The following is a 288,358-nucleotide window of genomic DNA, read 5'->3' on the forward strand; positions in this document are numbered from 1 at the left end:
ATCGAATAACAGGGTTCCACACAATTGTGAACGTAAAGGCACCCCACACCGAGCAGAGGCGGCTATGGCTTTTTCATTTATCGCCCCAGCATCGCCAAAACTGGTTGCTAGAAACACAAAGAAAATGATACACCATTTCAAATTACACTGTCCCGCAATTCATTGTTTGCCTGAGTGTTATGCGCAGAGCTTTGCTGAGCTAAAGCTCATGAATGTTTGTGCTTCCGATCTCAATTGCAGACATGTTCAGTCACATGCAGAGCATGCACACTTCGACATTTTCACATTTAGGACACTGTTGCCTCGTGGTAAGCTATTGGGGGTGTCATAGTGATTATTTACTACATCCCTCCCATTTTACTTCCTTTACTCGCTAGGCTCTGTGTTCTGGCATTGCTGTCAACTCTGGCTTCAGTGTAGTGACCTTCTAGGACTATACTTCAGTGCAAGACGCCTATAAACAGCTTACAGCAGTTAGCTTGCAAAGCACAAGAGAGATGACACTATGGGCTGTGACAGTTTGTAGTGTGGTGAGGTGTAGTAAAAAGAGACTGGTGGATTATATATATATATTACGCATGTGAAGCAAAGTGTGGCGTTGTACACCGAAAAAGTATCCTCCAACGTTATGTGATCTCTGTGTTGTGGAGTCCGCTGAGAATTATGCTGTTGTGATGACTGTGTTTTTTAGCAAATAAGGAGTATATCATAGATCATCAAACATTTTTAAACATTAGCTGAAAAAGAAACACCCTTAGCACTGATATGAAGTTGTTTCAAGTGTGAATGAGCTAGAAATGAAAAGTTGTCCTTTCGTTCACTTTTAATGTCGCCACACTGCTGTGCTTCCTAACAAAGATTTCGCATCTGCACAAGGATTATAATAATAATAATAATAATAATCTTTATTTCTCTCTTTCCACAGAATACAGAATGAGAGCGGACGTAAGGGTAAAAGCCGCATGCAGCGGCTTGAGAGAACCCCATTACGCCCCACATGACAGTATGGCGAGGAAACAGCTTAGTTATGACAAACGCAGAGGAATACTGAAAACATTAGAATACATTCTGAATTTGCAAACGTACAAGGGCCGAAATACTTACAGTAGGGATCAGTAAGAAAATATATGTACAATATTGAGAACAGCCTTAGTGCGTTAACATTGTGTGATTTAACAAACAATAACGCAACATGCAAAAAAAAAAAGAAACACAGAATGAAACACCATCCATTAGTGCAGGAGCGGCAAAACACTAACTTATTTTTGGATAATTCTTCCAATGAGATGTTATTTCGTTCAAGTGTGTTGAGGTAACAGGGAAGTTTATAGGCGCTTGATTGAAATCGGTACACAGTCCGACAGAACGGTGTAGACCAAGCCGTGCAACGGCGTACATTGTACATGGGCCGATGGCTTTGAAGGTTGAATAGCGTCAACACATCTGCGTTGTTTGTTCTAATAGCATTCTTGTACATAAGAATTAACCTGAAGGCATAGAGATTAGGCACTTGAATTATGTTAAACTCGGAATAATAGTTTTCTGTGTGGGCATACCATGGTATGTTAGCAACCAACCTTATCGCACGTTTCTGAGTAACAAAAATCTTGGATAAATTTTGCTTCGTACTTGTGCCCCAAACAGTGTGGCAATAGTTAAGTATTGGAACTAAGAATGCGTTGTAGATTAACAGTTTAATTCTTGTTGATAGTACATACCGTTGACGACTTAGCACCCCATTCACTTTGTTCATTTTTGATCGTATGTTATTAATTTGGGCATCCCAATTAAGCGATTCCGAGAAGGTTACTCCCAGACATTTGATACTACGCACGATTTCAATATAGTTGTCCCCAAACCTAAGCATAATATCTTTTACAACTTTGTTTTTCGCTCGAAATACCATGGCTTTAGTTTTGCTTGTGTTCACCTTTAGGTAATTTTCTTGCGACCATTGATACATGTATTGCAAAAACTTATTACCTGTGGAGGATAAGTCATTTTCTCTTCTACCCGTAATGAGCACCGCAAGGTCATCAGCGTAGGCAGTAAGGTTCACCGGTAGCTTAGTGTAAAATATATCATTTAAGTAAACTAAAAACAGCAAAGGGCCTAAGGTGCCGCCTTGCGGCACGCCCGATTTTATATATTGGCCATCAGACAGAGCATCATTGTGTGCCACAATTTGTTTACGATGTTGAAGGTATGACCGTATCAATAAATTGGGAATCCCCCTTATACCATAGTGGCTTAGTTTATTTACTAGCAAGTCATGGTTGATTAAATCAAAGGCTTTGGAAAAGTCAATATAAATTCCGAGGACAAGGAGCTTGTCTTCAAATGCATTTATGATGAGTTCCTTTTGCTTGAGAAGTGCCAACTCAGTGGATCTTTGTGGTCTGAACCCGAACTGATCATTCGACAAAACGGAATGCTTATCTAAAAAATTAGTTATTCGCGTGTGAATTATTTTCTCTATACCTTTAGAAAGTACCGGTAGAATAGAAATTGGCCTATAATTTGAAAATTCAGAGGTATCGCCTCCTTTGTGTATCACAATAACTTTCGCAATCTGCATCTGCTTAGGAAATACTCCACTACTGAGACAAAGGTTGAATATGTATGTTAAGATTGGAGCTAACAAATCAATTACATATTTTAGAGGTTTTATTTGAAAACCGTTAATATCTAAAGTCCTACTGTTTTTAAGATTTCTGAATACAGAAATTATTTCATTTTCAGTTGTAGGGGACATGAACATCGACATCGAGACTCCTGGTGCTTGGTGAATTGACGTGTTGGTCGAATGAATGGGAGAGCAGAGTGTATTTGTGATATTCACAAAGAAATTGTTAAAGGCATTCGAGAGATCGCGCCCTGTCAGCACAGCACCATCGCTCATAATGCAGTTTGGACCACTGTTGTAGTGACGTCCAAGTAGTTTACCTAGTTGATGCCATCGATGCTGAGGGTTTGTGCTAGAATTATCTGAAAACGAATAGCTGAAGTATTTGTACTTGGCTTGACGTAGTTCTTTGTTCAAGTTATTGCGATATTTCTTATATTGAGACAATTTTACGGGATCCTTGGATTTAACGAATTGCGCATATAGTTTCGTTCTTTTTTCTATTTTTTTCAATAAGGCGTTCGTAATCCACGGTTTCCTCGATTTTCGTTTGCGACAGCATTTTAAAGGAAAGCAGTTTTGATATATGTGTTGTAACTCAGTCATTAGTGCATCGTATGCAACAACTGCATCAGACAGGGACAGTATATGGGAGAAGTCGGCTGTACATATTTCATTACGAAAGGTGTCGAGGGCTTTTGAATCAATGCAGCGATAATAATACGCCGGTGATTTAGATGCATGTTTAGGGTTGGTATTAGCAATAAAAACAAACACTGGAAAATGATCACTGACGTCAGTTATCAAAGTTCCGGAAGTTATAGTGCCCTTATCGTTGTTAGTGATAATTAAATCTAAAGTAGAGGAAGTGGAACAAGTTACGCGCGTTGGTACATTAATTACATTCACAAGAGCGTAAGAATCAAGTAAAGAAGCATATTCTGTCTGCTCTGGTGACACGGTTCGCATATCGATATTCATATCACCGGAAAGGTATAGCACATGCTCATTTATAGACACATAATCAAAAAGGACTTCTAACGATGAAAAAAAATTTTGAAGTTTTCCGTCTGGCGGGCGGTAGACAACACAAAATAGATTTTTGTCACTCTGAACGGTTAGCACTTCACAGTCCGGAGTGCAGAACGTGAAATTCTCAAGAATTGTTGCAGGAAGCGAATTCACAATTTGCAGGGATACACCACCACCTCTTCGAGTTTGCCTGTTATTAGCAAAGTGAGTATAATTGTCTAGTACAAAATATGTTGAATCATCGTGGTACCAGGTTTCAGTGAACATTATTGCATGGAACGAAAAATTAAGGGAAGTAAACAGGTCATGTATTTCGTCAGCCTTGTTGCACACAGAACGACAGTTCATATGAAAAAGAGCAATGCTATTCTCAGAGTAAACGCTATCTAGATCTGCGATAGAAGAAAGTTCGAGGCAGCTCATGGGCGTATCCATGTTTTTAGCTCATTTTACTCAAATCGTTCGAGCTAGTGATCCTTAGTCTGGCACTGTTTTCAGATTTGCGGGCATAAATGTGCCCATCACGTACCCAAACAAACTTCCAGTTTGTTTCACGTTTTTTGGCAATGGCCTGTGCAAGGAGGCGCTTCCTTTCAGGACACAGGTGCTCATTGACGTAAATTGGCACAGATTCAGAAAACCCAAGTTCACTAGCCGTTAGTCGCTTTCGTTTTCCTTTCTCCAGCACTGCATTTCGTTTCCTTCGGAGTGCAAACTGGACAATAATGTTCTTTCCAGTTTGGCTTCCTGGTACTGAAACCCGGTGGCACACGTCAATGTCAGACGGTGATATGGGTTCCCCAATACAGTCACCAAGCTTCACCACGATTTCCGTCAGTTTTTCATTAGCCTTCACTGGTATGCCTTTTATTTCTATATTGGCGTTTCGCGAATACTGTTCGCCGTCCACGATTCGTGACTCGTTCGATTTCATTTGACTTTCTATCTGATCACAACGTGACTTTAGGTTGTCATTTTCAGTGCGCAAGCGCTTATTTTCTTCTAGAACTGCTTTCAGGCTGGTAACCATATCATCAAATTTCTCATCAGTAAACTTGAGATTGGCTTTTATTTCTCTGAGTTCATTTCGAAAATCTCGTTGCAGAGAATCTTTAAAATTCTTGAGTTCGATCCTGATTTCTCTTTTCAGGTCCTCAAGGGCACTTACCAATTCTTTACTTATTTTTGCCATGATGACCAACAGTAAGTTACAAGAAAACACTTGTATGCTATCGTATGGCAGCAGTGGCGTGGCACAATTTCAAGTGTAGTAACGAAGTTACAAAAGGAGTAAACAGATTTCACCAACCTGCAGCAAAAAGATACTGCTGTCAATCCATGCGAATGATCCAGTGCTGTTCATGCCACTGCTGCCATTTGGTCGGTGTCCAACAAGGTCCCGGTATTTGTAGTCTTTTCGCTGATGACGTCAAGACGTTTCAGCAAACCAGCAGCTAGGAACAGTGCGCACGTTTCGTCTTGGGGGCAGCGCTTTGCTCGGGGTGGCGGCCGAAGGGCGAAAACTTGACCACACGTGGCAGGTAGGCCCAGGAAGTAGATAGGAAAAGACGGATGATCAGAATGAACTGATTACCGAGACCTGCAGCAAAAAGATACTGCTGTCAGTCCATGCGAATGATCCAGTGCTGTTCACGCCACTGCTGCCATTTGGTCGGTGTCCGACAACACAAAGAGAAGATTTATGCACATTTATTAACACAAGCATGCAATCACAGTGAACTGCGCATGCTGTCAAGAATATGACAGCATCTCCAGAACGTCTCCTTGGTCATGTAAGCGTCTTTTCCTGACTATGTTGTAGGAAGTAAGGAAATTAAATGTGTGTTGTTTCTCGCCAAATTTTGTTCAGAGCATTTGTTGAAGCACAAAGACAGCAGGGCACTTTTGGCACAAAATTTTGATTGTCTAACCTTTTTTCATTATCCACATTACTGATTCGATGACGAGACTGGTGGATTGCCATGCTAACTATTTACTGCGTAGAATAACATATATTATGCATGTGAAGCAAAGTGTGGCATTGTACACCGAAAAAGTATCCTCCAACGTTATGTGATCTCTGTGTTGTGGAGTCCGCTGAGAATTATGCTGTTGTGATGACTGTGTTTTTTAGCAAATAAGGAGTATATCATAGATCCTCAAACATTTTTAAACATTAGCTGAAAAAGAAACACCCTTAGCACTGATATGAAGTTGTTTCAAGTGTGAATGAGCACAAAGACAGCAGGGCACTTTTGGCACAAAGTTTTGATTGTCTAACCTTTTTTCATTATCCACATTACTGATTCGACGAAGAGACTGGTGGATTGTTGGTAATAATTATAACAGCTAACAGTAGTACAACTAAGTTGGCAGAGCCTCATGCATAATAGCTTTGACTGTTCTCGCTGCGTGTGCATGTCCGGGGATTATCAGTCTCCTTCATGTTAAGAATCGATTATCACTAGAGAGCAGTGAAAACAACAGAGAAACATTTTTAATGGCACTGAAAACAATTTTGACAGATTGCTCACACATAGCCAATTTCATGACAAATTACGCATTACTGAGCTAGTAAGAGCTATCTGTTGTAACAAGGAAAAGAAAGAATTGTCCAGAAACCATCGACAATGATAGTCAATATCAGCGTGTAGCTGAGCACTTCTGGAAAGCTATTCACTATATTTGCTGCAGTCAGGATATTTATGTAGCATGAATAGCCGAGCACTTCTAAAAGCTATTCACTATATTTGTTGCAGTCGGGATGTTTATGTAACATTTGTTGTTTCATTCTCTATGCAATGAAACAGGGGTTCCCAAATTTTCTGGCCTTGGAGAACCCCACCTGCTTCCCCAGAGTGCCGTGGACCCTCCCCCTCCTTTTCGGGTCGGATTCGTTTTGCACTACAGATGAGCTGGTGAACGGCTTTGTTCTCTATGCCAGGGGTTCCGATACTGTATTCCAGGAGTGCAGCCACTTTTTATCACGTGGTGACGTGTCCATTGCTTGCCTCAGCTGCCTCTGTGTTCACAATAGATGTGCACGATGCCGATGCGACGCAGCAAACCTCTGTTTCGGCGGATATCGCTGGCAATGACTAGGTGGATGACACGAAGCTTTTGCCACAGCTTCAGAGGACATGTAAGCGCTTTTAGAGCTCATTACACCTCGTCCAAACAGTATGAGCAGCATACACGGCGCTTGTACTAAAAGCGGGGCCAGAAATGTAGTCCAAGCTGTTGCAACTTTCCACTTCTGAATTAAATAAGAATCAGTGTCTTTTGCTCTTGATTTTTTATAAGCAGTGACTTGTCATGTTTCTGACTCAGTAACGTTCCTCTGCGTGGTCATTATCTGTTTATTTTCTGGCCAATCGCTCACGAGTGTGATCAGTTGCACTAGATTGGTTCTTGCCACGCACAATTAAGGCTTGGAACGTAGATGTTCTGTACTTTGTCATAGCTTTTAGTGAAGACTTATTATTGCTAGTCACTCGCTTACTCTTTGGACTGTCATGATATGCCAAGTTTCGAATATTTGTGTGCTGTTGGTGTAGTCGCCCATGCTTCAGCACATTCATTCTTGATACATGGGCGATTGAGGGGGCATAAGCTTTAGTGTGAGTCGGGGTAGATGTCTGTAGATAACGTCTGATAAACCTACTCTGCCAGGAAATGGCGCTACTCCCCTTATTTTTCAGCAAGAGTGACGAACAGCACTAACTCTTGCCGACATTCCGGGGTTGGAAGTCCTGTCTAGGAAGGTTAGCGATACAACATTGGCGGATGACTGAATTATTTTGCACCAACTACTGGCACAGGTCTTCCTTTTCCATTCCACATTTTGCAGCATGAATGGAGTACATTGCGTTAGTGATCACCTAGTTACATTTCTGACAGCTGATCGTAGAGTATCAGGGGGGAAGCGGTAATGGTTTTGCATTGGTGCGCTTTTGCATGCTTTCGCTTGAGGCAGTGTGTCGCGCCGGTAGCGCCATCTCATAGGCACCGGGCGCGGGATGAATTTGGACCGGTGGCGCCTTCATGCGGCGGCGCCGCGAATGTAATGGCATGTGGCGGCCGGGCCGCGCGCAGCAGGCGCTGCCGTAAAACCAAGTCTGATGAAACATGTTGCGCTTTTGGGTGCGCCAACAGTTACTGAAACATGACTGAAGCTAGTTAGGCCATTCAATTCAATCGTTGTTCATCGCGGCATCGCGTTTTTCAGGCGGAAAGTCTGGATATGTGCGGTCTGTAGGCAACAGCTAGCGCGTACAGACATGCTCAGCAATTGAAACGCGATACTCAGTGCAACAGTCTTCCTTTAATGTACATTTTCCTTCCTAGCAATTCCCAACTCTGGTTGCGTCCGGCACGCGACTGTGCTGTGCATCGACGGCGAACGCCAACGCAGTGGCGTGTTCATACTCGCCGCCGCCGACGGCTCCTGTCGCGCTAAGCTATATAAAATGGGCCGTGACTGAAGATTGGGCTAGTTTATAAGCAATTAAGAATGGGGAAGCATTGCAAAAATAAAAGAACTACAACGGACAGAGAACGGGAACTTACTGACACATGTGCGATCGGCGAAGCAGCTCAAGAAACAGAATAAGGAACACGTACTTCTCCTTTTTTTTTTTTTTCTGTCCATAATTTTTGTGTTATTCGCATATTTCCATGATTAAATACGCGGTAATGCTAAAGAGTAAAGCAAAATAACATCTGGAATATAACTGCTAGAGTTCCACGTCTTAGCTTGCCGCGGTGAGCTCCGTTCGCGTGGTGCATTTGCATCGCAATTTGCGCTCGTTTTCTGCTTTATATACTACCTGATGCCACGAATGTGATCTGACTCGTACAAGTGACGACCTTTCTCAAAAGCAGACACACGAAAATGCGTTTTCCGCTGCGTCAGCCGTTAAAACCCGCTGGGCCAAATCACTGGAAGCACCGAGCGCCTTCGTCCCGTCGTCTGCTTCACATGCCAGTGCTCTGACAGCTGCCGTTCGCGGCGCTGTTCGTCGGCATATCGCCGGCGCGCCGCTGGCGCCTTACGACGGCCGCCCGGTGCCTATTCCTCTGGAGGCTCTGGAGCAAAGTACTCCGCGAAAAACATATAAGCTCATTCATCTTATGTGTGTTGACTCAAGTGTCACGAGCGCCGGTGTGGAAGGCAACTAACTACATACCACGGTGGCTTTATGGCTATGGCATAGCGTTGCTAAGCACGAGGTCACGGAATCAAATCCTGGCCATGGTGGCTGCATTTCTATGGAGGCAAAATGCAAAAGCGCAGGTGTGCCATGCATTGGGGGCACATTAGAGAACCCCAGGTGGTCAAAATTAATATGGAGTCCCCCACTATGGTGTGCTCATCATTATCATTTTGGTTTTGTCACGTAAAACCCTGGAATTTAATTTTTATTTATTTTGTTTTCTTTAGTGGAAGAGAACTGCCATTGACTCCTCTACCGCTGCCTAAGCCCTCTACCCCAGCTGCCATTGGGGGAGAGGTCGGCAGGAGAAGAAGAGGGCTGCCCTTCCGTAGCACTGCATCATAGTAGAGTGGCTAGCCCCTATTCTAGCCACTGTAATCATAGCATCTAAACCTTCCGACGCCCCAACGCTCTCGCGCGACACCACGCGCATCCCAAAAAGCTATAATAGTCGGTTGAGCGAGAGCCTGTGCACTTAATTGTATCGGTAGTAAAAGTGCGATAAACGGTCAAAAGAGCAAAAAAAAAAAAAAAAAAAAGAGCTAGTGGCCTCAAGGATAATTGTGGCACGATCTGCTGGACTCTATCTCTGACGTAGAAAGCAACATCACATGATGCCGGCTGCGAAGCAACGTTTTTATGCATAAAAGTACTATCTATAAACATTGGTGCAAAGTGTCCGGCATCTGTAGCGGTTCCGGCACAATTAATTCCGAGAATTTGCATGTTTTAAGCATTGTATGTACAGCGTCTTGGCTACAAAACAACCCGAGTCTGCCTTTCGAACGACGTTTGAAAAGGTGGATGCAGCAGAGGGTGATACACGGATGCACAACAGGTGTTCCCTAGTACAACCATTGCACACGCGTCCATGGGTTCCTCCTTGTCCTCCCGGAAAGGAGCATGTAGGGTGCCGGCAGGATGCTGAAGATGGGCACTGGTGCATCGAGCAGTACGAGACAAACCTAGCCACCCTACAGCACGTGCGCTCTGTAAACTTTGTGTATTGTGATCGAGTCCATGAACTGTAAGAATGACACAACTTGTAGATTTGCCACTTTGTGCAAAAAAAAAAAAAAAACAATAATATAGGAATAAGCTTGCACATTGGCTTTCAAATCATATGGTTTCTGTGGCCCAGTCAAGTTCACGCTGCGTGTGACCAATGTGGCCTTTAATGTGAGCTTGAGGAAAAGACACACCTAAAAACATAAAGCTTCCCTTAGTTTGCTTTCAAATCATATGGTTTCTGTGGCCCAGTCAAGTTCACGCGGCGTGTGACCAATGTGACCTTCAAGGTGAGCTTTGAGGAAAAGAGACACCTAAAAACATAAAGCTTCCCTTAGTTTAGATGCCAATATTGCGTTGAGCCTGCATAATTTTATAGCAGAAGTGTAGCATGAAAACTACATTTTCTGAACCACGGATGCGATGCTTGTTGCAGGCAGCCAAATAGGTGGTCTTTTCTAGGGTATCGCGTGTCTGGCATCTTGGCTCCCTAGGCGTTTCTAACGTGTGGCACCACTTAGCAACTGTCGATGTTGTATGGTGACTACAGTAAAGCTTCGTTGCCGAGTTGGCAGCAAGGTGCAGTGCAACCGTGTGTCACGGAAGAAGGTAACCTTATCTTCCAAAAAGATTAAATTACCTGCATCACAGATAGTGCGTGTATTATAGCTGCACTGTAGTCTCCCGTCTACTAAAATTTCCCGCTTTCATTCCTCCACTTTCTGTTTTCTTTTGCGCAAGGACTCCAGCATACCTAAGCCTAAAGCACGTGGACGGGTGCATAGTGTGGAGGAGCTTTAGCTAGGCCTAACCTCCTGCTGGTGCTGATCTCTATATGCCGTGTACATGCTTCTTCAGCAGCGCAGGACCCCACTGGGACCATGTTCTCTGTGCCATCATGTCTGCTATTTTTGCTAGTACTGGCAGCAGCCAACCCGTTCTCTGCCTCTTAATGTGTTTACATTTTGTCGTTTGCTTCCACCCGTTCAATACGCACGATAACATACTCAACTTGCAGGGCATAGCCTCCGGACGGGATGTGGGCACACAATGCAGGTCACCAAGCACCCCCCCCCCCCCCTCTCGCCTCCCCCAAAATTTCTGTGTCAGGAATACCTGGCAGTGCTTTGTACACCATGACCTCGCATAAAACGACATGCAATCACACCTGCCTGCCCCAGGTCCCCTCACCCAGTCAAGTGCGTGATGCGCCTGAAAAAAAAATTCCTGGCTATGCCACTGACAGAAGCTAACATACTAAATTTGTGTCATCTGCTTCCTTAAAAACTTCAGTCAATCAAGGAGTGAGGTGAGATGGAGAAGCAGGTTGCTTAGTCCATCCACGGTAGTATAAGATCAGGCAGACCCCATGGGAATTAGGGCACCAACGGGGGAGATGCGTGTCTAGATAGTGGTGACTGGATGTATCCTGGACCCATTGTGGACAGGCGCAAATGAGGTAAACCAGTGCCACGATGTGGCCGGTTGGCTGCACATCCTGGAGGCAGGAGGTCCGTGATAAGACCCCTTAGCAGGCCGGTAGCCAGGGAAGGGGGGGGGGGGGGGGCTAGGGGGAGGGCCCCCGAGGCCCCTGGCTACGGGCCTGCCCCTTAGGTAGAAAGAGGTCGCCATGAAGATGCTGTCTGTCCGCAGCCGGTGGTGGCAGAAGCAAGTCTGATGCAAAGCGTGGCAGCCGAAAAAGAGGAGCGAAGAGCCGCACGAGTACTCACTATGAGATCCATTTATTCCATCCTCAAGTTTATGAGTTGCTCATACTCCCTTTGAGGGATTGGCCAAGAATCTGCTGGTGATATAAGAAAAAAAAATTACACGAGTCTAAAAATAGGCACTATTGAGAAATTTTGAATAGCTCAAAGAATGAAGTCAGATAAAATTTAAGAATTTAGGAAGGAAATCGTCCCGCTTTAATAATATACCACACAACAGCTGCACCAACATCCCTATGATAATGTACCAGAAAAAAAGCTTTCAAAGATAGAATATCGGGAATGGTTTGATTCAATCCAGCACCATAAAATTGCCATACTAAAGTATGCTTTCCTAAAATGAAAAATGACGACATGACAGGAAGAAGTGTTCTAGTGTCTCATCCTTACCATAGTATGAGCACAAGGAGGAAAGCGCCAGACCAGATTGGTCTGGCGATTGGTGTGGCGATTGGTCTGGGTTTAATGGAAGTATTCGACATCGGAATTTGGTAAACAGGACTTCAACTTTTCTAGTACGGCAGAAGTTTATGCTCCAAGGAAATAGGAGGTGTCAGTAATGAGTTAAATTTGTTAATGACAGGTTCCAAAAGTCTTGCATGTCGGCACGTCTTTTGAACCTAGCAGCAGTTATGAAAGCTGATACTGGAAGGCTCGAGCTGTCTGCTAATTCATTCATAACTAATCCTTTGTGACCAGGCACCCATACCAATCTAATTAGTGTTAAAGCTAGGCAATGAAATGTATGTGAAACATGTGAGCCACTACTTTTAAAGACAAAGAATCTAACTATAACAAATTCCGAGATGGATCAGTGGGTGATCAGTTCACTTTCCGTAAAGCCAATGCAACCGCCAGAAACTCAGCTAAAAAATACCAGTATGTAGACGGGAAGTGTTAAAGAGAACGATCAGTCAAAAGCAGAAATGAAAATTGCAATTTCAGATTTTTCTTTGGTTTGAAATGCATATGTTCCTATGACGGCATTCATTTTTAGCTCCAATAAGTGATTTTGTAATAGCCCATTTAATACACTGTACGAAAGATATTTCGCGTTGTTTGGATATATATCGTCAAATATAGCCAAAACAAAATATAACGAATTTTCTTTACTTCGGTTGACCCATCTATGCCGCTAGGTGGGACGTCGTACGCTAACTTCGCATTGCGGCCTCAATACACACTCAAGTCCATGCTCAAGTCCCTCGCAAAGTCGGAGCGCTGTCTCTTTTGAGAATCTGAATTGTCGCCTGAATTCCTCGTCTGTTAACTCAAAGGCGTCTTGTCGACGTCGAGGTCGTCGCTGTCAATCACGGAGGCTCGCTAAAAGCACGATAACAGGCGCCACAGGCACCGCACACGCCGTCATTTTGCTCCGAGTGCCGCGCATAATAGAGTTTCGCATTAGTGAGAAACTCTATGGTGCCGCGATCTCGCCCGTGCACACGGCACGCACAGGCTCTGCACACGGCACACCGCGCTCCGGATCAGACCGAAGCAGCGCGCGCGGCTTCGCTTCGTAGCAGACGACAAATTCGGTTTCCGCGTGATTGACATGCGCGTGACGTCATCAAAAAAAAAATGCGTTTGCGCCCTGAGGCGATGGCGTCACCCAGGCGGCGACCAATCACTGCACGCAAACCGAATTCTTCGAAAACCGAAGCGTTACAGAATACGGCTTCTGGTGAAGAGCTATTTCGTTCATACAGAATTTGTGCTTCTCCTCCTAGACTCAAGTTTAACGTGTTTACCCAACTAAATAGCGTGAATAGTTGTTATATTCTTGGACCTCAAACGGGGAAACAAACAGCTGACGGAAAGGCCAAGTACGTTACTTTCGCAAGTGACAGAGCTCTGCTGCGTTCAGAAATTTGTAACTGTCTATGATGCCACTGTGAATGTGGTCTTCAGTTTAAATGCGATGGTAAATATGCCGCAGTTGCAATGTAACGTGGCCGCAGAAGCAGACGACGCGCGCCGCCTGCGACAAACCCTAGGGTGCCTCGATGCCCAGCGGCGCTGGCATCGAGGCACCCTAACAAACCCCCGACCGCAGCGCCAATTTTGTTGTCATGATGCGGAGAAGCGCTGAACTAGTCTTCGTCAGCTAGCGACTTCCGGTTACTACTTGTGTTGCTTTATTCTATGGCATGTTCTATGGCCGTGTCTGCAGTTTCTGCTGAGCGATTTCCCGCTGTTCGCGAAGAAAACACGCTTCAGCAACGTGATTATGGTTGGCTGTTCGGCATTGGGGTGCACGAACTCTTCCGAGAAAGGAAAAAAAATGTTTCGTTTTCCATGGAATGAAGCGCACAAACGTAAATGGGCAATTGCCGTCAAACGAACGACCATGAACGGCGAGCTGTGGATACCGAACGTAGGAGCCAGACTATGTGAAGATCATTTCGTCACGGGCAAGTGTTTTGGCGAATAACTAACGTTCAAGTACAAATACCCCCTTTTTAACAATCAGTTAAATACACACAGGTGCACCCAGCAAGGATCCTCAGCACAATGATTATGTGCCGTCTTTATTCCGGTACAACGAAAAGACAACTGAGGCTGCACGAAACAGGGAGGAGAGGTAACGTCAAAATAATCCGTGCACTTTTCAGATAGCTAAATGAGTGCTTTCTCTCTGCAGTTATACACTACATGCGTCTCTTGAGAAAAAACGGGAGACTGCGAAGGCACTGCAGCCGACGACACGGCGCGCGCTGGGCACCGCTGCAGACAAAACAGCGGACGAAGCGATCGATTCACCAGGAGACGACTTTTGTGGCAATATTCATGATGAGGATATCGAAGTGCCATCCCAGATCATTGCTACAAGCAACACAAGGTTCGTGCAAAAGCCCGCGACTAGTTGCGATCGTGCAGTGCTGTGCCTTGGCTATATATAACGTGTGCGTTTCATCGGCAGATCGGCAGAAGTCCAGACGGAAGCTGACACGCCTGTGTGCAACTCCTGCCACCGTTTGGAAGAAGAAGTAAAGGGGTTGAAACTGGAAATCGAATTTTACACAGGTCAGGGTAATTGCCTTTCTTTGCTTGTAAATGTTCATATTGTGGCATGCTTGAAAAAGTTAATCCATGTCTCTCCTACAAATCTGAATGCTTTGTTTGCCTGTTTTTAGCAAAAATAATGCTGATTCAAGCGAGTGCTAGCTTGCTTTTTGCAGGTATCCCAAAAGATGTGTTTTTTGGCATTTTGTCAAGTATTGTGCCTGTCTTGCCAGTGGCTCGAAAGAAGTTTCCACATGAGATACAGCTCCTCACATTTTTGATGAAGCTGCGACTCAACGTTTCCTTTAGAGACCTGGCGTATCGGTTTAGCTAGATCCAAGGACAGTAAGCCAGAGCTTTTCGGACTGTGCTGAACAGTGTGGGGCATTTGTGCAAAGATCTGATTGTGTTCCCAAGCCGTGAAGTATGCGAGAGCTGGTTAACGGACAAGGAGCTGAAGCACTTTCCTAGGCTTCGGGCAATCATTGACTGCACTGAAGTACACGTGACAAGGCAAGTCTTGGAAACCCCCCCCCCCCCCTTTTTTTTCTAAGAATGCTTTTTAAAAAATTGATAATTAAAATTGCTTTTTAGGCCACTTAACCTGGATGAGCAGCAAGTGGTATGGAGTACCTACAAACAAAACACCACACTGAAATATCTTGTTGTTGTTAATCCACACGGTGCTGTAATGTTTATTTCAAAAACATCTGGAGGAAGAGTGTCTGACAAAGAACTGACATTGTCAAGTGGTGAGTTACATACAGAACCTCTTTGCATAGAACTTGCATGCGTTACATTTCTTCCACTACCTGCGCACATGTTCTTGTCCTGAACCTGCATGCATTACAGTTCTTCTACTAACCTGTGCATGTGTTCCTCTTAGCCTTGGTTCACAATATGCCCGTCACATAGCCTACATTGCTACATTGCAGTGGCGCACCGACGGGGGGAGGGGGGGTTCGGTGGTTGTAACCCCCCCCCCCCCCAGGCCGAGTTAAACCCCCCTTTTGTTTAACCCCTTTTCTTTCCTTACGCCTTTGAGCACTGCAACTAAGATGCAAGACCCCCAATCGTCTGCACACCTGCAAACTTGCGCAAAAAGCGATTTTTTTTACAATTTATCGTGAAGAAATTGAAATTAGTGTTGTTTAGATGGTATTGGCAAACCAAGGCAAACTGTCACCCCCCCTGGCAGAGATCCTGGGTGCGCTACTGCTACATATCACTGTCTGCAGTGGCCAAATGTACTCTCTGTCACAGGTGTCAAAAACAGTGCGGTATGCCTGGAAATATGTTGCTTACAAAAGCAATGTTATGTAGTATCACAATGAATGTATTTACCTACTGGCTTGCATCGGCAAACAACATACAATGCTATACACTTACACACTAATTTCAAAATTTTTTACAACTCTAAAGCAATTCAATGTCTATACAAGAGGTGTTGATGCAGCTGTGCATAATCATCTTGCGAATCTATTAATTGCACATCATTTGCAACATCACAGAAATTCCAACAGATATGCAAGAGCTCACTTGTCTTGCAAAGTAACATTGCACCAAGGTATTCAATGAATATGCAGGCTAGATGTCTTGATTATATAAAAGATGTACTGAACACTACCAAAAGTATAGATTATGTTATAAGATGAGTATCATTAAAAGCACACAAATGTAAACAGGAGATGTTAAACTGTACATGAGTATTTGGCAAATCCATTACTTGCACGTTTACAGAATCACAGATATCCTTATTCCAACAGATGTACAAGAGCTCACTTGTCCTACGATCAGCTAGCGCAAGACAGGGGTAATTGGAGACCGCAGGGGAAATAAATATAAGCTGATAATGATGATTCAGTCAATCTGTAGATATCTTGATTATAAATAAAAGATGTACTCAACACTACCCAAAGTAAAAGATTATGTAATAAATCTATTACATTTTTACGAAATCACAGATATCCTTATTCCAACAGCTATACAAGAGCTCACTTGTCCTGCGATCAGCTAGCGCAAGACAGGGGTAATTCGAGACTGCAGGGAGAGGCCTTCGTCCTGCAGGGGAAATAAATATAGGCTGATGATGATGATTCAGTCAATCTGTAGATATTTTGATTATAAATAAAAGATGCACTCAACACTACCAAAAGTATAAGGTTATGTAATAAAATGAGCATCACAAAACCACTCAAAATCTGGGTTTGACTAAACACACACAAATGTATTGCAGATTTCGGAAATCTATACTTCAGCTACTTTACCATGCCAAAAAACACAAGGCATGTGCAAGATTGTGGAACTCTTCTTAAAGGGGCTCTGCAACACTTTTAGAACATTAAAAATTATGCAGCATTGAAGATTCGTGTCAAAAACCGATAAAAATTTCTTGCTCTCTTCTTTGCAATGTTGTCGTCAACTGATGCACAGTAAGTGGGCCCAACATGTATTTGCTGATAACTTGACTGTGGGAACATTAGTAATAGTATTGCTAATATTAGTTAAGTGAATTAAATGATGTATCTGTGATAACTAAAAGGCAGAAAACAATTTCATATTTGCTGTTCCAGTCTCGATCGAGTTTTTTTGCTTACATGCATGCGAGGTAGCGTCCAGCATACTACATGCGTGCTATTTCAAACACTATGCGCCTGAGTTGGTCACTTGTCTTGTGCTGAGCCCACAAACACAACACTTGCCGATGCATATGGTCATTTCAAAAACACAGAGAGAAAGTACGTGTTGTGTGCGATAACTAATGCACTGGTGTTGGATTAGGTGTTGCAGGACCCCTTTAAAATATTTGCTGTAAAATTGTATATTGACGTAGTAGTTCAGCGGAAGCCCGCTAGGTGGAGAGAAGTAATTAAAAGGAAAATGAGGCATCCACCCAATCGTAGCAATTGCTACAAAGGAAACCCCAAACGGGTTCCATGAAAGAAAAGCCTCGCAGTCGAGTAAAAATTCGTCCTGGTCTGAGACTCGAACCCGGGACCACCGCCTTTCCGGGGCAGCCGCTCTACCATCTGAGCTAACCAGGCAGGCGGTTAGTAGATGGCAGGGCGAAGTCGAATTTGTCAACAACTCGAAGCAAAGGCAAGTGTTTGACGTAATAGTTCAGCAGAAGCCCGCTAGGTGGAGAGAAGTAATTAAAGGGAAAATGAGACATCCACCCAAATAAGAAACCAAAAAAAGGTTTTCTGTTTCTACAAAGAAAACGTTTTCTTTGTACGATTGGGTGGATGTCTCATTTTCCCTTAAATTACTTCTCTCCAACTAGCGGGCTTCCGCTGAACTATTACGTCAAACACTTGCCTTTGCTTCGAGTTGACCAATTCGGCTTCGCCGAATTGTCAGGACGAATTTTTACTCAACTGCGAGGCTTTTCTTTCATGGAACCCGCTTGGGTTTCCTTTGTAGCAAATGTTACGATTGGGTGGATGTCTCATTTTCCCTTTAAAATTATATATTAGAGAGAAATTCAGCACTACAAGGCTAAGAATTCTGTTATGGCAGTTAGAGACAAAATGCTAGACCGTGTTGCCAAGAATAATTCTTGGCATGACAATATCTGTGATAAAGCTATATAAACTCTCAATGTGAGCATCCTCGCCGTCACCGTGAGGTTCCGTATAAAGTCCAAGGGCGATAAAATTGTTGCCGCGTGCCGTATGTGCGAGTGAAAGCCGCAGTGGATGCGCGCTGTCACGGAGAGCGAACGCACGGCGGAAAGCAAACGCGACCGTCACGTGAAAGACCGTGGGGGTATGGGAGGGAGGGAGGTGAAGTGACGTTCTGCTGCAGCACCAAAGGCCTATCTTGCAACCGGGCACAAGGGGTACTGGCCACTCAATCTCCCACGCGAAAGCAAGAAAGCGGGAAGGCAGTGCTGGAGAGGGGGGGGGGGGGAGGCGCAGCTTCTACTCTGCTAACAACTGCGCTCGTACTTTGCGCGGTTGTGGCGGTCGCCCGCACCGTCTCTTATCTCCACACGGCTCTGACTTTTGTATGCGCTGCGCATTCGCCGCTCAGTTTCCGTTGAAGCGATAGACTGCACGAACCTTCGCCTGCTGCGGCGGCAGCGCTTGCTGCCAGCGTTTTGATAGTCATCTGCGGTCATTCAGTGTGATCTATTCATGTTTGCTTGTGCGCGCTGACACCACGCTTGTTAATTCATTTAGTAAGCGAATGTGTCCAAGTTTATGCAGCCGATAAAACTACTATCCCTACTCTGAATAGCTCTCTACTAATTTGCTATCGCAATTGATGCTTTGCCTTTCGGGCGAAACTGCGACATTTTTAGTTGTCCAGCAGGATCAAGGCAAAATTGCTTTTATTGTTGGCCCTCTGCTACTAAATCTTCGGGGCTACAGTCCTTAAAGCTGTACAAACACTTCACCTCAGCCAGCGCAGGTTCGTGACAATCCCACTTGAAAATTCCATCGGGACTGCAACCCAGAAGTGGGTACTTGAGGTTTATCATAAGCCCGCAGTCCTCTATACGTGCATTCACATGCTGCTGCCGCAAATGGGTAAGCAGCCTCTCTTTTGCAATGGGCTCATTAACAATGCCATATTGCACTGCAGGCACATTAATTAGCCGAGGACTAAAAATTCTGTTTAGTATGGTGCTACAGCGCACTTTCTTTGAGCGGCACACATCCTTAAATATTGATGCAGTCACCCTTCCCTTGAGGTGTAGAAACCACAGTGGGCTATCCCTTTGGTTCCGTGTGCCTATTTCTATAGCCCTGGCATCATCCTCTGTTATTGAGACCTTTTCGATTACCATCTGTGCGAGCTCATCGACGTTTTCATTCTGGAATCCCCTACGGGACAGGAATGTCAAGGTAAATGCAGATAGTGGACAATCTGCAGTGATTGCCAGAACCCCTGAAAAAATATTTTCAGGAATACTTCCATCTGGTGGCACTTCTTCAGCTGTTTCCTCCCTTGGCCTGCATGTAGTCAATGTGAAGAGCCTCGCGCAGGGAGCAACCTGTAATGAAAGTTGCCAAGGTTATAGTGTTTGAACTGCAGGAAAACCTTTGCTTGCACTCTAGAAGGCCGGCAGTATCAAGTATTCACCTCTCGCAGTTTCTGTATGAAGCTGTCCACATCTGGTTTGTCGCGTGGCTCAGTAGCCTTCTGCTTTTGTGGCACTGTTGGCAATGCACTGTAACGGTGCCTCTTGTACGAAATATCTTTTGAAAACTTTGGCTGGATCTGAAAAGTACCATTCAATTGTGCTTAATGGTCGAGACTCACTGCAAAATGCATGAAGTCATTTGCATGCCTAATAGCAAAATATATGGCACATTCTCTGAATGTGTGGTGAATTAACATGTTTTCCCACCTTTTTCAGGCGAGGCTTCACCCACTAGCTTGGCAAGTCAATTGGAGCAGCACTGCTAGTATTGACTTGCATCCAGAAATCAATGGCGAAGCACACTGCCACAACATGACTACAGGCCCGCCCCAACCTGGACCTGCAGGGAATATCATTAGAATCCACCATGAACCATTTTCCAGCTTTCGACTTGCTACTAGAGCGGCTCGTAACATAAATGAAAACAGAAGTGGCCAAACACAATTATAGGTTTCACTGCTTTCTGTGGTACAGACAAGCAAACAAAGCCAAGGAAAGCATAGCAGGTTTTTACTGAAGTGTATTAATTACGATGCAAAGAGAAATAAAAGTGGCTTCACACGACTGTGTTAACAAAAAGAAGCCAGTTGATTGATTCCCTTTCCTTCGGTCACTAGGTGTTATTTTGATTTACATACTCTAGTTAATCTATATTGTCACAAGCCATGGCAAAGACAAAGACGTTGTAGTGGGGCTGGGTCAGAGGCTCTTCTGTCAGACTGAAACCTGCTGGAACCTGTGCGCTTTGTGCAGTCTTGACTGGTAATTAAATACTCCCCGTAACAATATTGTGCATCCATTCATAGCCATCTTAACTATTGCATAACTTCCTGGGGTCAAACCTAGCACTCCCATCTTTCTTCCTTACAATATGTCCAAAATCAAGCAATCCGAATTATTACTAAGAGTATTCGCCGATCACATGTTACCAAACTGTGCTGCGATCTTGACATATTCTGCATTACTAATCTTGTGAAATTTGATGTTTACATACTTGTATATCGAACAATTACAGACCATCACCTTTTTAAACTTGTTTTCATGCAAGGACTTACCAATACAAATAATATACGTTTTCCATTTTTTAAATTGTGGAATTCCTTGCCTCATAATATTAAAAATCCTCTTTCTGTTTCATCCAAGGGGCCCACGATGCCGCGGCCAGGTACTCCCTGCCTGTCCCAACGTGGGAGCGGCCCGCAGGGGGGTCGGGGTAAAACCCGGCTCTCCTCCCTCGGTCTTTAATAAAGTTATTTATCTATCTATCTATTTCTGTTTCATCATTTAAACCTTTGCTTCATGATTTTATTTGTAACCAATAACACAAATAGACTAGTGAAATAACCTGACCTTTATCGTTATGTGCTGAATATTGACTACGTATTTATTTATATTGACTAGAATTGTTTAATCACTGAATTGATTGTACTTGTTTATTTGTTGTATTCATAGTTGTGTTACTGCTCGTATTTTATTGCAACAGGTTTTTGGTTATTATTTTTTCTGCTGTCTAGTAGTTTTACATTTCATGTAACATATTATAGGAGGTCCCCCTACATTGTTTTCACAATGGAACCTCCTTCTGCATGATATTATACCCACTACTCTACATGTATTTTACCACAATAAACTGCTAACTGTATGGTATGAGCAATAATCTGGAAGAGACATTACTCTGCCATGCATGTACACCTGGCGTCATGAATTTGGCCGTCTTCTGTGGTTTGGACCCAGCACTCGTACAGAGGTGCTTGCCTTTGTGAAGGGCTAATGTAGCCCTTTTAAGACGCACAGACCTTGCCGTGGCCTTACTGTCTTGATGTCATGCACTTTGCCTGCAAATGCAAGTATATTGCCATTGTAATAAGAAACGGCAACCAGTGTTGAGGAAACCTAATCAGTAAGGCATGAAAGCCCATCAAAAGCTGTTGTTTCTCTCTTGCCACTCACCTGACATTTAGCACTGTTAGCCTATTTGGTGACTAGGAAGCCATGCAAAACCGTGCTTCTCTGTTTATCTCCTCACAATATAATATTACAGCTGTGAAACACGCTGTCTACCGCTACTCGAGTCGCGCTTAATAATTTCTCATTTGTGCCTTCACACATTTTATTACTCTGCAGAATCGCGACACGCACACCTAAGTCTTTCCTCAAGACTATAATCCTGTTTATCTCAGTCAACCTATGGCAGGCCTCAAAGGATGAACAAACACTTCTTTCCACATGCTATGAAATTCACTCCCTGAGGTTTCATCCTGCAATGACCTCTCTAAATTTCACAACATGCTTGCACACCATCTTACCAGCAACAAAGTGACATCGCTGCATCATCAGTAACTTGAATCTTTATTATTTTTTCTACTTACTGCATTATTTATTCGTACTATTCCAAACTGTAAACACAGTAACCTGTTACTGTTATGGTAACTTGCTGCTAGCCAGTGTTACTACTGTGCTGATTATGTCAATGTGTTGTACTTTTTTATATCATATATCATCACCTACCTGCATTTATATATTCTCCCCTCCCCCCTCCTTTCTGCAATTTCTCCGGGTCACATGTAGAACGTATGAAATATAGTGTAGACCGCTTATAACGTAAGTCACCGGAGTCGCGAATATCCGCACTATAACCAAAGCAACAATTTTCAAGGCCCGCACATATGCAAAACATGTGCACCGAGCCGCCACGCGTATGTTACAGACGAGGAATGCGGCTAGAACGTTTGCATTCAAATTTACAGTCGAATCTCGTTAATTCGAACCAAATCATGCGGCGGCGCCTTCGACCGGCACTGCCATAGAGTAAAAGCTTAGGAGAGACGCCTCAATGTCGCGCGCAAAAAAAAAAAAAAAAACACGGCGGAAATTTCACCCTCTCTCAAATGGCAAGGTCGCCGATTCTGCGTTGCGCCGGAACATGCGTGTACGTGCCGACGTCACTGCCACGCTACCGTAGCCACGCGTAGAAAATGGCAGTGAACCCTTCTTTCTCCTTTATGCTTCCTCTACTTTCTAGTCACGTGTTGACCTTGCACGCTGCGGCTACGTCGCAGAGGGAAGCACCGGCGCTGTCCCAGGCCGGCCAACGAAACTGCCCACGCCGGCAAACGCCCGCTTCCCGATAACGGCAGAAAACGAAACTTCGGGGAGCTGGCGCCGGGCCGGCTGGAGCGGCGGCGGGCGCGCACGGTAACAGTCGAAAGTGAGGGAGCTAAGAGGGAGGGCGAGGGGAGCCATCGAAGCGGCGGAGTTGCCGAGGCGAAATCCGCTTCCCTGCCGCCCTCCTCCCTCACATTCCACGGTCTCCGCGTGCCGTGCCGGCGCCGCCCGCTCCCTGAAGTTTCGTTCACTGCCGTTTTCGTGAAGCGACAGTTGGATGGCGTTGGCAGTTTCGTGGCCCTCGCTCGCTATCCGCGCCGTGATATCTCACTCGCGCTCAAGATTCTGGTTTCAGCCTCACTGGCTGTTCGTTCGCACCACTAGCCCTTCTCCTCCACTTCGTCTCTCTTTCTTCTTCGAGCACTCCTTGGGGCGCCCGTTTGAGGGGAGCGTTCGCCGTCTCCGCTGACTGATACAGGCATCCGCTGATACAGGCAGCCGCACTGTAACCGGTATTTCGTTTCCCGTAACTGCACCATAAGCGATACATGTATACATGGAGTGCTGTAGGAAAATTAACGGGATCCTGAAAAGACCGCACTATATCCGGTCCTGCACTATAAGCGGTTACGTTATAAGTGGTCCATACTGTATACCACTGTTACAAATAAGTACAGGTGCAGTATCTCAATCATCAGGCCTCTAACTCCAAAGTTGGATGCTGCCTGCTGTCCGAACCATGCTTGACAAAGCCAATGAACATCGTACAACCCAACCCCACCACCTTTATTTTTCGCGCCTATCGCAGCGGCATTAAGGCACCATCCGAGTGTCGGAGGGCGCTACGCTATCATTCTACCACACTGCCCAGGTGCCTCCGAGTTCAACACATTTTATTAATTCAACCAGCAATCTGAAGAGTGATGTCAGCTCACTTGCTGTTTAGTGACACTGCAAGTAAATGTAGTGCTTTTTTGAGAGATGCACTCCACAATATATCTAAATACTTTGTTATGAAAGGCGGAGTTGGTCATGCTGTTTGTTTTAGCAACAATAGTGGAGTATACATACCTGACTTGACATACTGGTAGGCATCCAAGGCACGAAAAGCCTTCGCAGAGCTGCCCTTTCTGATAATCTAAATTCCTCATAGTGTCCAAGTTGAAGGCAGCTGGACACCTGGAACAGCCAGTAATAATGATGTGCATATGTTACATGCAACTAAACGCATGTGCTATACATCCAGTTGTCAGTACATGGATAAGTGAATACAATGAACATTTCTGCATTCTTCCCGGTGCAGTCATCATGACTTTGATCTAAGACCTTACTACGTGCTTACCAAAACTCGTTTACCTGTGTTATCCATTGATTACCCATTGATGTTCCTTAATGCTCTAACAAATAGTTAAACTTGTTTGTGTACATTTCCATAGTTAGCTTGCACATGTATCAATGCATCACTGGTATCTGTTCAGTTTTTTTCTAGTTTCTTGTTTGTACTGTTCCCTTGGGCTAGTTGGTTCGCGGTATATGAAAAAAAAAAAAAAAATAGCAATGAATATGGGAGGTTTTATTCACTAGTGCATTTATTTTTATTTTGCTTACACTGCTGACCGGTTTGTCTGTTATTCCGTGCATGTACAGACTACAGATATCAATTATATTTCTTTACATTGTTTATTTTAACTATGTTATGAATTTTTGTCATCTTTATTCACACCTGCTGTAGCTCCATTGTGGGTTGCAGTATGAGTAAATAAATTACACTGTGTACACAAGTGAATTAAAAATGATGAGGCAATATACCAAGTGGCTTAAGTTTACAAATAAGCTTTGCTATAGCAGTGCATGACTGTGCAATGTCCGACAAAACCAGAACCTCGACTAAGAACAGCAAAGCTGCACGTTTTTAGACCACTAAGTGTTAATATTTACTGGCCTTTCTGAAGGCTATGTTGAGAGCATATGTCTAAGTGGCTGGGCACAATGCAAGAAGACAGAAAGGAAAAATTTTACAGTTGGCAATGCGCACCACCAAGACGAGTAATCAAATTAGCAGTTTAAAAAAAATTACTATAAACCTTTACAGTGAACTGTCGTGGGTATTTCCAAACAACCCAATCATGGTGAACGAATAACAGTGCGAGAAGACAAGGATGTGAAAGCAACACACACACGTGTTGTCTCTATCTTCTCGGGCTGTTATTCGTTCACTATGAATCGGAACCAAATAGCCCACCAACAAGCCTCATCAAGGGTGAACATAAAGTTGCCTTAGCTACTGTTTACTGATCATCATTCATGGCCACAATTCTAGAGGTTGCTGTGTAGTTGTCAATAAAACTGGCACTAATATTGGTCATACTCTTGAAGGAAATCAAGCCTCCCGTTCCATAGGAAAAGGGTTTATTATGAATAAACCGTGAAATGACTCCGTGGGTTAGCTGCCGTTCCGCGTGGTCCCAAGCACGAGCTTCGTCCTCTTCTTTGTCGCGCTTGTTCCAACAACTGCCCCGCGCGCAGAAGTTCACAAAAAGTTTGATTCCAGCGGGTACAGGTGTTGAACTACCCTTTTAACGGTAGATCCGCCCGGTAGTCTCAAGGTACAGGTTCTTGTCTTGCCATCCCTTCCTTTATGAAGCTCCTCTATTCGAACAATGCTCCATAGTTGCCGGGGCTTGCTGGGCTCTTGTAGAAGGACGAGGTCACCTTTCTTAATTCTGTCGAACGGTGTCGTTGACTTGGAGCTTGACATTGTTCTTAACTCCAAGAGGTATTCTTTGGACCAACGTTCCCAGAAAGCTCTTCGAGTTTTTTCTCGTTGTTCCCACATAGGTAGTATATGGCGACCATCGGCTGTGATCTCGCCGTGTGTTAGGTCGGGAAGTGCAGATATTCGCTTTCCAATGAGAAAGTGAGCCGGGGAGAGGGGTTCCAGATCTCGACAGTCGCTATAAACGTATGTGATTGGCCGGGAATTGATCACAGCTTCTACTTCAGTTAAAGTTGTTTGTAGTTGTTTCTCCGTAAGATGTCCCTTGCCGATGCACTTCTTCAACGTCAGCTTGACCGACCTGATAAGTCTCTCGTAAAAACCGCCCCACCACGGTGCATGATCGGCGATAAATTTCCATTTTATGTGATGGTTCGCGATGAAGTTACAAACTTCTTCGTTTCTCAATGACTGCCACAATCTCGAAAGCTCTCTCTTGCTCTTCTTGAATGCTAAGGCGTTGTCGGAATATATAACAGAAGGAAGTCCCCGCCGCGACACAAAGTGTCGGAAAGCATTGAGAAAGCTTGTGGCGGTCATGTCTTCTACTAGTTCGAGGTGAACAGCTCTAATCACAGCGCACGTGAACAGGCAAATATACACTTTGGCGTAGTCATTTGCTCTAATCACGGCGCACGTGAACAGGCAAATATACACTTTGGCGTAGTCATTTGGATGTTTAACGTAGAGGGGACCGGCGAAATCTAGTCCTGTTACTTGAAAGGGTTCCGAAGCGGTTACTCTTTCAGGTGGTAACGGTGCAGTCACTTCGGAGAAAGCTTTGACGTTGTAGCATTGGCACACGATGCATCCTCTGATGACCTTCTTGATTAGCTGCCGTCCTCGTAATATCCAAAATCTTTCCCTTATTTGTACAAGTGTATCCCGAACTCCTGCATGAAGAAGTTGCCGATGGTGCTGCATGACGAGGAGCTCGCAGTAATAGTGGTCCTTTGGTAAGACGATTGGATGTTTTTCATCGTATGATTTCTTACTGTATTGTAGGCGTCCTGCGACTCGAAGAACTCCATTGTCGAGGAAGCATGTCACGTCCTGCAGTATAGAATCCTTTATATGTTGAGCTCCTTTGGAGACGCGGTCAATTTCAGGAGAAAAGGCTGAGCTTTGAACCTTCTTTATCCAATATAGTTCGCCGGCTTGTACTTCTTCTGCATTCAGGGCTCCCCGGGACACACTTTTCCGCTTCAACTTCGAGGTGAATCGCAGTATCCAAGCTGTAACACGGTGTAGTCGAGTAAGAGAGCTGTAGTTGTGAATGTCCATAATAGGTGGTTCGGTTTGCATGGCGACTTGCAAACATGGTGCCCGATGAGTACGCTCCTCCATGACACTCGGTGGAAGATCGGTTGAGTTCGGTCTACGGTGTGGTGGCCATTCATTCTCTTCACAAGTAAGCCAATGGGGTCCTGTCCACCAGGCTGAGTTTGTTGTCAATTCACGGGCCGAAACTCCTCTTGTCAAGAAATCAGCAGGATTTTGCTTTCCAGGGCAGTGTCTCCACAATGTGATGTCCGTTTTACTCTGAATCTCCGTTACCCTATGGCGAATGAAGTCTTTCCATCTCTTAGGATCGCCGGTAATCCAGTACAGTGCTATCATTGAGTCAGTCCAAAACTGCACTGATGTAATGTCCTTGGATAGCTCTTGACGCACGTACTCGTACATTCGTGCTGAGACGAGACAGGCTAGTAGTTCGAGTCTGGCAAGGCTTGTCTCTTTCATTGGGGCCACCCTGGACTTGCACAAGACTATCGTTGAGCTTTTGTCGTTCGTACTGTCTGCTGTGCAAATGTAGTAAACGGCACCGTAGGCTGATTTACTGGCGTCAGCGAAAAAATGGAGTGCGTATTTGTCGCCAAGCCCATGTACGCCCTGTCGGTAGTACCGAGGAATTTCAATGTCACAGAGCTGTGGAAGTTCATTGCACCAACTCTTCCATTCGTGTAGAGCGTCCAGTGGCAAAGGTTCTTCCCAGTCAACGCCTTTTCTCCAAAGGTTTTGAAAACATATCTTCATCCTTATTGTAAAAGGAGTCAGCATACCGAGAGGGTCGTATAGGCGAGAGGTCGTTTGTAGCATGAACCGCTTGGTATCAGTTCTTTGTTGAACAAACTCTATAGCGTTTCCCAGACTAAACGACAGTACGTCGGTGTCAGGATGCCATACCAATCCCAGGACTTTCAGTACTCCTGTCAGTTGTCCGAGAGGTAACTCCGGAGGTTGCGTCGATTCTGTGCCAAGAACGCGTGGGTCGTTCGAAGCCCACTTGTGTAGCTTCATAGAGGCACTTGCGAATATCTCGGTGGCTTCTGACCGCAGTTTGGACGCCTCTTCAACGGACTCCGCTCCTGTTAAAATGTCGTCAACGTATATGGAACCCCACAGCCTTTTTGCAGTTTCGGGGTAAGCAGACGACGCTTGATCCAGATGATGACGGATGGTCGCCGCGAAAAAAAAGGGACTACAGGTCGTGCCGAATGGTACTCTGGTCATACGCCAGATGCCAACGTTAGACAACGGTTGATCTGGCTTGGGCGCTTTCTCCAACCACAGGTAGCACAAAGCGTCTCGGTCTGTGCTGGTGATGCTTATTTGCAGAAACGCTTTTTCGATGTCTGCTACTAAAGCAATGCGATGCTTTCTAAAGCAAAGTAGCAATCCTATGAGATCGGCATTGAGGTTTGGTCCGGAGTACAGGCTGTCGTTGAGCGAGAGCTCTCCTTTTTCATGTGAAGAAGCATCGAAGACCACCCTTACTCTTGTAATATGGTCCTCGCGGATTACTGCATGGTGTGGCATATAATACACTGGGTTTTCTGTATTATCGTCAGTGACCTTCTCGGCTACACCATCGTTGGCGTATTTACGTATGGCAGCATCATATTCTTGCAGAAGCTGAGGGCATTGGCGTAGCTTTCGAAGAAGTTGATTTAAACGCGTCTGTGCGTTTTCTCGATTGTTGTGGTTGAGAATTGTCGGTTTCCATGGAAGTGAAACTACGTAGCGACGATTCTCCATCTTGACTGTGCTTTTGAAGAAGTCCAAAACTGGGTCTGCGTCCTGTGTCTTGTTATGTCTCTCGGGTTTAATCCCCATAATTTCTAGGTCTCAGTAATTATCTGTGGTGATCTTAAATTCTTCCACTGCCGCTTTCAGTACTATTGTCTCGTTGCAGTGTGTGATGGTAGCACAAGAGGCTACTGGTCCGTGCAGAGTCCAGCCTAAGGATGTCTCGACAGCTTTAAGTCCGTTCTCCAAATTCCGTACGTTGCCCGTGACAAATGACCAGTAATAGTCACTGCCGATTAAGACATCGACAGCTTTTGGGCTTTCAGCTTGATCGTTATCGGTGAAGTAATAACCTTGGTGCGCGAGCTTGTCAGTAAAGTCTCCACTCGGTCGCGGAATGGATTGGTCGCAGATCTCGCAACTATGCACTGAACTCAGAGTGATAGACACTCGTCGGAAAGTCTTCTCGTCATGATGCCCTCCAAAATGTCCTACTGTAAGACACTCGCGATCGAGAACTTGACAATTAAGTTTCTCAGCCAATTGCTCGGTCACAAAAGTGCGCTGGCTGCCTCCATCCAATAAAACGCGAACCAGCATTTTACTATCCTGGCCGGCTGCCCAATCAACAGCTGTTTGTAGGTATATGAGCCGTTTGGACATGCCAGTTCCAGTCATCTCGAGTTGTACCTGTTTAGGGAATGTCTGGGGTCCGGCGGTCGATTTCATCAACCTTGGGTCAAAGACTCTGTGGTTGAGCGTTGATGGCACGGCTGTTTCGTTAAGGATAAAGGTCGCGAAGTGGATGTCGCGGTAGTGCGAAATTCTTTATCTTTGCTCTTTAACACGTCCTCTTGTACAGAAACATGCAGGACTGTTCGTTCTCGAGACTCTATTTCTGTTAGAATAAAAAGCAGCAAAGACTTAATGCTCGCCTTCTGTTGCTGGGTGCGCTGTGCTTGTTCGCCAGTGCTTCCAGCTCCTCCCCTTTTCTCGGAACTCTGGCGTGCGATGGTCTTGTTGAAATCGAGGACAATATCGTGAGGAAGCGATTTCAGGAGAATGGGGTAGAGCATTGAAGAATAATTATCTTCCGATATTCCGAGAGTCTTGAGGGCACGTGTCTGGGACTGCACAGTGTCGTAGAGGCTTCGAAGGCCACGAAGGTCATTGGGGGATCGAACGGGTTGCAAGTCGATAAGTCACTGCATGTGATCCTGAATGAGCAAGTCGTCCTTAGCAAAGCGCCGCATTAGAATGTCCAGGGCATCACTGTAGCAGCTCGCAGTTGCTGGAAGTCCCGCGATCGCCAATGCCGCGTCGCAGGTCAAGACTGAGCGTAGATAGGTGAACTTGTCGACGTCGGTGAGGCCACCGTTGTTGTGGATCACTTGGTTGAACTGTTCCCAAAAAGGCGGCCACATTGATGGTCGACCATTGAACTTTATAAGTTCGATCTTCGGAAGATGAACACCGGGTTGCAGCGTGCGTTGAACGGGTTCGTTTGACGTCGACGATGACGTACGGTTGAGTGATTCGTGAATCTGATGTATACAGTATTTGAGCTTCGCGGACGTCGCTGTGGCTTGATGATTGTAATCGACAACCCGACCAAACTCTGCTTCAGCTTCCATGGTAGAGAGCAGAGGTACGATGTCGGAGTCAGTTGCCCTCAAGTCGGTGTGAAGATGATTGAGGCGTTCGCTAAGGATGCAAAGCTGCTCTTCCGTAACACTGTCTTGGCTAAGCGTTGATTCGATGTCGTTAATAAGCCGCGTTAGCTGCGATCTCTCGGCTTTGCGCTTGAGCTTGAGCGCTTCCATGGTTGGACTCCGCGATGAGCAGCCAAAGGTCGGTACGATGAATCGGTAGGCAGGAAGGCGATTACCTTGGTACCATCGATGTAGTTCGCTGTTCCGATGAGTTTCGGCACCACTTGAAGGAAATCAAGCCTCCCGTTCCATAGGAAAAGGGTTTATTATGAATAAACCGTGAAATGACTCCGTGGGTTAGCTGCTGTTGTTGTTGTTGCCTGTTCCGCGTGGTCCCAAGCACGAGCTTCGTCCTTTTCTTTGTCGCGCTTGTTCCAACAACTCTATTGTAGAAATAATCATATAATGCAGTGGGGTGTTCCTTAGTGGTGAGTGACCTGGGGGTGAAGGCCAATGTTCCTTGGGCCAAAACACTTGTTTTTATATAACTTTTAGAAGGGTAGAATTTTGGGCCAGTTAGTAAGGCACAAATTAAGACAGAACCATTGATGAGGCACACAGGACAGGTAGACAAACAGACAAACATCGGTGATCGAAACGGCGTTGGCTAACGTTGTTAAAGCCTTGAGAAAGCGCAAAAAAAAAAAAAAAAAAGATTAAACTATTTCCGCGATTAATTTTACGGACTCCAAAACACTTTACATTGCAGTGCACTCTGTATTCTCTTTTTATTGCTCAAAATACTACTCAGCCTGGGTCGGGCCAGCGGAGAAACATGCTTCGTTACAGAAATAGCTGTCGTGCAGCGTAAAATAACTGCGCTTGCGAAAGGTGTACGTTCGTCTAGTGCTTCGATGGCTATCGCTAGACTCTACTATCACTAAGTCATGCTCGAGTGTTGCGGGTAACGGAACTTGCATTCAACGCAAGTTACCACACTAAAGATGGGAAAATAAGGCAAAACAAAAACGACTGCTCATTCACGTAGATATTAGGGGATCCTTTGACTGCACCGTTTGTCATGGGAAGCGTTACAACGACGGCGCATATATTTTGTTGCACAAGCTCGCGCAACAGCAAACAGCCACTTATTATGTTGACTTACCACTTATTAAAAACTACTTATTAAGTTAACGAACGTTTATTTGCGCTCGACAAACGTCTGCGCTTGATAAACATGACTATTTGACGTGACACAAACACGTTAGGGCATGAAATGCCTGCCTCCTAAAAATACACGAGTGTAAGGGCGCCAACATAAGTACGAAGGAGCTATAGCTCACACCTACCTTTTGGAATTGCCCAGCGGTGCTTGCATCGTGGTTTTTCACAACCGAGATTTTGCTTTACCTAGCCCCTGTTTTCTTTCCGTCTGGTTACTTTTTTGTCTTTCCCGCTATTTTTATGACGATGATGATGATCGTTGCGGCCTTTTTCTTTCCAGGCTCTGAAGCTGCCTAGAATGTTCAGGCAAATGTTATACAAATGTTTACCAAATTTAGCTCTAAACCTATACTAAAGCTAAAAAATAACCTAATTGTCTAACTACTGCATTATAAGAATACAAAACACGCTTAAATTAATCGAATTATTATTTTTTAATACATTGCAAGCCGTACACCTAGCGGTTGATTTCGCAGCACAACTGGCACAACATTGATCTTGCACTCGCTCTTGTATGGCTTTCGTAGGGATACGACAGGCTCATGTGTGTGAAGTCGGTCGCGCAGGTGCTTACGTAAAAGTGTGCGTAAAACGCGAAATGGAACATGCTCTTACGGACTTTGTGTCTGCGCTTGTGGCAGCGCGCACTTGTTACGCGCTAATTTTTGACGTGACTGTAGCTATTGGAATGGCTTAGGCAATGCATGGAACAGCACCATTAAGAGCAATGCCAATCGAATGAAAAGTGGGATGTCCAGTATCTCTCGCGCGTCTTGTCATTTCTGTAATTTGGCCGTGCCGTTTCGAAGTTTAGTTCCACCGGCATTGTAGACGTTTGGCATAAATGTGTGATATAGCTTATTCTTCTGACCACTCTTTACCTGTGTTGCGTTATGGTAAGGTAATATTCAAGCGATTGGCCTACAAGCACTCAGAATTGTTTACCTTGAACACAATCACTGCAGTCGGCTTGTCGCGGTTCGGTTGAACCGTAAAATGATGTCCTGGACACATTTTGGCGCCGCTCAGCAGGTATACTGACCAGTATATTATTATGCATCGACAAAATGATTTTTTACTTGCGTCCACACACGCTTAAAAACACTTTTGTCTGCCCGTAGCTTAGCAGATCGGTCTTTAGTTCCTGAAGAGACATCACCACCATGGCCCATACTGAGGTGTCGAGCTCCTGGCAGACCGGTAGGTTCGGTAACTATGAAGTGCTTATTATATACACCGGGTAGGGCCGTGTCTGCGCGGTTTGACAAACTGTAGAATAGTATGCTATTGTTGCTGTTCGTTGGTTTTTTTCCCTTGTTATAAACGAAGGGTTTTACAGTCGGTGCATGGTGCTTGCCTTTAGTTTAAACTTACGGTGAACGACGGAAACAGCCGATTCCTAATTTTATAGCAATGCGTTAGCTTTCTTGCGCGACCTTTTTGATCATGTTAGACGCACGTCCCTTGCGATATCTTTGCTGTAGCATTTTGATGTCTTGCGCTGTGTTTCAGATGAAGACTCGGCTGCTCCCGCAAAGACGGATACATTGGTCCTTCTCTGGATGAGCTCCGAAAACAGCGCAGTGCGGCGTCCCCCCCTAAATAGTAAGCTAAATAGGATCAACTTTCATTGAACTTTCTGCCTCTTCATTCTTTCTGTTCTTAATCGACGATTTTTCAGGCATGTTTGTTGAATAGAGATGTCTTTTAGTTTGTTTTCTTACTGCTACAACTTCCTTTGTATCAAGCATAATCTGTCTAAGGTCAGTGTGCTGTTGTTGCTTATTCACAGAATGAGGCAGCAGTGTCACCAAATGGAATGCCCAGGGCCTTAACCCATTGTGCTTGCTGTGTGGTGGTTTCTGACCTTGGAATTGCCAAAGCACCAGCATGTTTATAACTTGCAGGGCCGAATAGCATAAAATTTTGATTTGTATTAAAAGCAAAGTATTCACTGCGGCCCTGGGGGTTGCATTACCTAGTGTTATAAACGATTACAAATCTTGTCATTGACGAACAACGAAATTGATGTTTCAGTGCCTGTATGGGCACCTTGTTTGCAATACAGAAATGTCATTGCTGAAATAGTTTATCTACTTATGAATATGCAAGAAAGTGGTTTTGCATAGATGGGGTGTTGATGTTCTGTTGAGGGTGTTCTCAGTAGTTGGATGAGTGATCGCACATGAAGCCATGATCTATGGTAGCCATAGATTGAGACTGCAGCAGACTGAAATGTGTCATCATGGCTCTCGGAAAGCTGACAAATCACCTCGTGAACGAAAGCAAGAGTATGGGGGTCAACCTGAATGGTACCAACTTTCTTCATGGCTGCCATTTTTACGACATTGCTCGTGCAGATCATGTCCGAAAAATCGAGTGAAAACTTAAATTTCTATTTACATTAGGAAGGGGCGGTGCTGGATGTTTGAATAATCGAGCAGGCCTGAAAAATCGGCCTGCAACTTATTAACCATGATCTGCTGGAAACTTCAGACCTACAGAGACAGTGATCCCAACGGTTGGGATCAATTTCTAGGTGTAGGGTTTTTGGAAGGAACTAAGGGAATCTGCATCTCTGTGGCAATATCTAGGGGTATTGACAAGACGCCGATAGTCTGTTTGGCGTAGTTCCCAACAATGGATTCATCCACCTGGGACCATATTTTGTAAGAATTTTAATTCTTAGTACTTTTGATTTTTGTCGTTGGCTGGGATGTCGCTATTATCATTGGGATCAGCCACTTGGCTCGGCGGATGTGATAAGAAAGCAAGAATAGATTGTCTAAATACAGCCGCTGCAATCTGGTAGATAATACCAGCTGCATACAGAAGCAAAAACAGCTTGTGACTGGTTCCGATGTTGCTTCTGTGTCTTGCTGAACACTGTCATTCGCGGTAAGTTACATGTGTATATCTTGCCCTCTCATAAGGAAGAATCAAAAGTAACTTTGTGTTGTAACCACACTTCAGAAGCTTGGCAGCATTTCAGACAAAGAATGGTGTCAGCAAACTCGCACGCATCGCAGCCTATGACCTCTTGAAAACATCAGGGCTTTTAGTTGTGCCGAATGTGGCTATTAAGAGTCTTTTGATGAGTTGAAATAAATGCAAACAAAGTAGGCTATTGAGAGCTGTTCCATGGGAATTAGTGCATTGCTAAAAAAAATTGTAAAAAGCATGTACATGGATTTATGAACTGGGCATACTGCATGAGAACATTTCGGAGAAGCAGAATGTATATCAGTCTTTTTCATGGATTCTGATACCTTAAGGTGATAAGTAGCCACGAGTACTGTGTATCTTTTACAGTGACCACCTTTCTTTGTCTAACAAATGTTAAAGATTATCGCTCAGCGCAAGATGTGCCTATCTGGTTTGAAAGCACAGAAGCCGACTCTTCAGTTATAAGTGGACCTTTCACTGCGCAGTTGAAAGTTAAGACTGCATGGGAAGGCCCTCAAATTTTGACAGCTGGAGGAGACCTAATAATGCTGACTGGAATCTGCATGGCAAGAATTTCCGTTTATCCTGCGACCTTCGTTATCCTACAACAGTGCTCACGACATGTAATTCTTGGCATGGACTTCCTGAACCAACACGGTGCAATCGTCAACCTGAAGTCCAAGTTGATAATGCTATCCGAAGACCCAGCAGTACCGCCGGAGAGTTCTCCAAGTCGCTGTACCTTGAGTGTGCTTGAAGATCAAGTCACTATTCTGCCTTGCGTGAGCATGATAATTTCTGTCAGCGCAGAAGGCACGGGAGACATGGAAGGCATTGTCAAAAGCGGCCAACAGCTGCTTGACCTTGTAATTGCTGTCGCACGGAGAATTGTGCAATTGCGCCGAGGAAAATTGCTGGTATTGGTGACAAATTTCAGCCAGGAGTTTGAACACTGAACAAGGGCATGAGGATTGCATGTAATTATGTGGGAGAAGTTATAGCAGTCAGCTAGATGCTTGTCCTCTTGGATTCTACTGAACCTACAACGACGGCCCATGTTCCTGCACCAGTCTTTGATATTAATCTGACTTTTTCCAGGGGTGAACAAGCACTGGTCAAAGGTCTCCTCCAGCAATACAAGGACTGCTTTTCATCATCTTCAAGGTTTCGACAAACACCAGTTGCTAAACATTGCATAGTAACCAAAGAATGTGTTCGACATCTTTGTCAGAGCCTGTACCGAGTTTTGACGCAAGTACTTGAAGCTTTAAGGCAACAAGTCTATAAAATGCTGCATGACAAAATCGTCCAGCCATCGAAAAGCCTATGGGCATCTCCTGTAGTCCTGGTGAAGAAAAAGGATGGAGCTCTACATTTTTACGTTGATTATCAGCACCTGAACAAAATCGTGAAGAAGGATGTATACCGTATTCCATGGATAGACGATGCCTTGTACCGACTCTAATTTATTAGTATTTTTCATCGATAGATTTCGGGACTATTTACTGGCAAATTGAAGTGGACGAGAGGGATCGAGAGAAGACCACATTTATTATGCCGGACGGTCTCTTTGAATTCAAGGTCATGCTGTTTGGCTTTGCTCAACACCTACAACATTCCAGTGCATCATGGGCAGTGTTGGCTGGCTAGAAGTGGCAGACCTGCCTTGTGTACTTGGATGACGTCATTGTTTTTACCACCAGTTTCGACGAACACCTGAGGCGCTTTAGCACAGTACTAGATGCAATCAAGGCATCCGGGCTCGCCCTGAAACGGGAAAAGTGGTGCTTTCCATATGAAGATTTGCTGTTCCTGTGCCACGTCATCAGCAAGTTTGGAGTCTGTCCTGGTGACCCACAGAAGATGGCTGCCATCACAAAGTTCTAGCAGCCCATCGACAAGAAGGCAGTGTGCAGATTTCTCGACCTGTGTGCCTATTACAGGTTTGTTAGACTTCACGCATTGCCAGGCCTTTCAATCTACACATGTAACGAAATCTGACGTTAAGTTCAAGTAGGAACTGCCACAAGTCGAAGCGTTTCGTGAACTCAAACGGTGCCTGCAGTCACTGTAAGTACTCGCACACTTCGACAAAGACGCCGATACCAAAATTACACTGACGCAACTAGTGTAGGCCTCAGCACATTGTTAGTCCAAAGGAAAGACGGGCTAGAAAGGGTCATAGCTTAGGCTAGCCACCCTCTGTCGAAAGCCGAAGTCAATTATTCTTTGATGGAAAAGGGGAATGTCTTGCCATCATTTTGGCTACTGTAAAAATCTGGCCTTATCTATAAGGTAGGCCCTTCAAAGTTGTAAGCGACCACCGCGCAATGTGTTGGCTGGCAAATTTAAAGGACCCTTCAGGCCGCCTTCACGACGGAATCTCAGACTGAAACACCGGACTATCTATCTGCGCCTTAACAGGGAATCAAAGCATCAGAAACATGCTTGTACTTTTCCGGCAATCCAGCAGTGCACGAGTACTTCGGTTTCGCGACCATGGGTTCAAGAATACATCGATTTTTATCGAAATGCAAAGCTCTGGCTGTCGTGTCAGAGCTTTGCACACACCGTGCGACCACTTCAGCCTCATTACCTACTGTGCCTCTCTCAGATCGGCTAAAGTGATGTGCTTGGTGTCAGCTAACCGCTTTCCTTCCACAAAACTGCACAAACTGGCATCACACTGCCCGAAAATCATCAAACACAACGGTTGCGGCGAGGGTAGAGTGTACTAGATACTCTAGCGAGGCGGAGACCTCGGACCAGACTGTGCATCCGCATGTTGCACAGTGTAGCCAGATGCGGCCAGATTTCGCAGAGCCCCCTGCAGTTCATTTGAGTTGCGAAGCACATCGAGGCTACGGTGGCGTATTGAGGCAGTAGCATGCTGTGGGGATGTCTCGTGTTAGCTGTAGCAGATGACTGCATGCGAGAGCCGTGCGCATAGTAAAACAAGCTGTTTTGTGAACTTTTGCATAAAATATGCAAATAATTGCTTCTCTTTTCATTCTCACACGCATGACACCATGGTTCTTGTGACTTAATCAGTGAGAGAATTGGTACTGTGCTTTATTTTTAGCAAGGGTCTGCTCGGTACTGTCAGTTGCTTGTGACTTCATCTTTCATTTAAACAATTACAGTGCCGTCCACTTTTAACGATATATAGAAAGAAAAATCCGATCGTTATAACCGATAACTATATCTCGACTGGTCGTAAAAAAAAAAAAGAAAGAAAGCTGCTGAACATACCTTTGTAGCTCCGAAACCAAATTTGCCACTTGCACTAAAAAATAGACGTAGAAAGTAGGCTGTGAAAAATATGTTTATTTATACTTATAAACAGTGGGTCAAGCGTTAGGCGCGCTGAAATAGGTGGTGTCCAAATCTATGGCTTATAGTGTAGCTCCCTCTGGACTTAAAATGCAGGTCTTAAGTTAAAGCTTTTGCACGAGCTCATCATAATTGGTTGCTTTTACCGTTTGAATGCACCGGACGCGATTGCGGGAGCCAGAAACACGTCATAGACGTCGGGTTTTAACATCACCTATTGGCCTCGTGTGCTACCGATGGCGACGCTGCCAATGGCGTTTCCGTGACGTCGGAGGGAGGACTCGCCTGTGTCGACTGCTACGCTCCGGCTAGAATAGCGTCATTTTCATGCGTTTGCTCGCGCTCCGACTGCGTGCCCGCATAGCACAGCGCTCTCCAATTACCATGTGTATTTTTCAAGCGAAGCTTGTATACGCTAGCCTGCGCAGGTGTAAAAAAACCAGCTGCTCTCAGAGCTGAACGCGGCACGTGCTCGGCGCGCGCTCGTGCCACTGGTCCCGCGTTCATCATTGTCTGCTTCCAAAGCTGGCTGCATTGTCGCTAATCATTCCAGCGTAGAATTTCATTTCTGTTGTCGTAATGGGGAGGCCGCGCCGATGCCGAGTTGCGGGAGCGCGATGTTGAGGCCAAGCGTCAGCATCGTCTAGCCCATCAGGAGCCTGACAACGGTGGTGCACGCCTCGGCAACTTCCCCGGTGCGACTGCCAGGTTTCAACGTGAGTTTCTCAACTGGAACTTCGGAGCCAGCTGCAGTGCACGTGTGATTGGTTGTGGTTCGAGCACTACGTGGTAGTCGTCAGTGCAATTCGTTCGGAGAAACACCAAAGAAAAACACGCAAGCTTCGCCAGGGGAGGGGCTACTGATTTTTTTCCTAGTGTTAGTTATAATATTGCCAGCATTATGAAGACAAAAACCTTGTATATTATATAATATGTATCTTCCATATAACCACCCTATGTGATCGACCAGTGGATCTGGTGTTGCGCTGCTTAGTTCGAGGTCGCTGATTCGACCTCTTCAGCGGATTTCATTTAAATGGGGGCAAATTGCAAACACGCTCGTGTGTACTTGGATTTAGGTGCATGGTAAAGAACCACAGGTGGTCAAAATTAATCCGGAGCCCTTTACTATGTGCCTAGGAAGTGGTGGTTTTGGTATGTAAAATCTCAGAATAAACTTTTCACGTGTATTTTTATTTTTCATATGGCCCCATATTCTCGCGGGCAGGGACACGATCTCGTGACTCAGTCACAAAACATCGCGCCCAGCCACTAAATTAGAGTCTACGTAGCTTTGGAAATGAAGCACGATCGCAGTGCTCACGTGTTGACAAAGCGGCATTGCAGTTGAATGTGAATTTCACATTTCGCTCGTAATTACAGTAACTTGGGTTTGCAAGTGTAAAACATTTTCTGACAACAAAAGTCTCGTTATTAAGAAGCGGTTTACCTTGAACGTTAGCGGGGCACCACATGCTCTCGTTCCCAATTGTCAAGCATGCTTTGCACTATTTTCTTGCAAATAGGTATCACCACCACTTCCTAATGCAGGAAAAAAAAAAAATGTTTAGGTTAGCATAAAACGGTGTCCGTTCAACGCACTTTCTGACTACCGGAAATCACTCGAAAAATATTATTTTATCAGCGTAATAATAAACATGGTAAATGCAGAGAAGCTTGTAAAAATTTCGCCTTTATGCGTCTGCCCCCCCCCCCCCCCCCCTCCTTCTCTGTGTGTTTAGCGCTCCAGCAATTTATTAGTATAGTTTCCAGCAAACCTAGACTTATTAATTTTCTTGTTTTAGTTTCGAACAGGTATAACCTGCTTACAAAGCAAAATTGTTGTTGCTTGTTTTTTGTACACGATAGTACTAATTATCATCGCTGGACGAATCTAGCTCGGGGAAAGTGTACGCTAACCACGGTAGGAGCAAGGAAGCAAAGGCTAACATGCAAGGGCGAGTTGTGTCAGTGGAAGTAATCCATTGTAATTTGAAATTATGCGAAAGTCAGTACTGCAGCACCAGGACTACGTAATTTTGCTTTACCCACTAATTTTGTCCGCCCTTGTATCTGATGTTCCAGACTGCATTTTGTTGCAATGCTGCTAAAGCAGTGCATGCATTAACGGACCAAATTCACCACCTAGTTTCGAGAATGGCATCAAGCATTGGGCAGCAACAAAATCGTAATGTCTGTGGCAAACGGAGTGTGCGACTGAACACGCAGCATGTGCTGAACAGACAAGCACACTATTACAGCGCATACCGTAGCTGAAAGCCAAATGCCGCAGTTCATTGTCAAAAAGGCCCAAAAATAATTGAGTGTGCCATGAAAACGGAACAGCAATGGCGAGAAACCAAAACCATACACGCACGTATGCACACTGACAGTGTGTCGGAACGGAACGAAAACAAAAACGGGGGAAAAAAATATAGATTATCCCTGTTTCATAGGAATTGGTAGAACATGAAAGTGAAACGTGTCTTCACAGATGGTGTTGCATGTTTGCTTCGTGAACTCGCTGTCCGCTGCAGGGAAAGGCGCACGATTTGCGGGCTGGCGACCGTGTTACAGGTTTGTTTGACGCGCGGCGTCCAACTGCCGAGTCGTTTCGGCTACGGTACGAGCATTTTGGTCCGACTCCGTGGTGTCTTGGGCAGTCAGTTGATTTGCAGCAGTTTTCTTAGTTGCCATTGCAAGCGAGCAAGCATCGCAAGCAGTAGGCAGCGTGTAAGCACTGCTGATGCATGTTGAAGCTGCACTCCGAGGTGCCACAGGCTAATCCGACACGATAGACAAACCATGCGCAGAAAGTGCCAGCATCAGGCATACTGCGTTGGAGCCTCCGCTGCGATGTGACTACCGTAGCGTTCCTTGTCGGCGCTCGTTAGTGTCACTATGCAGTGCTTCGCTTCACCGCTTCTAGGTGCCATCCATAGGTGCCGACTACGGGGGGGGGGGGGGCTCCGGGGCTCGGGCCCCCTCCGGAGTCGAGGGGGGGGGGGGCTTTTATTCATAATTTCGCTTTGTCTGAAAATCCTGTCAATAGGAAAACAAGCGCATTCGAAGCACCAACGGCGGCTCCCTCATCCGTATTTTTTCACTTCAACATGTTATGTTAATTTCAAGTGTGAACACCATGCACAGACACATTATGTTTCAATGTGTACACAGGCCAAAATTTAGGATATTTTGAAAGAGAAAGAGGTAGCCAACTATCAATTATTAGAATCAATATATTGCTGTATGTTCAACTCGCTACAAATTGCTTTGCGCACTTTTTTGACACTGAAAAAGACCTGCAGACTCAGTGACCCCTTTGGCAGAGTCTTTCATCAAAGGTGTGTGAAATACACGTGAATGATATGTGTCTCAGCATTGCTTCTCTTTCCTGTAGGTAATTCTAGCGACTCAAAAAAAAAAAACCCTAATAATTTACAACATTTATTCTTGTTGGAAACATCGCAGTGTGCATGCAGAGGCCATAAATATATATAATTAACTTAGTAACCGATGTGAGGTCAAGCCGGATTCACTCGAAATCAGAATCAATAGCAGTCATGCGCAGCAGAGCTTCTAAAAAAAGAGGCTGCAGTTTTGCCGGAAAGGCGAAGCAGTATTGATGATAGCGAAGCATTAGACAATTACACGAAAAAGATTCTTCCCGTATAAATCCGTGTAAGTGCCACACCCCCAACTTGAAAGCAAATATTTTTTTTAATCCAACCGAGAAGCAATCGCGTTCAGCACGAATCCGATCGCGCTCCATTGTGAATTTTCCCGCGCAACGTACTTTCGCACGTCGCAACTATATAAAAAAAAAAGTCGGTAATAACTTAAGAAGACAGGAGAGGTGCGTCCCGCCTAGGGTGGCTAGAATTCTAACCACCCTAGCCCCGCCCTGACCACTGAAGCACAGCAGCCGATTTCCACCGCGACTAAAGAAATAGTCCAGCTGACGCGACTCGGCCCAGCTCGAAGCGCGGGCTGCCATGTCCTCCGACGGCGGGGTCACCGGCCGTCCCGCTCATGACATCAGTCTAGAGTGCATGCCCATTGGTGGATGCTCGTGTGCATCCTCTTTGAGGGGCAAATGCCGCTGCCTTCTAAAGTTGTACACGAATATAGATGGCGAGAGGTGGCGATCGCGGAGGTTTACGGCGGATTTCATACTCGTAGTTGGAAAAATTGGATAAACTGGCCTGGTCCCTTGTAAGGCTCGTAAAAATTGCGGGAAAAAAGTGCGGCCCTCACACGAGTCTGTACGTTGGTTATATCGCCTATATGAATTTTAGTAACATTTACTCACTAATTAAAATAACAAACATCATGCAACGAACGGACCATATAAACCTGTAAATATCCTGCTGGATGACCACGAGCAGTCGCTATCACAATGTTGGCATTATGATGAACGCCGGCAGCAGGGGCAAACGGTTCGTACAGCCATGCAATTCACTGCGACTCCGAAAATTAGATTCATCATCAGCATATTTTTATGTCCACTACAGGACGGCTTCTGTCAGCGATCTCCAATTACCCCCGTCTCTTAACTTAGGCTATGCAATGAGCAACACTTGGGGTACGGAAAAACATCCTAAGAAGGAAGACAGCGTGCATGAAGTTCACAGCCATCCCTCCTCGCCCTTGATCATTGCACCCCCCCAATGATTACCAACAATTGGATACGGCACGTGGGCAGCGTAAGCGTCAACCACACACAGTAATTTGCAGCTGCGGCAGGGCTAGATGAGAAGACGCATGCTCTCCTCCCCATTCGCGCATTTGATCACGTGACGTCCAACTAACCCGAATATTGAGCGCGTGGGAAGATAATGTCCATCAAGGGCTACGGCTCAGCGTTACGGCCTTTTTCTCGCACCTGTAGTGTATGGCGGCCGCAGCGAAAATTTGCCTGGAGTGTCGGTACAATTGCTGTCGCAATAAAAGGAGAAATAGAAAACAGGCGTCTAGCTCGCTTCTACCACGGATGCGGACGTTGCAATGTGCACCGGCTACAAACACAGCATGAGCACCAACGACAAAACCAATAGTGGGCACCTCGCTTATCAGTACTTCGCCAGAACCAGTCTGATGCAGAAAAGGAAGCGTATTTTTCACCGTATAAGCACCAGCGGAAACATAACACTAAAGCGCGCGGGGAGACAGCGCACGTGAAGGGACCAGCCATCTCGGATGGCCCAAGCTTGGACTCGGCGCAGATCAACTCCAAAATGAAGCGCCTGACCCACATATGTATGGCAGAGGCAGGAAAAGTAGAAGCTGAGGAACCGTGTGTTCTAGCCGCTAGGCGAAAGAAGACTCCACGCCGCTATCAAGAAGGTTCCTCAGCTCGCTTGTTTCCATCAGCGAGTAACATATACCGCCAGAGGTTTTATGAAGTACTTGACACAGTGCTGTCTTCGTTAAACAACAGGTATCCACCTGATATGTGGAAGCATAAGTCCTACATTGAGCAGCTTGCCATAGGAAAGGAAGACGAAGCATATATAACATAGTTCTACGGTGACGAGCTTGAACCAGGACGCCTGATTTTGCACAGAGATATGCTGATTGACATTTTAAGCTAGCAAAGGTCAGAATCATTGCACACATTTGGGGACGTCGTGCACATGTTTACGGGGGGCAAGGGCGAACACCTGCGAAACCTTTTGCCGGAAATGGTCAAGCTAAAAAAAATTGCGTTGGCCATGCCGGTCTCGTCGACTACATCAGAGAGGTCCTTTTCTTGCCTTCGGTGACTGAAAATGTACTTGCGGTCGACGACTGAACAAACCCGTTTGAATCATCTGGCAATTTTGCACGCCCACAAAACTCTCCCGCAAAATCAATTTGAATAAGATTGCCGACGACTTCATTTCCAGATCAAGTGCCCGAACGAACACTTTTTCAATGATGGTGAAACCATCGCGTCAGACAACGAACTGATGTATTTAATAGGAGAGAGAAAGGCACCAACTTAAAGTCAAAGCAACCCACCTGGCATAGAAAACAATGCAAAAAGTTATACAAAGGAACGAAAATGGGGTCCATAACAACGCAAGCAGAGTGAGGCTATTTGGGTAAGAAAAGACACGGGGTTGCGCTATTTGTAAAACTCCCTAGTCTATCTGTGCATTTTCCTTATTAATTTTTATTCGTCGTATGCTGCATTTGCCTCTCAATAACACAACCCACGTTGTTCCTATATTTGCAATCGAGTCCTTTCGCGCTTTTGAGATTTCGCTGTCTTATTTATTTATTTGTTAATAGTTTATTTATTTGGGCACCTGATAATTTTTACTCTATAATCCTTTGTTCTGCCTCCAGAAAGTAAACGAAATCAGTGGCATAAGGCATGCTTTCACATGTAATGAAATTATGGCATTATGGAATCACATTATACTTATGCTAATAATTCTAGTCATAAGTTGTGTTCAGAAATTGTTATATATCGTTTAATGTTTATATATGTTATGTCTGATCTTCTCAATAACTGGCCTTTTGTCAGGAAAAGATTTCTTGATTGTACCTTTTGTATTAAATATTTTGCAAGGCGTTACATTGCTTTTTCATAGATGTGTACCTGTGCGACTTAATACGCGCAAAACACATGTATCTTGCTAACGTGTTTAACTGAATCCGCTGGTCGCATGGCGAAACCAAGAGACGCCAGTCTCTTGGCGGTGCTAGGGGACTGAGGCTGTAAAACTGGATTGTCTCCTACTCTGAGGATAGGATAAGAATAAACTTTATTTGTCCAGTGGTTAAGGCTGTTGGTGCCCAGGGCTAGGCTGCCAGGGGTCCATCGCCAGGGAAAAATCTTTCGAGATCCTCGGCAATGGCCCTGGCCCGCTGGACGGCCCACTCCTGGTCCTCGGGTCCTACTCTGAGGTCTTGCAAATACTCATATAAGATCGTCACTTCAGTGAACAATCTTTCGGCGTCACACGAAGTTTCCAGTGTAACTGTTATTAAAGGTTACATATATATATATATATATATATATATGGGTGGCGTTCGGAAAGCTGGCCAGCCCCCCCCCCCCCCCCTCAGAAAAATGAAAACTTTCCGCCTATGGTGCCATCCTTGTCTACTAAAGTCTAGAGCAACTGTACATGCTCCCTACGGCTCGCCGAGGGAGCCATATATAGTAACTCTGTAAAGTCCAAAGTGTCCTTAGCTATCGCCTAAAAGACACGAAGGCGAAAGCCTTGTAAAGCCTATTGTAATTCAGCTTAATCCTCCTGAATACCCCATCATCATCAGCAGCCTATTTTTATGTCCACTGCAGGACGAAGGCCTCTCCCTGCGGTCACCAATTACCCCTGTCTTGCGCTAGCTGATTCCAATTTCCACCTGAAAATTTCATAATTTCAACACCCCACGTAGTTTTCTGCCGTCTTCGACTGCACTTCCCTTCTTTTGGCGCCCATTCGCTAACTCTAATGGTCCACCGGTTAAGTACCCTACGCATTACATGGCCTGCCCAGTCACCTTAGTCGACTTTAATCAACCTTAATCTACCCTAATATTCCTTAATGCACCCTAATCCAATCACTAATCAATCGTTAAAAAAACCGCTAATCGTCACGTGATATTTTCTGTACCTCGCGACGCTACCTTGAAACAGATTTCGCCTTAAAACTTATTTTACACGTTGGCGCCGAACGTCACATCCGTTACATCCCGTAAAGGAAGTTAATCGCCGACACCGGCATAAAACACTTTCGTGTTAAAAACGATATTTTTGACCGGAACGAAAACGTAACCGAAACATTATTTTGTTGTGGAGTGAAATCGAAATATTTTTGATGGATTTTTGGTTCAAGGGTAAAGGCGGCAGTCCCCAACAACCGACTATGACGCGAAGCTCTTTCTCAAAACTCGGAGACGTAAAAATACAGTTTGAATGCTCGCGACGCCCGCCGGCTACGTACTTTCAAGTACGGCGGAGCGCAGAAATGGGCCCAGACTATCCCTGCTGACACCTCACGCAAAGCGCCGGCAGCTCGAGAGCCATCGCGTCATGCGCGGCGCGTTGGCGGAGGGGCGCCGTTTGGCCACCGTGCCCGCGTGTCGCAGGCAGCACTCCACTAAAACAAGTGTGCCGGTCGGTGCACTAGCAGATCGCCATTGTAGCAAAACTCGGGGCTTGCGCGCTGAAGGGATCATCGTTTCGTTTTCTACTGGTACAACGCTTTGTTACCGTTTGGCCACCTCTCCTATTCTACTACCGTGCCCGCGTGTCGCAGGCAGCGCTCCACTAAAATAAGTATGCCGGTCGGTGCACTAGCAGATCGCCATCGTAGCAAAACCCAGGGCTTGCGCGCTGAAGGGATCGTTTCGCTTTCTATCGGTACAACGCTTTTTTACCGAAGCTTTATCGTTCAAGCTTGTTTTATCGGAACAAAGGTCTTGCATTCGGCGAGTACATTCGACGACGGGCTGCTTCTGAGATCTGAGACGACGTGCTGCTTCTGAGACTAATTCATAATAGCGCGAAGCAAGGACGGCCTCACCGAAGACGAATAAACTATTAGGGCTATTTTTTTCTTTACCTACACTGGCTACACGAGTGTAGCTAGTGTAGGAAGCCGCCATCTTTTACTTGGTGTAGAAAAGTGTAGCTCCGCCCACCTACACGAAGCCATTTTTTATAGCTGTAGTGTAGCATGAAAACTACATTTTCTACACTGCGGTTTCGATGAGTGTGTAGGCAGCAGACGACAAACAAGCAGGCTGGCGTTGCAAACGCGTGGCGCCATTTTGTCTGTGACTGTCGGCGCTGATATAGCGACGATCATGGTGGAAGGAACAAAGTTACTTTCCTTACTCCATGGCGACGATAGTGAATATTCGCTACAATGACGGTAACGAAGTGCTGGCGGGACCATGCGTCACAGAGAAAGGTGAGCTAATCTTCCAAGAAGATAAAAATATATTGCTCACAGGTGGTGCGGGTTGTTTCAGACTCTGCACTGCGCAGTCGCGATGCATTTCGCCGCAGTTTGTCTAATTTGTTGATGAAAGGAAACTCGTGCATTGGCGTTTAATTTCAGGCAAAGGTCTGAATGCCAGTAAGTGAGAAGTCAGACGAAGTACGGAGTCAGGCGCTTTTCGTTTGCCGATGCAGATGATGACGCGCATTCTACTCTGATTGGCTACAGCCCAGCGAGCGAAGTGCAGCACACGAGGTCATAGCCTCTGCCCGGCACTACACTCGTCTACACGAGCCTGCACGAAAAGTAGGTAAAAAAAAAAAAAAAAAAAAACCCTATTGCAAGCCCTCGTCGTCTGCCGTATTGCATTCGCGCTACTGTATCAAACCACGTCCAAAATTGATACCACGCGCATAGACAAATAAATTGACAGAAAAATATTTGAGAAATATATTGACAAACATAAATATTGAGAAAGCTATTCTCAAGTTTTGAGAAAAATAAATACTATGTTTTTATCGTTACCTTGCTTCGAAATTTTTTCCGTGCGAACCAAAATCGTTATCCGATAAGGATAATTTTTTCTCCTCGTTCCGGAGCAAAACCGGACCTAAACTAAAACCAGAACGAAAAACATTTCGTTCCGACACCCTGCTACAGTGTACTAGAAAAGCTTCTAGAAGACTGTAACCCTACACACTGATGACTAACAGACGACGCCACGAGCAATCCACACGCAGCGTGGTGACGACTACTCGGCTAGATTTCGCAGGGAAAAAATTGGGAGGACGCTTAAGCTTCGCTTTTAAGAGTGGAACGCGATAGCATTCAAAGATCCCTGACTGCTTCTCACGCTTCCCGTCAACTGCAGCATAAGCAACCGTAATGGTTACCGGGAAACACTGGCGGCGAACGCTATGCACGAAGGCGAGCTTTCTGGTAGAAACGCAGCTTCTTGGATAATTTTCAGGTTTCCGTTTTTGTTTCGTACTTTTAATATTTCAGTCTGAGAAGATTTAACATTGTGCTGTGGGTGTTTTGTTTCATGACATTTGTTTGTGGATTGTCATTCTCAAAATTCCGAGGAATAGCTTTGCCAAGAATGCAAGACAAGGTATGAGCAACATAAATGATACCTAAATATATTTGGAGGGCCTGCATGGTTGGGGATGATTTTCTAGGCCGCGAGCGCCAATGTCGACACCGATGCCAGATTTTCTGCGACACGGGGTCCTGGAACACTCCGTACACACTGGTCGAAAAACCTGCAGACTCGCTTTTCAAAAACTCGTGCGGAGGACGGCCGACAGCTTGCAAGTCCGCGCGCGCCATGGCAGCGGTACAGTGGCTGCAGCGGGTTGACGTTACACGCGAGAGGGCGCCACTCAAAAGATCTCGGGGCGATTAGTCGGAACCAATAAGCCTCCTTGGTCAGAACACGAGTCGGAAACGCGGTGGTCAGGAAGCTGCACTTGCTTTCGCGGAAGTTTTAGGTTCACAAGTGCGGTGCGCATCGCGTCCGGCTGCTACGCGAACACTGGCGGCAATAATTTAGCGTGCATTAAATCAATCGACGACAGTGCGCTTTGCGTGAACGTAGGGGTCTGTGTCAAAGACGGGCCATTGCCAATCTAGTCGTCGCCGTCTGTGTCCGATCGCCCCGGCCCGTCGGGGATCTCTTCGCAGGACGAGGCAGTACTATCTGCACTCAAGAACTCCTCCATCGAAGCACCACCTGTTTCATCATCAATTGTGACTTGCTCCCAGATCTTGGTAATGTCAGCGGCTTCCACCGTGTTGGTTCAACGCCTCCTATAAAGACGCGTTGGTTGGTTTAACCCATGCCAGGGTTTCGCCTTGGAGCACAAATCCCGCCTTTTCCGTTGATCGGCATGGCCACTGGTTGCAGCCTTCAAGATCGCAGCGCTCCTGGTTTTCGTCGACTCCGTAAGCTCGTACTCTTTGATTTGAGTCTTTCAAAATTTGCAGCTTCGTCTCAAGTGACACAGCTTTGCGCTTTGTCGGTGCCGTCTTCTATCTGGTCTGTGCGCTGCTTTGGGGCTGTTTCCGCGCTCGCTGAGGGATAGAGAGAGGTAGATAGTGGTAGTGTAGAAGGGGGGGGGGGGGGGGCTCATTGCTTTTTTGTTTTTTCCCCTCTTCTCTCCGCTGGAAATCGCGCGGTCGTCGACGCATGTGAAAACTCACTGCGAAAATCGCTCAATGGCATGCGCGGCGAGATACGAACTTGCGTAGGCAGACTTTTCGCCCCGTCTCGGCATCGCTCGTTTAAAGGGACTTAGCAACGTAAATGACGTGATGCTGCATGGAAAACGCCGTCCAGAACGCAAACGTTTGATCGTTATATGCGATACGCCGTGAATAACTTATCGTTATACAGGGTCCTGCATATTTCTCTTAGTTAGAAAAAAAGATTTTGCTCTTACCGCTGCTCTGTTCTTGCTGAAATTTTGCAGAAGGATAGTATTTTGGAGTCTGCGTCGTTCAGTGTAACACTTGCCATAGTTCGTTGCCAGGATTTTAAGGGAAAAAAAAAAAAAAGTCTCAGTTTCGCCCGAAAGGCGAAACATCGATTGCCATAGCAAATTTATCGGCCTTGTAAACTTCGAAATATTCGCTTGCTAACTAGATTAACAAGCATGGTGTCAGCGCGAACATGACATCACACTTGGGGTGCGATCTTGTACGCGTTCCAAAGTGGAACGGAGGCGTTCCGTTCCATCGAGCCGCACACGATTGGTCAATTTGAACGTCGCGGTTGAAATTGGCCAATCGTGTGCGGCTCGATGGAACGGAACGCCTCCGTTCCATTTTGGAACGCGTACAAGATCGCGCTCCTAGATGACCGCGGATACTCGCTGTCAAAACGCTGGCGTCAGGAAGCGCGGCAGCAGCGGCGAGCGAAGTGACCATCGTGCTCTGTATCGCTTCATCGCAAACAGCGCACGCATGAAGGCATGAGCCGCCTGCAGATTGCTTTCAAGTTAAGTTGCGCGTGGCCGTGAAAAGTACGCAGTTGGCGCCGGAGTCAAACGCCTCCTCCTCCCGCGCTGCGCGCGAGATCGAGCCGCGATCGGCGCTTCCCCATGCGAAATGCGCAGTTGCTGTCTGAGCAGACCCGTAGCCTTGAATTTCTTTCGGGGGGGGGGGGGGGCATTTGCTGAAGGCCTTGACTATTATTTGAGGAAGCACCTATTTCTCAGTAATTATTTTCGGTGAAAATTGCAGTATGTAATTTTATGTGACTTTTTAAATACTATTTTATTCGTATCTTATGTTTTTCTTTTTGACATGAATATTCCTAATAGTATAATATCTTTATACGGACAATTTGTCTCAATAGATTTCATTAATAAAAATAAAAGCGCTACTCAGAGCCAAATATAAAAAGATGAATAGTGGAAATATTCGTCGTATTGAAGCACACTCAAGACGAGCTTCACCCAGCCTCTGGCGTGGAACGGTCGACAGTGATCCTGTCAGGTCCCACAAGTCCGCGGTGCGGTGCGCCCGTTTGTGTCAGTCCTTCTCCGCACTGGCTCCTTAAGTTCGCAAGCCTAAAGAACAAGTCTCCATGCCTTCTTTGTAAACGTTGTGATTACGTTGCTCACATCAACGGACTCTCTGTAGAGTGACATCAGGGCCAACCCATTCAATCATACCTCGATAGAGCTGTTGTGAAGGTAGGTTTTGAGGCGCTTCAGCGTCGAAAAGTTCCTTTGCACAGCGGGGTGCCGGGAGCCCTGCTGGAGAGCACCCCCCCCCCATAAGCATATAGGGGGAGGGAGGGGCCGGGCCCCAAACCTTCCCCCCTGGCCACAGTCCTGTGTCTCAGAACAATGCCGCCCCCACCTACCTCTCTCGCGTCCCCCCATGACCTTTTGCGCGACGGAAGATGGTGTTTCCTGTCAGCTTTCCCTTCTTGCGTGGGCGAGATTGAGCCTCGATCGCCAGCTCACCCACGCACGCTCTCGCTCATACGGCGCACGGCGAGGATTTCATCGCCCTTGGACTTCATACGGAACCTCACGGCGACGCCGACGGCAGAAATCCGCCTGGAGTGACCATATAGTTGCTGTCGCACTAAGAGTGAACATTTGCCTTTGCTAGTGGAAAGCAGCGTTTCAGGGAAGGCTGCCGCGTGTTGCCCGCTCCTGGAACACGTGGCAGCCCTCCCTGACCGGTTGCGGTCTGTAGCTGCCACCAGGCGACGACACAAGTTTATGCTTGTGCCGTCCAACAGCAGCTCGCATTCTCAAGCGAAGGCAAATTTGCATGTTTTTCTTAAAAACTAGCTAATTAACTGTGGCAAGTGTTACACTGACTCCAAAATTCGATCCTTCTGCAAAATTTTGGCAAGAACAGTGTAGCAGTAAGCGATAAATTTTTTTCCAAACACATTAAGTGAAATATGCAGGACCCTGTATATGTATTTTCTTTTCTGATAGCCCTAATGCATAAGTTGATACTCTTTAAGTCGACTCATTGTTATAGTTAATGTATGATTGTTTGTGGTAGTGTTATAAGGGGACTGCACTGTAGCGATGAGTCTTAACGTAGTGATCTTCTGTAGATCAATTAATTAGACATATATAGATTTGAGATTGAGCTAAATTTGACTGTAAACAAAAAGATATTTCAAGTTTTTTTTTCTATTCAAGACTACTTACTAAGTACAAAATATACGAAACATTAAAGCTGCGGCTTCTTTTGTAGCTATACTCATGTTAGTGTCAACAATGTGTACTCTGTGTCGCACAACCATTGCGATGCATACTTGCTTAGCTAGTCCATTCCAATGCAGCACCGACTTGTGATAACTATAAGATCACTTTGCGGCACTCAAAATTTAGCAATAATGTTTCTAGCCTATGGCAGTACTGATGCACCCAAAACAGAACTTTAATATAACTTGAACACAAGCATCTATTTCGTGCACATTAAATGGGACTGACATGATGTTTCTGACTATTCATTTTTTTCGTTACATGAAGGACCTAGACCTCTAAACGCTGGAAAAAAATTGTGACAAGCCTCGCAGCTTCTCATAACTAATTTAATACAATAGCTTTTCTACAGCCAGTTTAATTTTGTGTCCTAGGAGGATATACTGTGTGGTGACCAGGGTATTGAACTGGAACTAAACCGAAAACCGAAGAAAACCTTAATTTTTGCTCAAATTGGAACGGAACTGGAACGTTACAACATTTTTTTCAGTACGAAGCGACACCGAAAGCAAAAATGAATGGTGTTTGGTTCAAGTTGGCCACCTTTTCTGGAGCTTCTGGAATTGTGGCTCAGCTATGCTACTTCATTTGTGAATACACATCATCTTCCCATGATTTTAAAAGTAGCAGCATAGTCAGTATGGTTTTCAGCGTATTGCGTCCGAGGGCAGACTAGGTATTGTTTTAACGAGACAATATTTGCATCGCATCTGACGTCCGGACCCGCCAGACTGATAAGTGCTAAGTATTTGAGACAGTGGAGCGCACACACTTGTTGCTTTTCTCTAGTATGACTGTCAATGGCAGACATTGACCTCTTCGTTAGTGCCAATTAACAGACCGCTCAGATAAAAAAGTGTGACTGGGCCATCGACCAGACATCCTAATGAAGCATCAAGGCTCTTGGAATATTTATTTAACACAGGCCTAGATTCAAGGCTGTGAATAGGCCCTTTGAACATGAGTGTGTCTAAAATCGCATTCTGCTGCCTTTCCTCATCATTATTACTCCTCATCCCTTATTTTTCCGCTCTTGGCTTTCCCCCTGACGTAGAAGGCTGGAAGACTTCTCTGTGTTTCCTCAATATGCCCCCCCCCCTTTCCCTCAAAGAAGTTTCGCTTCACATAGATGCCAGTATTAGTGTTGGATCTGCTTAATTATTTTGTAACTACGTGCAGCCTGAACAACAAACAGGCATAACATTTTAGTGCAGCTTAACATAAACGTCAAGTTTTTGTACAAAATAAATTTGTTCTGTTTTCCTGCAATTCTTCAGTTATGCCAGTAATGGAAGTGCAGCGCCAGTTTCGCCAAACTGCACCGTGTAAGAAATCCTGCTACATACTGCGCCAAAGTGTTGTTTATCGCAGGTATTGTGCCAGGCGTGCACCGACACGCACGGGACAAGGAAGTAGTCACGGATGCAGAAGTCGCACAATACAGACGCTATTCAATCTGGACCTGGGAGGACAATTTATTATTGCCACTGTTCCATCTGGATTTGCGCTGCTTAGTCTTGCTTCTCATCAACTATCAACTTGCTCAGCTAGCAATTTCAATTGTAGGGGTATATAGTGTTGATATAGTACAGCCACCCAATTCTTTATTAACATTGTGTGAGCGCTGAACAGTGTGTGCCAGTGCCTTGCTTGGAACAGCCTAGAAGACCACGCGTTGTGAAGAGCATGAGCTTTAAGCACATGAGCTTATCCTTACTCATTATTATTAATGCGCGAGGATACAGTGCTTGCACCATATTAGTAAAGAATTGTTAGGCTTAGCGAATTCAACTTGTTTTGTGGATGAAACGCTATAACAGATTAAACGTTTAGCAGATGAAATGGATAACAAAGCCAAGGACGGTTTGGAGGGGTGGGGGCATAACTCTTTATTGAAATGCAGAATTAACTGTTAATAAGGATTAAGTTTGGGTTTATCTTCATCTTCTTATGTAATAACAATAAAATCGAACAGCAAGTTGAAGAATAAATACTTGCATCTAGTATAATAAGTATTGAATGCAATGTTTCAGAAGATACTAACTTATACCTTATACAGAACTTCATCTCTTCACCAGAGCAGCAAGTTACTGCTCCAAAACATTCTTTTCTTGCTTCAAACAGCAAATTTTTCTACTCCAAACTGCAATTTTTTCCTGCTCCGAAAGCAGCTCCAAAAGACCAAGTACCGCGGTTCCATCAATGTTTTACAAATGAATTTGAACCGGTGTAAATCATTGTTTATTTGCTCTGCAGTTTTAACTGGAGCTAAACCGTTTTCAGTGAACCAAAACAAAAACCGGAACAAAAATGTTTCGATTTGACATTGGACGGGACATCACGACACAGCGTGTTGTCATGCGAGAGCACGACAGTGCAACATTTTAACACTTGCTCTAGCTTGCTCTGTTGTCTGCTGCGCTGCTGCATCGGCCATTACGGGTAACAGCATGGGAGGCGACCGAGTGAGCTGGAGTGAGGTTCTAATACATTGCAGTGTCCTGTTCCTGGACACATACTGTGGACCACATACCTTGACGTCGCAACACAGTGTCCTCCTGGGAAACGAAACTGAAACTGTGTGTAGAAAAGCTACCATATTAAATTACTTGCCATTCTCTGAGGCTCATCACTGCTTTTTCTATCTTTAGAGGTCTACGACCTTCTTATAATGCAAGAAAATGAATAGTCAATAATATATTGTCTGTACCCCTTTGAGGTGATTTTGGAGCACTGGGTGCTACTCACAGACGGAAACATTTCAGCCCACAACGTTTGTCCGCTTTTTATTTGTTGTAATAATTTTCAGCTGTTAAGGTCAGCCTGGTGTCCCCATTAATTATGAACGCAACAGTCGCAAGCATGCACAGGGGAATGTATGGCTTCCAAAGGTAGTGAATGCATGGCCTCCGATATTGATCGGCATATGCCGTGTGTGATTGATCGGCACTCAACGTAATGCTGGAATGGTCATTGGGGCGCTGGTGATGCCCATGCCCTCTGTAGGTGCTGCACAGTCCCTATAGCTATGTGCTTAAATACAAAGCATTCGCATTAAAAAAAATTTTTTTTTTTCGTTAAGTTTTTTATAGCAAAAAAATAAAAGCATGTTGCACTGGTTATTACGAATGCCGAAATTCAAACCAAATGAGGCGTTTTTTTTTTTTTCTAAAAGGGCCAAGCCTACATTAAACGGACGTGCAAAAAACGCAGTTGTTTGCTACTGGCAATATGGTCGAGCTTGCTCCAACAATTTTTTGTCAGTGCGCTCATGTCATCAAAATACCTCAAAGCTATATTACAGTTAAAATGTATATAGCCTACTATCGCCGTAGTTCAGGAGTAAAGTTCGGATTTGGCTCTTATAGATATGTAACACAGTAATTCGCTCATTTTGATTGAACCATTTTATTGGCAGTTGCATTGACTACCCAAAAAAGATTAAATATCAGTGCATGATCAATATCGTAATACTTTGCGACAAACTTAACATCCCTAATCTGTCTGCGTCGGTTGCATCCTCTGTTTGGGATCACTTCAAGGAATAGACCGACCCGCCGTGGTTGCTCAGTGGCTATGGTGTTGGGCTGCTGAGCACGAGGTCGCGGGATCGAATCCTGGCCACGGAGGCCGCATTTCGATGTGGGCGAAATGCGAAAACACCCTTGTACATAGATTTAGGTGCACGTTAAAGAACCCCAGGCGGTCCAAATTTCCCAAGTCCCCCACTTTGGCGTGCCTTATAATCAAATTGTGGTTTTGGCACGTAAAACCCCATAATTCAATTCATTCAATTCAAGGAATAGACCGGTCCCCAATCTCTTCATTTCCGTCGTCTTCCATTTGAAGTGTACCGTCTTTGACCAAAAACACGATAAGGCAACTAGTGCACGTGAAACAGACTGCATGCGGCCATGTTGGTTGTTTTGGTCAGGAGGCGTTCACGCAGCACTGGTTGAATGGATCTGGCTCACTTTGGTTCAAGCAGGTGCAACAATTGGCTTATTTTTGATTTGAAACTGTTTTTTTTTAGTGTGTTACAATCAGGAATTGGCCTGTTTTGATTACAATCATTAAAATAAAGCACACCTAGGTGTACTTTACATTTAAATCAAATTTAGCCCAGTTTTGGTTTCTGGATTTGGCTCTTAAAGAAAAAAAAAAAAAACTTAAATATTGAATTGCATGTTTTATTGAATGATCCCACACGCCAGTCTGTTTCAGTTCAATAGTTTCAAATCAGGTGACAGAAACATCAGTAGCATTTTATTGCTCAACATTCACATCTGTTTCCTAACATCCCTTTTAAATTGTTGTTCTCTCGCAGATGAAGAGATTGCCACCCTATGTGTCGTTTGCACATCATGTGGATCTCAGGTCAATCATCATGACAAGAGCAAGGTCCGCTTTCACAGAGTTCTCGATGTCCTTGTCTGCAGGGTAAGTGTCTGGTAGCTGTTCTATAATAAGCGTAGGCAGACAACAGGTTCATCATTGTATTGTGATGTGCCTTAGTAACTAACTTTATTAAAATGTAGCATATTATACATAACATGTCAGGGTTGGTATAAACTGCTGCACTGTATAACTGTGTTGTCTTAAACTTATTACACTCTGGAGGGGTTCAAGCTTTCGAAGTAATGTGGATATTCTTTTTGTGTCCCTAAGTATGCAATTTAGTGCTTGTAGACTGCAGGCAATGATTTGTCATGCACGTCAAAGGGACTCATTCTAAAGCATTTAGTACTGTGTCTTATTCCCATTTCGATTCATTGAACTTGTGCAATGACTGCACTCTTGTAATAGCTGCACACTCAACTTTTATTGAGGAATGAAGAAAATCTTTCAATTTTACCAGGCCGTTTAAACAGCACCGTATGCTGTAAAGTGATAAAGTCATCCTTTTTAGAAAAACCCACAGACTCCAACTTAGCCATGTCGAGCTATACCATTGCTGTGCATTGGCGTGCTTCACACTTTACATTATCTGTATCAACCTATGGCACTCTGCATGCTTCACATTGTGAAGAAAAATAAACTTTCACACCAAAATACCAGGCTATAAAAGACCTGGTATTTTTATTTATGTAGTAGTCACACCAGTGGGGGCTTTTGTGGGAAATCTTGAGGAAGGAGCGGCTATTGCGCAAGAAAGTTATCTTTGCAAAATTTTTAATTATCTCTCATCCTGTAATATGACGCAAGCCAAGGTTGACAAGCACCGTCAACTAACTTTGTCAAGTTTACACTGTGAGGCAATGAAGCATGCTCAGACTTGCCAAGACTTGCCATCTCTCATCAGGATTTATGCACCCAGGAGCCCATTTTACAATCTGTTACTGTACTTTCCAGATGTGATGAAATTGCAATTTTCTCCCTGCTCTTCTCTGGGACCTGCTTGGGAGTTTTTTGGCTTGCAATTCGATTGTTCAAGCAGTGATCACTGAAATATGGTGGGAAAACTAATGGCCCTTTTGTCTAATTGACGCTATTCTTCTGGAGGTCAATAAGTATTGGCAGTTATAACAGCATCACTGTCACTTATAAATAGGGGTGAACAAATTATAATTTTTGAGACTGAATTGAATATCAAATGCTTTTCTTACAGTTTTTGAATAATTAAAAACCATTTTCAACATTAATATAAAACAGTGTTCATATCCTAGTACAGCCAAATATCGATAATTCTAACTCAAAGGGGCCCAAAAATTTGTTTGAATTAAATGGAGTTCGAATTAACCCTTTCATGGCAGCTCATCAATATTGTTGACCTGACAAGAACATCTGCAAAAACTAGACAAATACAAATATTTGTCTGTGCGGTTTATACGGCCACATTTTTCATGCTATTGTTGTACGCACCCAAACACTGTAGTTCTTGCAACAGGAGACGGAGTGGCAGCTGGCACACAGCTGGGCACGGCTGCTTAGGGGCGCGATACATTCCAATTAACCATCACAAATGCCTTGGCATTCGAATTACCAGGCGTTCCGGCACATTCAAATACACATAATTTTGTCACTTTGAATAAACCAGAAGTTCGAAATAAGTGGGTTTGAGTTAACTATATTCCACTGTATTCACAATTTTAGCAAGTTTTTGTCATGACATTACACTCAGGTTGGCATTGCAATGACTTCAATCCAGCAGACTCCATTTTGCTTCTGGGCTTCGGATTTGACACTGCATTGGTCAAGCTAATGGCACCGTTGTATGTTTATTGTTACATTTAACCATTTTGAAGGCAGATTAAACTTGTAAACACATTTATTTTTTCATTAATACCCTAAAATTGCCCAGTTCAGAGGATGCTGTGATCGACATCATCTTGTTAAATGTAATTAAATTTAGACGTGTGGCAGCTCTGCCAAAAAAACTGTCATTAGGGAACTTAAGGCAATAATTATTGGACGTAATTTCTTGTGCACCCGTAGCACAGGTATAACACATTAAGTAGGCTTTAAATTAGGCTTTAAATTCAAAGTGGCGATAGGTTGCCAATTTAGACTTAAGCTAATTATTTTAATTAGGATAACTAGTGTTTCTCAGGAAACAGGACCTCTTCATCACTGTCACCGTCCCTTGAAGACACCTCGCAATATCAAAGTCCTCTGAATAAGAAGTTCTTGAATTTCGGCATGGTTAAAAAAAGGGGGGGGGGGGGGGGTGCGCCAGCCCGCCATATTGAGAAACGAGAGATGTGGCCAACACAGGCAGTCAATAAGCTTTGTCGCACCATGTGTGCACAAAGATAAGACTTATCATAAAAATTTTTAACCAGCTCCCCACCTCCCTTCCGAGTAGATGGTGCAACCAGCCTATGGATGTTTCATGGTCACAAATTATCTCAAGCATGGCCAGGAGTGTGCATCAGTGGCCAGATTAGTGTCCTCTGGCACAGCACTTAATTAAATATTTAAGAAACAATAAATCAAATAAATGGCCAGCTTGGAATAAAGTGTGTGATATTTAAAGGGGGAGCTCAATGCATCAACCTTGCAGTAACCGTCATTCCCGTGGTGATTGGGCAAGAAAGAGCTTGCTTAAGCTTGACTTCATAAGGATGGCATGTCGTAATTCAGTTATTGCTTTTATTTTTGGGAATGGTTTCTCTCAGCAGAACTAGCGGGGTGGGGTTGCTTAGCGGCTACAGTTTTGGGCTGCTAAGCGTGAGATCATGGGTTCAATGGAAGCAAAGTACAAAAACGACTGCGTAGTTAATCGGGTGCGCATTAAAGAACCCCAGGTGGCTAAAATAAATTCCGAGTACCCCACTACGGGGTGCCTCATAATCAGATTATGGTTTTTGGCTCGTAAAGCCCCAGAATTTAAATAAATTAATTAAAATTTTTCTTTCAGCGGTGCTACAGCTACTATGGTGACGGCCAATTTAAGAAAGATGACAGCGGCACTGACGAGTACTGCAGCTGGTGTGCAGAAGGTGGAAAACTGATTGTGTGTGACTCGTGCACCCGTGCCTTTTGCAAGAATTGCATTCACCGCAACCTTTCTCGTCGAGAGGTGGCCCGGGTTGGTTCACTAAAAGAGTGGCACTGCTATGTGTGTGATCCAGCACCGCTTGTGCCGATGGTCAACTATGCCAAAATGATTGGTGACTATAGTTGCCAACTGGCAAAGAGCACATCATCGGGCACTTCTGATTCTAGTGGTGCAATGAAGCTCAGTGAAGCGGAAGTACAGAAACTGGCCTTGCAGAAAACAGCCGAACTTCAGCGAACACTGTCTGAATTGACAGCTGGCGGGCAAGAAGAACTCATGGCAAACATGAGCAAGTTGCTTCGGAACCACGCCCGCTGCTTGTCTCGCATTGCCCAAAGTGCAGAAGAATGTCAAAAGCGCAAAATGAAGTCCCAGAAAAAGAAACCAGAGCAGAAGGCTGGTAAGGAGGAATGTCGCGAGTCATCTGCGTCGGTGGACTCCCAGCCCAGTGATGCAAAGAAACTAGCCAAGAACAAAAGGCTGCTTGTGCTGGATGAAGAATGTGGTCATTTTAGCAGTCCTGACAATGATTCGAAGACAAAGCGCAAGGAACATAGCAAAGAAGGCAACATATTGGATGCGAAGTCTGATGCCCACAGTGCTGTAGCCAACAGCATGGCAGAAAGGTTGAGTGCACCAGTGGCTGAAGCAGCATCTGATGCTCACAGTCCTAAAGCCAACAGTGCTACAGGAAATTTAAGTACACTGCAGACTGAAGCAGCAGAGGATATTTCAGTTGATAAGGCTAAGAAAGATGCAGGGAATGGTTGGCATGGGTGCTCTGCTTCGGTGGAATCTCAACCTGTTTATGCCGAGAAGCAATGTGAAGTTAAAGAACCCATTGTACTGGAAGAATGCAGCAGTCTTAGTGATTCTTGTGATGATGGTGAAATGCTGAAGAAGCGAGGCGGAAAGGCCAAAAAAAGCCAACACAAGCAGAATGACAAAGGAAGTGAATCATATTCAGTGTGTGGAACAAACTGTCCAAAAGTGAACAGGGCTACTGAAGAGTTGGGTGCACCACTGAATATAGTAGGGGGTGCTATTTCTGTTGATGAGGGTCTGGCACGAATGCCAGAAAATAATAAGAAGGAAGATGCAGCACCTGTTCCCATTGACATTCCACCCGTTCTAAGCCTGGGTGATGAATTCTCACCAGTGATCTTAAATGGCGAAAGTGAGAACGAGTCAGAAAGCCTTCTTGCTGACCTGTTCGGGAAGCATAAGAAAGACATGGATAAATCAGAAATTATACCTGAAACACCTCCCGAGAATAAAGAGGAGGAGAAGGCTGTGGACAAACAAGCACAACAAGAGTCTCGAGACGCACAGACTCATGCAAGACGTCGTGAGTCTGTGAGCACTGTTGACATGAGTCCAAGCAGCGATGAATGTGTTGAGGCTAGCATAGGCAAAGTATCAAGAAAAGTGAAGAAAGCAGAGAAGGCAAACGGTAGTAGTGATGATTCTGTGGATGAAGACAATCGAATGACTGAGAGCTTCCCAAGTTCCGAGGAGGGTAAACACCAAAAGCATTCGACACCACAGAAAACTGTTCTTCAGCCGAAAAAGCGTACTCCACTGAGTAAAGATATGAAAGCACGTCGTGCCTTGATACGAAGCTTGAACTACTCTAGTCAGTCATCGAGTGATGATGAACTTAATGATCCTTCAACAAGCACACCTCGTGCTCTGAAGCAAAGGTCTCCGAAAAAGAGGAGGCGTGTCTCTAGTGGTTCAGTTGCACAGTTGAGTGAATCAGCTGACAAGTGCCTCGAAAAAGCCCTTGAGGATTATGGTGATCCAAAACTGGAGATGACCCCGTCTGTGGAGATACAGCGCCTGAACATAGACCCCTCGATAATTGCCGCTGCAAAGATGGAGATTGACGGAATCATGGGTGATGATGAAAGTGATATCATGGACGATGAAGAGAAAGAGATTGCTAAGCTTCTTGCTCCAATAAGGATGACCAAGAAGGCCCCAGCTAATGAAGCATCTGAACGTGAAGTGAAAGCACCTGAAGGGGAAGTTGAAACGAAAAGACAGAAGGGTCCTAAAAAACAAAAGAAAGCTGCGAGCAGCAAGAGAATAGGTAAGTTCATTGAACACTCACTTTGGTGGGGAGGGTTGCAAGGGAAAAGCATGTCATGTTCCTTTATTGCTTTTTGAAATGAATGATGAAAATAATGTCACTATATCTACTAGCATATGCTTGACTTTTTTTCATAAGCATTTTGTACGCTTCTGAAATGAACATGGATGGATGTTGTGCTTCTTTCAGGCACCCACCCTTATTGAGTAGCCCACCTGACAGGGTGTGCATGCTTGATTTTACCAGTGCCGCACAAGGGGCATTTGTTGTAATATGTGTCCTGGGGAGTTTTGATTGAGAAAGAGTGATAGGCCTTGTACAGGACTGTCCATTTTAAATGAAATAAGAAAGCTGGGCTAGTTGATTGGAAGCATTGTGAAAAATTATATGCTGGTGCCAAGTCCAGGAATTATGGGTGCTGACATGTTTTTTCCCCAGAAATCAGTGGCACTTCTTCCCCAACCTCCATACTAGCCTGAATTCAGGCGCATAGCCAGCATCTTTATTTGGGGCGGGGAGCTAAGGTTGCATATGCCCTCTCGATGGTTTCCAAGAACCTCTCAGGTCTCTCTTATGATTTTGGCATTGATTATTATGGTTATCAAATGCCTGGTGTAGTTGTAAACTGGACAAAAATCACAATTCCGTGTAGTGCAAATCTGTACACTTGGTGCACGTGCACATGATAAAAGGGAGCAGGGCGTGGACAGGAAAATTTTTTTTTTTGGGGGGGGGGGGGGGGGTGGCGCGCTGAAGCCCGGCAGCTCTGGCTACGCCATTGCCTGAATTATCTGTTTCCTTCCCATTCCCCAAATTATACAATGATCAGAAATCTGGCTTGAATGCACTGACGTCATGAAGACATACCTGCCAACTCTTCCAAATTTCCCCCCAAAATTTAAAAATGACAGATTATTTTATGATTTTACTAATGTTGCATCACTGTTTATAAAGAAGTAATGCTGTTCAATAAAAAGTTTAACTCGTCAGTCTCTGAACCTTTCATTTGAAGACTTTGATGGTGAAAGGAAGCCAGAGGGCACATGCTTCGAGTAAGTTTATTACAAACAAGTTTGTGAAGCAGGCGAAATCGGCAGCAACAAATTTGCTGAAAGTCACTGATTTGAAAATAAGTTGCTTATGTGTCTCTGTTGTTCCACTTGTGCCGCAATGTCTAAAGTAAATCAGCATTAATAAAGCGCGTATGTATTCCACAAAAGATGTGTGCTTGGAGAAAGGTAAAAAAATGCATGCTTATGTGAATATTTCCTGAATAAGTGTCATAAACATTTCTATTTTTCTGAGGTGTAGACTATTCTAGCGGTAACTCCTTAATAAACAATAAACTTGCTGAGTAATGAACAATTTTTTCTAAGTTTCACAAAATTTTAGTTTTTTTTTTTGGCTTCGACTGCTACTTTTCAAGTTGTAAGGTTAGCAGGTCTGGGAATATGCCAGGAAGTAAATGGGCTGCAAGCTTGCACTTCTTTTGGGTAGCTATGCGCATATCGTCATCCATGTTCTTGTTGGGCTAGCTTTTTTTGTTGTCCACAGGTTTGTGGCGTTCAGTTCCTGTACACAACATCTCTAGTGAAACAATGTGGCATTGTTTAACGCCTAGCCTTTCAAGGATCTTACGTCGTATAACTGCCTCAATATGTTTCAATATCAAAAAAAAGAAAAGAAAATCTGACATTTACATGAGGCGACCCATTGTGCTTTGTTAATGATTTGTCACATCTTGGTGTGGCACGATTGTCCTGTTTGGTTCTGTTCTAATTTTTAATTGTGTTAACCTATAAATCACCTGTTCACAAGACGCCTCACTTGCAAGTCAGTGCTTGTCATATCCTTTTATCTTCAGCTACACCTAAGCAAATAAATGGAATACTTCCCAGCTAGCCCAGCTTCACATTCTGTTGCTTTTTGTTAAAGCTTTTTTTAAATAAAATTTGTGTAAACAATCAAAGCATCATTATGTAAATTCTACAGTGTCAGATGACTCGAGTGACGACTCTGACGATGAGGACGACGCGGAGGTGGCGAGTGGGAGCACCGAGGAAGTTCCTGGCGCATCATTCATGATGGTTGTCTTCTCCTTCCTACATTTTCTTTTTTTGTTTGTTTGGCATTATTTATGGGAACATTGTTGGGGCAATTTGCGATATTTCCTCACCCTCTTGGTGTTGTGCCCACAGGATTTTTGTCAATCTTAAAGTTCACAGTTTTGAAGATATGTGAGTGCCAATACTCACATTTGCCTCCTTTCTTATGTTTATCATTTTATTGCACTAATTAACCTTAATAGTCTACATACAACGCCAACTAGTCCGACAGTTAGTCATTCGTGTGATTTTCCCAGTAGATGGGCTACCTGGCTCTTCTTAATAAACAGGTCAGGAAGCTGATGCAGGTAGTTTACCCTTTCAAAAGTTATTTGTGTTTCTGGTGTTAAACAGGGCTGATTATCAGTGAAGAAAATAAAATATGTTGCCCTTTTTCATTTCATTTTCAAATGTGCAAGTGCGTCAGTCCAGCCTGCAATGGTTGCTTAGTGGCTTTGGCATTAAGCTGCCATGCATGAGGTCACGGGATCAAATCCCGGCCACGGCGGTCGCATTTCGATGGGGTCGAAGTGCGAAAACACCCGTGTAGATTTAGGTGCACTATAAAGAATCCCAGGTGGCCCAAATTATTCTGGATATCCCCACTATGGTGCGCCTCATAATCAGATGTGGTTTTGGCACGTAAAACCCTATAATTTTTTTAAATTATCCATCCAGACTGCAGTACAATGTCATATTGTTGTCATGTATTTTATGGGAAAGAATTGAATTTACCAACTTGGGTCCCTGTTCTAAAAAACAATAATTTTTATTGATAAACATTCAAACATCACTGTGTGTAAAAGTTAAAAATCTTTTAGACCCCAGAGTGTTGGGGTCGGTCAAGAATTTGAAGGGGGCATCAGACCTGTCGAAGGTGGCTTCATTCAAGTAAAACGCTTTTAGTAGTTACAGCCAGTGGCAAAGTCTGGTTACCATGCTTTCGGGTGCTGATTGGGATATGTCAAACTTAATTGTAACATCTGTGCAGTAGTTTTACAGTGCACGTGATGTGTTTTCATGACTGCACATGCTGACACATGCTGAAATACACAGGCTGTGTCATGAGTGTGCAGGAATGCTTCTTCTTGAAGGTGTACAGCTGTTGCTTTTAGTAGGTTCTGCTTCAGCAACCACCCAACATGACAATTGGAGCAGTTGAAGCCTCATTATCTTTGTCTAAATTTTAGCTCAACTCTTACTGGGAAGCATAATTTCACTAGGTGCCAGACCACTGACATCTCATTAGTATTGCACATGATTGTATTCTCACTGTTCCATGAATAATAATAATAATAAAAAAAAAGATCTCTGCACTACTTAAGTTTGGAAACATTGGTGTTTTTGGCTAGAGATACGGTTTTGTTTACTGAAGTTCGGCAGCATGTTTGTGACGTAGATGCCTAATCCTGTTCATTCTGTCCAATCGTGGAAGCACTTGATCCCCTTCATTTTCTTTTATTTCAGTCAGAGAATACTGTGCAGAAAGACTCATTGCCTGAGTCCTTGCAAGAGTCCTTGCTCCAGGACATCCTGTACAGCAGCTCTGAAGAATCCATTGAAGGTTATGGAAATTTGCACGTCTTTCCGATGGGGCAGAACACTGCATGGCTACAAACTATTTTGACTGCAATGTCAAAATAGTTTTTAAGCAAATGATTTTGTATAGGGATACTAACCACAGAAAAGAAGTGAATAAGAGTTAATAGACTAGCTTTCAAGTTGCGAACGTTTTGTCATCATTGAAAACAGAACTTCCATGATCCATACAGGCCAAATTGAATGAATCGGGTGGAAACAAAGCTTGTTGACTGTTTGAGCTATAGGCAATGTCAGCCGGTAGCACCAAGGAGTTCAGAGACAGAAATGCCCTGTGCGAGGCATATAGTTTGATTTAATTTTTTATGAGGCTCTTGCAGTGATCAATGACAAAGCTAAACATAGAAAAACATGTTTGTGAAAAAGATAAAAGGAGAAATCAGAGATAGTCTCACTTGCAGAACATATTTGTTGTTTATGTGTAAATTGCTGGAAGCTGGAAGCAGTTGGGGGGGGGGGGGTATGCTACCCAACCAGCAGCCATAAGACTGCCATTTACACATGTTTGACAGTGTGCCTTTACTTACAGCCAAAGGAAAAAGATGCCGAATAAAAAAAGAAACAAACATTTTTTTCATTGCAGACGAAACTGTGGAGCCAGGGAAACGTAAGAAGAAACCCAATAAAGGGGAAGTAAAGAAAGCTGAACCAGAAAAGGTCAAGGCTGCCGAAGCACCAGCCGAGGAGACAACTGAGAAAGCGTGTGAGAAAGAGGAAGAGTGCATTGCTGATAGCACTTATGAAGAAGTTGTCAAGAAGAAAGCTGGGAAGTACGACAAGCTTTTGCGAAAAAATGTGTTCGCAGATCTTGATGACCCCACATCAGGGGAGGAAGAGAGTAAGGAATCGAACAAGGAAGAACCAGCTACAAAGCCACAGAAAGGGTGAGTGCCTAGTAGCTCGTGCAATGTTAGCATCCAACTTCGTAAGCCTTCATGTGTAATGCACGTCTCTCTCTCCTCATTTAGTGCTTGTTGCTTTCCTATGTGCTCTCTCTCCTACATTTGTGCCAGAGTAAGATGGACAGAAGCTTTGGAATCGGCACTGCTTAACGCATTTGATCGGGACAAATTGTGAAACACGGACGCCGGTCGTCTAGTTCATCTGTTCGCTTTCTCCCTCTGCTCCAGCTTGCACGTTTGCACAAGGTTTCTCCGTTCCTTCTGCACCCGGCGGACTTCTCTCTTGCGATTCATCTCTTGTGGAAAGCATAAAAATTATTCAACAGTGAGCTTTAATATGTCCATGTGGCATAGTGGCAGAGGTCGGTGTTGGCAATGCATGTACCGTCATCGTCCAGTTTTTTAGACTCCCTAGAAACTGCCAAAAAGTCTGAAAATCTGGCAGTCCGAAATTATGAATGCATTCCTTTTACTGCCTTCAAGGGCCCAAATCACCACAACCACGTTCAACATAGCTCTGAAGGACTGCTAGTAGACTTATCAGATGTCTTGGTGCTTGTGCTGTGGCAGGAGCTTGCAGGTGCGCACGTGTATAATCAAGGAATACATACTATGTTCCATGACAGTGCCCTCTTTCCACTCTTGGTATGCTTTGCTGCAGTACATTGCGTATGCTTCACCGTGTAACACCGCTCTACGGTGAAGCTTACTTTTGTAAACCTGCGTTGTGCAACACTTAGACCGATCTTGTGCTTTCTGCACTTTGAAGCCATTGGCAAGGATGCTGAAGGCATAGTCAAAGCCATTTCTGACAGCGGCAAATCCTTTCAATGAAAACCACAGCTTTGAACAGCAAGAAGCTTGGTAGCGAATATCGAAGTAGCTAGGCCTAACGCCGTCGTTCGTAGGACAGCACAAAACAACCACACTACCAGAGGATCGGTGTGTGAGAGTGCAAGTTTGAGGCTGCAAGATAAAGTGGCGGTGGCTTTCATTGCAGCGGGCTGTTGTGTGCTAGGTCCTTTTCATTGGGCTCGGCGAAGACGAATCGCTTTCTTTTGTGATTGGTACGGTCTTTGTACCACAAGCTTTCAGAGATTTGCTGCTGTCTGCTGGCTTTTTTTTTTTAAATATTTTTTTAAAGTTTTTTTTCATCCTCCTAAGAGTTATAGCCACCTTTCAGGTTTTAAAAATACTATGTCATGTGTTCTCTTGTCTGAGTTCCGTTTTTAGGCCCGTGCTCATAAAATGTACCAACTAGCTCACCTAGTCACATTATTGCAGTAATTTAACATGTGCTGGACAAATTAAGCCTCAGCTTCTCTTGTGCTTTTCAAAAGAAGGAAATGTGGCAATATTGCGTGCGCTACTATGTTGGAATGAAGATGCGGCAATTTTTTCGGCAAGAGAATAGGACGACTCTTTGGGCAAGAGAATAGAATGGCATGAAGTTATTGAGAGAAAAGCAAACAAAGCAGTTGTCGACTTGAATGGTCTCATAGAAAGCAATAATAACAGAAAACCTCGCACCACATGCTTATTTTCATCGTTTAACTCATACTTTTTTCTTTTGCAAACTTTTCTCTGTGGACCACGGAAGAGCAGTATGCGCAGGTGGTGCAACGTATGAGCTGAGCAGACAAAGCAGGCATGCAAGCCGACACAGGAGCATAGGAGCCAGTGTTGCTTTAGCAATCGTGGAGCAATAGCCAGCTGTGTATTTGTGATTTCAGTTCGTTACAGCCCTGTCTGGCAAATGCGCTGCCAACCACGGATAAGCGTTTCATGATGTGTCCCTTCCAGATGAGCACCGCTTGCACTGCTGTAGTTTGAACCTATGCTTACAGTTACAGCTGTGGGTTTGAGTTACACTAGTCCCCTGCTGCAAAAGGAAATAAAAATCTTGGCTGCTATATTTAAAGAGCGTAGAGGTTTGGCCGTGTTGGTAAGACATGTAGACTAGAAGCATGAGGATATTGTAAATTTTAAAATCACGAATTGATTATTCTCTTTTATTTGATCCTTGAAAGGAATAGTCAGTATTTATAGATTTTTATATTTTCATAAATTTAAACATTCATAAATTAGAATATTAATAAATTTAAAATTTTTTACACTTCCTGTCGTCAACTGTGTACAATGAAATGTGACACTGAAGCAAAAGTGCAGTAACTTTCATCTGTCATAGTGGACATAATGTTGTGTTGCTCAGTGAGCCAGTCTTTTCTGGTTAACCACTACCATTCTCACAAAAATTGAGTTCAGACATGGCTTTTGGCAGAGGGTGTTGTTTGGTGATATTTATGGGTGCAACACCTCTGTACACTTTTTGGATTAAATGTGAATACGCTTCATTGCTACATTTGGTATAATAATAGTGGCACCATCTGCAACTATTCTAACTAAAATTAAAAAAAAAGTTCTTTTTTCGATTTGTCATCTCCGCAGACTGAGCACATTCCAGGTTTGGTCTTAAAGGTATTCAGATGCCAAAGGGCTTACAATACTGCCTTTAAAACTTTAATAATGCACGCCCGTGAGCAAAAGTATATGGAGCACAGGCTTACCAGAAAAACTGAATTATTCACAATGCAGTTGCACAAAATTGAAATTGACGATTTCTCTGGAAAGTCTGCACTGCGAAGATTCTACAGCTGTCCTCAATTTCAGGTTACATTCATAGGCAGAGAAGGCAATCGGCTTTATCACAACATCCCTGGTTCATATGCGTTTGCTCATGGGAGTACTTGCACATATCCTACCGAAAAGTCTTGAGTGTCCAGACTGCTGCTTATTTTTTCCAAACGACCGATTTGTGTTTTTAATAAAACATGCTTCACATAATGGGCCATGTAATGACAAAAAAATTCTTGTTGTTAATACTAGGATGTGAACATGATCTGATGTTAGTGGTGAAAAAGACCATTCATATTCCAAAAATATTATTCTGGCACTATTCGATTCAGCTTCAAAAATTTCTATTGGCACAACTCTAATATGGACAACTGTTGAAGCTAAACAGAAGACGCAGGTTAAGTGAGTGGATATGTGAGCAATATATTATATTTAGCATTTTGCCACTGCTTTTCTTGTTCTCTCTCTCTTTGTGTAGTAAGTGGAAATACTCAACTCTCGTCTCCCGAGGTAAACATCAGGGTATGTGAGAGCCTTGCAGGGAAGACAAATGCTGGTGGACGTGAGAGAGTTGTGCATCTTCTCGAGTTTTTGAGCTACAATTTGGTAGGGGCTGCAGAGGGAGGGCCGTATAACAAGGGTATCAAAATTCTTTGATCCTGGGACACCCCACAACCTTTTAGAATGTGCAAAAGAACCCCATTGTGCCCAGCTGATGTGCACAATGATGGGCACAGATTCGTGGTTACGGAGTGAATGTCCACACTCGGATAGCTATGTGAAGTTTGTTACACAAATAAATAAAATGTAGGTGGGTACATTAGTGCAGCAGCTGGGCCTCGTCTTCTCTGAGCTGAGAGGTGGTGGAGGGTACAGTGACCTTTGGGCCTGTCTTCCTTCAGCTGCTGCTTCCAGCTAGATCCAGTGCTTGCACTAGGCACAAGCCCTTACTATTGAAAATGCTTGCTCAGTGGGCATGTGTTCTGACAAAACCAACAATTCATCCACAGCTCAAATAAAATTAATAGTGGGGATTAAAGTAATTGATGGGGGCAAGGTGACACACACATGGCATTTAGCTTAGATGGCTGCAAAATTAAAAATGGCAGCATCCAGGAGTCTTGGCTCTCTCATAAACTAGATTTTGGAATTCTTGCCATGGATTATTGTCAGGTTCTTCAGAGCAGAAAGGGCTGCTTAATTTAAGAGCTTCTTTGGCCAAAAATAATTTTTGGAGGCTTTAAAAAAATGTTTGGGCGCCTTCGTCTAAAGCTCCACAATGCCATGTTTCTCAGGGGCGACTTTCTGGGAGGGAAAGCTTTTGAGGAGTGTCACAGTGTGTTGAGAGGGTGAACATTTGGTCACATGAAATGTTGCCTCGCCTCACTTGTGTTCCTGTTGACTCAACTATGGCCTCTGGTAACTTTACGACTGATCTTGGTATTTGTAAAGCAAAGCACTAGCTCCAACCAGTGGAAATATATTCTTAACTGCCATTTCAGAAACCTCATTTTCGTGTCCTGAACCAGAAAAAAGAAAAACAATTTTCAGAATAAAAAGCATATACAGAATGTTGGAGATTAAAAGATTTTGGACAGAAAAAATTGTGAATTACCATTACGTGGTAGCGAGCTACCTATTCTTATTTCATGCATGCCTCAGTGTTGTGAAATGTCAATACACCTTTTGTACAGCACATTACGCCATGCTGGCTAAGTGGCTGTGGTGCGCTGCTGCTGAGCATGATGTCGCAAATTCAATTCTCAGCTGCGATTACTGCAATTTGATGGGTGCAAAAGCACTTATGTATTTGTATTTACATGCACACTAAAGAGCTACAGGGAGTCAAAATTAACGGAAACCCTCTTCTATGGCAGTCCCTTGTGGCTCACATGTAGCTTTGGGATGTTAAACCCCGTCAATCAATTCACACAGCAGGGCCATGGGCCACAAAAGAAGTGCTTGTTGGCCATATGCTGGGCACCTCTGCCGTTTGATTCATTGTCTCTTGTTTTTTTTTCTTGTTTTTTTTTTTGTAGGAAAGCATCAAGGAAAAGGAAAGTTGTGTATAGTGATGATGAAGATGACTGTGCAAATAAGCAGCCTTCGAGCAGCTCGCTGACCTCGAGTGAAGAAAGTTCATCAGATAGCAGCGAAGCACCTAGTCGCAAGAAAAAGGGCAAAAAGACCAAAAAGACCAAGGCTGGTTCAGACGACTCTGATTTTGCCGAAAGTAAATCTAAGAAGGGGGCCTCATCATCATCAGATGTGAACAAGCGCAAGAAAAAGCGAAAGCGCATCAGGGTGGCTTGCTCTACAGCTGATGAGAATGACGACGACAGCTGTGTGGAGATACAACCGGGTTCTGTGAGTGCAACGCAAGTTTCTAGCAGCGCAACTGTAAAAAAAACTTATAGCTTCATCATTAGACGGTAAAGGTTTGAGAAGTTAGACTTCAGACCGGGTGAATACTACCCACTACCCACTGAGCTTTAGCAAATGCCTGTACAAAAATGTACATTTTGCACTTGACACATTGTAAAGAAATTTTGTTGCACACCGCTCGCTGTGCCTCTCAGCAAAGCCGTGCAACGATTTTCACACTCTCCCTGCCTTTTTCGAGAGGATTCGCAATTATAGAAACCCCATATACTAGTACACATACCCCATATACATATACCCCATATACTGCCATCTGTACAGACGTTAGTTAAAGTGAAATACTGTTGTGCTAGCTTATATTTATGGATCAAGTGGTATGAGAAAGCTAATGAATTGATGTTGCTCAGAGGCATGCATCTATCAATTTTCGATACGGTAGACTGATGCAAGAAGCCCACACAGATATTGATCGATGCTGAAATTCAGGAACTCCTTATGTAGTCTGATCCGGAGGAATCTGGACCCATGTTCAATTTTTATTAGTAGGAATTTAGTCACCTAAATGAATATTAACTAGTATTATGAACTAATTTATAAATATTTGGTTAGAGAATTTTATTTTAAAGTTCGGGGTGTATTACCAATAAATACAATTTGAGTTTAAAGTTCACCAATGTGTTACTCTGCCAGAATTTAATTTGATTCACTTTGGAAAAACCTTCAGCACACAGTGAGTGGAAACACCAAAAATGACCAGCGCTTGGTTGGCAGTTCACACACGTATTGTAAATTCGGACGACTCTGATTCGAACGGCGACCGACACATGTAGTCTAAAGTATTTCATTAAGGCAACTTAAGATTGTGTCAGTACGGAAAGGTATTTGACTTTTTGCATGCTTTATTTGCTATAGTTATACATGCAGTCATGTGCCGTACTCAAGCCATCACTTGTCTTGACAAGGTTGCTTTCTGGTGGGGGAAATTTTTGCACAGTACTATTACACTGCTAAGCATACTGTTGTTCGAAGATTGTTCCTTGCATACCTGCAAAAAACTGTTCTTCACTTTCTCTAACGCTCATGCACTTTCATACTATGTGCAAGTGGCATGTCATGTGCTGTGCTGGGACCATTACAGGCAGGCAAGCCATGATCATTTGTGTAAATTGAGAAGCACCAGATTTCCAGTTTTGTTAGCCCACTCATTCATTCTGGAGGTCCCCCCTCACTGTGTTGCATGGAAGTCTCTAGTGGGGGATTTTAGCACAACTTTGCACGTCTGTTTGCATCTATGCAAACATTCATTTACAATGTTTCACTGGCCATCCGAGCAAGTCTTCCAGAAGTGGCTTGCCTCAAAGCTCTGATCTATTGATAATAACGTGTGAGTGTGTGGTTGACATAGCCATTCACTGTCAATTGATAACGACTGGAGCTACCAATGAAGGTGCTAGCGGGCATTAGAAAAATCAGAAATCTGTCTTTAGGGTGCATCCATAGTAGGAAGAATGTGTCATAATATTCATGTGCACTGTTTCTACCTTGAGCTGCAGGCTTTCATCAATGGTGGAGAACTTGCTAGCTGTTTGCATTGCAGCTGCGTTGATGTGTTTCCATGACCAAGGGTCAGTGCCATAGCATGTGGTTTTGTAGCGCACATGCACTCCCTTCATGACAGCTCAAATGGTTATCAGCAGCTGAAGTACCATAATCAACCTCTGTCTGTAGGGTTTCCTCCAAGGGTAAACGAAATGTATTAGCTATCCATTCGCTCATTTGTAGCATGAATTACATAAAGAGTGTGGTGCCATGTCAGGTAGAACAAGGTGTACAATATCAGTGCTCCCACTCCTGCGCCAAATGCGCCATGCTGATAAACATACATGGTTTTGCGCTGAAGTGCGCCAAAATTAGCGCCTGCGCATTATGTGTGTGGCCGCAGTGGCTCGCAGACGTGCGTAGCGTGCATGACTAAAGCGGCTTCATAAATTGAACGGCGACCGATAATTCGGGCTCGATTTCCGCTCAAGTCGGTGGTCCACCAAATTATGGTGTCTTAAATTTCGGTCATACTTATACTTTAAATTTATGGGCCAGTGATAGTGCCTCAAAGTAGTCCGAATAATCGAGCTTGTTTGAATTGCTGGTGTTAAAATACTCGGTCGACGCCGGTTGTGAATCGGCCAATTGCCGCACAGAGGCTTCAGCTTTATGAGGAAAAACAGACCGTTGAAAAGTACCTGGCTGTCATTTGAAGCAATGACTGAGCGTTACGAGGGGCTCATCAAGGCTGGCCTGGCTCAGAAAGGCATTGAGGACATTGTCTGGCCAGGTGTTTCTGACTGATGCTAGAGCCTTGATGAAAACATAACAAAGTGTCAGCTGTCAATGAAAAAAATCATATGATGTAAAAGGCAACATCTGAGCAGCTCCACTAAACTTGAAATAACCTAATTACAGCACACTGCGTGAACAGCTTTGTTGTCTTCATTTAAATTAAAGGGAAACTCATGTATTTAGAGGCAGAGCAACATTGTTTTACAGCAAGCAAATACTTTCTGGAATAACACTTGTCAATTATAAGTGTTTAAAATAGCTTAGGACGTGTCCAGCATCTGGCATTTATTAGCTCCAAAGTGCTCCGAAATCTGTATCTGGATTCTCCAAACTGCTCCAAAATTAAGATTTTGCTGCTCTGAAAATTTCTCCAAATATCAGTTTGTCAGTAGCAGCACTGACAATATAAAAAGGCAGAAAAAATATGTATTTCTTTGTATACTTAAAAAGTTCACCGACGATTGCGATACTCCCTAATGCGAAATTTGAGCGCAGCTGTATACGTGTTTTTATTTCGTGATATATTGGCTGGCACGGACAATCAGTCTTATGTGGACGTTGCAAACGGAGCGAAGTGTGGCGTGACGGCCTCGTTAATTGGGAGATCGCGAGAGGGAGCGTGTGGGTGACATGTGGGCGCTATTCACAGCAGCAGCCGCAGACAAGCTCTGCTCATGCAGCACATTGTTTCCATACAGATGACAGGGGCTACTCTGGCGCCGTCTTGTAGCCATCATCGCAAAGCCCCTTGTAGGTGGCACTACGTTTTTTTTTTTTTTTTTCACGCTTTCGCCATACTCTCCTCCTCTCTCTGTCTCGTGGTACCGCTGTAGCCTCTTCCTCGTGCTTTCTTTGCTCTTGCCACTTTTTTTATTCCTCACTGAGCTCCATGTTTGCTCTGACCTTTCGCTGTGCTCGTTCGCTCGGTTACGCCGACACTCGCCACAGGAGCGGGCACCTAAGAGCTGCGCTCTAAAACGTGGCATTCTGTCCTCGTCCCAACGCGGCTTTCGCAAGGGGCTGTCTACTACTACTCAGCTTCTCTCCACCGTTCACGCTCTTGCTTCCGTTCTTGATAAAGCCGGCCAGGTTCGCGTTACATTGCTCGATTTCAGCAAAGCCTTCGTTAGGGTCTTTCATTTTGTTTTGATAACAAAACTAAGCAACTATGGCTTTCCACCTAACATATTAAACTGGATATCTGCATATTTGAGCATGCGCAGGCAATTCGTCGATGTTGAGGGACATTACTCTGGATGTCTCCCTGTAAACTCCCGAGTGCCGCAAGGAAGCGTGCTCGGACTGCTACTTTTCCTAGTATACATTAATGACATAAAAGCATGCATTGACTATAGTGTAAGTATTAAATTGCTTGCAGATGACTGCTTACTTTAGTAAGTGATTAATGATGCTAATGACCAAGTAATCCTGAGTAAATGTCTTACTGCAATTCCTGACTGGTGCGATACCTGGGAAATGAAACTTAATGAAGAAAAAAAGAAACATTCTTATGGTGCGACACCAACAAAAAACACAGCAATTCGCAGTCACTGAAACAGACTCTTTTAAATATTTAGGTGTAACAATCAGCAATCGCTTGAACTGGTCACAACAAATCGATAATGTTTGTGTGTTTGCTTGGTGTAAACTCAGCCTGCTAATACACGAACTGAAACAATCACCTCCGTCCGTGAAACCTTTCGAATTCAACACAGTGGTAAGGTCGTTTAAAATATGCTTGCGTCGTCTGGGACCCTCTCACAAAAAAAACAAACAAACATTAACAAACTGTGGCACATAAACAGGCTTGCCGTCTGCTTCATATTTAATTCTTATGGATGTTATGACTCCCCATCTCATTTGATGTATCCAAAGATATTGCCACCTTGGAATTGCGAAGAAAGGTAGCACACCTAAAATTGCTTTTCCACCTTTGGGAGCGTGAACTATCAAATTCATCCTATCTCCAGCCCCTATCAGCCAGGCCAACTAGGAATCATCACCCCGGCAAGATAACCCCTATTTTCGCATGCGCAAATTGCTTTAAGCTTTCCTTTTTACCAAGAACAATCAATGAATGAAATTCCCAGCCTGCCAATGTATTCCTGTCCAACAATGCACCATATGCCATGAAAAAACTTCAATTTTAATAAACGTGCGTGCGTGTGCATGCCTTAATACGTGTTAACCTGTGCATAAAAAGGATCAGTTGTGTCTATCTTCACTGCGTTAGGCTTGATGAGAAACGCCCGTGTGCTTGCGTTGTAGGGCACGTTATAGAACCCCAGGTGGTCAAAATTAATTCGGATCCTTCCATTACGGCGTGCCTCATATTCAGAACTGGTTTTGGCACGTAAAACCCCAGAAAGATGAAGAAGCCCTATAGCGAAGCCAGGTATCGGTTTCTCCGAGCTTATAGGAAAATGACATTACCCAATACAGCCATGCGCTTGGCGCCTGTGCCTGATAATACAGGGTGTTCAAAACTAAGCTTGATGCTTTTCTTAAAATTAGGCACTGGGAGGCACGCGAAGACCGCCTGTGCAAATAAGTTATGTGGCCAGGGGGGCACAAAGTGAGATAATTATCGCTGTGAGCAGCCCAATTAACTAAAATTGAACAAGAATTTTTGACGACTGCAGTAAGTGGTTATGTTTGTATTGAAAACTTAGAGGCAGTCGTGTGTCTACACAGCATCAGTCGGGAGAATTATTCTAGCCGTGTTCGTGCTCCGAGATATCCCACTCCAAATTTCAATTGTACTGCGCAGAGTTATCGAGTTGACGCGAGAGCGGTTTATGCTTTGCATTGCTGTGGAAGGGAGGCATTTTGAACATTTTTAGGGCATTGACATCTTGATGGGTGAATTGTTGTCATGAAATTTGTGCATGACAACACCAAATTTAAAGCGGCAGTATGAAATATTCGTTAGCATAGCTAAAAAGGTTTCTGCTGTTGATGGTACCGTTGTTGCTTTTGATTTCAATAAAACTTACAATACTTAGAAATCAGCAGTCACTTTATTTGCGTAGCCCAAGCAAGGACCATGCCCGGTCGTCTAGTCACCATTACGCACGCGCACTGCCCTCCGGCTTCTCTGCGCGCCATTATCTCGGCATGGCAGCTGCCGCCATTTTTACAGGCTGCGCGGTCGCGTGTTACGACAGCGGTTACGGGTTCTTCGATTTTTTTTTCGCCAGCCGTGAGGGGAAGGGGGACAGTTATTATCTTGCCAATGCCTCCGCCGCGTTGTCAGACTAAGCGCCGTACCCAACAGCCGCGGCACATCAGGGAGGAGCTTTGCGCCGAACCTCACTCTCTTGCATGCGTAATCATGCAAACGACAATTACAATTTGTAGTTGGATATCTCGGAGCATAGACACGCTATACTCGCGGACAACTTTCTGTGGCAATGAAGGGCAAGCTACGGGCGCGTGGATGCTGCACATGTGTTACCGCGCCAAGTAGTCCGGCAGCGTTTGACAGTGCTTTTGGTTGCTCGGAACAGACGCTGAATCGACGCAACTTCCACGTGCGACGATTTCGCGTTTGCCCAGACGCGGAAGGGAACAGCCGCAAAATGAGTAAACTTTTACACTCAGTGGTGTGTTCTGTCTTATTTAACTGTTGCTAATAAGCTGTTTATGTTTACTCTTCGCCAACATAAACCAACGTGGATTAAAACGCGGGCCTCTTTTCAGAAGCACCCTCACTTGTGAGCGCTTTGCCTCCGTAGCTTTCCCTTCATTGCCACAGAAAGTTGTCCGCGAGTAAAGAAGGATTCTTCGAAGTGAAACTGTGTAGAAACACGACTGCCTCTAACTTTTGAATACAAACATACACACTTACTGCAGTCAATAAAAAGTTAATTATTCAATTTTAGTCAATTCGGCTGCTGACTAGCGATAATTATCATCTCACTTTGTGTCCCCCTGGCCACATAACTTATTTGCGCAGGTGGTTTTCACGTGCCTCCCAGTGCCTCATTTTAAGAAAACCATAAAGCTTAATTTTGAACACCCGGTATATCTAGCCTGTATTGTTTCTTAAAATAAAATTTGGGATCATCTGTCGCAGTTTCGTTATAAACGTGTAAGCACGGGTCCATCTTCGGAGTTCTGTTGGGACACCTTGTTTTCCTTAAGGAGATTCTTGGCGTTCGGCTGAGACACCTTCGTTTGCTTTGGAGCTCCAACGCGGCAACCACTACGCTGGTTGTTTACGATATGCGAATCACCGCGTATGAAGACTCACGACGCCACCTACAAGAAGAACGATGTGGTGTAGTAGCCGAGAGGGCGAGCCAGCGTCTTCATGTTTTGTTTCCCACGCGACGTCATCCTTTTACACAAGGCGCGCATCTGCTCCCGTTTCTCTAATCACGCGACGCCATCCTATGCCCGCGCGCTGGCGTTGGCCGCTGACGTCACGCTCCCCCATTTCGCAGCCGCTGCTCGAGGTTTCGCCCCGCTCCGCGAGCACGGCCACTCAGATAAACGGATCCGGCGGCTTTGAGCCTCCTATGCTTAATGAAGCAACAAAACGACAGACACCGACCAAAATAAAAGCTAAAAAATAATAAAAACTGATTAAAAGACGTTTCGGCTTCGCTACGGAAGCCTTGTTCACAATGTCGTTTTGTTGCTTCATGTTTCATCCCGACCAGACGGGCTTCCGTCGAACCCTCGATTCCTATGCTTAATGTACGACAACTGCGAAATTACAATGAAAAACTTGTAGCATACGAACGGTACTGTGCTCGTACTGGATATTGTCAACGTGTAACTGTGATCACAATTGGTGCTACAGTTAAAAAAAAGTCGCCTATGCGTAGTCCTTAGTTTAGCTGTTAGTTGTTATTGTTTATATATGAACACTTCAGCGAGAGATCTCTTTCATTAAGCAGGTTGGTCGCGGAACCGATGACAGCCAATGAGGCAACCGATGACACCCCGAGGGGGAACTAAGTTGATCAGGCGCGAAGGCGCTCGCGCAGACATCGGCATGCTTGGCAAAAGGGACGTCCCCTCGTTCATTCGACGCCACCGACGGTACGAGTAAGGCACGGCCGGCGCCAGGAGGTCCAAGGTGTGCATGAGAAAAAATAACTACGGCAACCTCGCGACACCACACCCCTATGGAATACAACTAAGCTTGTGAGCGAGCTAGCTTTACTTCTACGTGGCTGTTACCACTGGTACTCGCGAAAAATAATTTTGAAAAATGCTGGTGGCCATATTTTTTTGCGACAGGGCCATCCCCTTGTCAGCGAGGGGGCGATGCAGAAATCTGAGGGGGGGGTCAGGACATCCGGACATCCCCCCTGGATCCGCGCCTGGATGAGACTATTAATTGCATCGCAAATCTTTCTTCACTCTTCTTCAATGCAATTCCTTGCATTGTGCATAATTCTCTATATTGTGACTTCTTTCTGCTTCCAATGTTTCTATTTCACATCAAATCTGTATAAACAATCCCCTCCTGCCTGGGCCATATGTTGGTCTGCAGTATTCTGTAAATAAATGAATAATATATGGGAGCGAATAAGGAAGCGCATTTCCTTTTCTAGCAACCAGCAGCTTTTTAAGGTGCTCCATGCAGTATTGTATTTTTGCAGGTGTTTTTTTTTTTTTTTTTTTCGCAGCTTAGGTATCGCCCACCACGGCAACGCTCAAATTGTTGTAGGAATTGGCAAAAATTTTCTAGCAAAAATATATATTCTACAAGGTCAAATACTGTACCAAAAGGATTGTCCATAATTTTTTGGGATAGAATCGGAGAGGGTCGAGCAAAATGTCTGGGACGCAATGTCTGGGACCCAGCACATTGTGTATAGTGGATAAAGCACATATATATATATTTTTTAATGCTTGCAGAGCCAAGATGCAGATGGCAAGAGTCGCAAGAACATTCGCAAGCTCATCTCAGACAAGAAGCTTACGCAGGAGACTAAGGCTGCTGCATTGGCCGAAGAGGACAGAAAGAAGCGCATTGCAGAGAGGCAGAAGCTGGTAGGCTTTGCTTCATCACTGGCCTCATTGCAGTAGGTGCTTTGCCTTCTCCTGACCAGCTCTCACCTTATTTCTTTCTTCTATTGAAAAACAATTCTAGTATAACGAGACCTTCGGAACTGGACCCAGTGACGTCGAGACAAAAGTAAAACAGTTGGTGCTTGAAGTGGACCTGAAGACAAAGGAAATACTTGTGGAAGTTGATGAAAGCCTTGTCAAGTCCATGAAGCCTCACCAAGTCAAAGGTCAGGGATCCTGTCCACTTCCAGTCATGGCTTCATGAATTGCTATTGTTGTGTAAGAATTGAAGCCAACACATTGCAAACAATGTTGTGATCGTTTAGCCTCCGCAGCTCCCTACACTGCTGTAAACAATTAAAATGGTTGTCTAGCGTTGGCGGTCCTGTTATGAGGCATAGCACCGTATGATAGTGGCCGCGAGCAGTATGGGGAATCTGCACAGAAACTTTGCTGTCTACGCAGTCTCTATCATGTGTGTCAGTGCTTCTGATCCCATATAATTATTGACAGGTTCTTGAAGGACTCTGTTCAAAATGCATTATGACAAGATGCTGTCCATCAGGACTGTTTGAGGCGCATGTTAAGTAATATTTACTGCACAGATAACAGCTTTGAGCTGCAAATACGACTTCATAGCATTGACGTTTAACTGTAATAATCATTGCATGGTTGGTGTATTTTATAGAACTGAGTACAAGATCTACCATAAGGCTGGCATATAAGGCTAATGTAAAAAAGCACAACAGAAGTTACATTTAATTTCTTGATAGTGTCTTGGTTTTGCTGCACTTTTGCCGACTTAACGTTTTGTACTCTTGGAATTTTAACATCCAACGGAAATTGGCTGGATGCTTGCTAATAGCCAGTAGGAGCTGGACTTCTATTGCCATGGACGTCATTGACTGTCTTGATCAAAAGAAACACATTGACTATGTGTTCCATTGGAGATGGGGAGCTATCAACACTGGGAATTCCCAAGCAATCTTCCTTTCAAGGACTAATTGAGTTTAGAGCTGCTTAAAAAGGCATTATGACAATGCTGCACATTATAGCAAGTGTGGAAGCACAAATAGTATGTACTTTTCTTTTTGCATTTAGTAGCTTTGTAAATCACTAGTCGTGCGGTGTTTTCTTTTGTGTGTGTGACAATCAAAATGACATGTAACGAATCATTTATCTAAAAATTAATATTAAAATTATGATAAAAAGGCTTTGCTGCTTTACATTTACCCTCCTTGCCAATCTTGCACACTGTATCTTTACTAGTTCTGACATGGGTCAGTATTTTGTAGCGATGCCTTTTTTGATGCTAATGCCTTTGGGCGCTTTTCGTGTTCATGAGCGGCTGCGATCGGCGTTTTGCCTGGGGCGGAGCGTCGCTATGCCACTTGGGAGTGAATTGCGGCCAAGGTGGCAAAATATTCCTGAGGGTTACCAGTGAGGCAAGCGAAACACTTTGTCATATGTATGGTATTTTGAGGTTGTGTACCACTGCATCCCTTTTTGCCCATGCTGAGCTAGCGGGGCGTGATGTATGCAGATGGTGTTTTAAATGCAGGTGTCAAATTTATGTACGATTGCGTGATCGAGTCATTGGAGATGCTGAAGAAGGATCCCGTGAAAGGATCAGGCTGCATCCTGGCCCATTGCATGGGTCTGGGAAAAACATTTCAGGTATAGTGCACCTCTTCATTGAAGTGCAGATGTTGAAGGAATGTAGATGGGGCCAGCCCGCTGACTTGCCTGTCTTGCGCTGCACTTTGTAAACTTCTGAACAACAAAATGTTCCTTGCCTTAGGCTTTCTTCTGTCACCCACCTTTTTAATGTGTGTCTTAGAACTGAAGCACAAAAAAAGAAACATTTTTATAACTGTTTTGTTTCCTTTTTGGTGATAGATTTTTGTATAACCAATTAGCGATACGTCATTAAAACTTATCTATTAGATTTCGTTTCCTTTTAAACTATAGATGTTTGTATTACCAACTAGAACAATGTTTTCAAACTTATTTATGAAGAATTTTATGATCTTAATGCAAGATTCTCACTTGCTCAACCGTCAGTGGAGTCGAGGCTTCACAGCCATAGAGTGATGGCAAGAGAATGCTGTTGGAATTCTGAGCCTTTCTGTTGTAACTGAGCCAGCTAAGTCTCATCTTTTGTTTCAAGAAGTGCGGTTTGGGAACTGTCCTCGTATGCATTGGAATAGGAATATGGCTCCATTTATGCTTCTATGTCTTCTTCAGAAGTGAGTTGAACATTTGATGGTGTAGCTGTGGCACATTGATTTCAGAATCATTGCTTTTATTGAACATTTAGCGTATTCAACAATAGTGTGATGTCATCACCATGAAAAGTACGAGTCTGTTCACTGATGGTTGTCATTGTGCAGGTGATATCTTTCCTGCACACGGTAATGACTCACAAAGTATCTGGGCCCTTGCTTCGCACGGCCCTAGTTGTGTGCCCCTACAACACCGTCCTGAACTGGGCCAATGAATTCGAGCATTGGTTAGATGAAAACAATCTGGGCCTAAAGGTAAGTGGTCTCGAAGTCACTTTTGTATGCACCAGAGTACTTTTGATAAACAGTGCTGAACTGTAATGTGCCGCTCTTTATGGCATTGCCCTGTGCTTTTTCCTGCTGGTGTGGTCTTCTGATTTAAATTATGTTGGTATTCTAAAGGTCTGGTGTTTGTACAGTGTGGGATCTCAGGCGTGCTGTGCTCTTGGGGCAAAGAAACGACAACAGTAGTGGGAACAAACCAAAGGGCGTTTGTTGCACCTTCTGTAAAATAAACAAGCTAGCTGAGTTACAATGAATGGAACATGCCAGTGGGCGCTGATGAATTGTGGAAGTCCGACTCAACGCGACGGGATATCTAGCAAATATGTTCGACCTATGCCGGATGCGAATACCTAAGTCTTTAGCAGATGAAGTCTCACAAACGGAGGCGCATACGAGCTAACGAGAAGGTGCCACGGGACGGTCCCGCAATACGCCCCGTAGAGTGCGCGCTTAGTCCATTCCTGCACCCTAAGAGACTGAGGCCAGTTCCTTTTGCGCCCAAGTATCCCCACTGTCAGGTGGCGATAGCAGCGGGAATTTCGCCCCATTTCTCGTACTACTGCTAAAGTATTGACCACCGCAATCTCGCATGCCGTGCTTGGAAGTCAGATTCCAGGAGACGCAAGAGCCATGCGAGGGAAACTTTATAAGGGGGCGCGAGAGAGTCTAGCATCCGTACAACAAGCAATTGGCCTGGCCAGACTGATTGCTTAATTCACGACATAATTTTATTTACAACCTATTGCTTGAAAAATTTGCTCGGGCTCTTCTCTTTTAAAGAATTATAGCAGTATTTTAAGATGTAAAAATTTACCGAATGCAGTCGGAGTGGCTCATTGCGCAGTAACATAACACGTGAATTAAGGGTGAATGTTTACTTAGTTGTACTCTTTATCAGCGGGAATTTCGTCCCATTTCTCGTACTATTGCTCAGCTATTGACCAGCGCAGTCTCGCATGCCATGCTTGGAAGTCATATTCCAGGAGATGTGAGAGCCATGCGAGGGAAACAATATTAGGGGGCACGAGAGAGTCTAGCATCCGTACAACAAGCAATGGACATGGCCAGACTGATTGCTTAATTCACGACATAATTTTATTTCCAACTTATTGCTTGAAAAATTTACTCGGGCTCTTCTCTTTTAAAGAATTGTAGCAGTATTTTAAGATGTAAAAATTTACCGAATGCAGTCGGGGTGGCTCATTGCTGCTAACAGTAACATAACACGTGAAATAAGGGTGAATGTTTACTTAGTTGCACTCTTTATATAGCCTTCTCTACCTCTTATCTGCCCTCTCCTATCCTCCCACCATTTCCTTTACTCCCATCTTCCCTGAGGAGGTCGTTGCTTAAGTGTGAACATTTTAAGCTAGACAGCTGCAGAGCGAACAGTAAGAATTCTACTCCTATTGTTTATTTATTGTAATAAAAACCAATAACGAGCTCAAAAAGCAACATTCTTTTGGTCACTTTTAATCAATTACCAGTTACTGCAATAAATTCACGAAGATCGGCAAACCGCTTGTTCTCATTTGTTGTTTTAGTCAGTTTTCTATACTGATAACGTATAGCAACAAAAAAGGGGGGGGGGGGCTTTGTTGGGTAAAATCGATGTGTGTGCATGCCATTCAAGTGTGTTTTTGTCTTTGTTTTCCGACTTTCTTCTCTGCTTTCTTCATCAGTTTGCAGTGGTTCAGGTGTATGCTATGCACAGTGTCCAACTTGTTCTTCGCTCTATCCTTCGCTTTGTTGCTCACACTGTTCATTAAACTTTGTAGGGGTGTGTGAATATTGGAAACTTTCAAATAACAAATCGAATAGCCGCTGTTCGTAAATGCAAATATTTTTCCAATACTTTTTGAATATCTCAAAACGTCAACTGCACCCAAATAAACATAAAATTGGAGCAAAAGTACGATACATTTTCATCCCCGCGGGCATAGCATAGACATAAAACATGAAAACTTGCGGGTGGAGCCGGCAGCATTGGTTGGGTAGCCATACTTTACAGGCTGTACAGCGATCATTTGAATTCTCTGAAGAGCCCTGCGCATGCGAAGAAACTACTTGTTTGCTCTTAATGCTCCATTTTTGTTTGAATAAACATCGCTTCATAACGTACTGTGTAATGAAAGAAACTTGCCAACTTTAAGAATACTCGGGACGTGAAGTTCGTTTTATACTAGTTATTGCGAGTATGAGTACGGGTAACTATTATTCGCAAACTATTCGAAAAGTATGCGATATTCGATTCAATTCACTTCTGGCACTATTCGATTCGTATTCGATTCGGTCTGAAAAATCACTATTCGCACACCCCTAAAACTTTGTCATCCAGCCACCAGGTTTCTTGTGTTTTTCCAGGTCTTGCTGGAAATGTTTTACAATACAGTGTAGACCGCTTATAATGTAAGTTGCCAGAGTTGCAAATATCCACACTATAAGCGGTACCACACTAATAACCAAAACAGCATTTCTCAAAGGATGTACGCAAGCAAGACGTGCAGACCAAACAGCAACGCGCAACTGAAAATTGAAGCATGCTACCACAATGTTTTCATTCATAAAATAACAAACATTGAAAGGTTACCATCAGGGGACCTTCGATCTTTGCAGGAAGCAGACAAAGTAACGCATAAAAAAAAGAATGCTATACAAACAAGTCACCCGTCTAATTTGTGAGACCTGCTCGATTATTCGAACTTCTCTGCAGCACTGCCACCTACTCTACAGAACCAACGCAGAATGGTGACAGAAATTTTGAATGCTGTTCAATGTCACACGATGATTCGCAGCCACTGTGTTGTCGCCATAGAACTACTATCCTTACTTAGTGTAGCTGTCCACTAATTTGCTATCGCAATCGATGCTTCGTCTTTCGGGTGAAACTGCGACTTTATTTTTCGGTTCGTTGGATTTGCCAAGGATCAGAAATTGAAAGCAATCCACTCAACATGTAGCTGTCTTCAGAATCTTTAAACAATAGACAATATAAACCCTGGTGTGCAAATTTTAAAAGTGGGGTTGGGAGGCTGCATGTTACAGATGTGAGATGTACTCTAGGCCACTGTGCACAATATAAGTCACATTTGTTGTGTATGAAAGATTAGTGGGGTCACCACCACCCTCTTTTGTTGCTTTATTTTACTATGTGCAAGCCAGAAAACTTCAGAAACCTTCTGCTCACAGATCTAGAGATCATGCTGGCAGCCATTGCCGCCGCATTGTGCACTCCTGTTATGTTGTGTCCTACGGCTGGACATCTGATGCTTTAGTTGCTTTGCTGTTAAACCTGCTACATGGTGCTCTCAATAATTCTGGGAGAAAAAAAAAATTCACATCGTCTTTAATTACACTGACAGATTCTGGAGCAAAATCCTGCAACTTATGTACTATGAGATACGTTACGTATTCCGAGAGAACATTTTTGCTTCTGCAGATATACGAGACATCTGCCATCAAAGCGAATACTGTGAGGCTGGAGGTCCTCGAAAGATGGCACAGGAAAGGTGGCGTGGCTATCGTTGGTTACGACATGTTTCGTCGGCTTGTAAATGCTAAAGGAAAAGGCAAGAAACTTCAGGAGCGCTTGAGGAAAGTGCTGCTTGATCCAGGTAAGTGCTTTGTCTACTTTTTTTTTTTTTTTTTACCTTGTGCCATATACCTCGAATAGCCACATACCAACTAGCCCACCATAGTACACTCTGTGTTTGTCTTCATGTGCTTGCTTTTTAAAGAATGTGTACTGTTGGTGTGAAGACAGTGGGGCATGGTAGCTTTAATGCAAATGCATCATTGCAATGTGCTCTGCTGAGCAATTCTTCCTAGAACTTATACTTGGCATTGGGCTAACTGCTGAATTTGTTCCCCGTTCCTGCCATGTGGACGATCCTTTATCGTGAAATCAAAGCTCCGATTTCTTCACAGTATGTTTAGGCTTATAATGCGTATTGAAAAGATCATTTCAAGACTGCCGGTAATAAGTACGGTATAGCAGCTGAGTGAAATAGCTTTAGTAGCAGAGTTGACTTCCATTAATTCGGTCCTGACAGGACATACAAAATTGGTCGAATCATGTGGCGGGTCGAGCTAAACAAGAGGCAGGAAAACAAATGTTGAAACAAGGCAGACGCTGCCTCTGTTGCGGTCATAATTGGTGTCAGGCACGTGCACGCTGATCAGTCAAGTTCTAATTATCCAGTGAAAGCCAATTTTAGGATTGAAATAATGAAAGTTTGGGCACATAAAAATGTACAGGTGCTGGCCGGGACCTTCAATTAGGATAGAACTAACTGAAAAATAGAATTACAGTGGAACCTCGTTGATATGATCTTCATGGGAACCGGAAAATAAAGCGTATCATCCGAAAATCATAACATCCAACGTATTATCCAACCAAATCGTATTTTCAGGAAAAAAAAAAACGTATCATCCCGAAAAACGTATTAAGCAGAATTGTATCAACGAAGTTCCACTGTAATCGTAGTTGAAATAATGAAAGTCTACTGTACTAACTACTCGTTTTTGCTTCACACCCCCATCTCGAAAAACATCTGCAGGACCAAGCTTGGTGGTTTGTGATGAAGGACATGTGTTGAAGAATGATGCCACCGGCTTGTCTAAGGCAATGAATGAATTGAAAACTGGCCGGAGGATTGTGCTGACTGGAACCCCCTTGCAGAACAACCTGCAAGAGTGTAAGTTGAATGTCAATCGAGCATGTACTGGGTTTATTTACAGGGATTCCTGATGTACCAAAACGGATGCTGCTGTCGCTCTTATCATGAAGCTCAATCTGTAGTGGTTTGTGCATAATATTAGATAATCTGAAATTAGTATTTGCTATTTAGCTTGGCACTGCAAATGGACATATTGGAGTACATCAACATTCGTATCCGATTCGAAAACTAGGTATGTATTCTAAAATTTTTTTATTATTGGTTGGATACGAATATTCGAAACAAATCGAATATATTGTTGGCTGTGCAGGAGCAAACACTGTTCTTAGCGTTTGCTTCTATCAAATGTAAGAATGCGTGTCTGATATTGTCCTGAATATTGTGATAATTTCGTGCTGCTGGGTGAAATTTCGCATATAAAGCACACTCAGACACTGAAGCTTTGCGAAAGCCAGCTTCTCAGTAGCAAGTGGCACGGGTTTGCAGACAGTGAGGGTGCACTTGTTCGCAGCACCACCCCCAATTTTGAGCTTATTGCTTGACAGCAGATGCAGTGGCTGACAGCTTGCACAGTGTCAAATGCCTCAGAGTTTAAGGGCCTTTGATGTATGACAAGGCACAGGTTGGCGAGAACAGACAGCTAGTGCAAATGATTAATTTTCCAAGTTGTTTATTTAATTTTCCAAGCTAGCATGAGCCAAATACAGTTTTTAGTATAATGGCTTACTAGTCAAATTTTGTACCCGTAACAATGTAATTGCGATGTTCCAACTTGTTAAAATAACCAAACTTGTTAATAAATGCATGTGCATATCATTATTCGATATTCGAAGCTAAGTATTTGTATTTGATTCGTATTTGAAATTTTTGATATCGATACATCCCTACTTACAACGTAACAGCTTATAGTGCAGGACCGCATGTAATGCAGTCTTGTATGAGTCCCATTTATCCGGCATTCAGAATGTGGTGCCACCATACAGAAAGATGGCTTTCGAGAACATCCCATGCACTCGCTTTCGTTGGCGAAGTTGTTTGTTGGTTTTCTGAGGGTCGTGCGACTGCTGTTAATAGATCTGCGCTAATTTGGTAACCGTAACTTTAGTTGCCGCTACCCGACGATGCTCTGATTAGTCCCGACGGGCTAGACAGCGTGGCCAATGGTGTGATGAAAATTTGATGCCGGCCAATGCGATAAGGGGCCACAAACTGTCGCAGAAAGCTTGTCGCTAATGTGTTTCTACAGGTGGCTCATCAATGATTGGTCACGAAATCACCCATACTGGTTAGATTGATGGCCGTTTAAGCGGCATTCCAAGTTGGTCTGTGCGTTCGCATGTGGGTTGAAAACTCTGAACTGCACCAACCTTTGTGCGCAAACACTGAACTCGCATATTCGATGTGGTCAGCGTGCCATCTGGTGATTTCATCATGCTTCCATGCTTTCCGCACGCACTGCTTTTGTTCCCCCTGTACATGTTGTGTTAATCGTTTCGATCGGTATCATTGACCTTGACGTGGTTGAACCTTGTACCGATAGAGATTGCGCACGGTGGGAACGCTGCATGCGTCAAAGCACTGACCACGACTGGGTCATTCACCGAATCACGAATCAAATTATTTGAATGTTCACTATCGATTGGAAATTGAATATTCGAGTGTTCGCACAGCTCTACTTAAATCTAGCCAACTGCTTACCTACTAGCCCGACATTAGACGTTAATACGATTACTACAATGTTCTCATGCTGCATTATTGGCTACAGTTAAACCTGCTTATAATGAACCTCCATATAACGAATTCCTGGATATAACGAAGTTTTTCGAATCCCCGCCGTTACTCCATAGAAGCACATGTATTTGAGACCAACGAAGTGGCAGCGGGAGACCCCCTCGATATAACGAATTTTCCCCTCTGACCACCTGGAGATTTCGCCCCAAATTTTGTCATTTTTGCGGGAGCAGCAACCGGAAGCACCTTCTCCGCCGCGTTGGAATGCGAAGCGAGCGCATGTGTGCGTGCGTGCGTGTGCGAGGCGGCTCTGCATCCCTCGACCCGGCGATCTTGCCGCCGCGGGCATGACGTTTCCCCCTCCCTTCCTTCAAATCTGATCCTGCCGCTTGCTGCAGCTGGCCTAGCCCGCCAAGCTGGCACTCTCTCCTTTTCCAGCTGATGTTGCCGACGCGCTGGTACACGCTGTGGCACATCAGACTCGATGAGCGCGCGCTTTCAAACGCAGGCGGCGTGTGGAAGCGCCGCTGGAGAAGCGAGCGAAGTGACCTTCGTGCTGTTGTCTATGGCTTCAACGCAAACTGAGCGCCGAGAACACACAGCACGCAGAAAGCTACGAGCCGCCGACGCACCTACTACACTGCTAGACTGTGCCCCAACGCAGATCGCTTTCAAGATACGGCCTGCGCGACCGCGCGCCGCCCCGCTATCCCTCCCCCCTCGCTTCCTCGCCGGTGCCTCGAGCGCAACGGAAGAAGGCGTGCTTCCTCCCTGCTTTTCTTGCGCGCGCGAGATTTAGACGCGGTCGTCGGCTCCCCTCGCACGTTTTCACTCGCACATACAGCATACGGCGTGCGGCGACTGCGTTATCGCCCTTGGACTTCAGGGTACGGCCATGCTAGCGGCAAAAACACGCAGCAAAAACGCACGTCAGAAACGCGCGGCAACGCGTCATGCGGCGCGCGGCAAAAGCGGCAGGAATCGGGGGTCTTGCGGCAAATGCCGCGTGCCGCGAGATGAAGAACCAATCATGAGCGACGAGGGTGATGTCAAGGAGCCATCACAACCGGAACGCCGCCGGTCCGCGCCTGGTTTTCAATCGACGATCGTCGTCTCTCGCATGAAACAACGAGCGCTCGCGGTGTTGCTCGCCCGTTCGGAGAGCGCGGGAGATCTTATCGCGCTGCAGCGCGGCGAGACACGCGTGCCACGGTGGCCTCGCGGTGCGCTGACGTGCGGCAACTTGCCGCTAGCATATAGCAAATACGGATCTCAAGGGCCATACTTTTGCTGGCGGAAACCGAAAATACGTCATAGAGGATTTAGTTTTTGTTGTGCCTTTCACATACCTGGTAGCCAGATTTTATTGTTAAAACACTGATAACGTGACATGGGAGCATAGTAGTAAGCAGTTTATTTTACCATAGAGCACATACAAAAGTTGACAATGCATCGCCTGCTCATTGTTATGTCGGATATGTTGTCATCAAAACCGGTATCATTATAAGTAGGTACGACTGTATTGCAAAGATTCACAATTCGCTAATGAAAGAATATCTGGCATTTTTTAAGGTACCCTAAGAAAATCATTGCATCAAGATGAAGGGATAGATTAGGATTTCAAAATCTCCAAAGCATTGTCAGCACCGAAAGTGCAGACAGCTTGGCCAGCTGGTGCAGTTTATACTTAAAAACTGCTCAGAAACTTTTCTGCAAAGTTTTCAAGAATTAATACCCAGGACAGTACAGTCGCCGACCGATAAATCGGACACCGATAATCCGTACATGCTCCGTAGTTCAGACAGCTTCAAAGCACTTACAATGGCCCCGTAGACTGAATGTGTTAAGACGACCGATATTTCGAACAGCCGCCAGCTTTACATTCGATTATCCGGATTCCGTCCATAACTGTATCGTACGCGGATTCTGCCGCCATTATCTCCTCTGGCAACCTCAATGAGACATGAAGTATGGCCTCAGAGATTACATGTAAAACGGAATTCTCTGAGGCCTTGCCTCGGTTGCAGCGCTACACCTCAGATTAAATTACAAATGCTGATTTGGAGGCTATGCCTGAATTGTGATCTCCCATCAACATAGCGATCATCACATCCTATTCCGGCATCCCAGCGCATGGTCTGCTCTAGCCGTTCTGTTTGTTTAGTTGGCGTTCCAGTCAGCGCTCTGCTGGCTCCAAGCAGTCTTTCTTGTGAAGTTATCGACAGGCCGCGTCAAATGGCACCAACGCTCCCCTTGCAGTCGACCCCGAATGAGTCTTGAGTCCCAGTCCGAATGACCCCGACTCCTCAACTGAAGAGCCTGAACTGCCGCCTACAACACACAACACTGCACTGAACGATGACGAAATAATTGAGCAAGTTCTCCCACCATCAAACACCGACTCAAACTCGGATAATGATGTGCCGTGCGGCCTTTGGAGTCCTTGCATCAGTGTATAGTGACAACAGAAAACCGGCAGAAATATAGGCGTACTTGGTTGCATGTAAGTGGAAGTGTGTGCAGCGACGAATCGACCACTTCCTCCTTGCACAGGGGCATTAAAACGTAAATAAAATGATCTTTTTTGGGGCACATTTGCTTTTTCGGACAGTCAATAGTTTTTTTATGTTTATTTAGTTTATTTACGTTCCCCGTGAAGTCTGAATTATTGGTCGTCGCTGTAGTGGTTCTCTTAGTGAGAAAGTGTTGTAAGTAGGCCTTTGAGAATATCAATTTTTTGGTATGAAGCGAAGTTGAAGCGAATAGTTTGAATAGTTGTGGGATTTGCATAAAACCTTGACGTAATAACCAGATGTTGACAAATCTACCAAAAGTTGGTTCTTTACTTGCAAAATAGCATACAGGCTCAGCTCTGGAGTCAGTTTAGTTATTTAGTTTAGTGCCGTTATTCAGATATTTTCATGCAAAAATGCAAGTTCAACATCCCTTACCACTTCAGCAGCACAGAAAATTTGTTTAGTCTCTTGGCTCGCTGTTGTGCTTCTGCCTACACAAAATTGTATGGTGGTTGAGGCTGCGGGGGTGTTTCGTATTCACCGGTCGTGCGTTGTTGCGATGCTATGAAGTGCAACCTTCAGTGCGTGAGCCGGCAGTTTATGCTTTGCTGCCCAAATTCAGCTTGTCGCTTTTATGCTTATGTGCAAGCTAAACCCGTTCTGCTCAGCAACCACGCAGACAAATTTGGTCGGCAACTTCACTGCTGTTCAAGTCCTTAGTCTAGCCCGTGTACACGATCTGGTGCCCAGTCACTGATGAGTGCCAAACTTTCCACAACAATTTGTCGTCCACTGCTGCACTTTCTATTAGGTCTAACCAGCGCTGTTCTGCCGGATGTTGACCACCAAAGTTACGGTTTAGTTAAGGCAGTATCGACACAAATCTATTCACAGAGATCATCTGCCTGTTGGGAAGTTATGAAGCTGCTTCGAATGATATTGTACGTGTCTTTTATCTACTGTTTGGCTACGACCCACCATTGCCTTTGGACACCATACTTCATCCTCACGCAGACACATCCTCTGCCTATACTCGTGATGCTCTTGCCCGTGCTGACATCGCCCGCCGGGTTGCCCGCAATCGCTTGTTGGCTTCACAGGTCAATCAAAAATGTCTCTATGACCGCCGACACCGGGAGGTGAACTTCCCTCCAGGCTCGCTCATCTTGCTGTAGTTCTCGTCACGTCGCGTTGACCTATGCAAAAAACTCCTCTCCCGTTATGCTGGCCCTTACCGCGTCGACCGTAAAGTCACTAATGTGACCTATGAAATCGCTCCGCTAAATCCTAAGTCAGTCTCTGCAACAATCGTAAGTGACATAGTCCATGTCTCGCGCCTTAAACCGTACCACTCTCGGCCCAAGCCCTAATTGCACCGGGACGGTGCCTCTGCCGCCGGCGGATAATGTCACGAGCGGACGATCCTGTGGTCGGTGCTTGGACGATTACGACGACGACGGCGTGGCTTTCTGGTGTGCACGTGCTCTCCTGAACCATTGCTGTAGCGTTGTGTGCCTTACCTTGTAAATATATCCATTGTATATATAATCTCCCCATAACAATATGTTTGAATACTGTCAAACACGTTTATAACAAACTCAATAGTTCCATGAAAAGTGGTTGTTGTATCTGTTGTTCATTAAATGTGTACTTGCCCTCAAAATGTGGAAAAATTAATGACACACAATATTTGAACCTTTAGAATATTCGCACACCTCTCTAGTTCTGTTTGTGATTCCTAGACCATAAGTAATTTTTTCTTGAACATGAAAGGAAATGCAATTTGGCCAACTTGATTGTATCTTTCTATATCTGAGTTTACCGATACTGCCTCTTCACAGTGCTTTGTCGGTACAATTTTCAGAAGTGCACTAGCCCTTCTGTGCAGCCTTCTCGACTTATTGAAGGCAGTCATGCGTGGCAGGGCAGAAAATATGAGATCTGTTTTGCTCCTGATAGTGTGTTATGCACACTTCAAACAAATGTCTGCAGCAATGCAAGGTATACTACTGTCACCTACCGATAATTTGGATTCGGCGAGGACCACCAAATAGTCCAGAGTCCAAAATACCGGATTCGCCAGAAAATAAGCTTCTTTCTTCTACAAGTAGCCAAGAAAGGTGTGCTGTATTCTCAGATTGGCAATTTCGGGGATGCATTCAATTTCATGTGACTAATGCAAAATGCATCGGCATCTACAAGCGATGGCATTCTCTGCAAAATGCCAAGTATGCTATGTTTCGCATGACTAGTGCAAGATGCAAAAGCGTGTCTAGGAGCATTCTTGGCACAGTGCCAAGCAGACCATCTTATCACAGTGCGGAAACGCTGCCTTCTATTGACGCACCCGGTGCTATTCACTATGGACACTATTTTTGGGTTGCGAAGGCGAGCAGTGAGAGAAATCTTCCTAGCCTTTGTAGGATTGCCTACTATGTATGAGACAGAGTTTAATGATGATAAAGTGGGAGCTCCAGAATCAATAGATACCACTTGTCAATGCTTTCATGACGAAGTGGCTGGAAGAAACGAAGCATTGTAGCATGTGGGAATGTAACTATTAGACTTAAACAAGTCACAGCTGCCATATTTGAACAAATGTAACTCCAAGTTCTTTTTACAACATTACCAGCCTAAGAAAACTCTATTAGTTATACTAATCTGAGTTATGGTTTAAACACAATGCAAATTTTGCTGTTGCTAATGCTGCAAGTTCAGCTGTCAGGCCACTAAGCTGTGCAGGAAAGACAACTTCTTTGGGGCAGGTGTGGGCTTCTAAACTGAGAGAACGCAGCTCGAACAATGAAAAAGTGTTAGGTAAATGGCTCAAACGGCTCTTATCAGATTAGTAAATCTCGTCGAGGGGTTTAAGGCGCGAGTGCCCAACCTACTACAGTGATGCTGGTCAGCGAGGCCTGCTAGTGGCGAGTGCCGTGACGCATGCCCATCTGGTCCATCAGTGCAGCACACTCTTGTTAAAAGAGTGCTTCGTAGAAGTAATGTGGGCTAACCTTAAGTACACTTAAATTATAGGTGTATGAGCAAGCATTGGTTATCTTGTAATGCCATCATTCGGTGCTTTTGCTAGTGTATTGTCATTAGTGTGGTAAAACTTGAGACCTCCTGATATTTAGGTTTCTTGATGTTGTCATGAGTAAGAGGCCGGAGGCAAAATAAAATAAGACAAGGGCGATGTGATCGGAGCGTTCCGAACGGCGCGAGCGCGCGAGGCGCGTGATTCGAGCTGTCATCGGGGGAGAAGCAAGGCTGAGCGAGCATTATCGACGTGGCTCCGGGCCAGGAAGGTCGCATCGCCAGCTCCGCTCTGGCGACGGGAGACTTGGGGGTCTGGCCGAGTCCATGACGTTGGCCGTCCATGGTGTCGCCGTCGACCTCGGCAAGTTCGAGTGAGGCTCCTGGACTGGCTGCAGCCTCTCGCGGCAGGACCGGGCACCCCAGAAAGGACCCCTCTTCCACGGCAGACCGGCACGTTCGATGATCCCCGGAACGCCACGTCGGCACCGGAGAAGAGAGATAGACAGAAGCAACGGGCGAGGACGTCAATAGGCCTCCCTGCCACGTAAACAGCGACCGGTTACCCAGGCTCCCGAGACGAGCGAGTTGAAGGGTAGGACCGACTTCAATGCAGCAAGGTTTATGCGACGGTCGGCGAAAAGACAACCACATGGAGAAAGATCCCACGAGATTCCCGCCGGGAAGAAACGTGCAATGAGAACAACGAACTCAGTAAGAGCGTCCCATCCTAGTAGCCCACAACAGTAGGCCAGAGTTGCCAGACTTTCGAGTAGAAAACGTCCAGAATTAGTGTAGGCGCAGTTAAGGACATGTTTAGTGTTTATTGATTCATTAGGTTGTTTTTGCTAGCCTTTATTTGTTCATTGTGTTTTAGTTCAGTGCATTCTAGTTTGAATGAGTTTTTAGTTGGAGGTTTTTTGGTTTCGAGTGTGATTAAATATCTGCTTGCTGTGTCGCCATGCCTCTTCCCTCTCCATCTCTCATAACACCCGCACGCCCCCGAGATCGGTGACAAAACACATCACAGATGCTCACATTTTTTTTATTGCAGATCACTGTATGGTGAGCTTTGTTAAGCCAGGTCTCCTAGGAACCAAGAATGAGTTCCGGAACAGATTTGTGAACCCTATTGCCAATGGAGCGTGTGCAGACTCAACAGTTCATGATGTAAAGCTGATGAAGAAAAGGGTCCACATCCTTCATCGCCTTCTAGACGGATGTGTGCAGGTGTGTGTCCCCTAGACAACACAAGACTTCTGAGTTACTTATTTTCTTGTCACCAAGTACAACAGTGTATGCTGTTTCTTGTTGTTTGTCAAAATTTTAAGAGACTGTCATGCACTGCTACCTTCAACATGGGCTGCTCATAAAGTTGTGAGAAATTACACTGATGGCACCTGACCACAATAGAAAGCTAAATTAAGACATTTTATGAAGAAGCTAGCTTTTATGGTGAAAGCTGAAAATGACATAAAATAAAAAGAAAACATTGACAGGAACTCAGTTTTTATTAACCACAAGTATGGCAGTCTTTGAGGGCGGAGGAAAAAATAAATGGGGAATGGGCATGCAGTTACAGTAGCGACTTATGCAAGCTTGTAGATTGATAAAAAAATTTCGGCAGAAGCGTATTCCACGATTAGCGTTGAAGCAGTGTAGCGACACACCGTATTTCCACCGTATGAGGCGTTTATGCAGCTAGGAAGGCTCCTCCCATGTGCATCCCTATAGACACGCTATGCTCTCTGGCAGTGCTGGTGCGAAGTTCACATGTGGCGCGTGTCTAAATATATATTCAGGCAAGGTTGTCCGAGTATACAGTAGAACCTCGCTTATACATTCAAATACGTACTAATCGTGAAAAGGTACGATGCGAAGCCGCAAAAAAAAATTTTCCAAACTGAACTGTAGTTCACATCTACATATTGCGAAGCGTTGCACGAATTGTTGCTGCAGAAGACACCGATGTGCGTCGATCTGGTGGGGGGCGGAATGACCCGATACGGACATTGTTTTTGCAACTTCCGAAAGCTTAAGCTTGTGCTTCTCGAATTCGGCCTTTGGGCGGAGCATTTTGGCGGGAAGTTCTGACGTGCCCACTTAGTGAGAATCATTGCAGCACAAGATGCTAAGGCGCGTGAAGCTCATGGGATCCTTGCAACTTGAGAAGCGCTTTACTGTTTTAAGACGGTGATAGGGAACCGAAACGAAATCAAGCTGGTGGACGTCTGAATATGATGCCGCAATGCCCCCAGAGCAAAACGTGACACACACTTCGTGCCACCTGCTGGAGGGAACGGCAAATTTGGAATGTGTGTCCTAGTACGCTTTCAGCGGCACTAGGCCACACACGCTGCAAAACAGATAAGTGAAGATGCTTATCGCAATGGGCTGGCACTGATAGCGGTGAATGGCAACATGTGATGGCCCGCAAAGAAATTTGCTGGTAGCGTAAAACAGAGTGCGTGGTGGCATTTTCATGCGACACGGGCAAGCGAGTACAGCAGGGAAGCTGCCATTGCGAGCGTCTACTGCTGTCTTGTGCGCCTTACACCTTTTCTTGTTAACATGGGATCTAGCGGCCGGAAAACGTATCACACGATCGCAGTTTGGCAATCATTAAATCAATAAATCATTAATCAGTAAAAACAAGTGTAACTATGTTGTTTATATATATATATGTGTGTGTGTGTGTGTGTTCTCGGTTGCAGATGTTATTGCTGGGATATCCTATGTAATATGATTGTATTAATGAAATTCTACTGTATACGACGTGGATTTTATTCCGATGAGCACCGGGGAAATTGTAAAGAATTATTCTTTTGTCATTGAAGAGAGGCACATACTCGGTGGCACATATTCAGTGACCCAAGTTGGCATCCAAGAGTTCCATTGATGAGCAGCACGCTTGCTGTGACCCAAGTTGGCGTCTAAGCGGCTTAATGTAGAGCAATACGTGCACATACTCGGTGATCCAAGTTGGCACGAAAGAAGTTCACAGAATGAAGAGCGGTCCATACCCAGTGGCACATACTGAGTGACCCAAGTTGGTCCAGCCATAGAGTTTCTCACTATATTACCTAGAGGGAAAACTAGCACTGCTGTGTTGTGGTATCCATGGGAATGCCGGTACATTCCGACTTCGTATTGGCGTCGTTCTCAGAGAGCCAAGAAAGCCTTGAAGACTCGCCTGGCTAGCACCGTTCTGTCTGTCACAATGATTCATTTCCTGCTAAAACAGTACGTAAAAAACTGCTTTAGCTTTATTATTACGCAAAAACATGTTTTGTTTGATTTTGAGGACTTAATATTGGGTGCACAATTATATGAAACGTAAAAAGTATCAGCTGGCCGCTGAAGTTGGAGGGCAGACAAGATTATTGCTCGCTTTGGAACAACTTGTCGTCTGTTCTTGCTTTTCTTCGCTTGATCCTGCATTGGTAGGTGAGTAAACTTTATTGAGAGATGTAATATGGGTGAATGAAAGCCTTTTATATAGATTTTACTTTAGGAACACATTGTTTGGGTAGCCATGTTCACGTTTTAGACGAAACCAACTTTTTATGTGCCCGAAGTAGAAAAAGAATGTTGAAATGACTTAGAACTTTTAACCAATCTAGAGATCTAAAATGCACCCAATTTTTTAGATGGCAGTCTGTTTCTGAGCTTGGCCACACGCTTTTTAAAGTCAGCTTCACCGCAATACAGCTATGTGATGCGGTAAAGCGTACAAACGTCGCAAAGGCAGTTTTGGTTTCGTATCTGTTTGCATTGTGCAGGCAATTTTCAGCCCAAAGGAAAAAAAGGCACGCATTAGAATCTGGTAAATAGCATAATTGGACATTGTGAGCTACCGTTATTGCTCAAAAATCTTCCTATGGGTGAGTCGAAAATAGGTGTTTTTGGCAGGAGATGGTGTGTGCTCAACGCATTTGCTGTCCCCTACAGAAGCCTCCTACAGGCAGACTACAGGGCCAGTATTGGGTCAACATATGGGCCAGGCGCGTTAGTCAAGTTTGAATTATCCATCAAATGCCTGTTTTAGGATCAAAATAACGAACGTTTGGGCCCATAGATATGTATGGGGCGCCGGCCGCAACTTTTGGTTGGAACCAAATTACCCGAAAAATTGAGTTAACTGAAGTCGAACAAACAGAAGTCTACTGTATAGTAAAATATCTGAGCATGTTATTGACTGAGGTGTGACTTGTTGCCTGCTTGCAGCGCTGTGATTACAGTTCCCTGGCTCCATTCCTGCCTCCCAAATGTGAGTATGTGATAAGCGTGCGGCTGTCGGAGGTGCAGGTGTCACTGTACCGGCACTTCTTGGAGCACCTTGCTCGTGGCCGCCGCCAACAGGCCGGGGTGGGCACCTCGCTCTTCTGGGACTTCAACATGCTCCGCAACATCTGGACGCATCCAATGCTGCTTGAGTTGAGCGCCGAGAGGCTTGCTGCGAAGGAACTTCTCAAGGAAGAGAATGACGACGATGAGGTACTTCTTGTTTGTGCAGTCATAGCCTTCCCAATGTTACACTGCCTGCCTTAGCTGGGCTAAAGCCGAGGGGTCACATAGAGGGTGGCATTGCCTAAAAAATTGGTCGCAAAAATACCTTCTTATGTATTTTAGGCCACATTGTTGAGCCTTTTTTGGTCACATGATGAGGTTAGAATAATTTAATGGTATCGTGTTCAGAATTTCTCTATTTTTTTTTTTTAATTCTAATGGAATGTAAACTAATACCATTGTGCTCTTTTCTTTTTCTTGTGCATTTTTTACTAGTTATGCAAAATTTTTGAGGCACTACTTGGCAGTAAATGTCCTGTGGAACTACAGTCAAACCTCGATATAACGAAGTTGTATTTGCTGCAAAAAACATTGTTATATCGAGAATTTCGTTATATCAAGGTTTTGTTAATTCAATAGAACTAAGATGGGGAAATAAAAAAAGTTTGTTACATTGAGAGTTTTGTTAAATCGAGGTTCGTTATATTGAGGTTTGACTTTACAGTTAAACCTGCTTATAACGAACCTCCATATAACGAATTCCTAGATATAACGAAGTTTTTCTATTCCCCCCCCCCCCTCCCCGTTACTCCATAGAAGCACATGTATTTGAGACCTGTACGTAACGAAGTGGCAGCGGGAGACCCCCTCGAAATAACGAATTTTCCCCACCGACAACCTAGAGATTTCGCCCCAAATTTTGTCATTTTTGTGCGAGCAGCAACCGGAAGCACCTTCTCCACCGCGACGGAATGCGAAGCGGCGGCGGCGTGCTTGGCGTGCGAGTGTGCATGCGGGGTGGGCCTGCATCCCTCGACCCGGTGATCTTGCCGCCGCGGGACGTGACCTTTCCCCCTCCCTTCATTCAAACCTGATCCTGCCGCTTGCTGCTAGCTGGCCTAGCCAGCCTAGCCGGCTCTCTCCTTTTCCACTTGATGTTGCCGAAGGGGGAAAAAAAACTTTTTTTTTTTTACAATGCGCTGGCAGCGCCACTCTTTGGTTACTGCGCAAGTCCTTTGCGCATCCTTTGGGGATGCCTTGCGCTTCACTTCACTTCGCCTTTCGGGCGAAACTGGGACTTCTTTGTTCATCGCAACTTTAGTTTATTGGGAGTAAATCTTGAGCGATAGTTGTATTTCTGTATGAAAGCATGAGGTGCGCGGTACGGTAAAGGATTTTTTTTCCCTCTCTTTTGGTCACGGAAAACGGGCGCGTGTTACAATCAAGGGCACATTAGAATCGAGTATATACGGTAAGCGTTTCTTTTTGAATTTTCGTGCCGAACCTGCATATAACGAAATCCTCTTTATAACGAAGTTTTTCGGGAATTTGTCAATTTCGTTATATCCAGGTTTAACTGTATAATGCTTCACTCAACGGCAATAATTCCACTAAAGTTGATTTCCTAGACTGCACACAAAATACTCGTAAAAAATTTACTTTTAGATTTGTGGTTGTTGAGATATTAGGACAAATGTAGAAAAAATTATTGTTTTGAGATAATTGCTTTTAAAGTGGGAAAGTGGCTTAATTACACAAGTACAATTAGGAAAACGTTGATAGACTCAATCGGTGAGCACCATCCAGGCACTTGTTAACACAATACTGCTTTATTTTCTTTGTTTTGTGTCTTGTGTTTAGTATCTGTTTCTTTGGTGCCTTCTGGGCCTCTTTTCTGGCCTACTGTGAAGGACCTCTTGTAACATCTACGATAACTTAGTTATTAGTTCAGCGACCCCTAATGGTGAAATAAAATTGATTTATTCTCTATTATTTCCCAATGTCGTGGGACGAAATACATCGGCGTTCCAATTACTTTTGTGTTTCAATGTATAAAACGGCCGTTTGGCAATAAAGTAAGTTGAACAACAGCGCATTTTTACAGCGAGTTTGATGGCGCATATCTCCAAACTGGTGTCATCGTGGAAATTCATTCAAGTGGATACACCTGACAAGCTCACCGGCTACAATTCGTAAATTGCAATATGTGTAGTAAAGTAATTAACAAAGAAGTTCATTGGTAAAATTTTTTTAATTAGTTGAATATGTGTTTCGATTACTCGTGCTACTAATGTCCGCCTCACTGAATAACCCAGATCAATGGTAAGAATTATGCTACCTGCCACAGGCGATATTTAAAAATTCCATAAAGCTTAATTTTGAGCACCCTGTATTGAACTAGTAGGTGGTTTTTTTTTTGCAAGTTCGATGTGGCACATTTAAAGAACCCCAGTTGGTCAAAATTAATGCGGAGCCCTCCACAACAGCGTGCCTCATAATCGGAACTGGTTTTGGCACTTAAAACCCCAGAAAGAAGTAGTAGTTCGATATGACTCCGTTCAACAGTTGAGAGAGAGAAAATAAAGCGATGATAAGCAGCACACAATTTGTGAGCAGAAATGTGTGTGTAAATTTTTTTATATTTGATTCAATATTAGGTTTTTTAATGCGATTAGCATTTTTAGGATACTTCATGCACTTTCGGCTGTTTTGGTTTCTAACCTGTTTCCCCAGGTAAGAATGTGCGCGACGGCGCTAACGCCAGAGGGAGGCCGCTCCTAGTTGTGGTGTAATATGATCCGCTGCCTGTGCGGTACGAATGGTCCTGCTATGATGTGATGTGCTGGTGGGGTTGGGGCTGTCCGCCTTTACATTGAGTTTAATGAGATTGCAGAAATGGGGTGGTTTGCTTGCTTCCGAACTCGCAACTTTCTTTCCCAAATATCGAGAACTAAGTTGTGAGTTCAAAAACAAGAAAACCGCACCGTCAGGCACTGGAGAAAAAAATTCCGTCCGCAAACAGCAGCACAAGCTCGGAGAGGAAGTCTACACGGGCACAAGCAGTATCTGCTGTGCCGTCCACATTGCTTCGCCGAAGAAGGTCCTTACTGCCCAGGAAGGTCCTTACTGCCCAGGAAGGCGGGATGGCACGCCGAAGCTGCTCACCGCAGCTATGTGGTGAAGACAGCAGATGTCCCTGCTGCTCTGTTGGAGTAAATGTGGGAATACATATGCCAGCACTACGGTGAAGAAACAAATGAGCACTGGGTCATCAGGCTGGCAGTTTGCAACAATTTGTTTGTAGATTTCTGCCTGCAGTCAAACACCATTCATTTCTGTACAGGAAGTGTGCAACCTCATAGGCGAACTGGGTATTTGCTTACTTGTCACCCAGCCTTGAATGCCACTTCTATAAGCTATCAGTCTTGCCTTTTTGCGTAGTCACAGGCACAATTGCCAACGACTGCACCTTGCAATTTGGAGTTCCACATGACAATAGCAGTGAAAGAGCATGTGAATTTTCGCTACATTGCTTCATTGCTAATTGCATTGACATCAACAGTCATTGTGAGATGGATTCTGCTGCAATATTTTTCTCGATTAAATTTCATTTTCGATTCGCAAGCTGCAATTCGCTATTTGCACACACCTTTAATTTTTGTGGTTTGTGCTGTTTGATTTGCATTTGTGCCCTGTTTTAGAAGTTGTGTTCTAGTGTGCGAGTTTTGTTCTTTTTCTAGAGCGATATGGCCTCCTTCATTGATGATGGGTCATTGTCAGAAAAGAGCACTTCGGGTACAAATGATGATGATGCTGTCATCTGCTTGGACGATGATGGACCCAAGACCAGGTCCCAGAGGAGGTTCGTTAGTAATTATCTGACTTGTTTTGTTACTTGGCTTTAAATTACAGGGGCAAGTACCTCCTAGATGTTGACTCAAGGTTTGTCATGCTGCAACGAGGTCTTGGTGGCTAGTAAAACTGAGTTTGTGACGTTTGTTAAATGATTTCACAAGCCATTAAAAAATTGTGAGAGATGCATTTGTCAAGAACATGCGACGGCTTTTTTAAAAAGAAAAAGAAATTGTAATAAACATGTTTTTCTTACGTGCTACATACCTGCCAACTCTCCTGAAATTTTCCGAGTCATTCTTACATTTTACGAATGTTGCATCAAGTTCTACGAAAAATAAATGCTGTTCACAAAAAAGGTTTAAAGGTGTTGAAAGATGGGTAGTATATGATTGCAAAAAAAAGCATACAAAAAGTTATAATGGTACTGCACCACCCTCTTATGGCAGTACATAATACCATATGTCATGAAAGTATACTTGCTTCAAGCAATTTCCCTAAAGCAGGCCAAATCAGCAGCAGCAATGTCGCTGAAAAAGTCAGAAGGCCTGACCGTACAATTATTAGGAGCCTTGGTGGTCATACTTTGACAGGAGATGGCGGGTGTGCACGTGTATGATTAAGGAATGCATTTTATGACCCGTGACAGTGACAGCATATGCTTGACTACGTAGCAATGCTGTATTGCGACGAAGCTGACTTTCGGGAACAGGCATTATGCAACACTTTAAATTCTTGCCCTGCTTTCTGTGCTTCAATGCCTTCAGCTGAGAATGATGAAGGTGGAGTAGGCGCCATTGCCAACAGCAGTGAGTCTTCTAAATAAAACAAACGTGGCACCAAGCAGCAGAAAGCTTGATAGTGAATGTCGAAGCAGCTAAAACTAATGACAGCTCAAAGCAACTACTACGGCTGCCAATAGATTGGCGTGCGAGAGCGCTCATTCGAGGCTTCAAGATAATCAAATTGGCAGCAGTGGTGGCTTCAATTAATGCTGTTTTACACCTGTCGTTTCAGCTAGAAGTCCAAGAAATTGGACACTGAAGGGTTTCAGCGTCCGAAATTTGAAACCTCCTTAAACATTGTCTCTTTGGTGTACCTGGCGGTGCCACAAAGGCATCCGAATTATTAGGCATGTCCCAAAAATCAATTGTTGACTGCAATTGCCCTCACAATAAAACTCTGTTGTTTGTCAGTCTCTTCTGATCCAAGTTTGTTGCTGCTTGTGTACTGTGTACCCGCCGTGGTAGTGTAGTGACCTTGGCATTGCGCTGCTAAGTCCGAGGGCATGGGATTCAATCTCGGCCGCAGTGGCCGCATTTAGAGGGGGGCGAAATGCATAAACACCCGTGTACCGTGCATTGGGTGCACATTAAAGAATCCCAGATGGTCAAAATTAATACGGAGTCCCCCTACTACGGCGTGCCTCATAATCATATCGTTGTTTTGGCACACAAAAACCCAGAATTTTTTGTGTGTGTGTGCTGCATCTAAAGCTAAACTATCATCAATGAAGTGCTTACGTATCTTGGAAAAAACGTGTGGCCAGGCCAAGCATTAAAAAAAAATTCGTGATATTCCCGTCGTCTTCGTCGCGGTGTAATGTCCACATTATTTTTACGGATTTTAATGTCTACAGGTTTGCAGGTATCCTGCTGATACTTCCCATGAGCATGTGAAATAATGGTTATGATTTGGCAATAAGAGTTGGGGGGTTTTCGTTGCCAAGAGTACATTGCATTCACTGGAAATGGAATGCAGATACGGACTGCTGTAACATCGGTGTAACATCACAGGCAGCCAAGTTATTTGCGCTGTGTTGCAGCATTCCCTAAACTGGAAAGTGAAGCACCATGGAGATTTGTCACCAATTGTGACTTGTGAAGTGATGAAAGCGTTTTTGAACTGCATGATCACAAGGCTGAATTGTTTGACAGCAGAGGGATACTGAGACCAAATTGTTGTTTATCATGTTCATTGCTTTTATGAGAGGCTGTGGACCCTTTAATCATGTGATTGATGTTAACTTGCTGCAGCATGACAAATAATTCGTAATGCCATTATTGTGGCTCATCCTAACTGGCTCAAAACTTGCATTGCATTTGTTGTGACGTAGCAAGCTTTGTTGCTTTCATAGGTGGTAATCATGATGGTTCCTAAATAACTGATCTGCTCAAGGCAAACCAGTTATAAGTAATCTGCTAGTCACACATATGCTACATCATTTGGTCACAGTTTTTATAATGTCTGTTGCCTTGGTGGGCTGAAGATCTTTAGCAGGCTGGAACCGTTGCTGTTCTGTGCCACAAACAGGGATGTGGCTAGACATGACATTGTGCTAGTAACGATATCTTGTGAAGCTGTGTTCAGCAGAAGCATGCTGAGCACTTATTACACTGACTGACTGTTTTGCTTATCTGCTAGTGTAAACGTGTCAGCAGTTGGTATAATCATCACGATGGTATTTTTGCATGTTTTCTAGGAGAGAGAACTGCCATTACTTTTTCTTCAAAAACATTGTTACCTGGTTGCGAGTTTGTTCAAAAGCTCCTGATATTGAGCTAGTCATACGAAAAAAAAAAAAATCGCATACTTATTACCATGGTCCCCTTATTAAATTTCAACATGGTCTTCAATGCACCTCTGGTAATAACTTGTCTTCATCTGCATCACAGTGGTGTCTGTGAATATCTATATACAAATTGATTTCGTTAAGCTGCAATGTTTGTCTTGCAGGGGCACGAAGAAAAACAAAGACAAAGAAAATGACGCAAGCAGTGGTGATGAAGTTATATCAACATGGCAGACAAGAAGCCGAGGTTTGTTTTCTGCATGGCTTTCGTGCTTTCAAGCTTGCACAGTTTACTGAGTTGTGGTTCATAAATCTCACCATTGTGTGTGTGTGTGTGTGTGTGTGTGTGTGTGTGTGTGTGTGCGTGTGTGCGCGCGCGTGAGCAGCAGTGGGGTTGCTGTTTCTGTGCTTCTGTTTTTTCCCCCTCTTTGCTCTCTCGTTTTCTCTGCTGGCAGCATGCTTAAAACTATCGCCAACCCACTCGGCCTGCAGTCAACAAAACACTTGCAAGTCTAATTCAACTTCTTTATAATCCATAACAACAAGGATAATTAAAATAGTCCAAATAATTGAGTGCTTTATGTATGTACTGGGTGGGTATTTCATGGTACCGTGAATCAAACCTAAAAAAAAAGATAGGGTACATTTTAGGCAAATGAGACCAATGAGCATATTGTTCATAATAGTTGTCTTGAGTTACTCTTTTTCGAAGTTTGGATAGTTAGCTGATTAGTGAAGTTCAAATATGCATATGTTTGCAATTGTCTTAGTATGGTACTAGTATTTGTCTTAGTAGAGCGTACGGTTGTATTGGAAAAACCTAAATAATTTAGGGAGAAATAAACGAGATGCTTGTAGTGATTTGATTGCTGTAACAATTTTGTGATTGAAAGGATGCATTTCAAAGGGTGCATCACAAGTTTTATTACATCTTTTTTATATATTGCCCTCTCTCTAAATTTGGAACTGCACCATCCCTCCTGCCTCACCCGTACCTGTGAACTTTTATTATTTTATCATAAAATGCCTGATTTTTAGCACTCATTTACGATTGTCGTATTGACACAAATATTTTAGGATTTCTCATTTGCGTATAGTTTAGGACAAAACCAATTTCATAAAAGCCAAATACAGATGCTGCACAAGTATTATGGCCCAATTTTTCGGACCCATTGATTATATACGGACCTAGACAAACAGCAGGTGTATCAACTCGATGAACCAGTATTTAACGGGAACCGAATCTCCAACAGCCGTTATGTGAATATTTCATTAAACTTCATAAAAATTTCGGCTTGACTGGCTGTTCACAGGATCCCTACAGAACACAAGCGCTGTGTCGTCTTTTCTTTCGTTCATGTTTGCATTTAATTTTTTTCACTGGTTTGATGTGAATCTTTGATAAACAGTCCAGATATTGAATAATTAAACAAGTTTTAGTATTTTTCACAATTTTTTTTAACTGTCATATTTTTCTAATTCTAATGTTGGCAGTTCTGCTCACCATTTCGGAAATTTGCCAGTGTGTTCTATACAAATTCTTTCCTGGAGACATTGAGGTGGGGCAGTGCGGTTAGACCACCTTTGCCCTTGTACAGGTAACCCAGATGAACGACCACCCACACCACCAATACCAGAAAAGAAGCAATGGTGGGACCAGTACATTTCTGAAGAGGACATGGAGAAACTGGAGATCAGCGGGAAGATGAGTCTGCTGTACAATATCCTCCAGGAATGCGATGCCATTGGCGACAAAGTGTGAGCCACTTCACCTGTTATGCTTTTTACATGTGAAGGCGGTACTTTCCTTGACCAACTCCCTTATTTAAGAAGGGTGTAAGATTGGGCTTGTTTACTGTTTACGTGACCTTGTTTACTCGCTCAGTGAACACACTTGCATAATAAACACACCCCCAACTCATGCTGCTGGAAGGCATTCAGTGTTAATGAAGTGTGTGTGCGTTACTGGATAAACCAGCGCAAACTGCTTGCGACGAATTGGACTTGTTATACCTTTCGGAAGCCAATGCTGGAAAGCTGTCACCGTTTGCAACATGCTCTCATTGTTTTCAAATAGGGAACATGTATATTTACTGCAAAGCTAAGTTATCTAAGGCATTTTTTAGTCATTACCATCTTGGTTTTCAATTCTTGCTCTTTTGAAAAAGTTACCATAAAGTTTACACGGCATATTAAAAGGCACCCCTCAACTTTTCTCTGTTTTGGGGGGAGTGAAGAAGAGTTTGTTATGCAAGTAAATGTAGTACTCGACAAACAAACTTGCAACAACACCAGAATACCAGATATGGTGTATTGCTTGTTTATAACTGTAATTTATGTTTGCATTACATTTGAACATTAATTATATGTTGGCCCAATTTCATGATTTTATTTTACGATTATGATTTTGTGAAGGGAGTCTATGTAGTGTGTACGTCGTGTATGTTTGTGTGTGTACGTGCATGCATGCATGTCAAGTTGGCATTGAACTGTCTCTCATGTAAAGGCCCTGGAAATTCTACTAATCAGGCATGTAATGTGTAGTACCTTGCTCCTTGAGTGTTGCCAACTTTTTTTCGAGAGTGTCGCTAAACTGAGACGAAGTCTCTAAACTTTCACTAAATCTTGCTGCAAAGTTGCCAGAATTTAGCACTAAATCTGCCGAGTGAACTTCAAATAATTTAGTTTGTTTACAACAGTATATTACGAGGTAGACATGGCATATAGCCTCTATTGAAACATTTTGTGTTTGTCTAGAATCCATGCCGGTGGTGAATTAACAGTGGATTTACCAGCCGGGTACAAAAGGCCTTTAATTGACTAATATATCTACATAAACAACGAAGGATGACTGTGGTAATTCTGGGTTTACCTTCAGATAAGAAGGTGGTAACAAATATAGATGGCTAGAGAGAGCATGGATAAGCTTATTTTTGCAGCACGAAATGCCTCTTCGTCCAGGTTATGCCTGCAAATTTTCTAGTGTGTGGCACTCGTGTAAGGATAACTACATTCTGCAACATGCGCTTAGTCATGTTAACGTAATGATGGCTGTGCAAGACTATCACACAGGTCATTTACTGCATTGCCGCTCCTTGCTCCACATGAAAGCTCTGTGCAGTACTGATATGTCGAAAGCCTAGAGAAACAGAAGCTGGTGTGTTCCGATCTGCATTAGCTTCGCATAAACGGCATGGCTGCTTTTATAATCTATACCTTTTTTTTTTTAAACAAGAGCAGGAAAAAAAATACAAAGGCAATCTGTCTTATAATTAGCTTCTGCATTTTAGGTTTCCCATTAAAATTTATTTGAATAAGTTTCAATATCATAATTTGCTACTGCGCTTGCAAACATTCACCAATTGTATGCATTTAGCAAAACTACAGCACCCGTGGCATTAAGACCGATGCCTATTGGTTTTCCAAAGAATAAAAATCAAAACAATAATTTTGTGACCACAATGTGAAGCCTGTTTCCTTCAGTGCAAATAACCGCAGCATATGCCATTTGGGAGGGAAGACTGCCATTCCTTTATCATGAGCTGTGTTTATATAAATGCGACAGAAGCATACTATATCAACTTTCAAGTGCTCTCATCTCGTGTAAATGAGGTAATTCGCTAGGAAGGCGTATTGCATCAAATGTGCTGAGCAGAGGTAATTTAAGATAAGAAATGGGCATTTCAACACTGCATGTAAGCAAAAGCGTATCATATCAGGTATTATGGGAACGCATTTGCTGCGGGATGACAACTGGCCAACCAACCAGCGTGGTTGCTGCCACACTGTGGGACATCAAAACAAGAATGGTGGCTGATGAAGCAGACCGCACGCAATATCTTTTTACTCATGTGTACATTACGCATGTTGAAACATTGTATTCTTTGTCAATAATGAAGGAGATTAACATCAGCGAGTTACTGGATTCACAGCGTTAACGTATTCGTTGAAAAGATAGAAGCCGAGGTGCCCATGCTCGGCTACCAATGAACATCGGAACAGTTGCGGGACACGTTTGGAAATTTTAATATCGTGATACAGTACAGTTCATTTTTGTAAAATAAACTTGTCCAACATAAACTTGTAAAGTTTGTCCATGTGGACAAATAAAGGGGAACCTTACGGAATGTAGCCAACTACCTACAGGTACTTTCGGTACCTGCAGGTTACATGCGTGCACAAAGCAGCCTTATCGCAACTGAGTGTGCTAACTTTCAAACATGACACTAGGTGGCGTTAGCTTGCGAGACAGGAAATTGTGCATTCATGTAAACGTTAGTCTATGGGTATATGCGATATGGTAAACTAATGCAATACGCTCCTACCGTATCCATGTAAACACTGCTATGGACACAAGGTCATGTGCCGTACAGCTGTTTTCAGCCCCTACTTGAGCTTTTGAATAGTAAAGTGCACTCTAGAAAGCCATTTTCGAAACAAGTTTCATGATTTCTTAGTTGCTAACATGTCACCAAATTGTTTTGTAATGTCACTAAAAACATTGCTAGATGCTAAATTGAAAATTTTGTTGCTGAACTGGACAAAAACGTAGTAAAATCTAGCGACAAAATTGCTAAAATGGTAAACACTGCTAAATTGCTAAACACTGCTCCTGCTCCCTTTGCGATCATGTGCATTTACCCAATTTGTGGTTGTTCCAGTCAGGAGCCATTTTGTGCATTTAGACGCCATACAGAAAAAGCACTCGGTTAAACTAATGCATGTGAAGTGATTTATGTCCGAAAAAAAAATATTTATTCCCGAGGCTCCCAACGGTATTTGTGGGGAGGCCAAAATTTACACTGCAGATCTGTAGGGTCCTCATTGTCGCCTTCTAAAGTGCTCTCATATGAGGTTGCTTGCTGACCATTTTAACTCTTTCCTTACCTCGGGGAAATTGGCTGTTTTTTTGGAATTTTTTGTGCAACAGCCAATAAGTTTACAGTGTCACACAGTATTATGAAGGTAAATGAATGTTCTTTCAGATAATATTTATTTTAAAAGAATACAAAAAAGGTTTATTTGCATAAATAAAATTCTTAAGCAACAAAAAACCCAAAAATTTTCAGAGAAAATTGCAGTAAGAAGTGGCAAAAAAATGTTTTTTTGAGGAATTCCAAAATATACAAATTGCTGATATGTATATCCCTTGGCAACATTTCTTTAAAGAATTATACCCATAGATAAAGTACCCTGTGAGTTAAGAAAAATTACATGACGCATAGCAAAACATTCAAGTTCTTGGTTGGTCCTACTTACGATTTTTTTTTTCAAGAATAAGGTTAATTTCAGCATAATATTATATACAAAAAAACTAGTACTAACTGCACATTCTAAAAGCACATTTTGGAGAAGAAACAGTAATTACAATATACGTAATAAAAATTACCAAACAAAAATTCATGGCAAACTTACCTAATGATACTTATATCTTCAAAGAAAAAAATTCTCTACATTGGTTTGTCAAGGATATACGTCTGTGCATATTTGTTGATGGTTAACATATAGCATGAACGACCTTTGCCGTAAAGGACAGGTGAAAAAAATCTAGAGCTCTCGCCAGCCGCTTCGGACCCCTACAGAGCGTCATGCCGAGGTCAATGCCCAGATCTCTAGGGCTGAAACTGATGGCAGCATGTCTTGTCCAAATGAAGGGGACATACCATAAAAAAAAGAAAATAGTTTGGACACCAACAGGGCAACTGAACCGGTTGTAGATATCAATAAACAAAACGAGAGGCAAAAACGAAACTTGCCGGCATGTAACAGCTGTTGTTCCCGGCTGATGTGCTGAAGTTTCCTCATCCGAACTAAATTCCGATGATGCGACATCGATGTCGGAGTCATCACTGCTCAAAAAGTCCAAAAGATCGCGTCTAGGATCGTCGGGATCAAGCGAAACTGCTTTCTTTCGAGCGTGCGGATGTCGACGGCATCACGCCGCTCAAAATCCCCGCTGCGCAGTAAAAATGTGAACCGTGCAGAAACGGAAACTCTACTTTGCATACAATCACCGAGATGGCGCTAAGAGTCCAGGCGCGCAGAGTTTTTTTTTTTTTTTTTTAGGCTCTGAAAAACTTTGTTCACCGGTGATCAATGCCTAGTGCCGTGGTAAGGAAAGTGTTAAAGCGAAAAATATTCATCCGCGGGACTAAAATCATCTGATTCACTGAATGCACATTAGTATAGATAAATTGCAAGCACAGAAAATGACGCCATTCTGTTGGTGCTTCACGCCACAAATGGCACGAAAGTACCTTCAAAAATAAAGGAAGGAAAAAAAAAAAAGTGCTGCCCTTCTTTTCCAATTAGTTAAAAAGTTCCCGAAAGCTGTTGCTAACCCGAATAAATGACAAACGCAAGCATGCGTGCGTGTTGGGCGCTGTGCGACATCTTACGGAAACGGATATTTCTGCGGGCCAGGAGGGGCCTGGCAGATGATCCCAAAGGGTACTTTCAAATCTTCTTTTTTTTTTTTTTTTTTCAATATAACATCAGAATAGTACCAGTTATGCTCAGAAATGTTAACATCGAATCTATTGAACATGTGCATTTTTGAACGGATACAATATGCCTAGGGTTCTGTCATCTGCACATTCATTTTTGTCAGGATGTGGAATTTTGTTTCAAGTATTTCTTATTGAAAATTTTGTGTTTATATTGTAGCTGATTTTTGGTGCGTGTAATATTCAAAAAATTATGTGGTTAATTTTGTTACTTCGGTGTTCAAAGGGTATGTACATGCAGAAACACATCAAGAAAGCAAAAAAATAAAAAAATTAAAAACATCTCATGGTATATGTGTGCAGGCACACAGGTGTGTAGAAGTACTCTGGTATAGGGCTGTAGGCTTGAATTATTTACAGCTACAAGTTATTCCAAGCTTGTAGAATCATGCATGTATACAGTAGAATATTGTTAAACGGAAATCGCTCAAATGAAATTTGTGCTTAAACAGAACAACAGCCTTATATAGTTAATCTTGCATGAACACTTTTCGTACCGTTCCCATTGGTCATCATTTGCCTGCTATCGACAGTTTGAAACGTCGCTTTCTTGACCTTCTGTGTCGCTCACAGACACACTGCTCTATTGGTCGTGAAGAAGGAAAATTAAATTTTTGTTTTCTGGGCAGCTCGCTTTTTTTCCTGCCAGGCAGTAATTTTTGAACGCACTCCGAAGTTTCGCGATCGTCAAAGTAGAAAGCAAAAATGGCCGCCTCCGAGAGCGGTGCACGTGCTTCAAAAGATTGCCGATCTTGTGATTCCGCTGCATCTGCGGTTGATTTTATCGATGACGAGTAGCAGCGAGTCTGAGGATGCTGCTTCTTCGTGGGACTTTGACTCTCAGAGCGACGACGACGCGAACCAGCCGGAACATTGGTGGCCGCAGCCCGGCACGCCCAACTGTAGTGCTTCCAGTTAAATTTTTGTTGCAGAATACCTGTGAAATAAAAAATTTAGATTTTTTTGGAGATAGTGCCTGTTAGATGGCAATACTTTTCGTATATCTCATAATTTTCATTAAATTTTTTTCTTAGTTATACAAGCGTGTCTTTACAAACTTTGTTCAATTTTATCCCACAATCTTGATTTTGTCATTAATTAAATATTTTATGACATAAATCTCGTTAATAAAACTTTTATGCTGAAAAGTGCATTCGTTCTGCTTTTGTTTATGTATTACATAAAATATTGAGTGTAGTAGTTCCTCTAGAAAAAAAAAAATCTGGCATAACCTACAAAAAACACCTATTTTCCCCATGGTAGGGAAAAAAATTGAGGCAATGCAAAAAATAAAGTTCATTAAAGGGAACCATATATATTCCAACTTCGGGTAAACGGAACTAAATTTACTAGTGAAAATGAAACTGGGCAGTCTATCTGATCGGCCAGTCTCAGCGGGCATCACTGTTTGTGCCATTCCTTTTCGAGCGTTCGTGCCAGTTCTCTACACTACTGCCAAGGCAGCTTTTGCTAGCTTTTGTTGGTGCCGTGGTTAGTTTGGTTCTACCTTGGGCATAGTCATGGCCATCATGGCTTGCTGTGGTTTCTTTGTGTTGGCAGTGTCGGTTAGCTGTGAATATACTTAACGTTGCTAATAGCAGCATGGAAACGGCCGCACATTGCGTCAAGCTGGAGATGAAGATCAAAGTTATACAAAGACATGTGTTAAGGTCACATTAACGAGTAGAGAGAAACATACATATGTATACGCCACTAAGCAGGGCAAAGAGCCACAGAAAACTAATGCTTTAATAAATCAATTTTGCATGGCATTTCTGCTTTGACAGGACATTTGCATATCTTGCACATACTTTGGCAGCTTCCACGAAAAGGCTTTATGTCAAAGCGGCAAACTGAATGTGTCGCTGCTCCATTCACTGGCATGGCACCTTGTCGCTTGCGCTAATTACATTGTATTGTGGATGTTGTGGGTGTAAAAGCATTTATGGAAGTGTTAGTCAAGGGAGTGCAGGGTGAGGGTCATAATGGCTGAAAGATGGGAAACACAGCATAAATGAAACTTATCAGTGGGCTTGCAGTCAAAATGTATTAATTGGTTAAACTTGGAAGGATAGCCAGTCTCGCAGTGATAACGTATGCATGGTAGGTGGCTTGCTAGGCTAGATTTAGGAGGAAGTTGGCAACTGTTCTGTTGTACAGCTTTGTGATAATCAATGCTGTATTCATTAAATCATCGTACTTAAAGGGACATTAAAAAGGAGTTAGGGTAGGCCATGTGATGTATGGAGCCGATAACCGGTGGCCTATTAGTTACGCAATAGGTTCCACGAGAAGGCAAGAGCAGTCGAGGGGGTTTAATGCAATTTGCAGGCATAAGATGCCGCCTGCTGACGAGTAGGTGGGGATCACTTAGAAAGGCCTCTTTCTGCAGTGTACATAAAATGTGCCAATGGTGATGATCAAAAAAGGCGCAGCTGGACTTCCAGACTACATGTGTGGTATACCAGATGTGTCTTTTTTATTGTGAGCAGAGGTTTGTTAAGCCAAAAAGGACCCAAATACGACAGCACCTTGAAATGCCCACACAAGCGCCTCTTTACATCATGGGTTTTAACAGCATCTGCTTGGGTCTGGTTAATTGTTTGTCGATAAAGGAGAATTACATTGCACTATGAGGAAGCCAAGCGCTGAGCCTAGCAAGCTTTAAAAACTTTTTCTGCTGACAAAAAACTCATGTACATGAAAAATGTTTTGAAATCTCTCAACTCTGGCCTTCATTCTTTCTGCAAGTAATAAGCCATTTTTTGCCAGATATAGTTTTCAAAGGATACGTTAGCTGTCTAAACTGCTTTAGTGTTGCTCATTGGTGTTCCTTTAAGGTGGTGCATCATTATTCCTGAGACTTGCAATGCACACTGGTGGGCCAACAGGCACAACAGCGTGTCCTGTATTTTGTGATCGATAAAGTGAAGTGATATGCAGATTAGTCGCTGTTGAGGCAACATTACATGGCCATTGCTTCTGCAGGTTACTGTTCAGCCAAAGCCTGCTGATCCTCGATATGGTGGAAAGATTGCTCGACCTCTGTGACGAACGAGCAGACGCCGTGGACCCCAAGACAGCCCTCGTGGACCCTGCAGACCCAATGCGTGATTGCCACAACACATGGGTGCGGGGCATTGACTACTTCCGCATGGATGGCTCAACATCGGTAGACATGCGTGCTCGCTGGATTGAAATGTTCAACGATGAAAGCAACCCTCGTGGCCGTCTGTTCCTCATCTCAACCAAGGCAGGCTCGCTCGGCACCAACCTCGTGGGCGCCAACCGTGTGGTGCTCATGGATGCCTCATGGAACCCAACGCATGACGTGCAGGCCATCTTTCGCGTGTATCGGTTTGGCCAAAAGAAACCAGTCTTCATATACCGCATGCTGGCACAGGTGGGCACACATTGCTTCCTGTTGCTGGGGGGGGGGGGAATAAATGCCTTAGTCATTTTTTAACATTTGGACTAACATTAGCATATTTGCTAGATTCTAACGTGCACTTCCTTGGGGAAAAATTTCCCTAAAATATGACATGCTTGTTAAAATCGATTGTGAACAAATATGTGTGTGGGTGTGTGTGTGTGTGTGTGTGTGTGTGTGTATATAGTAGTATAGTGTAGTATATATATATATATATACGGTCACGACGTGGAAGACTGGCTGGCCGAGTATGAACGTGTTAGTGCATGGGTTCTCAAAGTGGGTTCCGCGGAACCCTGGGGTTCCGCCGGCCCCTGCTCGGTGTTCCGCGAGCCACTGATAAATTTTCCGTGGTCCTGCGCTAACCAAGTGGCTAAAGCGGCGAAAATGAGGTGCGCTCGATCTACAGAACCTCCGTTACTCACGCCCAAGTGTCCAAAAGCACTCACAGCGCGTAACGGCAACGCGCGAACTGAGTAATAAATTTGCAAGCCGCTTGTAGCCACCCAACCTCCGAAAACGGGCATTACGCCTCTGAGCTTTCGCACTTAAATCTCGGAGGCCGTAATTTACCAATATGTGCATTTCTGCCGTTTGTAGATGGCGTAGGTGCCGATTGCGTGCGCACTGACGTATACGTTGACGAGGAATAAAAAAATGCGCGGAGCATCGCAAATACGCGCCGCAGAAGAGCAAGAACGGCGCTAGCGTCCAACCGAAACGAAGCGGCGCAGTCCGCATCGCCATGGTCCTCAGTGGCAAGCGTGCGCGGCATGTGATTGACAGCAACGCCGGAGCGCTTCGTGCCTAATTGCGCCCTTAAGCCTTTATTCTTGCGTTTATCGCCGCGCGTAACACCGCGTTGGCGGCATGCCGCGTGCCTTCATAAGTGCGTAATTGCCATCCATGATCGCATTGATAACCACCACAGTTTTGTCCACAGCAGTTGAGGCAAACAGTAGTTTCGTTTATACTCGGTGCGCGCGTCGGCTGCGTGCCTTCACAAATGCGTAGTCACCAACCATGGTAGCGTCGACAGCGACCGCGGTTTCGTCCGCACTTCTTGCAGCGAACGGTAGTTTCGTTTTGACTTGGTGTGTGCGTCGGCCGCCTGCCTTCTGAACCGCAAGGTCGCCGTCCATGATCGCGACGATAGCGGCCGCGGTTTCGTGCGCAGCAGCTGCGGCAAGCAGTAGTTTAAAGCTGTCGAAGATTAAGAGCCCCGGCTACATCGCGATGGGCGGACAATTTGTTGGCGAGCAGCTGACTGGCCAAAAAATAATCGGGATGTACGCGCGCGAGGCCTTCGCCGCTGCTAGCGCAAATCAGTCATGAGATGACGAGAATTTCAGCTTCTGCACTGGTCTTGTGCTAAATAAATATAAACAGAATTTGCTGATTCATTGAGTAAATAAAAGCGTGTTGATGTAGTTAAGCATTTGTTTATTGTTTTGTTGATACCCTCGATAATTCGACATTTGGTTAATTAGGACATTTTAATTCGGTTAACTGGGGGGGGGGGGGGTCCTTGGCGCATCATGGAGCTTATCAGGGTTCCCTGGAACGAACATGCTTGAGAACCCCTGGGTTAGTGCACACAACAAGTGGGATGACCGCGACAAGCTAGCTGACTCACGCCATCTTTTATCTTACCGACGTGGCCAACCTGTGGTTCAAGAACCACGAAGCTGATTTTACCACCTGGTCAGATTTCAAAGAGACCCTTTTTCGGCCGGCCAGCGGTGCGCAAGCTTCGCGCTGAACACAGCCTCTGCGGATGATCTCAACAAATTGGTGAGACCTTCACAAGCTACATTGAGGATGTCATCGGCCTCTGTAGGCGGGTGAATGCGTCCGTGTCGGAACCTGACAGAATCAAACACATAATGGAAGGCATAGACGATGACTCCTTTCATGTGCTCGTGGCCAAAAACCCACAGAGCGTTACTCAAGTTATTGAACTTCGCCAAAGTTTTGACGAGCTACGTAAACACCGCATCTCCACACGTCTCCCTGGAATGCAAACGGCTGAGCTTTCAGTTTTGGCTCCCAGCAGCGCTGGTATTGACTACACCTCCTTGCTGCCTCAAATTCAGCTTATTCTTGTTGCAATATTCTTGTTGGAAATTCTTGTTGCGACCGTGTATATATATATATATGCAGTAAAACTTTGTTGATATTGATCCACCTAATAGGTGATTCCAGATTAAATATAGGCGTGATGAATCCTCCACGCTGTCGCCATTGAACATGATGTCAATTAATGAATGCAGAGCAGTTAGTGCGTAGTATTTACTTCATTTTTTGGCACATAGAAGCGTGGAATCGGCAAAATGTCATGCGCGTAGACCATAGATAGCGAAATCGTGGCGCACGGACCTTTTCTGGACAGCAGTTGCCACTAATAGTGACGTCAAAACATGGTAGCCGTGACGTGTTTCCTGCTCCCATGGCTTCTAGTGCTTCCATGTCGTATTCATGGATGACGATGTTGATGATTGCCCTTCCATATCCGACGCAGCTAGTGCATTGACCATCATAAGGGCATTCGCAGAGAAGTGGGGCCTAATGGGGAAACTGGCCCGTGGCCTTGCTGAGTTTGAGGATGCTCTTGTTAATTGTCGAATAATTAGCACATGTGTGGACCTGATCCTCGATACCTGCCAACTAGGTATTAACGCGATTTTACTGTAGAGGGTGTGCAAATCCCAGGGTTCGCACAGCCCCTTGAAATCCTTGAATATCCTTGATATTGACAGTATAAGTTCAAGGGCCCTTGAAACTACTTGAATACCCGTGGGCTCCTTGTAATCCTTGAAAATCCCGTGGGATTTGTTCCGCTAGAGGAAATTAACGATGTACCTCCGCAAGTCATGCTGATATTTAAGGCCCTTTCGCTTACGAATGCCCATGAAAACAAGCTGTGTTGACTAAAGGGCAACATCAGGAAGTTTCGGTTTTAAATCTCGCAGCCCCTACGTCGTCTGGCAACTAATATGCATTGGAAATCCAATCCAATGCGAGACATATCGCTCGCTCGGCTTGCGTATAGTGCCTAGAATATACTCTAGTGTGCCGTCCACCGAGAGTCTCCAACGCGGGACGGTGGCGCGGGCTGTGATGCCTGCCGCCGCGGGCCACCAGACGGCGATGCCTGTCGGCACCATGCTAAATCCTGCGGTGTTCGACTCGCGTTCGTTTGCGATGCGTTGATTGCTACGCGTCGATTGCAATGCTTAGTTCATTTCTCGCCTTGCTGCCGCTTTCGTTGCAGTCTTTTCTTATTGTGAGTGGGTTTTTTGCATCTATGTGTGCACTCGTCTGTCTAAAGAAACTTTGAACAGGTCGCGAAACCGCGATTTCCCAGAGACGCGGAAAGAAACGGCTCATCTCATTACCCAGCGCGTCCGCAGACCCCGAACGTATTGCGGATTGGGACAAGAACATAAGAGGCAGATCGCCGGGCAAATGGGCAGACTCGCGTCGTGTCTTGCCTGAAGTCCGCCCATGTCTCAGCATGGTCCGGCACAGTCTCGAAGTGCAGCGCACCAAGCGGCCGGCGGCGGCAGGCATCACACTCGGTGCTACCGCGACACCCGCTCTCGGCACACTAGTATGTGTCTTTTAGGTACTATAGTCGGGCCGTTTGTCGGCCTCGTGCGCGCCATTTCAGTGAAGTTCGCGTTTGCGTTGTGTGTTTACTTTGACAAGATGCCAGGCGGGAAGTGCAAGTTTCAGCCTGCGTGGCTGCAACATACGGACTATCGTCACTGGGTGAGACCGGAACCAAGCGATCCTTATCGAGCAATGTGCGCATTATGTCAGAAGACGGTCGACATTGCAACGATGGGGGAATCTGCCTTGAAGAGCCACCAGAAAGGCGAAAGGCGACGAAGTTTCCGTCGAACAGCCAAAGAAAAAGAAGCGGAGATAACAGCTCTTGAAAGAGAAATTAATGCGAAAATAGGGCTCCTTTCCTAAGTCATGTGAGGAAATAAAATTACGCTAACACTCCTTGAATTCTGCCTTTTTGCATCCTTGAAATCCTTGAAATGTCCTTGAATTTCCAGCCAAATATTGTGTACGAACCCTGAAATCCCGCCTTTCAATCACGAAGGTCGTGCTTTGCACTACTGGTAGTGCTGAGAGAGAGAGAGTGAAATTTTTTTATTTCGTGTAAGAGAGGGAAGAGAGTGGGATGGACCCCTACTCTTGGATTCCTATGATGATCTCTGCCACCTCATAGCGCTGTTGGATTAGGGCCCGGCAAACCTCGGGAGACCCGTTGCGGAGGGCAACGTCCCACAGCTCTTAGGTGAGGAGGAGGTGGAGAATAAATGGCAGGGGAGGGAACAATTTTGCGCCGTACGCCACCATGACATGGAACATCGTTGGTGAGCTGTTGCAGCCAGGGCAGGAGTCTGTATGACAGTCAGGGTAAAATTTGTGTACGTAGAGGAGGTTGAAGAAGGTGTGCGTCTGGAGTTCACTTCTCGCGAGAAAGATGGTGGCGGCGAACCAAGGCTGTGTTGCGTGCGTGTGTAGTAGTTTAATATGTCTCTGTATGTGAGTGGAAGCTCCTCTCAATCTGGACCCCTGGCCTCACTGCACCGGGCTGCTCATAGAGTGAGTTCTTGAGTGGCTGCATGTGCATTGTCGTTACCTGGCAATGAGGCATGACCAGGAGTCGAAGCTCCTGTGACCACCGAAAGTTTGTCATCATTGGGCACCATGCCAGGTCCATTGTGGCTCGAATGCAGTGAATTTTGTTCCATGGGAGAAAAATCACTGTTTCTCTCTTAGCGTGACTATCTGGTTAAGAAACTATCAACAAATTGTTGTTTCTTTGCTGAGTTGTTTCCTAACAACCAAATGCCTTTTGCCTTTTTTGAAGTTACGAAAATTTAAATCTGCATTACAATCGAGGGAGCATTAAAGTCAAGTAAATATGGCAGTTCCTCGTTTCCCTCCAGTAACTAAGAGTCATTATCTCCCCTTTTAGTTTAGCTTACTTGTCATTGTAAAGGAGTCTGTAAAGGAATGTGTTTGTCTAGGTCAATTACTCACAGTGGACCGTGATCATGAGAAGGAAATGTACAGAAGAATAAAATTGGGTTGGAGTGCATGCGGCAGGCATCTCCAAATCCTGACGGGAAGCTTACCCGTGTCATTGAAAAGAAAAGTGTACAATCATTGCATTCTACCGGTGCTAACATATGGGGCAGAAACTTGGAGGTTAGCTAAGAAGCTCGAGAACAAGTTAAGGACCGCACAAAGAGCAATGGAACGGAAAATGTTAGGCCTAACGTTAAGGGACAGGAAGAGAGCGGTGTGCATCAGAGAACAAACTGGGATAGCCGATATTCTAATGGACATTAAGAGAAAATAAATGGAGCTGGGCAGGCCTTGTTATGCGTAAGATAGATAACTGGTGGACCATAAGAGTTACAGAATGGATACCAAGACAAGGGAAGGACAGTCAAGGACGGCAGAAAACTAAGTGGGGTGGTGAAGTTAGAAAATTTGCAGGCACAATTTGGAATCAGCTAGCGCAAGACGGGGATAATTGGAGATCGCAGGGAGAGGCCGTCGTCCTGCAGTGGACATAAAAATAGGCTGATGATGATGATGATGACATATCATTGAGGGATAAAAGAGCATTCACACATTTTAATTTATTGTGGCTTGCTGTCAGCTCTTCAAAAGGTGAGAACTGGTGTATCTTATAGTGTGGGTTAAAAACACGGTGTAGCAGTAATACATCAAAAATTGCTTTCAGCCATGGTCTCTTTTTTTTTCCAACACAGAGTAGGAATAAATCAGGCTGTTCACAACGAAGTACAATATGAACACATGTGTTGAATTTCAATCATTTAAACTAACACTTAGGCCCTGTAAGAGCAATTTTCATTCAAACGGGTCAATCTGGGCAGAATATGCAAATATGCACTGATTGACTAAACTAGCAGAGCCATTTGTAGATGGCAACACTTAATTGTCATCATTTTGATTCAGTGTTGTCGACTGCATGCACGTATTGTGCAGGAGCATCACCATCACCAATACCATTTCGTTCAGGTTGTGTTCTCGAGTTGTGGCTAAGCCCCTGCTGTTTGTCACTTTGTCCAGGGAACCATGGAGGAGAAGATATACGATCGCCAGGTGAACAAACAGTCCCTGTCGTGCCGTGTGGTGGATGAGCAGCAGATAGAGCGCCACTTCAATGCAGCTGACCTCCAGGAGCTGTACAGTTTCAGTCCCGACAGCAAGAGCAATCGACCTACACCCATGGTGCCTAAGGTACGTGGTCAACTGGATAGCCCACCTGAAACAAGCTTGAAATGAGTGGCACGACTTATCCAGAAAGAGGAAAAATCAAACGTAATATTTTATCTGTAGTGAAGAGGTATGCGCTGCAGCCACATCGCCAGTCATCCAAGAAGCGCTAGCTCGAGATTGCCTGAGCTGCTCTGGTTGAGACATGGTGCGAATGCTGCCTGCTGCTCTCTTGTCCTGTGTTCGCATTAGATTCTGGTGGAGGTGCGGTGTGCGCATATCTAAAGAACCTGTTTAAAAGCCTGTCTTGTTTGAGTTAGACTTTGTAAATTATTTTTTCCATAAACATTTTCTGAGATGGTTGAAATTCGGGGGGATTGTGGCACGCCCTGTTTTGCGAGTGCATGCCTATGCATCCGTCACCACTCGCCTCCCTTTCTACTCAAGTAGGGTTGGTATCCTGGAAAACGATTAATCTTCATCGATGTCCACCATCGATGTCCACCTTTAATCAACTTAATCAATTAGACATGTTTGAATAATGGTTTTCTAGACTTTGACAGGAGTGGCCCTAAAATTTTCAAATCGTACTAGAATGGCGGAGCACGAGTAGTGACTGTGTGTGGTTGTGGTAGAGCGACTGTCGACCGTTTTTGTGAGTCCTAAGGGATGCCGAGCCGAGCGCTTCCGCGCTCTTCTCCCACACCGCACACGCCACCACACCGCCAAAAGCTGGAGGCTTGAAATGTCATCGCAATTCAAAGCATACTATAGCAACCAAGTCATTGATCGTGTGTCATTCCCAGTCCAGTAAAGACGTGACACGGCATTCGCGCTGGTTTGGAGAATGTATTTGACATAGTGATGGAGTTCATGTCGATTCCAGGAAATCTATAGCTTTCGAGCGTCCATTCTCGCATGCTGGTTGTGCTGAGAATGTGTTGGTTTCACCCAAACATCCCCGCCAATTGATATTCCTTGACTTGGTAGAAAAGAGGATGTGGCTTAATATTCTAAACCAGTAATTTCTTTTCCCCTGTGCATATTGCATTTTCTTGCATGTTTTAGTTGGATTTGACCTTTCACTTATGCCTTTTTCCTATTTATTGTTTAACTGTACTCTACAGGGCTTCACTAGGGCCATGTATCTTGTTTAATCCTGCTCTAAGTGCCATTTTATAACATATACAGTCAAACTCAAAAAAATACTGGAATTAGTTCGATATATCGAGTAATTCGATATAGAACATTTAAAGAATTTGACAATGTACAATGCAGAACCTCATTAAAAATGGGTTCTTTATTTCCTAAATACATGTGCGGCGTGCATATTTGCGCGAGAAATAGTCGCCTATCTTCTTCTGCTTTTTCATTTTTAAAGCATTGTTGAGCATACACTTTTCAACATTGTCGAGTGACTCGGAAAAGCTGAGCCCACAGCCTTCTATGGACGCGCAGTGGCGGCGAACAACTCTCAGTACATGGAGTGCATCGGAACATGTGGGCGGGTCGGAACTGGTTGGGTCCTCGCAGTTACTGTCGCCGGCAAGGTCCCTAGCCAGATCAGCAACGATGTCTTCGTCAGCGAGCTCTCCACTGGTCGCAACATGGTCGTCGACGGTGACGAAGTCTGTCACTGCAGTCCTATCACAAACGGTACCTGGGAACTCAGACAGCTGGCTAAACAAATTATCAAGTTCCTCAATTGGTTCCTCGCAATTTTCGGATGAGCTTGCGCCAGCCTCGCCGGAAACACTGAGTCCACAATGACGGAAGCAATTCTGAATTGTTTTTTCACGTCATTCCATGATGCATGCAGCATCGTTATTGCGCCCAGGAGGTCAATTTTCAAATCCCGGCCAGTGCGAAGGTTTAGCAAAAGCCGTTGCACAAGGCGCTTTCTATAGCCCGCCTTCAGTGCACAAATGACGCCTTGGTCTAAGGTCTGCAGCACTGAGGTTGTATTCGGCGGCAGGAAACGAAGTTCGATATTGCTGACGCTTACCTTACAATGATGCGCAAAGCAATTAGCAACGAGTAACCAGATTTTTCTGCCTTCGCTTACCAGGTCATCGTCCCAGGACTTACTTAAGCCAGTTGCCAAAAAGTTCGCTTGTCATCCAAGCTTTCCCGTTGGACCTGTAGATCACAGGAACAGAAAGTGCGTTCTTTAGGCACCGTGGCGATTTGCTCTTTCCTATCACGACTGGTCGAAGCTTGTTCGATCCATCGACATTGGCGGCGAGCAACACCGATATTCTGGCTTTGTTAACTTTCCCGCCATGGGACTCGCCAGTGTTTTGTTCGGCAGCATTTGCCAGAACAAAGCAGTCTCATCGGCATTAAATATGTCACGGGGATGGTACCTTGTCGTGATGTCGCTCCAATTCTCTTCAATCCACTTCTGCACGCTGCTGACGTGCACTGCGCTGCTTTCTGTGACGCTCTTTAAAACGCTGCAGCCAACCTGAGCTACCTTTGAAGTCGGGTCTGTTCAGAAGGAAAGCGAAATCCTTCGCTTTCTGTTCAATTATGGGGCCAGAAATCGGGATGTTTCGCGACCTAACATCCATGAACCACTTGTACACTGCTGCCTCCACGTCTTCATATGCAGTCGTGCATACTCGTTGGGTGCCTGTAGCACCTGGTCTCTTGTCCGCCTTAGCCCTAACGTCGGCCTTATTTTTCACTTTTGTACTCAGCGTACTTCTTGGGATGCGACTCTGACTTTTTTTCTCCACGTTCAACTCTTCTGATGATTTCCAGCTTTGCGGATATTGGCAGGTTCTGCCGTTTCACGGCAGCTATCTCTTGCGAAGCGGACGAGTGCTGCGTTCCGAGGGCGCGACTACGCACACAATCATGCAACTTCAAGTAAGAGGTGGCTGTCCGAGGGAGCGAAAGCAGTCACGCACGCACACAGTTGGGCTAAACTACTTTGTTGGGGGGGGGAGGGGTAATGGCGGCTCGCCCGGTCACCAGTCGCGTATACGGCGCTCGCTGTGCGGGAAAGCCAACTTCTGTGGTAGTTTTGTGCTGCTTGAAGTTCGATATATCGATAGCGGCTGCTATTTTTGTTTGATGTAACTCTAATTGTGCTATATATTCTCATTGTAACATTACGGTGTTCAAAAATGTTCGATATACGGGGTAATTCGATGTAAACGGGTTCGATATAGTCGGGTTCGACTGTATTGTTTATCTATTCAAAGGCCACTAGTGCCAACTCTATTTAGTCTTTAAAGATTATTCTTTATCAAACTTTATGCACTTGGATTTCTAACTTGGTGCCACCTCTCAAACATTAAAATAGGTTCTTACAGAGCTGGACCTGTTGCGGCTTGCACTGTTTCAACCTCTTTAATGTGCTGGCGAAAATTTCTATTAATCAATTAATTGTTGAAAGAAACTACATCTAAAGGGAATAATTGATGAAAGGCTAAAATGATGAATGATTAATCTTTGCTAAAACAAATGTTGCAGTTTCACCCGAAAGGCGAAGCATCAATTGCGATAGCAAATCAGTAGAGAGCTATACAGAGTAAGGGTAGTAGTTTTATAAGCTGTGTAAACTTGGACATGCAGCAGCACCAGCAATGCGCAGAACTGTTGTCGATGCCATCGGCGTTTTGTTCGCTCCAAACGCGCGTGACGTTGGTGACTGTTGCCGGTGCCTCTGGGAGCGGCTCGGAGGTTTTCGACGAGATCAGAACGGGACACTCGTTGAGCAGCGTCGGAAGTCTTTACCACCTTCTCGCCTTGCGACGTTTTTATATAAATACGCATTTGGTGCCGCAGCTAAACGTCGCCTCCCCTCCCTCCCGTCTCTGACGGGCTTTTGCGTGACGGAAGAAGTCGTGTTTGCTCTATATATATGTTGATTGCAAAGTAGGAAAGAGACACTTAATTCTGCAGCCCTTCAGAGAGCACAGCGCAGAATGCGCGTTTGCTCTCCGCCATGCGTTCGCTCCCCGTGAAAGCGCGCGTCCCTCGCGCGTTTTCACTCGCACATACAGCATACGGCGCCTGGCGACAATTTCATCGCCATTGGACGTCATACGGAACCTCACGGGAACGGTGACGGCAGAAATTCACTTTGAGTGTCCATATAATTGCTATCGCAATAATAAGAAAATGAATCAACCATCCCTATACCCGAGGCGGTATGGAGTGATGGCTGGGCAGTGTCCTTTGAGTGCGAGTCATCACAAGTTATTGAGAGAGAGAGAGAGAATAAACTTAAATCGAAAGAGCACGCGAGCGTAGGTAGCTCCTCCGCTCTGCAGTGGGTGGTCACCATGTTTCATCTTGAGGTGATGCATCCATTGCTTGCCTCAGCGGCCTCCCTTGCCATGTTTAAAATATGTGTGCATGAAACCCGGTGTGGCTCAGCAAACCTCTGATTCGGTGGAAATCGTAGATGGTGACTGGGTGGACTACACGATGCTTTGGCCACAGCTTCAGAGGAGCTCATTACATCTTGTCCTAACGGCACGAGCAGCATATATGGTGCTTGTACTAATAGCTGGCCTAGAAATGTGTTCCTACCTCTCGAAATTAATTAAATCAGGGTCAGGGTTTTTGTGCTCTTCGTTCTTTATTTGGCAAACAATTGGATTGATTGAAAGTCCTTTATTAGAGAATGAGGAGGCACAGGTCCTCTGTGGGAATGAACGGGGTGTTGCCAGACTAAATGTCGTTCACATGGTTAGGGTTTCCAGTCGTTTGAGTGATAGTCTCTTGTGGTGATGCTGTGTGTGGTCAGAACTGTGGTTTGATCAGCCTGATAGTCAGAGAGCCTGATCACCCTGATCAGGCCTCTCTGACTACCATATGTGGCAAATAGTACATATGAGGCATGTATGTTACATATGTGGCATATACAGTAAAAGCTCATTAATTCAACCCTCATTAATTTGGAAAATCGGTTAATTTGGACACGTCCTTTGGTCCCGGCAGGCGTTTGCATTATTTAATGCAATGAAACTCGTTAATTCGGACGTATTTGGCCGCACATCGGTTAATTTGGACAACTCTCGGTGCTCGGCGAGCACGGAGCGCCGCAAATGTGCTACGCAAACGAGCCATGACTAGAGTGAACTCTACCATAACGGCGTTAGCGTCCACCGAAACAAAGCGACGGAGTTCGCATCGCCATAGCCATCAGTGGAAATCGCACGGGAATGACAGCAACGCAGAACTCTTCGTGCCTATTTTAGGCTTTAAAGCATTTATTCTTGCGTTTGCCGGCGCGCATAGCACCGCTTTGGCCGCGTGCCTTCAAAACTGCGTAGTCGCCATCCGTGATCGCGTTGATAGCGGCCGTGCTTTCATCCGCAGCGGTTGCGGCAAAAAGTAGTTTCGTTTTCACTCAGTGTCCGTGCCGACAGGGAATGGAATACGAAATCCTTGAAAAGAAAAGAAATATGAGCCATTCCACGCCGCCGTGCGTTGTTTTCCATTCTTCTCGGCATCGCCAGCCTCGCGCGCCTGTGTCCCGCTGTTGCCCTTCCGCCCCTCCGAACACGAATGGTCCGCGCTAGAGTGTACTAGAATATGGTCGAGTGGGACGAGCGGCTGGGGCGGCGCATGCATTGCAGTGAGGCGCCCGACGTGGAAAAATACTGGGGTGGCGCTGCGGTCGAAGTGGATTGGGCCGCATCAAGGTCGCGCCGTTGGAAATTGCTGGCGATACTGCGCGGCAGGGTTATTCGTACTACTTCGCGCGCTGGTATTTGTGTTCATACCGATCAAATGGGGCTCATAATTGCATATGACATGTATTTATGCCTTAAGAATAAATTGCTTTTCTTTCTCTTATTTATTTATTTTTTATTTTCTAATGCCGCTTGGTGATTGCGCGTGCATTGCGGCCGCAGTGTCGGCTTTCATTCTACTTGTTATTGTACAGTTCCCTTTGGAGAAAAAATATTTTTCTCGTTCTTCAAGCAGCATGTATCTCTCGTATGTATTGTTGCTCATATAGTTTTCCATCAGTAGGTCTCGTGAAACGCAGACGGAGAAACACATGTAACCTTCCTGCTTGCCGCTTCAAACAAGTAAACGGCATGTATCTGCCCCATCCGGCGCTTTGTACTCAGATTTACGGGACGCATTGTTATAGATTAAAAAAAAAAGAGTAAACTGCAACGCAACATTCCATTCAAGTTTCCGCCTTCCTCGCGTAACAGAGTGCGGAGTAATAGGTACGGGGTCATTTATTGCGGTATGACCTCGAGCGCCGAAAACAGTTTTTGTTAGTCAACAGATCCACTGTTGTTTCCGCCCCATCCCCAACGTTCAAACTGCGCGCGCAACCTTGTGAAGCAGGAGTTGGCAGCCATGACGACACCGACAACGTCTGTTGCCCCAGCAGCGTTCCCGATTCCCACACTATGTGCTCATCTTTGACCATATAAGCTGTACGTGGAAATTGTTTCCCCTGTCAATACTTCAAAAAAAGAAAAAAAAGAGAAGGAAAGAAAGCGGAGTAAACAGAATGCGGAGTAATTAGTACGGGGTTATTTATTGCAGTCGGACCTCGAGCGCTGAAAACGGTTTTAGTTAGCCATTCTATATGCTAACCTTTGGCCGTAAGCCGTACATGGAATTTTTTTTCCAGTCGATACTTAAAAAAAGAAAAAAAGCCTGTGCGGTAGCCTAATTAGTGCCTATGGTGTGGATATGGCGTTGAGCTGCTAAACTGGAGCTCCCGAGTTCAATCCAGGTCACAGAATTCGATGGGAACGAAATGGAAAAAGACTCGTGTACTTCTATTTAGGTGCACGTTAAAGAACCCCAAAAGAAAAAGAAAAAAGCAGGTGACCGCGTTCTTCAGCTTATTTCTGGGGGTGTAAACAACATAAATTATTCTCGAGTCTTATTTCCGAGAAAAACATGTTACGCTTATCCTATATTTCATGCATAAATGTAATGCCGTTCCCAAATGTATGACCACTCAACTCCGCAGCTTGTATATTATAAACGGCTGCGTTCAGTTATATATATATGTGTGTGTGTGTGTGTGTGTGTCATTGATATACTGTACGACGCCGAATAGTAATTTCCGTTCGAATGTAACGCATAACAGCACTATTGAAATCACAAAGGTGAGTGACTGCATGCAAGTGAGGACTGTTATTCCGAATGATTTTGCTGCCGGAGAGTCGAGGCTGTTGCGCAGAGGCACAGTTCCTGAGAGAATTAACGGACGGGTGTTAATAAGTCCTGCTTAACAAGTTCCTAGCTCTAATTCAATATAAACGCCCGTTTTGGGGCAGCCTGTAAATCTGCTAACTTGATTCCGACAAGGAAAACTTTTTTTTGATAGTCTCACCATGTTTGCAACCCATTAAAACTGGGTGCCCCATGTGGTACGTACTTCTTCAACGAATGCAACAGATCTGCACATATCTCTGCGTGTATGTAAGACATGCCGTTCCTATGTTTCATTATGGTCGTTATGATAGTGCACCGGATAACTGAACGCAGCCGTTCAGTTATTTTATATATATACACAACATGAAGGGTTTCGCGCCAGACTCGGAGGCATATTCAAAAAAAGGGGAAAAAAAAGACGAACGTTTATGGCATATTTACAGACTGACGTTTCGGCCGGAGTATGTGTATACATATATATATACAAGATGGCTTTGCCTGCTATGAATATTATTGCTGCAAATGAGAGTTTTATTTCCAGTATTCACTAATAAGTGTGTTTGTTACTGCAAACACGTGCGCTTATTCCAGTCGGGAGTTCTCACTTTTTAAATTATTGCATTTATAATATTTGTTATTTTTTCCCTTCCATATATATATCATAAATATACATGTCTATGTACCCTTTGATTTAATTGCCTAGAAATACATTGGTCATTCTTGGCGCCACACAGTTAATAAACCTGGTTTATTTCACTCTAATATTGTTTTCTTCGATCATTGTCCCTGATCAATATCCACCAAGAAGAAGCGCGTGTAAAATGACACGATATCAATAATAAAATTTTTTACGTAGCCTTCATGGTGCGGAGATACCATTTACTTTTAGAAGACAGTGGTAAAAACAGCAGTTCACCTGGCTAAAACTACATTTGGCACCGGCCGTCAAGAGTCATGAGCGCACCGAAGCAATTAAACAATTAAAAAAATGTACTGCACAGAGGTTCTGCGAGAAAAACTGGGCGTTCGCTACGTCCACGTAGCGTACGCGCACTCGCTAGCAGACGACACGCTTGACAACGACAGCAAAATTGAAGACGTCGCGTTGTATAATTTGTATAATCTATGCCTCAAATATATATGTTTGGCAAAATGGTGTAAACATAAATTTGCAGTTGAAATAAAGCGCTATTTTAAGTGTGACTATGCGCAATCGGCCTCGGTGCCCGCAGCGAAAGTACGTTGAATATGCCGCGGAGCGCGTCTCCGCCTCAATCCAGTTCGCTCGCAGCGCCCTCGCACTATTTTGCCACACGCGGCGCCTCAGCGGCAGAGCGCCGTTCGGTCCACTCGACCATTGTCTAGTACACTCTAGTCCGCACCCATAGCTCTGTAAGCCACGCCACCCTCCGAAACATGATTGGACCGAGCCAAAATGTTATCGTCCACCGAAATGAAGCGACGGAGTTCGCACCGCTGCAGTCATCACTAAAAATCGTACCGGAATGACAACAACGCTGGAAGGCTTCGTGCCTATTTGTGCCTTTAAAGCTTGCGTTTACCGCCGCACATTGCACCGCGTTGGCCTTGTGCCTTCATGACTGCGTAGTCACCATCCATGATCGTCACGATAGCGGCCGCGATTCCGTCCGCCGTGGTTGCGGCAAACAGTAGTTTCATTTTGACTCGGTACGCACGTCGGCCGCGTGCTTTCATAACTCGGTAGTCGCCATGCTTGATCGCGTCGATATCGACAGCGGTTTTGTCTGCAGTTACAGCAAACGGTAGTTTCGGTTTGACTCTGCGTGCATTGGCCGCGCGCCTTCAGAACCGCAAGGTCGCCGTGCATGATCGCGTTGACAGCGGCCGCCGTCGCGGCAAGCAACAGTTTCGTTTTTACTCAGTGCAAAGCTGTCGAGGATGAAGAGAGAGATATTGCAGTTGTGAAGAGGAAGAGGCGCACCGTCTACATCGCGATGGGCGGCGACCCGGCGACATTGGTGAAAAAATAAACGGGATGTGCGCGTGCTAGTGAAAACCGCGTCTCAGATGAAGACGTGTGCCACGGCTGCGATGTGAAGGAAGTCGCGAGACCTTCGCCGCTGCGAGCTCGAATCAGTCGCGAGATGACGAGAATTGCAGTTTCCGCATTGCGTTTATGCAAAATAGAAACAGAATTTGCTGATTCATACTGCAAATAAGAGCGTGTTGACGTAGTAAGCATTTGTTTATTGTTTACTTGATACCCTCGATAATTTGACATTCGGTTAATTCGGACATTTTTTTCGGTCCCGTGAAATCCGAATTAACGAGCTTTTACTGTAGTACATATGTGGCACATGTTACATATCTGGCAAATAATAGCTGCGTGTTAGGATCAGTGAGCAGCGCTTCACGGTAGTCCGTGCATTGTAAAGCCTGTACGACCATTCTCCCTGTATCGAGCAAACAATTTAAAGCAGTGACTTGTCATGTTTGTCACTCAGTAAAGTTCCTCGGTGCGGTCACTATCTTATTGTTTACTTTCTGCCTAATCGCTTGCAGGTGTGCTAAGCTGCAGTAGATTTGTTCTTGCTGCACACAAGGCTTGGAAAGTAGATGTCATGAACTTTGTAATAGCATGTAGCAAAGACGTATTATCGCTAGTCACTCGCTTATTCGTTTACTATGTGAACCTTCACGAAACGTTCAGCTTCCAACATTCATTTGTTGTCAATGTAGTCGCCGTCATCCATGCTTAGGCCATTCGATTCAAGTGTGCGCTCATTCACTTATTCTTGTTACGTTGGCGATAGAGTGGGGTGTAAGTTTACATATGAATTGGAGTGGATGTGTGTAGACATGTATACAGTGGAATTTCGTTGATACAATTCTTCATAATACGTTTTTCAGGATAATACGTTTCTTTTTCTTTTCCCTATAATATGATTTGGTTGGATAACGCATTGGATAAAAGAATTTTCGGATGATATGCTTTATTTTCCAGTTCCTGTAAAGATTGTATCGACGAGAGTCCACTGTAGATAGCGTGCGAGTAACTTACTTTGCCAGGAGATGGTGCTACTCTCTTTGTCACTGTGTAACGAACAATACTCGCTCTTGCCGACACTCCGAGGTTGAAGTCCTTTCTTTGAAAATTTTGGGGATTGAGGTATGCCCCGGCACCTTCGTGCGGGCATTCACCTGTTCTGTTGTCCCTACACCTCTCCCTTTCCACTCGCAATGGTTGTCGAGGGTAGCCTTCGCATTGAACCGGTTCGTGGCAGTGGCGCTTCGCATGGCCGACCGCGGCGGCCGCAACGCTTTAGCAGCGTGGCCAGCGCGGAGGCTAGAGCAAGCACGAGAGAGATCTCTCTAGGAGAGCACTGGGTACGTACACATACCCGCCCAATGGACAAGAGGCCCCTTAAGTGGCCCCTTGAGCTCGCTCACCTACAGTGCCTTTGCATGTACAGCGAGCGCATACCTTGTGTTGATTCTTTTCCGAACACTACGCCGAGCTGCACTTATCGGAGGCGCAAGACGACCGACATTGCCTGAGCTCTTGCAAGTGTGCCCATTGGTTATTACGAGAGCAAGCAGCATAGCTGCGGGGACTTTTCCTAGTGACATGTCGCCGGGAGCCATCCTCGCAGTGTTTCGCCGCAGAGAATCAACAGTTTCTGCTAACTTAGGGCTATACTGTGTTCTCATGCATGCGCAGCATTTTGTGCCCCCTTTTGCGGTCTAAGCGCGCATGCCGCGGGGCGCTAGATTACGCGAGGTGACAGTTGATGCAGCCCTGTGATTCACTAAGCCCGTACTCGAGGTGGTTGGTAGTCCTCTGAGGTGCGAGACCCCCACAAAATTAGCGGTACAACGCTAGCAGATTAGTGCATTTTTTATCCTTGAGGAAAGCCATGCATCGGGTAGGGCTGGCAACACAAGTAGGCCTTACGCAGCAGTGGTTCATATACGCGGTCAAACAGATGGTCAAACTTGGTCAAACAGATTTATTGCATTCTCTATTAGGCCAGTTACTATCTTTGCAGCCAACTACTGCAAGCGTCTTCCCTCTCTACTGTTCCACATTTTGCAACATGAATGGACCACAGTGCGCTTGTAAACACTCAGTTGCATTTCCGACAGCTGATTGCACAGTAGCAGGGCAGAAGCGATAATGGTTTCGTATTTGTCTGCTTACGCTGAGGCAACATGCTGCAGCACGCCATCAAAAGCACCATCTCATTTCTCTAGAGAAAACTGCTTCAAGAAAAGGGTCTATGGTCATTCTAATAGTGGTTGTAGAAAATGATACAAGCACCATGGCAAAGAAACAACCTGGTGCACAGTTAGAAAACACGATAATGATTTACTCCAGTTCTTGACAGCATTGCTCTGTTCCATTAAAAAGAGTGCTCTATCATTTCCTCTTTCTTTCTTTTTCTTTTTTTAAAGTAATTTTTTAACAAGTTGCTGTTACAAAAACTCATTTGACTGAACAGATGCTAGCGCTTGGCTTTCAGTGATGTGTTTTCAGCAGAGTAAGGTGCTTTAATTTGTTACCTAAACTTTGCTTACCTGCTCCAGAAAAGGAGTTGCTCCTCACGTGCCTCAAAAAGCACCTTTATTTGTTCTCAAAACTGCTCCCAAGGCACGCTGTTTCATTTCTTCCTCTCTTCAAGCAACAACAGCGGGACTGGTGCTGACTCACTGTGTCTTTTCCTGTTCCATCGTGTTTTATTTCGTTTTTAGGACCGGCTGCTAGCAGAACTATTGATTCGCAACAAGGATTGGATTGTGTCCTACCACGAGCATGACTCCTTGCTCCAGAACATTACTTCAGAGGAACTCACTGAGGAGGAGCGCAAGCTGGCATGGGAAGAGTACAAGGACGAGCGTGAGGGACGCATCAACATCAGCCTTGATGAATTATGTGAGTGTGGGGCTTCACCTTTTCTTTTTCTGGTGAAGGCTGTTGAAGGGGCCCCCTTCAACACCTCTTATGAAAGGAGTGGAATGTGTCTGGCATTCAAGGACATCTTCTCACAAAGCAGAAAGCTTTGAATGCTTCCTCTGGATGAAACTGGCTCTTCTTGACACTTGTTTATTGAACAACTAGCACATTGCCCGGTGCTCATTCCACCGTTGCTCTCTGTGACTAGCTGCTGCAGCCATTTATTGAGGCACTACATAAAGGCAAAAGCAGGTGATCTGTTGATTATTGCCCCTTGTGAGAGCAGTTGCTGGGACATTCTGGCAGTGATAAAAGTTCGTGACATGATAAAATGCAGGATTTAAGGAGTGGAAATTTTGTAATAAATTCTCAACTTCATTTGCTGTCACAGAAGAAATGGATCTGCATCTAGATTTAACAAAATGCAAGTATTTATTCTGAATGCCATCCCCTGATATTGTTTTTTCTTGAATGGCTCGCATCTTCTGTAATCCAGCTTTGCCTTGTGGCTTTCTGTTGGCGGCGGTCGGGGTGGTTGTACAGTGTAGACCGCTTATGACGTAAGTCGCCAGAGTCGTGAATATCCGCACTATAAGCGGTACCGCACTATAACCAAAGCAACAATTTTCAAGGCCCGCACATATGCAAAACATGTGCAACGAGCCGCCACGCGTATGCGACAGTCCAGGAATGCGGCTAGAACGTTTGCATTCAATTTACAGTCGAATCTCGTTAATTCGAACCAAATCACGCGGCGGCGCCTCCGACCGGCATTGCTCCGGCACCGCTGTAGAGTAAAAGGTTAGGACACCCTCCTCAATGTCGCGCGCGAACAAAACAAAAAAAAGAAAGAAAAAAAAACGTGGCGGAAATTTCACCCTCTCTCAAATGGCAAGGTCGCCGATTCTGCGTTGCGCCGGAACATGCGTGTACGTGCCAACGTCTCAGCCACGCTACCATAGCCACGCGTAGAAAATGGCAGTGAACCCTTCCTTCTCCTTTATGCTTCCTCTACTTTCTAGTCACGAGTTGACCTTGCACGCTGCGGCTACGGTGCAGAGGGAAGCAGCGGCGCTGTCCCGAGCTGGTCAACGAAACTGCCCACGCCGGCAAACGCCCGCTTCCCTATAATGGCAGAAAACGAAACTTCGGGGAGCTGGCGCCTGCCGGCTGGAGCGGCCCAGCGGCGGCGGGCGCGCACGGTGACAGTCGAAAGTGAGGGAGCTACGAAGGGAGGGCGAGGGGAGCCACCGATGCGGCGGAGTTGCCAGGCGAAATCCGCTTCCCTGCCGCCCTCCTCCCTCACATTCCACGGTCTCCGCGTGCGCCCTTTGCCGTAATGTGCCGGCGCCGCCCGCTCCCTGAAGTTGCGTTTACTGCCGTCATCGTGAAGCGAACGCGACAGAACACCCATACAAACTTGTTTCGCGGCCCTCGCTCGCTATGCGCGCCGTGATATTTCACGACTCGCACTCAAAATTCTGGTTTCAGCCTCACTGGCTGTTCGTTTGCACCACGTGCCCTTCTCCTCCACTTCGTCTCTCTTTCTTCCTCGAGCACTCCTTGGGGCGCCCGTTTGAGGGGAGCGTTCGCCGTCTCCGCTGACTTACGTACTCCCAGGCAGCCGCACTGTAACCGGTATTTCGTTTCCCGCAACTGCACTATAAGCGATACGTGTATGCATGGAGTGCTATGGGAAAATCAACTGGGAGTCTGAAAAGACCGCACTATATCCGGTCCTGCACTATAAGCGGTTACGTTATAAGTGGTCTGTACTGTAGATTAGTAAGAGAGATGGTGCGAGTGTTGCGCTGCTAATGCCACCTAATGGTCGGGTTATTCGGGCACAAAAGGGAGAAAGCCGATCCTTTTTGGCAAGTGGGTGTGGTCATTCCGTGCATGCGCCAACACGCTCTCTGCGCAACCGCTGGCATTGCATCAAACAGAACCCACAGCAGTTTTCATAGCATGTGGTTAAGAGGGCAGAAATGGTTTCCTGGTCCGTGCCGTAATGTCGGCTGTTGCAGACACCAGCAGCAAGTTTTCATCTGGTGACCTTAGTATAGTATCACGAGCCTGTGTTATCAAATATAGAAATATAACCTCAAAAACTTCATGTACCGTATTTTCCGGTGTATAAGTTGCGTGTTTTTTTTTTTTTCTGATCTTTTCGTCGGTGTATCTTGAGAACGGTGCGGCTTATACAGGCAGATCGCTTTCAAGATAGGCACGCGCCGCTGTGCACACTACGCAGTTGCTACTAGAGTACAAGCCATCCCCCATCCCTGCTGCGCTGCCTTCCCGCTTTCCTCCCTTGTGCGCGATTTGACTCGCCATCGTATGCTTTCTCTTGCACATACCGCATACGGCACGCGGGGCGATGTTATCACTCTTGGACTTTATATGGAACACCGGGGTGACCACGACGGTAGAAATGCGCGCCTGCAGTGTCTATATCATTGCTATCGCAATTGTATAGGAATGGCACCCATACGCTTGCACGTGACCCGCGTTCAAGAAGTGAAAAGTCACTGCAATTTTTTAAAATCGCTTTCCGAATGAACAGGTGCCTCTTATACACCAGTGTAACTTATATACGTTTTCTTTCGGAAAAACTGCCGTTTTGAGGGGGGTGCGTCCTATACAATGGTGCAATTTATAGACCGGAAAATACGGTAGAAGGTTAAGGCATTCTATGCCTGTACCACGCTGCTATCCACTGGATGTTATCCACCAGAATTGTCAGATGTTTGAAACAATGTGATATGCCTCTTTTTCTCACAGCCTCTGTCATGCTGCTGTCATAATTTCTTGCACAGAGACTAAATCCAATGATGATTCTATTTGACTAAGCTACTATGGCTTTTGAGAGTGTAATAAAGCAGACGCGCCTCATGTTTTGAGCAGCAGCTCTAAGAAAGAAGACCCGTGATGTGATTACAAGAGAGCTCGGGTGTTCGCTGCTGCTAGGCTGCTGCAAGACTTATCTCCTCTATATAAATCTCATTACAAGAGGACCTATTTTTGATTTGAATTATAACCAGTCATGGCATTTTCACAAAAGATGAAGACTTTTTTCAGCGAAGGCCTCAGTTTAAGGTTTCGCTGGTACAGTTCTTCAATGCAGAGTCTACCAACTCCGCCAGGTACTCCTGTGCCAGAAAGGTGATAGCTTGTGTAAGCCACGCAGCCAATGGTGTAGAGGGAGGCACTATACAAGCGTTCGTTGTAAATCGACCAGTAGAATCTCAACGATGGAAATCTCTCGGGACGGCACAAAAAATTGTATCGCCCGAAATTTGTTCCACCCAAAAACGTTTTTTTTTTTTTTAATCTGAAAATTATGGGGAAACACGGCAAAGTATCTGCTCAAAATTTACGACTTGGTGTGGGACCAAAGGGACGGGACCAAAGGGCGTGCTACAAAGGGGGTCCCGCACCAGGGCGAAAATACAATAACGGGCGCCTATAGCACATCGCAGCGAGAGCACAGGCTCAAGCTGGGACACGCCGCTAGGAGAAGTCCTGGCAGCTATGCTACTTGCTCTGGCGATAACCAATGGGTCAACTTGCGAGAGCTCGAGCAATATCCTTTGGCTTAGGCTTTCGGCAAGTGCGGCTCGGCGTGGTACGACCTCGCACGAGCACTATGGCACCGCTCGTCAGCTTAGCATCGGGAAAAAGGATCAGCACAAAGTACGCGCTCCCCGCACGGGCAAAGGCACCGTGCGCGAGCTCTAGTCCTAGTCACAAAGGTGTCGGCGGACGAGAGGAAAGCATGTACAGGTGCCCACAAAATAGCTCTGAACGCCGGACCGGTGGCCTTTCGCCGGCGGAAAAAGTAGTGCCAGGGTCTGCGCATGCGCGGTCTCCCTAGCAAGCCCGCCTCGCTCCCCAGTGCATCTAAATAGGTGTTGCCTTGCTCCAAAGGAATGTCGTTGGGTGCCTTTTAGCGTTGTCACAGGGGGACTGTGCGGATGCGGTCTCTAAAACGCTGTGTGCGCATGTGTGCACGCGATGGAGCATAAGCTTTGCTGTGCGTGCGCGTTACTGGGCATCGGCGCCTTTTAAAGCGAAACGCTTAACTGGCTCGTTAGTTGCGAAATGTGACCATCGTGGACAACACTTGCCGTAGCAAAAATGAGAAAGCGGCACACTACACCTATACCGTTCAATAAAGCATGTAAAAGTGAATTAAGCACCCAGTAGCTAAAAGTAATTAAGAGTAATTAAAGAGTCCCAAAGACTAAATAAATGTAATTAGGGTAATCAACAAGACCAGAACACGGACATCATACGACACCTTTATTAAAACGTGCTAAAGTGAATTACTAAGTAACTAAGAATAATTACGATAAATTAAATGTAAGGGTTGCGAACTGTAATAGAGACTACTTAACACCAACTCGAGGCTCCGTGTTAAGACTGGTCACGCCAAAATAAGACTAATTAAGAGTTTCAAAGAGCAGTTACATACTAATTAGGATCAATTAAAGACTCGGTAACATCAAGTAAGAAAACAATAAACCAAATTATGACCAAATAGTAGTTATTCAAGTAATTAACCTACACAAGCAAGCAATCGCATATTAAGTGACGTGAAGTAATGAAGTGAGAACACATTAAAGCTTTCGCCGTCAAAGTCGTCTTAGGAATCGATATAAGACCCCAATGAACGCTTCTTTTTTTTTTAAACATCCAACTCTCACAGCTGAACACCCCCTTGATTAGCAACGTATCACCACACTGAACGAAAAATTGAATTTTCGCGTCAACCAACGCAGACATGCGATCAAATGTTAGAGTACTCCCTACTAAAGCTGCAACGAAGCGGCCAGATTTCGTAAATAAATAGAGCACAATTATATATGCTATGTTCATTGTGACTGCGAAGCATTGAAGAGACTTTTATTATAGTGCCGCATGCATAAAATTAATTCCTGTGCATGAAATTGGTGTGTTGGAATACACCATTTGATGTCATTTTGAAAACATTCATTACTACACGCAATCATCCTTGTTGAAGGAGCCGTCGTGTTCTGTCAGTCAAAGTTCTGTTCTTATTATCAAGTAGTGAATGTGGCTCGGAATATAATTGCACAAGGACTAAAATACATCGTGCAACAGGATAATCCGGTTGAAAAGTGCGCTATACAGTGCTATTATAGGCGAGCCGTGGCGCTCGCCCACATGAAAGATAAGCTATGAATTCATAGTTTCTTTAGGCGAAATAATTGACTCAGATATGCAAGACATTAGGTATAATTAAAAGTTACAAACGCTCATGAATTCCATCCATGCAAGCTATCTAGAAAGCATGACTATCTCTTAGAATGAATGCAGATTCAGACGAGAATATGCCACAAGGATTACGCGTGCGTTTAGAGATTACGCTGCATAGCCCGCGAGCACGCTGTAACCTACAGCCCCCCCCCCCCCCCCCTCTCGCCCCAGATGTGTTGTCGCAGCGCTAAGAGGGACAAACCGCAAGTTTTCTGGAGCAAAGCAACGCCTATCTAGATGCACTAGGGAGCGAGGCTTGCTTGCTAGGGATGCCGCGCACGCGCAGACCAAGGCTGTATTTTTCTGCGGGTGTGCTTCACCGACAAGCGGCCACCGGTCTGGCGTTCCGAGTTATTTTGGGGGCATCCGTACGTACGGTTCGCTGGTCCTGGAGAGAAGAGAGCCACGCTCCGCCGCCATCCGAAACGCGGCCAGCGTAGCGACGTCAGCGCCCCACCCTCACCGCAACCCACTGCGTGCACAGCGCCACCGCAGGAACCGGTTACGCGCGGGCGGGTAATGAAGGCGAGGGGTGGCAGAACAGGTGAAGCCCGCGCAATGGCGCCGGCGCCTCCCTCAATCCCCACAAACCCTAAAGCCTTCCTTTATCACATAGTGAAATATTTGGAATAAACACATTATAATTTGAGAAAATTTCACTGCTTTAGCGTGTTTTCTTTGAAATCGTGAAGAAAATTTGTCTCCAGTAAGTGCTATTGCGGCTTTTTGTTGATGCAGTAGCACCATCTTGGTATCTCCGTTACCACACGAGATCAGAGATTCAGATGCCTGCAGCACTGTATTTCTTCATGCACAAATAAAACTAACCAAAGTGAGTGTGAAAAGGGAACACTAGTCACTTTCGCACACATTTTGGCAGCAGCGAACTGGAGCTGTGCACTTTGCTTGTTTGGAGGCCAACATTTCATGTTCTGCCTGGTTATCTCAAGTTTCTTTCCTTGCTGCATCCTCGCTGTGGCCTGATAATTATAAAGACATCATTTGTGCAAGATAAGGGAATCTGTTTTCTTTACGGTGGGGAAGCTACGTCGTATTGTGTAATCTGATGGGTGCTAAAGTCGAAAAGTTACGAATTGTCATCGGGCTGTCAAATACGACGAAGGGAGCCATGGAATACAGAGATAAGGTTACCTATGGAAGCAGCAAGACTGGGTCGCGTGTGATTGCCGGCTCCTTATGAATTTAAAAGTTATTTGAAAATGGCCGACAAGTTGCATGATGCTGCAGCAAGCAAAAGCTTCTTCTACTTTTTTTTGAGGGGGCGAAGGGGACACATGCCCCTGCAGTCAAAGTCGAAGGTCACCCTGGCGAAAGGAATGCGGCTGCTATGCTGGCCCGACAACAACCAGTGTTTGGCGCCACTAGCGTGAGGGGGCTTCCTCGCTGGCTCCACCGGGTATCGCGCGCTGGCTCGATTGTTCGTATCATCCACCGCGGAGTGAAATGCGGTTTGCAACATTCGAAATTTAGCACGTTGTAAGCTAATGGCTGGGACTTTTGGCAAATTCGTATCGTACCAAAATTCGCATCAGGCGTGATCGTATCATCGAGATTCTACTGTAATTGGCCGTCAAGAACGCCTAAATTTCTACATTGTACAGGCAAATTCGCTGTAGAGGTGTGCAGTATTCATAGGAATACGGTGAGGACATACAGAATACTTCATTATACAGGTCATTTCATTGTAAAGGCATTCGACTGTAGTTGTGGGATTTCTATAAAACTTTGTCAACTTCTGGCTGTTGTATCAAATCTGAATATAAAGAAGGTCCTGGCAAAGATAAAAAAAGTTCCAGCTTTGGAATTAGGTTTTTTTTCTTTCTGCGGGGGGTCCGCTCTGCATGAGGTTCAGGCTGAAGGCAAGTTCGCGAGAGGCGAGCGAGAACTGGGAGAGGGCAAAGTGCCTCTCTCTCGTGTCTGCGCTGGCTCCCGATGTGTCCGCAACGTGCGTACGCGACGACGAGAGTACATGGGAGAAGGTGGGTGCGTGTGCTGCCCACATTTCTTGTGGTTTCTTGCAGTGTTTTGGTTTTGCGTATTCTATTCGTGATTGTCGAGGTTGCTTGAGCTTTTTGCGTTGAGCCGTTGCATGGCCCAAGGTGTGCCATGCGTTGTCGCAGTGCTGTTGTTCGACTTCATGGCTCTGCAATGTCAGCAGTTTAGGCTGTGTTGCACAAATTCAGTGCGGTGCTGTCTGCCTACATTTAACCCTTTCCGTCTAGTAGGTGCACAGACAAGGAACTTGGTAGGTACCCTCAATTCAATCGCCACCTCTGCAGCCCTCAGTATTGCATGCGATCTCAGGCCCGATAACGAGTTAGCCACTGGATGAAGGGTGAACTTTTTGTGACAGTTTGCTGCATGCCATCACGAAGGTCAGGGGCAAATTTTCATCATAGCTGCACTGCCTTGGTTACTAAGCCTAACCAGTGCTGCTGCACCATTTGTTGGCCAAAGCTATGGATTGGTGCCGAGTTGATGCAGATCTATTTGCAGCAGCTGTTTAGCTCTGGGAAAGCGAAGAATTTACCTCGCTAATGATAGCGAGAGTACAAGGGTCAACCTAAATGGCATCGACTTCTTTCATGGCGTTTTGGCATTTTTCGGATGATGCATAGGAATCACGTCTGAAAAATTAATGTGTAAAGCTTTGGATACTGTTATACATTAGTACAATACAATACAATATGTACTATATGTTCCAGTCTATAAGTTCATTCGGTAAGGGATTTAAAAAAAAATATAGTCACGTTTCACTTTAACACAGATCATGCGCAAGCGTATTGGTGCCATTGCTATATAATTGCGATAGCAAATATATGAACACTTCAGGCGCATTTCTGTCATTGTGGTCACCGTGATGTTCTGTATAAAGTCCAAAGGCGATAACATCGTCCCCGCGCGCTGTATGCTGTATGTGCAAGTGAAAGCGTCCGGCAGTAGAGTGCCTCGATGCGCGGGCGAGCCCCCGTATCGAGGCACTCTACTGCCGGACGCAACAGTGCGCCGAATCGCGCACAAGGGAGGAAAGCGGGAAGGCTGCGTGGGAGAGAGGGATGTGGGGTTGCTTGTACTCTGGTAGCAACTGCGCAGTTTGCACAGCGGCAGGCGCCATATCTTGAAAGTGATCTGCAGGTGCGACGACTTCGGGGTCAGTCGACTAGCGTCCGGCCTGCCGCAGCTTGTGTTGCTGCTCCATCCTTCTCGCATGCCGCTCGACAACTCGATCATGAGAAGAACCCAGTACTTCCATAGTGCGCACACAATCCGTAGCAAGTGCCAGAGGAGGTCAACCCAGCGTACTTCATGGGGCCATAGCATCCAATCCGATTTTGACGGCAGTTTTTCCGGGGAGGGGGGATTAAGGATTTGAGAAAAAGATGAATATTTCTCAAGCTGTTTTAGTGGCTATAAGTTAAGGGTCCCTGAAACGGTTCGAGTAGACGTGTAGGATACAGCTACAGTAAAACATTTGCGTCACAATTTAAGAGAAGTGTCTCATATTAAGAGAGCTATAGACGATTACAAGTTGAACTCCTCCCTTGCCATGCATTTCCTCCTCAACTCGTTTGCCGAGTGATCGGGGCTAAGCTCTGCCTTTGCTGGCTCTACGTCATGTTGTGATGTACGTTGTCGTAAAGTTCCGGTTGTCTTGGAGCCAGCGCACGAAGGCTCTCCAGCCTCTCCACTAGCCGCCCGGCCGTCGATCCCCACCGAGAGCGATCAAGCAGCGTGCATTGCGAGCATTCTGTCGCAGCGCCGAGCGTGTCCGGTATTCTGGTAACCACAGGCGGGCTGGGTGTTTTGACGGATAGCCAGAGGCGTAAACTAAAGCCCCTCCATACCACTTGATGAAGGAGCTTCGTAGATGTACGTGAGCGGCCTGATCGGCGTGCACGGTCCACCCGTGCATGCCGCCACGTTTACAGCCCACAACGCAAGGGCGAGCCATGGTGCTTGTGAAAAGAAAGAACAAGACCAACACTGACCGCGCAGCTCTCGTCAACACGGAGAACGTTGTAACACAAGCAGACGAGACTTGCTGTGGGCCGGAAGTGCTTTTTGTGTAGTGATACATGTCCTTGTGCATTCTCTTTCTGTTACTTTCTTTTATAGAAACAAATTAACTAACATCTAAACTATTACGAACAACACTTGTTCACCATAATGTTGGAAAAATTATCGATGACGCGCCCTAGGCAGCCAATCGGATAGCTAGCCCAGTGATGTATTCTGGGCAAATTGCGTCATCTGGGCACAGAACTGAGCCGCTTGGCGTGCTGCAATCGACAGCTATGTACATTTTTAAAACCTTATAATAAATTACATGCTTTACGGGGAGCGCTTAGATGCATCAATTAATCATCAGAAGGACCTACTCTAACGACTCAGTACGTTTGTACAAAATCGTCAAAATCGTTTGAGGGTCCCTTTAAAACTGGGCTGACATTAGATTTTTTTGTGAGACTCGCATCCCATAACCTTTTGGCCCTGCCAGAACTCGCACTGTCCCACCAACTAAACCAATGAAATGTGTTAGCAGATATTTTTTACTTGGAAATTCTTGATAGGAGCACAGCTTCTAGAGAAGTCTGTTCTGTTGTAAATTCATAGTTTCAGGCTATGCGTCTGGGCCGTGTGGTCGCTTTTGCAACTGAAAAACAGGCAGTGGCTCTATTTTATGATACTCATCATTCAACAGAATTTCCTACTAAAATTACTAGAGGTAACTCTTGTGTTTTAGTCGTTCAGCTGCCGTGGGAATCTTTCTAAATGCAGAAGGCGTTAAAACTCTCCGCTCATGCATGATTGCTGCGGAACGTCACATTTATAACCCAATATTTTGTTGAAAGTGATTAGTTTGCCAAGTCATGTAGCCGTATAAAGCCAGAAAAACCAAGTTTAGGCAAACCTATGCACTAACCATCATTCCTGGCTGAACCACCTTGTTTGCAGCTCCTGTAGGCACTAGTAATAGAGATCCTTCCCTCTGGTAACATTTTAGGAACTCTATGGCAAAAGCATTTATTACCAGATTTCCATTTTGCTGTGTACTCGTGCACTATGAAACTGATGGTCACTTTTTTGTTGGTGTTTCTTGCAGCAACGGCTATTCCTTCAGAGGGCAGTGGGCAGAGCTTCAGGCTTACGCTAGACCTCCACAAGATGGTGTCTGAAATTAAAGTCAAGGTAAGCAGATTAGCACCTCTCACTTTTGCTTGCAGGCCCTGTCCGAATGGGCCAGCGCTTGTCACATTTGACATTGTAGAAGCATGAAACTTGAAAAGTGCCCCTTCTACAATACGGCCCATGGCTAAAGGAGAAGCTTAGCTTGTGTTCACTTGTTGTCAGCCCAGCAGGCCCTGTCCGAATGGGCCAGCGCTTGTCACATTTGACATTGTAGAAGCATGAAACTTGAAAAGTGCCCCTTCTACAATACGGCCCATGGCTAAAGGAGAAGCTTAGCTTGTGTTCACTTGTTGCCAGCCCAGACTTACTTGTGCAGGTCTTGTTGCTCTATACTCGTGGGACAACAACAATCGTGGTTGGACATCCCATTCGCTTTTAGCATCTGCTGATTGTCCAAGCCAACAGGAGAGGATAGGACAAAGTAAATTTGTGGGAGAATGAAATTTACTAGGGTTACTTTCATGTTGCGATTTGTCAGGTGCAGTGAGAGAAACATGGCTTCAGTGAATGCCCTTTTCTGCAGAGGGTGTTGCATCCATGCATGAACTATAGGTGATATCTTGTAGCCTGGGTTTACCAGACGACCATTCATTCTTTTCTATTTAATGAAGTAATTTTGTATTGTAGTTTTATTTTAAGGAACTGCACGTCTCATTGCAAGCTGTGTTGGGAGCATTCTGTTCATGCTTCTGAACGTACTCGGAATCATGTAAGCGGACACAGAAGCGAGTTTATGTGGTTTGATAGTGATGGCTTAATCAAGCAGTACGATTGTGGCTGTATTGCATAGCTGACAAGCAGTGATATGTGTTTCAGGAACAGTATGGTAAGATACCAAGCATATTTTTTTCTGTCTGGCTTGTGTGTGTGCCAGCATTGCAACAATTTCTCAGTTTGAAATACTCAAGCAGGCTGTCATCTTTTTGAACTTTCGTGTGTGGGTGCTTTTTAACTGGGAAGAATTAATGCTACAAACATACCTGAGGATTGATTAACCAATGATTGTATTGAAATTGTTGCGAGGACTGTAGCCAAACTGGGCGTGTTCCTAGCTTTAGCGTTTATATCCGCCTTCTGCTGTGATGATTAACTGCACCATTTCTGTGCACTGTCAGTTTCATGTTTGTAGAATTAGTTACTACCAAGATGCCATCTTTTTGTTAGCAGTGACGAGCACAGTAGCCACAGAGGCAATGCATGCTTCACGTACTCAAGATGTGTCAGCATCTGTTCTCTATCATGTGATGTGTGCATGCCGTCCTAATTATGGCTGAAATGTATATGTTGTGGCTGCCACTTGAATTGGATTGGGAATGAACACTCTGTCACATCTAAGCAACTATTACCATATTTATTCAATTTTAAGGCAGTCACGATTATAATGTGAGGGTGCTGTTGGCATATCCGAGAAGAAGTACTTAAGTATGCACACTAATATAAGGCACTATAGAGTAGCCTGCAGATTATTAAGACTCAGTGGAGATTGCCCAAAGTACAAAATAATTGGAAGCCCTAGGAGTAATTGGAATAATCAGTGCTGGTTGAGGTGTTCCTTAACCCTTTGCGGTCCGTTGTTGGGCAGGGCTCGACAACGCAACACGGCCGTAGCGGTCTTTGACAAGGGGGTTTGGGGGTTAAATTTTGCGTTTTTTCTCACTGCGATTCGTGCGCATTCTTTGTATACATGATGCGCCATCTCTAGAGGGATAAATGAACTTTGTTTGTTGAAGTTTACTTCTCTTTGCACTAGGATGCAGCACAATGTTCAGCACGGCTTCTGGATAACAGAGCGTTCTCACTTGCACGCGGTTCGCTGAGAAGCATGACCACTTTTTCATCCCATGCGTTTTACGGTGGCGCATTTAGTGAAAGCTTCTAGAGGTTTCAATTGTCAATAGCTTTATTTTGAGGTGCACACAGCTGCGGAATCATGGTGAGAAAGAACAGCTAGACCTGCAGTACCGCCGCAACCTCTTCCAACAGCTCGTGAGGGCTAGAGCCAAAAAGCGGGGCCCGTCTGTGCAGAAGGAGTGCGAGGAAAGACTAGATGGGAGGAGGCGTTTCATCTACAAGCTCCCAGGCCGAAGCTGCAAGGACTGTGCTGCTTGTAGCGATTTAAAAACAAACGGAGGCAGGAGGGAAACTGTGTTATTCTGAAAAACCTGCAGTAACAAACCTGGCCTGCATCCAGGAGAATGCTTCGAGCGGTATCACACGCTGCTCAAATGTTGGTAGAGGAGTTGCCTGCAGAATGCAAAAGAAAAAATAAATATCCTAGGAGTTTTTCGTCCACAGTTTGTGCTTTTCATCGCGACGCTATAAACTGGCAAAATAGTTTCGGACTAGAACAGCCGGAAAGTGGGTAAGTTTCGGACCACTAAGGGTTAAGGTGTGACTTCACAACAGCATGAATTTCACCTTATAGTGTGACTTTATGGCAGTGTGTGCCTTGCTACTATGAAGCCACATAGTAAGCCGAAATATGTGCTGCCAATAAGTCCCACCTCGGGGCGAAATTCGCATATAACCTGCCACATCACGCCTTTACTGATCAATTTTTCGAATCTCAGTGCGGGTCACATTTGCAAAAATATGATACTGCCTCACCTGCTGTGGTTTATTAGTTGCTACAGTGTAGACCGCTTATAACGTAAGTCGCCGGAGTCGCGAATATCCGTACTATAATTGGTACTGCGCTGTAACCAAAACAACTATTTTATTGCCATAATGGACACTCCAGGCGCATTTCTGCCGTCGCTGTCACCGTGCTCGAGGTTCCGTATTCGCTTACTAAATAAATTAACAAGCATGGTGTCACGTGTGCACAAGCAAACATGAACACATCTCACTCGTTGACCGCGGAAACGAACTGTCAAAACGCTCGAGTGACGAAGCGCGGCGAGCGAATTGACCTTCGTGCTATCATGCCTCTCGCTTCAACGCGACCTATAAGCGGCGAAAACATGGCGCGCGGCGGACTTTCCCCTGTTGAGACTCGGGTAGCGTTTAGGCCGGTGATACTTCAGCCAAAGGGATGAGTACGTCCGGGAGTAAGAGCGATAGGAAAAATGGGTTTGTTCTACATATTTACAGTGGCTCCAAATATGGAAGCCCACTCCATGGGAGAGCACTTTGAAACTCTCAGCTCACTACATGTCTGAGCACGTATCGGAACACGTCAGTACACACCACTGCATGCAAGGTGTCTCCTTATAAAACATCGGTCTTGCCTAGTCTACCCAGCTAGGGAATCAGATGACCTTGATGCGACCAATCAGAGGGGTCGTATTGTTCACCGAACTCCGCCTCTAATGTTTCACCTTCGAAGCAAGGACGAGGCAATCCGGAAACGGGGTTGACACTCCTTCCACGAAAGTCGGTGACTTAGTTTCTTGCCCTCCACCGGTCATTTTGCCAGGGTCGGGAGAATGGCCTTCACGCTAATCCCCGCTTCTAATTAAAAGGGTGGCGGTTGTGGTCAGTCGCTTCTTAGTGAGCTTCTTTGTTCGAACGTCACTGCTGCTGTCGGGCCGCGTCGCCTGGTAGGCTGCTGCTGATGAAGGGGGTGGAATCGGGGGAAGCACTCAAAGAATGGGCACTGCCGAGTTAGGGCGCTTGTTTGCCCATCTCGTCGCTGTCTGGCACTGTCGCCGTCTGGGCGACGCTCATGAAAGGGCCTGTCTCGATGGGGAACAATCAAAGAATGCGCCCGATTCGGGACGCAACACTCCGTCGCAGATTGCTTTCAAGATAGGGCCAAGGCGATCGCATCGCCGAAGTGGATCATCATAGATTACGTCCTGCTTCGGTCGACTGAAACCGTTCCGCATTCCTTTGCTGGCGAAAATCCTCTCCTTCTGTTTGCAGCAGTCCCGAACGCAAGTTTCGGATTCTCCGAACGCCCGTGATGCAGCCCGATTTCCGTCCGTCTCTGCACACATGATCACTTTCCTTTTAAATGCAGCATCATGATGAACGCAGAGAACGTGAAAACAGACGGTAGACTATTGCCTAAGTACGTGTACTGCAGCACATGGAGGAAGCTACGGTAGCTAGACTCAACGCGCATGCGATTCGGACATTTTGAATGCCGACGGCTATATGGTAACGCAGATTTAGGGTCGTACTCGATTTTAACGCGCACGCAATTTTTGGACCTGTTTTATCGGCAAAAAAGTGCGCGTTAGATTCGAGTAAATACGGTATTTGTGGCTTAACTGGAGTGTTTGCCATCTAGGTTGACTGCCGAACTTCCAGGCAGCCGCACTGTAACCGGTTTTTCGTGTCCCGCAACTGCACTATAAGCGATACGTGTATACATAGAGTGCTATGGGAAAATTAACAGGAGTCTGAAAAGACCGTATTATATCCTGTCCTGCACTGTAAGCGGTTACGTTATAAGTGGTCCATCCTGTACAATACTGCCATCTAAAATCTGGATCGCCAGAAATGTGGCACTGCTGCCACCATATTGAAGCACTAACTGAATCTATCAGCCTCGCAGAAAGGCGGGGGGTGACTCCTCATAGTCTGATTCTAAAAAAAAAAGGACCCTAGCCTTGTATTAGAATAAATACGGTAAGTCATGTACTGAGTACATTAAGCCCTTTCTTGAAGTATTTCATATCAGCACTGCTAAAGTGTAAATGGGATGCCACACGGGCTTTTCTTTGATCTAAAGCTTTGAAAACTGATCTGTACTATTTTTAATCTCGGTGAATCAGTATCTGAAAAGGTATGTAGGTTAATACGAAAGAAATGTCCAAAAATGTCCACTTTTTTTCTGCATATCAGTCAACAGCATGCAATTGGTTTTAGCTGCATTGAGGGCCTAGCTTTTCTTTGAAGCTTGGTACATGCTAGCTGTGGCACCTAGTATGTTGACTGATAGGTGCCATTATCTGAAAAAGCAAGAACAGCAGTTATTACTTTTCACTGAAGTATTAGTTGGGCTCGTTATGGTTGAGAATTTTTTCCATTCTGTTTAGTGGAGTATACATGTAGTGCATCTTTTGTGTGTTCATCTCATTATAAAAAAAAATTTATCTGTACTTGGCAGTATCCACACTTGACACCTAATCAGCTTGTTGACCAGCTAAGGAGAGTTCTGATTGCCTACCAGCAAGAGTTCCGGAACCGACAAATTAGTGCATTTGAGAAGAGAACTACGGTAAGCTTTTCAATCAACAATTTTCTCATGAATTTGATACTTTTCATTTCTTTCCACCTACATTCATTGATTGGCCTGGATTGCATTTCAGTTCCTCAAATTCAAGCAGCCGATACCAAATGAAATTATTATGCAACTCACGGAATCGGGCATGGCTATTCAACAGCTGAACCAAGTCCTTAGTAAACTGGAAGGACTTGGAGTGGTAAGTGAGACATATTGGGTTTAAAGAGACCCTGAACCACTTTTTATTGAAGTTGAGAAATGCATTTGAAGTTAAAATAGACTATTTCAGAAATACTTTGCCGGAAAAAGTACTTTAATGCGTTCAGCAGAAGCTGAGTTATTGGCAATCAAAGGTCTCCATGATCTCCTTCCCGGTGCTCCTGCTCCTTCAATGCCTTACACTGCGAAGGATATGGCGGAATGGGTCGTGCCCACAACACTCCACCTACTAAATGTTACGTGGCGCGCAGTTCAAATTTGATTTTGGATGTTCACGTAGACACCACTATTTCAGGTTTTGATGCCTACAACGCGCCTAACACGATTGTTCTCAGCGAGCCGCAGTACCCTCAGTGAGCGGACTCATCGCGGCACCCTGTGGTGGTTGCTTTATCTATGCTATATAGAAGACAGCAGCTGCATGAAACAATTGCGTATGCACAGCGTTTGCTTTGTGCACGACAGGGCAAAGTCACTCACTGGCCGTGTCGTTCTGCTAGTACACCACTGGATAAAATGCCTGCTGCAGTGACAACAGTCGATGATGGTGGAATGCAAAAATGCTTTAGTAAGTTCTTGCAGAGTTCGAAGAACTCAAATGGTAAAATAAATCTGAACCCCTTCACTGCATTCTCACTCAGGCACCTGCTGCACATAAAACTAAAATTCAACTAAATTGAACCCTGTAATGTCCAAACACAGTTCCACATCAAATAAAATTGGAACAAATTGACATTTCATTCTGGCCATAGAGAGTACATTAGCAGAAGAAAAAAATGTTTTTAGTTACAACTTAATTACTGTGCTGATTTATTAATTAGCAAATGGTTTGTTACTGTTCACTGCTGGAACTTCACTGCAACCTGTTAAAAACGTAACTGTGGGCTGCATATTTGGTTTTCCCCACTTCAATCAGCATTTTGAGGCATCAAACTCAGCGTAGCATATATGATACGTTGGGCATTAAAGGGTTAAAAAGCTTGTGGTTCTGCAGAAATCTGGATGGAGTTACAAAGCAATGTGTTATATAGTCAGACATCAATATAACGAAGTCAGTAAAATCAGCACTTTGCTTCATTATATAAAAATTTACTTATATGGAAAATCGACCTTCTATGCAAGTAAGTACAGCCACCAATAAATTTTTCTTACACAGAAGGGGCCACAAAATTTTCTGGGTTATTGGGTAATTGAAAAAGGCATATCTGAATGATAAAAAAAATTTCATTTTGTTGATTTGAGAGTTGGCGAAAAAAGGTACGGTTTCATGTGGTGTCGACAATGTCGTCACATTGGCCATGCTTTCATGTTCGCTCCGCCCCCGGCTGATGGGTTGGCCACAGTGAGACAACATTATCATAAAAAGCGCCAGCAGCGGCAAGCGAATGCTTTGTTTGCCTCTCATTCAACACGTCTCTAAAACTTGAGATTATGTAACATCCTGTACTAAACGTTCTGGAAGACAGTGCACATGACGCCACACCATCTCAGCACGCCCACTCTATGCATACGCACCAGATCATTTCTAGAACGGGGAGCGTGGGGGCTGCGTATGTGCTCAGATGTGCTGACAGCCATGCACAGTTACGGCCGCACTAGATTGCGTGTGATCATGTTATTAATCGTGTTACCGCGAGCACACTTCCACCCCCCTTCCCCTTGCTCGCACGGGGTAGACGGCACTCATCAAGCCACTATCCTTCTGGGGTCACTCTCTCACACTTTCACTCGTGCCCAAAAAACGGCACGCAGGCTGTGATAGGATTTTACTGCACTTGTACTTTACATAGAACATGAAGCTGCTCCGCTTCAGCGGTCGCTCTTAGTCATGTGGCGCGTGGTGCAAGTGGCGCGTTCACAAGCAGTCACTTGTAATTTAACCATTTGACCATCTGCATCCGCGGAAGTTTTATTGTCTCAGTATTCCTTCGCCGTGGCTGTGAAATATTGTTACCGTATTTACTCGAATCTAGGCCGGCCCCGATTCTAAGCCAATCCCCAAAAGCCCAAAGCCAGGGGGAAAAAAAAAACAAAAAAACCTACCTCGAATGTTGGACGACCAAAAAAGTGAGGACGGCGTTCACAAAATGAGAACAGTATTTATTGATTATGAACATGCCGAGCTCATTCCACGTTGTCATCGCTGCTAGCTTCGTCGCCATCTTCCTTATCGCTGCCATCTTCAAACAGTGCACTATCTTTAGTAGCATCAAGCGCGATAGAGATGCTGCACTTTTTGAAGGATGAAACATCCTCTTTGCAGCACATGCAAAAAGCATCTCCCGTTGCCCCCTCCAACGATGGACATTTTTCTCATTGATGCCGAAGTCCCGCCCAGGTTGAACGTTTGACGATGCCTCAGCGGCTAGCACAACTTTTCGTTTGAAAGCGGCACTATAGTGGCAACGCCTGTTTGGTGCCATTACGATAATGTCTTGTCGCACGCCAATACGACACAGGTCAAAATGGCAACATCGCTTGTGTACTTCAGTTGGCTACTGGCGCGGCTAGTAGCGGCTGCGATCCTGACTTTTCTAGGTGGTGCGAGCTATGCACCTTATTTACACAATGAAAAACTGTCGCGTTTCTTTTTTAAATTCTCGAATCTAAACTAACCCTAGAGTTAGGTACTGTATATGATTACTTGAAAGAAAGAAAAAAAAATATCGGCCTAGATTTGAACAAATACGGTATCTTGAGATCCAGTATAAACACACTTGGTGTATTTAAATTCTAAACACATGGAAATCTATGGACAAGAAGTTATAAAAAGTTAAATATGCTTCATTATATTGAGAATTCCTTTAAATTGAAGGTCGTTATATCAAGGTTTAACTGTATATCCTTGGTGGATTATGGGTTAGTAGTGCCTGGGAACTATTGCCATAGCTGTTACAACCTGTGCCTTATATTTTGCTCCAACAGCAGCAGCAGCAGCAAACACAGCCACAGCAGCAACAGCAACAGTACTATCAGCAGCAGGCCTACGTGAGGCAGCAGGCTTACCAGCAGACTTACCAGCAGGCTTACCGGCAGACTTACCAGCAGGCACAAGCACGTACTCAGTTTGCGCAGCAGCAGGCGCAGTACCAGTTCCAGCAGCCACAGGCAGCGCAGCAAGCGAAGCCAGGCGTATCACAGGCACAACAGATCTATACCAATGCTTACAATTACTGCATAAAAAGTGGAGCCACCCCTCAGGTGGCGAGAAACTACGCCTACAACCAGCAGAGGCTGGCTTTCCAGCAGCTGCTCATGCAGCAGCAAATGGGCAGCAACACCACATCAGGAAGGGTGGTGGTCTCCGAAGTAGAGGATGACTCGCACGCTGCAGGCTCGTCGTCTTCCAGCACACGACAGCCATCAACGTCATCGGTTGTGATCACCGAGATCATTGATTGAGACTGTGTACTGTGTCCTTGTCTTCGCCTAGACCACTCACTGAGCACGGGACCTGCCACCCGCAACGGCTATAAAGAGAGCAGTGAGGTGCCACTGCTGTGCGGTGACACCAGTCCTGGTGACTTTCTGAATAGCGTTTTTGCGTATATATATATATATATATTTTTTTTTTCACCTTTTTTTATTTTTCTGGTTGACAGTCAGTGTTACTGCACATCTGATGTCGTGGCTGGTGTAGCAGTCAGAGCCAAATGCTAAAGTTGGTCTTGTTAGTGTGACGAACAATGTGGACTACAATTTGATAAGGCACTCAACTTGTGGCCACCTTGAGCAATTCTGTGTAAGGCACCTCATCAAGTGTACTATATCTTATGGTCTGGTTCAAACAGTAAAGACAGCAAAAATCAGTGCCACTACTGTGACTTTCGAGACATTATTTTGTGCATATTCTTAACAAACTATGTTGCAGTTTAGAAATGTGTACTCCTTCGAGAGTAGAAAACAGTGCTGCAAAACATGAGACAAAGAAAAGAATAAACACACACTTTTTGTTTATTATATTTAGAGTTTATTTTCTACCACATAAAGTCACCAACCCGTCATGATATCTGTTCCTCGAAATTGCAAGTTTACGTGTACCTGCTGTTCCATAATAATGCCAGAGGCCACTCGTCTTTTGCTATACACTCAAGAGCTCTTGCAGTGATGTGTATGTGCCGAGACATCGAGTGCCATTCTTTAAAAACTATTGCTATTGCATTGCACTCAGTAGAATTTTAATACTTCGTTGGTGTTCTGTGTGCAGATATTGGCTCATTGTACCAGTTGAACCAATACCTGATTTCCGTTCACTTGAGTTTCTTGTATTATATGGACGTTTATTATTTGTCATTGTATTCCAAGTATTCTTCTTTTCACGTTGCCAAAAGCTTATGCATATTCTGCATTTGTGTGCGGCAGGTTTGGAAATAACTGGAACTGCTATATTTTCTTTTCATGCATTATAAATTCCAGCATTTTTCTGCAAGTTTGTGTATCGAATCACCCAAAAAAGCACAATAATGTGCGCGCAACTTTCTCATGCATATTTTGCCACATTGTATTTATAAAGGATATCGAATTATCATTGCTTTCACAAAGTGCGATGTTTCTATAAAGTCATGGAGCCATATGTGGTCGTAAAGATTTTGTGTACAGTGTTACTGTGCCCAGAAACACATCAGAAGCTGTAGTGACTGTACAAAAATATTTTGCTGAGTTGAGCCTGCCAGCTTTGTCTCCATTAGTTTGCTTTGGTGATCTAAATATTTCTCATTTTTTTGCTTATAAACATGGTTTGCATAAGCTTATGCAGTGTATGTGCTATTTAATTTCAAACAAAAGAATTGTTATATTGCTGTGCTATTCATGTATTTCAGACGAACACATTGCAACCACTATTGACATCCTAAAGTTGGTAAAGCTTCATTATTTGAGACTTTCTGGGTTTCCTGATAGGAGAGGCATGTTTTGTGGAGGCTGTTTTAAATTCTTTTAGTCATTTATTGCTTTTATTGCTTTTATGCTCCTCCAGGCCAATGACCACTCTTTCTTTGTACAGTTAGTTTGTGTTCATATGAAAGTAAAAAAAAAAAATGTGATGGTGACTGCCTCAAGGTTTTTCAACTGGTTGCAGTTTTCTTGCTCTTTTTCTCTCTCTCTAGTAGACCATGGTGGTATTTTTCTTCCAGTTAGGATGCATGTGTACCATGTAGTAGTCAATCCTCACTTGTGTATGTTGACACAATTCAGGGTGTCTGTGTTAAAAAGCTTTTGACTGTCATAGAAAAAAAAAAACATTCATGATTTTATGCCATGCCAATGGCCTATGCAGTGAATCTGCATTCTTTAAAAGGATATTGCATGATGATTGTGGAGAATACTTGCACTTGCGTGCCTGTTGCAATAGGAAAATTAAGAAAGGCAGATCAGTTACTTTTGTGCAAAAGCTCTAGTAATGTAAACAAGATTTGTTGTCAGAGTTGTCAGCCAGTTCACAGAACATGGTCATCCGACATGTTCACATGTGTGGAGCTTTGCTGTGCACATAAAAAAAAAGTAAATTTATCAGACAGTTCACTGAAGACAGTCATCTGACACGTTTAGTTTTATGTGCATATATATTACTCTTGCAGTATTGCTGTGGTGCCAAGATGCAGTATGGGTCCACTCTGCTTTCACAGCCGCCTAGATCAAATTGTTTCAACCAAAGTTTTTAGAATGTTTCTGCTGACTTGAATGGCTCGGACAAGCATAATGATCATGATGCACCTGCTTTTGTCTAATTTCTGCCAAGGATATCATGCAGCACCTAAAGTTTTAAAATATTTTGGTTGATCAGAAACTCTAAGTGACACTGCTGGCACTATGACTCTCAGTTATATCTTGGCATTACGGTCACACAGTAAAAATTCAGATACTCCAAGAGTGTCAGCGTCTGGCTAAATATCTCAAGCTATCTGGCTAACACATCGTAGCACAGTGTCATATGCTGCTACTTACTACTCTTCTCACTGCACGAGCAATTGCTACTCTGAGATTAAAGGGACCTTGGTAGAGCTGTACTTCTGTTCTAGTAGACTTTGAACAATTGGCATTCTGCTCGAAAGCCAGTATTAAATGCAAAGCATTTCTTGGCGAACATTTGCCACTTTTACAGTATCTTATCTATCTATCTATCTAGCCACCTACGTCTTGGTGTTCTTGTGGTGGTATCGTTAACTTGATATTTACCAAAATTGCCATACTATGACAAGAGCATATGACAAACATAAATGATAGGTCATGAAACAGCTGCCTATGTCTTGGTGCTCTCATGGTCGTATCGTTAACTTGATAGGTAGCAAAATTAGCATAGTATGACAACAGTATACGACGAACATAAATGTTAGGTCATGACATGCGTGTCAACAGGTCATAAAATAGCCACCTAAAATGACAATGACGCAGCGAAAAAGCATTAACACTCAAAAACCACTGATATGGGTTCGGACATGGGTACTAAGTGAAGGCAACACTAAAGGATGATGCTAGAAGTCATAGTCATGAGCATGATGCAGCAAAAATGACAGTGACTCAGCAAAAAATATTAACACTTGAAAACAAACAAAATGGGTTCGGATGTGGTAGGAAGTGAAGGATAAAGGTGAATGGTCGCAGTCATAGTCATGAGCATTCAAATTAAATTATGGGGTTTTACATGCCAAAACCACGATCTGATAATGAGGCACGCTGTAGTGGGGGACTCCGGAAATTTAGACCACCTGGGAACCGTGCACCTAAATCCAAGTACACGGGGTACGATCCCGCGACCTCGTTATAGTCATGAGCATGACTAAGTCTTTCGCCTTAAGGTCTCTTAGGCATAGCTAAAGGGACTCCTGAGGACTTGTTATATGGATGTCATGACATGCGTGTCATGTAGGTCATGAAACTGCCGCCGACGTTTTGGTGCTCTCATGGTCGTTTCGTTAACTTGGTAGGCTCCCGGCACACTGCTTCACATAACATCGATTCCCACAGGGCGTGGGATCTTCCTGCTTTTTTTAGTGTAGAGTGTAATCAGTAATATTTGTATTTGTCTGAAGGAAAGTGATGCTTCATTTAGCTGTACCCTGCGGGAAAGCGGGAAGGGCATGTACTAATTGGAACTATGGCTTAAATTAAGTCAATTACATCGCACTGGTGACAGTATTAAGGCTGTGGATATTGTTACATGGATAAAACTATTTACAGGGTGCATTTACAGACAGAGCGTTGACCAAGATAGAAGAGATCCTAGCAAGGCTGTGTTTTTCGTTATATTCAGAGTGGTCAACATTTTCTTTTCTCTCACACAACTTCCAAGGTAAAAAGTACTGCCCAGTGCATCTAATGGGGCCAATAGGAAGAGCGTGGTAGAGCTTAAGGCATGCTATATGTAAGCAACGTCGGATGATGTTAGGTTGGATGGCATGGTGGAGCTTGCAGAGAATGTCTAATACCTACACGACATTGGTCATGTGACATAGCATGTGGTAAGGAGCCTTGTAGCATGAAGGAAGTTTGTCCGAAAGCCCAACACTATGACAAGGGGACCAAAACAGCACGGACGAGCCCTTCGTTAACTTCAATCTCTGACTTGAAACAAGAATATACAAAATAAAGGGTAGAGATAAACCTGCAGCTGCAAGTCCGGTGAAACGGTGATTGGAAATACGCTTTTGGTTTTCTTGAGATGCCAACAGACGAGTACAGGCACGTCGCTGCATGTGGTCGGTGAGGGCGATGCGCGTTACTCGTTGCTTGAGGCACAAGTGAAGGTAAGCGTAGCGTATATGGGGAATGCAGAGCTTTGAGTGGAGAAAGGGTAAAACAGAATAGTAAGTGGCAGTTTCGTGGCATGAAGAGTCATAAGTGCATGCACCAATATTGACATTTGCAGCTTTAACATTATTGAACACAAGATTTCCAACAACCCATTTAGCTAATAACCACATTATGAGCACTGCCTGTGCAGTTTCTGGGAGCATTTGACAAAGCTCATGTCGCATGTCGTTCATGTAGGTCGTGCTGGATGAACCATGCTATAGGTGTTTTACCATCATTCTGTTTGTTCGAGTGCAAAAGACAGTTTTGTTAATGCCCTGCCACTCTAATCCAGCAGGCTCTCACAAAATCTCCTCATGGGTGTTGACCTCATTAGCTTCACCCGCATCATTCATTCTCTCTGTAAAAATCATGTTCGTACCGGTCACTTGCACTTATCATTCGAACACTGCATTGTTTGGTCTATCCCAAAGACCTTAGTAGCTTGACTGTTCGCATTGACTTGTGGTCCAGAACCTTGCCACTTGATAGTATGCTGGAAGCTCTCTGTTCCTAAATGGCGCAGGTGCACTTGGATTTTATTTCAGATATGTGAAGCAAAAATTATGTCTGGCTTAATGTTTGCCTCTCAACGTGGTAACATTTTAAGACTTATGCCCTAAAAGGGTCCAAATACAGCCGAACCTCAAAATGACCAAAACGGACACAACGAAGTAGATCTAAAATTCACTGATTTCTTTTAAGTGATACCGATGTTTATGTTTAGAATGAATGTCCAATATTACAAAGATAATTTCACGTTGGATGCAACTTCATTATCATCATCATCAGCCCATATTTATGTCCAGTGCAGGACGAAGGCCTTTTCCTTTGATCTCCAATTACTCCTGTCTTGCACTAGCTGATTCCAACTTGTGCCTGCAAATTTCCTAGCTTCATTACCCCACCTAGTTTTCTGCCGTCCTCGACTGCGCTTCCAGTCTCTTGGTATCCATTCTGTTAACTCTTATGGTCCACCGGTTAAGCTAGCCTCACTCGATAGGGTGCACGTGTTTAACGTTGCCAGGTTCAGTTTCCAGTGGTGGCCTGTTCAACTACTATGTAGGGTGGAGTTGCGTTGTTGCACCTATGCTGATGGATAGATAAAGAAAAATGGCCTTGCCTTCGTTTGTTCTAATAAGCTTCTCTTTGCAATCATTCAATATTTGGGAAGCTAGCAATAACTGAGCTCCTACCTTTTTCTGGTAAGACCGTGTGGAGTTTGTTGTGGAAGACTACCAGTCTAGCTTGATCTAGTATTTATTGTAGTGCTTCGTGGACCTGGGCAGCTTGTAACACCAAAGGTAACGTGATTTGCAATGCAAAATTAATTAGTTATTTTTCACAGGCAGACAAGTGGCTGCCATTTTGGCCCAGGAAGTGCACTCATTGCTGTCAAATTTGCCACATTTTTTTTTTATTCTTAAAGGAGCCCTGAATCGATTTGATGATTTTGTACGAAGTCATTAGTGTTGGTCCTTTTGATCATTAAGTGACGCATTTAAGCGATCCAGCTAAAGCGTGTAATTTATTGTAAGGTTTTAAAAATGTGCATCGCTACTGATTGCAGCGGTGCCGCTCCCAAGTTTTCAGCCGCCCCTTTACAATTGATGTATTTTAGTGCCGTTGGCGTCAGCTGAGCGAGCTGTCCGATTGGCTACCCAGGTTGTGTCATCGCTAATTTTCCTAACTTTATGGTGAACAAATGTTCGTACTAGCTGGAATGTTGTTTCATTTGTTTCTATAAAAAATAGTGACTAAGAGAACGACAATTTATCACATACTCGAGCACTTCTGGCACACAGCAAGTGTCGTCTGCTTGTGTTGCAATGTGCTCCGTGTCGGTATGAGCTGTGCGGTCAGAGATGGTCTCGAGGTTCCTTTTTGCGAGGGCCTAGAATCGTCCTTGTTGCATTGTGGGCTGCAAACCTAGCGATTGGCGACAAGTCAACCTGCAACATTGTGTCCCTCTGCAAGGCAACAGGCGAGCGGAGTGGCTGCAGCGCATCAGGCTGTTGGTATCCGATGGGCGCCAGGGTCTATGCATTTGCAAACATCACTACACATCGGAGGATTACTACCACAATAGAGAGTTTAGCGTGTCCGGCATACTGGTTAGCACAGGTGGACTGGGCATATTGCCAGGTGGTCCACAGCAGAGGTGCAAACATGAGCACCCTGCAGGGTACAGCCAGAGCTCAACCAGACAGACATAGCAAATACAGCAGTAACCAAGTGTATTCAACTTTGCTGCTGATGTAAGTTTTTGTCAGCAATGTAATCTATAACACATTGTCTTTTTAAATGTTTCAAATGTTTTACACTTGGTCACAGCAATATTAGCTCCCTGTTTGGTTGGTAAAGTTCTGTGCCACCAGGTGGCTGCACTGGGCAGGCTGCTCACGTTTAGCAGAAGCCCTTTTATCAGAGCGGTAGTAGTATGGAGGGCCTTTAGTGGACATTTCAACCCATGCGTCAAAACAGCCAGCTCGCCTTCGTTTACCGAACACGCTCGGCGCTGCGACAGGTCACTCGCAACGCGCGCTACTTGAATAGCTCTCGCTGGCAATCGACAGCTAGCCGGCTAGCATAGAGGTTGGAGAGGCTTCGTGACACCACAAGTAGACAACATGACGTCACACCATGACATAGTGCCAGTGAAGGCGGAGCTTAGCCCCAATAGCTTGGCAAACGAGTTACGGAGGAAAAGCATGACCAGGGAGGAGGGTAACTTGTAATCGTTCGTAGCTCTCAATATAAGACTCGTCACTTAAATTTTGGTGTGAATGTTTTGCTGTAGCTGTACCCTACACATCTACAAAATTTGTCCCAACCGTTTCAGGGACCCTTTAAGGCAATCAAGATTCCATGGACACACTTGGAAACAATAAATAAATGGGCAAAATGAGCACAGTAGCGCTGCGAGATCAAATTTCTTGTGGCTCAGTATTTCTCGTGGAGCGTTTTCTGCATATACATGCTATGAATCTTGCTGCATTCTGCAGGATCTTATATGTGTAAGAGATGAGTAACCTTCAGCACTTTCAGCAATGTAGATATGCATTAGGCTGGTATGTGGGTATATATAGTCCAACACCGGATTGAGATGTGAGTCAAGCTGTGACTACACCCCCTATTTTTGACATTGTTAAGGTCGAGTTCTCCCTTTTGTCTCTAAGCATTCTCAGCACTTCCTGTTCACAGCATTCCTACAGAAGTTTTTGAATACCATTAGCAAGTTCTAGTATTTTTCCCCCAAGTTTAGCAGCTTTCTTGGCTTCAGTTGTAATCTTCAAGTTTTGAGGTACAAGTCTGCCATTTCAGTAAGAAATAATCCTTCTAAGCTGTCAACGTGTCCATGCTCTCAACTTGTAGTCGCTAGCTTTTACCAGTGAAATCCTGTAATAGTTGATCTTGCTGCTCAGAATGACATTGAAGATCGATAACAACATGAAATGATTATGTTGGAACGATGTTGCCAAATCTATGATTTTACCAGAACAGGTAACTAGCCTGTTCTCAACCTCGGCTCTTTGACTATTGGTGACAAGTCTAGGATGCAGAAATACTAGCATGCTGAACCTGCTGTTCATCCCTTCGCTTTCTGGAGATGCAATTCTTGCATGGATTCCTCAGGTACACAGCGGAAACCTGGTGTTTCAGCAACAGCATACCTGCTGCATCAGGCACTGCCCATGCAAACAGTGAAGATTGGCAACTGTAGTGATGAAGAGAGCTCACTCTACAATTGCACACACAGTATACGTGGGAGGCTTCGAAAATGGTTTAGAAAAGGGTTTATCATTCACACTGTCCTAAGGACCTCTTTGCCACCCTCCTCTAAGTTTTGGAAAAATAGTGAGCGGGCTGATGTGCACCGTGAAAGGCTGACAAAGTAGTACAGCCTCTCCCTTTGAGACAAAAGTGTTCTTTGTAGTACCTGAGCAAGGTGACCGAATCTGATAGGTGACTTACTGGTACCTATCATTTCTGCAGAAATGCAGAAGGTGGGGGAACATTCAAGAAAAGGAAAAAAGTTATGTTCACCCGGCAGTAGCATGTAGCTACAAAGGAAATCCTTGTGTGTTTTCTTTGATGGGCACCTTCTGCTGCACTCTTGACCTGTCTCTGGCCATAGAGATGATGCTCCAACTGACTGCGCCATTAGGACATTATATGTTGCTTATATTACAGTAAGTACAATATTATGTGTAATATGTACTTGTAAGATCTGAATAGAGAGAGAGAATGTGTATATATGCCATTTTAGGATGTTGCTAGGTGCTCCTCCTTCAGTGTAAGTTTAGCACCATCAGTACATCAATAACGTGTGAACATTAAGATTAATTCCTTGTGAGCCAGGCACTGTGATGCACAATTAACAAACAAGCACACACTCCAGAACACAGCAAAATGCATAGGAAGCAGCTACCGAAACTTTGCGCAGATGTGTGTGATGAGAATTGGAGTGGGATAGACATATTCTTGCAGGTGGCATATGGCCACTCAAATTATGGGATTGGCCAATTACGAATAAATGGAATACAAGTAATTGTGCACAGTATACAAAAGCCTTTATAAAAAAGTGCTTGGGGCTTCCCAAATCCTTCATTATACAGGCCATTTTGTTGCAAAGATTGTGCACCATACCACTTGCAATAGAGCAGGCTAAGCACTTTCAGCAAAAGAAAACCTTTGAACATAAATTGAAGAGATTCTTGGTGAAAGAAGTCGATAATTCTGCAGATTTCGTGTGATAGAATGTGTGACTGCAATTACTTGCGACAGCACTGACAACGTGAAACTTTTAATCAAAGCAGATCGGTGTTTATGTGTTACTGCACTGCTACCATTTATTCGACGATCACGAGGCATTGCAACAAATGGCACTTCAAGTGCCCTGGGGAACAAGGTGAAAATAGCTACAGCCCGGTTGGGGTCAGATTAATCAGTCGTCACATAACTGCATGCACTCACAGGCCAGCTCAGTGCGTGGGAGAAGGGACGACGTGCCGGCAAGCGCCAACTGAAGTATATTTCAATTAGTCACTTGCAGATTAGATCAGTGCAACACCGCCCACTGCATCTGCAGGCCTGGTTGATGTGCTTGCACTTGTTGTTCACTGGTTCACCAGTGTTTCTATGGCTACAAAAGGTGCATTGTTTGGCTGGTTGGTCCCTCCTAAAGAGCATAGGAACGACTCAAGAAATGAGGACGAAAACAAAATACCATACGAGTGCTGCAGTGTTCGTGTGGTGTTTTCTCTCCGCCCTCTTTTCTAGCACTGTTCCCACACTTTCCATGGCTGGTTTTCATGGCCCATAGCTGTCGCAGCATGCTTACTTAGTGCTGCTGCCGTGCATGAGTGCGAAGATTGTGTCTAGTCTTTATTATTTTTGGAGGGAGGGGGTGGGGCGATGCCAGGATGGTACAGCTCATCAAAGTGTTCGGCTATTTGGCCCACTCAGCTCTTCGTTTTTGTTTAGTTCGTTTTTTTCTTTTTTTTTGTCTGTGGAGGGGGCTGCCATAGGCCCATAGCTGCTGTGGAGTCCATACCCTCCCACATGGTCTTTGTTGTGGTGTTGACTGGCTGGCAGCTGCGAATGGCAACAGTATGCACTACACATGTTCGTTGTAAAGCAACAAATCAACCATACAAGACACCTAAATGCATTCAACCTACATGCATATTTTTTTGTAGTGGTCTCCGCTGTAGATAAGTTCACACATAGGTATTCAACCAGGACGTACAGAATCCTTAATTAGGGGAACCAGCACTGGAGTTTGATGATTATGATGATGATTTAATGGCCTCCTCTTTGAAACTGGGTGGTGACAAATAGTCACCTAGCCTGCTTGATTTAATCAGGTATGCTACACATGTTTTTTATCTAGCGGTTGTGTACACATCTCGTTAATCTTTTTTCTTTTTTTCCTTCAAGATCTACCTTGTATTGCTACCTGTGACTGTAAGAGATCCGGTCGTGTCAATCTCTTCCCTGATTTTTTTCCACTGATACTTTAAACGTCTCTTGCTTATCTAGACTGCTGGCCAGTTGATGCTTCCGTCCAGTTAAAACCCAAGCGCTTTTCTTTTTTCTTTCTTTCTGGGGTTTTACATGCCAAAACCAGTTCTGATTATGAGGCACGCCGTAGTGGAGGGCTCCGGATTAATTTTGACCACCTGGGGTTCTTTAACATGCACTACAACGCAAGCACACGGGCGTTTTTGCTTTTCGCCTCCAGCGAAATGCGGCCGCCGCGGCCAGGATTCGATACCGCGATCTTCTGGGACGTATATGTTACCTATGGTTCTCATTGGGTGAATTCTTTTGCATTCCATTAGGATGTGCTGAGTGGTCTCCGGATTTTTGCTGCAGCATACACATGTCTCATCTAGTTACAAATATTTGCTCCGGTATGTTTTTGTCCTTAGGCAACCGGCTCGAGCCTCAAAGAGCAAGGCACTGTCCTTTGTGTTATTGTACAGATTTCCCTTCTAATTTCTTTCTTCTCATTCTTGTAAATCTCCATTGTCTTTCTTTTTCTCCATTCTTTGCATCCAATTATACTTCTCTATTTCTCTCATTTTCTTTCTGATGACTCCTAGTTGTCTACTTACAGTTTCAATTATCCTGTACTTGGTTGCCAACTTTTTTGACCTCTTCCTCCATTCTGTGTCCATACTTTTCAGGTACAGATACTTGTGCAAATAGCTGCCCGCTTATTTTCAACCATGTTCCTGAGTCCTTTTTCAAAACTAATTTTGCTCTGTGCTTCTGTGACTTCAAAAGAGGCTCAGCCTATGTCACCCTGCACTGCCTCATTTGTGGTTTTACCGTGGGCTCCCAAAGCCAACTGGTCTACCGATCCTTGGTTAACTTCCAACCCCCACAAGATATTCAATTTGATGCACAGAATGGCATTTGCGAACGTTAGCGCTGGCACCATTACTCTTTTCTAGATGCCACGCACCACCTCATACTTAGTGTAGCCCCATAGTGATCTTTGTTTTGTTATTGCTGCACTCCGCTTCCCTTTTTATTTTCAGATTATCTTGGTGGGTGCTTCAGTAAGTCTTTCCTTCGTTTATGTATATGCCGAGGTACTTGTATTGCTTGACAATGGTTATGACTTGTTATGAGTATGACTTGCTAAGGCCTAGATTTGTCGCTGCATTGCCACAGATATTTGCAAGTGCCTGTAAATCTCTTCTATTGTCTGTTAGTAGCACTATGTTGTAGCAGTATGTAGCCTATATAGCACTAGTCCAGGGACCTTCTGTTGCACCATTTGTCCATTATGCATATACGATAAATCAAACTCTAATTTGCTGTTTTCCAATCGTCTTTCTATGCCCTTAACATAAAGCGTGAACAACAATGGAGACAGAGGACAACCTCGCTTCAGTCCTTGGTGAATTCCCACCACTTCATTACCTTTTCGACCTATACAACTTGTACTAGGTTGTCTCTGTATATCTCCATCAGCAGCTCAACAAAACTGTTCTATGCCTTCGTGCTTACCATATTTTCCGGTGTATAAGTCGCGGTATTTTGTTGAATTTTTTGTCGCTGCGTGTTATAGAACGGTGCGACTTATATACGTTTTTTATTCGGAAAAACTGCCATCAAAATCAGATTGGATGCTATGGCCGTGCGAAGCGCGCTGGGTTGACCTCCTCAGGCAGTTAATTGCTATGGGTTGTGTGCGTGCTGTGGAGGTACCGGATTCTTCTCGTGATCGAGTTGCCCAGCGCCACGTGCGAGGAGGACGGAGCAGCAACGCAAGCGGCGGCAGGCTGACCACGAGTCGAACGACCCCGAAGTCATCGCATCTGCAGATCGCTTTCAAGATACTGCGCGTGCCGCTGTGGAAACTACGCAGTTTATACTAGAGTACAAGCCACCCCGCATCCCTCTCTCCCGCACAGCCTTCCCGCTTTCCTCCCTTGTGCGCGATTCGGCGCATCGTTGCACGCTTTCACTTGCACATACAGCATACAGCGCGTGGTGACGATGTTTTCGCCGTTGGACTTTATAGGGAACATCACGGCGACCACGACGCCAAAAATGCACCTGCAGTTTATATCATTGTTATCACAATTATATAGAAATGACACCCATACGCTTGCGCTTGACCCGCGTTCACAAAGTGAAACGTCACTTATACGGACACTCCAAGAGCATTTCTGCCATCGCCGTGGTCAGTGGACGTCGCCGTGCCTGTACGCTGTGTGCGAATGAAGCCTTCAGAGCAGTGTTGCGATATGGGCACCCCCATTCCATTCCAATTCCATTCCGGGGAATTAGAACTTGCCGCAATTCCATTCATTTCGATTCCTCGGAATTAAAGAACGTAGCACATTCCCATTCTGGGAATGCCCAGGCAGTTCAATTCCATTCCTGAAATTCCTCAACGTAGGAAAGGCATCTTTATAGTTTTATTGGGTTAATGATGAACGCACCATAAAGCTGATCTCATCAGACACGTTAAGAACTGCAAAAATACGCTAAATACGTTACCAAGGTCGAGTGAAAGTAGCTTGGTGATATATCTCGTACAGTACAACCACCCTACTAATTCCCATAGAGGCAGTTCTCCTGCTACCTATAGTATTTGCATGACATTCACAGCATGAGCGAACTACTAAATGAACCGTTGGGCTTCTCTAGCTGCCAATAAAGTCCTCTCTATACTAAAAGTACCACCATCTATTCTTTCCTCCGCTGTATCTTCTCCTAAAGCGCTTGTTTTTTTTCTTTACTTTGTGCTTGCGAGAGCGAGTCGACTGGTGGCGCTCCTCGAAAGTCCCCGTTGAAGCTTTCAGCCTTTCAGCCTGGGTGCGTGGCGCCGCTGGCGGCTGCGTGTGTGCAGAGTGACTTTCAACATGGCTCTGAGGCGGAAACAAACAAAATATAACGAAGTGAAAGCACGCGCTATCATCGTCCAATCGGAGATACGTAAGAAAGAGAGAGGCAGCCGTTATTCAAAGGATGGCAGGTACTTTGGGGACTTTACCCGCCAACAGGCGCCAGCGCCGCCGCGGCGCTATCTGGACCTCCCCCCACTCTAGAGCTCTCTAGAACAGAGCGAACGTGGGTTCTCTCCAGCGCGAATCGTCGCGCCGGGGCTCGAGGAGGCGCCGCCGTGGCTGCAGTTAGTTTGGCTCTCCTTCTGCGGCTGGCTTGCCGAACCAATATGCTTTCAAAAGTTTTCTCCCTCTCTCTGTATGGAGGGAGAGGGCGCACAGTTCCAACTCTGACCTGCAGGTGTGCTGCGCTGACCTGCAGGTCTTTGTCGACTGAGTTTGGATAGTAGTTTAATGGGCCATATGAAGTTGTAAACATTTGCTTACTAACTAAATAGACAAGCACAGTGTCACTTGCGCACAGGTAAACATGAACACATCTCGCTCAATGACCGCGGAAACTCGCTGTGAAAATGCCGGAGTGAGAAAGCGTGCCAGCAACAGCGGGCAAATTTACTTTCGCGCTGTCTCTCGTCTTGCTTTAACGCGAACTAAACGTCGAAAGCACAGCGCATACGAAGCTACCGGCAGTCGGCGCATGCACTTCGTCCCCATCGCAGATCGCTTTGAAGATCCGGGTCGCCTCACTTCGACGTGCAAAAAGAAGTGGTGATCCTGATACATTTCAGAAATTTCAATCACTTAAAGCGGAACTTCGAATTAAAACGGTGGCAGCCCGGGATTTTTACTACAAACACACATTGCCAAATTTACTTATTAAAACTAACCCGCGTAAGTTCTGGTCCACCATTTCACCTCCAGATTTCTCGTCCAATTCATTTACATTTAATGGTCAAAATATTACTGATCCACTTGAAATTTCAAAGACGTTGAACAGTTATTTCAAACCAGTTTTTACTACAGATAATCTTGAGGTTCCCCCTTTTGATCACATTACAGATACTTCAATAGATGATGTTGAAGTGAGCGAGGAAGGTGTTTTAAATCTTATTCTAAATCTTGATTCAAAAAAGAGCGCAGGCCCGGATGACATTCCAAACTCACTTATTTTACGTTATTCCTTATGGACTCGCAAGTACCTTACCATTATCTTTAAAAAATCCTTATCAACTTGTGTAGTCCCAAATTCATGGAAGGTTGCTAAGGTTCTCCCATTATACAAATCTGGTGATAAGCACATTTTAACAAATTATACACCGATTTCATTAACGTCCCAATGCGGCAAGTTACTAGAGCATATTGTAGCGACTCCAGTTAACACAGGTTTACAAAAAATAAACTATTTATTAAAGGGCGAACTTGTGCCCAGAGCTAAAGGGAATCACTGAGTTGCCTCCGCAGCGAAAAACGTTCTCGGTCGCGTGCCACCGTCTTCGAACGCCGCTCGTGGCCTCCCTCGATGAAAACCAAACGCCGTCGTTTCCCATTGGTGGGGCAGCTTCTAGGTTGGAGCTCGTGCGCACGCAGGCCGGTAGACAGGCGCACTCCGCGTGTCGTGGTGGACGCTGTTGGCGTTCAAAGCGATCTGCGTGGTACCTGAATGCAGGCTACGTGGCAATATCGTCTATAAACATATAGCCGGGTTTCTTGAATTTAACAACATCTTGTCTGCTTCTCAACATGGTTTCAGAAGAGGCCTCAGCACTGTCTCTCAGCTCGTAGAATTTGCCCATGACGTAGGCCAGTCTCTTGATATTGGTGATCAAGTTGACGCATTGTTTATCGATTTCTCAAAACCCTTTGATACAGTAGTTCACACCAAACTCTTGCATAAACTTCAAAGCATTTTAAATAACTCCAGTATTGTAAACTGGTTATCCAGCTTTCTTTCCGAACAGTCACAGTATGTACTTTTTAACTCTAGTAAGTCCCCAACAGTAGGTGTATCGTCAGGCGTACCTCAAGGCTCCGTGCTCGGCCCTCTCCTCTTCTTACTTTATATAAATGACCTCCCTTCTATTATTTCCTCAAAGATTCGCTTATATGCCGATGATTGTGTCATATATTGTGGCATTAAATGTGAATATGATCATGTCGCTCTTAACACTTGTTTTGAAAGGTTTTGTAGCTGGTGCAAACAGTGGCAGATGACCATCAACTTCAGCAAAACTGTACTTTTATCATTTTCAAGGTGTCATTCTATAAACAGAGTTAACCAATATAAATATTTGGGAGTTCTTTTCTCGCATGATATGTCTTGGTCTCCGCATATTGAACTAACTTGCAAAAAAGCCCTTCAACGCCTTGGTTATTTGCAGCTCACGCTCCGTTGCGCACCAAAACACACTAGGCTGATAACCTATATAATACTAATACGTCCGATATTGGAGTACGCCTCTATCACATGGAATCCCCATCATAAAAAAGACATCAAGGCTTTAGAGTCAGTTCAGAAAAAAGCTGTTAGGTTCATCTGTCGTCGTTATGATAGATATTTTTCACCCTCTTCCAATCTTTCTGACCTGAATCTAGTCCCACTCCAGAAACGTAGCCACTTTGATTGTTTAAAGTTTTTCCACAGTTATGTAAATTCACCACATTGTTCTTCTCAAGATTACATTTCATTTTCAGCCCCCTCGAATACTCGACAATATCATGCTCTAAATATTGTTCCGTACAGTTCTCGTTCAGACTTGTTTTTGTACAGTTTTTTTCCTTCACATGATTCAGTGCTGGAATGCTTTGCCTGGAATTGTACGCGAGTGCCCTTTAGATGAATTTCTCACTGCTATTTCAAAGTTGTAATGTATATATGTATATATATAATTCATTGTTTTTTTCCTACTCCTGCTATAGCCAAAGTTTGGCTACAGTATGTATAAATAAATAAATAAATAAATAAATAAATAAATAAATAAAATAAAGATGAGGCCCGCGCGGACGCGCACTTCGCCACATCACAGATCGCTTTCAAGATACGGCGCCCGCGCGGCTACGCTGTGAGCAGCAGCCGACAGAGCAGAACGCACACTCCCTCCCTTTTCGTCGCCTCGCACCCGTGCCTCGCCAACATCACCTCCTGCCTCGCGTGCGGAAGAACGCGTGCTTCCGGCCTGCCTTCCTCCCTCGCGTGCGCTACATTGAGGAAGGCGGGGCTGAACACGCAGCAAACCTCCCTGACCGGCTGCTTGCTGCAGCTGCCGGCGGGCGGCGACACAATTTTATTCTTTCGACGTCGCGGCCTAGGAGGATATAAAAAATTGCGGGATAAGTTATGAAAATCTGGGAGGATATAAATAAATTTCTCCTAAATTGCGGCAGTTGTTCGCATCCCCATAAGTGAAGGCAAATTTGCACTTTTTTTCTTAAAAACCAGAAGTCGACTCCAAAATGCGACCTTTCTGCAATATAGAGCAAGAACAGTGCAGCGGTGAGCGCAAAACCTTTTTCGAACCCGCGTAGCGAAATATGCAGGACCAACGTCTTTATAGGAGGCGTTGGCAGGACCATGTAGACACTAGTACAATGCCCTAGAATAATATATGGGTGTTCGTACTAGATACCGGTAGAGACTTGCATCGTCATCGCCATCCTCCATGGGCATCGCCATCTGCGTTTTACTATATCGCTAGCTTCTGTATTCTATGATTAGCCGCTGTAGCTGTAGCCTCTGTAGCATCGGTGATAACGAACAAAGAGGTTTCGTTAATGCATTACTGGCTTGTGAGATGTAGTGATAACATAGCGCGTTGACCACTTTTGCGTAGACCGTGCTCGAAAGAAAGCGAAAGTCAGCTGAAAGCAGCATCAGTCGCAGCAGGGATCTTGTTCGCGGGCTTTTAACCATACTCGCGAACAGTTACTTCGTGCATTGATTCCTGGTGTTATTACTGCATTGTGTATGGCACCTTCAAGAAGATCAGCCGTGCCCAAATGTAAACTACAGCGTGTGTCATCAGCTCGTGTTTTCCACATCAACGTCGTTTAGCTTGACCGGCGAAGGTTTGTGGACGTAGCCAGTGGTTGGCTGTATTCGTGTGGCTTGACTAGCGCCATGTATGAAATGCTTAGAATACTGGCCCATTCCTCGTCTTCAAGCCACACGAACTGTGGCCGGATCCGAGTATTGTGAATGTCGTGTGCATTTACGTTCGTTTCTAGTGCCTTCAGAACATAGAGATCTCTGATGACGTAAAGACACGAAAAGGAAAATTTCTGACCATGGATCAACCCGACGTCTCAAGCTCCAAGACAGCCGGTAAATGACCCTATTGGGTGATTTTGCTGTAAGGTTCACGATATATGCCATGCCGCGATTTTCATAAAGTTTCGTTTCGCTGGGGCTGAGGGTAACCCCGCGGACTAAGGAAACGGGGCTTATGCGTTGGCTTTAACACGATATAAAAAAATTTTAATGTGTTAGCCCTGGTAGCCTTTATTACAGCTTTTAAGCACGTAGTGCAAGCTCAAACTATGGACCTCTGAACTGTGGTTTAAGCTTGCCACATGTACCAGGATGGCATCCTGCGCCTTCTGCTGATAGTACTTTAAAGTTTTCTCGCTTGTGAGCTGCTTGGTGCACTCCGTCTTCCCTAACATGGCCAACAGTAGCAAAGAAAAACCTGTGGAATTAAATCAGATGTGTGTTTCCAGCTACTCCTTAACTTGACATGACACAAGGTATGTGCACACAATACCGTTTTTGGCCTTTGGACTTGTCTGCTGGGTTGTGGTGGAGGACCTGGGGCTGGTTGCTAAGCTGAGACTGGGATCAGGTAGCAGATGGCTGGTATATTGTGGTCATCTGAAATGATTCGTGCAGCTCTTGGCTCTGGCATGAACTCTGACAGTGTCCATATGAAGTTTCAGATGTGTAAACATCTTAGGTCCGTTCGATTTGCCTGCACCACTGTGAACCAGTTCATGGCGGTTCACGAGAAGTTCAGAAATTGTGCAGCTTAATTTCTGCGGTGCAGGCACAGCGCAACACTTGAAATGAATGCCAAGGTGCAGACGCGGTGCGGGCGTTATGTTATGCCCAATTAATGTGCACGGAGTTCATAAATTTGTAAGATCCTGAACTGCGGGTATGAACGGCTTGTGGGGTGTAAATACAAACCACACTTGTGTAGACACATCAGACGTGCGCAAGCGGGGTCTTAATGGCGCTTGTGCCCGTGTGCTGGGTCGTCTACTGCGCTGCTGCTTCGCACCTGTACGCTGCACCAAGCCGGCACCGACAGCGGAGTAGGTGCAGAAAAATCATGAACCACCCTGCACCTTTCCTGCACCTTATGAAACGAACAGAGTGGTTCAGCGGGCGCCATTGCTGCTCCGCTGGAATGAATGGCAACACCTCGGGAACTGGTTCAGGTGGTGCAGGCGAATCGAACGCACCTCTTGACTTGCCTCATTGACAGCCTGTGATGTTGAGGCAAGTACACGATAGTTTGTGATGGGGATCTGTTGCAAGATTGTTTCCGCTTGTGAAGACGGTGGTCAAGTGCTATTTCATGGCATACAGTAAATTAAAAGGACACAAGAAATATATCATGATCCATCTAGCCCTGCAGCAAACCTTGTTATGCTATTTCATGGCTTATGCCAGCAGCAGACACTTCTCCCTTTTACCTCACTGGTGTTTATCCACTATTTTTGAAGCACGAAGGAGCACACCCAGTAACCATTTTTCTTATGTTGTATACTGGCTGGGAATGCTTTTTTTTTTCTTTCTATTGATAACTTCACATTATTATTATGTAGTTTTACTGAGTACAAAGATGAAGGAGGTGCTTGACAGAGCGGTGAGGGCAATGATCTTTATGGGATACTTGCGCATGTGTCTCTCCTGCAATCTTGCATTATTTATCTTGCCTTTTTCTGTAGAAAGTATGTAAATATACCTTTTGTGTTCCTCTCGTCTGTCACAATATCACATACACCATGTTAATGTAACACAGCTAGCTACCACAATGCTGCTGCTATATAAGCAGATTAGATTAAATCGCATTGTCGTTTTTCATTGTGCTAGTGGTGTGCCATCATGGCAGCTATGTTGACATCGCTGCTAGCCTTCTATTGCAAAATTAAGTTTTGTCCGCTGCGGACTGGCTGGCATTTCCTTTTTTGAGGATTCCACACTGGGAGAGCATCAGATCCTAACAAACAGTTTAGGAGTGGGTGTTTAACAAATTAATGATCGGGGTACGAAGATGACTTACCTTGCTTAAAAATGAAATTTAACTTTGGGTAAATTGGTTATTAATGAGTAGCATATATTTTTGAAGCAATCTTGGCAAAGCTTCAGGGCTGATAATTGTGGCCTTCTCTTGTTAGCAACTTTTAAATGGCACCTAAGCAGATGACGCATGCACCTGGTGGTTAGTGGATATGATGCAAGTCCCAGAATGTTGCCTCTGAGATTTTTCAGAAGCTTCTGGCAGCCATGAGCACCTCCTAATCTCGTAGGTCATGCCGAGTAGTCACACATTCTGTCTCTTGCGTCACTTCTGACGAGTGGTAAATTCAGCATTTTTTTATTTTTTTCAGTTTCATAATCAAAAACATACTTTTATTACCTTTTTGTAATGCATCAATTCATATTCCAAATGTAAAATTTTGCACGGTGGCTGCTCTGTATCTGCATTATCTGAAACCAACCATTTATGTGGTCCATAATTTTGTTGCAGTTGGCCTTGAAATGTGCTTTGCACTACCTGTTATGAAAGGGGTGAAATGTGTCTGGTATTAAAAGGCCATTCTTCGCAAATATTTTCGAAACTTTTCAAATGCACCTTGTATCAACAGAGTTGCTGCCAGTAACATGCCTTTGTGGCTTCCATTCCTTTTCATTGTTCCTACTGCATTCAAAAGCTGTGCACTGCGCCCACATGGAACAATGGCCACCGTGCTTTACCTAACATTGTGCTGAACTTCTGCATCTGCGTGATCTTGAAATTGTGTGGCATGACCCTCTGTCATACTGCTGATCTCGGAGGCAGTGTTGCCATTATTTCTTGTAAAGATTCCACGAAACCATTAGAAATACACTGAATACTTTTGGGAATTCACTATGAGAAACTTTAAGCAGTACTGGCACAAAAATCTTGTCTTTCGCACTTTTGGGGGGCTTGTTATGTAGCTATCAGCTCTGTAAATACAATATGAAGCCTAGATTCCTGTGGAGTGCAACGAAAAATTGTTTACATCGCCTTTGAATATGACCAGTGCAACTTGCATGCCAAGTGCAGTGCAGCTTCAGAGGTGAAAATGGTAGCTGGATACATCACGGATACTGGAGGTTATGGTCTTGTGGTATCACAAACCATTGTGCGTCGGCAGTCAGCATGGTGCAGTGGTTGAAGGCCACACAATGACTGTGACACCAAAAGCTGGCTGCATGCTGTCAAATTGGCCTTCCATTTTAGAGCGCAGCTCTTAGGCGGCCATTCCTGTGGCAAGTGTCAGTGTAATCGAGGGAACGAGCGCAGCAAAAGATGAAAGAGCGAACACGGAGCATTGCAATGGATGAAGGACACAGTGGAACCATGAGGCGGAAAGCGGAGGAGGGTATGGCGAAAGCGTGAGAAGAAAAGTGTAGTGCGGTGATGATGGCTACAAGATGGCGCCAGAGTAGCGTGCGTCGTCTCGGAGGTCTGTCGGCGGCTGTGAATTGTGCCTATGCGTCACCCGCGCACTGGCTCTCGTGATCCCCAGGTTAGCGAGGCAGTCGCGCCACACTTCGCTTCGTTTGCAACGTGTCGCACGAGACAGCTTGTCCGCGCCAGCCAACATATCGCAAAATGAAAACACGTATAGAGCTGCGCTCAAATTTCGCATTATGGAGTATCGTAATTGTTGGTGAATTTTTGTTTTTTTGTTTCTTCCAACGTTGGCTTCTTTGCATTCGACACAGGTCAAGCCTAAACCCAGTGTTCCGAAGTGACTTTTTTTTTTGTTGAAAATGTGGGGGGTCTTTCTCAACTTTTCATCCCTTCAAATGCTAATGGAACTTAGCTTTTGGCAGCCTAATTGTGGTGTGTGTGTATGCATCAGGGGTATGTGATAACATGTGACCACCTCCTCTGGTTTTGAAGTGTCTAGCTTCCTACTTTACATTCGAAGCCATGCTGCACTTGGTACACATTTTGAATGGGTTGTATTAAATAGGGCTTTGTTGTACTTTCGAGGAATGGAGTCTTTATTCAGTAACTGCTGGGTAAACCGCTATTAATGAAAAAGAAAAGTATGTTTAAAGAGAAAAACGGGGGTTTGATGTAGTAAACAGATGTCTTTCAATTGCATAGTCATCAGTTCTTATAATTGCAAAATTGCTAATGTTAGAAAGATGCATCTAAGACCCATAAAGCTTTGTGGTGCAGCTTTGTTTGTCAAGATCAGAGTTATTGAGTGCCTTTCTAAGAATGTTTGATGTTTTATTGTAAAGCAAACTACAATGAAAGAGATGTACCGGCAACAGCTCCATAACATTTGTAGCCTACATTCTGAAAGGCATGCGCACACATGCACACACATACAAAGACAGAAGAGAGAAAGTCTTTTTGTTTTGGCCACAAGAAAAAAATGCAGGCTTGAACAGGTTCAAGAAATGTGGTATCTAAACTGCTAAACGTCCATGTCTTCCTACCTAGCACACTGTTATGACTTATCTCTTACACCGTTCTAATATTTCACACAAACAATGTCACTTCATTTTTCTCCTGTCCCTTGCTCTCACTTGCACCAGGAACTGTTTTCTCCACAGAACACTACATATATGCTACTTGTTTGTGGAAGCAGACTGCTGACTCCGTCACCATGTGGGCATCAGCATCAGTGATAAATCGAACAATGCTTCATCAACGCCATTCTCCAAACAGGCCCTCTTGTGTCTTTTCAGCCAGTGCAGATGGTTGTGATACCGTTGACTCAGCTTGTAGCTGGGTACATTGATGGCGTTATGATCTACTTAGCAGCATTCATAATTCGTAAAAAAATGCGATGCCTGCTAAAAGGAAATGCTAACTGCCAAAGAAAAAAAAAAAGAAATATGCTAGAACGACTAAAAGGTTGCTGAAGTAGCAACACTTCGCAGTATTGGTGTGCACAGTTGTACCTTTCTTCTTTGCTAGATATCAGCACTGTTCCATCAATCATAAGGTGTGTGTGCATATGCTCATGTCAGAGGCATAGCTTAGGTATGTTTTAAAAGGTCTACTGAGTAGCTGTAGTGCTTACTCTTGCATAAAATTAAGCAAGAAAAGTGACATAAATTTGGAAAAGCTGAAAAATGGGTCCCAGCTGCATGTGTGCAACCTCGCGTGAATGAGTAAAGGGCCAAATAGAGAAAAATTTTGCTTGGGCTAGTCGGTACATTCTCGAGATTTGAGACATACTTAACTAGCACTAAAATGACTTTAAGGGTCCCTGAAACACTTTTTGAGTATAGAAAAAGAATGTTGCTCATCTGTTAATGAGGCTCCTGTGAATATGTGAGCTAAATATTATAGCACTGCATGCAGTAGGGAATTTATAATCCGTGTCAAAAGCAGTGAACAGACACTTGCTCTAACATCCGCAATGTTGTCATCAAAGGCTGGTCGAAAGCAGTTGGCTGTCCAACACTATTGGCTGATTTCGTGATCGCGAGAATATTCTCTGTAATACATAATTGCTAAATATATGTCTCCGATTTCAAAAAGACAGAAAAAAGTTATAACCTCCCTTCCACTCCGTGAAGATGGTCAAACAGCGAAGCTGTGTTAGTTACACCGAGTGTTAAAAGTATTACATGTGTTGCACGTCATGCAATTGCGTAAACACAAGTAAACACAGATCTACAACATGAACTTATATCGAAACGTTGCAAGGCGAAAAGAGGCAGCAACTTCCGACGTTACTCGACGAGTGTCCACTTCTCTGGTCGAAACCTGCCGAGCCGCTGCTAGGTGCATTGGCTTCAGGCACGGACACCGCACGTGTGCAGTGTGAATGCGGGGAAACGCGGACGGCATTGGTAGCAGCTCTGCGTGTTATCTGAAAGGGTGCGCTGCACAGAAACACCTTCTTTTATACCCATCGCCTCTCCTCCTTGCACCCAGCATGGCCTCTCATTGGTCGCCTCCTCCCCCCGGTGCGCCCTCCCACTGTCGCCCCCTCCCCCAGCGCGCCTCTCCTCCTTTGCTGGTCACGTGACCTGCCTTCCCCTGGCGCGGCTCTCATCCTCTTCTGGTCACATGACCTGTGACACCGGCGGATGGACGAACGGCGCAGCCTCGACCTACAACAGCTCCTCTGTTAAAATTATTTCGTCTTTGCGCTGTGCATAGCTGTGTCTGCTGCTCATGACCTCCGAGGTCGCAGTGGCGTGCTGCATAGCATAGTCTACTGCGGCCGCCAAAGGGTGCCGCGACAAGCCCTTTCGCTGCCGCGACACTCAACTTCTGGCCGGGGCTTTGCCCTCTTGGCTTCTCTGCTGTGTAGCTCTAGGGGAGACGAAAAGAGAGAGAAAGCCAAGTGGGTCAGTGCGATAACTCTTCTTATAGTTGAAGGATTCTAAAAATTCTTGTCGCATGAGATTCGTGGATGGCATACTTTTTAATAGTGAGGCCATTCTCTTATTAGATAGAAAAGTGTTTCAGGGCCCGAGAACAAGGAGCATACAGGACACAATACGCTAGTGTGTACTGTGTGCTCGTTGTTCTCAAATGCCTTTTTAGCACTGGTTAAATATGTCTCAACTCTTGAGTAATGGCCAGCCAGCCAATGTCATGAAGAGCCTGCACTGGCCTTTACCTTTTGGGTTATTATGTACTGGACTGATGTATGGCTCAGATGCTCAGGACAGCTTTTGCCCAGCAACTGCACAAATTTATTTGCTATGTTCAAGAAGTGTGGCAAGGTTCCCTTTTAAAGTGACACTGGAGAGAAAAACGTGCTGTATTAGTAAATTGTGCTTCTACAATGCCATGAAATCTCCTCTTACCTTGAGAGGGGGCATGGTAAGCCAGAGAAAGTTGCAAGAACGAGATATTGGTGGCTACGCCACTTTGAAGTTCCCGCTCCAGTGTGCCATGATGTCACAGATTTCAACGGCTTCTGCTTGGGCCATTACTGTGTAATGTTTTATCAGTATATAGGTACTGCATTGTGTTCTAAAGGCTCTAAAGAAGTTTTGAGAACCTTTACTGCTCCTTAATGACCCAACTATATGATAAAATACTTTGAAATCCATGACGTCACAGGGATCTAGTGGTGCTGAGGTTTCGGTGAAAGATGAAAAAATATTAAAGTATGACCTGAGTTTTCTTGTAATCGATTACTTTCCGTGAAATTAATAAAACTGAAGGTCTGTCTAAACTGATTTAGTGCTTCTGTTCAGTGTCCCTTTAAGCTGTACTTGAGCAATGTACTAATTGGGCAGATAAGTCCTTGGACTAAGTATGATGTGGCTCAGTGGAATTGAGTTACACTGTGCATAACAATGCTGCAGATCAGCTGTTGGAAGTGCGATTCAGTGCCTTTCATCTGGGTTGCACTTGGTCTGTGGACTGAATCGGTCGTTCAGGCACTCATGCAAATCTAGCTTTAGCAATAGGTTATAGTGTCATGGCAAACTAAAGTGACCGATTTCTATAGAAGTGCACAAATTAGCATGGGACATTTTAAGGAGATTGATAAAGGCCTCCCAAAAATTACTGTGAGAACTAGAGCAAAAACAAATTTCACAAATATAATGAATAAAACCAGAAGGTAAAAATTGTCCGTAAGTGATGTGCAAGAGAGATTTTATTTAAAAGTGTTATAGAAAATGTTGTTCTGACTAGTTTTGCCTTATTTATGCTATAAAAATGTAATGCTTGTAATTGTTGAGTGTGCAGCGTTGGGGAAAGGGAATAAGGACAGACGAAAAATCAAACACTACAGGTAGGAAGAAACAAAAAATGAAAGAAACAAAAACAGTAGCATTTAAGAAACATTATAGATGTTCCTGAGATCTCCAGTCTCTGCTATTTTTAATCCTTTTTCTGTGCCTCCTACATGTCAGCAGGCAGTATGCGGCAGGATAATACAGAGTGTCACACACTTTTCCTTAGGGTAAGTGCTGTGAAAAATGCATGGAATGATGTAAAGGGCTGTTTTTCTGTCATACAAGATTTATTGCATCATGTTTTAGTTTGTGTTTGCAGTTACCATTCTTCATTGTAGTGGTCTAATAAATTCTATGCTGTGTGTATTTCAGAGGAAGGCTGTTCGACTGCAGTGGAGCCAGACTTGCTGATGCCTGTGATAAGTTCTAAAAACTCAGCAGTTTGGCATCCTGCGATGACGGGTTGGTGAAATTAAATGAAATTGTGCTACTTTAAAGTGCATGCACATCTTTCTATTTATGAACAAGCCAATTGACATAAGTATTTTCTGGTCATAATGTTAAAATTGATGTTAATAAATTGCTGGGGAGACATCTGCTGCGGACAGTAGCTAGCATCAAGCTTCCTTACATTTACTACAAACTTTTTCATTGTTACGTTACTGTTTATTATATTGACTGTCATGTTATTGTGATGTGTTGATGAGCTGTGACATTTCTTGTTATCTAGTTCTTAAAAAATATGAGGCTACCTAAGCACTTTTTATGAGTTGTGAATGCAAAAACATTAATGTCCAGTTGAACACCGCTGAGTGGTCCTTCGAGTTGTAAACTTCTCACGGGCTAGCGAGCGTGCAGAGAAGCTTGGTACGTTTTGATTTGGCCTTACCGATGCGTAGTTGGAATGCAGGCCAGAGCTTGTGTGGACAAGGAATGCGTGTATAACTCAGGCTTCCGAAAGCATGGGTGATTTGGCGTCACAGTGATGCCCTCTCCCCTCATGCAACACCTGGCGTGCTACTGCGGCAGCAGGTGTTCTATTTCACCTGCTCTGCTCTGTCGAGGTGCACTCGTGACGTGGCGTCACAGCCAATGGGAATTTAGGTGCCGTTTCGCTGCTAGAGACACTGGACACCAGCTTTTTTGCTCAGTGAGTCATTTGACGCTTTCGTGTCATTAACTTCGTCACAGTACACTCGCCCACGCACATACACGCACAAACAAGGCATTTTATGACGCATAGTTTCTTGCTTAAGAAAAATTTCAGGTGCTGCTTGCACCTGTGAAATGTTTTTTTCACAAAAAAATATTTCGTGAAATGGCCTTTTGTGTTACACCGGAGGGCCTCAAATTAAACCGAACTTTAAACCGAACCTAAAAAAAAAATACTTAGCAATTTTTGCAAGGTATTCTTGCTTTTGTTGATGCAATGGCGGTGAATTTCATCCATCTGAAGCGCATAATACAACTGCAGTGTTTTAGTTTATGTGGTTGTATAATTTACTTACAAACATTTAGAAAGCTTTAACTTAGAACACCCTATGTCAGAGCAGCGATCCACCTTTTAAGTTTCTCACTTTTACATCTTAGAGTCATATGCATAGCTTACCACTTTGTGTCTGGAAGTATGTTTCTTCCTTCCTATTTTGGTACTTAAAAAAAAATGCAATGCTCTTGCAGTTGAGGAGATTGCCAACCTTCGTGTCCTGTGCACATCCTGTGGAGCTCAGCTTGACCACCATTGCAAGAGGAAGTTCCGCAAGCACAAGCTTCTTAAAGTAATTGTTTGCAAAGTGAGTATCATCAGATGTTTGCCTTGTCATTAAGAGGGAATTTTGTCTCAGCATCTTCTATCTAAATACATGGGAATGGAGAAATGGTTTTGCTAGGCATCCACTGCACCATATCTGGTGAGGTTTGTTACATTTAAAGGAAAAAGCTAAAATCTACCCACTGTAGGGAACTGTTTTTTATGTTTAGGCCATGCATTAAAAATAAGATAGCTCCCCCCCCCCCCTCCAAAAAAAAAGAAAGAAAGAAAGAAGAATAACCTTGAGCGTAAAATTGGCAACTCTGTAAATCTGCAATATAGAAAACACTATCACAATGCCATAAACCACCTGTAGAAGCATCTGCAATGTACAAAATGGATGCATTTTGCATCGCTCCGAAATATATGACTAATTTTTGAGTCTGATTTTACGAAACCCTCGTAAACATGACAACAATTTCGCACAAGCTCTAAACTCATCCATCAAATTTTTGTGCCTCGGGTGCTCTAAAAGATACAGTTTACAGAAGGGCGATATCTGGGTTTTGGTGCAAAGTTATGGATCTTTAAACTTAGTGCTTCTGTGATTTTCAGCAATTTTTGCAGAAATATTGAGTTACTAAATAAAGGTTATGCTTGCTACAGTCTAGCATTCAGCTTTCTCTCTCAAATTAGAAAGATTTCATGCAAATCAATTGAGCCGTTGTCTACTGAGAGCATTTCATTTCCCATGTATTTGAATAAGGAAGTCAAGGTGACCCATAGGTACAGCTTCCGCTTAACATGGCGAGACAAATATGTGCAGTGGAGTTTGTCCTGCATGTATATAAGTGTGTATATTTTGTTGCAACTCCATTCTGTTAGGCACGTGCTTTACTGTGTAACTGTCTTTCAGATTGTGTTTGGACTTTTTCAGCTGTGTTTTGTCTTACATGAATGTACTAAATGCTTTTTATAGCTGTAAGTTGACTTTTGGGGCATTGGCACTTGTACTTGTAAGTTAAATTTCGTGCCAACGAATGGCCCTGTCTCACTTTACTGGAAGTTCACATTTGCTTTGACATTGGTAGTTATAATTTAGTCAAAATTTATAATGTTCTGCAATTTTGTACACCCTTTGTTATCATTTTTATGCATCAAGCTTTTTTATGGAGGACACCTAAATGTAGACACAAAAAATTATTACAAAAATTTACCACAAGTTTATACACCCTCTTGATCATCTGCATCACTTCCCATGCACAAATAATTTTTTTGCAGTAATCATATTTATCACTATTATTGCACTAACAAAAATTGAGCGCGTTGTGTCCAACAGTGCATCTTAGAATTAGGGAGGACATTCTAATATCTCCCAGCAAAAGCAATTTGTGCACTTTCATTTATTAGGATGCAAGGCGATGGTCTGATAAGGAGAGTCATCAGACTGTTATTATGATCGTGAATGAAGGTCTCAGCCGGCACCAATACATTTCTATGGTCTAAAACTTCAATAATTTAATTTGAAAGTAATGTCTTTTGGGTTTCAAAAGCTAGGACGGTGTGTATTCAGGTTTCCCCCCAAAGAGGCACGCAGTGTAATAGGCATGAATAGACAATATGTGACCCACCGTGGTTGCTCAGTGGCTATGGTGTTGGGCTGCAGAGCACGAGGTCGCGGGATTGAATCCCGGCCACGGCGGCCGCATTTCGATGGGGGCGAAATGCGAAAACACCCATGTACTTTATTTAGGTGCACTATTAAAGAACACGAAGGTGGTCCAAATTTCCGGAGTCCCCCACTACAGCGTTCCTCATAATCAGATCGTGATTTTGGCACATAAAACCCCATAATTTAATTTAGACAATATGCATTTACACTTGGCAACATTAATGATCATGAGTGATACTAGTAAGGGATTTGCATATTTTTCTGTCACTCAGCTTCATTTAAAAACTGCTGTTTTACTTTGGCTACCTCTTTATGTTCTGGAATGGTTTGTTTCAGCGGTGCTACCAGTACTATGGTGATGGCCAGCTTCGAAACTGAAGGCAGTGACAGTGACGAGTACTGCAGTTGGTGTGCTGAAGGTGGTATTCTGGTTTTGTGTGACCACTGTGGCCGTGTCTTCTGCAGAGACTGCATTCGTCGCAACTTCTCCTGCCAGGAGCTGGACCGGATCGATTCACTGGAGGAGTGGCAGTGCTATGTGTGTGATCCTACTCCACTTGAACCTCTGGTGAATTATGCTAGCATGATCATTAGCTACAGTCGGCAGCTAAAGAAACAGCTGGCATCAAGCACTCACAGCAAAAAACCAAAGCTTTCTGAAGCGGATCTGAAAAACTTTGTCCTGAAAAAGGCAAAGGAAATTAAGCGCTCCCTCTCAGAGCTAGTCAATCGACAAGATGGGTTCCTAGTGGATGCAAGCAAGCTGCTTCGTGACCATGCTAGCAGCTTGTCTCGCATAGCGGAAAATGTGGAAAGCTGTCAGAGGCGACAGCTGAGGTCCGTTAAACGTGCCAAAAAGAAGAAAGGTGGTAAGGATGGTTGCCTGGAGTCTTCTCCATCAGTGAACTATCAGCCAGTTGGTTTTAAGGCACCTGGGAACGAAAGGCTAAGTGCAATCGATAAAGAACAGAATCATATCAGTGGATCTGATCAAGTCAACAGGAAAGTCAAGCAAGTGCAAGAGAGGAATGAGTTATGCTCTCAAGATAAAATCAACAGTCCAGAAGTTAGCCCCAGGACTGAAATACTGAATGTGTCTGCAATTATGACAGAAACGGGCACAGAAGGATGTTCTGTAGGTTCTACAGCAGAAAATGAGCATGATGCAACTTGTGGAACTCTGAATATCCCACCAACTCTCAGCATGGGTGACGAATTTTCATCCGTGGCTCCAAATATCAAATGTGATGATGTTTCCGAGAGCCTTGTTGCAGATCTCAACATGGAGAACAGCAGTGACCGCTGCAGCATGTCTTCCAGGAATGACAACAAGGAGACTACCATTGCCATAGTTAAAACTGAAAACATTGAAGTACCGTCCAGTGGAAATGCTAGCTCTGTTGCAGATGTACTCAACCCTTCTTCAAGCATCAGCACTTTTGAGACTGGCAATAAGTCCGTAGCTTTTAAGTTTGCGTTTGTTAGGAAAGAGAAAACTAAAAGCAGCACTGATTTGTCTTCTTCAGAAGACAGCAGCACTGCTTTTTCTTCTGAAGAAGACAGCAGTGTAACAAGTGAGAGCTCCCAAACAGTTGAGGAGCGGGAGCAAAAGACGCATCTTTCCACTCACAGGCAGTTTAATGATCGCAAAAAGAGGCGCACCACAGTCGGAAGTTCTGCTCAAGCAAAACGCTCACGATATTCTAGTTCGCTGTTAAGTGATTCCACTAACTCATCAAGTGATTCTGGTGAAGATTGGGATGATGAGTGGCGTGACTCATCACGGAGGAAACCCTGCGCTCGGAAGCGCAAGGCTCCTGCAAGGAGAAAGCTTGCTTCTCGTTCGCCACCTTTGTCGAAAGAGGTTATTAGGAGCTATCTTGAGGAGGCATTCAAGAGGTATCAGGACCCAAAGCTTTTAATGAATGTGACTGTGGACCTAGAATGCCTTCCTGTTGATCATTCACTCAGTGCTACGAAGAGGATGATGACTGACATTGATGAATCGAACAGTGTAGAAGAACTACAGGATGCCTGCAACAATGCAAAGATGTGTAAGTTCATTCTGCCATCAAAATACATTTGAAAAATAGAATAAGTAGGCTTGGTCATGCCTTTTTTTCTTTTATTTTTCTGAAATGTTCTTGCTCATTTGGATTAATCTGCTGTCAAAATTTAGCTCACTTTACCGAGTTCATGCAGTTAAGGTTGTAATACATATAGTACTTGTATCTTTTGTCTGGGTTGACATAAGTTTACTCACATAATGTGCACTCTGAGAAGATGTAAATGAATGAACAAGAGCTATTCCATTTTATCTTTAGGCCTACTTGCTGTTCTGCACCACTTTTTTCTCTGATGTCTGATAATGAAGCACTATCAACATCTGCTTTTATTACAACATGACTGTACTTTAAAGAATCCCCAAGATCTCTGCAGTTCCCACCTTTTTTCTACAACTGTGCTGTCATTATCGCTAAGAATGCCCTGTAACCTAAGCAATCATCAGCCCATATTTATATCCACTGCAGGATGAAAGCCTCTCCCTGCAATCTCCAATTACCCCTGTCTTGCGCTAGCTCATTCCAACTTATGCCTGCAAATTTCCTAACTTCATCACTCCACCTAGTTTTCTGCCGTCCTCGACTGCGCTTCCCTTCTCTTGGTATCCGTTCTGTAACTCCAATGGTCCACCAGTTTTCCATCCTACGAATTACATGGCCTGCCCAGCTCCATTTTTTCCTCTTAATGTCAACTAGAATATCGGCTATCCCCGTATGCTCTCTAATCCACACCGCTCTCTTCCCGTTTCTTAATGTTAGGCCTAACATTTTTCGTTTCATCGCTCTTTGTGCAGTCCTTAACTTGTTCTCGAGCTTCTTTGTTAACCTCCAAGTTTCTGCCGCATATGTTAGTACTGGTAGAATGCAATGATTGTACACTTTTCAACGACACTGGTAAGCTCCCAGTCACGATTTGGTAATGCCTGCCGTATGCACTTCAACCCAATTTTATTCTTCTGTAAATTTCCTTCTCATGATCAGGGTCCCCTTTGAGTAATTGACCTAGATAAATATACTCCTTTGCAGACTCTAGAGGCTGACTGGTGATCCTGAATTCTTGTTCCCTTGCCACGGCTATTGAACATTATTTTTGTGTTGTGCATATTAATCTTCAACCCTGCTCTTACACTTATTAATCTTCAACCCCACTCCTACACTTTCTAGGTTAAAGTCCTCAATCATTTGTTGTAATTCATCCTCATTGTTGCTGAATAGGACAATGTCATCTGCAAACCGAAGGTTGCTGAGATATTTGCCGTTGATCTTCACTCCTAAGCCTTCCCAGTCTAAGAGCTTGAATACTTCTAAGCATGCAGTGAATAGCATTGGAGAGATTGTGTCTCCTTGCCTGACCCCTTTCTTGATAAGTACCTTTCTACTTTTCTAGTGAAGAACCAAGGTTGCTGTGCAATCCTTGTAGATATTTGCCAAGATATTCACGTACGCCTCCTGTCCTCCTTGATTTCGCAGTGCCTCTATGACTGCTGGTATCTCTACTGAATCAAATGCTTTTTCATAATCTATGAAAACCATATAGAGAGGTTGTTTGTACTCTGCAGATTTCTATATTACCTTATTGATGGTATGGATATGATCCATCGTAGAATATCCCTTCCTGAAGCCAGCCTGCTCTCTTGGTTGGCTGAAGTCAAGTGTTGCCCTGATTCTATTGGAAATTAGCTTGGTGAATATTTTATACAATACTGAAAGCAAGCTAATGGGTCTATAATTCTTCAATTCTTTAATGTCTCTTTTCTTATGGATGAGTATAATGTTGGCGTTCGTCCAGCTTTCTGGTACACTTGAAGTCATGAGGCATTGCGTATACAGGGCTGCAAGCTTTTCAAGCATGATATCTCCTCCATCTTTGATTAAATCGACTGTTATTCCATCTTCTCCAGCAGCTTTGTCCCTGGTCATGTCTTTCCAAGGCCTTTCTAACTTCATCGCTAGTTATAGAAGGAGCCTCTGTATCCTGTTTATCACTACTTCGAATGAAAGTAGCTTGGCTGCTCTGGGGACAGCACAGGTCAGTATAGAATTATTCCGCTGCTTTTACTATGTCATCGAAATTGCTGATGATATTACCCTGCTTATCTTTCGATGCATACATCATGCTTTGTCCTATGCCAAGTTTTCTTCTCGCTGATTTCATGCTGGGTCCATATTTTACGGCTTCCTTAATCTTTTCCACGTTATAATTTCGAATATCCCTTATTTTCTTGTTGATCAGTTTTGACAGTTCAGCGAATTCTATCTGATCTCTCGGGTTTGACACTTTCATGTTTTGTCGTTTCTTTATTAGGTCTTTAGTTACTTGGGAGAGCTTACCTACTGGTTGCCTTGGTGCCTTACCTCCCACTTCAATTGCTGCTTTTATAAGCCTCACGAGTTCTAACCTCACTATGGCCAATAATATCCCAGGCAATGCCTGATAATTCCTCAAATAGCCCTGCAAAGCTAGCCTCACTCGATAGGGTACGCGTGTTGAATGTTGCCAGGTTCAGTTTCCACTGGCGGGCCTGTCCGGACCCAGAGATTCTTAGCACCCTCAGGTCTGACCGCTGCCTTAGTCAGGTGATCCGCAGCCGCTGGTAACTGAGGGCCATGGGTTAATTGCAGGAGTCATGAAGGAGGTAGTGGCCGAATACTGCACCAGGGAGGCCAATTCCTGTTCTGGTGAGGGAGTGACTTTGTTGAAGCTTAGTGAGCCTTCCTAATTTGGTTGCACCTGGATCAGTATAGCCCCACTAGCTCTCGGCGATATTTATTATTATTATTTTTTTTGCCGGTGTCAGGCGCCACTCTATGCCTGAAAATGTAATGGACTGGAGGAGGATTCGAACTTACAACCTTCAGGTTAGAAGCCGGGTGTTCTACCTCTGCTCCACGCCACCACTGATTCCTAAGTAAACCTAAGTAAACCCTTGTTAACTCGAACTCTGATATCTCAAGATATTGGGTAAGTTGAAAATTTTGCCCGTTGTGGTGTCAACTCTATGTGTTTTTCACCTCTTATCTCGAAAAGTTCTTGCGCTGGACACTGGATATCTTGAAATCTTGACTGGGAAAATACCAGGGAAATGTCACAACCCAAAAGTTTCCTTACATTGTGTGCAGCTGCGATATCACCCAAAAAGGGAGCAGAATTCTGCCTATGGCAAGTTCCAATTATCGGCCTTTGATTAACATGGCTTGCCCTGTCGAGGAGGCAGTGTTGCTTGCGCTTGTTTTTCACCCAGCAGCAGTAAGCGATCGGGCTGGTGCCAAGTTTGCTAACAAGCCAGATGCTGCGCTGCGCTCCGCTCCACGCTGATCTTTCCTGCTTCTTTCTATCACCGCTAATGTGCATTTGCTTGGCTGCTCTCTGCCACTTCCTTGTGGTCTCGCACATCAACGGGGAGCTGGGAGTGAAGTCTTCTTCTTTTTCTTCCCTCTCATTTAGGACGCTGTGAGTGATATATCAATCTAGTTACAGTGCATTAATCATCACCTTGAGCAAGACAATTGACGCTTTTGAGCAAGCATGATCAGTCCACGTGTTGCGTTTAAATGAGGTGAGCGTGCGAGTCCACAGCGCTACAATGACAATGTGGCTTTATAAGGACGCTCGCTTCATGCTCATGCGACAGTGAGGCGTAAATGGCACGTCACTCATAGGCATCTGCTAAAGGCTTGACAGCTGTGCTCTTCCGCATTCAGTTTTGGTTTTCAAGTGAAATGGTCTGGAGTGCATTATGCTGCAGAAATTAGCGGCGTCAACGTTTTGGGTGTTTGGAACTGGTTATGAACTCTTTGGATGTCTGGTTTCAAGTCTTGGATTAGGGTCAGTCATCTTGACTCAGTGTTGGCATGCTGTCTTGGCACAGTGCCAGTAAGGCTGTTGTTTGTAGACACTGACTTGTCCGATGCCGAGGTATGCAAAAGTGACCGAGAATATTACTGGCACTGCTTTTGAAAGGATCCATGTGTTCTATGCACAGCCAGCAGGCTTCTATTTTCGTGATTTTTACTTATCTCGAAACTCCGCTTATCTTGAAATTTTTTCCAGTTCTTTCAGCTTTGAGTTAACGAGGTTTTACTATTGTAAGTGGCTTGGTTTACTGGGAAAGGGAAAGTGAAGTTAAGTTTTGACTATAAAAAATATATTTTTCGTTTCATGTGCCAGTGCTCTTGAATGTCTTCTTACTCACAGTTTAATTTCATTTGTGTAGGGTTGTATGATTCAAGTAATGACGGTGAAGAGCAAGACAGACCACTGAAGCCACATGATGGTTACGAAGAGGGAGCCGGCGTGTCACCAACAAAGGTGATCTTTCCTGTGCTCCAAAACAGCTTTTTCACATTTGTCGTAGTTCTAAAAAAAGGTCATGCAAGTGCAGTACCAAAAATCAAGATGAGTATGAGACGTCGGTTAAGCGAGTTGTGTCTGAATGCATATTGTACCGTTTCAGAATAATGACTATGTTCATTTTGCCATTAGTAGCACATTGATAGTTCTCATATCAGTTTTTATATGTGTGATGCTCCTAAATATATCCAAAAACGAGTCACTGTTCTAGCCATCTCAAGAAGCACCTCTGTGAGCGGCTTCGTGCAAATATCCTGCACCTCTTTTAGTAGCGGGCCTTTCCGGTTATCCATCCCTAGCAGTCCTGGACGGCCTAAGGGGGCGCTTTCAGCCAATGAGCATTGCGTAGCAACATCTGGGGCAGTCGTGTACAGTCCAAGACGACAAGTCGAAGTGGCCTAGTTTTAGACAGCAGATGGTTCCATGAGTGCGCTCACCCAAAGAAATATTGAAGCCATCTAACAAGTTCCTGAGGTCCATGGCATCGAGAGATGTCTCCATGCATATATGTTTTAGAATTTCTAGCACAGGCCTTCTGGGTTCACTTCAAACAGTATTTGTACAAGGGACAGCCTATCATCTGATGTGCAGCAGCATCTTGTTTTCAGCGCAACTCGAGTAGAAAAACTTGTACCTTGATTTGCTTGCAAGCATCGTCCTTGTCCATGTTTCCATTGGGCAATGCTAGCAAGCCAAGCTGAAGGCATCACTCAGCTCCAGTAGCAGCTATTGTTATAAGTATCACCAGTACCACGCTCACAATCGGTAGTTATTACAAGTTATCGGAGGTTTGTTAGGTGGAACCCATAAAAATGCAGTTAGAAGGTTATTTTGAAAATGACACAAAAGCAGTAATATAGCCTGGTGAGTGTCAATGAAAATACTGTAATGAAGATACATATCTCATTCTCTAATAGCAAGATTATGTCGATTATTACACGATATGGAGGCCATGCGGCACCGCTATGCCGTTACTCACGCAGGCTTGCACCTGACCCTCGAGGTTGCGCAGGGAAGCTTTGGGAGGCCACGCCCAAATTCCTTAAATTACGTTTCTGATTCTAAAACCCACGTGACATGGTGCAGAGATGCTGAATTCACAGTTTTCGAAGCACTTAGTATATACACTCGAACCTTGTTATAACGAAGTTGAAGGGGAGCCGATATTACTTCGTTATACCCATTACTTTGTTATATCCATTATGGTCACTGCAATATATGACCAATGAGGTGAGCAATTATGAACATGAAAATAAGAAGACTGCTTTGCGGCTTGCAGGACTGCTACACGGCCATGCCTGCAATGACAACAAAAAATCATTGGCGTGGGCAACACGCGACTTAGCACCTGACGCGACAGCCTTTAGATAGCTGCCTTCTATTCCATTGTGACGGTCCATTGCATCCGGTTTCCACTTGGCCCGTCGTGGTCGAGTAGCATGTAGCACACAACACAGTGCTCCGTTGTGGGATCAAGAAGGCAAGCGAACTTCTTCGCGCCGGCTTGGCTCGACCAAATCATGGCCTCTGAAATTGCACTGATGCCAATGTAACCTCGGAGGCCACGCCCAGCTGCGAGATTGCACTGGGGGAGATCTCTGAGGAAAAGTCAAGTTACGGCTGCCTGCACGGCATGCCGTAGACGGCGTAGAGAAAGGGAGAAGTGAATTCACTAATCTTTCGCACCGCCACGTATAGTGGCACAGCAGGGCGTTAGTCACGCAGGCTCGCGCCTGACCTTCGAGATTGCGCAGGGAAGATTTTGGAGGCCACGCCCAGCTACGCCTGCCTGCGTAGTGCGCTCCGCAGTAGAAATGAATGGACTAATCTTTCGCACCGCCACACGTAGCTGCACAGCGTGGCACAGCTTTCACACGTACGAGGTCAGTGGAGAATTGTGATAATGAGCTCCTGCTTGTCCGTGTCTACGTGCGGCGGTGCGAAACACCAGTGTTGCTCAACGATGTATTCGATGTGGGGATGCGGGAGTTTTGAACTGTTGTCCCGAAAGCCACGGAAAGCGTTGTACTCGGCGTGCTATGGTCGGGTATTTTTGGGTTTCAGAGACTAATCTAGTTAGTTATATCCATTGGCAGGACAATTTCACTTTTAAACGAGGTTTTAAATGCATGGATCTATGTGGGGATTTCAAGGGGAAATTAATTTCCTTCATTATATCCCATTTCGTTAACTTTAAAGGGACGCTAAAGATACACATTAAATCTGTTTAGACTGACGAAGAATTCTATTTTCGACAATATTGTTACGGTAGGCAAGCAGACAATGTCGACGACGGAGAGGAGGACGAAGTGCTGTTCGTGAAAACAGCCTCTCTGTATTCTCAGCTGCTGTTTATCTATCTCCTGTAAATACACCTTGTAAATAGTTTATACCCGTGACATTTTTGGTGAGAGGTGCTGGGTACGCGTCTTCGCCACGGAGCTCCGCAGCGGACGTCTCGCCCAGCCTGGGAACATGCATCAAGCGGCAGGCACCGCGTCTGCAGCTGCATCGCCGACTACGCAGACCCAGTACGTTGCTCTACCTCAGCCGCAAGACCCCGGCAAGTTCAACGGCCTCAATGGTGTTGACGTAGAAGAATGGTTGAAGATGTATGAGCGCGTCAGCAAGGTGAGCAGGTGGGATCCGACCATAATGCTGGCCAATGTCGTGTTCTACCTCGACGGAACACCGCGAACATGGTATTACACACACGAGGAAGAGCTCACCAGCTGGGAGTTGTTTAAAGAGAAGCTGTCCGACGTTTTTGGCGATCCAACCGGTCGACAGCTAGCCGCCAAGCAACAACTCGCCACGCGTGCCCAAACTGCCACCGAGTCGTATGTCTCCTACCTCTGTCAGAGGGCAGAGGGCGTCAGAGGGCGTCCTCGCCCTCTGTCATAAGATCGACACGTCAATGCCAGAGGCGGACAAGGTTGGGCACATTATCAAGGGCATCGCGGACTACGCATTCAACCTTCTGGTCTTTAGAAACTTATCGACTGTCGACGCCATCATGAAGGAATGCCGCCGTTTCGAGCAGGCGAAGAGCCGCCGTATACATAATCAGTTTACACGGCTTCCAAATACTGCAGCGACCTCTTCTTGCACCGACCCAACCGACCAATCTAGCTTGTCACCACCAAGTGAAAATGTGACCCGCATTGTGCACCGCGAACTCGAAGCAGCGTTTCCTGTCTCGCCTCAACAGACGTCTTTGACCAATACTGCTGAGACAATTTCGCTGATCCAGTCCGTGGTTCGCCAGGAGATCGCTAATATGGGTCTCCCCAGCGCCTGCTCCTTGAGTCGTCCTGACACCGGCCCTGCTCCTATGCCTCGGTCCTATCACAGTCCACCCCACAGTGCCCGTTATCCCTACAGTGCGCGGAATCCATCGGACTGGCGTACACCTGATGACAGGCCGATCTGTTTCTGCTGTGGCCGAATCGGTCACGTTTCCCGTCACTGCCGTAGCCGTTGGCCGTCCCCGCCTCGAAACACATTCTGGAATTCAAGTTCGCCCCGCAGTTCTTCACCCCGTCGCTTCTACGACGCTTCCGACGCCACTACCTCTCCTCGCCGCTATACTCGCTCGCCCTCGCCTCAACGTCGCCAGCCACGTGCGCCCCAGCTTCACCGCTTGCCCTCGCCGACCTACCCAGGACCATCCCAGCCGGAAAACTAGGCAATGCGGCACCTTGGGGTAGTGCTGCAATGTCGAATTCGCCGCAAAATCCTCCTTTGACGCTGTTTACGAGACATAACCTTCTTGACGTCCACGTTGATAGGTACACCCGTCACAGCACTCATAGATACCGGAGCGCACATATCGATTATGACCAGCCGCCTTTGCCGCCATTTAAGGAAGGTTGTTACGCCTGCCATTACTCGGGTCGTACGAATCGCCGACGGCAGCACGGTAGCCGTGATCGGACTGTGTACTGCACGTGTGAGCATTTCCGGCCGCCAAACTGTCGTCCTTTTCACTGTGCTTGACCAATGCCCCCATGACCTCATACTAGGCCTCGACTTCCTCTCTGCCCATTCAGCGCTCATCGATTGTTGCTCTAGTACTGTGCGTCTTGACCTGCCTCTGCTGGACGATCCTCCGACACCTCGAGAAATTCGCCTAAGACCGACTGATTTTGTTCCCGTTCCACCACAGGCCTTGACATACATTGAAATGGCGTGCGCCATCTACGCCAGTTCCCAATGGTGATTACATCTCCGCTCCTATAACTGCCATCGTTCTCAGCCACAACGTTACTGTCCCTCACACAATACTGAGAGTCACAGACAATCGCACGTATCTCCCTGTGGTGAATTTCGGGCTCACAAAGCAAATTCTGCCTAAAGATATCACCCTGGCTACGATCACTGCTTTAGCAGTTCACTGCGCTGAGACTTTTGCCGTCGACGCATCCTGTGAATCTTTCTGGTCTGCCACTTGTACTGACCACGAAATTAGGAAAATGATGGCCCCGAATCTCACACCTGTGGAGGCTGACCAGCTCTGCAGTTTATTGGTTTCGTACAAGGACATATTCGACCTGAACAACCGTCCCTTAGGCCAGACGTCACTTGTCAAACATCGTATCCATACAGGCGATAATCCTCCCATCCATCGGCGCCCCTACCGAGTTTCAGCTTCGGAGCGCCAAGTCATCAAAACGGAAGTAGACAAGATGCTCGCAAAAGACATCATTGAGCCGTCGTCAAGTCCCTGGGCGTCACCTGTTGTGCTGGTCAAAAGAAGGACGGCACATGGTGATTCTGCGTCGACTACCGGCACCTCAACCGCATCACGAAGAAGGACGTCTACCCACTACCTCGTATAGATGACGCCCTTGATTGCCTATACGGGGCACAGTATTTTTCATCCATCGACCTACGGTCCGGATATTGGCACATCGCTGTGGATGATCTCGATCGTGAAAAGACCGCCTTTATAACGCCTGATGGTCTTTACCACTTCAAGGTTATGCCTTTTGGGCTATGCAACGCTCCGGCTACCTTTGAGCGCATGATGGACTCATTACTCCAAGGATTTAAGTGGTCGACTTGTCTCTGCTACCTAGATGATGTTATTGTGTTCTCGCCGACATTCAGCACACACCTTGAGCGCCTTTCAGCTGTACTTGCTGTTTTTCGCAAGGCCGGTCTACAGCTCAACTCGAAGAAATGTAACTTCGGCCACCGTGAAATTACAGTCCTTGGACATGTCGTCAATGCGTCTGGCATCCGACCGGACCCGGAGAAAATTCGCGCCGTGAAAGAATTTCCTGTCCCACAGTCCGCAAAAGATGTCCGAAGTTTCGTGGGCCTTTGCTCTTACTTCCGCCGCTTTGTTAAAGGTTTTGCCACCATAGCACACCCTCTGACAGATCTTCTGAAGAAAAGTGTGCCGTTTTCATGGGGAGACTCTGAGGCCGCCGCCTTTTCACGCCTTACCACCATACTCACCACCCCGCCGATTCTAGGACACTTCGACACGTCAGCCCCTACAGAGGTGCGCACCGATGCCAGTGGCCACGGCATCGGTGCCGTCTTGGCACAAGTTCAGCACGGCCGTGAACATGTTATCGCGTACGCTAGCCGTCTTTTGTCACCTGCGGAGCGGAATTACTCTATTACCGAGCGCGAATGTTTGGCACTTGTGTGGGCAGTAGCGAAATTCCGCCCCTATTTATATGGCAGGCCCTTTTCTATTGTAACGGACCACCACGCCCTCTGTTGGCTTTCGTCCTTAAAAGATCCCACAGGGAGGCTCAGACGATGGGCTTTGCGGCTACAGGAGTATTCCTATTCTGTAGTGCATAGGTCTGGTCGCCTACACAATGACGCTGACTGCTTGTCCCGTTACCCTGTCCACACGCCCGCCAACGCCGTCATGGATGCTTCCGCAAGTGTTCTTTCCATTTCCCAGCTTTTGGACATGGCCCACGAGCAACGCCTTGACGCTACCTTGAGGACCCTCATTGACCGAATGGAATCTGCTCCCACTGATCCATCGTTACGGTGGTTCGTCCTCAACGACGGGATATTGTACCACCGCAATTTTCACCCTGACGGTCCTCCCCTTCTATTTGTCGTTCCCCAACACCTCCGCTTAACTGTGCTTCAGGAGCTTCATGATGCACCTACTGCCGGACACCTAGGGGTTGCTCGCACTTACGACCGCGTGCGCCGCCGCTTCTATTGGCCCGGCCTCGCACGCTCCGTACGGCGATACGTAGCTGCTTGCAAGCCCTGCCAACATCGAAAAAAACCAGCAATGCCTCCTGCCGGGTACTTACAGCCGATCGCCATTCCAACTGAGCCATTCTTCCGCGTGGGTTTGGATCTCCTTGGCCCTTTCCCTGAGTCCAGCTCTGGCAACAGGTGGATTGCTGTGGCTACTGATTACGCGACGCGCTACGCCATCACTCGGGCGCTTCCCACGAGCTGCGCGACTGACGTCGCCGATTTCCTACTCCAGGATATCATTTTAGTCCATGGCGCCCCGCGACAGCTCCTTACCGACCGTGGCCGCACTTTTCTCTCCCAAGTCATCACCGATATCCTACACTCCTGTTCTACCAAGCACAATCTCACTACCTCCTATCATCCCCAGACCAACGGCCTTACTGAGCGGCTTAATCGGACCATCACTGACATGCTATCGAAATACGTTTCACCCGACCACAAGGACTGGGATATTGCGCTACCCTATGTCACGTTCACCTATAATTCGTCACGCCACGATACTGCTGGGTATTCCCCCTTTTACTTGCTCTTCGGTCGTGACCCTGTATTACCATTGGACGCTTCGCTCCCCTTGGTACGGAATTCCCGGACCGAGTATGCCCGCGACGCCATCGCCCACGCTGACCATGCGCGCCAGCTTGCCCGTACTCGTTTGTTGGCATCGCAGGAAACTCAAAAACACGCTTACAATTGCCGCCATCGTGAGACATACTTTTCACCAGGCTCTCTGGTACTACTTTGGTCCCCTTGCCGACGAGTGGGGCTCTCCGAGAAACTCCTTTCGTGCTACAAAGGTCCTTACCGCGTTCTACGTCAAGTGACCAATGTCACCTATGAGATCATCCCAGTGACATTCGTCGGGCCACCCGGTTCCACATCACCTGACGTCGTACACGTCTCTCGGCTTAAGCCCTATTATGCCCTTACCGATGGCCCCATCTGAAGCACCGGGACGGTGCTTTTTCCGCCGGGGGTTGTGTTACGGTAGGCAAGCAGACAATGTCGACGACGGAGAGGAGGACGAAGTGCTGTTCGTGAAAACAGCCTCTCTGTATTCTCAGCTGCTGTTTATCTATCTCCTGTAAATACACCTTGTAAATAGTTTATACCCGTGACAATATCACGGGAATAGGTTAGATGTTAGAAGCGGAAAATGACTGTCAAAGCTTGATTTTTGAATTTCGTGCTGAAGCCCTAGAGCTGGTACATCAGTGTGACGTCACTGTTTGCAAAGTATTTTTTTTTTGCAATTCGACTGTTGTGGTTCATTAAAAGTTCTTCAAGCTTTCCAAGTTCCGTCCTTGGCTCTTTTAGAATACAATGTAGTTATTTTTACTGATAAAAATTTAATTAAGTCCGAGCAAACGGCGTCAAAATCCACGATGTCACGGTGAGCTAGTGCGGAAATTTCAAGGTGGTGTTGCCACCCATTGTCCTCCTTCGGCTTAGGCTTTCGGCAAGTGCGGCTCGGCGGGGTACGACCTCGCGCGAGCACTGTGGCACCGCTCGTCGGCTTAGCGTTGGGAAAAGGATCAGCACAAAGTACGCGCTCCCCGCACGGGCAAAGGCACCGTGCGCGAGCTCCAGTCCTAGTCACAAAGGTGTCGGCAGACGAGAGGAAAGCATGTACGTACCATGCGCTGGTCCCGGAGAGAGGGAGAAAGCCACGCTCCGCCGCTAGCAGCCGAAACGCGGCCGCCTCGTGACATCAGCGCCCTCAGTGCAACCGCCGCGTGCGCAGCGCCACCGCGGGAACCGGTTACGCGGGACGGGGAAAAGCGAGGACGGCAGAACAGGTGAAACCCCCGCGCAATGGCGCCGGCGCCTCCCTCAATCCCCACAAAATATGATGCCGAAATTGCTATCTTGCACTCTGAAGTAATTGCCTCCATATTGTGTCATAACTAACATGATCTTGCTGTTAGAGAATGAGATATGTATCTTCATTACAGTAATTTTCATTGACACTTACCAGGCTATATTACTGCTTTTGTGTCATTTTTAAAATAACCGTTTAACTGCATTTTTATGGGCAGCTTTTGGCTTTCTTCCTGCAATATGAATTTACTTGTTAACCAGATGAGATGTCATTCAGTTTTTTTTTTTCATTGTTTACTTTATTTAGAAATGTTTCTTGAAAATCAATACTTGCATATCTTGGCTGCTGGCATTTGTGCAAGTCAATTGTTTATATAATTCAAGGAATGCCTTTTCTTTGTTTCCACAACCTCACTTTTTCCATAAAGCTATGCCTCCACTCCAAAAAATGTTTGAGTGATTGAACTTCTTGCTTGCATAGCACAAGTACCTAATTTTCTGAATTTTCTTGGATATTTGGCTAACCATGTCAACGCAAGTATTGTGGTCAACTTGGTATTGTGCCTCTCCCATAAAACTGTCCTGTTTTTGCTTACCGAATCAGGACCCTGATGGCAAAGGACGCAGGAACATTCGCAAACTCATCTCTGACGAAGAGCTTGCTCAACAGACTAAGGCAGCTGCGCAGGCTGAAGAGGAAAGAAAGCAACGCATTGCTGAAAGGCAGAAACTGGTATGGTGTCCTTTGTACTGTGCTGTTCTTTGACTGACCGTCACTGCTTTTCCTTTTCTTGCTGCAGTACTACGAAGTCCTTGGAACTCAACCCTATGATGCCGACGTGACAGTGAAGGAACTGGTGCTTGAAGTGGACCTGCAGACGAAGGAACCCCTTGTGCAAGTCAATGAAAAGCTCGTCAAGTTCATGAAGCCCCATCAGGTCAAAGGTGATGTTCCTTGCATACTTCCATTTATAGAATTAGTGCTTTATAGTGACAGTTGTGGGAAAATAATTTTTCTCTCCACCTTATCTCGAGGGTGAAATTTTAGACGAGATGATGGCCTGATAAGAGCATGATATGATGATCGACGTCGTCAGTGTAACAGAAAGAACAAACAAAGCAAACCCCATTTGAAGCTTGTCGCAGTAACACCTTGCTGTGTACAGTCAAACCCACTTATAACGACACCGGTTTTAACAATATATTGGTTATAAAAATGAGAAGCTGCTGCACTGTCAACTTTTGTATGTTTTCTATGGTGAAATAACCTGCTGAATACAATGCCCCCAGGCCACTTTATCGGTTATATGATGAAGTCTGGCCACTGGGTGTCCGTACCACAAGGTAATGGAATGCGAAATCTTTGAAAGAAAAAACACTAGCCTTCCTCTGTTGAGAAAATAGGGGTAAGCGAAGCTTGTCGTGTGTGCACCTGACCTACTACTTTTCCCTTCCTTTTGTACTACCGGTCCTTCCCTTTTGTGCAATTTTTCCTTCCGTTGCATTGTACGATTCCTTCCCTTGATGTATACCTTTATTAAACGTTTATGTTTTATTACGGCGACATGTCCCTCGACCGGGACATGTCTCGGCGACGGGATGGAAAGGCCACGCGTGGTGCGTTCTGCCGAGGAGCAGGCTGCGTTTGATGAATGGCACTGCGAACTCTATTGGAAAAGAGCTCACTGTCGCTGGGCAGAATGCACCACTCGTGGCCTTTCCATCCCGTCGCCGAGACTGATCTGAGGAGAGGGAAGACCAGCGGAGCGCACGTGAATCCCCTTTCCTTTCCCTCCCCACAACATGCCAAACGACCTTGATTGGCCACGCGCATCACGTGATCCAGCACCGGCACAGCTGGAACAGCAGCTCTGCTCCGGGAGCAGTCGGGTTTTTTAGCGTGACACCACCACCACTGCCGACACTTGTGAGGCAATACAAGCTTCGCTTGAAAAAAATTTGACCCGCCGCACCTTGCCGCACTGTTTTACAGCCTTCTTCGCATCGCCAGCCTCGTGCGCCTCTCTGCCGTTGCCCTTCCGCTCCTCCGAAAATGAATGGGCTGCACCCATAGCTCTATGCCACACCTCTCTCCGAAACACGAATGGACCGTTTTAACTGTGCTGATAGTCTGATAGCGCTGCTGTGCAGTGCCTGCTGCACGCTGCCCCGAGATTGCGCACTGGCCAGCTGGCCCCTCATTCCGGGCAATTCTGCCAACGGTTTAAGGCGCTCGGGCTCGTCTTTGTTGGTTGCGTCAAGTCGGTCCTAGGCCACGTGGCATCTCGGCCTCGTTTGACTCACCGCCGAAACGGAAGACGGCTGATCTGCCCGCTGATCATTGGCAATGCACGATGTTGCCGGTGGAAAGAAAGCGCACTGCTATATTGGAAACAAGGTGCTTTAACCGATGAGGCGATCGTTGCGAATGTGCTTGTGTGCAGGAAGCTGAGTTAAACAGTTACACGAGTCGGCACAATCAGTAGCCGGATGGAGGAAAGTGGTAGGGAGCGACACTGGCCTCCCTGCCATTATAGTTTTCTCACAACTGCTATTCCATCCCTTTATTTAGATTTTTTTTCATGGAACTCTGTTATAACAATGGAATTTTCGTGGCAGTTGAATATTGTTTTAAGTGGGTTCGACTGTATGCGCCTTGCATTGTCTGTGTGTAAGCATTCAGTGCATAGAGAAGAGAGCAGGCCTTAGATGTGACATCCACGAAACAAAACTGGCAGGAAGCTATATAGAGCTGTGCAGTAGTGAATTTCAGTGTATATTTCATAGTCATAACACATTGCTCATAATCATGGGGCTGTACATATCTATCTTATCTCCTGGTAATGCTACAAGAAAGACCGCTTCACATCATGATATTTTCAAGTTCTATAGCACATAGTGAGCCACTGTTTAGATCACTTGAGCTAAGGCCATTTCAGATTGCACAAGATTGTAAAAGTGCTTGCCTAATGCACAATATCTTGTCGAATAATAACCCTTACTCTTCCAGCATCTTCCTAACGCCTTATAGAAACACTTGTCACCAAGCTAAAAATAGTTTCTCAACATTCCATCAATGCACAACCTTTATGAGAAATGCACAGTATAATAGGGAATGGTATCTCGCTTGAGATAAATAAAAACAAGAACTTTTTATGTGCCCTAAAAAAATTGGGTGAAATAGATAGGAATTTTTCGTCAGTGAAATGGTGAATACATTGCACTTTTTGTACCACAAGAACTTCATTTCTTTATAATTGTTGCTATTAGTATTGCACTGTTATATATGTTATGCTTAATGTGTGCCTTCAAATTTATGAGTTTATGTATGTACTATATGTAAAAAATCAGGCAAGTTTGCACTCAGTCGCACAAAGCTTAGGCACAGTGAAGCTTACTGGCTGCTACTGCTAGGTATGAACTTGGTTGCTGCTAGGGCTTGCCGACGCCGAACGCATTGGCGACATTTCACGTGACTAGCGCTGGATGCGTCGGCGCCTACGAGCGACAGCGTTCCTGGCATGCCACAAACGCAGGCAGGCATTATAACGAAGCTTGGCACAGTGCCAAGAACGCTGCTGCTTGCCGACGCCGAATGCTTTGGAGGCTAGCCACTCGATATCAATCGGTCAGCTTAGCTGTGTCTTGAGCTTTGCACGGCCTAGTGCAAGCTTTCGCCTTTTTTTTTTCTCCTGGCTCAGCGTGCCGTGGAGAGAAGAGAGGCAGGGGTCGGGAAGGAAGAAGCTGGATGAGGAGGAGACCGCGTGCGCATGCATGCGGTCTCCTCCTCATCCTCTTCTTCCGGGTTGCCATGGCTACCACGACTACGCACCACAAATTACGGCTGGCTTAAACAGCTTCGCTGTTAAAATAACTGTTCAAATGAAAAAAAATAATCCGACCTGGATCTTTTGCTACAAAATGTATGCTTGAGTTAGTACACTTGCTTACCGATTGCATGAGTCCATGGCTAGCAGTCATGCTAAATACTCAGATGAAATGCTCGATCACGTTGTATAATCTTTCATCAGAATAAATATTCATTCATTCATTCATTTAATTCATTCAATATGTGTGTGTACTTCAAAGCAAACTGTTTCTGATTATGTTGGCAGAAATACGGTAAGATTAAATTGGTTCTGCTATACCGCATCGCACGTTAAAGAACCCCAGGTGGTCAAAATTAATCCTGAGCCCTCCACTACAGCATGCCTCATAGTCAGAACTGGTTTTGGCACGTAAAACCCCTGAAAGAAGAAGATGCTATATCTCATCAAAATGCAGGCTATCTTAGGAAAACTCTTAGGAAAGGTAGTTTTGCAGTAAATGACTAGAATGTTGCAGAAGATTAGCTGTATGCACATAAGAGAGCTATGGATGAAGAAAACTTTCGGCCCTGTGGGAAACCTTAAGACATGTTGTAAATTTTGTTAACAGTTACTACAATTTAAGAAGGACATTGGTGCTAGTTAAAAGCCATTAGTATGGGTAGCAGAAAATGAGTTGTGTCAGTCATGGGCTTCTGGTCCACAGTAGTTAACATCAGAATAAAAGTAACTTAAGGGGGGACGGGCCTTAATGACCAAGAACTCGCGCAAAAGTCTTTTTTTTTTTAATGCTATATTTGAATTATGCAGAAACTGATTCCCTAAACTTATCGTGTCTCCTGGATTGATATTTTAGTCCTAATACCGTTTTATGCCACACTTTCGAGCTGAATTTTTGCCAATGGATGGGTAAAAAAAACTTTTTTTTATTTCTGTGACGTGCAGCTGATGTACCACATTTCTGATCGCAGTGACTACAACCAGAAAGACTATGTTCCTGGGGCCTACTAATCACAGTGGAATTGCAAATATTCCCCCGTTTTGTGTTGTTGTTTACTAAGAATGGGCTTGTTAAGTTTATCTCATTTGCTGAGAAAAAAAGTTTTGCTTCAATTGCAGACTTCCAAAAACTATATCTCTGCCTTCAGAAAAGCTAGAGCTGCAATTTTTGTTATTGCTTGTAGCTGAATCTGTAGAGCACACAGGGTTAAGAGTGAATTTTTTAGTTAGGCCTCTGAAAATTTTAATTTCACCTTAAATCAAGTGGCCATGTTTGCAACATGTAATTAAAACTACTATAGGATAACTAAATATTATCATACTAAAAAAAAGTACTCCTAACTCTGTATGCCTTATGCTTTGTAGTTTCTAGGCATGTCCAAATAGTAACCCTCTGAACAGTAATTTTTCTGTTATTGTACCTACAAATAATAGTTAATTAATTTTAATTATCTCCAAAAATAATTAACTAGTACAGAAAAAGTAATTGCATATTTGAAATCAGCATGAAAAACAACCAGATTACCAAGTTTTGTTACATTAGCTTAAAACCAAAACAAAAAAAAAACAAATTATTTGAGACCAGTGTCCTCCCATAGTTAAAATACAGAAATTAGTTTGATAATAATACATTACTTTCCTTCAGAATTACTTCTGTGTGCTTGTTTTTGTTCATTGTATTATCTCTCCTGTACACAGTGCTCAAATTGTACGAGTGGTCATGGGCTGAGCACGCCAATGTTACTAAACTAGCTTCAGTTGTAAAACTCGGCGGCGTTGCGCAGAACCGCCACCTGCCCGCACCTTCATGGCGCTGCCGTCGCACCCAGCTTCACTTCCCCACTAGCCGGCTACGCGAACTAGCCGAACGAAACACGCGGTGCAGCGTTGGTGTATTCTGTGGTTGGTTGTTGACGGGCGGATTTCAGGAAGCATGTCATCTGTGAAACTGTAGCCTTCATCGCGTTTGTTAAGGATATTAGCAGGCGATGCCGACGTGCTGCGTTCCTGACTGCAACAAGCGGCTATCGAACGATGTCGACAGTTCGGCGTGCCACTTGTGTGCTCCCAGCAATGCGACACTTGGCTCAGCGTTGAGCAGAGCGATTCCTCGTGCTGACCGGGAACTCCGTGAAATCCATAGAGTGTGATTTACACTTTCATGAGCAGGACATCTTAAAGTGTTTGATCATATTATGAATGGACAGACGGCTGAGATGCCACGAGATAAGTGGACACTTGCCGAGGGTGCAGTGCCGAAAGTGTTCCCGAACCTTCCCTCGTATCTGTCGAAACAACCGGGGAAAAAAAAAACGCAAACGAAGAGAGATGTTTCGTGACCTGTTCTGGGCCATCTTAGAAGAGCTGTCCGAGAATACGCTGAGTCGTGTTGGGTGCCCCTTGCACTTTCAGGAACTGAGTGCACGCATCATTAAATTTTTAACAGCAGAGCTGTTTAAGCTTTTTGCTTCCCCGCGTAGTGTTCGCAAAAACTCGCCTAGTGATGACGTCACTACGCACAGCTATGCCTCGCATCACCTTGCGATAGCCAATCAATAGCTAATTGATAATCGATCGATAAACAATAAATTCTGGAAAATGCTGGGGATGACTTGGTAGTGCTTAGCCTAGCCCAAATATGTGGCCAATACCTTGCGATAGCCTATCAATAGCTAATCGATAATCGATCAATAATCAAGAAATTCCGGAAAATGCTGGGGCTGACTTGGTAGTGATTAGCCTAGCCCTAATACGTGGCCAATATGTTGCAATAGCCAATCAATAGATAATCAATAATCGATCAGTAATCAATAAATTCCGGAAAAGCATAACCCGTAAGGCCAGGACCAGCTAGGTGCCGATCAGCTCCGTTGTTTCTTTAGCCTTGCGCCACTTGTGCAAGCTACGCTAATTTTTATTTAGTCACGCGCATGCATACGCACATACCTTGCAGGAACCTTGCATAAAAATGCAGTCTTAGGCAAGGTTCCTGGAGCAGCGGCGGGGATCCAGTCTTAAAGTAAAGGCAGCGAGGAAACGTGCCAAGCTGCTGTAGGTAGAGTTGGTTTCCACGTAGGCCCAAATCATTTGCCTAGATTATGTCCCTTCTGACAGTTTAAGTCTTAGCTATATATAGGGGCATACAGTTGTTTTTTACTTCGTTTTCTTTAATAAAGCATTCATTGGTTTACAAGAAAGTTGTGCTGTTATTTTTGTGGATAACAAATTTGGTCTCGCTAGCTGGCGTATAACTGCCCCAGACCAAAGTGTTAAGCAAGTAAAAGCAGCGAGAAAACGTGCCAAGCTGCTCTATGGGAAAAGTTAACTGCGTGAAAGGTTTTGGCGGCAGGAAGAAACACACGACACTTAAAAACGCAGCTTCTGCGCTTCGGCGTATGCGTTTCTTCCTATTGTGCAGTTTACCCTTCTTTCAGTATGAACCAACTAGCCCGATATATCTTATTGCTGTAGGTGGATAGCGCTTTCGCATGGTATCACTAATTCGGACTGTAGGCAGAATGCCAGCGAGCATGAAACACGCGCAAGCTGCCCGTCCGCACGAGCTCAAGGCTGCGGCGAGGCGTCTGCAGTGGAGCGCGATGGAACGGCGCCGCTATCTGGCGGCTGCCCAAGGAGTGGCGACAGCGGCGGTAAGCGCACGGGCGGAGAGTTTTAAAACTGAAGCTAGTCTAGTAACGTTGGAGCAAGCTACACATTTACTATTGTGTGTGCATGTTCTATTTGTCCAGCAAAATTTTTTTTTTTTCGTCTATTTCAAGCTAGTGGAACGGCCTGCTCAATTATGGCATTAAAATGCAGGTGTCAAGTTCATCTATGACTGTGTCATTGAGTCATTGGAGATGCTGAAGAAGGACCCAGAAAAAGGATCTGGCTGCATCTTGGCTCATTGTATGGGACTTGGAAAAACATTCCAGGTGCTGTGGTTAGCCTTTGTTGGAATGCAAGATGGGAGAGTGTGCTGTCATGGGGCGCACTAAATATTTTGTCACTATTCAGGAACAGTGATTCTTTGTCCATCAATCAATTCTTTGTCCATGTTTGATGAAGTAATTGCCAAAAGAAGGTGAGAATTACAGAAACCAGGGAATCATGGGATAGTCAAAAAGCTTATTTTAATTGCAATCGAACATAATTTTTGTGTTTTTGCTTTTCCTCATGGTTAAAACAAAGGTGCAAGAATATAAATATTGTGTTCTAGTGCGATTAAAATTGCTTATCTTCTCCAAACTTTCTCTAAACTCTTTTATTGTTGGCTTCTTGAATTTTAGCTGTATATTTGTCCTGAGGAGTTGTTCAGTGCCTGCTCCATCTCCTCAGGACAAATATACAGCTAAAGAAATTAATTATGTGAGTGACTTTAGGGAAGTGCCTTGCATTTCCTCTTATTGTAAAACCAAAAACAAGAAAAGTTCAAGCAAACTGTGCCACATGCTTAGAGCAGCACGATAGCCATGTTGTAACTTTTCATCTAACGTTGCTTTGCAGGTGATATCTTTCTTGCACACCATGATGACCCACAAAGAGGCTGGTCCCTTGCTTAGCACTGCTCTCGTTGTGTGCCCTTACAACACTGTGCTCAATTGGGCTAATGAGTTCGAGCACTGGTTACACAGCAATGGCCTGGACATGAAGGTGGGTTCTCGCCTGCTCTTTTTGTCGGAATAAATTTGTGGTAATAGAAGTGCAGCAGGCACGGCAAAGGAGATGACAGCAGCGCACAGTACATGTCACTTGCACTGCAGTGCTTTGTTGTGGTTTCGTCGCTCTACTGAATTTCTGCTTCCTTTAGCCTCATGTGTCTTAAAGGACCCCTCACCCTGGACCCTCCGTAGCTTTGTTACACTGGCACTTGTAAGGTATGGATTGAAAGGCTTTAGAAGTACTTTGCTTGATGAAATTTGTAGTTTAGTAGTACAACATTTAAGTCTTCCGTAACTAGTGGAGCTCAAGGCAAATTGTGGCTGGTGAGTAGCAGGTTAGGGCTGCAGTGCTGGCCTTATTCCACTCTTTAATGAACATTCTACATTCCTAAACATGTTGCAAAGCACAAAGAATCGAAGTATGAGAGCTAGTATGCTTATGAATGAGCTGCATTCGAGGCCAAAGTGTCCTATTTATGTTTTTTCTGTAAAGGGCTTGCCACCTACTAGAAATTTTGCTTGATTCCCTTTAGTATTACGTACACACTTTCAATACTAGGTTGTCCTCACACAATCCAGTATCAACTGACATAATATTGTCTGCTTTTAACGCAGCCCCATTGTAGCAGATCTTGCTTGACTGAGTGTTTCATCAGTTCTCACATTTTGGAAAGTGCAGAGCATAAACTTAGCATTATGCTCTTCTGTCTGCAGGTGTACGAAGTGTCCTCCATGAGAGCAGATATTCTGAGGCTGGAGGCCCTGGAGAGGTGGCACAGTGAAGGTGGTGTGGCCATTATTGGCTACAGCATGTTCTGCCTTCTTGTTAAAGGAAGTGGCAAGCGCAAGAAAAAGGCAATGATCACCCGGTACAGGAGAGTCCTCCTTGACCCAGGTAAGTGCCAGCTGTCTTGAGAACAGTCGTGCTTGAGGCATGATCAACTCTATAAAATGCATACTGGCAATCACTCAACGGACAATAGTTACAGCATGGAACCTGCGGATGACTGGACTCTACTTCTGACGCTTGTCGCGTCGGAGACAATACCGCAGCTGCTTGGAGCTTGGACAGGCATTTCACTCTGCTGCATCTAGTTTTGATACTAGGTGGCGAAAACATTGATTTTATTCTCCACTTACCTGTGGTCAATAAAATGGAGAAAGGGCGACGGCAACGATGCAAGCCGCGCAACAACGACAGTGCGTCGAGCAGACGACAGCTACTCAGCCCGTGAGCTCATCTCAGCCAATGAGCGCTGCCGAAACAGCCGGAGCCAAAGTTTATTGGCCGGAGCTTCAGAATAAGGCAACCGCAGTGCTTGCCAAGGCATCCGCTGGACCCACCTCCCATTCTAGTACACTCTACACATGCCCAGACGAGATGTTGGCGTGTATGGTGGTGGGTGTCGAAGAATATTTTTGCTGCTGGTTGCAGTGCGGCGTGTTGTATATGCAGTAAAATCTCGCATAGACACGGAGTGCGCATTGCTTGCAGTAACGAAAGCAGTTCGCCATTGCCGCGTTGACTCAACAAGGTCCTCGCCATATCTGTGCACGCGGTCACGAGCGAAGCGTGTACGAATACTCCACTGGAAACTCGCTTGTACGGTACAGCAAGCGACCCGGCACTGACAGCGTGAGTTTTGTAAGTGATGCAATGCACAAAACTAGCAAGGGTTCGGTTCCATGCGGCAACAGGCACCGTGTTGCAGTGAAACTGTGCCGATTTTCGCTGCACACACGCGCACACACACGCACACACACACACACACAGTCGACTCGTTACAGCAGACCCTGATGATAATCAAACAGTTGGTGCATGTTTCAACTACCGCAGTAACATCGCGACACATCGTCAGAAAAAACAAAAGGAAACTACTCACGAAAAATTGCATGTGTACTTTCTACATGCGTGGTTGAAAAAGTTGCGTGCAGTGCACTGCTGAGGCGCGATCGAGGTCGTTGTTCGGAGCATGTGTTCAATTTCGCCAGGCGCGGCCTAGGTGAACTGTGCACGACGAAACTGAATGCGCGCTTCGCTTCTGCCCTCACCTACGCTGCTAATGTGAAGTTACCGTATATACTCGCGTAATGAACGCACTTTTTTTCCCCCCAGAAATCCAATGCAAAGTTGGGGGGGGGGGGGGGGGAGAGTACGTTTATTATGTGGGGTAAATTTTATGGCATTTTATGAGTAAGCGTTCTTTGTGAAACTGCTCCAAATTTGGGATTTAGTGCTCCAAAACGGAGGTTTTTTCCCCCCAGTAACCTGCTCCAAATTTGGATTTTCCTGCTCCAAAAATTGCTCCAAATCCTATTTTGGCTGTTGCACCACTGCTGGTGGCTCACCAACATGCGTTATCCATTGTGGGCTGACATTGAATGCTATGTTCACTTCAAGGGAAACTGAGACTTCCACCCAAATGTGGAAGCTTTCTTTCGAGGAACCCAGTTGGGTTTCCATTGTAGCAAATTGCTACATTTGGGTGGAAGTCTCAGTTTCCCTTCAATTACTTATCTCCACCTACCGGATTTCCGCTGAACTATCACGCCTATGTTCACTTCAGCAGACAGTCCGATCAACGCAGTATCGAAATTCACCGAATGCAGCAAAGTAATCTTCGCTATAAAATAGCATGGTAGTGATGTGACAGGTGACAACCTGAATGATTAGGAAAATTTGCGGTCCCTTCTGTGTAAGAAGAATCTGTTGGTAACTGTACTTAATTGCATAAAAGATCAAATTCCAATATAACGAAGCAAATTACCGATTTTATTGACTTTGTTATACATATTGAGGTTTAACTGTGTACTGAGGTTCAATTGTATTCACATCAATCAGGTTCCCAAGAACTGTGTGCTTTCTTCGGTATAGGGTGTTTCAGCAATAGCTGCCTCCAATTTTTTTTAATTAAGCAAGCATATTGGTGAATCTCCTTCTACAGCAGTCAAAATTATTGACTCTTTCAACTCTTTGATGTATGTGTTTGTATGTCCATGCCACAAAGTTCTCACAGTTGTAAAACTACTGTGGTAAAATACAGTAAATGGGCAAAGTACTAGGCGGGCACATTAATGATTACCTCATCCATCACATCTGCAGATGGGGCCACAGTGATACTTGCTTTGTGTTTCTCCACCAATATACTGCAATGGGCATTAGCGAAAAACCACAGTAACTGGTCATACCAAAAAAAAAAATTAGGGGCAGCTTCATGCTAGTGGTGCGAAGACTAGGCAAACAGCAAAGCTGGCGACCCCACCTTGCTTTATCTCGGTTCGTCCAAGTTTTTGTGAGGTTATGCTTCGAGACTCGGCCACGTTTTGCGCAAGATCACCCCGGAATCATTGACAGCCCAGGGAGCAACGAAACCTCGGTCGTTAAAGTATCTGGACGCTCAAACGCTTTTGCTTGGTTTTGCGGCTCGTAACTCCGTATCTTCTGCGAATCGCTGACGTTTCGATGCCGCTTCGGCGGCGCAATGTCAGGATTGACCTAAGTCGTCTTACTCGCTCTCGAGTAGCGGCGCGGTAACTTTCGCATTGCGCTTCCTCATCTTCAAGAGCGACGCTCTTCTTCGGCCGCCCCATCTTCGCGGTGATGTGCTTGGCGCTGGAGACGGTGGGGCTTTTGTGTCGCCGTGCCGGCGATGCGGAGCTATATGTACTGTGGGTCGGCGCAGTGACGTCACGGCTTAGCTTCCGCTTCTGCGCAGCCGCGGCAACCACTCCGCACGGCGCGGTGGCGTCATGGCTCGGCAAAGCTAAGGCGAAGCGATGCGATGCGGCGCGCGTGATTACGTCATGGCTTACGCAACTGTGGCGAGGCTCGGCACAGCTGGGACGAAGCGTTTCTAGGCGACGCATGGTGACATCATCGCCAGGAGGAGGTTTTGCGGTGTACACTCGACAGACCATCCTCGAGCTTAAACACCTTCGCTGGTTCACAGGGGTATGTGCCATTGTGCTTGGACCTTTTCTGCACTACCACCAGGATCTGCCCACATTTCAGCGTTACACCTGATGGCAAACGCCGAGGTTAAACAGCTTCGCTCTTAAAACATAAAGGTTTGCTGTCGTGCATGTGTGGCTTAATGTGAACACAATGAAACTGAAAAACACATGTTTGGGTCAGGTATGTCTGTTTTGGGATGTACGTAAGGCTTTTGCTTGAGTTGATTTCTGGTTGATTGTGGCTTTGTTTTGATGGAACATTGTGTAGACACATATTTGTTCATGGCCACTTATGAATTGCATTATGTATATTGTTGTTCTGCTTCTGCTGTTTGTATGCTTTACATTGTGGTATTTCTCAGTTGCAGACAAGTTAAACACTTATGGGAATGTAAAGAGAAGAAAACTAGAATGCCTTTTACATTACATGTAATGACTCAATAGCACAATTTCACACTGACATGTATCCAGTTGCCAAAGGTTGGTAAGCCCCAAACTAAGTGCGCAAGCCAAAATTATGTTGGCATCACATGAAGTGGCTAAAGCAGAAACAAAGAAAGGGGTTCTAATTAGCCTTAGCTTGTTGGTGCTTTGTTTGTCCACGATAGTGCCAGCTGTTGTTCTGCTCGTGTAGTAACATGTAAGAGCTTCATCTAGTTCATCAAGCTGCCACAGAGAAGCTTTCTTCTTTTCACCCCCCTCCTATTTCATGAGAACATGATTGAAGCCTAAGCCACTCTATGCATGCCAGTCTGGCTGACCTATATGTTCATATACCGACCTTGTACTTGCGGAACCAGTAACCAGAGGAATTTTTGGTGTAAACCACTCCAGGCTACGCTCTTGTTGTTTTTGCATGAGTTTGAATTTGTGAGTGCAAGGAAAATGTAATTCCAAAGAATGGACAAAGAGTGTTCCATGAATGGGCCGTGCACTTTATGGAAGCCTGGTGAAAGGAACCCTCTTATGCTATCAGTCGCCACTGATGATTACCAATCATCGCTTCCCTTCTGATCTTGCAATCAACAAGCTATACAAAGATACTGTCATCATGGCCCATTATGTGGGATATGACATGTAAAACGTTAAACCAGCTCACAGGCTACCTTGCGAAATTTTTTTTTAAATAGTAAAATTATGAAAACATCAAGGTTAAGCTCAAGTTTTGTTTTGGAGGCCCAAAAAGTTAAGGAATGCCAATGACAAGTGCAAGGTTGGCATGGGAGCTTGGAAGCAGGACACCAGTCACAGTAGCCTTGACAGTGAAATTTTCTGCCAGTTGTTTTATCGGTTATGTGCCAGCGTATTTGTTGCCTAACAGTCATCTTAAGTGTAGTTGAGTTGACACAGGGTGGCTTACCTTAACAGCAATCCACCTATGTGAAAATGTGTTGCTTAAAGATCAAATTTTTTAATGCGATTAGCATTGTTCAGGAACTTTGTCCAGCTTGTTTGTTTTTCTTTCCATGTGTAACCTTTTTCATGCCAGCTTGGGTCACTGGGTAGTTCTTGATCTAAGGGGTAGAGCATCAGGCTGCTATGCTGAGGGAACTGGGTTAGAAACCAGTCATCAAAACAACTTGGGTCACTGGGCAGGTGACACTGGTCATGTGCTGCTCTTCAGCGACAAAAACAAAAAAATCATATAAATTTGTACAGGGCTGGGCGAAATTGAACCGGTATCGTATATATTCAAACACGGGACATGGGCAGACTTCAAAGCGGCACTGCTAATGGCACCGTGTATTCAGGCAGAAGCACGAGAGAGGAGCCCGGTTGCAGTAAACGCCTCATATATGATGCGTTTCAGCACTGGTAATACTGTGCATCACTGCATTTCTTCAGTGCTAATCACAATAACGCCGGCAGCCATCCTGAGATGGTTTCTGCAGGAATTTTTCTTTGCCATGGAAAGAGTCACACAGTGGTTGAGCAATGCCATTGCTATACAGTGAGCTCTATTGAGCTCAGCTTACAATGAAGTGAAGTATACCTCACAGGAGTCTGCTGAGGTGTTATGGTTTGATCACATGCTTCTTATTACAGTTACTTTAATTACAGTACTTCCTGCATGAGAGTCATGCCGACTAGTTCTTGATATTTACCTGCATTCTTTCCATGAAAATGCTCACAGGGCCACAGCTTGTAATTTGTGATGAAGGGCATGTGCTGAAGAACGATAGCACTGGCTTGTCCAAAGCATTGAGTACCTTGAAGACTGGCCGGAGAATCGTCCTGACTGGAACGCCATTGCAGAACAACCTGAAGGAATGTAAGTTTAAGTGAACGGTCTCTATAATGACTCATGATATTATCTACCTGTGACAATATAGGAAATTTAGTGCTGTGATAAAAAAATGCTGGGCGAGGTTACTTTTTCTATGCTTAAAAGAAAGTGTAGTGCAGTATGTGTTCTTTTAACACCCCCTCCATACCGACCCTATTTTTTGTCTGCTGAGGCATGTCTGGATGTGGGCATAAGATTCTGGTAATGCAGGAAACAGCCCAGACTGTAGCTCTGTGGGTACTGCAGGATTTGTATAGCACACTTTCGGGGGCCTATTTGATCACAGAACATTGTCTTTACTGAACTCGTTATTATATGGGCGTACCTGCCAACTCAAAAAAGTTGGGATAGGAAGAAATTGCAATAAGACCTGTGCTGACCTGTTGTGGCAGCGAAAGATGCTGTATACAAAAGAGAGACTTGCTTCAAGCAAGTTTATTCAGAGATGTTTCTGAAGCAGGCGAAATCGACAACAGCAATGTAGCTAGAAAAGTCACTTATCTAAAAAAACCTTGGCTTCAGTCTTTGCTTTTCAAGTGCGTGCTGTGTATAAAGGTAAACATTCGTAAATAAAGTGTGCATGTATCCCATTAAAAGCATGTGCTTTGGGCAAACCGTAAATAAACAAATATGGGTGCTACCCACCTCCCCCCACACTCCTATTTCATGTACGTGGGATTTTTAGGAATTTAATGTTCGCAGGTTGCTATTTATGTATAGAGAAATTTGGGGGTTTTGCTCTGCAGGGACACATCCTGATCTCGTTGCTGTTATTTTTTTATTGTTTCTGTTTTTGCTAACTCTACTAAATGTAACCTGTTTGTCATTGTCATCAAGAGGCAAGGACACCAGCCATTATCATTTTCCAAGTTGTGGCAAGCGTCAGCTACATCTTTGTGCATTTACTATGCTTTCAAAACATGTGCACATTATGCAACTCTCTCAAGTTGTGTTATGCAGATTCCACATGCCATCCAGGCTAACAAACTTCCAACTTTAGCAATAAAAAGCGTGAAATTTGCGTCTTGTTTTACAGTGGTAAAATGTCAGTAACCTTGTAACTTACAAAAAATCTAGGCTCACAGTTTCACTTATCACTTAACTCAGTTTCACTTAACTCAGTTTCACTCAACTTGCTCTCTGTAAATTGTGTCATTTTTCTCATCAAGATTTTGGGATATTGGTTGGTTGTGACTGTCTACAAAGCTTTAAATATGAAACAGTAAATGCTTTTGAGCAATATAAGTTGCAATGGGAATCTTGGTGTGTGTTGGTGACATGGAATGTTTGTTTTATTGCAGATCACTGTATGGTGAGCTTTATTAAGCCAGGCCTTCTTGGAACCAAGACTGAGTTTATTAACCGATTTGTGAACCCTATTGCCAATGGGCAGTGTGCGGACTGCACTGTCCATGATGTAAAGCTGATGAAAAAGAGGGTGCATGTTCTTCATCGTCTTCTCGATGGATGTGTGCAGGTGTGTGCTGCAGACCTAGTGCTTTCTACAAGTGCATTACACATTTGTAATAGAACCTGCATAAGAAACAGTATTATGTGTGGATGTTGTAATCTTGACATGTTGACATGTTGATTTTTGACATGTTGAGATAATTAGTGCCTGGACCTGATCTGTCTTCCTTGTCCTGTGATCTGTGCTGCTTGGTACGTTGTTGGAAGTGTCCATATGTCTTGGCATATACCTAGCGTCCGTCTCTACTTATGCATACAACCTACCTTGCAAATCACAGACTGACAGCACAACATGCCAGTGATGAAAAGTAGAGGTGGTACAGCTGCGCTAATTATACCAATGTGCTATATTTGCAACCTGCTGCTTGAAGCTGCACTAAAACTTCAAAAATACCAAGAATCATGCTTTAGGTGCTCCAAAACACTAAGTGTAACCACTATGAGTTCATGTTCAGGACAGCTTTAGAGGGAAGTGGCAGCTAGGTTAATAGCACGGGTATTGTTAAAATCAAGGGTCGCAGCATTCGTTGAGTATTGTGTCATTCTAACCCGTGTTCCACTGCATTCACGTGTGATAATGCGCAACCATGTTAGTGTTCCCGTATTCATGTTTTGTTGATGACTTATGTATTGCATATCTTCAACTTATCCCATTGAAATGCCAATGCATGTGAATGATCATTCCTGCCAGTGGGGACGGTAGATCAAATGAGCTGTGGCTTGGTCACCCAGGCCATCGCGAGGCATTTTGGTTCTTTTAAATGACTTTGCACATGGACAACTGTCCATACTAATTCAAATAATTTAGTGTGTATTTTATTTGTGTGCGATTGTTCTGCTTACAGCGGCTGTGAGTACACATTGTATAATTGTCCCCTTCAGTCATGGTGTACATGAGTTATTTTCGTCATTTCTGTGCAGTGGTGGCAAGGGATAGACCATGAACATTAAGCTTAGGGTAAAGTGAGCATTTGGCTTAAAATTATTTTGCAATTGCTACCTAGTTGGTGCACAAAGCTTTCCCGAAGAATGCTGGCGGTCCGATCTTGTCGAGGTGGATGCGAATTGCTGGGCTGGGTTTCCCGGGAGTCCAGATCTGACGTCTTCTCTCAAGCAGGTTGAGCTAACTTGAGGCGAAACTACCGTGAACTTCGTTGCAGACGCTGGTTTGACGTCTCGTACGTCAACAAGTTCCTCGGAGTTCCGACGTGGCTAGGCGGCCCAGGCGATACTGGACGGCACTAGCCCCCCAACGGCTTCTCAGCAGCACATAGGTTCAGCTTCTAGACTAATCAGCAGGGCCCAAAACCTGCGCTTAAATAGCCTCTCCTTTCCCTAGTTCCCTATGTAGGGAAACTGCCGCTATGTAGAGTTCTCCGAATTCACGGCTCCTAGCTCCTAAAAGTCTTGGCTGCGCCCTTTTCACCATGGACGAAAAACAGCCGATTCTCCTCTCCCCCAAGGTCAAGGGCCAAGGTCGAGCCCGGCATACCACGCGGACGTACACGCACACTTCTGGGTCCGTAATCGGCGTGTCGCGTCTCGAATCGAGATGTCACCCCATGAAGCCACGACGCTTTTGATGCCCGTATTTTGGCATGTCACTAATCAGCGTCAAAACCACTCTCAAAATTCACATATGTCACTAGTCATCACTGGTGTCAAAATTCACATTCACTTGTCACATTCTGCATACAATCTGATAACACTTTTTGGCGACAGCATAAGCAACAGATAGAATTGGCTTACAATAATGAAGAATGTTCTGATACATGCAAGTGGCATCTTGCGCCGAGCAGTAACGCTTAACATTTGTTAGCTGGAGAAAAGCGGACACTGGAAAAAGGGAAACAAAGCACATGTGTCAATATTACCTTTGTACTATGCCTCGTACCTTTGGCAGTGCTGCATACTGCTTTTAAGATGGAGTATAGACTCTTGCCCGTTTTTCTTGCTAAAAAAAAATCAGGTGCGCATTAGATTTTCACTTTATTTAAGAGCTTTAATGCCATTCCTATGCTACTTTTCTACTTTAGACACATAGAAAGTGGGTGTGCGTTTGATTCTGGAGTGTGCTAGAATCAGGCAAATACTACCAAATGAGTTGATAGTGTGTTTGGACGTCTTTTTTCTGTGTCTTGTTTAATTCGACCTCCAGATAATTCGATCAATTTCAAAAGTCTCATCAGGGTCAAATTAACGGAAGTTGGCTGTACTGTTGTGAGAATGCAAGCAATAGCTGGCGGACTCAAACCACACGGGCTTTAGCAGACGACACTTTTTTGAGCACGCCACAGTTCCCACTTCATCTGGCGGTGGCGGGCGGAGTGATCTACTGAAAGAAGTCACTAGGATACTATTGGCCCTCGTTTGCCAAGTTACGGTGAAGCAGAGTATTGTCACAGGAAATGAGTTCTTCAAAGCCTGGCAAAGCATATGTAGATCACCTGGTGTGTTCTCAGTTGTACACAATATTTTCAGTAAAAATATTAGTTCAAGCTGGTAACACCCATTAGATTCGTTGGTAGGCATCTGTTTTACTTGTGCTTACAGGACTGTCTGATTTATTGTCTTATGAGATGTTGGTTATTGTCTGCTTTCAGCGCTGTGACAAAAGTGCCCTGGCTCCGTACCTGCCGCCCAAGCACGATTATGTTATCAGAGTACGTCTATCAGACAAGCAAGTGTCGCTGTATCGGCACTTTCTGGAGCACCTCGCTCAAGGCCCCAGCCAGCAACGACGCGGCAGCATGTCACTCTTCACCGACTTTTACATGCTCCAGAACATCTGTACACACCCACTGCTGCTTGAGCTAATGGATGACAGGGCTGCAACCAGGGAATTTCTCAAGGATGATGAGGATGATGAAGAGGTAGGAAATTGTGTTAACTATCACCGCATTATGTTTAAAGTTTATTCCAATGTGTACTGTACATTGTAACAGATGCCCGAAGAAGGGGCAGATATTTAAGGGTTCTCACAACTTAGGTGGTTTGATGAGGCTTTGAAACTACAGGCTGGGTGCAGTTGGCTTCGAGACACGCATACTTTTGTTCTGCAAGTTGTGGGAATCCTCGGGTCCCATAACCGCCGCACGGGCAGCGAACGTCGCGTCAAGCGCATGCGTGCCAGGGAGAGGGGAAACTTTCCTTCCGCGGGCGGCGCGCGGGAATCGCAAGCGCTATCAGCGCCACCGGGTGGGTCACGTGAGATCCCGCTGATATCACCCGGGTCTTTTTGGTCCCCAGCAAGCGGCGATGGCGGAAGTCTCCGCGGCCCCCCCGTATTCCCCAGTTGGTAAGTCGGAAGCCCTTCTTTACCTAGTGTATTATTCTCTTCGAGGGAACCCTCAGCGATGTCAACTATAGCTAGCTGGCCTGCTCGAAGTGTTAGTTGCAGTCGTAATAAATGCTTTCCGAGTGTACACGTGGTTGTCGTCTATTGTTTCCTCGAGCTTGTACCGGACCGCGGTTGATGCGCAGACATGCGCCAACCGCGGGGCTCGGTGTGTCGAGGCAGAGGGCCGTGGGCATACCCCCCTATCCCGACATTTTGGCGTTCCCAACGTGGGGCAAGCTCTTGGAAAACGGGACGACAATCTGTCCGGACCAGCGTTAGGCCTCAGCCGAAGGCGTGATTGCTAGCTAGATCTATGTGTGCTTTCTTGAGGGTGAGTTAACGCTGCGCCAGTGTCGCCGAACTCGTGTAGACGCCGAGATTTGCAGCAAGTTTTCTTTTAAGAGTACGCCCGAAGCGAGTGAGTGCAGCAGCCGACGCGGTGGTCGATTTTCCCTGTACATATGTAAATAGCCTCCTTTCTGTATCTTTGGATCTGGGAACCGGGCGCCGGAAACGCTGGCTAGGACGTCAGCGGGGCGCAGTCCCAGGAGTCGGCTCGAAAGCTGCGTGTTGAGCAGCGAGCGGGGACCGCTTAGCTAGGCCTGCATCTCCTCGCGGCGGCTCATTGGAACCCTTTATGGGTCTTTTGTGGCATTGGTATCCGTCATGGACGCGATTAGGCCTAAGGCTCTGCGGAGCTGCCGGTCGCATGTTCGAAGACGACCGTGCCGTGACATTTAGCGGGTGCAAACGGATTCGCTAGTTTTACTATACTCGCCCGCGTGGAGAAACCTCGTTCGAAATAGAAAGCTTATTTTGTTCAGATGAACTCAATATTTTGCGGGCGGAATAACCGAAATCTCGGGGGACCAGAGAGAGCTTTGTTCATACGAGCATCGCCCACTTTCGCACTGTATCGGACCGGAAAAATTTGGTCGAAGTGAATAACTTCATTCAAACGAACTGGATTGTTTTTTTTTTTCTTCTCGTTGCCGCATAAAGCTATGCGGTAGACGGGTGGTTCAGCATCGTGTCGGACGGCTGACGCTGCGGCGGCCTCTACTGCCTTAATTATAAGTGTTTGTGGAGTGCATTTGAGCGACTTTGCAGAACGAGTGAAGCCGCCTGGACTTGTTATTGCTGCCATCGTCCACGTCCCTGCCTGCTGTCTCGGCCTCAAATTGCAGCGGAGGCCCCTCCCTGTTCGCGTCCCGATGCAGCAGCACATGGCAGCCACGAGGAGGGAGGCCTGCCATCATACTCCCACGAGGGTACGTCGGTGCGAGGTTCATCGTGCCGGCACGCGCGCCGCTTCGAGAAAGTCCTGACCCGCTGTTCCCGGGTGGACATTGCGGCGCGCATCTGGAAAGCAAGCCATCTTCAGCCCCCGTCATCGTCAAACACTGTAATGGCTGCCATATGTCGGCGGCCGCCACACAGGACTGTGCTGCCTATCAACGTGGATTCGGACATTTCCTGCCGGAGTTTACCATCGCATCTGCCCGGATACTTTGTCAATGGCGTCGTTCCAGCGATTTCTCCGCCGTAGGGCAATATTTAAGGGTGGAGGGATGTGGGAATCCTCGGGTCCCATAACCGCCGCACGGGCAGCGAACGTCGCGTCAAGCGCATGCGTGCCAGGGAGAGGGGAAACTTTCCTTCCACGGGCGGCGCGCGGGAATCGCAAGCGCTATCAGCGCCACCGGGTGGGTCACGTGAGATCCCGCTGATATCGCCCGGGTCTTTTTGGTCCCCAGCAAGCGGCGATGGCGGAAGTCTCCGCCGCCGCTCCCGTATTCCCGCACGTGGTTAGTCAACCACGTTCTTGCCGCGGCAAACGCCGCGGCCCCCCCGTATTCCCCAGTTGGTAAGTCGGAAGCCCTTCTTTACCTAGTGTATTATTCTCTTCAAGGTAACCCTCAGCAATGTCAACTATAGCTAGCTGGCCTGCTCGAAGTGTTAGTTGCAGTCGTAATAAATGCTTTCCGAGTGTACACGTGGTTGTCGTCTGTTGTTTCCTCGAGCTTGTACCGGACCGCGGTTGATGCGCAGGCATGCGCCAACCGCGGGGCTCGGTGTGTCGAGGCAGAGGGCCGTGGGCATACCCCCCTATCCCGACAAAGTAAACTTTATGTGGCTGGTTGGGTGGTGACTGTGATTACATTCCTGTAATAACCACGGTCAGTTCATGTCGGCATCAACGGATGCCTTTGACACAGTTGACAGATAATGGGAATAAAGGGTGCAGAGTGCCTGTGGACAGCCATCGGATCTCAGTTCCCGATGCCTTTCCCATAGCTCTCCATTTATGCAGGCAACTGAAGAAATATATTGGAAACTTGCCTGGGGAAGACGCGTTTGTCCTGAAGTACATACAGCTCAGTTAGCTATGAGACACATGATCCTAATAATGAGATACAGAGGGATCTGTGTGGTCTGAAGCTAGATCTGCACTCTATATATTATCACCACCACCACTGCTACTGGCATTTTGATGCACGTAACACCCAACAATTGATTAATCTGATCACTTCATTTCGTCCTCTTCCTCTACTGAATCTGATTTATTCGATTACTGTGATAAGTATTTAACTGCTTTTAATTCTCTAGTCCATGCTGCTCTCTTTTTGTCCCTTAAAAGGGCCCTGAAACGCTTTTTGAACATAATAAGAAAACGTTGCCGATGTGTAGAAGCGGCTCCTGTGAAGATTTGAGCCAAATATTATTGCACTGCATGCAGCTGGGAATTTACGATGTTGCATCAAAAACGGTGAAAAAGCGCTTGCTCTTGCCTTTACAGTGTTTTCATTGCAAGCAGCAAAACCCACCAACAACTATTGGCTGATTTTAGGTTAGCAAGAACATTTTCAGAAATACAATTACTGCTTATTTTGAGGTAAATAAATGAAAAAAATATCTGTGATCTCAAAAAGACAGAAAAGGCATTTCATCTACGCACTGCCGGTCTACACACAACAGTGCACGTAGCTGCGTGGCCTCTGAGATAGCAGCAATGTGCTGTGTAGCATAGATGCTGTGGCTGCCACAGCATGCCCTGACGAGCCTTTTCGCAAGTGAGACGCTCAACTTTTGGGTGGAGCCTTGCCCCCCTTGTGTAGCTTCCAGTTCACTAGTGGAAACGAAAGGAGAGAGAAAGCTGCTCATCGGTGTGATAACTACGGCCAGTTCCGCTTACACTTGAAGTATTTCAAAGATTTTTGCACTAGGAGATTCGTAAGGCAACATTCTTCAGTAATGAAGACATTCTCTGATTAGTTAGAAAAGTGTTTCAGGGCCCCTTTATGAGTTTATCGATAGCTCGTATCGATTGCACATAGCTATGGTTTTGCATTTTGAGTATGTTCTAGTGAATTCCCTGAAAAGAATAGCTAATGCTGATATTAGTAGGGGTGTGCGAATACTGAAACATTCGGTTTAGCATTGAATAGTGAACATTCGAATCATTTGATTTGGGAATCGAACATCTAGTATTCGATTTCTTGAATACAGTAAAAGCTCGATACGAATCTCACGGGGTCACGGAAAATATTCGTATTAGCCGAAATTCGTATCATCGAAACACAATTAAAACTACTGTCGAATCTCGATAATTCGAACTCATAGGGGCCCGAAAATTTGTTCGAATTAAAAGGACGTATTTTTGAAGTATTCGTGCACCATAGCACGATGCACGAACGGTGCGAGTCGTGAAATATTGCGGCGCGCAAGTGCATAGCAAGCGCGGGCCACGAAACTGCCCACGCCGGCTAAAGGTCGCTTCCCGATAGCGACAGAAAACGAAGCTTCAGGGAGCGAGCGGGCGGCGCCGGCACACGGGTGCGCGCGGTGACCGTCGAAGGTGAGGGAGGAGGGCGGCAGGGAAGCGGATTTGGCCGCGTCAACTCCGCCGCTTCGGTGGCTCCCCTCGCCCTCCCTCTCAACTCCCTCGTAGCTCTCTCACCTTCGACTCCATGCGCACATCTCCGTGCGCGCCCGCCGCCGTGCTGGCGCCAGCTTATTTTAGCCGCCCCCTGAAATTTCGTTTTCTGCCGTTATCGGGAAGCGAGCGTTTGCGGGCGTGGCAGTTTCGTTGGCCCGACTGTGCCTCCGCCGCTGCTTCCCTCTGCGCTGCTGCCGCAGCGTGCAAGGTCAACATGTGACTAGAAAATAGAGGAGAAGGGTTCACTGCCATTTTATCCGCGTGGCTGAGACGTCGGCAATAGTGTGTGCTAGAATACGGTTGTCTAGAACACTCTAGTCGGCACGTACACGCTTTCACGCTTGTTCCGGCGCGATGCAGAAACGGCGACCTTGTAATTTGAGAGAGAAGGAAATTTCCGCGGCGGGTTCTTTTTTTTTTTTCTTTTTCCCCCGTTCCTTCGCGCGCGGCATTGAGGGCATTGCTCCGACCCGCCTGAGCTTTTGCTCTATGGCGGTGTCGGAGCAATGTCGGTCGGAGGCGCCGCCGCGTGATTTGGCGCGCTGCTAAGAGCATTGTCGGTGCACGGTATGTTCGAAATAAGCGTGTTCGAATTCGCTTGCTTCGCGTTGACGTTGAACGAAAGCACGTTTTTCATGATAGTCTCGCTGTGCAACAATTGTGCTCAGTGTTGACGTTGCGAGGCCTAGCTCCTTAGCCAACTCCGTCCGCTTCCTCTTGGGATCCTCATCGACCTTTCGAAGAATGTCTAATTTCTCTTTAAAGGAGAGTGCTTTCCGCTTGTGAGACATAGCTCGCTGCGACTAGGCAAAATGGCGCAAACACGAAGAACGCAGCCTGAAGCGCAGCAGCCACTCCATCTGACGGCTCGCAGAAAAGGAGGAAAAGTACAAAAGCACCAAAAGCGCCACCGCTTCAAACTCTTCGCGCCCAGTCGCGGAGTCCGCGCTGTCCGGCGCCGCGCCTCCGCATCAAAAGAGGAGAGAAAGCACGTGACTGCGCGCTGTTCTCTTTCGCGGCCGTCGGTGGGGCGGCGTTTATTCGTATCAACCTACGCAGGCTGAAAATTGATTCGTAACAACCGTTCTCTAGCACGTTGCAAAGTAATGGGGTTCGGCCGGGACCACAGAAAAATTCGTATCATCCGGAAATTCGTATTAGCCGTGATCGTATCATCGAGCTTTTACTGTATTTGATTTTTCTAATATTTCGTATGTTCTATGTTCTCACGGCACACAATCTCTATTGGTACAAGGTCTGACTTGGGCGACTGGAACAGTCGAAACGATTAACGCTACGTGGACAGAGAGAGCAACAACAACGAAAAAAATTACCATCTTCCCGTAGGGGAACCCTGAGTAGTATGCGAAGCAGCCATGGGGTCGACTCAAGTTCGCATTAGTTTTCATATCGGCCTGTCGCCGCTGCCGTTTCGTGGCAGGGGCTCGAGCCCTCTTCTCCGCGGCGCTGTCCACGGCGCTGTCCACGGCGCTGACACTGGTGTTGACGCTGGCGCTGTCCGTGGCACTCATCGGACAGCGTTGCGGGAGCAGAATGAGAGGAGCGGAGCGTGCGTGCGCGTCATTATACCGCGAGCTACAATGGCGCCCCCCAGCGGAGTATGCAGCGCCTACCGTCGCACCTCTAACCTAAGCTGCTTCGCATTATCGTGCGCGGAGCCACAGGTGTTGCCATTCGTTGCGCAATCCGGAGAGGAGAGGAGGAGGAGGAGGATGCGCATGCGCAGTGCGGGTGTGGACGCCGCACGGCGGATGGATGGAGGGAGGGAGTGACATAGCCCCGACCATAAGATGCTTCGCATCTAAAAGAACAATGCGTATGGAAAGCACAGAAGCATGTGCGAAGATTGGGCCGATTAGTCACTGGAAGGCACGCTGATAATATCGGATGCATATTTTCAGTGTTCACGCTCGCAGATTAGTGCTGTTCGGAGCTTACTGCCCGTATGCGAGTACATAGACAAACTTGGCACGCATGCTCATGGTAGTTGCCGGCCCGCAGACCCGAATGCCGCTTCAACGGCTGTCAATATAACCTGTATGCGTAATCTCGCGATCGATCATTGATGAGCCACTCATCGGAACATACAAGCTTTCCGTGACGGTTTGCGGCCCGTTATCACATCGACCAGTGGCGAATTTTCGTCACGGCCACACCATTGGCCTAAGTTAGCCCAGTAGGCCTAATCGGAGCAGCCGCATCGGTTATCAGTGGATACTGTTACGGTTTCGTACCGAATCAATGCAGTTCTATTCGCAACGTTCACACGACCCTCGGAAAGCTGACAAACCGCCTCACCAACAAAAGCGAGTGTACGGTATGACTGTTGTTCACGGTCACCATCTTTGTGAAACACCATACAGTGGCCCTGAGCTCATTCCGAATGTCGTTCGTAGGCACACATTGGTCTCTTATCATAGCTTCAAGTGACCCTTCACAAGACTAGCTTTGGATTTACATGGTGGGCTTGAAAGTACCGTATTTTTGCGCGTATAACCCGCCCTAACTTTCAACTCCACGAAAAAGAAAAAAATAACCTCGCGTATAACCTGCACGCATATCCGAAAAAAAATGAGGACTAAGAAGTTACAACTACGCGCAGTCATCGTTTCGTTTTCAAAACAAATTTATTTCAAAACAACTGCCGCAACGTTGTCAGTGCTGTCGTCCGATTCACTGCTGTCATCTGAGGCTTCATCGCCGCTCTCAAAGACGTAATCGATTGTCTTCGGAACCATCTCGCAGCAGCTATGTTGCCTGATTTCTTCAGCAGCGAATCTTCAGTTTCTGTTTCACTGTAAAAGACTGCCGCCGAGACACACTCGTGATTGCCTAAACAAGGCTGGCCAACTGTGCAAACTGGGCTTACAAGAAATGGTACCTGACTCGCGCGAGAAGCGTGCGAAAAGCATCTAACCAGACTATGGATGTGGATCTGGCTATAACCTGTGTTGGCTTCTTATTGGATTAACACACGTCGATGTCGATAGGCATGCGGACAACGTGGACTCTGCATGGTAGGCCGCGCGTTGCCGTGAAGCCGACCCCCACCCCCTCCCTTCATGAATCTTGGCACATAACCCGCACCCCACTTTTTAAGCAACTTTTTCCAATTTTTGATGCGGGTTATATGCTAGAAAATACGGTATGTCATGTGATATAGCCTGATGACCCCAAACTGCAGATGCATTTATATGGACAGCAGATGGACGTGGGCAGAAAAAAAAGGGGGGGGGAGGGGGGGTTGGGCGCGATTATGCCATGGGCCTCCCGATTTGACAACTCTTTAAGATGGGCACCGGCCGCAGTCGACCCGTGCGGCGCCAATGACCACGCGGAGTGGTGCCGATAATCACATGATGCAAATTTCTTGCTTTTGTCCGTCGTGCAGATTGGCCTTAATGAGCTGATGATAACCCACAGAAACCATCTGCCATAAAGATAAAGAACCCCCCCCCCCGGTTTGTTAGAAGAAAACTGGGAAGCCAGACTTTCTAACCAATAGAAGATTGCCAATAAACTGAAAATTCCATTGGTATTTAGGACAGCTTCACTATTTGCTCAGCTTCAGATAGAAAAAAGCAGTTGATTCTTTTTGTCAGACAGTCTGTCAATAAAAAATATTTTCCAGACCATCATATACAAACTGAGTTTTTATTAGTGCTGAAATACTAATTTGCTATTCCATTTAACAAGAGGAGAGCATACTATACATGCTGATTCCTAGGCACCTAAGTTACTGATAGCTGGCAATATCCTTGCTATGTAATGTGAGTAGCTTCCCAAGCATGTGCAGCATCGCATTTTCTTACTAAAAATTTATAAGCATTAAACAACGATACATTTTCTGATATTTGATGTTTGATTTGATATCTGGCTTTTTTTTTTTCTTGATTCAATTCAGTATTCGATTCGAAATCTGCTATTCGGTATTCGCACGCCCCTAGGATATTAGTAATTTGGCTTACACTAAAATGTGAAAATTTTAGGAATTTTTAGGTAGCATACCACTGGGCAAGTTGGCCCATGGTTACCCAAGTATAGTGCTCAAACGAAAGAAATGGTGTGAAATAAAGTACCTGTGTCATCCTTCTTGTCTCATCTCTCTATTTTGCAATGGAATACAGGCTGGCATACTGTCCAGAGTCGCAGCTACAAGCTGGCAGTGGCAGGTTTTGAAGAAAAGGTCTAATAAAAAATGGCAGTGTGGAGGGGAGTGCAGTCAGAGTTGCGATGTGCTGTTCAGTGAAGATAAGTATGATTTTACTGAAACAGCAGTTAACCCTTTATTGACGGATGTTGCCTACATGCAACATATGTGAAAAAAAATTTTTTTCCTTGATGAGTTTCTGTATTAAGTAAGAAGTTTCTTGCTAAATATCTTCGGCCAACAGTAAATAACAGGGAGCAAGCATCATTTGTTAGTTTAGAGCAGGAACACAAGACAAGGAAGAATAAGCTTGGCACATGACTCGCTTTCATTTGGAAGCACGGTCAGAGGAGACAGACCGATGCAAGATCTCCTGCTGCAGTGTTGTCACACACGTGACGTAAAGCAGATGAAATGAATACCTATGGTTCATATATGACGAGAGCTGTCTGTAAAAATTCCAAACGAAGCCAGTGATGGTTGGGTGAACTGCGCTTTCAGTTTCCTACGGTTTACCCCCTATTGCTGAAAAGTTTCTGCTAATATATTTTTTTTTGTTTTCGTTGATTATGCTTATTCTCAATGTGTTTTGCACATTTAAATAAAAAATAAAAAATTGGGGGGCATTTATATGTACCATCATTAAAGGTTCTGGGAATGTGCGAGGTCGGTGTGGGGGGGGGGGGGTTGTGGCGTATGGCGAGAGATGGCACTGGTGTTGCGCTGCTAATGCCATCTAATGGCGGGGTTACTTGGGTGCAAAAGGGAGAAGGCAGCGTCTCTTTGGCTGGGGATTGGCGAGCAGCGCGGATGCTTTGCGCATGCGCCGACCCGCTTCGCGGGACCATCTCGGGAAGGCTTAGGAGCACGACACCGAATGGACGAACACAGATTGTTCTAACGCACCACCGTTCGTGTGACCATACACGTGAGTGATTAGGTGTTGGTGTCTAGCATGCGGGCGAACATATGCGCTCGCTATCTGGTCGCGATGAGTCGGACTTCTTCGATTTGTCGCGCACCCATTGGAGTAGTATTTCAGCTAGCGTGCATTAGTGTATGAAAGGAGCAATAAATGCCCTTTTGATTGTTTGCACTCCTGTGTTGTCTTTCCTTGTCCCAAGAGCACATTTGGAGACCCCGCAAGGTTTAAGAGCTCTAATTTGCACTGTCCATATGTCTGTCCTTTCATCTGAAGTAACACAGCCACAAGCAGAGGCACGGACTACAATGAAAGAAGCAGTGGAACAGGCACCATCTGTGAGTCCCGCTCCTGTCCCATTGCTTCTTTCGTTCTAGTCCATGCCACTGCGCTGATGAAGCTACACCAGCTTACTGAAATGTCAGTTCTGCATCTGACCTTTCCTTTATGTGCCACTGTCATTCATTGTGTTTTCAATTTGCCATTGTAACCGCGCCATTCTTCACCCTCAGCCCCACCCTCGTCATAGCTACCATGATATCTACCATGCATGCCTGCACAGCTTCATCATGTTGTATTTAGGCAGCGCAAGGAAGACAGGAAGAAAGCATCATGAGCTTGATAAGGGGGGTGAAGGCAGGTGTCATACCTCTTATCACATGAAGTTGTGATGATATGCTCCTTATTGTGATAAGGGATCTTATCATTATGCACATATTTGCTGCTCATGTTAAATTGGCTTGCAAGCATAAACCAGTGTTGTTTTTCTTTTTTTCTTTTAGAGCGACAGTGCCATCCCTTTCATTGATGAAGTTACACACTCAGAAAAAAGCACCTCAGATGCGACTGATGAGGATGTTGCCATAAGCTTGGATAATGGCGAGCCTGCAGCGGTATTGAAAGAAGGGTGCGTCGGCTCTTGCCCTGCCTGTTTGTATTGCTTGGCTCTGTAGACCGTACTCTTAGTATGAGCATTTAGGCGCTATTACACCAGGGTGAACAAAGTCGTAGTTTTTGTAAATTTTTACCTCCATTGCGGGAATATGAATAGAAAAATGTTGCGGAAAATACAAGACTTAAAAAAAAATAATGTGATTGTGATGACGTTAATATCCACCATCACTAAAAAAATTTAGCAGACTAGTTTGAGATAGTAGTGATTACATCATGCTGTTCTAACTTGCAAAGATAGTGCCTTCATTGAACAGACAAAGATGAAATAGTTCTGTGTACTGTTTAAGGATCAGAAATGAAACAGCTTTTGGTGCAGGAGTATTATACAGGCACCTTACTTGCTTTGGTGTGTCCTGCCATTCTGAAGTACTGATAGACACTCTCTGGATGGCCTGCTAGGTTGCTTAAGTGTTCATTTGGTGTCATGTTGTCAACAACCAAAAGTAGGGTGCAAAGTAAGGGTGTGCAAAGACTGGAATATTGAATGTCGAATTGAATAGTGAATGTTTGAATAATTCAATTCGTGAATTGAATATCTAATATTCGATTTCTCGAATATCAATACCTTCAGTGAATGACCTGGCCACGACTTTACAATTGCTAGTAGGTACAGCGGCGGGACTTCCGGTGCCTAGCTTCTAGATGCCTAGGGACATAATCGCTTAGGGACTTTTGAGGCACTGGTCTGGCACGAGACGGTCTTTGGAGGGACCGCCAGTAGTTTGTCCGCAGGCGCGAGGACAAGCGGGTGTGAGAGAGAAACGATAGTATTCCTAAATAAACGCATCACTGTTTTGCTGATCCAAATATAATCTCACTATCAGGGAGGGAGCAGTCTACCTGATTGGAGCAGTATTTTTTTATTTGGGGTGTTGCGGAGTGCAGCATAGCAACACCCTAACGATAGCCACTTCGCGGCGGCGCCTGGCATTGCGCCGGCACCGGGGCTCAACCGACCGCGCCGCCAAACAGAGATGAAAAAAAAAGCGTGATACCAAGAAAAAAAAATGTCTAGCCAAAGCGGGACTCGAACCCGCGTACCCGCGGTCTCAAAACGAGCGTCGTAACCACTAGGCCATACAGCCACGCGTCCAGAGCATGTATTCATGTGAACTATATGATTTCGTTCGAGCGCCCTTGGTGAAAGAAAGTACCTAAAAACATGGTATGCGCGAGCGGCGCATGGCGGCGCCAGCGGTCGAGCGCCGAGCGCAGGCGCAAATAGAAACACGCGTCCCAGAAAGAAGAGAGCCACGCTCAGTAACTAGCAGCCGACGTGCGGCCCCGCAGACCAGTGCCTCACGAGTCCCTAAGCGATTATGTCCCTAGGCACGTAGGAGCTCCACAATTGCCATGACAACACGTGTTAAGCAGAAGTCTCCCCGCTGTACCTACTAGCAATTGTAAAGTCGCGACCTGGCCATGGCCAGTGCCTTGACACGTGCTGCGTTGCCATGGCGCGCGACCTTTATCGATACTAAATTCGACCAGGTCGACCAGACCGATCAAAACGACTAACGCTACACGACCAAAAGGGAACAACAAAAGCAGCATGTGTGGAAAGCCCGGAAGCATGTGTGAAGATCGAGCTGATTAGCCACCGGATGGCACGCTGATTGCATTGAATACGCGAGTTAAATGTTCACACCTGCAGATTCGCGCAGTCAGGAGCTTTCTATCCACATGTGAGCACACAGACGCGCTTGTGCGGTAGTTGGCCGCGGACTCGAACGCCGTTTCAGCGGCTGTCACTCTGACCCGTACGCTTGATCTCATGACCGATCACTGACGAGCCACCAATAGGATTAGCGACAAGCTTTCCGCAATGGTTTGCGGCTGCCATCACATCGGCCGGCGGTGAATTTTGTCATGGCCACACTGTCTAGCCCGTTAGTCCTTATCAGACCTCGTCATCGGGTACCTGCGACTGAAGTTAGAGTCACAGAATAACCGTACATCTATCCACGGGGGTCGCAGTAATCCTCAAAAAGCCGACAAACTGTCTCGCCAATGAAAGCGAGTGCACGGGATTGCCGTTGTATGTTCACAGCCACCATCCTTGCAAATAATTCCGTATGTGGTCTCCCGTTCCGAACGTTGTGTGTGTGACAGCGAGCTGACATCCGTCTGCAGAGGCATTTACACAGATGGCAGAGGGAAGCAGACGAAAATAAAAAGGGAGCGAGGGGGAGGTTGCGCAAACTTGCCGTAGGCTTCCCAATCTGAGAAGTCTTCACCATAGACGCCAACCGTGGTCGACACATGCGGCACTTACAACCATGCGGAGCGGTGCCGAGTGACATGATGCGCATTCCCCACTTTTGTCTGTCGTGCAGATCGGAATTTACATGCTGACGATAACCCACAGAAACTGCCTGCCGTAAAGATTAAAAAGCCGTTATGTTTTCTGGAAGAAAACTGGAAAGCAATACTTTCTATGCAACAGAAGATTGTCATTAAGCACAGTATGGCCCACTATTATACTGAAACCCCCATTGGTATTTTGGACAACTTCGCAATTTTTTCAGCTTCAAAGGGAAAAAAAAAACTTAAAAAGCACATAATTCTATTTGACAGACTATTTTATCGATAAAAAATACTTTCCATACATTTGTATGTGAACTGAGTTATTATCAGTGCTGGCATACTAATTTGGTGTTCCCTTTATTAAGATTAGAGCACGTACAGTAGGTACCTGTGTATCTCGATTCATAGGTACCTAATACCTGGGTCACATGTACACTTCTGATCGCGATCGGGGCCGATTCGGATTGAGCTTGATCTGGATCGAGGGTTGCTGCACGATCTTGCGGTATCTGGATCTGGACAGTCACGATCCGTGAATCGCGATCAGGCTTCTTGATCACAATCACAGGCTGACGTCTGCACTATCTAGTGTAGTATTCTAAAAACTTTAAATACAGTAAGTAAAAGCAGCTCAATAAAAAGGGTTGAAGACCTTTTTATCAGCAATAGTAAGCTGTAAAATTGAAATATTGTCCCAATTTAACCATATTTTACAAATCTGAATTTGTAGCCAAGGTATTATGCTGTTTGGAGAGTTGCCGACGATCGTCGGATGATAATAACTATATCCGTGATCGTTGGACCATGAAGCAGCGACCATTGTTGATCGTGATCAAGAAATCTGATCCGGATCGGCCCCTATTGCGATCGGAAGTGTACGTGTGACACCGGTATAAGTTACTGATAGCTAGTAAGATTCTTCTTACGAAATGTTATTAGCCTCCTGAGCATGTACAGCACTGTGTTTTTGCACGAAATTTGCAAGCATAAAAGTTTGTCTTAAATATTCGATATTCGATTCTATAGTAGGACATTCTTTCTTGATTTGATTCAAAATCTAATAATTCAGTATTCACACATCCCTGGTGCAAAGGGTCTTGGGCACGAAACGAACTTCATGTGGCAGGCCAAAACTGCTGACAAACCACTTTCTGATTTTCAGTGATTTGACAAATTTTTTACTCGTGGATAGTCAGTTTTTTTGGGTTATTTCAAAAAGCTGGACTATAGTGAGTGCTAAGAGATAATCTTCAAACCCACTTTGGTAATTCACATTCTGAAGTTTAGGTACGTGATGTGTTAAACTTAGAACTGATTTTTTGCTAACTACCCTCTCCTCATTTTTGCTTGTTTGAATGAATACACAGGTGTGAAAAGAATGACATTGATGGTGAAAGTGGGGATGTCAAGTCTGCATCAGCATACCACACAAGGAGTCGAGGTTCGTTTACTGTTTCTTTTCTATGCTGAACCTTACTGATGAGTTTGTTCATTTCTTAATTTCTATGCTCATAATGGACAACTCTAAGCATACCCCACTGAGCGTACCTCAATTGTTTGTCAGTTTGTGCATTCCCAGATAACACAATTTCTGGGCAACCACTTCAGAACATAACGATAGCTCAATTAGAAGTTTTTTCACAACCAGCAGCAAATATGCTCACAAAGGCGGGGGCTCAACCTCAATACTTCCACTATGAAAGGGGGCATGAAGCAGCACTGAATAGTTGCTGATGATTCTCTACAGCACTTCTTATCAGTAAACAAGTAAATAAATTTTAAAAATGCAGTTTGATTTCCACCGATGACGGTACATAGGCAAAAGGGGCGACTGGAGATAAAGCTGTTTTGCTGCTGCTTGAAAGACGATGCTGCATGTCTTGTGGTACGGTGCATTCGTTTACAGACACAGATTTTGTATTATTATTTTTTTCCTTTGTAAGGGTTGTAATTAGTCGTGCAGGTCTGGATTATGCACCTGGAAATATGCTATCTTCTGCAGAACTGTGAAAGCTGTTAATAAGAGTCCTATATGGCATCTGTAGCATACCGTGCAACCTCTTTGTAAACTGCTGAAAAGCAGTGATCACCAGTTACACTTACACTTAGTTAATTTCTGGCAAGAACCTTGATCCGGATGCGTTTGCTGTACAACTTTGAAGAAGCCCTGTTGGGATGTCTGGTGAATGACATGCCCAGTAATGCGTCCTGCCACATTTTTTGGCGAGGGCCAGTGTGACTACAGCCTTGTTGAAAAGCAAAATGCTAGCGACATTTGGAATTGTCATGAGTTCATGGAGTCATGTAGTCATGTCTCCATGCAGCATTCCATATCTTGTGAAATACAGATTGTAAATTAATTTCTTCGTTTTGAACAGGCAATGTGGGCAGTCGGCCACCCACACCACCAGGACCAAAAAAGAAGCAATGGTGGGATGAATATGTCTCTGAAGAAGACATTGAGAAGCTGCAGATCAGTGGGAAAATGACCTTGCTCTACAACATCCTCCAGGAATGTGATGCTATTGGTGACAAAGTGTAAGCCACTTCACATGTATCAGTCTCACACATGAAGCGATACTGGGTTACCAGTCTGCCTAATGCAGTGGGGGTCCAATTTCACCATTTGCACCCTTTTGCTATACAGTAAAGCCTCATAAATTGGACCCTCATTAATTTGTAAAACCAGATAATTCGAACTCGTCCTCTGGTCTTGGCAGGCGTATGCATTATTTAATGCAATCAAAATCTCTTTCATTCGGGCGTGTTTGGCTGCAGATTGGTTATTTCAGACAACCCTCGGCGCTGCAAATCTACGACGCAAATGTGCAAAAACAGCGTTAGCACCCAAGTGAAACAAAGCGGCGGAGTCCGCATCACCATAGTCATCAGCAAAAATTGCACACGAAGGACAGCAACGTCAGAACGCTTCGTACCTATTTGTACCTTTAAAGCCTTTCTTCTTGCCTTTATCACTGCGCATAACACTGTGTTGGCCGTTTGCGTTCATAACTGCGTAGTCGATGTTACTGGATTGCAAACAGTAATTTCGTTTTGACTCTGTGCATGCATCGGCTGCGTGCCTTCAGAAGTGCAAGGTTGCCGTCCATGATTGTGTTGATGGCGGTCATGGTTTCTTCCGCAGCGATTGTGGCAAACAGTAGTTCCGTTTTGACTAGGTGCGCGTGTCAACCGCGTGCCTTCAGAACTACATTGTCTCCATCCATGATCGCATCAGCATAAGTCCTGTTTTTAGTGCTGCTCGTTTTTCCAAATCATGTACCAACTAGATCATCAACATACGTCATATGAATGCATCAATTTGTAAATGAAATGTTAGTATTTTTTTAATATCATAATTTTTTAAACTAGCATAAGGATGATAGCATAATGTGATGCGAAGTGGCTGCATGCCGTAGCAATGAAAAACTTCTCCTCTTTGCGTGGTGCATAACCTCTCTTTCTATATATATATATTGTAAAGGAGAGACACAGAGACAGCACCCGTTCCTGGGCCGGCTGTTCTATTCTCTCTTCGTCCTCCTTCCTCCTCATCTTCTTCCCTAGCGTCCGCCTTGCGAGCGCCCAAGGCCAAATTCACTTCGTCTTCACACTCGGCCACGCTGCAAGTATACGGCGCACTTGTAACCACTGCAACTTAATATCGAGGAAACTTGTCCAGGGAGTGCGGTCGTCGTTGGTGAGCCATCCAGTGCGTAACCAGCTGTTCTGGCTGGCGGCACTGACTGTTGCGCGAGGGTCGCAGGTTTCGCCGACGATTATCCCGTCGCCGATGGGCACGTATCGCAGGATATTTTGTCCAATGCACAGCTGCTCTGCTCAGCTGTTGCGTGCATCTTTGCACTGTTGCCGCTGGCTGATCAAGCCTCACCGATGTGCTCGAATACGCAGAGCTCGACGAAATACAAAGTGCTGCTGATTTGCCCTTGTTCGAAGGTGGTGTAAGGGTAGTGCGCTTTGAAGCCGATGGTTGCTTGTGCATCTGCTTCCTTGCGTGTCCCTTGCGGTCTCTTGCGATGGTACCTTGCAATGGTCTCTTGAGCCTCTTAAGGCCTCTTGCGCGTGGTGTGCGTCTTTCGTGTCTTTCGCGTACGGGCAGTTCTTCGATGAGGTTGACGTCAGCCGTGTTACGCGCCTTTGGTCCCCTTCAGCGAGGCCTCACTCAGCACGGGGCCAACAGCCACGCATTCGGCCAATGACTGCGTTGAAATTCGAGCATCTGGCGTGTCCGGACGGTTCTGCCTGCTGCAATCTGTGGACATATCAGGTTCCTGGAGGGCTAGCTGCTCAAGCACAACAGGAGCCGGTGCCTCCAAGTGCTCCGGCAGTGATGAATTCGGGAGCCACTTCACCAACTGCTGTGGACGCAAAGTGGTCACTGTCTCTAAGAGTGATGGTGTAGGGTAGGACACCGACGCAGTAACCGAGACCCGCGGTGGAAAAATTGATTCGCATCCGCGGTCTACCCCAGAGCAGGCTGTGAACCCGCCTACTAAAACCTTGCCGGGTGAAGCTGCAGCTGCGAGATGGTGCTGCTTCCGAGCGTCGCCAGGTTGTCGTCGCAGCAGCGCAGTTGACGTGGTCTGCCATGTATGGGCTGTGGTGGAGCCGATGACGCCGGTGTGTGATCTGCCGGTCGGTGGTGACTCGAAGCGGGAGTGGTAGTCGCCGTGCACTTCCCATCGTCTGCGATGGAGCCGACGACGACACTCGGGAAGCCGGCTTCTGCGACTGGGCAGCATGCGGGCCTCCCTGGCGAAGCGTTACTGGGTACGACTGGTACGTCAAAGCGGGGTATCTCACAAGCTCCCGTCGCTGAGCAGTGCTGGACGGGTTCGTCGCACACACACGTGAGCGGGGCGAAAGCAGCGATCAGAGCTGCACTCCATTCAGGCCAGGATCGCTGTTTGATACCCTCGTAGTTCTCCCATGCCTTGGTGGCACCTCGAAGTCGTCCCGCTGCAACCAGCCATATCGTATTGTCGGGCCAGGCATGGCGTGCCCCGAGTGCGTTGGCCGCTTGCACCCACAGAATAGGGTCACTCGGAAATCCGTGGAACTCCAGTAGTTCCGAGGCAGCAGGTGATGGAAAGGCTGCTAGAGGGAAACCGGAAGTGGCTGAAACGATGTAGTCCAGCTGCTGTGACAGCAGTGAGGCGGCTCGCATGACGTCGATTAATCTGTCTGTTGAGCCGTGTGTTGAGCCAAGGGTGGAAGCCGCGCGCCCTGAGGCGGCAGCAGCGGCAGCAGTACTCGGGCCAGCCAGACCAGTGGCCAAGGGAGCATGCACGGCATCCGTTGAGCCAAGGCTGGTGGCGGTCGTGGTACTCACTGTAGCCGGAAGCATGGCCAGGGGAGCGTGAACTGCATCCCTTGCTGGCTTAGTTGTCGATGATGTCATGGGGCAGAGATCCAGGGCATGGGAAGCGTGGACGGCATTCCCTGGCCGCAGGAGGCACCCACGAAGGCGAGGATCCATGTCCAAGGCAGCGTGAACGGCATGCCTTGGCTGCTCGGAGATCAAGGTAGTCCTAGGTACGGCAGCCATGCCAAGGGAAGCGTTGACGGCGTTCCCTCGCCAGACGGACCCTAGACGGCGAGATGCCGGAGGACGAAAGGCCTCCGCAGCACGGTGCTGAAGGCTGGAGCGCCTTAAGACTGGACTTTCGTCGACTGCGCCATCGTAAAGGAGAGACTGAGACAGCACCCGTTCCTGGGCCGGCTGTTCTATTCTCTCTTCATCCTCCTCGTCTTCTTCCCTAGCGCCCGCCTTGCGAGTGCCCGAGGCCAAGTTCACCTTATCTTCACAATATATATACTCTAATGTGAACACAGTACAAGAGAGCAGCGGGCAGCGTTGGCAGCGTGTCTCAACCAGAGCGGCTCAAGCAATCTCGAGCTCGCGCTTCCCGGATGACTGGTGATGTGGCTGCAGTGCCGGGCATTCGTCTTCACTACAATCACCCCCCATCGGAAAAGGAGCCATCCTGGCGACTCATGGTGAACATAGAATCAAGGGGTCGTAATACGGGGCTTCAGGCGTTGTACGTGGACGGTTTCACGACCACGACAGCGTTGGTCCGTAGGTGGCGTGACAGGCTCGACAATATAGTTCACAGGCGATGTCTGCGCTACAACACGGTAGGGTCCTTGATATTTTGATACAAGCTTGGATGAGAGGCCAGCAGGAACGGCAGGAACCCAAAGCCACACAAGGGAGTCCGGAAGAAAGTGACAATGCGTGTGATCATCGTCACGTCGAGATTTTTGTTGCCATTGGTCGACGGCTGTAAAGGAACGGGCGAGTTGACGGCATTCCTCGGCGCGGCGGGCAACTTCAGAGATGGGTGTACATTCGGATGAATCGGGTCTGTACGGAAGAATGGTGTCGAGGGTAGTCGAAGGTTCGCGGCCGTACAAGAGGAAGAATGGGGAAAAGTTTGTGGTTGCCTGTGGTGCAGTGTTGTAGGCGAACGTGATGAATGGCAGAATGAGGTCCCCATCAGTGTGATCAGAGGCGACGTATTTGGAGAGCATGTCGCCAAGGGTGCGGTTAAATCTTTCCGTCAGACCGTTAGTTTGAGCTACTTGGTCATCGATGACACGGCGCTCTGTCGCGGATACACGATAGGGTCTTTGTCGCAGTGGCGCACTAGTACCCGTGTCGATGCGATGACAAACAGTTGACGTGCGGCCCAAGGGAACATGCTGGCAATCGAAAGACGAGCGGAACTTGTCGAGAAGGCGTAGAAGCTGGGCGCGTTGGGAAACAGTCAACGTGTCGGCGATGGAGCTATGGAGAACATCGGGCGAAGTCGGCTCCTGCGCGGGGTTACAGGTCATTCCGGCGACCTCATGAGTGGCGGTGGAACCAGTTGGCATGTCAATGATGGCAGCAGGGTCGACACACTGGACGCGGCCAACGCATTCCCCACGAAGCAAAGTGAGAGGACAGGACAATTGGTTGGAGACGAGCAGTCTGCTGATGCCGGCATGAACGTCCAAAACAGCGAAAGGCAGCGGGGAACATTTGCGACGAGCGAAAATGGCGGATGGCGTAAAAAGTGCGCTGGCATCAGCAACAAGGTTGCATGACACCGTGGCTAGGGCAGAAGAGTGCGGTGGAATGGTAACGTCTTCGGCAACAAAAACTTTATCGTCAGGTTCACGAGTGTCAAGGAGCGGGGCGTCGCACAGCGTTTGAAATTCCACCTCAGCACGAGAACAGTCGATGACGGCCTTATTAGCAGAAAGGAAGTCCCAGCCCAAAATAAGATCATGGGAACAAGAACACAGCACCAAAAATTCGACGATGTAGAGGAGGCCGTTGATCACAACACGAGCAGTACACGCAGCTGCAGGCGTGATGCGGTCTGCGCTGGCAGTACGAAGGGATACGTTTGACAGTGGCGTCGTAACTTTCCTGAGCGAACGGCAAAGTGTGGCACTAATAACCGAAACTGCGGCACCAGTGTCAACGAGGGCGAGTGCAGCGACGCCGTCCACATATACATCAATAATATTAGTCGGAGAAGGGAGAGGCCTTGGTCTGTTCGTGGGTGACGCAGTTCTCGCCTCTGGAACTGCGGCGATTAGTTTTCCCGTTCCGGCGTAGAAGGACGACGACGCATCGGTGAAAGCGAGCGACGTCGGGGCGATGGCGAACGGCGGTCAACAAGAGGGCGGTGGTCCAAGTAAGAAGACATCTGGCCAGGGTTCTGAGGCACGGAGGACGACGGGTATGGTGAACCGTATGGTTCGGTGTCGAAGCTACGGCGGTAGGATGTTGGGCGGCGACGGCAAAATCGTGCAATGTGGCCAGGTAGACCACATGCAAAACATATTGGGCGGTTGTCAGGAGTGCGCCATTGTCCACTGCTGTGTGGGTACCGCGGCTGAATGAAGTGAGGGGCTGGACGCAGTGGCACAGCTGATGGGAATGGCGCAAAGGTCTGAGGTGGTGGCCGTGCGAGAGCCTCGGCATAGCTAAGAGGTGCAGTCACCTCGGGAAAAGCAACGGGAGTCGGCACCGGTGGAGTCTCGCGGGCAGAAGGGAGAGCTGCGCAAACTTGCTCTTGGATGACCTGGCGAAGGTTGGTCGGCAAAGACGAGGGTGGTGACGTGGCTGAGGACAGCAGCGAAAGCTGGCGAGCGACCTCAGCACGGACGAACTCTTTAATTTGGCAAAGCAGGGAGTCCATGTCAGGAGCCACGGCCACGCTCGCGAGGCTTTCATCGGACACAGGTGGGCGCCGTGTGAGAAGACGCTGCCTGCATAGCTCGTCGAAACTCTGGCAAAGTTCAATGACCTGAGAAACTGTGTCAGGGCTTTTTGACAGCAGCATATGAAAGGCATCGTCGGAAATGCCCTTCATGATGTGACGTACCTTGTCCCCCTCCGCCATCGTCGGGTTGACACGCCGGCAGAGGTCGACGATGTCCTCTATGTAGCTGGTGAACGTTTCACCAGTTTGCTGGGATCGGCTGCGCAGGCGTTGTTCAGCGCGAAGCTTGCGCACGCCAGGGCGGCCGAAAACGTCTGCAATGCTGGTTTTGAAGCGAGCCCATGTGCGGAGATCGGCTTCGTGGTTTCGAAACCACAGCTTGGCGACGCCCGACAGATAGAACATCGCGTTGTTGAGCTTCTGGGTGTCGTCCCATTTGTTAGTGTTGCTGGCGCGTTCATACGATTCCAGCCAATCTTCAACGTCTTTCTCATCGGTGCCGCAGAAGATGTCAGGATCCCGCTGACGCTGGGCACCGGCACATACGATGGCTGGAGGAACCGGTGGGGATGTCGGGCTGGGGTCGTCAGGCATGACGGACGGCAGAGTTCGGGTGCGTAATTCCAGGTTGGGGGAAACCGCAGCACCTCCACCAGAATCTAATGTGAACACAGTACAAGAGAGCAGCGGGCAGCGTTGGCAGCGTGTCTCAACCAGAGCGGCTCAAGCAATCTCGAGCTCGCGCTTCCCGGATGACTGGCGATGTGGCTGCAGTGCCGGGCATTCGTCTTCACTACAATACATATATAGAGAGACAGAAAAGGAGAGGAGTGGTTGGAGTGACTTCATGGATTTCAAAGTATATTTTTTATCTGGGCTGTTGTGGCCCAGTAAAAGTTCTTGAAACTTGCGCAGTTTAGTCTTTGGCTCCTTTAGAATACAATGTAGTCCATATTAACGAATATATTGCTACACGCATGTGGTATTTGGTTGTTTGAACGAGGCACCCAGCACCTCCACCAAAAATGTTACGCAAACTAAGAATTAAGTACAGGAGACTACCTACAACTATATTTACAAAAGATAGCTGCAGCGCTGGCCAGATCAGCCGATAGCTCGAGAGCCCAGAGCAGTTCGTCTTCTTCGTCTAGGCGCCCGCGCGCCTCGTTCAAACAACCAAATACCACACGCGTGTAGCAATATCTTTAACTAGACCCTAGCAGATGTCTAAATCCATGGCGTTGCCACTCGTCTTTTGTTGTTGCTATTTTCTGGCTTACCAAGCATCTTTTCACGGTAAGAGTAGCTTTTTTACTATTGTGAAAGAATAATTTACTAGCACAGCTCAAATAATTTTTCTTTTTAGTGTCTGTGAGCACACAGACAAATTTGGTACGCGTGCTCGCAATAGTTGCAGGCTGGCCACCCGTGGACCTGAACACCTCTTGAACGGCCATCAGTAACCTGTATGCGTGATCTCGCAACCGATCACTGATAATCCGTAATTCACCCGTAGAAACATATAAAGGACAAGCTTTCCGTCATGGCTTGCAGCCATGGCGCAAATTATCAGCCGACCGTTATCGACAACTTGCAGGCGTTATCACATCAGCCGACCACAAATTTTCGTCACAGCCACACTGTCTAGCTCATTAGACCTAATTGGAGCTGCGTTGTTCAGGTGTTGGCGACTAAAGTTTGATGCCGATTCAACGCAAATGTATTCGCAGTGCTCACACAACACTCGGAAAGTTGACAAACCGCCTCACCAACGAAAGCAAGTGTACAGGATGACCTTTTTTCATGGCTGCCATCTTTGCAAAACACTGTACAGCGGTTCCTCGTTCTGAACAACATTCATAGGCGCATATTGGTCTCTTTTAGCAGCTTCAAGCGACCCATCACAAGGCTAGCTTTGGAGTTACATGGCAGGTTCAAAAATGCCACGTGACTAGTACGCTGACTGCTGTAGAGGCATTTGCAGGCAATGTCCGATTTTTCGGACTCCCTAGGGGCCGCGAAAACGTCCGAAAAAAACGAACGCACACCTTTTACTACCTCCAAGGGCTCAAAACACCACAGGCACGTCCAAAATAGCTCTGAAAGCCTGCAGTACACTTGTTAGGCGTATCCGTGCTCATACTGTGGCAGGAGACAGCGGGTGCGCGCGTATATGATTAAGGAAACACATACTGTGTCCCCATGACAATTGCCCCTTCCCAATCTTGGTATGCTTCCCTGCAATACTTCGCATATGCTTCACCGCGTAACACTGCTGTATTGAGGCGAAGCTAACTTTCGACAACCGTCATTATGCAACATATCATGCTTTCCGATCTTCGAAGCCATTGGCGAGGATTGCAAAAGCGGGAGTCGGCACCATTGCTAACAGCAGCGAATTGTTTTAAGGAAAAACACGGCACTGAACAGTGAGAAGCTTGGTAGGAAATGTCGAAGTTAGCTAGGCCTAGCATTGCAGGGGTGGTGGCTACGGCTGACAGCGCATCAGCGTGCAAGAGCGCCTGTACGAGGTGGCGAAATATTCAAAATGGCGGCGCAGCGCTGGTGGCTTCGATCAATGCCGTTTTGGACCTGCAGTCATGGCAAAAAGTCCGGAAAACCGGACGGCGAAGGGTTTTTTTGCGTCCGAAATTTCAGACGTTCTTATACATTGACTCTATGGGAAACCATGGCGATGCCGAGAAGGCGTCTGGAAAGTTGGGCATCCGGAAAATCGGTCATTGACTGTACACAGACAGCAGATGGACGCGTACAGAAAGGGGGAGAGGGGCGTTGCATGGACTTTCCGTGGGCCTCGCAATTTGAGAACCTATGATGGGCAGCAAACGACGTTGAACCTGAGCGTGAAAAGGTGCTCCCTCTTTACAGTCGCCGCCTACTGTGGTCGACCTATGCTGCGCCGACGACCATGTCGAGCGGTGCCAAGTCATGTGATGCGGGGCCCCCCACTTTTATCTGTCGCGCAGATTGGCCTTAAAGAGCTGACAATAACTCACAGAAACCACCTGCCATAAAGATGAAGAAATCCTCTGTTTTCTGGAAGCAAACTGGAAAGCAAAACCTTCTAAGCAACAGAAGATTGCCAATAAGCACAGTACGGCTCACTATAAACTGAAAATCTCATCGGTATCTCATTGATATGCATTGGTATCCATTACTGTTTCTTCATCTTCAGAGGGAAAAAAGCATTTTGTTCTATTCAAAAGACATTCTATCAATAAAAACATATTTTCCAGACTTTCATACATAAACTGAGTTCTCTTCACTGCTGGCATACTAATTAGGTGTTTCCTTTAAGGGGGGACGCGGCTTTCGGTACCAACTTTCTTGTCTCTTGGTGGATGTCAATGAAAATTGGTACATAGAATAAGAATGGCTCTATGATGCTTTCATAAAAATTTCAAAGCGGTACCATGAAAACTTTTTGCTAGACAAATTATTTCTTTCTTGAACCTCGTGGAGGGACTGGAGGATTTACAAAATCAAGTGAAAAGTTTGTTAAATACTGTATGCACAGCCAAATGTATGCAGAAGGGGATAGCGTTCTCGAAATAATTTTTTTTTTCAACACTAAAATTTGTAGTTTATGTTTTCTCCAGTCCCACTGCAGTGAGCGCGCTTACACTGCAAACAAGGAACCCTACTACGAATTCTTAAAACACTAGGATAAAAAAGAAGAGCGCTATCCCCTAAAGTACAGTTCAGTGAGTCTGACAAAACAAACGCAATCAAAATGTGTAAAGTAGTTACCGAGATATCTGCTCCACGAGCTGAGCAACATGCCAAAAAAACTGTACTGAGAAAACAAGGTTCAAAGTTGTCAAAATTTAATAGGCACCAGGGTTATAGTCCTTTGTGTCCTTTGCGATGCGGCATCGCTTGACCATCTGACCTGATGATCTGATGAGCTTTTGCAGCTTTCTTTTTCCGCATTGCATCTTTTTCGGCTAGGTTCCTGAACAGTTTCGCCAATATGCGCGGACGATGTTCCATCCGTGCTTGAGGTGCTCAGCTGCACGTCCGTGTCGCTCTGCATGCCACCGTCATTGTCACTGCTGAAGTCACCGGAGCAAACTTTGTTTTAGAGATCGGTGGCTTCGACTTACGAGCACCAAATTGATGCGCAGTCTTGCGTTTCTTCTTGAACAATCGCCGGCCCATGATAACAGACGAGAGCCGTTCTCCAAGCTAAACAGGGCCGAGCTTGACAATGTTTTTCGTTTCTCTAACAAGCGAGCGCCGGTCTGTTATCATGAGTGAGATACGATCTCTAAACCACGCCGCGACGAGTTGAAAATACGCGAAATCGGCTCCTCAGCGCCGTCAGCGCGGCGAGCAGACGACCTTTCCGCCGGTTGCTAAGGGCAACCGCCCGGGAGACCAATCCGGAGTCGCGTACAGTCACGTGGCGCGCACTGCCGATCAGAAACCGCCGCGAGACCACAGAACTTTTGCTTGCTGTGCGCTTGCTCTTGCCTGGTGCAGCTGGCCTAGGCGCCAGATTTGAAGACGGAGAATCGCGCTATCCATAGAGACCAAGATGGCGGCGCTAGGTTACGCGGTTGCGGAGATATCGCAGCTTGAAAAATGCCGTTTTTTCGCTATTTTCGAGAAACTCCTCGCCACCTTAGCTTCGATAAACATTTTTTACATCATTTCCGCGCGATTTTCCGTGACGAAATTTTGAAATAAAATAGAAAAGAAGTCATACAAACTGAAAATGTGATTTTCAAAAAATCGGTTTTTTGGCCAAATATCGCGATGCGAAAGCCGCGTCCCCCCTTAATACAAGGGTAGACCGCACTATACATCTTGATTCCTAAGTGCCTTACTTTCTGATAGATAGCAAGATTCTTGTTATGCAGTGTGAGTGGACTCTTGAGCATGTGCAGCTCTGTGTTCTCTTGCATAAAATTTGTAAGCATAAAACTTTGTGTTAAATTTTCTGATATTCAACCTGCCGTGGTTGCTCAGTGGCTATGGTGCTGGGCTGCTGAGCACGAGGTCGCGGGATCGAATCCCGGCCATGGCGGCCGCATTTCGATGGGGGCGAAATGCGAAAACACCCGTGTACTTAGATTTAGGGGCACGTTAAAGAACCCTGGGTAGTCCAAATTTCCGGAGTCCCCCACTACAGCGTGCCTCATAATCAGATCGTGGTTTTGGCACGTAAAACCACATAATTTAATTTAAAATATTCAATTCAATATTTAGGCTTCTTTTTTCTCGGTTTGATTGGAAATCTACTCATCGGTATTTGCACACCCCTACTAATTATGCTTTCCTCACTGGATAAGTTAGCCTGAAGTCAGTGCTTGTGTGTTCTTTTGTGTCCATATTATTGCAAGATGTGGGGCTGCACCTCATGAATGTGCTGATAGCAGGAAAGCTGGGCTGTTGTCACTTTTTGGTGTTAGCAGCAGTGACTTAGTAGACAACTGCTGATTGTAGTCAGTTTATGTGAGTGGCCAGCTTCCTAAGGAAACATGTAATGTATGTCTACCAAGTCACCCTTTAACGTAAGAGTGAGACTAGCACAACACTCTATCATTGTGATTACAGAATACAGCACCGCACATTGTCGTAATGTCATTTTAGTTGCCACTCACTTGTGCTGATCTTTATTCTCAATAACTGTAGCAGCGTAGCCTGGCTTAGTGCTTTTTATAGTGCTTGCCTCTAAAATTTCTGACTTTACTCTGAATGACTTAGTTTGTGGAATCAATGAGTGATGGAGCTCTCCTTCTTCTCCTTCCAAAGTTTATTGTTCAGCCAGAGCCTGCTGACTCTGGACTTGGTGGAGAGGTTGCTTGAGCAGTGTGATGGGCGGACAACAACATGCGACACTGAGACAGCCGACACAGACCCCGCAGACCCATTGAAAGACTGCCACAACACGTGGGTGCCAGGCATTGACTATTTCCGCTTGGACGGTGCAACATCGGTGGATGTGCGTGCACGTTGGATCAGCATGTTCAATGATGAAAACAACCATCGTGGTCGCCTGTTTCTTGTCTCAACAAGGGCAGGCTCGCTGGGCACTAATCTTGTGGGTGCGAACCGTGTGGTGCTCATGGACGCCTCGTGGAACCCTACACATGATGTACAGGCCATCTTCCGCGTGTATCGGTTTGGCCAGAAGAAGCCAGTTTTCATCTATCGCCTGCTTGCACAGGTGAGTGTGTTGCTTCTGGGAATGTCATTCAGCAATTCCTCGAGCTGCCTGAATGACCTTTAATGATCAGAATGTCTGTGGGAAGGTAAACTGGCATCAGCTCCCACTTAGCTTAAATCATAGGTTCCTTGCAGGACATACAGTGTAGACCGCTTATAACGTAAGTCGCCGGAGTCACGAATATCCGCACTATAAGCGGTACCGCACTATAACCAAAGCAACAATTTTCAAGGCCCGGACATATGCAAAACATGTGCACCGAGCCGACACGCATATGCGACAGTCGAGGAATGCGGCTAGAACGTTTGCATTCAATGTACAGTCGAGTCTCGTTAATTCGAACCAAATCACGCGGCGGCGCCTCCGACCGGCATTGCTCCGGCACGGCCATAGAGTAAAAGCTTAGGAGAGACCCCTCAATGTCGCGCGCGAACAAAACAAAAAAAAGAAAAGAAAAAAAAAATGAGGCGGAAATTTCACCCTCTCTCAAATGGCAAGGTCACCGATTCTGCGTTGCGCCGGAACATGCGTGTACGTGCCGACGTCTCAGCCACGCTACCATAGCCATGCGTAGAAAATGGCAGTGAATCCTTCTTTCTCCTTTATGCTTTCTCTACTTTATAGTCACATGTTGACCTTGCACGCTGGGGCTACGACGAAGCGAGAAGCAGCGGCGCTGTCCCAGGCCGGCCAACGAAACTGCCCACGCCGGCAAACGCCCGCTTCCCGATAACGGCAGAAAACGAAACTTCGGGGAGCTGGCGCCGGGCCGGCTGTAGTGGCGGCGCCTAGACGGCGGCGGGCGCACACGGTGACAGTCGGAAGTGAGGGAGCTACGAGGGAGGGCGAGGGGAGCCACCGAAGCGGCGGAGTTGCCGAGGCGAAATCCGCTTCCCTGTCGCCCTCCTCCCTCACATTCCACGATCTCCGCGTGCGCCCTTTGCCGTGCTGTGCCGGCGCCGCCCGCTCCCTGAAGTTTCGTTTACTGCCGTTATCGTGAAGCGTGCGTTGGCCGGCGGTGGCAGTTTCGTGGCCCTCGCTTGCTATGCGCGCCGTGATAATTCAAGACTCGCACTCAAGATTCTGGTTTCAGCCTCACTGGCTGTTCGTTCGCACCATGTGCCCTTCTCCTCCACTTCTCTCTTTCTTCCTCGAGCACTCCTTGGGGCGCCCGTTTGAGGGGAGCGTTTGCCGTCTCCGTTGACTTCCGTACTCCCAGGCGGCCGCACTGTAACCGGTATTTCGTTTCCCGCAACTGCACTATAAGCGATACGTGTATACATGGAGTGCTATGGGAAAATTAACGGGAGTCTGAAAAGACCGCACTATATCCGGTCCTGCACTATAAACGGTTACGTTATAAGTGGTCTATACTGTATAGGATTGGCTTTGGTGTTATTGAATTTTGCTCAATTAGTACTATTAGTACATCAAGCAGCCACTTATATAAGTTCACCATAGTGGTTGAGCATCGGTATGAGCACAAGGTAATTAATTTATAATAGTCAAACCTCGATGTAGCAAATCTCAGTTTAGTGAAAGTTGCGATGTGAATTTTTTTTTTCATTTCCTGATCTTAGTTTTATTATACATTTGTTTTCTTTCTGAAATTTCGCAATGTGACTTTATTCAGCAGTTTTAATTTAACAATATCCATATGCATCACATGCATGTAACTGGAGCTCTTGCGACAATTGATTATTTAATGTGTGTTTTTGCTGGCAAATGTTGCTGGCGAATGGAGAACGAAATGCAGCACTTTTCCATCTGTTGTGCTGGTACACATTGTTTTCTGGATGTGTTCCACTCAAGCTTACAGTCTTGTGGATATGTTCCCGAACTGCTGCCATTGAGCACAGGAATACATCAACTAGAAGTGAATTTATGAGCGCTATTGGTGATGACAGTAATAACATGTGTTGGCTTTGTGGAGCTGCTTTATCATTTTATCGCAAACGATGCTATGGAATTCCTGGCCTTGTGATTCGCTCTGTCATTGTTAACAAACAAAATGGCTGTCTGGCATGGGCAAGCTGTGATGATTATAATACGCATGTATGCAACAATTCAGGAAGCATGAACTGCACAAAGATTGATTTGATAAACATAAACAAAAAATTATTTATAATGGCTTGAGCTGCACTTGGCGGCTTCTTTCTCATGCCAACATACAAGCACTATTGCACTCACTTATCACAGTTTCTAGCATAGGGCTACATAAACACGATTGTGACTACAGATAAAAAAATTATGGCCTTTTCCACAAAAATAGGTACCATAGAAATTGTTTGTCAGTCCCTTTACCCCGCTTCCCCCTTGCTCATTGGCTGTGTAGCTTGTTCAGTGCACTGTTGTCACAGTGTTGTAACGTGAAACACGTGTAGTAACTTACACTTTAAAAGTGATCTGAGCAGTCCTGTAAGAAGGCTACTTTGTAAATTGGTAGTGTCATTTAGAGCTGGGGTAGGTTAAATGTGACCTTTTACCTTGACGGCAGGGTACTATGGAGGAGAAGATCTACAATCGTCAGGTGACTAAACAGGCACTGTCATGCCGTGTGGTGGACAAACAACAGGTTGAGCGTCTCTTCAATGCAGCTGAGCTTCTTGACCTGTACACATTCAACCCAGTAAGCAAGGATGATCCTCGGCCCACTCCTAAGGTGCCAAGCGTAAGTGCATCTCATCCTTGTATCACAAGTCCTGCTGAGATTGGAGAGTTTGCCTCTTATAAAAGCTGTCACTGGAAAACCTGACTTGACTGGAAAACTTGACTTGCTGGAAACTTGGACAATTTTGACTTGCTTTACTCAGTTTTTTTTTTTTTTTTTACATTAGTCTTATTCTCCCTCCAATGTGGTCCCATACAGCTTGTGCATACTATGATACACAAATAAGCAAACAAAGAAAAAAAATGAAGTAGAGTCTAGTTATAATGAATTAGGTTGTAACAAACTAATGGATGTACTAAAGAAGTTATAGTAGCTCCCTCTTGAAATTTGCTTAGAAACCCATGCATTTAAGATCTGATTTTAATGAAGCAGTAATTTGCTCTAAAGGGACATACCCAATCCTTATTAGCTCTGAACGAAAATTTACTTATTTGACTCTGATTAGGCTGAAATATGGTGGCTTCTAACGTTGCTAGTAATTTGCCAGTTGAGCCGTTCAAAACTCCCACGAGCTGATGGCAACCGCGCGATGTGCTAATGCTCCTCTCTTGTTTTGGCTGTGAGAAGCAGCAGCTATAATGAAGCAACGGTCAAAATGAAATAATTTAAACTCCAACTCCAAACTCCATTATGACGAGGTGTTATTGTAGTCCAGTGTGAAAATTATACCTAGAGGTGAAATTTTCGCGCGCGGTCTTCTTTGTTCTCTTGGGCTCGACCCGCTCTTGCCCTCGACCCACTACCTACAGGTGGCAATATTGAATCAAAGGTCACAAAGGTTCCTAGAGAATTTGAGGAATGATGGAGATAACAGTTTAGTGCACATAATGCCACTTACGGGTCCAGTCAAATGGGCAGGTATCACAGGCTTGGTGAATATGTGCATTCTTTTGTGTATTGACGTGTTCAGTCGTGTTTGGTAGTCTCATGCGAATATAAAATTTTTGGTTTAGAATGAATGGTGATAGTGCTGAATGATTTCAGTGTGAATATTTCGAATAGTCAGTGGACCTGCAGATAACCTAGACACAACAGCTAGAAGTTGACAAACCTAAAATGAAATTAAGGGGCAGGGAGGTCCCTTACATGCAAAGATGGAAAGTTTTGTCTCAAGAAACAGTCTATCTTCAAAGTGCTGTTGTTACAATATTTTCTTGCAAGAACACAAGTTGTTAATCTTTTTCAATGTCAGCAGTACAGAAAATTTGGTTACGGACTTTTATTTGTTGTGTTCAGATTACTTTAAATTTCATGAGGGTTTAGGTCGCAGGGGTGTTTTGCATTTGCCCATCCCACTCCCCCAATATGTGTCATATGTTGTCGCAATGCCACACTTTGCGATGCCGGTAGCTTAGGCTGTGTTGTGCAATTTCAGCTCGGTGCTTTCTCTCTACACATGAGCTTGACCCATTCTGTTCACAAGCGCACAGACTGACTTGGTAGGCACGCTAGCTGTAGTTGTCTGCTGGTCAACCGGAGACCCAGATGGCACTATACAACCCTCACTCTATCTAGCTCATGCACATGCTGATAGTCCCGATCACCAATGAGCCACTCGTACAAACATACTATTAAGGTAGTGGAAATTTGGGCTTATTGGTTCATGATCTTCAGGTTATATAGCGTAGACAGAACGGCAACGAAAAGAAGGACAAGATGACACACGAGAGTCCAAACTACCAACAAAGGTTTATTTTCCAGAGCACAATTTTATGCGCTTCTGCAAAAAAAGCACCACACATGCGCAAATGATTACCTCCTCAGAGAAACAAGTTCCTCAGCGGAAAGGTTAACAGATAGGGTAGGGTGCTCATGCACTCAGTACCTAATCTGAAAATATTTTCTGCCTCAATGATTTCTCTTGTGAGCTTGTCATGCATGAAGCATACAATGGTGCATGCGTTGAACATTGGTTCATATCCACAGGGATTTACAATTTTATCGTAAGAAGGTTAGAGGATGTCCTGAATTTCATTGTACGCTGGGCTGAAAAAAGTGTTTATGGCTTTTTGATTGACAGCGAGAACCTTTACTACTCTATTCCTCATGACCAACTGTTAATTGCAGTGGAAGAGTGCATTGACATGTATGGGAGTGTGCACTTTGAAAGGGTGTCTTGTGGGCCTGTGAACAGCTTTTTAGAACTTTTATCATCGTATCTCAAGACAAGCTACATTGTATGGCTACGCAAACATTTCATTCAAAGAGATGGCATTTGTATTGGCTCTTGCATTGCCCCCATTCTAAGTGACTTTTTTTTAGCTGAAATTGACAGAGCTGTGGCCGAATGCCTGGACAGCCTTAACTTTAAAAGTTTTTAGATTTGTTGACGACTACCTCTTTCTTTTTGACAATGATTCAGAAGCAAACCAGTCGCGTGCCCTTAATATTTTGTCTCACTTCAGTGAAAGCTTTAGCCCCTTAACCCTCAAACGTAATTATGAATTTGTAACTCTAAAGTCAGCCTTTGTGACCTTTGATTCAATATTGCCACCTGTAGGTAGTGGGTCGAGGGCAAGAGCGGGTCGAGCCCAAGAGAACAAAGAAGACCGCGCACGAAAATTTCACCTCTAGGTACAATTTTCACACGGGACTACAATAACACCTCATCATAATGGAGTTTGGAGTTGGAGTTTAAATTATTTCTTTTTGACCGTTGCTTCATTATAGCTGGTGCTTCTCACAGCCAAAACAAGAGAGGAGCATTAGCACATCGCGAGGTTGCCATCAGCTCGTGGGAGTTTTGAACTGCTCAACTGGCAAATTGGAAAGAAGTGCTATTCAATTCCTTGACGCTGTATTCATTTTTCACCCTAATCATCTTAGCTGGTGCTACCAACTACGTTGCAATAAGCCTGTCCTGCTTTACAACTCTGCACACTTTTAATTACAGTTGAATCTCGATAATTCGAACTCGAAGGGGCCCGAAAATTTGTTCGAATTAAAAGAACTTCGAATTAACGAAAGGACGTATTTTTGAAGTATTCGAGCACCATAGCAAGATGAACGAACGGTGCGAGTCGTGAAATTTCACGGCGCGCAAGCGCATAGGGAGCAAGCCCACGCCAGCCAACGCTCGGTTCCCGATAACGGCAGAAAACGAAACTTCAGGGAGCGGACGGCGCCGACATGGTGACGGACGTGCGCGGCGCGCGCGCGCGGGGACCGTCGAAGGTGAGGGAGGAGGGCGACAGGAAAGCGGATTTGGCCTTGGCAACTCCGCCGCTTCGGTGGCAGTGGCTTCGGTGGCTCCCCTCGCCCTCTGACTCAACTCCCTCGCAGCTTCCTCATCTTCGACTGTCTCCGTGCGCGCCCGCCGCCAGTACAGCCGGCTCGGCGCAGATAAGCCCGCTCCTGGAATTTTCGTTTGCTGCCGTATCAGGAAGCGAGCGTTTGCCGGTGGGGGGGGGGGAGGTGCTGACGCCGCTGGTCCAGCCGGCCCGGCGCCAGCTTAGGCCGCTCCCTGAAGTTTCGTTTTCTGCTGTTATCGGGAAGCGAGCGTTTGCCGGCGTGGGGCAGTTCGTTCGCCGGACTGGGGTCTCTCCTAAGCTTTTGCTCTATGGCGGTGTCAGAGCAATGCCGGTCGGAGGACGCTGCCGCGGTATTTGGCGCGCTGCTGAGAGCATTGTCGGTCCGCGGTATGTTCGAATTACTGAGTGTTTTTGCCCATTGAAATACACATAACTGACGGGACCAGAGCGTCAGTTCGAATAAACCGGCAGTTCGAATTAAGCGTGCTCGAATTAACGAGATTCGACTGTAGTAAAATGGGTCAAGTTGTCAGAAAATTTAAGTCGCTGTTATTCATTAGTTAGTCATACATTAGTTTAATCGAGGAGGTGCCAATGGCTCGAGGAGGCTCGAATAATTATGCAGGTTCTAAAAAATTTTTGGTGACTGTAAACGAATTCTTCGTCTTTGACTCTTTGGCTCGCTTCGACTAAAAACTTTGTCAATGGCAGTGCAGCTCGCTCACTTAAACTGTTGATGGTACATGTTTTCAAATTTATGTTTGTTCGTTCCGAATACTTCGAGTATTAAATTCGAAGCGAAGTGGATGCTGAATATGTAGCATAATATTTCATTGGATTCTTAACAACATACAATATTTGTATAAGCCTACAATTTGCTGGTGCAATGGCTAGTGACCAGGATTTCTACCTATCTTGACAGCCCTTCTCTGTTTCTTTGTTTATCATTACTCTGATATTTATTTTACCACATTTTTCTTGCCAGGACCGGCTTCTGGCGGAGCTGCTGATTCACAACAAAGACTGGATTGTGTCCTACCATGAGCATGATTCTCTGCTTCAGAATGTCACGGCAGAGGAATTGACAGAAGAAGAGCATAAGTTAGCCTGGGAAGAGTACAAGAACGAGCGTGAGGGGCGACTCACTGTAGCTGTCACTTGTGAGTTGGGGCTATTTTTTCATTTGATGTATGTTTTTTTGAAGTATTAACACAAATTGCAGGTTTTCCTGTTCAGTTAATTGGAAAATTGGTTATTAGATCATTAGTTGTGTTACCAAGGCAGCCAGACTCTGACCCATATAATACAATGCTCTCTGACGAAAGTCATGTAATGGCAGCAGTAACATGCATAAGTGTGGAAAAGTGTTCGTTATCACATTTTATATCATACTTATACCCGTGCCACATGTGGTCAGAAAATGACATTAACTTGCTAATGCCTCAAGTTTCCGAATGACATTTTTTTCGGTGGAGCTGTCACACGTCTAAATTTAAATACATTTTATGCGATGATGTCTATGACACCATATTCTGAAGTGAACAATGCTAAGTTCTAAATAAAAAATAAATATGCATTTACAAGTTTAATTGCCTTCATGAATAGTGAAAAAACAAACATACTATGGTGCCATTAGCGAGACGTTGTTGCTGTCTTTTACAATGTTGCAACCAACATAGCAATTTCAACCATTGCGAGCCAAATCTGAAGCCTAAAAGCAATATGGCGCCTTCCCTGTGGAAGCGGTTCCAACGCTGACCTGAGGACATTGGCGGAGTACAACTCCCGAGAGGAGTGTTGCAGCTAACAGTTAATCATGAATTATTTTTTATGTGATAGAGGCTGTTTCAAATACTTCAATTATACTGCATTGCTATGGTGTATTGAGTATGCATTTGTCAGTCAAGTGAGGTCTGGTGAATCCATTAGATAATGAATGGCGAAAATGGGTTCAATAAAACTGTTATTCTTTGAGACATGGTAATGAAAACTTGAACTTATATGTAATGTTATGCGCTTATCTTGAATATGCAGTCCATTTTTGTTTACCTTCTCTGGTTTTAATTTTATGTGAGCATCCTTTAAATAATTTTTTGCAAAGATTTTCAAAATATCATCATCATCACCGGCCTATATTTATGTACACTGCACGACAAAGGCCTCTCCAAGCGATCCCAATTACCCCTGTTTTGCGCTAGCTGATTCCAACTTGCACTTGGAAATTTCCTAATTTCATCACCCCGCCTAATATTCTGCCATCCTCAGCTAGGCTTTCCTTCCCTTGGCACCCATTCTGCATCTTTAATGGTCTACCGGTTACCTGCCCTATGTATTACATGGCTTGCCCAGCTCCATTTTTTTCTCGTAATGTCAACTTAATGTCAGCATGTACTGGAATAAAATTCGTTGCTGCAATTTCGCTCAACGGGGTTTTAATGGCTTCTGCAGTGTTATGTTATGTGGTTATTTTGAATATGAGGTTCATTTTTGTTTATCTCCACTGGTCCTAATTTTATGCAATCTTTGCATCGATTTTCAAGATATCTGTTCCTTAGATTTTGCTAAATAGGTTATCAATGGCTTTTGTATGATTCACGGAATGCTGTAAGACCAACCTTATTGCTCGGCCTTACCTAGATCAACAGTTGCAAGACTTCAAAGTTAAGCACCAGAGAAACACTGTTTCGAGTTTCAACTTCAAAACCTCAGAACTCATGTTCTAGTTAAGGCAGAGCAATAAGGTTGGTCTTGCATCATTCCTTGAATCATACAGAAGCCATTAATACCCTATTTAGCAAAATCTAAGAAACAGATAGCTTGCAAATTTTTGCAGAAAATACTTAAAGGAAGCTTTCATAGAATTAGAACCAATGGAAATAAACAAAAATGGACCTCATTCGAAATAAGCACATGACATAGCATATTTGTACAACATTTCAGCACTCTACCTCGAAGAATAAGGATTTGAAAAATTTATGGTTTGAGACCCACATCTCCTCTTTAGGCAAATCGTATTAGGTTTGTCCGTGTGGCATCACACAAATGGCATTCAAATTTAAGGCAATTAAGTTGATGTCATTTTTTTGTGGCTGTGTGGCATCGGTATAATTCATTTAAAGAAATGGTATTTTTGCTTCTGTCAACCTTTGTATGTCGTGATTCCATATTAAGTGACATTTTAGTATCTTTTCTGTCGGTTCTTGCGGCTGAGCTTGTCTGATAATGTGCACTCCTGCACTTCCATTATAAGCAGGAGGGTCTCAGCACAGAATTTCCTACAATAATTACCAAGGGGTTATCCCTTGGTAATTGGCACTGCAATCATCGTTCAGCCACCATGGGAACGATGGGAAGTACATGGATTTGTCTGATCTTCGTGCTTGTGGATTCAGAAGTTCCCGTGGCTTTGTTTATTGCACTTTATATGCCTTCATGGTTGTAAATTTCAGAGCAATCTATACGTTTCGAAGTGCAGAAGACTCTGCGAGCACGCACAATCGCTACTAATTGCAACAGTTCATCTTGTCGAGGTGGCCAAATCGAAACTCACTAAGCGTCTCAAGGCACTAGCTGGCTTGTGATAACTGCATGAGGTCGCTTTATGCCGCTTATCGATGCATGCGTCCGTGGCATGATGGTTTCAATATCGGGCTTCTGTGCTAGTGGTCCTGTGTTCGAATCCTGCCATCGGACAATTCTAATATTGCTTATTTAATAATTTCTTACGCAGTACTTGGTTGAAAATGACGACATTACAAAGTCGCGAAGCCATTTGAAGCCAGAAGGACTAAGTTTGGGCAAATCCATGTACTTCCCATAATTTACACGCTAGCTGAACCGCCCCGGTTGCAGCTCCCGTAAACACTAGTGCCAGAGTTCTCTCTAGTAATTATTGTATTAAACTCTGAGGATCTCAGTATGGCTGTCACCATGTGTGAAAGATATTTACCTGCACTGTTTCTCTTTTGATTGCAGCAGCAGAGACAGACACTGCTTCAACACCTGCACTGGCAACTGGGGCAGCACCAGCAAAAGCAACCAGCCTACGTGTGGCATCATGCAAACTCTCTCGGGCTGGCACGAACAAAGCTAAAAGAATTCGTAAGCCAAAGAGAACTCTTCGAATACCGGAACAAGTGCCCATGAGCACTGTGGCAGGTGAGTCTGAGCACGTCTAAAAATGCCTCAGTGCATTCAAACCAAGGGGGGAAAAACGCAAGGAGAAGCCTTTACGGTGCTGATTAAAAAATTCATTATCAGGATCACTCATTCATTTGAATCGGAAGGCAGTGAACCATAAAAACATTCATTTTTGAGATATGAACATTGAGCTCTATGCATTTATCTGATTACTGTCGAGCCTCGATATAGTGAACATGTATATAACAAATTCTTTGATGTTAAAAAATAAATTAAGATGTTTCTTGCCGTTATCGGCATGTAACAAGTACAGTCGACTCTCGTTACTACAGACCCTCATAATCTGACAAAAAATTACCTTTGTATCCGAAGTCCATAATATCCGAAACGCCTCACTGCCGAAACTTGGGTTGCGATGACTAGCAACGTTATTGCAAAGAGTGAGTGACGAACGAAAAAAAAGAAAAAGGCGCAGTTTCGTTCAAAAGGCGAAGCATTGATTGCGATAACAAATTGGTGAACGGCTATATGAAGTAAGGATAGTAGTTTTGTCGGCCTTCTAAAGTTGTAAACATTCGCTGACTAACTAAATTAACAAGCACAATTAACAGTGTCATGCGCACACATGTTAACATGAGCACATCTCGCTCGATGACTGCGGAAAGTCGCTGTCAAAGCAGTCAGGAAGCGCGGAAGCAGTAGCGAGCGAACAAAACGTCGAAAGCACAGTGCATATGAAGCTACCAACACTGAGCGCACTTTGTCCTTTCAAGATAAGATCGCATTCAAAATACGGCGGTGGCGCGGCCGTGCCGTAAGCAGCAGCCGCCGGATTAGAAACCCCTCCCTCTCCCTCGCCTCCCCCCCCGTGCCTCGTACTCAAAAGAGACGGCGCACTTCCACCCCGCCTCCCCCCCTCGTGCGTGCGAGATTGAGCCACGATTGTTGGTTGACCCTCGCAAGTCTGTTGTCAGCCTGTATCGACACACCAAAAGTATGCTTTAGACGCCCGATTTAAAAAAAAATTGCCACTAATTTTGCCCATTGTAGCCAATAGTCAGTTGTAGCGCAGTCCGTTAAAAGCGAACATCGCTGCATTAATAAAATAGGTAGAGTAAACTAAGGCTTTTGAACCATGGTCCGTTATATCTGAAAGTCTGTTGTACATAGGTCTGTTGTAATGAGTATAGACTGTATATGGTTATAACAAATATATCGTAATACTATAAGGAAGGTTTTCTTGTGTCAGATGGAGCTTCACTATAACTAGGTTCCGACTGTATTTATGCAGTTCCGGGAGTAATTGAAATTTAAGTGGGCATAGGTGGGTGACGACATGCCCTCTGCATTGTGATGTGTTCTTGCAGTACGGCATCGCTACATAGTAGAATCATGCCATTGTCACACAGAATCTAAGGTTGCAGAGTGAATGCGCATACTATGACTGTTTTCAGCTTGTGCGCATTTTCATTATCCTGACGTTGCACGATGATACTTGCACGATATGAAATGAATTTAGTGTGTGTTCGAAACTTTGCTTTACAGGTCAAAGTGTCAGCAGTTAACAGTGTGCTAGGTGTTGCACATTCACCCAGATCAGTTTAGCAATACACACCATTTGCCTTTATGGTGGTTGTGTATGAGAGATTCTAGTGCAAGTTATGCTACATTTTTCACCAGCAGCACCAGCTACATCTATGCCAATGTTGGCAACCTCAGCAATGGGAGTGATGACGACTACAAGCAGCCTGCAATTTGCGGCGCAGAGTTTCACTGGCACAAACATGACCAATGTGCTCACGTCGCCAAGGATTGTACAAGTACCAATACAAGTGGCCATGAATACGGTAGCAGGTGAGGCCGGTGCTCTCATTGCTGGAGTCATTCTGATGAAGGGAGATCAAGTAAAGAAATGTAAATAATTTCAACTACAAGCAGCTTTTAAAAAAATAAATGAAAAAAAAAACTGATACTTTGTTACATGCCATGATCATCTTCAATTAGCAAAACTGACAGTTTCTGCAGTCTGTGGTGGAAAGCATAGTGTTTGGAAAAAACTTCTTGTCCTGGCATTGGTTTCAGAGCATTGAACACATCGTTGCAATTTGTAATATTATGCATAATTTATTCAGAGGTGTTAAGTTCCTCTATTCCAGTGAAAAGTTGTAACTTGTTGAGTGCATCGGAATTTTTGGAATGTTCTTGGCTGACTCCTGTCTCATACTACCATACGGTATTGTGATCTTAGCTACCATGGTAATTGCAGGTCTGTCTACAACCGGTTGTAAGTACATGTCTAATTGTAAAGCAGGCACATTATAAGTAGAGTCCTTCATTTTCGGTCCTTCTTTTTTTCTAAATTCGAGAGTTAAGAGTTGGATGTTATGTTCTATTTGAAAAGGAAAACCGGGGAGAAATTCGGCACTTTGTTGCCTCACAGAAAAACCGGGAAAAATTGGTGGTTTTGTTCTCTGGCAGGTTTTTTTGGGGGACAATTTCTACAAACAGTTAACACAAGCAATGTTCTCCTTCTGGACACAAGCGTTCAGTCAAACATTCAACAAGGGAAAGCACTCACAGGAACATGCAGTGGCAAAGAAAGCTGCTTGCAAATCATCTGACGAACTGCTATCTACTAATCCTCGTTGTCATGCATTGTTAGTATATTTAAAGGAAATCACATTAACAAAAGCAACAAATAGAAACGGGTTTGGCTATCCCTCCTTTACATTTTTCTCTGCCTGCAATTTTTAACAAAGCAAAAAGTACAAAAGTAGTGCACAAGGGCATGCTCTGCAGGAGGTGTAATGCTTTACCTTATCTTGCAAGCCTTTGTTAAAGACATTATTAGTATATGCATTGAGGATATTTCTTTGTCCATCCTAGACATGTCGCGCCTTTCATCCATGTCTGTTGTCGTCCAGTTTTACTGGTTTCATATACAATCGCCAGCTGATAATGCGGACACTGATAATTCGGACATGCTTGATTATTTGAACAGTCCTGCAACAGATAGCGTACTTGGCACCAGCGGCGTAACCAGGGGTTGGCACACCGGGCACATACCCAAAATTTCTGTTTTACTATGTGGCCAGCCTAGTCCCCCAAAAGTATTCCCATGGGTATTCCTGAAAGAGACAATACGAAAATAATTCTTGCATTTTTTATCCTCTCGTGAAATAAAATTGCTTATTTTCTAGTGAATCCGGTATTTCGGACTCCCGATTATTTGGATGGTTTGTGGCGTTTTACTCTGGCAGCAACTGCGCACTGCGTGGCCGCGCGCGCCCTACCTTGAAAGCGATCTGCGTCGGGGGCTAGGCCTAGGTGCGACGGCGACTCATACCTTTGTGCTTGCTCCGTTCCCGCAGCTCAGTTTGCGTTGAAGCGGTACACAGCATGAAGGTCACTTCGCTCGCTGCTACCTCGCTTCTTCACACCAGCGTTTTGACAGCGAGTGTCTGCTGTCATCAAGTGTGATGTGTTCACGTTTGCCTGTGTGCGCATAATAAGCGAATTTACTTAGTAAGCGAATGTTTCAGAGTTTATACTACCTATAAAACTACTATCCTTACTTTGTAAAGCTGTCTACGCATTTGCTATCGTAATCGATGGTCCGCCGTTCGGGCACTGCAAAATTTTTAGAGGTGTCTGCGGAAAAAAAGTCGCTGAAAATTTTACCCAGCATAATGAATGCACCCCTCAACTTTGTGCATATTTTTTAGGCAGAAACGTGCATTCATTATGCGACTAAATATGGTATATATGTATATATATGTTTTTGTAAGGAACCCCTCTGCAACAATGCCCTGCAGCGTGAATGTAGAATCCTGAAATAAATAAATACTGCAGGAAATACCGCTTTGAATCATCACATTTTCAAATACCATATAGACTCGTGTAAGGGCCACACCCGTGTAAAAGGACTGCACCCCTAACTTAACTGCCCAAAATTTTTTGGGAAAAAAAAATTTACAATGGAGAAGCAATCGCGTTCAATGCTCCCGATGCCGCGCGCGCACATTGGCGAATTTTCTTGCGTTGCATGCTTCTCTGTGGCACTACTAGATGGTGAGAGTCAGGGTGTGCACAAGATCCTGGGTGTGCATAAGTTACCGGCTGCGTGCTTGCGCGCTGCCTTGGAGCAACACAGTTGAATCGGTTGTGGCCGCTGCCTCGCTGCCGAGCCTCGAACATCAGAGGTCAAAGCCCAGCTCTTGCCTTCTAGCAGAGGCAAGCGAAAATTCACTGATGTGCGCACCAAACATGATATCAGCGCACCAAACGTGATAGCTTCTCATTTGGATTTTTTTTTCTGTAACTTTTGATGCCAAGTTGTAGGTGCTGCCCATGCACAATTGCAGCCCTTACTTGAGATTATATGATATCGTTTTTTTTTTTACTGTTATAGATATTAATTAGTCTTGAAAAGAATATGCGAAAACCTGCAATGTCATGGGAAGCTAGTGCAGGAATTTCAAGTTGATGCCATCATCCATAATCTATTTTTGGGTTGCTTATTAGCTTGTGTCTCTGCTGACTGTAAGACTGATCTAGTATTTGCAATTTCAGGAGCGTAGTCTAAATATGTAGATTAAATAAAGCTTTTTGTTTAGTGTATCTTTAGGTCATTCACAGTGGTCTGTAGTCCCATGGTGCATATACTCCCTTGTGTACATTGGCAGTACATGTCACTACAGAGTCTCTCTTAGGCTCGTGATTCTGTCCCTGAACACAATGTGAACACAAGGGACGCCTTAACAGATTTTGAATATGCAATTGTGTAGTATTTTCCTTTGGCCTATATGCACCAAGTTGACAGTGGCTAAAGACAGTTAGCTGCTTTGCTTCACATTGGGAGCATTTTCACATCTTTCTTTGAAGTTCCTCTCCTGACCCATATCCCTGTCATTGTATCTCCCAGAGTGCGCACACAAATGCACAATAAATTGTGGATCACATTCTTTTCATTGAAGAAAAGAATTAATTGTAGATGGCTGTCTTGAAATGGCCGGTGACTATGTCGCTGACTATGGCATTCAGCTGCTAAGTGCAAGTTGTTATTGGATTGTTAGACTTGCACAGAAGCTCATAATTACAGCTTTAATGTTGTTATAGTCTGCATTGTGGCTTGCATATTTGTTAATACTTCTTGAGAAGCCTTGCATCTTGGCTGCAGTAATACAGTTAAACCTGCTTATAACGAACCACCATATAACGAGTTCCTGGATGTAACAAAGTTTTTCTATTCCCCGCCGTTACTCCATAGAAGCACATGTATTTGAGACCTCTACGTAACGAAGTGGCAGCGGGAGACCCCCTCGAAATAACAAGTTTTCCCCGCCAACAACCTAGAGATTTCGCCCCAAATTTTGTCATTTTTGTGCAAGCAGCAACCGGAAGCACCTTCTCCGCCGCGACGAAATGCGAAGTGGCGGCGGCGCGCTTGGCGCGCTCAAATTCACGGTGACTTCGAGGTGAGAGCGAGCGCACGTGTGCGTGTGTGCGAGCGTGCGCGAGGCGGGCCTGCATCCCTCGACCCGGTGATCTTGCTGCTACGGGCGTGACCTTTCCCCTTCCCTTCATTCAAACCTGATCCCGCCGCTTGCTGCAGCTGGCCTAACCCACCAAGCCGGCACTCTTCTTTTCCAGTTGATGTTGCCGAAGAAAAAAAAAAAATTTTTTTAAGCGCTGGCAATGCCACTTTTGGTTACTGCGCAAGTCTCTGCACAGTAAACGATGACGGAGCAGCATTGTGTTCAATGATGTCGTACGAACGGTCAGTGCTGCCGTCCATCATGAACAAACAACAAAGCAAAATCACGCGGTTTTTTACTGCGAAATAAATGTTTTGGGTGAGCTCTGCCGTCTGTTACCCTTTTGCTTACTGTATTTACTCGAATCTAACGTGCACTTTTTTTCCGATAAAACAGGTCCAAAAATTGCCTAAATTTGCCTAAATTGACCCTAAATTTGCGCTACCATATCGCCATCGGCATTTCAATATGGCCGTCTCCTACACACTTCGAGCCTAGCTCCTGTAGCTTCGACCATGTGCTGTAGTATGTGTGCTTAGGCATTAGTCTACCAATTTAGTTAAACAGCAAATGTTTACAAGTTTATACAGCCGATAAAACTACTATCCTTAGTTCGTATAGCTGTCTGCTAATTTGCTGTCGCAATCGATGCTTCGCCTTTCGGGCGGAACTGGGACTTTTTTTGTTCATCGCAACTTTAGTGTATTGGGAGTGAATCTTGAGCGACAGTTGCATTTATGTATGAAAGCATCAGGTGCGCGGTACTCTAAAGATTGTTTTTCCCTCTCTTTTGGTCACGGAAAACGGGTGCGCGTTACAATTGACGACGCGTTAGAATCGAGTAAATACGGTAAGCATTTCTTTTTGGAATTTTCGTGCCGAACCTGCATATAACAAAATCCTCTTTATAATGAAGTTTTTAGGGAATTTGTCAATTTCGTTATCTCGAGGTTTAACTGTAGCAGTAAAGGCTGTGTAACGCAACAATGTTTGCGTAACTTGTAGACATTTCTGGACACATTGTGTTGTGCACAGGTGTTGCACATCTAGACAGATGACTTTAAAAATAATTTTACTGTTTATTTATAGCCACGTGCTATGAGAGGGTGTGATGCAAGGTGTTCTTTATTCTCTGCTTCCACAAGGTGAACCATTGCGAAGGAACCCATCAGAATCGATGGCGGCGTCAGCAACAGCAAGAGCAGCCAACCTGCAGCTGATATCGCAGACGTACCTCGATGCATGTGCAGTGAAACAACTTCGAGTTCCAACAATAATACAAGTACCAGCAGCTATGAACCCTACTGCAGGTGAGGCCTCCGCCTGCTATTTTTTTTAAAAAAGGTCATGTGATGCATTTAAATTAAAAATGGAAAGGTAAAAGAACAGTGCTTACAGATGGCTAAGTGACAACCAAACAAAACATTCGACATGCCACGTTTTTGTTTTCTTGCTGAACTGTGCTGACATAATTCAAAGTTTTCGCCTCAAATTTTACTTTAATTTGACCAAATGTGTTAAAGGGACACTAAAGATAAACACTGAATCAGTTTAGACTGATAAAGTATTAATTCAGAACTTCATTTTTGTTAATTTCACAGCAATAGGCTGATTGTTAGAGGAGAAAATGAAGCTCAAAGATAAATTTTTTGAATTTCATGCTGAAACCGCAGCACTGGTACGTCAGTATGACGCCATCGATTTAAAAATATTTCTTCGCATTTTGGCTGTCGTGACGCTGTAAAAATTCTTGAAACTTTCAAAATTCAGACTTTGGCTTCTTTAGAATACAGTGTAGCCGATCTTTATCGATAAGTAATGTTGTGCAAATATTGAAGTTTTCAAATAATAGTTTCGAATATTGTGCTATTCGATTTTCACTTTGAAGAAAATTTTATATTTGACATTTCGAAGTCTATTGATCGGTTTTCTATATTCAGCTTTGCCGCAATACAGCTGTGCTATGTGATGAAGCATACCAAAAGTGCACTATTTTTTGTTTAAGCTTCCTCTATACATTGCTGTAGTAAACATTTTCAATTTGTGCACTGTTTTACTCATTTGGCGTTATTAAGGAAACATGCAGAAAGGCAGTTGCATCATGCTTTGCTATTCATTAATCTCTGTGTATCTTTGAAATTTAGTTAACGAGTTTTACTGCACTAAATTATGACCTCATTCTTCCACAGAACAAGTAATTCCAATATGCAGCAGTTCCTATGCATAAGAGTTTGCAGCCACTTCTTGGCACAACAGCTATTTGACATTAAATTCCAAAATATTCGTCCTGAAATCACTATTCACTTTGAACTGAAATTTCACTATTCGCACATGCCTGCTGATAAGAGATTAACCCATTGGCTACCAAATATCACATGTGCTGCGTGGCCTTCCATACTGATTATTCTTGCCCTGCACGCTCTTTGCACAAACTGTCATTGACATCTTCGTTATATAATACTCTACAGCAATTAACGCAGCAGGAATGCAAATAATATGTTTATTTTTCAGTATAGAGCAGCACTTTTCAGTTCAACAACCTAACTACCAGTCGCAGATTTATTTTTGTGTGGGAAAGCTTGAAAAACACGGCATGGGGGAACAGCACAGCACTCTTTACACTCTCACCTGTATTGCGGCAAAGCTTAATATAGAAAACCGATCATTACACTTCGAAAAGCTGAATACAGTGTAGACCGCTTATAACGTAAGCCGCCGGAGTCGCAAATATCCGCACTATAAGCGGTACCGCTCTATAACCAAAGCAACAATTTTCAAGGCCCGCACATATGCAAAACATATGCACCGAGCCGCCATGCGTATGCGAGTCGAGGAATGCGGCTAGAACATTTGCATTCAATTTACAGTCGAATCTCGTTAATTTGAAATAATTCACACGGCGGCGCCTCCGACCAGCGTTACTTAATGTCCCTACCATGAATCTCTATGAGGTTCATGAAATGAATATACGCTGTTAGCAAAAAGTAGCCGAGATTGGCGTTTTCGCCGCTCATGCGCTTTGAAAAGGGACCTTAGCATTACTCCGGAAGCGCCATGAAGTAAAAGCTTAGGAGAGACCCCTCAATGTCGCACGCGAACAAAAACAAACCAAAAAAAAAAAAGAACGCGCTGGAAATTTCATCCTCTCTCAAATGGCAAGGTCGCCGATTCTGCGTTGCGCCGGAACATGCATGTACGTGCCGCCGTCTCAGCCACGCTACCGTAGCCACGCATAGAAAATGGCAGTGAACCCTTCTTTCTCCTTTATGCTTCCTCTACTTTCTAGTCACGTGTTGACCTTGCACGCAGCGCTGCGGCTACGGCACAGAGGGAAGCAGTGGCGCTGTCCCAGGTCGGCCAACGAAACTTCCCCCGCCGGCAAACACCTGCTTCCTGATAACGGCAGAAAACGAAACTTCGGGGAGCTGGCGCCAGGCCGGCTGGAGCGGCAACGCCTGCAAGGCGGCGGGCGCGCACGGTGACAGTCGAAAGTGAGGGAGCTACGAGGGAGGGCGAGGGGAGCCACCGAAGCGGCGGAGTTGCCGAGGCGAAATCCGCTTCCCTGTCGCCCTCCTCCCTCACATTCCACGGTCTCCGCGTGCGCCCTTCGCCGTGCTGTGCCGGCGCCGCCCGCTCCCTGAAGTTTCGTTTACTGCCGTTATCGTGAAGCGCGCGTTGGCCGGCGTTAGCAGTTTCGTGGCCCTCGCACGCTATGCGCGCTGTGATATTTCACGACTCGCATTCAAGATTCTGGTTTCAGCCTCACTGGCTGTTCGTTCGCACCACGTGCCCTTCTCCTCCACTTTGTCTCTCTTTCTTCCTCGAGCACTCCTTGGGGCGCCCGTTTGAGGGGAGCGTTCGCCGTCTCCGTTGACTGATACAGGCAGCCGCACTGTAACCGGTATTTCGTTTGCCGCAGCTGCACTATAAGCGATACGTGTATACATGGAGTGCTATGGGAAAATTAACGGGAGTCTGAAAAGACCGCACTATATCTGGTCCTGCACTATAAGCGGTTACGTTATAAGTGGTCTATACTGTATCAAATTTTTCTTCGAAGTGAAAATTGTTTAGCTCAATAATCGAAGCTACTATTTGAAAACATTTTCATTTTCAGTTCTTGCTTGCAGTGAAGACTGTGTATTTTTTATTGCGATTTAACTAAGTAATTTCGTGACACAGTTTCGATTTAACAAAGTTTTCGGCCGCTTTAAGCATGTACTTAGAGCCTGTATAGCTAGTAAAGGTAGCAAAAAACTATACAAACGTTGGCCGATGCAAATGTTATTTCAAGCGCCCTTCTGCATGAAACGTTTTAGCAGAAAAAGTGCCGTCAAAGCGCGCAGGCAGGCAGGAACGCGTGCTTATTAGCCTACTCCTCCTAGCGTACGCGTCCATGTGAAGGCCATGCGTCATATCTTGGAGGTAATCTCTCCACGGCAAGCGCAAAGTGCGAGCAGAGACATGTGGTGACTTGATGTGCATTGCGTTTTTGTGTCTAGTGTTGGCAGTCGCAGGGCGAAGCGCTCGCAATGTGACAGCTAGTTTGTGGTCATCGAGTGAAATCTGCTAATGTTTTCCTGAGCGCGTGACACGGATAAAACTATGAACCTTCACGTAGTTGTCTCTTTGCTGTGACTTTATTTATTATTTATTTATTTATTTATTGCTCAGGACGAATATTCGTATCTTCTTACACTTTTATTTTTAATTTGTGGACGCCGGCTGTGGACAATAAGCGTGGTCAGCCATGGCATCCAAGATATTGGCGCAGCACAATGCAACACACGCAAATCTCGAACGCCGTGAGCCACGCCGATGCATTCCTCTCAGCGCAATCAGCACCGCACGCGCTGGCGCTCATAACTGCGTTATTATGGTCCGGCCTTCTTGCGATTTGCTTACAAATGCTTAATACTATCCACCAGGAATGCTCTGGGAATTTGTGAAGTTGGTTATAATGCTGAATCTTTAAAACCTTGAATTAACGAAATTCGTGATGTAACTAAGTTTTTCGCTGCAAGTAAACCTTCGTTCTATCGAGGTTCGACTGTATAACAATTAAATCGCTAGCATCGCACGTCTCCCTCCTGCCTCCCTTCCCCAGTTCCGAAGCACGAGTCGACTGTGCAGACGGCCACCCTTGCTCGGCGCAGTCGAATTGTTTTTCAGATTGGGGACAGTGTTCATTTTTTTTTTCCAGGATCTTGTGTTCCTTTTTTTTTTTTTTCCTGACGCAGACACCTAGTAGCCAAATTTGTTATAACCAATAACACTGCATGGGAACATTTTAGTAAGGGGAATTTTTTACCATAGAACACAAACAAAAGTTCACGGTGCCACTGCTGCTCATTGTTACATCTGAGTATTGTTAAATCCAGTAATGTTATAAGTTGGTTTGACAGTACTGTCTGTCCCCTCTCTGTTCTGTCTTTTCGTGCAACCTGGTTATAACAATTATCGGTTGTAACAATGGAATGTTCCAGACGCTTTGATATTGTTTATAAGCTTGTTCGACTGTATTTGTGACACGCTGATATTTACGAAAAAATTTTTACATTTATTTCATTATATCCATGCTTGCTATATTCGAGGGTTGACAACCATGTTTATTCGAATGTAAACCAAAGTATCTTTTTCAAAAATCTTTAGCCTGGAAGTAACCCACGCCCTTTGCCTTATACCCCTGTGACATGGGCAAATTTAGTGTTATTTTGAGCGAGTGCACTTTGCCAGTAGTGTCATTCACAGGCTGTCACATGGCAACGCTTAGTGGCACTTGCTGCAGAATACGTGCGCAGGTGAGTGTGTTTGGAAGTAAGAAAATGTGACCCTCAAAACGTCAAAATCTCATGCCCATGCTACAAGGGTGCCTCAGTAGAAAACTCAAAATTAATTTTGACCCTTTCAGGTTCTGTAATGCACATTGAAATCTAATGGGACAGTAGGACCGGTTGGTTGAATTAAAGGCCAATTGCAGTGAAATTTCATTTGGTGCTAAATTCTTTATAAATGAGTAGTATATACTATTGAAGCAAACTTGACAAAGCAGTAGGGTTAATAATTGTTAAATTTTTTTATCAGTGGCCTTTAAATAGCATTAAGCAGATGATGCGGCCAACTGGTGATTAACGGATATGACATAAATCAGAGCACATCGCCTCTGAGATATTTCAGTGCGTGACAGGCAGCCGCGGATGCTGCATAATCTCAGAATTTATGCCAAGGAGCCACGCTGGTTTTCAACGTTTGGGTCATGCGTCACTTCTGGCCAGTAGTAATGGCGGTGTTTTTCCTTTTTGCACTTTTGGTGTCAAAAACATCTGTTTCTGCTGCCTTTTCATGCTTCATCCACTTGTATGTAAAATTTTGCGTAGAGGCTTCTCTGTACCTGTACTATCTGAAATTACGCTTTTTACATTGCCCAAAATTTTATTGCAGCTGGCCTTTAACATGCACCATAACGTACAGAAATGCCATGAACTAACTGAAATACTGCAGATTCTCTGTGCCTGCCTGCAGTATGCTAAATGCTACACACTTTGCCTAATGTGTCTTAAAAATAAAGCACAATTTGCATATGTGTAGCAATGCATGAGAGGTTCTGTTCAAAACTGTTTCTGATTTCTGCAAACAGCAACAACCTCTGCAAAAACAGCTGTGGCATCATCGACGATGCCAAATAGCCTACTTATGATGGCACCCAGAATCATCGACAGAAGAACCATGACAGCTTTCAACGCACCAAGAGTAGTGCAGGTACCAGTAACGGTGCCTTTGAATACTGTTGCAGGTGAGTCTAGCAGTGTGATCACCAAAAGATTTTTGATTGTACTAAATAAAATGAAAAATTTGAAGGATACTTATTGAAGATATCTATCTCATAGGCGAATGATGGAGAGGGGTCTGCACGAGCAGAATTAACATGACATAGTGTTCTTACTTCACTTGTTCTTTATGCTGAGTCTTATTTGAACTTCAGAGAATGCATTAATGTAGTGGTTGTCAAATTTTTTGCTTTGTCAGACACCCAGTTTTCTAGTTTACTTCCGGAGAATAGGAGGGTCTTTTCGTCTTTATGGCAGGTGGTTTCTTTGGGTTACTGTCACCTTGTTAAGGCCAATCTTCGCAGCAGACAAACGCACGGACTGCGCATCCGAGTCTCGGCACTGCTCCCTGTGCTCATTGGCAACACACGGGTTGACCGCGGTCGGTGCCTGCAGTGAAGAGTGGCCGCTTTTTCACTATTGGGTTCGGTGTTGTTTGTCGCCTGTCGTAGGTTCTCAAATCGGGAGGCCCACGCCAAGTTCGCGCGTGTTAGATTCATGGCTGTTGAAGTGGCGTTTGAGTGTGCGGTCAACCAGCTGGCAACTACCGTGAGCACGCGTGCCAAGTTTGTCTGTCTGCTCGCGTGTGGGCAGAAAGCTACGAACTGTGTGTATCTGTGTGCGTGAACACATCACGCATATCCGATACGATCAGCGTGCCTTTGGTGACTAATCGGCCCAACTTTCGCACATGCTCTTATGCGTTCCATACGCACAGCTTTTGTTATCCTCTGTCCACATTGCATTAATCGTTTTGATCGGTCCGCTTGACCTGAATGAACCTTGTACTAATACAGTGGAATCTCGATGATACGATCACGGCTAATACGAATTTCCGGATGATACGAATTTTTCTGTGGTCCCGGCTGAGCCCCATTACTTTGCAACGTGCTAGAGAACGGTTGTTACGAATCGATTTTCGACCCGCGTCGGTTGATACGAATAAAAACGGCGCCCCACCAACGGCCGCGAAAAAGAACAGCGCGCAGTCACGCGCTTTCTCCCTTTCCCTTTTGGTGCGGAGGCGCGGATGCGGCGCCGGACAGCGCGGAGGCCGCGACTGGGCGCGAAGAGTTTGACGCGGTGGCGCTTTTCTTGCTTTTGCGCGCGGCCGCCGCAGCGATCGAAGGTTCGTGCGGTCTATCCCCCCCCCTCCCGGCCTTTTGCGCGACGGAAGCAGGGCCGGGCTCGACTGGCGCACCTGGCCGTGACAGAAGTCGCGTTTGCTCTCCGCTGTGCGTTCGCTCTCCGTGCGTGAAGGCGCGCGTCCCCCGCGCGATAGGCGCGCTTTCACTCGTACATACGGTGCGCGGTGACGATTTTATCGCCCTTGGACTCATGCTCCATGTCTCATGCTCCTCCTCCGCATCACCTTCGTTGATCTCCTCTCCCGTTGGTGGGCGCACCTCGTTGAGAAGCGTGCTCGCTACCACCCTTGTCGGCGAGATTTTCTAGCGGAAGCCGCATTATAACTGGTATTTCATCTCACGCGGCTGCACTGTAAGTGGTATGCGTATACATGGAGTTCTATGGGAGGGTAAACGGGAGTCGGAAAAGGCCGCGTTGTAGCCACTTCTGCACTATAAACAGTTACGTTATAAGTGATCCATACTGTAAATGCTTTTTACGTGCGCGTGCCTTAGTGAGTTCACCTCCGACTCTTTAATTTAGCTAGTTTTAATTGTGTTTCGATGATACGAATTTCGGCTAATACGAATATTTTTCGTGACCCCGTGAGATTCATATCATCGAGATTTCACTGTAGATATTGCACGCCATAGGGTTACTGCATGCATCAAGGCACTGACCACTTAATTGAAATATCCGACCAATCACTATTCGATTCAAAATTGAATATTTGAGTATTTGCACACCCCTAATTTTTGCCACTCTTTTTGCCTGCACCCTAAATATAACTACATGGTTATATATATTTCTTATACCTTGCATTGCAGCACTTACTGTCTGCAAAAATGAAGCTTACCTTTAATCTTGTGCCCACGCTTGTGGACTTGACCAAATCAGCAGAAGAAACAAACAAACTGCGCATGTGCACATGTGTGCAGGAGAGGGTTTGTTGCAAGTTATTCCTTGCTTATGAATGCATCAGGTTGGTGCATTGTTTGAGAATGCATTGGGATAACTACTGTGCCTGACCCATCTGTTTCTTTCTTGCTTTTCGTAAACTAATCACAATGTATGCCTCGCTTTTTATGTCAGGATCAGCACCTACGCATGTTTGCACTTGCACACCAACAGTTCTAGCGCCAACAGCCATGGGAACAGGAACCAACCTTCATTTTCCAACACGAGTGATACAAGTGCAAGTACCAGTTCCTGTGAACAGGGCAGTAGGTGAGGCTTGCTCTGCAGTTGACATGAATTATTCTCTTGGCTTGTATAAAATTATAATAAACAAAGCTTTTTGGGGGCACAGTGAGTTCTGCCACATGCACCATAGGACTGATATGTAACAGTAACAAAAACATTTAGATGCAATGCGATGTTTGGTTTGATTTTTTTGATGTTTAGTTCCAGTTCAGGACATGTTCACAGTACCGAGTTGTCATTACGTCACTTGTGTTTTAAACTTCTACCATGGCAGCACCATCATCATCATATGTACTTTTCTGATCAAAAGTGTACGGACCAGGGATTCTGCAATAAAGCCGACTTTCTTCTCTGCCTATGAATGTAACTTAAATTAAGGACTGCAGTCCAAACTTGGCATTGCAAACTTTCTAGTGCACATGTCAATATCAGTTTGTGTGTCTGAAATATGAATAAATTAAGCTTTTTTTACGAGCCTGTGGTCCGCATACTTTTGCGCACGGGTGTATGTGCGAGTGCAGTTGTTATATTTTCAAATTGTGTCAATATCCACTTGTGACCTTCATTGTGTAATAATGACACTTTAGGCTTTGTTGTGAAATTTAAGTTAGGAGCATTTGCCATTTTGTGCAGTAGGTGCACTGATGTATGTATATGGCAGATGCAGGGTAGTGACCGGCTGGTCACCCGTGGACCTGAATGTTGCTTCCGTAGCTGCCAGAATAGCTTATGCGCGTAATCTGAGGCCTGATCACCAATAAGCCACTTGTGTAAAAACGTTCGCGGCAAGCCTTCCACGATGGCTTGCTGTCTATCACCATTCTGGCCAGCAGGCAATTTTCTTCACGGCCACATTGCCTAGGTCTTAAGGCCTAACAATTGCTCTTTTGTGTATTGTCCATGACCAAAGTTAAGTTTGGGGCCGAGTCGATGCAGATCTTTACAGCATCTGTCTGGCACTCAGAAAGCACAGGAACTGCTTCACCAATGCAGGCGACAGTGCAGGGGCCAACCTGAAAGCTGCCAGTGTTGTTAATGGCTGCCATTCTTACGACTTGATGTCCGTGGATCATGTCTGAAAAATTGATTGAGATGTCATCTGAGATATGAAATTTCAGTCACCGTTGTGCATTCATTCTGTGGAGGTGGTGGTGGTGCCACAGGAACGTCTGAACAATCCTGCAGGTCAAAACATGTGGTGGTCGAAAACTGTTTCACGACTATGGTACGCATTGAAAAAGCCACATATCTTGCAGCAGTAAAACTCTTTGGCATTTAGAGTTCTGTTTTGCCACTACGTCCAACTGCCAAGCAATTCTTATTAAATTAGAAAATATGAAAAAGAAAAACTTCTGTGATACATGAGCCAGAAATACAGTACGGTGGCAAGCACACCAAATGTCTTTCTAACACATTGTTGGTCCTGCACTTGGAGCTGCACATGGGAGGTACTTATGCCATTTCTATTTCTCATTGTCTGCATCAGCAGCAGCGCCAACAGCAGGTGCTTCAGCAGCAGTAGGAGCAGTAGCAGCAGCCTCAACAACATCAGTGACAGCAACATCAAGTACAGTGACCAACCTACAAATGATGACACACAGATTTGTTGATTCGAACAACACCAATGTACTTGCAGCACCTAAAGTTGAACAAGCACCAGCAGCCACAAACACTGCAGCAGGTGAGGCCATTTTTTCAGTTACTAAAAACTGTTTGATGGAATTAAATCTCCCGTAACAATATGCTGAAAGGTGAAGAACATTTGTTACCGACAGCTAATAAACAAACGAGCGAATAAACATTCCATGCTCTTTTTTACCACAGTTAGTTCCTGCAACATGATGGTAGAACTGTGTTTGGAGGTAAATTTTCTGCTTCAAGCTTTGCTTAAACTTCACGACATCCATTAACACAGTGTGTGGCAGCTTGTGCCTTGGAACACCAGCATCTCGTTACCATGTCTCGGAGAACACTTGTTTGACTGATTAGTCATATCTGAGTTATTAAGTGATGTTCTTATCTGATCTCGGGTAACGTTGTGTGATGGAAGTTTTAATTCTGTGATGGAAGTGCAATGCAAGGCACAGTACAAAGAAATAGATAGTGATGGGCACTTACAACTAAGGTGTGAACGAAACAACTGTATAAAAAAACAGTAATGAATGCACAGGTGCTCACGGAAAAAAAATGAGGGAAATTGACCTTGTGAGTCATGGTAGCACAAGAAAAAAATGTCGCAGTTTCACCCGAAAGGTGAAGCATCAATTGCGATAGCAAATTAGTAGAGAGCTATACAGAGTAAGGATAGTATTTTTATCAGCTGTATAAACTTGGACATGTAGCAGCACCCGCAACGCGCAGAACTGTTGTTGACGCCGTCGGCGTTTTGCCCGAGTTCGCACCAAACACACGCGGCTTTGGTGACTGTTGCCGGTGCCTCTGGCAGTAGCTCGGAGGTTTTCGACGAGATCAGAACGGGACACTTGTCGAGCAGTGTCGGAAGTCTTTGCCACCTTCTCGCCTCTCAACGTTTTTATATAAATACGTATTTGGTGCCGCATCTAAACGTCGCCTCTCCTCCCTCCCGTCCCCCCACTACCTTTCACGCGACGGAAGTAGTCGTGTTTGCTCTCTGCCGTGCGTTCACTCGCACATACAGCATACGGCGCGCGACAACGATTTCATCTCCATTGGACTTCATACGGAACCTCACGGCGACAGCGACACTGATGGTAGAAATCCGCTTGGAGTGTCCATATAATTGCTATCGCAATAAAAACAGAAAGTGATGCCAGAGAAAGGGGATCACAGGGGAAATGTATCATTGAAATGTACAAATAACAAGATTATGAAAGTGGACAATGAGATAACTTGCCCCTGGTGGGAGCCAAATGCACATCTTCTGCATTACGCGTGAAGTGCTTTACCAGTTAAGCTATCACAGCAGCTATCCTCCTGTCCACTTTCTTGGTCATTTGTGTGCGTACAAGATTAGCGGAAAATGATTTCTTCCACTTCCATTTCTCTTTACATTATTACTTCTACATTTCAGTCGAATATAACAATTATTTTTCCCTGTCTCTGGCTTCAATGCCCTATTCTTCGTATGGTTGGGGCCAGGGTATCAAACCGGAACTGAACCGAAAACCGAAAAAAAAAAATAATTTTTTGCTCGAACCGGAAAGGAATGGGAACGTTACGTTTTTTTTTTTTTTAACATCTTAGTGAAACTCAAAGGAAACAGTAATGGCTTCCGGTTCAGGTTGGCCACGTTTTCTAGAGCTTTTTATCCATGAATTGTCTACGCTTGGGGCTCATCTCTGCTACCTCATTTGTAAATACGCACCATCTTCCCATGATTTTAAAGGTAACAGCACCATTAATTCAGTTTTCAGCGTGTTGCATCAGCGGGCACACTAAGTGGTGTGTTAACGTGACAATATTTGCATTGCATCCGATGCACAAACTCTCCAGACTGTAATGCTTGCAAAGGTATCTATAAAGTAGAGCACGCATACTTGTTGCTTGTCCCCCGTAGGACTGTGAACGGCAGGCATTGAAGTCTTCGCAACTCCGGTGATTTTTCGATGTCAACAGATGTCGATGAAATTTGCTGGGTACGTTACTCTGCACACTTCCGTCTTGTCCTCAAAAAAGCAGGTTTGAGAGTTGCACAGATTTTTTTACAAATGAATTTAATTAGCTACCTCGAACACCCTACCTTACCTCTTCCTCAGTTACAGGCCACATTGTGAGTGACGTCAGGAATATTCCACGCGGAGCATGCCGGGATCATGCCGGGATCACAGCGACGAGAGCGCGGAGGAGTCGACGATCATGAGCGAGTGCTTGGCATGAGAAGTTGCTGTCACGAGAAGTTGTGTTCCCTGTGGTCGCGGGCAAATGATGGGGGGTGGTAAATGGTGTTGCATTGTTGGCTGCACGAACTTTAGCCCTTGCCATCCACACACATAGTTTGAGCCGATGCCGATAGCGTTCAGCCGAGGTTAAGCCTATAACACAGTGCCGAGTTCGTGCGCCTACTGCTGGTGGACCTGAGCGACTGACCTGAAGTTAATTAAGCTATTAGGATGAAGAAAACTGATTCTGTAGTTCAGTTTTGATCATACGGATTTGGAATAAACTATTCCTCATTTTGTACTGTGCACACGCAAAGAGCTTGAAGCGACGACACGACGCGCTATCAACATCCATACATTGCCATTCCCAAAAACGGCCAGTCGCACTCGCCGGCGCTTCCCTAAATTAAATCTAACTATGTACATGGGTTTATTTTTACGTAATAATTGTTGTGCTGACTCATTATTTAGCTTCCAAAGTGCACTGTTTGCCTTGTATACCCTAAATTGGCAGCAAGCGGATACCCCTTTAATACCGCATCGTAACAACCACCTCGTTCAGCTGCCAACGGTGTCACATCGTCGTTTCCGCGCGAAAACTATGCATTCTCTAAATGAACGATCATACGCGCAAAGTGCTCGTCTGTATCTACTTATGGGACACATTGTGTGCATGAAGGGAATACGAAGAACGATAAGCAGGCAGCATAACAGCGCTCCCGTACTGCGGCCTCCCGCTCGCTGTTTTCGAAGGTGTGTGGTCGCTCATATCAGCGCAACTCAGATGCAATGCGCAACGGTGCTTACGTGCACAAAATCGGCGTGTTTTGCTATGTTCTGACATTAATTGATGACACTGATGAGCAGCTAGCATTATATCTAAAGCGAACGACGAGCGGTCGCTGTACCTGCCGATGTAAACAAATGCACCGGATCGGTGTTTTGGACTGTCAGCTGCGTGCTTGCGGAATACAAATGCAGAAAGTTGTCCTCCACATCTTGCAGCGAGTTTGCCAAGCGCTTCCCTGAGAAGGGGTAGGACACCTAAAATAGCAAGCAGCACGTAAAAAAATCAGTGGTTAGGGTTACGCTTGGTCTTCATGTTGCAGCGAGATTTGTTGCGCATAGGCGCTGGCTCTCGTGGTGGCGGGTCGAAGGCAAACAGCGATTCATGGCTATTGAATTCGTCAGAATCATAACTGTCACTGTTCTGAAGAGGTGGTGCAGCTTACAATGTCACCCGAAGGTCTGGCGCGGTCACGAATCAGATGAGCGTCTGCTCTTCGCCGGTTTCGTTCGCACCGTGAGCGAGACCGGCATGCGTTGCGCGCCTCCCCCGCGGGGGGTACACTTGTGACGTCACACAGAGAGGCTCGCTCGGCTGCTTGGTCAGGTTTCGGTTTCGTTTTTGCGCTTTTTTCCTTATTTAAAATTATTTTCGAATTTGCGGAACAATTCTCCTATCAGGCGCGTCATAGGAGGGTCTCGGGAACCTAAATATTCCATTACCTTGACATGGTCAAACAATCGCCGGAGTTCCCCTTTAACAACAGGAAGTTCAGTGTAAAAGTGTTACTGGGTCATTGACCGGACATATCAATGAAGCGAGCCATCAGGGCTCTCTTAGAATATTTGGTTAACTTAGATCTAGATTTAGGGCTTGTGAACGGCCTTTGAACGTGAACAAGTACACAATCTCATCCTACTACCGGTCTTTACCATTACTCTTCAGTCTCCTATTTTTTCCCTTTCCCACTGGGCAGAGTAGCAGTATAGAAAACTCAATCTACACGCATTGTCCTCTCTCTCTCTCTCTCTCTCTCCCTCCCTCAATACAGCTTTGCTTCACACAGATTCCAGCATTTGTGTTGGATCTGTGTAATTATTTTGTAAATACGTGCGGCCTGTAGTACAGCAGGCATAATCTTTCAGTGCATCTTAGCAGCTGTGTTTAGTTATTGCACACAATAAATTTGTACTGTTCTCTTGTAAATGTTCTTTGGTTATGGAAATGAACTTGAACCAGTTCGAACTGGTTTGAACCATTATTTTTTCGCTTCAGGGTTGAACTAGAACTAAACCGTTTTTGGCGAACCGAAACTAAAACCAGAATGAAAAACATTTAGGTTCAACACTCTGGTTGTGACTAACAGTAGAATTTAGCTCCTGGAATCTCGTTATTCCTCTCACTCATGGTAGCACTGGGCCACCAAACATGAAAACTTTAAATCGTAGAACTATTATAGAGAGTGGAACTTCACTTCTGTGGCAGTACTGAGGTCAGGGTTCACCCGCCAGCACTTTAATCAGTGGTGGGAATCCTGCGCCAATGGCACCATTTTGATGCTGAAGCACATTGCTGTGCCATGCTGCACCAAAAAAAGCTTTGGCAGGCATCAGTGAAAGAGTGCTGGTGTGTGGCAGGCAATGTGTCGTTGGTTTCAGAGGGCGTGAAAATATAACTTTCGTATTCTAGCCATCAGTGGACACGAAGAGCTGCACCAAATTAAGACTCCTGTATAAAATTAAAGGTGGCAACATCCTTTTATCTTGCCACCCGAGCCGGCGAGCAAGGGCAAGCAAGTAGGTCTGGTGTTTATCTGCACCTCCCTGTGGGTGGAGCGGAGCCACATGGTTGTGCTGGCGACGTTAACGTGGTAACATGCGTTCGAGCGTCCGCGTGCTGCCGGCAGCACTGTTTGTTCATTTGTTTTGACTTGCGCCAGCACCATGACAGTTGCTCTTGATTAAGATTTGCAGCCCCACAATTGCATTAATCACGAACCCTGATATTGCCTGAATCGCATCCCTGCGCAGCGCGATCGTTGCGATCAAAAAGTGCAACCTGCGAGAGTGAGCAGCGAGGGGACTCTGAAAAGGAGAGGACGAAAGGAGGAATGCCGCTCCTTCTAGCTGATTCAGAGGACTTACACCCAATAACTCATTGCCAACTCCAGATGTCCAGGTGCTTCTAGTGAATCTAACAAGTCTTAATGCGAAGTCAGACACTTGCAGAATCTTGGTTGGAGCTAGTTGGTACTTTCACATAACCTAGAAATGTATTTGAATAAACCGCTGTGATGTTCACTAACTCTAGCTTCATTGGCAACACACGGGTCGATTGGCGCCGGCAGTAAAGAGTGGCCACTTTTTGGCTATTGGGTTCAGTGTTGTTTACTGCCTGTCTTAGGTTCTCAAATCAGAACCTAGTTAGTGTGCCGAGTTAGAACACTGCCTGTATGTTTAAAGCGAAGAGGCTTTATATGCTCTTCTGGCCATTTTCGTGGTTGGTTGGTGATGGTCAGTGGTTAAACTTGTTGCGAGAATAAAAAATGTTATAAAAAAAAAAGAAGGAAAACCTCTAACTCTAGGTTCCTCACAACTTCTCTTGGAAAACACCTCCATTCTCTTCACCAGCACTTAAATTCAAAAATAGTGGAGAAAATGGGTTTAGCTTGCTCTTCAACAACACTGCTTTAATTCTGCAGAATGCAAGGTTTTCTAACTGTTAACCCATTTAATTATAACAGTGTTCTAAATTCAAATTTGCATGCTCTAGATTACCCAATATTAAGATGTATGTGTGATAGATTGCTCCAAAATCAGAATTTGTCTTCTCCTATCTGCTCCAGAACGAAATTTTATCTTCTCCTAAAGTTGCTACAAAATGAATTTGGGCATTCTCGCTCCTGCGTAATATGTAGTGTGCGCAACTGGGGAATATAGTGAAAGAAAGAGATGTGCTATCTTGTATGAGGCATCCACATAAGGGATTTTAGTTTATGTATTTGTAGCTGAGTATGAGAAGATGTAATGTGAGCTTTCCTTATTCTTTTGCAGTAAAAGTAGCGTCAGCAGAAGATACCTCACCAGCAACATTGGCAGTGTCAAGAGGGTCATTTGAGCGACATATGATAGCACACAAGTTCATTAATCTGGACCCAGCCAAAGCTTTTCCACGGCAGAAAGTTGCAAATGTGCAGCAACAAGCACCAGGAGGTATGGACTCTGTAGCAGGTGAGACTAGCACTGCCAATTTGTGCAGCCAGTGGGTGTCATAAGTGATAAAAATGCTGCTGGTTCTTGCTATAAAAATGGGGCCAATGGTCGTGTTTACTAAATTATATCGCTATCTTCAGTTGTCGCTTGCTGCAAGGTGAGCCTGCAGCATCCAAAATTTAAATGTTTGGGCCAATTCTATAGCAAGGGGGACTTGTCTTATGAGACTGTGCATGTGTGGCAAATAGTGTTGTAAGTTCTTGAATGTACGCGAGCACAAGTGATTAGCCTGCAGTGTGCAGTGAGACATATAAATAGCTAACACGCTTGACCCAAGGGTTAGGTTCAGTGACTGACGAATGTGTTGCTTATATTTCTGTGCACAAGTTCACCCATTAAAGTTAGATCCCTAGCTCATGGAGTTTTGGCAGTGCTTGATTCTTCACCATCACTACAATGTGACAATTGGCCACGTTCACCACCGATGGTAGTGCTGCAAACAATGCTCCTGTGATGTCAGCAGCGGGACTCTCCTTTGTCGTCTGCTATACCTCTGCTAGAATAACTGCATTTTTATTTGTTTGCTCATGCTCTCCTTGCATGCTCTCGTAGCACAACGCTCTCCAATTACTGCCTGTATTTTTAAAGTGAATATGTTTTTTAGGCTCTTCCGGCCATTTTCGTGGTTGGTTGGTGATGGTCAGTGGTTGAACTTGTTGCGAGAATGAAAAATATGTTATAAAACATAAAGAAGAAAAACCTCTCAACGTTTTATCGTACCTTTCCAAAAGTTACCCCTTCATGCTACAAAAGTTATCGTCACAGATTCCTTTTCTGTATGCAGCGTGCTTAACGTGTCTACAAATTCGACAGTTTTGAACACGTTTTATACATGAGCTCCACCCCACTTAAGGTTAGTTCATTTAGTATGGGTACCAGGCCTCTGAGACATTATCTTAATGAAATAGCCGATTCTTTAGCACGAGGTTCTTTGAAAGGTCTGTTGATATCCGTACTGCCGGCAACTGCACATGTTACTGCAGCCAGATATAGGCAGTTTTATTTGACGGAAGAGAAAAGAAAGCCTCTCATTAGCAAAATCTACAGACTGTATACGTCTAAATTATTCTTGGAACTGACAATGGTGTCCTAACTGGCAATTCGAAGTATCATTTAGTACAAGGTTGTGTTGCCGTATTCCACAACGTAATTTTTACTTGCACAGATGTGGTCTGGCGGCATCCCTTTTATGCTACATCTGCAATGAGCCGCAATCCATCGATCAATTTTTATTATCATGTCGGTCATTTTCTAATCGAAAACGATGTCTGGAAATTCCACTGCAAAATACAGTGTAGGACCGCTTATAACGTAAGTCGCCGGAGTTGTGAATATCTGCACTATAAGCGGTACCGCACTATAACAAAACAACAATTTTCAAGCCCTGCACATATGCAGAACATGTAGACCAAGCAGCCGCGCGTATCCGAGAATCGAAGCGTGCAACTGGGAGTTTTGCATCCGTTTAAATTTACGAACGTTGAAAGGTTAATGTCCAAGTATCCACGATCTTCGCATGAAGCAGACAAAGTAATAATTTTAAAAAATGTCTCAGTTTCGCCCGAAAGGCGAAGCATCAATTGCGATAGCAAATTAGGATAGAGCTATAAGGAGTAGGGATAGTAGTTTTATCGGCTGCATAAACTTGACACGTTCGCTTACTAACTGTATTAACAAGCGTGGTGTCAACGCACACAAGCAAACATGAAACATGAATAGACTCGATGACCGCAAACAACCACTGTCAACCACTGGCGTGGGGAAACGCGGCCGCCGCTGTGAGCGAAGGTTCGTGCTGTCTATCGCTTCAACGGAAACTGAGCGGCGTAAGCACAGCGCACACAAAGGTCAGAGCCGTGTGGAGATCACTTTCAAGATACGGTGCGCGCGACAACACAGACAGCCGGCACAGGCGCGAACGCATTTGTTGGCAGAGTAGAAGTCGCTGCCCCCTCCCGAGCTGCCTTCCCGCTTTTCTCCTTCTGCGTGGGAGATAGCGTCGCCAGTTCCCCTTGCGCCCGGTTGCAAGATACGCATTTGGTGCCGCAGCACAACGTCATCCCCCTCCCTCCCATACCCCTATGGCCTTTCGCGCGATGGAAGTCGCGTTTGCTCTTCGCAAAGGCGCCGTCCCCCACGCGCTTTACTCCCACATGCGGCGCACGGCGACGATTTTATTGGCCTTGGACTCGTGCTCCTCCGCATCGCCCTCGTTCATCTCCTCTCCCATCAGTGGGCGCACCTCGTTGAGAAGCGTGCTCACTACCGCCCTTGTCGGCGAGATTTTCCCGCGGAAGCCGCATTATAACCGGCATTTCGTCTCACGCGGCTCCACTGTGAGCGGTTTGCGTGTAGACGGAGTGCTATGGGAAAATTAAAGGGAGTCTGAAAAGACCGTACTATATCCGGTCCTGCACTATAAGCGGTCAGTTATAAGTGGTCTATACTGTATAGGACTGCCTTTATGCAGCTCTGTTATTATCTCACTTGGAGCAACGGGATTGGGATGTAGCCACACAAACGGTTACTGAGCCTTATATAATTTTCTTTGTAACACAAAAAGAGTCACTTATTAATATTTTCCCATTTTCCATGATTTATTTATTTCTCCTTCAATAAAGTATAAATTTTGAAAATTCGAAGATGAAAACCACAAATTCACAGTTATAATATTATTAATATTATTATTAAAAATTTAACTTACACATTTTTATGTTTATCCTTGACTGTATTTATTTTATTAAGTTCATAATACTATTCCTCTCTAGGTGAGGCTGACTACCTTAGTATAGATTACTTTATTTCTTTTATTATCGATTTATCTCTCATCTTCAATTATTCATTTACTTTCCTTTTTGATTAATTATTTATTTATTAACTAACTTATTTTAATTTTCAATAATATCCCACCCGGTTTATCCTTCACAGTGGGTTTGTGCCATTAATTGAGGCTTCATCGTCATCGTCATTTGCACATTCCTCTTTTAATTTCTTGTGCGTCTAAACTCTAGCTGCTTATTCGGTAAAGTACTAGCAAACCGAAGCTTCTCAATTTTCTTGTCTTAGATTTAAATATGTATGACACAATTACAAATCAAAATAAAGGGTGTTTCAGCAAACACTTTCAAAAATTTTTTAAAGTTGCCTGTGGCAGATAGTGCAATTCTAGTTCATGAGCTGGTCTACTCGAAAAGGCGGGTATTCACTAATTCACTAATTCACCTTATGGCCCATATTGCAATTTACAAATTCTAGCCGTGGAGTTTGCAAGGCGATCCACTTGGAACAAATTCTCAGGATGACACCAGTTTCAAGATATCAATTCCCAACCTTTGTGGAGGATTGCATTGGCATTTCAATTAACTTTTGTACTTGAGTGCATAAAACAACGTTTTGTTTAGAAAGTGACTGAAACAATGTTTTGTATGATTTTTTTGGCAGCAGGATCTGCCACGTTACTACATGCACTTTTTGTACTTTTGCTGGGCTATCGATGTTTGTTTGTGTCTGCTGTCAATGTTTAGTTCCAGTTCAAGACATGTTCACAGTACCGAGTTGTCATTACATCACTAATGTTTTAAACTTCCACCATGGCAGCCCCATCATCATCATCATATGTACTTTTCTTATCAAAAGTGTACGGACCAAGGATTCCGCAATAAAGCCGACTTTCCTCTCCGCCTATGAATGCAACTTAAAATTAAGGAAACTTGGCATTGCGAACTTTCCAGTGCACACGTCGATAACCGTTAGTGTGTCTGAAATACGAAAAAATGAAGCTTTTTTTGGTGATCCTGTGGTTCGTATACTTTTGCACATGAGTGTATGTGCCAGTGCACTTGCCATATTTTCGAATTGTCTCAATATCCACTTGGGACCTTCATTGTGTAATAATGGCAGTTTAGGCTTTGTTGTAAAATTTAAGTTGGGAGCTTTTGCCATTTTGTGCAGTAAGTGCACTGATGCATATGGCAGATGCATGGTGGTTACCGGCTGGTCATCCACGGACCTGATCGTCGCTTCCGTAGCCGCCAGTCTTGCTCATGTGTGTAATCTGAGGCCGCATCATCAATAACCTACTTGTAAAACATTTTAGCGGCAAGCCTTCCACGATGGTTAGGCTGTCTACCACCATTCTGGCGAGCAAGCAATTTTCTTCACGGCCACATTGCCTAGGTTGTAAGTCCTAACGATTGCTGTTTTGTCTAGTGTCCATGACCAAAGTTAAGTTTGGGGCCGAGTCGATGCAGATTTTTACATCATCTGTCAGGCACTCAATGTACTCTACACCAATGTACTTGCAGCACCAGAAGTTGTACAAGCACCAGCAGCCACAAACACTGCAGCAGGTGAGGCCACCTTTGCAGTTACTAAAAACTGTTTGATGCAGTTGAATCCCCCCCCCGTAACAATATGCTGAAAGGTGAAGAACATTTGTTACCAACAACTAATAAACAAACGAGCGAATAAACATTCCATGCTATTTTTTACTACATTTAGTTCCGGCAACATGATGGCAGAACTGTGTTCTTTGGAGGCAAATTTTCTGCTTCAAGCTTTGGTTAAACTTTACGACATCCATTAACACCGTGTGTGACAGCTTGTGCCTTGGAACATCAGCATCTTGTTACTATGTCTCAGGGAACACTTGTGTGACTGATTTGTCACATCTGAGTTAAGTGATATTCTTTTCTGATCTCGGGTAACGTTGTGTCATGGAAGATTTAATTCTGTTATGGAAGTGCAATGCAAGGCACAGTACAAAGAAATAGATAGTGATAGGCATTTACAACTAAGGTGTGAACAAAACAATTGCTTAAAAAAATAGTAATGAATGCACAGGCGCTCACGGAAGAAAAATTGACCTTGTGAATCATAGTAGCACAGGAAAAAACAAAGTGATGCCAGAGAAAGCACAGGGGAAATAATTGCTAAGTATGATTGAAATGTGCAAATAACAAGATTATGAAAGTGGACGATAAGATAACTTGCCCCTTTACTTACTGTTGTACTTCAATGTATAAAACGACGTTTTGTTAAGAATGTAACTGAAACGCCAATGCATTCCTCCGCAAAGTTTGGCAATTAGTACAGTGGAATCTCGATGATACGAATCTCACGGGTTTACGAAAATTATTCGTATTAGCCGAAATTCGTATCATCGAAACACAAAACTAGATAAATAAAGAGTGAGAGGTGAACTCACTCAGGCACACGCACGTAAAGAGCATTTACAGTATAGACCACTTATAACGTAACCGTTTATAGTGCAGAACTGGATACAACGCGGCCTTTTCCGACTCCCATTTACCCTCCAATAGAACTCCATGTATACGCATAGCGCTTAGAGTGCAGCCGCGTGAGACGAAGTACCGGTTATAAGCCGGCTTCTGCGGGAAAATCTCGCCGACAAGGGCGGTAGCGAGCACGCTTCTCAACGAGGTGCGCCCAACGATGGGAGAGGAGATCAACGAGGGCGATGCGGAGACGTCGCCGCGCGCCGTATGTGCGAGTGAAAGTGCGCGGGGGACGCGTGCCTTAGAGCACTGCACGGGCCTGATTTTTCGGCCCGAGCCCGGCCCGGGCCCGGGCCCGGGCGTACATGACCGAGACCAGCCCGGGCCCGGCCCGGGCCCGTGGTTCCAAGCCCGGGCCCGACCCGGGCCCGTGCAACTGAGCCCGGGCCCGGCCCGGGCCCGGGCGTTCATTATTAAGCTTAGCTAGAGCCCGCGTGTGCATGACCAGGCCCGGCCTGTAAGAAAAAAATTCTTTTTTTTTTACTTACAGATTGTACTGTATCTGTCAGCCTCTCCTTTTCGAGGTTTAATCAGCTGCAGTATATAAGCAATAAAAGGCCGAAATCTGTTTCTCCCACGGGAACATCAGTAATCTGGCCCATTGCCTGTGCTACTATTTTTCTGGTGGTGCGCATGCACTTACCTTGATTTGTACGATATGGTTCTATGATGTCATTTAGCATGCAAATATACAGGGCGTTTCATTTTAGCTGAACCAAATTTTTAAAGATTGCCTGTGGCAGATAGCACAGTTATAATCCTTGATCTAAACTACTCGATGAGGCGGCCATTATTTCCACGAGAAATCAAAACGCCTAATTGAAGAATTAACCTAATTACGCTAATTATCGTTTTAATTAATTATTTTATGGCACATCTTTCAATATACGAATTATAGCCGCCGAGTTCGCAAGGCGTATCCACTTGGAACGAATTCTCAGGACTAAACCAGTTTCGAGATAATAATTTTCAGTGTACGACGAAATCAATCAAACCAAATCAATTTATTGTCCAGTTTACATGCTGGACGGTCATTTTGGACTAAAAGCTACATATGTAGCATGACGTGACCCAAAAGACCAGGCAAGGCAATAGTACAGCAAACAGTGTGCACACATGCACAATAATTCCCATATATTTCCAGCTGTCGCTGGAATTCCTCATAGACGAAATAGCTATGAACGGAAAGACAAAGAATATTTGCATCACGGCGAATTAACAGAATTGTAAAAAGTTTTAACAGAATGCATTTTAAACAACACTACAATAACAATACTAGCTATACAAACCAACAAAACAACGCCACACCAGCTATACAACATAGCATGAGACTGAATTTTACAAGAGCAACATTTGCCAGGAAAACGAAACAGGATTTACATTATATACTCAGAACCATACACAAAAGCAGAATAATAATCACATCAGATACATTACAAGCGACCAAAGTGTCAGCTGAGTTCTTTCTTACTGAAATTACCGCCATTTTTGTATCGGAGTACCGATACCGAGTGACCTCCAATCCTCCTCCAAATTACCTCCAATCCTGGTTCTAAGTGAATGGTAGGTAATGTATTAACGACTGATGCTTATAGACTGTTCTGAAGTTTGGAATTGACCATATCTCAGGATTTATTGTGTTCGCATTAATGCGACGACGCTCTAAGGAGGCTAACTGTTTTATGTAGTTCCAAACTAATTCTGACATGGATGGCCTTATGGATGGTCAAAACGCCTAATTGAATATTTAACATAATTACGTGAATTAACTTTTTAATTATTTATTTTACTGCACATCTTTCAATCTACGAATTATAGCCACTGAGTTCGCAAGGTGTATCGACTTGGAACGAATTCTCAGGACTGAACCAGTTTCGAGATATTAATTTTCAAAGTGTCCGACGAAATGCATGGGCTTTCGAGTTAACTTTTTGAGGAAAACGCTGTTTTATGCATTGAAGCAGAAAAGTAACTGGCCTTAGCGCTAAAATAATGCAAGGGTATCGGCACTGGTAATAGCGCGATAATAAAAGCGGTAACATGGAAATGGTTTGAGGAGTGGTTCTTTGTATAATTTATTTTTCCTTACGCGGAAACAATGTTCGTTTTTGCGGAAAAGAAAAAAAAATTAGGGTAGCTTGCACTGGCGACGCAATGCTAAAGAGACAGCGGAGATGATGGGCACCTAGCTAGTCCTCGCTTTTGTGCTAGACTAAGCACTACCAAGTCATCCCCAGCATTTCCCGGAAGTTATTTATTATTCATTGATTATCGATTAGCTATCGATTGGCTATCGATTGTCTATTGCAAGATATTGGCCACGTATTTGGGATAGGCTAAGCACTACCAAGTTATCAAAATTTATTGATTATTGATCTATTATCGATTAGCTATTGATTGGCTGTTGATTGGCTATCGTAAGGTATTGGTCACGTATTTGGGCAGGCTAAGCACTACCAAGTCATCCCCAGCATTTCCGGGAATTTATTGATTATTGATCGATTATCGACTAGCTATTGATTGGCTATCAATTGCCTATCGATAGGCAATTAGTCCCCACCATTCTTAGCTGGACTTATCCAGGCTCAGCTTCGCTAGTTCACAGGTGTATGTGCCATTGCGCTTGGACCCTTTCTGCACTGCTGCCAGGATCGGCCTACATTTTTGGATTCAGCGGACACATTAGGCCCGGCTGAAACAGCTCCGCTGTTAAAAATGAGAACTTCATCTGTTTTACTATTTTCTTTGATAAGATATACAGTCATCTGATAAGATATACAGTCAAGAGAGCGGTGTGGATCAGAGAACAAACGGGGATAACCGATATTCTAGTTGACATTAAGCGGAAAAAATGGAGCTGGGCAGGCCATGTAATGCCTAGGATGGATAACCGATGGACCATTAGAGCTACAGAATGGATACCAAGAGAAGGGAAGCGCATTCCAGGACGGCAGAAGACTAGGTGGGGTGATGAAGTTAGGAAATTCGCAGGTGCAAATTGGAATCAGCTAGCGCAACACAGGGTTAATTGGTGATCGTAGGGAGAGGCCTTCGTCCTGCAGTGGACATAAATATAGGCTGATGATGATGCTGACAGTCATCTTGCACGTGTCACTTCAGCTTGGCACAGAATGCATTGAACCATGCAATTCATAATGGTCGCGTGTGCTCGAAGGCCTACTTAGGCCCTTCAATGAGCGGGCCCGATTCTGGCCCGGGCCCGTGGCTTCAAGCCCGAGTCCGGCCCGGGCCTGCGGCCTCAAGACTGAGCCCGGCCCGAGCCCGCCGACAAACGCTTCGGACGGCCCGGGCCCGTGCAGTGCTCTAGCGCGCCTTCACGGAGAGCGAACGCACAGCCGAGAGCAAACGCGAGTTACGTCGCGCGAAAGGCCGTGGAGGCATGTAAGGGAAGGGGGGGGGGGGGGTGACGCTGTGCTACGGAACCAAAGGCGTATCTTGCACGGTGTAAGTGGTATCTTGCAACCGGGCGCAAGGGTAACTGGCGACGCAATCTCCCACGCGAAAGGAGCAAAGCGGGAAGGCAGCGTGGGAGGGAGAGAGGGGGGGGGGGGGGCAGCTTCTAATCTGCCAACAAATGCGTTCTTGTACTTTGCGCCTGTTGCGACTGTCAGTGTTATCGCGCGCACCGTATCTTGAAAGTGATCTCCACACGGCTCTGACCTTTGTATGCGCTGTGCTTACGCCGCTCAGTTCGTTAGCTGCGGCGGCTGCGCTTCCTCGCACCTGCGTGGGGAAAAGCACAAAAGGAAAAGCAACAAAAGTGCCACCGCTTCAAACTCGATCTTCGCGCCCATTTGCGGGCTCCGCGCTGTCCGGCACCGCGTCCGCGCCTCCGTACCAAAAGAGAAAGGGAGAAAGCGCGTGACTGTGCGCTGTTCTTTCGCGGCCTTCAGTCGGGCGGCGTTTATTCGTATCAACCGCCACGGGTCGAAAATCGATTCGTAACAACCGTTCTCTAGCACGTTGCGAAGTAATGGGGCTCGGCCGGGACCACAGAAAAATTCGTATTATCAGGAAATTCGTATTAGCCGTGATCGTATCATCGAGATTCCACTGTATCTCGAAACTGGTGCATCCAGAGAATTTGTTCCAAGTGGATCCGCCTTGCGAGCTCCACGGCTAGAATTTGTAAATTGCAATATTTGCCATAAGATAATTAGTTAAAAACTTAGTTATTTTTTTGTTATTTAGTCGATTATGCATTTCAGTTTTTTGTGCAAGTAGTGTCTGCCTTTTTGAGTAGACCAGATCATTAACTAAAATTGTGCTGTCTACCACAAGCAGCATTAAAAATTTTTAAGTGTTCGCTGAAACACCCGGTATATTGAAATTGTCAATCTAAGTAAAGGTTGTTTTTTTTTTGCTACGCAATAGCACTGATTCTCATCGCTGGATGAACCTCGCTTGCGAAATATGCCTTTTATCTATGGCAGGAGCAAAAAAGTCAAGTTAGGCTGAGCTGACTTAGATGCAGGGCTAGCTGTGTCACGGTAAAAGTAATCAAGTTCAATTATCTTGCAAAGGTCAGCACTGCAGCAAGAGAGTATGTAACTTTGCCTGCTTTAACCACTAATTTTGTCTGCCCTTCTACCAGTCGTTTTAAACATTTCATAATCGCCACAGACCTGCAGATGGGGGGACAGCAGTACACATTGAAATGTAGACTAGTGCTATTCGATGCATGTTTTGTCAATTTTGTGGTCTTTGAAACCAACCCTCTAAGAACTGTATCATGCAGAATGGTGCTGCTAATCAGCTGCTATCAGAGTGATTCATTAGCAAGTAGGATTATCTGATGAATGGTATTCTCTATACTTTGCACTATCAGTAGCAGTGGGGACAACAATCGAAACCAACCAAGACAAGCCAATTTTCAAGGATGCTGGCACAAGCATGGACTCGGTTCCAGCAGTTGACTTGCCACTAGTCCCGCTGGTGTTGGAGAATGTTGCCGGTAAGGCCTGCATAGCCACAGGCAGGAGAAATCTTTTCCAGTGTCTGTAATGGCTGTTTCTTTTTTTATATGCAACCATGCAGTTGTTTCACACGTTTTATTACGCTAAATAGCATGACAAGTACAAAAGATGAATGAATGAAAGACTTGACATGCACTGTTTCAAGTTCAACATCTATGCTACAACTTTGGGCTTCCAGTACCTATGAGCGTAAATGGGCTTTGCTCTGTGGTCTTTGTTGGTACTTGTAGTCTTCGAAGTTGGTGGAGGTGCATGCAGTGCTCCAAGATTGCCATCAAGTGTGCCGACCCAAGCAAGCAGCCCTCGTCCCTTACCTGGTATATCGGCAATACCCAGTCCATATTCCAATTTTTTCTTCAGATAGGTGTTTCAGGATACACCTACAAAGCTATTGCTATTTCACATTGTTGTTTTTCTTAGCATGATGGCAGTGGCCCTGTGATCCATGAAAGATGGAAGTGGGGGTTATTAATATAATTATTCGTTGCTACAATTTGCGCTGCCATCAAAAATCTGGATCACTGGAAATGTGGCACTGCAGCCACCATATTGAAATAGTAACTGAATCTATTAGCGTTTCACTTAAAGCGGAGGGCAACTTCGAGGTTTCTGGATTCTGGGAAAAGTACCTCGCCTTATATTCGAATAAATGTGGTACCTACATAATGCGTGTAACAGAAAAAGAAGTGCAAAAAACACAGCCAACGCATAACCATCATCCTTCACATGTTAAATTCTATTGATTCATTATTGTACTCTATATACGTAGTTTGAATACATTAGGAGGTCCCAAACTAAATACTATCTGGGGGACCTCCCGTTGAATATGGATACATTTTTCTTCTTTCCTTCAAAAATAATTATTTTTTCAATGGGCGAACACTTAGGTCAAAACCTTAGCTTTGAATCTGCAGTTGCTCTGGTTTGTTACTTTTTTTCATAGTGTACAGCAGATTTATTGTCGTTTAAAAGTTGCTGTGTGCTTTCTTCTCGTTCTTGTTTGAAATTATGCTCTTGCAAACATTGATGCTTATTGTCTGCTTTCAGGTGGTCTTTCAACACAAGGATCTGGGGATAACTTCAGGCTTGTCTTGGACCTCTATAAGATGATTTCTGACATAAAATCAAAGGTAAGACAGGTTAGCCATTCTTAGCATGCAGTGCCAGATATCCCATGTTAAATTATCAACATTTATGTTACTTTGTGTGGCTTCAAGGGACTCTGCTACTATTCTTATGCTTACAGAGCCCATTATTTTAGCAAAAAGTTACTGTCAGGAATAATGCAGTATTGACTAACAACAAACTGGTTCACAGACTTTTGAGACCAAATTGTAAGGGTACCTACTTTCATTCTAGTTCATTCTAGTTTCTACTGCATTCTAGTTGTAGGATGCATAAGGCTGACACCTGTGCATTAAAACTGAAGCTGAGTCGCATAAACAATTTATTATAGTAAATAATTTAGTGTTTTCCAATGCTTGTTGGTATTATTTACTAGGGTTTAGAGGTTATGAACCTTTATTTAATGCAAATACAATATTTGGCTACTGACTGCAGCGGAAATGTGGCATGAAGGCATACGGACTTTTTTTTGATACCCAGGAGTTAGATGCATTATAATTTCATGACACATTGGCTCACCCAGTTGCAAGCGCAGCCAGATGAAATGCACGTAGCACTCTTGCATATTTTTTATGCTTCAGTATCAACCTACTTCAGTATCATATTAAAATATCTCTTAGGTGCTTTCCAGCCTTCATTCTTTCTAAGTGTCATTGTTAAGTGTAATAGGTGTGTCATAGAGCTTTATGCAGTGTAGAAAATATGTGTCAGTGGTCATTTAATAGTGTGCCATACTGTAGGTGTACACAGTAGTCACTTGTTCCAAGTCCTCTCCCTGTCTTTTTTGTTGCAGTCAATGCACTTAAGCACTGCCCAGCTTGTTCTTTCAATGAAAAGCGCTTTGCTTGAGTATCGTCTGCATTTCCAGAGGCAACAGTGCAACACCTTAGAGGTAAAACGCAAGGTAAGAATTCGAGGTTTCACCTTCTCCTCACCATTTCTTACCATGACCTCTTCCTGTTTCAATTGGCCCTGTCTTTCAGCTCATCACAGGCCAGGCACCCATACCAGAGGCACTTGATGCTCTTGATGCAAAGCTCAACGAAGCAAGACTGGCTATTGAACTGCTAAATAGTGCCAATCGGGAACTAGATGAAGTTGGAAAGGTAAGTGATGAAAAAGTGTGCTGACTGGAGGAAACTGGAAGGTGCAGTCTAGTAAGAGCTAGAGGTGTGAATAGACAGCCTTGTTCTGGCACTAACGTATATCACAGAAATGCTTTGTGGGTGTCATAGACTTGACAGAGACAAGTGCCTTGATGAATAGAACTTTTTGTGTCAAAACACTGAATGCTGGATGTCCCATTATCTGTCATGGTGGCTCAATGTCTACGACTTAATGCTGCTGAACACAGGTTACATGCTTGATTCCAGACATTAGTGTCTGCATTCCGATGGAGGCTGAGTGTAGAAACACTGGACAGAATGCAAGAACCCCAGGTGATCAGGAATATCTCGAACCTCCCATCACGGTGTCTCTCACATCCACATTGTGGCCGTGGGATGTAAGAACACACAAGTTAATGTATTCAATATTTATACTTATTATTTCCATCTCTATAGAATGACTGCTGTTAAGAGGCATTGCAGCACTTTTTTTCTGTGCTAAATAAAGATGTCCAGCTGGAAAATGTGTAATAAATACCTGAACACAGTAGCTCTAGTCTGCACACACAAAACCTGCATATCAGGTTAGTTACGCAATGTTATTTTTTTGTCTCTTCTTGCTGTTTTTATGCAATGCCTATCTGTTCATTTCTTTTTCTTTTTTAATGTCTGTCTGGTTTCTGTGATATGCTAACTTTTTTGTTTTGTGCCAATTTTTGAATCTTTGTATGCATCAATATCTTGTTACCGATTATATTTTGTTATAAAATGTACCATATGCCCCCCTCACCCTATGCCTCTTCGTAGGCCTGTGAGGTCTTTCAACATAATAATAACAATAATAATAACAATTAAAGTTGGGCTTGTCCCTCTCTTTGGCTGTATGAAATCTCTTCCATCCTTTGTTCTTGGGTTGGCTTTGAATGGTACTTAATGGCCTTTGGTACTGAATGGCCTTCTGACTGGATTTCTTCAGATGTCAGATCAGTTTACAATGGCAGTAGGCAGTGTGAACAGAATAGTAGTACTAGATAAGGGGAAAAAGAGTTAAGGTAACACGCATAACTGCGAGTCGGCCTAGTTGGAACAGATCCATTTTTACTAAACTTTTTGCATGCAAACAAACAAGGACAAAGAAAAGGAGCAACACAAGGACGAGTGCTTCTAACAACTACTTTAATTTCGAAGAACCATTTGCTTAAGAACCCACAGATCTGCGCGATCCAGTCAACAGAACACATCAATAGCGCATATGACAACACTTTGTGATAAAAATACCACGGATCAGCGCGACCCGGTCAAGATAAAAACAGCAATGCACATATAACAAGCGCTTAAGACGGAAATTCTTTAAAGATATGATGACAGGAGCGAAATCTCTTTATCTACCGATGAAATAGAAGGATGACTGATGCATTTTGCTTTTAGTTTTGCAATCCAGTGCACTTCCACAATTTCTCTCACAGTTTGATTTCGATGCCTAAGCAGTATGCCGGTGCTTCTAAGACTTCTTGTCTTGGAAGCACACGTTTAATTTAAAATTATGTTTAGCATCAACCATATCAACAGGCAAAAGCGGGAAAAAAATTATTGTGGCTGAAACATTAATGATTTTTATGCAAAAATTTCCGAGAGCATACAATTTTTTTTGCATTTTTATTGAGCCAGTTAAACAAGGAAAATTCTTAAATGCATTCACTAATGATGTTACATGGAAGAACAATGAAAGTGAAATATTCTAAAATAATGTTTGTCATTGTACCTGGTTTCATCTTTCATTTAAAATAATTTACCTCCAACCAACTTTTGCTTGCTTCTTCATGGAAACTTTTAGAGCGCTTAT

General features: G+C 45.0%; 2 protein-coding genes and 1 long non-coding RNA gene across 15 annotated transcripts in view; all 3 read left to right on the forward strand.

Moving 5' to 3' along the window:
- Nucleotides 1-13,760: 13,760 nt before the first annotated feature.
- Nucleotides 13,761-153,809, forward strand: LOC119450203 (transcriptional regulator ATRX-like). 5 transcript variants are annotated; one of them, XM_049665705.1, is made up of 29 exons: nt 13,761-14,023; nt 14,097-14,193; nt 14,254-14,451; nt 14,533-14,636; nt 33,067-33,159; nt 55,851-55,963; nt 58,884-61,119; nt 63,112-63,206; nt 64,692-64,788; nt 65,407-65,707; nt 70,399-70,726; nt 78,956-79,090; nt 79,191-79,335; nt 80,670-80,785; nt 81,502-81,648; nt 85,118-85,292; nt 86,238-86,375; nt 94,692-94,867; nt 97,865-98,134; nt 101,668-101,789; nt 104,516-104,598; nt 105,950-106,109; nt 113,846-114,260; nt 120,417-120,587; nt 132,456-132,636; nt 143,066-143,151; nt 148,211-148,321; nt 148,413-148,526; nt 151,472-153,809. In XM_049665705.1, exons 1-29 carry the CDS (start codon nt 13,840-13,842, stop codon nt 151,946-151,948), a joined length of 7,068 nt encoding a protein of 2,355 aa, XP_049521662.1. In that variant the 5' UTR covers nt 13,761-13,839; the 3' UTR covers nt 151,949-153,809. The 5 variants fall into 5 exon arrangements, with proteins under 5 accessions (XP_049521662.1, XP_049521663.1, XP_049521664.1 ...); XM_049665706.1 differs by having other exon boundaries at nt 151,475-153,809; XM_049665707.1 differs by having other exon boundaries at nt 151,478-153,809.
- On the forward strand, nt 15,149-21,463 carry LOC125944717 (uncharacterized). Its single transcript, XR_007466388.1, has 3 exons — nt 15,149-15,367; nt 19,032-19,150; nt 19,984-21,463. It is a non-coding gene; the product is annotated as an uncharacterized LOC125944717 (long non-coding RNA).
- Nucleotides 153,810-168,885: 15,076 nt separating the features above from the next.
- The window catches only part of LOC119450204 (transcriptional regulator ATRX-like), a 127,975-nt gene continuing 8,502 nt past the window's right edge, over nt 168,886-288,358 (forward strand). Inside the window, exons 1-32 of one of the 9 annotated variants that reach the window (XM_049665709.1) lie at nt 168,886-169,269; nt 169,429-169,525; nt 177,509-177,598; nt 178,817-178,929; nt 180,895-182,612; nt 186,836-186,930; nt 195,644-195,772; nt 195,840-195,984; nt 202,686-202,801; nt 203,373-203,519; nt 204,242-204,422; nt 209,616-209,753; nt 211,070-211,245; nt 213,842-214,111; nt 224,394-224,518; nt 228,240-228,313; nt 229,251-229,410; nt 240,900-241,314; nt 243,812-243,985; nt 248,222-248,396; nt 251,212-251,394; nt 253,057-253,230; nt 258,059-258,223; nt 263,551-263,706; nt 265,961-266,095; nt 267,558-267,752; nt 273,772-273,948; nt 278,295-278,339; nt 284,137-284,262; nt 285,332-285,414; nt 286,203-286,313; nt 286,393-286,515. In XM_049665709.1, coding sequence (XP_049521666.1) covers nt 180,911-182,612; nt 186,836-186,930; nt 195,644-195,772; nt 195,840-195,984; nt 202,686-202,801; nt 203,373-203,519; nt 204,242-204,422; nt 209,616-209,753; nt 211,070-211,245; nt 213,842-214,111; nt 224,394-224,518; nt 228,240-228,313; nt 229,251-229,410; nt 240,900-241,314; nt 243,812-243,985; nt 248,222-248,396; nt 251,212-251,394; nt 253,057-253,230; nt 258,059-258,223; nt 263,551-263,706; nt 265,961-266,095; nt 267,558-267,752; nt 273,772-273,948; nt 278,295-278,339; nt 284,137-284,262; nt 285,332-285,414; nt 286,203-286,313; nt 286,393-286,515 — 5,895 coding nt within the window. In that variant the 5' untranslated portion in view covers nt 168,886-169,269; nt 169,429-169,525; nt 177,509-177,598; nt 178,817-178,929; nt 180,895-180,910. Of the gene's footprint in view, nt 169,526-177,508; nt 177,599-178,816; nt 178,930-180,894; nt 182,613-186,835; nt 186,931-195,643; nt 195,773-195,839; nt 195,985-202,685; nt 202,802-203,372; nt 203,520-204,241; nt 204,423-209,615; nt 209,754-211,069; nt 211,246-213,841; nt 214,112-224,393; nt 224,519-228,239; nt 228,314-229,250; nt 229,411-240,899; nt 241,315-243,811; nt 243,986-248,221; nt 248,397-251,211; nt 251,395-253,056; nt 253,231-258,058; nt 258,224-263,550; nt 263,707-265,960; nt 266,096-267,557; nt 267,753-273,771; nt 273,949-278,294; nt 278,340-284,136; nt 284,263-285,331; nt 285,415-286,202; nt 286,314-286,392; nt 286,516-288,358 lie in introns of all 9 variants that reach the window. The other 8 variants (XM_049665712.1, XM_049665710.1, XM_049665711.1 and 5 more) reach the window with 8 other exon arrangements.

This window comes from Dermacentor silvarum, chromosome 4 (genome assembly GCF_013339745.2).
Source record: "Dermacentor silvarum isolate Dsil-2018 chromosome 4, BIME_Dsil_1.4, whole genome shotgun sequence".
NCBI lineage: Eukaryota > Metazoa > Arthropoda > Arachnida > Ixodida > Ixodidae > Dermacentor > Dermacentor silvarum.

Bases quoted from the DNA above. Each gene is read 5' to 3' on its own strand.
- LOC119450203 (XM_049665705.1), top strand. From the start codon at position 13,840: ATGGTTGGCTGTTCGGCATTGGGGTGCACGAACTCTTCCGAGAAAGGA. The intron at 70,727-78,955 runs GTGAGTGCAACG...TAATGCTTGCAG, and splicing joins TGGAGATACAACCGGGTTCT to AGCCAAGATGCAGATGGCAA. The intron at 94,868-97,864 runs GTGTGTGTCCCC...GCCTGCTTGCAG, and splicing joins TTCTAGACGGATGTGTGCAG to CGCTGTGATTACAGTTCCCT.